Source organism: Malaya genurostris, chromosome 2 (assembly GCF_030247185.1).
Source record: "Malaya genurostris strain Urasoe2022 chromosome 2, Malgen_1.1, whole genome shotgun sequence".
In the NCBI taxonomy this organism is placed as follows: Eukaryota; Metazoa; Arthropoda; class Insecta; order Diptera; family Culicidae; genus Malaya; species Malaya genurostris.
Window position 1 is genome coordinate 327,389,246 of NC_080571.1, and position 288,358 is coordinate 327,677,603.

The 288,358-nt window shown below is 37.8% G+C and overlaps 3 protein-coding genes across 3 annotated transcripts; 2 read left to right on the forward strand and 1 right to left on the reverse strand.

Moving 5' to 3' along the window:
• Window positions 1–10,788: 10,788 nt before the first annotated feature.
• On the forward strand, window positions 10,789–13,716 carry LOC131431456 (polypeptide N-acetylgalactosaminyltransferase 3). The gene is made up of 4 exons (XM_058597183.1): window positions 10,789–11,267; window positions 11,330–12,362; window positions 12,429–12,530; window positions 12,593–13,716. Exons 1-4 carry the CDS (start codon window positions 11,140–11,142, stop codon window positions 13,313–13,315), a joined length of 1,986 nt encoding a protein of 661 aa, XP_058453166.1. The 5' UTR covers window positions 10,789–11,139; the 3' UTR covers window positions 13,316–13,716.
• Window positions 13,717–23,582: 9,866 nt separating this feature from the next.
• Window positions 23,583–236,199, reverse strand: LOC131431458 (histone-lysine N-methyltransferase MECOM). Its single transcript, XM_058597185.1, has 4 exons — window positions 235,179–236,199; window positions 220,351–222,437; window positions 142,050–142,419; window positions 23,583–26,610 (listed from the first exon to the last, which is right to left on the reverse strand). Exon 4 carries the CDS (start codon window positions 26,543–26,545, stop codon window positions 25,121–25,123), a length of 1,425 nt encoding a protein of 474 aa, XP_058453168.1. The 5' UTR covers window positions 26,546–26,610; window positions 142,050–142,419; window positions 220,351–222,437; window positions 235,179–236,199; the 3' UTR covers window positions 23,583–25,120.
• On the forward strand, window positions 34,825–36,867 carry LOC131431457 (serine protease 53-like). The gene is made up of 3 exons (XM_058597184.1): window positions 34,825–35,030; window positions 35,095–36,181; window positions 36,244–36,867. The coding sequence occupies exons 1-3, from the start codon at window positions 34,970–34,972 to the stop codon at window positions 36,845–36,847; spliced, it is 1,752 nt and encodes a 583-aa protein (XP_058453167.1). The 5' UTR covers window positions 34,825–34,969; the 3' UTR covers window positions 36,848–36,867.
• Window positions 236,200–288,358: the final 52,159 nt, after the last annotated feature.

A 288,358-nucleotide genomic window follows, 5' to 3' on the forward strand; every position in this document is an offset into this window, starting at 1 on the left:
TAAGCAGTTGTTATAAAATCATTTTAAATCACCAAACAGAGGTCAACAGACCTCACGCGCGTCCTGATCCTTTATTATTTCCACTTTATTATTTTAATTATTTAACAAAATTATTAATTGATTGTATTGGTTGATCTGGGCAGCCGGGTACCAACAAAAATATTAATTTATAGTTAGAAATATTAATATCAAGTGTATTTTAATTATGTATTCAATATACCGATATATGTTATCTCTGTTATTAACTTTGTAATATAATCGGATTTGCGCATTAGTTGATATTTATCGTTCAATTTAAAATCCTGAAAGACAATCAATAACAATAACAAATACATTCCAAATAAAACTTTTCTCCGAAGCTAGACGGAAATTGATAGTTTGAATGAAGAGATAATTTAGTAAAATAGAGTAATCAGAAGTGAAACATTGAAAATATCTAATAACTGAAAGGAAAAAGAAATTCCTGCAATTGTCACCTTTTACGACATGGAAGCAGGAACCCAGTGGTTCAATTCTTGGTTCATTTTTTTCCGCCGGATTCCACACGGCATCTAGGCTGGTACTGTCCGGAGAGAGCTAATAGGTACTATCTATCTCCTAGTGGACCCCAGCCCCTTCGACATCAGTTTTCGATATATTGTAGAAAAATTACATTTTTATGCATTTCACTGATTATATTGAAGAAAATCCTAGTTTCAGTGAAACGCTCGTACTTTGGACTCGACGTTCTTCATTAAATTCTGCACAGTTACTTTTGTGACTGGTGGCAGCTGTCCAGTTTTTTTTAACTCCTGTATGTTATGTTTTGAAAAACTCTGCCTTCCTTCCTTCCGAAAGTGCCGCTTGACAATTGCCCAATACCTTTCAATTGGTCGAAGATCCGGGCAGTTCGGTTCGGTGGTATTTTTTGACAACCAATGTAGAACGGAGTTTGCGTAGTGGGCTGAAGCCAAATCCCACCAGAAAAGAGGAGGAGCCTTATGCTTTCTGTACAGTGGCAGCATTCTCTTCTTCAAACATTCTTCCTCGTACACCTTGGCGCTATATGTGCCCTTCGTGAAGAAATTCGACGACCGCAAACCACAGGTACAAATTGCTTGCCAGACCAACACCTTCTGCCCAAACTTTTCCATCGTCACCGTGGTGTCAGCGTCGTCCAGGTCCTGGAACACCGGTTTCGTATAATATTGCGGTCCGGGCAGCGCTCGAGAGTCTTCCTTGGCGTAGGTTTCGTCGTCGATCAGGATGCATCCGTCTTTATTCTGTAGAATCCGGTTATACAGTTTTCGCGCTCTTGTTTTGGCCTGAACTTGCTGTACCAGGGACCTTTTCAGCACCTTCTGTTTCTTGTACGTTTTCAGGGAGTTCCGAACTTTGATCCGTTGAATCATCCTGATGCTGGTGTTGAACTGCTTGGCCAAATCCCGCGTCGTCGCCGATGGGTTTTTCCTGATGTACTCAACCACTTTTAAGTCCCGGCCGGGCTGGCTGGGATCCGTTTTCTTACCGTATCGGGGCAAACCCTTCATGAAAAGGGTCTTACCGAACTTCTTGATTTTTGACACTGGTGTGGTGCACTTTTACCCGTTTTGCAATTTCGTTGTACGTGACACCACTTTCTGAGCACCAAGAGTGCAGAATTTTCTTTCGCATTTCCGGATCAATTCGACTCATCATTGAAACGATAAACCGTACCGAAACCAATCGATTGCGCAGCTGTTATTGACATGTAAACAAACATGTCACCGCAAAACACGATGCAAAAAATTAAGCCATTTCAGAGTAATAACTGTTTGAATGTTACTAACTACTAATCGATACACTCCTTATTACTTGTACTGCTTGAGGAGTCATTGGAACAGATGGCTCGCCACACAACATATTTCTTTGCGAACTTCGACAGCTCAAAGTATTTGAAAATTTCTCTTCCAGAACATTCCTGTTCTGTAAGTCCTGAATTAGGTTTTGTCATCCTGTACTCGGTTATCAAACTTTATCAGTTTTCTACGATTTTGTGACATTTGTGACATACTTTTATTATATTAATAACAATAAGTTTTACCACATTCATCAATTTCGACTACTTTGCAAACGAACAGCTTGGATTTTCGAAATGCAGGAGCCAAACTTTGACGCTTCCTGGGCAGGTGAAAAAGGTTGGTACGGTGGGTAGTACTACCCACCCGAAAATTGAAAAGGTGGGTAATTACCCACTTGAAATTTCGATCAAAAAACAATGGTAAAATTAGTATTATTTATAACAATAAGAATATTATTATTTTTACGTTTCGTCTTTGACTTATCAGTGCAGAGCAGTTCAAACTGCTTAGTGCTAAACTCGGCAGTTCAATTTGAACCGCTAAGCAGACGTAAAGTTTCTGCTACTTACAGAACACTTTTTGTTTTGCAACGGAGTGCAATGCCTTTCTGACGTGCCGAACGAAAACGTGTTTTCGACTATTTCTGGCCGATACAGGTTTGGTCATTTAGGGGTTAGCCAAATTTTGTGCTAGGGCACATAACCGTTTTTATTATTTTTACGTTTCGTCTTTGACTCATCAGTGCAGAGCAGTTCAAATTAAACTGCTTAGTGCTAAACTCGGCAGTACAATTTGAACCGCTAGGCAGACGTGAGAATAAGAATATTGTTGTTGTAACTCGGAATAATAAGTAAAATCCTGAATGCCGAACCCAAAAAAGTCCCGAGACTCGAGAAAAACCCGAAGCCCGACAACATTTTTTAACCCCAACCCAAACCGTACGTCGTCGGGTACAAATACCTAGTAGAATGTGAAAGTTGAGTTACTAAACGATTTCAGCTTTCTTAAATGAACCTTGTCACGTCTCATCTATATCTATATCTTCACAAAAGAAATCACTCAAATTATTTTTTATTGCAATCGTTCTAGCACTTTTTTAACTTCTCGATGCCATACTTCTAGAATGATTTGTCCATAGCCTCAAAATAGGCTTCAGTTGCGGTGATTCTTCTTTCAATATTTTTCCTCGAAGTATGTTAGTGAGATCAGCAAAAGACAAGTAGTCGTTGGGGGATAGGTTATGTAGAATATGGTGGGTGAGGAAACAGATTGATGCCTAATTCGTTCAATTTCTCCATTGTTTTCATTGGCTTGAGGCACGGTGCATTGTCTTGGTTAAAGATGATTTTTTTCTTCTTCATATAAGTCCGTTTTTTTTCGAGTTCGCACTTCATACGAATCAATAGCTCAATGTACTAATCATACTAATTATAACTTGAACATCTAAAAACTTACGCCATGACTGTTCCAACTACCTGTAGCGTATTTGGACGGCTTTCCCCGTCTGAATGCTAATATAACTGCAGAGCAAAATGGTGGATCCATGATTCGTCCACTGTTTCATACCAACGCAAGAAATCCATTTTATTGCGACTAAGTAGTGTCGAACAGCTCGAACGAGGCACCCATTTGGAAAAGACCTTTTTCATGCTCAGATTTTCGCGTAATATCGTAAGAGCACTTTCAGTTGATGTGCTAACCATCTTAACACATCTAGTTTCACAAATTTTTTTTTGCGTTCATCTATCACAATTATAAAAACTTGCTTAATTTTTTCGGATGACTGCTTCATTTGGCCACATTCTGAATTCATTTGGCCACGAATAACACTTCTCAAACCATTGCTGAGCTGGGGCAGGTGCTCTACCATTAAAAAGCAATGTTTTATCAATACATGGAATTTGTTGTTTTCTTGTTTCATAAATGAATAAGTTATGTCACTTATATGCCGGTAGGTTCAGTGTTTGTAGTGCGATTGACGTGAAAACTTGACACACGACATCTGATGGATTGAATGTTCGGCACATGCTAGAAAATGGTTCATTACAACCGTAATTTGTTCTTGTAAAAGGTAATCTCAAGAAGGAATCAGAGCGTAAATTGTGCCGATGAATGTCAAGATTAATCATCTTGAGAAGCTCGGGACAGTTGATGCGTGATTGTAACAAATCAGAAATGAAAACAGCTTTAGAGACATTCCTGCGAACAGATAGCAGATCCAGGTCTATAAGTTTACAGTGATCTTCGTAACTAGGAGGATTAGCTGGATTCCTCCAGGGTAGATTGCGCAAAGCGAATATGACGAATTTGTGGTGAATGGTTTCGATGCGATCGATGTCAATTTGATGGTGAGGCAGTGTACACTAACAAAGCTCTTAGTAACCCGATACATGAAGCCTGAAAGCTTGGAGGCCTTAGAAATCACATAATCGATGTAACTTTTGATGTCCAGTTTAGTATCGAGCAAAACTCCTAAATCCTTCACGGAAGACTCACGTTTGAGCAATTCATGTGAGATGTTTTAATCGTACTTAATTAGCGAGTGTTTGCGAGTAAACGACAAGACTGAACACTCTGATGCATTTTAAACCATCATATTGTCATGGAACCAGTTCGCGAATAAATCCAGCTTGGACTGCAAAAATAAAGTCTCTTCCACTTTTTTACTAGGTAATATAAATTGAAATCGTCTGCGAAAGATAGCTTGTGACATTTTAATAAAAAGTTGATATCGTTAAGGTAGAGTAAAAATTTATATGGTTCCAAGTCTCTACCTTGAAGGACTTCAGAGCAGACGGCAAAATGTTCTGTAATGCAATCTCCGATTTTTACTGACATTTCACGACCAATTAGATAAGACTGTAGCCATTTAAGGCCATCATCCAAGTACCATCGTCCCGGGTTGGCGGTTCAATGCATAAGGCACTGGTCTTACAAACCAGTTGTCGTATGTTCGAGCCCCAACCTGGAAGGATTCGTAGTGTCAGTAGAATCGTAGCACCAGCCATGCAATGGTTCTGTACACTCTGAATCGGCTGCGAAGTCTGTTGAAACAGAAGGTCAAATTCCACAACAGGAATGTAATACCAAGGCTTTGCTTTGCCAAGTACCATGCGCGCGGGTGGTTTTAGGAAATTTTCGATGGAAAAGTTGAAAAATTTGCCTGAACCAAAAACATACAGACCTTTGAAATTTTTTTATCCATCTGCAGGGTGAAAATGGCTGGAAAATTCGGAGGAGTTTTCGAGTGTAGCTCTGAAAATAAGTGTTTTTGTGAACACTCGAAAAATCCTCCAAATTTTCCAGCCATTTTCATCCTGCAGATAGATAAGAGTTTTTCAAAGGGTTGTATGTTTTCGGTTTCGGCAAATTTTTCAAATTTTCCATCGAAAATTTCCCAAAACCACCCGCGCGCATGGTACTTGGACGATGGCCTTAGGTAGTGATCCGTAGAAGCGTATTCTGTGAAAACTCCTCACAAGTTGAGATTCATTGTATTGGATGATTACGACTTTTAGTTCAGTTTAGTTTTCCATAAAAATACATAGGAGAAAATCAGTTTAGACGAAAAAAAGGTTTTTGAAAGAAAAATATTGTTCCTTATTACCTCTATAACAGGACAGAAATTTGATCAAAATCAAAAATTAAGGAGTGTATCGAAAATAAGCTATCCACATACATTCGTGTTGTACGCATGCATTTGTGGTTGAAATTCCGCAATTTCAAAATATCACGTAATGAAAAGGAAATGAAAATTAAGGTTCTGGACACATGGCTAAGTGAGAAGGGTATTACTATGCGAAAATTGGCAAAGCGGTTTGGAATTCATCATGCCAGTGGTAAAACCATCATTAATAAGTTTGGAGAACACTATTCGTTGGATGAGCTACCAGGAAGAGGCAGGAAACCCGGTTTTTCCAACCCGAAACTAGTCCAGAAAGTGGTATCTCTAGCCTTGAAGAAAAAATCAATGTCAATACGTGATTTGACCAAAAAAGCAGGAACGAGTGTCGGAATGATCCAGCGTATCAAGAGGCGAAATCACCTGAAGACCTACAAGAAGCAGAAAATCTCGAAACAAAGTGTAGAACAGAAGAAGCGAGCAGCAACAAGGGCCCGGAAATTCTATTCGCGTCTTTTGCAGTGTCCGGCTGCATGCGTTTTGATGGACGATGGGACTTATGTAAAGGAGGACTCAAAAATCCTTTCAGGTCCACGATGCTTAACTGTAGTCGTTGGGAAGGATGTGAGCGATGCGGACAGGTCGATTCAAGTAGAGAAACTCGGTCGAAAGATACTGGTATGGCAAGCAATATGTTCCTGTGGTTTGAAGTCAACCAATTTTTACTCTACCGGAACTATAAATGCAGAAATCTATCGATCTGAGTGTCTCCAGGAGAGATTGCTGCCTTTATATAAGAAGCATAGTACACCTCCACTGTTTTGGCAGGATTGAGCGTCGGCTCACTATGCGAAAACCACTCTCAATTGGTTTGCGGAAAAGGGTATAAATTTCGTTGAAAAAAATATCAATCCACCAAATTGCCCTCAGCTTCGACCCATCGAACGTTACTGAGCAATCGTGAAGAGGATCTTCAAGAAGACTGGTTAGGCAGCTGGGAACATGCAGGAGTTCAACAAAATTTGGTCTCAAGCGTCCAAAAAATGCGATGCATTACTTGTCCGGAACTTGATGAAGAGCGTTCGATCAAAAGTTCGAAAATTCTTGAAGGAATAACTTAAATTTCATTCGGTTTTCATTATACTCAAGTTTAACCTCGTACAATAACGAATCAATTTTTAGTTTTAATAAAATATCGTTTTTTATCATAATTTGAAAGAAAAATTTGTGGATAGCTTATTTTCGATACACTCCTTACGTTTTGGTGTGTTGTTACAGCTCAGTCAATTTTTTTGTTTAATCACTAATATTATTTCCCCTGCGGATTGTAAATATATTTTTACGTATCTATTTTAACGCATCAAGCCCTATTTTTTAATTGTATATGATTTAAATTTTGATTAATATTTTGCCTGCTAAAAATCTAAGTCACTATGCTGGCTTGGTTTTGAAGAAGTTAGCAATGTATCAGGGGTGGGAAACATCAACATCAGCGAAATTATTGATAAAGCTTCAGTCTCACATGAAAAATGTCAAAGAACGACTGTTGCTAGACAGCAAACGTCACACAAAGGACAATAAAACGAATTGAAGTTTTAGGGGAAGATGGGTTAAACGCATCCCTAAGGAAATGTTGCTATATTTTAACTAAAGTGAAAATCTCATGCATTCCATTATTCCTCATAATTTCGAACAAATACTCGCTGTATGCATTTAAAAATACATAAAATATCTCATTTTACAAAACTCTTCAAATTTTTCCATTGAAATATATGCAGGGCACCCTCTTCAAGCCTTTCTTCTTATTTAATGAAATTTTTAGTCTTTTCGTAAAACAACTACTTACCAGATGGAAGATTGTTCAAAACTATTCATTAAATTGATTGATAATAATCAATTTGCGGTCTACGGTCATCCATTCTTTGATTTTGTCGATGTTTTCCTCGGTTTTCGATGTCGATGACCGAGCGCTTCTTTCATCATCATTTATCGACTCACGGCCCCTTCTGAAACGTTCGTGCCACTGATTAACATTTGCAATGTCGTCGCACCATTGAAACCGTTTTTAACGCCTAACTCGTTACAAATTCAATTATATTTTGAAAATTGCACAAAATCGAGGACACGCACAAGCGCAGATGTACTCAATGCAGCGTAACTTTTACAAATGTCCAGGTATCAAGCTGAAAATTTGATAGCATATCAATGACAGATGTGGCAACCTAAAACATGGTTAAACCGGACAGCTCAAATGTCCTATAAACCTACTATTAATTCGATTCATTGATTAACTTTGTAAATGCGCTTAGAGATGACGCGGTAACCCAGTTTTAATGGATGCTTTTTTTCAATTTCTAAAAAGTGTTCGATTTGGTCCCGGTCTCCCCTATATTATGAAAATACCCCCCGAATTTTTTATCTGGCTTGATCAAGGTAGTATATACAGTTACTCACAAAATTGATCGTACACACGTATGATGCTACATTTTGTTGCAGTTTTTTACTGTTGCTAGCCAGTTTTTAATTTGTTTAGATGTGATTGGCAATAAAAAATTGTTTTGAAACATAATAGAACGAAAACTTGGATTAAAATTATTTTGTTGTTAGAAATAATCGATTTATAAGGAAATGTATACCTTTTTAAATCTCACAAAATTGATCGTACACCAATATCGACACAATTTACTATGAACTCGTTTTGTGTGTAAGCTGTCAGTGTTAGAGTAAATAACAATAATGGTTAGTTTTAGCTTTGGTTTGAGAGTTATAAATTGAAATACAGAGAAAACCGTTATTTTTTTTGTAATGGAAGGCAAAAGAAAGCAAAAATACATTTCTGCAAAAAAAATTGATCATTTCCTTACGCTGTAAAGGAAAATCCTTACGTGAAATAGGAGAAACCGTTGGACGATCACATTCCACCGTACAGAATATCATTGACAACTGGGAATACGAGGGAACTCTGAAGAACAAGGCAGAAAGGGGAAAAAAACGGATCCCATCGGAAGTTGACGAACGGTTTATAGTTCGCAAAATACGAAATAACCCGAAAATAAGTGAACCGAAATTGACGGCGGAAGTGTCTCATGATATCAATTGATTTGTTTTAACTAAAGCTGTTCGCCGCGTTCTCCGGAAAAATAATCTGCATGGTCATGTTGCCCGTAAAAAGCCATTCATATCAGCAGTAAATCAGAAGTAGCGGCTTGAGTTCGCCAAAACCCACGTAAACAAACCGCTGGAGTTTTGAAATCAGGTAATATTCACTGATGACACAAAACTAAATTGCTTTGGATTTGATGGCAGACAAATTGTTCGGAGAGAGCCAAATACAGAGCTCAAATATAAAAATTTGAGACCAGCAGTGAAACATGGTGGTGGCTGTGTTATGTTGTGGGGTTGTATGGCAGCTTTCAGGCACAGGAACACTGGAGTTTATATGACCGGAATATGGACAAAATGCTATATATGGATATCCTTAAACGTAACCTGAAACCAAGTGCACAAAAATTAGGACTATCATCAAGATATTGTTTCCAACAGGACAATGATCCAAAACACACCTCACATGTTGTTCGGGAATGGCTGTTACATAACGTTCCTAAGCAATTGAATACACCACCACAGTCACCAGACATGAATCCCATCGAAAACCCATGGGATAAAATTAATCGGCGTTTCAAGGATACTAACACTTCAATCAAAAACACGCTGAAACAAAAAATAAAATAAGTATGGGAAAACATTCGAGCATCTTGCGCAAAGAACTAGTGGACCCAATGCCCCGTCGTTTGTAAGCCGTAATCGACGCTAAGGGAGGCCACACTAAGTACTAAATTTGGTATTCCAATCCGCATTCCCCAGCTACACTTAATAATGCAGATTTCCATAATGAGTGTACGATCAATTTTGTGAGATAGAACTAAGGCGTTTTTTGTTGCATCGAACCACCAAATGGGAATAATCTTAATATTTAAATAAAATGTATATTAATCCAATTCATGAAATATATAACATTGAAATTACATATATTTTGTTACTCTAAACTTACTAATTGAACAACAAAATGTGAAAATGTGATATATTTCTGAGTGTACAATTAATTTTGTGAGTAACTGTATTTCTGAACTATCAGCAAAACCTCGTACCGTCGTTCTCATTCACCCGCTTAAGACGAACTCTGGCAATCGGCAGAAGCCTGGCTGTTGTCAAAATCGTTCAAGCGAATTTTTTGATTTGATATTCGTCAATTCTGCATGTACATACAAAAATAAAAACAACGTCAGGAGACGAGGTAAAAGAGATTGAAATTATGTGTGTTGAGAGATGAAGGTTTGCATATCATGTTTGATGGTGCAGAAACGATGTTATTGTACTTCATATATATTGTTTATGAAAAAAAAAAACAGAACCAAAGGCACTAAACCGAACCGACTCTTGTCAAACCCGTTTCTAACCGCTAGGCGAAATTCTTTGAGGATAACGGTTGTTGCATTGTTGCCAGGCCCTTGCCGGTAAAAAAATCTATGCCAGTCAGATTTTTTTTACCGACAAGAGCCTGGCAACAATGCAACAACCGTTATCCTCAAAGAATTTCGCCATCGTTCATCTGGGGAGAAATCTGCCCGCCGCGTACAACAATGCTTTACTCGAGAATTTATTATGAGTGTGTAGGGAACTGAACTAACAATAAACAAATAACGACAATTTTAGAGACAAATAAGGGGAAATCAAATTATCATGATAATCTCATATCGAATTAAACACACTAATTTAATCTGGTCATATCGTAGGCGCAATCGAGTAGTATGAACGTAGCTTAACGTATTGTTATCAAAAGCGCCACTATGTTATGTGAAGAGAACTGGAAACAGCAACCATATTGAAGCTTTGACGAATCACATTGGAAATACCGGGAACGAAACGCCAAAATTTAGGCAATGTATATATCCGCGAATGTTCATTCTGTGTTGAGGCATGAACTCTCACGAGAAAGCTCAGTTTCAGCTCTTACCAGAGCTGCCATCTGTAATGATATAATTTTGTTGAAGACATTTTCCTTAACATGGAATCATGTTTCTGTCAATAAAATGTGTTATACATACCAGTACAACTTTTGGATTCTTATTTCGTTATTCTTCATGTAAATGAAACAAATGGGGTTTTCATAAAACAACGAGCGTTTAAGAGATTAAAAATGGAAATAAATGCAATCAATAAAACGTATGATAAGTTTTCGAATGATATAAAACCTATTTACGAATGAACCAGTTGCCAGCTCTGGTGTAGATGCGAGCTTATTTTCAGCTGCTGCTGGTTAGGTTCGCGAATGAACCCAGTTGTTTTCATTTATCATTGCTTTATCAGTGCGTGAAATGACAGTACAGAAACCAGAATAAAAATAATGTTATATTCTTCACGTTAGGTGTATTGATTATTTTACTAGGAGTAGTGGTGCGAAATCAATAGCATAGAAAACGGCAATCGGTCCGTTATTTTAAATATAGTCTCGTGTAGTTCAAACTATTAAGGATATGACTGGGAAGCGCTTGCTTTACCAAATTCCACCTGCAAGTGATACCTGCAAACAAGTTTGATTCGTTTGGGAAGACTACCTGGCAAGTTTATGCCCGGTCCAAAAAGCAGGTGGAAAACCGTCAACAAAAGCCAACAACTATACACAAGAAACGATCAGCAATGTTTCGACTGCGGGTTAAAATTTTCTACGTCTACATAATCATCTCATTCATGCTCTCTGTTTACCTATTCTATTTGATTTCGAAATACTCGGTTGAAAAATTCATCAATTATCAGCGGAATATCAAGTGAGAAAAAACGGGAATTCAAGTATTTTATCATTTGAAAGGTGACGATTTTCTCGTTCCAGAAGCAGCAAGTTTCAAAGCCGACCAAGAATACCACAAATTGTAGGCCATTATGTTGGAGCAGGAGTAGCCAGTAACGTATCTAAAGATTTCCTCAACACAAACAATTTCTCGCCAATTCCGGGAGCAGGAGAAAATGGAGACCCGGTAGTGATACAGGCAAGGGATCTTCTAAAGATGCAACAGTTGTTTCAACTGAATCGCTACAACTTACTGGCCAGTGATCGAATCGCTTTAAACCGCTCATTGCCGGATGTCCGAAAGCCAAAATGCCTGTCCAAAATATATCCTTCTAAGCTGCCAACTACGTCAATTATTATTGTCTTCCACAATGAAGCGTGGTCAGTCTTGTTGCGAACCGTTTGGAGTGTTATAATCCGATCGCCGCGGCATTTGATTAGAGAGATACTGCTAGTAGATGATGCCAGTGATAGAACATTTCTGAAAACTGCACTGGAGAACTATGTCCAAAAGCTTCCCATTGCGGTCAGCATCCTAAGGTTGAACAAACGCGAAGGATTGGTGGCTGCTCGGTTGATGGGTGCCAGAGTTGCTACCGGTGACACATTGACCTTTCTGGATGCTCACTGTGAATGTTCCCCTGGCTGGTTGGAACCACTGTTGGCACGGGTCCAGGAGAATCCCCATAAAGTTGTCTGTCCGGTGATCGACATCATTTCGGATGATAACTTTTCGTACATAAAAAGTTTCGAGTTCCACTGGGGAGCATTCAACTGGCAGATGCACTTTCGATGGTACACGCTGAGCGACGAGGAATTGGCCGAAAGAAGAAAAGATACTACGATGCCTTTTCACACACCCTCAATGGCGGGAGGATTGTTCACAATTGATCGGAAGTATTTCTTCGATATTGGAGGATACGACGAGAAGCTGAAGATTTGGGGAGGCGATAATCTAGAGATGTCGTTTCGGGTTTGGCAATGCGGGGGAGAAATCGAGATCGCTCCCTGTTCGCACGTTGGTCATCTCTTTCGGAAGAGTTCGCCGTACACATTTCCTGGTGGTGTTAGTGGGGTATGTAAATAGAGCTTTAGATAGTAGGTTTATTTTTTCTGTACCAAGTTATGCTTCTTCTTGTAGATTCTCAATGAAAATCTTGCTCGAGTCGCTCTTGTTTGGATGGATGATTGGGCGAAATTTTTCTTCAAATTCAACAAGGGAACCGACGAGTTTAAAAGTTTGGTAATATGTTTGATGTGTTTTGATTGAATATAATCATAATTTTAAGGATTCTTTTATTCTAGAATGTCTCCAATCGAATTGCTCTCAAAAAGCAACTGAACTGCAAATCCTTCGACTGGTACCTGCGTAAGGTTTGGTCGCAGAACTTCTTTCCCGCTAGTAACAAGTTCTTCGGTCGGATTCAACCCATTGATCTCAGTACGTTTGATTATCAAGAATACATAACTTTAATGAAAAAGATCAATCTGATCGTCAAAAATCTCAACCCAGAGCTGAAGTGGAAATTTCTCATCAAGTATCTATCGGAAAACGTCAAAAAAATTGGAGAGTCAATGAAAATCGCCAAACACAGCTCGTACTGTCTGCAGAAGCCCAAATCCAATTCACTCATTAATCAACCATTTGGCCAATCGTTCCTGAAAAAATGCTCTTTACTGATTAATATCCTCGACGAAGAATTCGTGATAGACGACTACGGTCGAATCATGACCGACGAAGGTGTTTGCTTGGACTCGTTCCGAAAAACTTCCGTGGATGGTGAAAAGCAGATCGAAGAGGAAAAGAAAATCAAGATGGTAATCTGCGGAAGCAATAAACCCGCTCAACGGTGGCTTTATGAGGCAGACACCTTTCACATTAGAAACATCAACAGCAATGACTGTCTGGAGCGGGGTTCCACACTAATAAAGGACGACAGTGAGGACAAGTTCGAAGTGTTTCTAAACCCGTGTGACGTGAGAAATGAACTGCAAAAATGGATGCTCTTCCCGGTGGCTTGGAAGTGAACCGAAGATTTCGATTCCGTCAAAGACCAAATCAAAGATAATTAACGCACTAGTTAACATCAAGCAACAGCACCTCAGCTACTACTACTACTCTACAACTACAACTGGGTTTCAACCAACGCGAGCTACTCAATTCCGTTTCATTGTTTTATCATAGAAGAACGTTGCGTCATTCCGATAGCACCCACTCAGTGTCCTATCATAACAGGATGTATGATTAGTTTTGTATAAGAATTTTGTTAGACGTCAGATTAGCTTTTGCTAACATTTTAACGCGCAACTCAATCGTTCCAGCAGATAAATGTACTTAAATTTTTGTTCATTAAGATTAAGTTTCGATCTGTGATATAAAAGCATTCGATATCAACTAAATAAATAAGCAATTTCTTCTAGTTCGTCAATTTACGTGTTGACATTTAGACTTCTTTGTATGTATTCCCGTCATTTGAGCCTGTAAACGACCTGTTCTTCGGTGGATTATATTGACACAAATGGGTTCTGTTCTTCTCAGGATTTAGAAAAAAAAACTTCTGAAGGAATCTATCCGTATTAAACTTCTTACAAGGTTCCACACGGAATCATCTGTACATTGCTATCGATTGTAGCCAGAGAAAAGCAAAAATACAACGAGTTAAGGGATTGTCAGCTAAGGGATAATCCGTTTTTCTATGCTATCTATTGACCTATATTAGAATTGGATTCGTTTGCAGTGCAGGAACGAGTCCCGTAAGCTACTAAAGCTGTTTGCCTTCCTCTAAAGAAAGGTATGTGAATGGCTGAAAAAAACGACTTTTGAACCGATCCTCGGAGACCCGTAGTGTTATATACCATTCGAATCAGCTCGACGAGATCGGAAAATGTCTGAGCGATTTTCAAAGATTTTATACTTCTCGGAGATGGCTAAACCGATTTCAACAAGATTAGGCTCGTTTGAAAACTACTACTACACCATTGATCAAGTTCGAAGATCAAATGGCTGTTATCTCTGCTTCCAGATATATAATAGTATAAGTGACGTAACCGACAAAACGCGTTGTTTTCTTTCCGCTCAATTTTCTCAGAGATGCCTGAACCGATATTAACAAACTTAGATCTGTTTGAACGCATTTTTATTGCTAACTTTCAAGTGATACGGAAGAATAAATACGATCTGTGTCTAACAAGGAATTTGATATTGCGGTCTCCAGCGATCAAAACTCTAGCAAGATTTGGCATACTTCACAATAAAACCGTTATAATAAGGTAAATATGGGTTAATCCGTTCAATGTAAAATATAACGATTTATCAATTTTAGTTGGTTTGACGTGACGTCGCTATAACTAGGTTCAGTTATGCAAACACTGAGTGAAAGAAATTAATGGAAAGAAAGAATACTTATTTTGAAAAACCTGTTTCAATCCACCTAGTGGTGTAATGATGCCTTTCTCATATATAATACTGAGGAATTATTTTCAAAATGTTTCTCTTCGATTTTTGAAAGTAAGTTACTATTGACTTTCACACTGTCATTTAGAGCGACGATGCAAAAAAGGATAAAATTCTTCTAGATTTGGCGTAGAACAGATTCAATTTATAGACTTTATTTGTTACTTACTAAACGAACCGACTTCGGCTATACTGGTTCCAAGTTCCCGGTTCCAGAAGTACCGGCAATAGAGATCAAAAAATTTAAAACGAGACTCAATTATCTCAGTGATGATTTGATCGATTTCCACAAACAGATTCAAATAAAAATTCCTATAGTCTCACAGGTTGCTGTTTAATTTCATCTGGGTCCGACTTCCGGTTCCATTACCATAGGGTAAAGTGTTTTTAATCATTTAGTGTGACGATGCAAAATATAGAAAAATTCTTATTAACTTGCATAACTGTTTACAAATTGAAAAGGTTAACATTAGTTTATACCCAAAGAGAGTTTCTCATTTTATTCAAGATTTAAAAAAAATCTTCACAGAATCATCTAGTGATATTTTTGAAAATATAAGTAACATGAGAAAGGCATCATTACACTACTAGGTGCACTGTTCGAAACATTCTTGTGATTTTACATCTTATCACATCTTATTTCACACAAATTTATATTCAAGAACATGTAAAATTGTGTGATTTGAAAATTACATGACTTTAAAATGAAAGAAATAAAAATCAAAACATCGACATCAACAACGCGACTTGAACCGAAAAACATTAGATCACAAAGCACACCAGTTAGTCGACTGAGCCACAGAGGCACATATCTGCTTGGCTGGTAAATCGTGCATATAAATTCATACAGTCTCACTTGCTAGCCAAGTGCAAATAACTCTCTGAACCAGTAAATCTCTGTACGAATGGAATATTGTTGCATTTAAGAAGTTAAGTAGTTATAATTTTTTTTATTGCGTTTATTTAAACCCGGTTTTAACAATGCAAGGTCGTTCGCCGGGTGGTAAGTAGTTTTGAATTGTATCGTTTGAAGAATTATGTCACCTGTAAAATTCATAATTTCTTTCTGTGTGGATTAAAAAAAGGTTTTTGGAAAAAGATACGCTCAGAGGCAGGACTCTAACCTGCGTTCTTGTGCAATCTGTGCATATGCGCTTACCATTTCCACCAGTATGAGCTGAGCTCTATCACAAAACTGCAATCGTGTATCGTGCAAAACCGCAACACATAGAAATACGGAATATTTAATCTGGAATTTGATTGAAGTTTTAAATAATTTCACATCTTTATTAGAGAGTAGAATTATATGCATTTTGAGCAGTTTTTGTTGATGTGCACACTTTAAAATCATGGATAAGAGGAGTAAAGTAGTCAAGTTTTGAAAGTTAAGCAATCAATCTGAGCAGTTTTCTTGAAATTCGAATGAAAAGTGTTCAGATTGTAGAATGCAATGATCTGAGTGGCCAGTCAAAACAAAGTTCTTACGAATTTGATATTGAAATTGATGATGAATATAATTTTATAGGTTAATAGAAGTAATGACTTGCCTCCGTCTACGAAAATATTGTAAGCTTGGGATTACGTCATGTATTATTTCCTTTTTCTAATGTCGTTTTCGCTTGAGAAAACTGAAACTGACCCAGAGTAGTTTCATCAAACAAACACTTTTCACGAAACTGTGTTCATTTCGCACTTAGCAACGGGGGTTTGAGCAAACCTAATATAAAAACCGGGTTCGAAACGCACTCGATTTGCAGTTCAACAACGTTAAAACTAGGTTAGAAACTAGCGGTTTGACAGCAGTTAGAGTGGAAACTGGGTTAGGTTTGGCATCAAGCGAAAACGACATAAGAGTGCGCATTTACGTCATCCGAGACTGACATATTCGAGCGTCGAAAAAGATTCACTTTTTACTGTTGCTCTAGCACATGTTTAATGCATTCCGATATAACTTTTTTTTGTGCTGAAACATGTATGTTTACACGCCTATTTGAAAAATAGGGTATGTTTGACACATATTCGATTCTATCAAAATTCAAATTCAAAATTTAATCATTTTACTAGAACAAGGGCTCCCTATTTCATTTCATTTGTAAGGACGTTACCTTAAAAACCTGATTTGGCCATTGAAATCATTACGATTTTTTTATATTTCTGCTTAATTCGTCTTGCTCCATATTGGGAATTGATTCATATTCCTTGGAAATTGAAATAATATTCAAAAATCAGCTGAAAACACTTCTGATATGTTCACTGCTGTGCTCCTAATTTCATTTTTAAGGTTTTTTATTCATCCTATCGTTGGTCCTTTATTCATTCCATAAATTACCAATGGCGAAGCAATCAAAACCAAAATATTGCACTATCACACTCTCAGGCAGGGTTGCGAACGGTACTGGAGAATGACACGAAACAGCAGACATTCAAACCGCGCAAATGACAGCAGTCGCCGATTGTACTTCGCCACGACTGCAGGAGATGAAAAATGTCATAGGTCTCATGACATTTTTTCTCGTGAGTGTCGCCGTTTGCTCTCATCGATAGCTGTTCTAATCTTTTCAATCTGTGAATGGCTAGCCACAATAAACAGTAGCTCCTTCCAATTTCAACAACTTTCGAGAGACAGTCGCCAACAAGGCTTAACTTTGAAATTCGTTTTATGTCGATTCTCATGAGGTGTAGGGGGACATGCACAAGAAAGTCTTGCTTCCCAATGCAGACGTTTTTTTTGTGTATCCTTACGTGTTTTGTTTCTCTGCACTTTAGTTGGAAGGAAGCGGTTCAGTGAGAAAAGCAAAGTAAATGCTCTGACTTCCAGAATTTGGATGCACTTTTTCGATCAAACAATTAAACCTCGTTTAGCATGAACCAGAATTGTAGAAGTAATAGGAGCGCAAAACTTATTATCTCTGCTGTAAGATTTCTTGCCTTTGCGTCATATGAGAAAGGCAAAAGCTGCGCTCCTGATACTTCGTGTATAAAATTTATGTAAATAATAGTAATATTTTTGAAAAATCTGCATGAACAAGCTTTGTGATTGATTTTTTTCAAAACTGAAATTGAACCGGTAATAAAAGCACCGCCGTTCGCATTAAATTTAGCGCCACAGATCAATCACAGCGGATATAACAGTCTCGTTATGAAAATGTCATGACATTTTGAGCTCGTGACATTCTCGAAACTCGTGACCAAAAATGAACAAAGCAGCTACTTGGCTTTGACTGCTGCGAGAGAGTGCGACGAAATTAACTGCTCTCAATGTTGCTGTCGTGTGTCGTGGCTCTCATGATTGCGCCAAGCTCTCGTGTCATTGCGAGTTGGCTACTGTTGAACGTAGCAGCTGCGCGTATCATTGGCAGTGACTGTCTTATGCTTGGCAACAGTATAAAAAAATGTCAAATTTTCGCACCCCTGCTCTCAGGTTCGAAATGTCAGAATTCTTCTTCTTAAAAAGGGTCCAATGCCAACTATGACACAACACACGAACACAGTTTCGAATCATTTCGACGTTTGAAATTGTTTGGATCTTTTTCGTTACCTTTCGTTTTAAATTTAAAATTTTACTGTGCACTTAATTTGGAGAACTTTAAAAAAACAAACAAAAAATTGTACATTAGCCCTTTTAAAAACAATATGCAAAACCAGAGTTGCCATTTATACTTATTTATCTGTATTGTATAGATTTTTGCGTTCGTATACTGATTAAAATCAGAGTTCATAAAAAGTGATAAGTAAAAAGTTAAACTTTTCTCTCTTTAAAAGTTTATTAATCAATGGACAAAATGGACATCTTTTGTGCAAATATTTGATGATGAACATTGATAAAGATTTATATTAAAATTTTAAACCAAATTTTCATTTTATAAGTGAAAACAGATAGAGCAGATACATATTTTCAATGAAAATATCTAGCATCTCTGTGCACAGCCGATGAAACACACACACTTAACAGCGTTATGTTGACATATAACGGAAAGAAACCAGTGCTTCTAGATTTGCCACAATGGTTATTTCATTTGTATTTAACTCGCTCTTTCTGATAATATTCGAAGCTAAAACGGTTTTATTGAAATATAAATATCAACAATATAATTAAACTAATGTTACGGATACCAAAAAAAAACCTTGTTTATGATAATTTGAACAAGAAAAATATATTTTTTTGTGACATGAGAAAACTTGGCAACTTTGCGAAGCAAAATGAGATGAAAACAAAGCACAATCAAGTGATCTAAGTGAAGATATTAATCGTAAATTAAATTTAATTAGCGAAGATAAAAAAATTAGTTCTGATTGTTTCAAATTAATGAGATTATTTTCAAAATTTATTCAGAATAGCAGAACAGACATTCAAACTAGTACACACTTTTTAAAAAAAAAACCTGTTTTAATCCACCTAGTGGTGTGATAATGCACTTCTCACATCAATCATACTATCATATATACCCGTAAAAAAATAATCCATTGATTTTACAGCATAAACAATTGATTCACAATTAGATCTATGGGTTACAATATATTTTATTGTATCTTGACCAGATTTTTTTCATTTCCAACGATTCAATATACTGTTTCTTCGATTCTACAATTGAATTTATTGTACACGTGGTGTTTCAAACAATTTGCAAACTGTACATTTGATTGTTTTCCAAGAAAACGTGTATGAGAAAATTTTATGATTTGAATTGCTACGATACTTAACGACCTATACATTCTATTGTAAAAAGCATGTTCACAATTAATTGAATAGTGTATAACAATACATTAAAATACTTTTCAATGGTCAAAGCAAAATTGTTAGAGGTTTTGTGACAGCAAATCGTATTGTTTTTCTACAATATTTTCATTTTCTTGTAATACTGTGGTATTCTTCAAAATAACTTTCTTCGGTTATTAAAACAATAACCGAAATCGGTTTGTTTGACCGCCTACTTATAAAAACTATCAATTGGGGTTAAAGATTTGAGGTCGATTTAGAAAACTTTTTACGGTTTTTCGCCCTTTTCAGTGATGGTATAATTTTTTTAACACACTTTACTCTATATTTCCGGATCCGGATGAAATTCAGGAATTACGTATGGAACCACAGGACCTTCCATTTGAACCTAAGCTTGTGACAATCGGTCGCGCCATCTACGAGAAAAGTTAGAACATATATTTTCATTTTTTGCACATTTTACCCCATAACTCCGAAACCGGAAGTCGGATCCAAATAATATTCAGGAATTATTTTTTGACCACAAGACCTTTCATTTAAAACTAAGTTAGTGAAAATCGGTTCAGCCATCTTCAAGAAAAGTTAGTGCAAAAAATCGTTACATACACACATACGCACATACACACACATACACACACAGACATTTTGCGTACTCGACGAACTGACGAACGTCGAGTACGCAAAATGTCTGTCCCTCCGGGCCTCGGTTCAAAAGTCGGTTTTCACAATGATTGCATAACCTTCCTATATGTGAAAGGCAAAAAGCTGCGTAGAGCATTCAAGTTAAAATTTGTTAAATATTACTGTTTTGTACTATTTTGTACGCATGAATTAACCTTGTGTTCAATCTTGAAGAGAGCGATGATGATCGATGATCGAAGCGCAAGAGCACATAAGCTAGGCTGATCGAAGCGACTTGGTGATTACTTTGTCAAACCACCGTTAAATTTCTTACACGCATTGAAATCTCTACTTGGATGTCTGTTCTCTGTGGTACTACAACGAATCATTACGACCCTCATTAGTAAGGGACTTCCAAAACAAAAATTATGAATGCATACAAGCATTGCTTGGACACAAGTTTAGTGCACGTTACCTAATCTTAATAAAATTGCATACATTTCGGCTACTAAAATAAAAATTAGGCGAATTGTTGATAGCATTGATTATAAAATATTCCGTTCGATTGTACATTGATAGAGAAGCATGGTAAAGATTATGGAGAGGGGGGAGGAAGGGTCTAAATGATGAAAAAAATCATCATTTTTGCGATTTTTTTCAGAACTATCGCTCAACAAAATAAATTCAAATGTTTTTTTAATAAAAAGCATCATTCGAACAACATTTTGTAATTTTTTCGTGGAAAAATATTGAGAAATAAGTCGGTGAAGAGGTAGTTTTGAGGACGCTTCTTAAAAATCATGAATTGCGGTGTCAACTGTATCTCAACGCAGACTAATCAGAGGTCAACAAATCAAAGCAGCATAGTTAAAGTAAAAGTTTTTCTAGACCCCAACGTGTCTGTTCGATTTTTTTCAATTATTTTTAATATTTTGGTGGTTGTTTAAATTCAAAACCACGATTTTTCACGAAAAAATCGACCATTTTGTAGCTGTAAAACCTCCTCATAGTAACAAACAACGAAAAGGAAAACGTTGGGATCTGGTTTTTTATACGTAGAAATTGTGTGCTAAATTTGAAAAAAAATTGGTGCAGTAGTTTTTGAATGACGATGGACACGGACTTTCAAAAATTGCTTTCGAGAAAAACGCATTTAAGGTTTATTGTCTCTAAATTCGAAAGAAACAATTTTTTACTCAAGGGAGGACGTAGGCTCTAACATTCTCAAAAACCCATATTTTTTCTTTTGTATTTTGTTATAATGAAACATTTCGAGAATGTTTTGTCAAATTTTCAAGCCAATCGAAACAGAAATCTTGGGCCAGTGTTCGCAGCTCTTACTTCTTCGTAGTATAAGATCGGCAAAGATAAAAGCCCATAACTTGCTGAGTTTTCTTCCGATAGGCTTCAAAATTGCACATAATATTCTTGAAATGTTTTGCTATCAGAAAATAGAAAGAAAATAATAAATGATTTTTCAAAAGTGTTAGACCCGCCTATCCGCCCCTTAATAGAGATAACTTTGTATTTTGGATGCCTTATTCCGCACCTATAGCACTAGAAACCTCTAGGATAACCGGGCCTAAATTGAACGACAATTAGCTAACCTCTAAATACTTTTCCTTTTAGCTTTTTTTTACGTAGAACCAATTACGAGAAACTTTACTTTTTGTGTGTTATGACTATAAGTTAATCGTACTTCAGAATTATAAATTTTTAGTGAGAAAAGCAGTAGCTCTCAACCGTTTTCATACCACGGACCATTTTGGAACCATACTAGTTCTTTGCGGACTTCCACGTTTATAATTGATTCTGTGCCCTGAAGATATATTCACGCTCTATTTCTAAAATTGTATGGTATCAACGAAAAATGACACACAGAAACGAGACAGCGACGATCGTAATATTGACTTGAAGACTGTCCCAGAAAGTATGGACGCAACCAAAAACCGCTGCCATTTCGCAGTGGTTCAGAATCTGTCAATTTTTATGGCTGCGCCCTGTCGTTTACACTCTTCTCTAACCACTTGTGCAGTTGTTTATTCGTTTTCATTAGTTTGTTTCGAAATTCGTGGACTTTCAGCAGAACAACGTCGAAAAATTGTGTACAAATGGTGTACAGAACGCGGACTGTCACTAAGAAAGATAGCAAAAATGAAAGAGTAAGCGAAAAAGCCGTGCGAAATGTACATTACGATTCTTGCTGGAAATTTGAACTGCGCAATCATGGACAACGAAACCTACGTGAAACTCGATTACAAATCCTTGCCGGGACCACAATATTATACGATGCGAGAAGGGCAAGTGTTAAACCAGTCCGAGACATCGATTGAAGTCGAAAAATTTGGTAAGAAAGCTATGGTTTGGTAAGCAATTTGTAGCTGCGGTAAGATTTCGAAACCCTTCATCACAACTGCTTCAATGAACAGCGAAATATACATCAAGGAATGTTTATAAAACGAATTCTACCCATGATTCGAAGCCACAAGGATCCTGTTGTATTCTTGCTTCTTGCCACTACTCGAAATCAACGGTAGAATGGTATACTACCAAAAATGTCACTTTCGTCCCAAAAGACATGAATCTACCAAATTGCCAACAACTTCGACCAATTGAGGAATTTTGGGCATTAACGAGGGCACATCTTAGGAAACATGTCTCGGCAGCCGAAACCATTCAACAGTTCGAAAAAGATTGGAAAAAAGTGTCAAAACTTGTCGCCAAGAAGTCTGTACGGAATTTAATGAGGAACGTTCGCAAGAAGGTGCGCTAGCTAGTCTACAACGGCTAAGCAGCAAATGTTGAGAATAATATTCTGTTGTTGTAGTTTAATATTATCAGTATATCGAATAAAATTTGAATATCTAACACTTGTGAATTATTTACAGCGAAATCAAAGTGCGTCCATACTTTCTGGGACAGTATTTAATACAGACCCTGTGAGCTTGGAGCGAATTCAATCTTCAGTTCAGCAACGCCATCGCACGGCAGCACATTCAACATATCATGTCAATTGTATGGGTGCGCAGTGCTGCTATTTTGGCGTGCATGAATTTGACATTTCTCTCCCCTGCTTCTATATGTAGGAGATTCGATGCGGACTCGCCTGAGGGCGTCATGTTCGCAAAAAAAAAAAGGATGTTAACAATGATTTGTTCGGGCAATGTGAGAGCTGGATATCTTGTTAATATGATGTCTTTGCTTAATACCATAATTCTAGTGAACTTGAGGCAAAGGAACAAAAATACAATTGCTGATAGAGAAAAGTTGTTCATGAAAATGATTCGTGACCTCCAAAAACTACTTCGCGGACCTCCAAGGATTCGTGGACCATAGGTTGGTTATGCCTAAGCCAGATTAGAACTGGACTAAAATTTATACCTGAATTAGTGACGACAATTTGATTTTGAACATTTTGCGGAAAGTGAAATAAATCCTAGAATGTCATCACGACGCGAAAATCAAACAAATCGTTTTTATTTTTTTTCAAATTAATCATTTTTATTCATTACAAAGGTACACATTTGTCGAGTCGCATTTTCGAACCCGTCTTACGACGAGGGTCCACAATCGCGACCTGTAACACTATTTCGGTCTGCCTCGCATATTAGACTAAGGAGTTTTGTGTGCTGACGGGTTTTATTTTATTAAAACATTGAGGAGACATACAAGGATATACAGTTGCATTTCGGATTGAATTAGTTGTTAGACTTTAAGGTATGGGGATAAAGGTGCGAGAGGAGCTTGTTATACTCGTTAAAACTTACTTTCCGTTGCGTGAATGAACTAACTTCTGTAGTAAAATGGTAATTGATTCTTCAATTAAGTTAGTGTTCTGTAATGGTAACTTATCTTCTTGCTTGTAACCGGTGCTCATTTATAAAAACATATTTTTCTATAAGGAACACTTTCTGTGAATTGTATCTGTGTAACATTTAGGACCCAAATGTTGTTTAGACGAATATGGTAAAGATTTTCCTTCGATATCACTAAGATTTCCTCTAGTTCACTAGGCACTGGTTCACGAAACAAACAAACAATACTTTCGTTCTGATCACATTCGTATTGGAAATGGAGTTTTCGATAGCCTTGATTTTCCGCTCCGCTGAATTTTAGTGTGTGGTTTTTCTTCTAAGAACTAATTGAGTAACAATCGAGTGTGTATTAAACTAGGTAAAAGTGAGTTAACAAGGACAAAAAAACTTCGAATCTAATCAACTAACCAATTATAAACTTCAACAAATACTTTTAACGTTCATGTTCGTTTCAGAAACAAATCAAACCTTTACAAAAACGTGTAATCTTTTCATAACTTTTATCCTGTTCTGCGTAATACATATACACGTAATTTTAGTACGAATATCGCTTATTTGGCTTTGGTTGAACTTTTTATTTTGCTTCTTTCGCGTCACGTGTAAAATTTGCTTCTAAAATTTCGACGTCTTCACTTACCCTACATGCTAGAAACAAAGATCATATGGCAAAACGAGTATTTTGTATTCCCTCCTGTAGCCGCCTGGGGTTTAGTAGTCCCGGACCGGTAGGAGGAAATTAGTGCTAGTACGATCTATCGCTAAACGCTAAACTATGATAATACTATTCGAATGGAACAAACTAAACATTCTACACATACAAAACTACAATTGAGTTGTTCGATTGGATTGTTATTTTTTTTCGTTTTTGCATATACGAGGACTACGTTGGTAATCTACACAGTCGACGTAGTTCGATTCCGAACCAGGAATTGAGGCCGATCGATCAGTTTTGTGGTTGTTGTAATGAGACGACATTTAATCTTATCAATTGCTAACAGGAATTTCATTTAATTGTACATTGTGTAACATTGCATAGGTAGTTTGGGGGGCGGTTGCTTTCAAGTAGATGTTCTTTTGAAGTACAAACAAAACTGTATACGAAATATTTCGAAAGATTACAATAAAATTTGAGTGTTTTTCAAAGAAAACTGCCACCGGGTGATCGTCGATCACCACCACCTTTTTCTACACGGCAAAATGTGGACGATGGGAGCACTTGGTTCCGGTCAGGTAACCTGCACCTGTTCCCCTTCATCCTCCTCGTCATCGTTGGCTTCCATCTTGATCTCTAGCTGTGCACTGCGTGAACTTCCTGCTGGCGAAGCCGGATCGGATGGCGTCGAACTACGGGATGAGCTTTGTTCCAGCTGGGCATGCTGGTGCTGCTGCGAAGTCGGCACGTGCGTCGCCAGGGGCGAATGTTGTTGCTGTAGTTGCGATTGGTGTGGTTGGTGGTGCTGAGGTTGCATCCTCAACGGAATGGGAAGCTGAGTAACTTTGCCCATGAAGGAACGAATCTCTTCGAAATAGGAATCCTCGGGAATTCCCCGACTATTTCGGCGTGCCGCCCGGAGACGTTCATCCAAACCCAGCCCGAGCCCGGCGGCATCCGCTTCGTGCTTTTTAAGGTGACGATCGAGGTTGGTCTGCTGACCGAAGCAACGCTCACAAAGGGCACATTTGAAGGGTCGTTCCTTGTTGTGAATGTTCCGTACGTGGCGCTGAAGGTTACTCGATATGCTGAAGGAACGTTCACAGTATTTGCACTTGTACGGCTGTTCGCCGGTATGCGTCCGTAGGTGACGGGTAAGGTTGGCAGAACGGGGGAAAACTTTACCGCAAAATTTACACGAATAGCGATCCTTGTTCTTAGTTGCACCCGGTGGAAGATTATGGTTGATACTGTTGGAGTTATTGTTATTGTTGTTGTTATTCGGGATCCCGTTTCCGTTCGTCCCTTGACGAAGCTGGGAAAGGCTTGCTGCGAGGACATCACGTTCCTTCAATCGCTGAAGATCATAGGCGACCGGAGATCGAGCAGGCAAGAATGAGTTTCGATAGCCTGGCAGGGGTAGACCTGCTTTCGCGATCGCTTCCAACATCAACGGGTTGATTCCCGGCGGTGGAAATATAGGAGGATTATGACCGGCTAGGTTAGATATTCGGAACTCATCCTTAACGTTTATGTGGTTATTGTTGGTATATTTTATGCTATTGTTGTTGTTGTTGTTGTTGTTGTTGTTGTTGTTGTTGTTGTTGTTGTTGTTATTGTTGTTATTGCTGATAGGACTTGGGCTTTTGCGATTACTTGCGGTATTGTTATTGCTAACGTTGTTATTGTTGTTATTGTCCTGGAAAGATATCACACTGCTAGGTTTGCCATCCTCCATGGAGGTCCGTGGAAGTTCTTCTTCGTCAGACGTCGAGCTGCTGCTGTTGGTAGATTTTTTGTGATCCACTCGAAGATCTAAGGGTTGATCGAGCAGACTCTGCTGCTGGTGAAGCAAATTCGAGGACGACGAACGGTTGTTGGTGGAGAAATCGTACGGAAGCTGGGCCGATGCGGTCGAACCCAGACCAAGTAGCGGGTAGACCGCCCCTTGCTTAGGACTGGGAAGCATTTTTCTCGGTGAGTGATCTTTTTCTCGCATCTTTTTTTTAGGAAGCACGGTCACTGCTCGATCTCCCTTGGCATTCCACGGGTCGCCGTGGAAACCTGAAAGTAAAAAGAACAACAAGAAACGGGAATTAATTGAGTCATTCATTATTGCTGCTCGGGCGAGGAACAGAGCTGAATGTTTTGAAAGCTTTGCACAACACATTCCGCGCAAGAACAATGAGTCCCATTCAAGCTGCAGGCAATTGTGCAGCCGACATCCCATAATTCCTTGCCATGCGAACTTGTGGCGGAAATAAATCCCAACTGTCTCAATGTAAATATTTAAATAGCTATTAACTTTTGATATTGTGAAGTGGGCTTTCTTTCCTATGCGACAGAGACAACAAAAGAAACCGCATCGCATCGCATCGCTCGCTAGAGATGCTGAAAGACTTTACAAGTTGGATTGAATTGTTGCAAAGTTTAGTGCGGAGCCGAAAGATTTCAAACTTTTGACCGAAGACAGCAGAATTGAGGATCCTTTCAAATTTGCTGAAAAGCCCCGTCCATCAGTCGTCAAAGTCGTTGGGCAAAGATTGATTTCTGAAAGCAATCTTCCTGATTTTTTTCTGAATAAAAGCGATTGATTCGGTACAGTTTAGTCTTCCCGTTCCAATTAACCAACCAGACCGGCTATAAATTGAAAATCCCATCATGCCGATTTGACCACACCAGGCGATCGACGGAGCTCAGATCGAAACGTCGCGCATAAATCTATCGCTTTCCATATTCAATTGCAAACTCTCTTCCTCGCCCGGCACTCTTTCACTTCTAGCTCTAGATTTCCATTTATGCATACTATTTTGTTACCCTTTTCTGCCGCCGGTCTCCGCGAAAAAAAAAACCCTCATTGAAAGATATCCATTAGGGTCCGTGTCGGAAGGGCGCACGAGGGCACTTGAACGACGGCACGTGGGCGTCTGAACCCGATCCGATTGACTGTACATTTTGTAGAAAATTGTACTTGGTGTTTTCCTCGATCGTCGGCGCTCGCGTGTTCTTTTCGTTTTCAACTCCGTGAGCTGCGGGGTCTATTTGCGAACCACTTCAGGTATTCCCCGAGCCTGAAGAAGCCCGCGTTCGCGCGAGCCATGCTGCATAATAGAGATCATTCTTTCGGTTAATGTTGCTGATGTGTTGTCTGCCGGGGTGTCTTGCGCCGATGTGGGCAAGGAGGCGCCCCGTCATTCGTGGGTCTCCATATTAGCAGCGGCAGTCACAACGCGTCTTGCCACAACGGACCACTTCCCGGTCGTCGGGGAGCCGAAGTTTGTTTATTTTCCGTGATGTTGTTAGAGAACGAAACGGGCTTTGGGCTTCGGCGCGTGATACGAGTCGGGAAACACTATCAGTCTGCTTCTTTGGTAACAACATCTCCAACAGCAACAGTGGAAAAATTAGACGCGAAAATGGAATCGTGATGTTCGATCATTATCTGGTGTGGTTTTTGAAGCAATTTTTGAAGACTCTCTTAAGAGACTTCCAGCGGATCAACTACCAGTAACCTCGACTCGTGCGGGAGAAGGATGACTTCGGTGGGTGGAAAAACAAAGGTCGTAATGATTTGTAAAGACCATGCCGGAAAGTAACGATGATCAAATTGGTTTATGATTACCCGCAGTCGCCCGTGCGCTCCATTCACCATTTGTGGCCAGTTGTGAATTGATTGCACGTTTCAATCTATTTGAAGTCTACTGGCACGAGGAGCCACAACCAGATCGGGCATGCCCTCATATCTCTCCCCCATTTATGATGGCTGCGGATATTTATGGTAATGGCTTTCTTTGTGCGCCTCGTGTCTGTTTACTAACATACCGACGGAGATGATTGAGAAATTTCCAATTCGCAATTCTGGGCTTAGCCGATTGATTGCATATTTTGGAGTATTGAACAATTCTGTCTTCACGTCTTCAAAAGTGTTACATAGAGGAAGAGAAATTTTTATATTAGTTTTAGAATTTTATAGTGTCATTTTAGTGGTGGAGGTCTTGAAAGCATGACATGCCAATTTCGTGATTACCAAATACAAAAATGAACTCTACGTGATTCGTTTTATTTTTATGAATTTTCGTTTTTGGTTTTGCCTCATATGTGAATGACAAACAGTTTTCTAAATTTGCAACTTTACAGGAAAGTTTCATTCGTCTCAATTTGAACTTAATAGAATATGACTATTAATCAATTACTCTAGAAATTTGCTATAACCCATCTAGTCGTATTAATCTAAGAACACTCATATAAAATACTGTGGTTTTCTTCAAAATACTCTTTATTGATTCATAAATAAAAACGAATAAAATTCCGATGTTCACCTAATCACTCTAAACGAAGGTATAAAACTTTGTAAGCATTTTAACTTGTAACTCCGGAGTTAGAAATCGGACCCGGAAATATTATTTGAGAAGTGATTAAGTGATTTTTTCAAAATTTCTGACCCGTTTGTGATAATTCCGGAACCGGAGTCCGCGGATGTGTACAGACAAAGTCAGTTCGTGTGGATAATAACTAACAAAACCTGTAAATTAAAAAAAAAAATTGAGAGAAATGGTGTGGACTTTGAACATACATCACCCCATAATTCCGGAACCGGAAGTTACACTGGGATCAAAGTCACTAGCAGTCAAGAAGACTGTGGCCTTCCATTTGAATTGAAGATTGTGAAAATAAATCCAGTTTCCTCTAAGCAATCGTTTAAACTTCAGTTTGAGATCTTTTCTGTCGCCATATCCGGAACTGGAAACTGACACTGCGAAAGTATATATGATTATCATCTAATAATTGCGACACCCAGAAGAATTTGTTCATAAATTCCAAGGAACTCCCTCACATTTACAACGTTACTTAAAAAATACATCCATTACACCCTGTAATCAAGATAATCGATACAAAATTCAGGCCCGGGAAGTTTATTTTAATATTTCGCATGGGGTTACTATCGAAAAAGGAAATTTTTCAAATACATTAACTTAATGAAATGGTTCACATGCCAAATAATTGAAAAAAAGAAATAAATAAATATCAAATCTTCTAATTTCCGGGCCCCAGAGAAAGTTTGTATCTGGGAGGATTTCTCTCTTTCCCTATAAACCCTATAAACAATTTCAGAACCGGATTCGAAAGAAATTAAAACATTTCCATAGCATCTGAATCTATGTTTATTAAAAGTACTAAAGTTTATTGACTTACATTATTTTCATTTTATTAACACGTATCAGACTAAAACTCCGGAACCGAGAGTCTGATTCGGATGAAATAGAATGTTCCGATGTATGATATTTAATACCAAACTTATGAAGTTAGGATTAGCGTGTGGGATGTACTGATATGTTACCTGTTTAGAATCAGAGTGTACGAAAAACTGCTTTTCCTAGCAACACTGTGTCTACGTACAAATCAGAAGATTCATTGCACAGTTAAGGAGTTAAGAGTAAACCAAGTTAACTTGTTTTGATAATTTGTGTTTTACGTACATTTTATTTGGTACGTATGTCATAGATCTCTGTACACCGAAACCTCCATTTACGAACTAAACGGGGGTTCGTAAAAGGAGGTAGTTCCAAAAAAAGGTTGACGTTATTTGGGATTTGGTTCGTAAAAAAAGTTTACGTTATTTGGAATTTACTTCGAAAAAAAAGTTTTGTGTAATGAATTTGGAAACCCCCAATCACATGGTCATTTTCGAAACGGATGCGATAAGTGGGTGCAAGAAAATGATGTTTGGGGTCGATTCAAAATCCAAGATGGTGACTTCCGGTTTGTCGATATTCCTTAAAAACTCTTACAATATTTTATTTTCGGAAAAGGATTGATGAGTAGATGACGGAAAACGATGTTTGAAGTGGTTAGTTACGGTTTTAAGTTTCGACATTCTAAAAATTAATATTGAGTCGAAAATGTTCCTTTATCTGAAAGAAGAGGTGTACATTGTTTCATCCGATTCGGAGAAGTCGATCCTGTCAGTTTATCTGCTATTTATATCTGGAATTGCTCATAAACGTTAGAAAATCAGTGTCATGTGGTTGTCTAACTGACTCTTACCACTTGAGCCAAATAATATCCCTTTTTCTTAATTGCTTACAAAATGTTAAATCATATTCCGACGGGCCAGTTGACATGCGATTTTGACAAGTTTAAATAAAAACAAATGTGTCGTGATGAGAGTAACAGTCCTTTTTTTTTACTTTATTACATACACTAAAACAATTGAAATTATTAAACGAAAATAAAAAAAATGGAGAACACGGTCATTGTTTTGAAACCAAATTTTAATGTTTGTGGTTGCATCCAAATATTAGATTGAGACTTCCAGTTGTTCAATAAAATATTGAAAGCATACAATATAACTATAACAATATAAAATTAGTATAGCTGTTCAGACGTCTACTTGTTATGGTCATTTCGAAAATATAGTACAATAATTCAAACAATAATTATTAGCAGGAAACACCTTTGTCAGAAGCATAACATCTTTTTAAACGATATATAATCATATCGTAATGATCGTCAAAGAATATCGATACAACTGAACTCACCATTTTGATTTTTCAAGCGCTTTCAAACATAATTTCCCGGTATATACTCATAAAACCCGTATTTTCGGTATTTTCGGACCCATATTGTAAATGTTTTTAAGCAATATCAAAGAAGCGGATGACGCCATCTTGGATTTTCGAACCACTTCAAACATCGTTTTCCGTCATCTACTCATCAATCCCGTTCCGAAAATACCCATATTGTAGTAATTTCCATGGAGCCGGAAATTGTTTTCATTGGATGCGAAAACCTCTTTTTACGAAGTTGGTTCGTAAAAAAAGTGTACGTTATTTGGTATTTGGTTCGTAAAAAGAGTTATGAAAAAGAGGTAACGTAAAAAAAGTGTTCGTAAACGGAGGTTTGGGTATATTCATATATGCAGTGCAACCAGTTTATCAAAGTGGCTTGCACGATTGAGCTTCAACAATCTTTTTTAGCAATAATTTAATCTTAAACGAACGTTAAGCCAGACTTTTTGGATGAAATGTTAGTTTTGATAATTTTTCACCAACGTTTGATGGAAAATTGCTGTGTTCCGTATTTTGTTTCACTGCTCCAAGAATAATATTTTTTTGAGATTATTGATCCTTCCATTTGAATTCAAATATAAGAATGTCGGTAGAGCCTTCTTTGAGAATATCAAGTGACATTATGTGTTACATAAAAACATGCGCATGCATACATTTTCCTATCTCAACGAACTAAGTCGAATGGTTCGTTGCTAGAATCTCGCAGCCGAAACTTGTTTTCGTTCGGCAGGTCGCTTTGCACTTGAGTGCATTCTCTTTCAGTGTATTACGTCACGGACAGTCTAAGCTCAATAGAAGCTCTCCGGGCGATGAAACCAGGAAAGTATCCCCCATATTTCCTGGGGAAAATACGGGAACATTTGAGAGCTTTATCTGAGCGGTCTTATTTAATATCGTTAGTCTGGGTCCCTTCGCATTGCTCTATTCCGGGCAACGAAAAGGCAGACTCATTGGCTAAAGTGGGCGCATTGGAAGGTGATATTTACGAAAGACCAATCTGCTTCAACGAATTTTTCAGCATTTCTCGTCAGAAGACACTCGAAAGTTGGCAAGCTTCATGGAGCAATGGAGACCTAGGACGTTGGCTATACTCTATAATTCCAAAGGTATCGACGAAGCCTTGGTTTGAGGGGATGAAAGTGGGTCGCGATTTCATTCGTGTGATGTCCAGACTTATGTCTAATCACTCCGAGTTGGGTACGCATCTCTGGCGAATTGGCCTCGCTGAAAATGGTATCTGCGCTTGTGGCAATGGTTACCACGACATCGAGCATATTGTGTGGTCATGTGCCCTGAATCGTTTCGCAAGATTACAGTTAAGAGACTCCCTTTGGGCCCGAGGTAGGCCACCAAATGTGCCGGTGCGAGATGTACTAGCAAGTCGAGATTGCACTTATATGTACTCGATTTACATCTTTCTGAAAAATATTGGTTTATCAATCTAGTTACTGCTTTTCTTTATTTACATCCTCTACAGTTCACCTTTCCCCAAAATGCCATATGGTGACGTACTGATTGGTTTTTGGTAACCACACATCGGAAATTTTGAGCCAAAATGAAACGAAGATTACACGAAGACTTTGAAGTTATTACATTATTATTATCTGTTTTTTGTTATTGTATATTGTTTGAGTGTGTATGTAACTATTTGTTTTTTCCATACTAACCTGGAGTAACCGCCAGTAATTCGGCTCCCTTTTTTAACACTAACCTTAAATTTTCTATAGTTTAATCATAAATGTATTCCCCACTCTTTAACTCTCCCACCAACCTTGTATGTGTATGTATACATGTTAAATAATAATTGTAATTATATTGTACGAAAAAATACAATACAGACTTTGGCACCTCTGAGCTAAAGCTATGTGCCATATCAAATAAACGATCTGAAAAAAAAAAATAGCAATAACGACTACCGGTTCCGGAGTTAGAGGGTAAAGTGTGTCAAATATTGTTCACCGTCATATAAGCCGGCGAAACAAAAAACGTAAAAAAATTTCTAAATTGGTCTTAAAACTACACAAATCGATAGCCTTTATCAGTAGGAAACTAAACAAACCAATTCCGGCTATCCTGGTTCCCGGTCTCTGGTTCCGGAAGCACGGAAATAGTTGTCATATATTCTAAAATGGATCTCACTCACTTTTCTCAGCGATGGTTTAACCGATTTCCACAAACTCACGGTCCCATACGGAATTTCTGAATTTCATCCGGATTCCTGAATTTCATGAAATTATGAGAACATCTGTTTGTTGTACGTTGAGATTATTATGTGAAATAGAGCGACCAGATGTAAAACGTAGAAAAAATCTGATAGCTGAAGGTAAGAAGAAACTCCTGCAATAGATGTATTCTACGACATGAAAACAGGATTCAGGGGATCTATTCTTGGCTGAGTTTTTTTTTCCATTTCGGGTTCCACACGGCCTCTAGGTCATTAGGGTGCCAATATTTTGGGGTCATCTCTAATTCCGTAAAGCGGAAATGCTCAAAAGTTTAAGAAAGCGGAATTGTTTTTTTGATGTCAAATATCTTAGAATTACATGAAACGTCGAGATTTGGTGTTGCAGTGTTTTTAATAACTGTTAAGGATCAAATGTAAACCAAGTTTACTTGTGTTGGTCGTTTTTGTATTACGCACAATTTATTCGGTACGTGTGTCATAGATCTATGTATTTATATATGCAACCAGTTTCTCAAAGTGGCTTGAACGATTGAGTTTAAAAAAACATTTTTTGCAATAATTAATTTCCTAACGAATGTTAAGCCTGACTTTGTGGATGAAATATCAGTTTTGATCAATTTTTCTTCAAGTTTAGATGGAAAATTGCTTACATTTTTTCAATGTAAATTTAAATTCCTTAATAAAAAGTTAGCTACACTGCTTCATTGCATTTGTATAGGATCGCGCTACGCATAATAAACCAAACTAAATATTTTCTGTTGAAAAAGCAGTTTTCCGGAATAATTAATAGTTTTACGACAACCTTCCATATCCATTGCCTTTCGCGTGTTAAATTAAAGGTTCCTATTTTTCGGGATTACTAATAGAAGGTACGTAAATTTTTATATCGCAATAATTTCTGCAAGAGAAACTCCATATAGGAACGTGCTCGTTGCTAATCAAATGTGTTAGTGGAAGTAAGCTGAAATTGATATAATTTTTCTCGAGCAGTTTTTAGAAAACCGGAAGAGTTTTAGACTAAGATTTTAGCTTTTCTTGAATAACTCTTGTAAGTAGAATGCACTGATTGATTTATTTTTCAACCATATGGAAGATTTATTGATTAAAATCGGCACAGGAATTTGTTGACATTACTCATTCGTTTGCAAAGTGTCTTGGTCCTTAATAAAGTGCAAACGACAAACATACATTTATTTCTAGCGAAGATCTCGTACACATAGGGAATCTCAGAGAATACACTACCACGTAAGAAAACATAATAGAAAATGTAACTTTTTGCGTATATTTGTGTAGTATTCAGCATGTACGAAATGCATATATGTAATCATAATAATTTGTAACCCAAATGAAAACAATTACTGTTCTAAACCAAGCAGTAAAATTATTTGGACATCATAGATTACTGTTATAAGGCAACAAAATATACATCCAAGTTCAAACGCTTCAAGTACACGAGGTCATTCTCAGTGAGCGTTTACATACTAGTAGCAGTGGAACCGGTCTCACCGTATCTCAAACTCATGTGATCTCTCTCACATGTAGAACGAAACCGTCTCAGACGCTTGCACTCGAAATCACAGAATTCCAGTTTGTCTCGCAAAACCAACGGGAATCCCCAAAAGCGGTGACGTTCTGTCGCAGACGTTCTCGGCTTAGTATTCCGTCAAATATGCTACTATTCGGTTCGGTAACTTTGTTGATTGTAGGACTATTTTCGGAAACGAATGCCGGTGAGTTTCTAAATGCTATTGCAGTTTGTGTGTCAGAAGTAAGAAATATCCTTCGATTTTTCAGCCAGCAGTTGTGGCCAGAAGAAAGCAATCGCTCAACAGTTCATAGCCCATGGGTACCGAACACTGGCGGGTTCGTGGCCTTGGCATGGGGCAATGTTTATCCGGATGCAGCGATCTTCTGCCTATGCATGTGGCGTAACAATTCTGACCGAACAGTTTGTTATTACGGCAGCGCATTGCACAATTGATCCAACCGAGAGACAAAGACTTCCGGCTAGTCGAGTTTTCATCAAGATCGGAGTATCGAACCTCGATGCTCCGGAAAAACATGCCCAACAGCACGATGTGGACAAAATCATACGACACGAGGGATATGACGATGTTTCCTTCGAGGATGATATCGCGTTAATGAAACTCTACACGGAGATTACATACTCGAACCGCGTACAACCGATTTGCTTGTGGCACGGAGATAAATCGTTACAAAAGATTGTCAATCAGATTGGATATATTGCCGGTTGGGGGTTGGACGAGAACTATGGCTTGCCGAAGGATTTAAACGAAGCGACAATGCCGATAGTGTCCAGAAAGGACTGCATCGACAGTGATCCCGATCATTATTCGAAGGTTATGCACGGGACGAAGACATTCTGTGCGGGGTACAGGAACGGAACTTCTGCTGGACCTGGTGACAGCGGTGGTGGCATGTTCCTACGAATCGGTAATCACTGGGTACTGCGGGGAATTGTCAGTAATGGCAAAACGGATCCGAATACATTGAAAATCGTTAGTTCCAGTTATCTGGTACTTATGGATGCTGCCTATTATATCGATTGGATTCGGTCGCATGTCACCATCATGACGACGATCGACATTGATGAGGAACCAGTTGAAGTCCCCGTGCCAAGTAGCCCGTCAGGAGGGCAAGAAAATCTTCTGGGGATTGGAACATGCGGAACAGATGCTTATCCTTTGGGTACACCGGAGGAACTGAAAGGATCTCTTCATCAATACCCTTGGTTGGCGGTGATTGAACATTTGAATATAAATAATCGTGTTCTGGAAGACGTTTGTCACGGGGTGTTGATTCATCCGAGATTCCTCGTCACGGCAGCACATTGCGTACAACGGAGACGATTGTCCACAATGTAAATGAAATTGAATCGCTTGTTGATAAGGTGGTGAAGATTAAAATTGTTTCTACTTTCAGACGCTCAGTTCGACTCAACGACTATCGTCTTGATACGGTGAATGATATTTTTGAAATCGATGGAAAAACAATCAGAACAACTTCCGAGCGGATCCCCGTTGTGGGTGTTTCGGTACATAACGATTACAACAATCCAAAGTTTGCAAACAACATCGCCCTTGTAAAACTGGATACACCAACCGACATGACCCCCATCTGCCTTCCGACAAAGGGCGCTTTACTTCCGGCAAACAAATTACTGAGCATTGTCGGGTGGAAGAAGAATGACCGACCGGAGAAGCATCTGATCCGAAATGTAGTTCAGATAACCGATTTTAATTCTTGTAAGAGAAAATACACCGAAACTAAGATTGATCTAGATAGCACCGGAGGTCAGGTTTGCAGTACCTACAATCATGCAGACGATGATGATCACTGTTCGCACTACATGGGCGCCGCTCCCTTCCAGTATGTGAGAAACGGTCCGCGGGAAGGACGATATTTTCTGGCTGCGATTTCCAGCTTTGGACATGCAAACTGCAAACGAGAAGATTTCCCCGACGTGTTCACCAATGTGGTCCACTACAGCGATTGGATCTACGATAAGGTGAAGCAAAATGAGTGAACATCGATACGACAATTCTATAAAATGTTCAATTTGAATAATTTCAATTTATTGTTTTTTTTTGCATGAGAAAAATCCCGCTGAATATCACAGGCAGTAGGAAATCATCGAAGCTTTCACAACCGGATACGAGCGACTCTCATAATGAAGCTTTTTATCTTTAGTCGATGATCAGTTTTCCCAGCAACAACAACAACAGTGGCCAGCACAAAAAAAACAGCTGATGCCTTCGCCATCCTGTCACAACATCGGTTCAAATTGAAACGTTATAAATTCAGTTGTTCGCCGTAATCCCGAGAGCACACAAAGCTCGGCTGATCTGGATCAACCGTGGATCAGCCGTAATTCTCGTTACTCGTCTATTGCGGCCTGGCTTGTTCGGGTTTGGGGAGGTCTTGCTACTTAATTGAATCATTAATTTCCGGCCTAGGCGAATAAATCTTGCCTCGTCGTATTGGGAAGGTACACCTCGTGCTAACGATTTTACCTTCATCCGAGTCTGTTATTCCTTTTCAAAAGAAATTGTGGATGATCCCGAGATTGCGATCAAAGCTGCATGACTTTAGAAGTCGCACTTCCACTGCACGGGACAATTTAGCCAATTAACTTTTCATTGAAAGTGTCTCCTACCCCGCTCCGCTTCTTTGTCACTGTTTCTGTCTCTCTCGAGCTTCTTCGTGAAAGTGAAAAACAGGTGAATGAAGAAAGCCCTAGTTTATGTTGCCTCTGGAAGGGTGCAACCCGTAGAAGAAGAGCGATGTCGATTAACCTGACAACGGTCGGAGACACGCGATCATCGTCGGTCGGTTTAAATGAAGCAGTTCAGCTACAGAGTCGAGAGGCACTAAATTGGAATTCGACTCCGGAGGGGCAGAAAAAAAATGTAACAGAAACCCGCGACAATGCCATCAAGCAGCGACAAGGATCGGAGTGGTGTGCTTGCGGGGGTGAAAATATCAACACGAGACGATTGTAATAGACCGCACCGAAACCTATGTCCGTAAATTCCGACGAACAACCGCAGCAGCAACCGGGCCGCTGCTAACAAGAGAAAAGTGAGAAGTTGCGGAGAATCTGTGCCTGTGCCTGGTTGGGTCTTACATCCGCATCGTTCCGTGTGACGGTTGAATGAGCCCGAAGCCGAAGTCCGCCTCATCAGAGTGAAATTAAACGCCACAAAAGGTCTCGGCAATCGGCCAGCGATGACTCGCGTGCGCTGATTTGACGCGATGCTTCCGGTGACGCGTGACAGACAAACTGATGAGCGGCAAAGTTTTGTCATCTTCTATCTGATTTTCTATTCAGATTGGGCTCTCGTCACTGCTGTGACGAAGGGCATTTTTGTGAAATTCGATGAATAACGGAATTTCGGGATTCTTCTCGTTAGTGTGATAACTTTCTATACGATTTGAACCGTTTTTTGACCGAGATTCGGATGACCTACGCTTCGAAGTTTGTCCGAGCTCTTGGACCATTGTAGCAAATAAGGGGTCATTCATGAATCAGGTAATCCGAAACTTGGAACATGGGAACCTTCTCGCTTTTCCCTCGAACATGCAGACAAAATCATCTTCTAAAGTTATAGGAACGAATGTCCTAGGTCAAATTCTATCATTGTCATTTTTTGTCATGAATTTCTGTGTTTTATTGTATTTTTCGCATTAACAAAGTTTTATTCTTCATACCATTTGAAATATGTTCAGCAATTTATGATACAATTTTCAGTAATATGAGATTACCACAAATAACTGAAAATTTAGGTTTTCTAAAATGTTTAGTATGAACGAGCATTAAGGTGAAATTAAGTGCCAAAATAAGGGGCGCAAAATTTAAACCACATGGATTGAACGAAACATCGCACAAAGCGTAGCGAGCAAAACCGACACAGGATTATATTCAGTCTCTGAAAATACGGAGAGATGGTTAAGTTTTCGGTATTTTCACCCCAATCCGAATCCGACGGTGCGGGTCGGTTTCGGGTTCCAAAAAAAAATGTTCGTTGGGATCGGGTCGGGTACAGGTGACACTTTTTTCGGGTTCGGGTCTAGAAATTTGGTCGAATTTCGAATTCGAAACCGGCCTGAAAAAGAATCTTACACACGGATAGCCATTCGTTACTGTTTATATTTTCTCATAGTAAAACATTTCAAGAATATTCTGTGAAATTTTCAAGCCTATCGGAGAAAAACTCGACAAGTTGTGGGCCTTTATCTTTGCTTATCTCATACTGCGAAGAAGTAAGAGCTCGGCACACAGGTCCAAGATTTTTGCTTCGATCGACTTAAAAACTTGACAAAACATTCTTGAAATGTTTCATTATAAAAGAATACAAAAGAAAAAATATGATTTTGTGAAAATGTTAGACCCTACGGGCTCCCTTGAGTAATAAATTGTTTCCATTGATTTTATAGACAAAAAACTTTGAACGCGTTTTTCTCGAAAGTAGGTTTTGAAAGTCCGTGTCCATCGTCATTCAAAAACTGCTGAACCAATTTTTTTCAAATTTTGCACATACTTTCTACACATAAAAAACCAGACCCCAGCGTTTTCCTTTTCCTTGTTTGTTACTTTGGGGAGGTTTTACAGCTACAAAATGGCGAATTTTTTCGTGAAAAATCGTAGTTTTCACTTTGAACAAGCACCAAAAATTAAAAAAATCAAACAGAAACATTGGGGTCTAGAAAAACATCTACTCTATCTATGCTGCTTTGATTTGTTGACTTCTTATTAGTCTGCGCTGAGACACCGTAAATCGTGATTTTTAAGAAGCGTCCTCAAAAATGCCTCTTCTCTGACTTATTTCTCAATATTTTTCCACGAAAAAATTACAAAATGTTGTTCGAATGATGCTTTTCTTTTTATCATGCAAAAAATTTGAATTTATTTTGTTGCGTGATATTTTTTATCATTTAATCTCCCCCCCCCTTCACCACCTTCTTCATCTTGCAAAGACGAAAAACAGGCATTGGAATAAAAGCATTACATTTATTGTTTACTTGATTCTAAATAAAGCTCATTTAATAAATGAAAATTAATTTTTTAGTACCCGACTGACAGAGAATTGACATCATGGAAGTTCATGAATGGACTAAGCACGATCAGATTTTTTTTGGAAATATCAAAGGAATGTTTTGTTAAAATACATTTGGTTTGGTATATTTCATTTTGTTGTAAAGGGTGATTTTTTAAGAGCTTGAGAACTTTTTTAAACAATAAAACGCATAAAATTTGCAAAATCTCATCGGTTCTTTATTTTAAACGTTAGATTGGTACATGAGATTTACTTTTTGAAGATAATTTCATTTAAATGTTGACCGCGGCTGCGTCTTAGGTGGTCCATTCGGAAAATCCGCTTTTTTATCGACAAATTTTGTTCAGCGATGAGGCTCATTTCTGGTTGAATGGCTACGTAAATAAGCAAAATTGCCGCATTTGGAGTGAAGAGCAACCAGAAGCCGTTCAAGAACTGCCCATGCATCCCGAAAAATGCACTGTTTGGTGTGGTTTGTACGCTGGTGGAATCATTGGACCGTATTTTTTCAAAGATGCTGTTGGACGCAACGTTACAGTGAATGGCGATCGCTATCGTTCGATGCTAACAAACTTTTTGTTGCCAAAAATGGAAGAACTGAACTTGGTTGACATGTGGTTTCAACAAGATGGCGCTACATGCCACACAGCTCGCGATTCTATGGCCATTTTGAGGGAAAACTTCGGAGAACAATTCATCTCAAGAAATGGACCGGTAAGTTGGCCACCAAGATCATGCGATTTGACGCCTTTAGACTATTTTTTGTGGGGCTACGTCAAGTCTAAAGTCTACAGAAATAAGCCAGTAACTATTCCAGCTTTGGAAGACAACATTTCCGAAGAAATTCGGGCTATTCCGGCCGAAATGCTCGAAAAAGTTGCCCAAAATTGGACTTTCCGAATGGACCACCTAAGACGCAGCCGCGGTCAACATTTAAATGAAATTATCTTCAAAAAGTAAATGTCATGTACCAATCTAACGTTTAAAATAAAGAACCGATGAGATTTTGCAAATTTTATGCGTTTTATTGTTTAAAAAAGTTCTCAAGCTCTTAAAAAATCACCCTTTATAAGACGATTTTTTAAATGTTGATTTGGAAAAAGTATAAAAATCATGCCAATCATGGTATTTGCTGACTTTAAATAGGAAATTTGTTTCAATGGCAACGCTAGCACAAAACTGTTTAGGAAACACGTTATTTTGAGCAACACCGCGTTTTTAGAATATATAATTTAAAAGAATTTAAATCGATCCTTGAAAAAATCGCTATTTGCTATCCACTGTATGGTTATTCGAAGAAATAGCTTTTGACACATTCGTTATAGTCAAAAAAACCACGCTGAATCCATACTATAACATTTCATTCTCATTTCAAATCTTTTTATATATCAAGACCAATGGCGTACCGAGGAAATTTGGCGCCCGGGGCAAAATAAGAGTTTTGCCGCCCCCATCGTTTGATTAGTGAGCAAAAAGCAAAAATCCGGGAATCCGCATAGAAGGTGAAAAAAAGGTGAACCAAAATCCGGAAATCCGCATAGATCATCGACGAGCAAAAAAAAGGTACCAAAAATGACTTTGCCGCCCTCTTCAAATGTTGCGCCCGGGGCGAAGAATCAAGACTATTAACCTGATTTTATTTAAAATTAAACCAAATGCTGCAAAAACGCAATTAATTATCTTTCCTCATAAGCCAAGAGCTTCTTTTCTTAAACCAAACAATAATCCCATTCTCAAATTCAATGGCTTGGAATTGACATGATCTGATCAAGCAAAATACTTAGGTTTAATGTATGACAAAAAACTCACTTTCAAGGATCACATTGAAGGCATCCAGGCAAAGTGTAATAAATATATTAAATGTTTATATTCTCTTATAAACAGAAATTCTAAGCTCTGTCTAAAAAACAAATTGTTAATTTATAAACAAATTTTCAGACCAGCCATGCTTTATGCAGTACCAATTTGGTCAAGTTGTTGTTTCACCAGGAAGAAACCGCTTCAAAGAATTCAGAATAAAATTCTGAAAATGATTTTGATGCGTCCTCCCTGGTTTAGTACAAATGAGTTACACAGACTCACAAATATAGAACCATTAGATGTAATGTCACATAATATTATAAGCAAATTCCGACAAAAATCGATGCAATCTTCAATTGAATCGATTCGCTCTCTGTATTAGTTAGTAAGTTAGTATATAAGTTCCTTTTCCCCATTACACAATACAAGTAGGTTTAGAATTTTCACTACACAAAAATCTCAGAATTGCGGAAGCAAATGATGTCCTCATGGTAATAACCAAATTCCGAAATTGCATGGTATTTGGTGGACAAAAATTTGTCTCATAAGTGGCTTGGTAAGTTCGCAGATCTTGTCAGTTGGTGGATATATAAACTTGCTTCGGTACTACCAGTCTCTGGCTTCCGGTTTCGGAAGTACCGGAAGCAGTGACAAAACACTTCAACGTTGAACATTGATTTCTTAACCATGGCTGAACCGATGTTCACAAAAATATTATCATGAGTGTCAAAAACGTCATATACTATGTGATGATGTACAAAACGTATTAAAATTCTTGTTTCGAAAATAGCAGTTGTCTACTAAATGGGACTCATATTAATTTCTATAAGATGATTGAACCGATTTTTCTAAACTTCGGCTCAAATAAAAGAATATAGTTCAGTTTTATTTGGCTTCCGGTTCCAGAACTTTATGGTGAAAAGTATTTAAAAATGTAAGCCGTTCTTTAATGTGACAGTGCAAAGCCCGTACAAAACTGTTTTAATCAGTAGATCTAGTTAGTAGATACCCATACAAACCGTTCTTGGCTATAATCGTTCTGATTTCAGGGTTTAAATTAAAAACACAGTGCAAAATTTTCGGCATGGTGTATGGTCAGAGAATTGACCTCAACTTCAAAAATAAATTAAAATTTTGCATTAGAAAACTTTGTCAATTCCAATGGTGTTCATAATTGGCACCGAAATTTTCGTTGTGATTTGAAAAAAAAAGATCTGTTAAACTGACCAAACTGGTCTGAAGTGAACAAATTTAGGGTGTTCTTGCGTGGAGGTTAGATTCTCGAGCAAACCACGTGATGGGACGAATGATTTTTTGTTCGGCATTTGAATCACGCAGAAGTCGTGATCTGATGATGATTGATCACATCCCTGTCGAAACTTGATGGTTAGGCGCTAATCCGATTTGCAGTTGGCTTTAGTAGAAAACTTGTTTTGTTTCTATTTTTGTTTCTTAGTCTCTTCGCACAATCGCAGAAATAGACAATCGTTCAACTGTATGATTGAAATATTTAAAACGGCAACCTGATACTGAGTAATGTTATTACGATTTTTGGAAACTGTTTTGTAAGCATATTTTAACAATTGTTCCGAACCAATACCAACTGGGCGTCGGCTCAACCTTCTGTAAGCTCTTCAAATAAACAAACTAATAAAAAACAAACATGAAACCACATGCATCATCCTGCATGGGAGTCGGCATCCAAGGTAGCCGAAGGGTGCAGCAGCAGATCGATTAAAGCGAACCGTTGATTGTGGCTATCACGACTTGGCAACTCTTCGGCAGAAAATTGTTGCTCCTGCTGTTGCCGTCGTGGCTCATCGTGTATGAATGCGGAGCCCTTCGATTTAAGCTGGCACGCGGTGCCTTAGTACCACGACTAATTGGCCCAAGCCTCAGGTGGGGACGGAGACTGAATTGACCAGCTGCTGAAGTTGCTGTTGCTGGAACGAAACGTGCTTGCTTATGGGATCCCGTGCATCATGCTCGGGTTGTGTATCTATTTTTGTTTTCTGGGCGGATCCATTCTCTGCTACCTAGTCGTGCCCAGAAGTTGGTTTTAGGTCAATCTTGAATGACTACGATGTAGAATTTTTGTTCCCGTTAAAACAGTCTACGACATTTTGTGGCGGACACTAGGTTTATCATTATGACAGACGATATTTTGGGTGCTGTTATGATTGAGTGATGGGTGTCATCTTCGGTTGGTTGGATATGATTTGAATAACCAGACTACGATGGATGACCGACGGCCCGGGTATATCTAATTTCCACAGTCAAATTAAACAGGAAATTTTTCGATCTCGATGGATGCCTCCTACTGAGGGCCAGGGCAAAGATCAACAGCAACCAACCTGCCAGCGATATTGCTTCTGCTGATGATGATGTATGGGCCTTTTGGTTGGTTGCAGATCTGTTTGGTGGTTGCTTTCGACTTCTTATTATTGTTAAAAGAAATCAGGAACAGTAGTTTAGAGGATTGAAGAGCTAATCAAATCTATTTAAGCTACGACTGTGAGTTTCTGTTATACCAGAAAAACAGCTCGAGTAAATAACAAAAATAGTTTGTGTTAGAGAGGATCTTCAAGTTATATGAATATAACTCAACAATTTCTTAATTATGATAAGGTTTTCAAACCCAAAACCAGTTTCTCCACAGTCACTAGATAAAGTTTCGTGAAAAAAAACACTATTTTACTTAGCAATGTGAACTGATTGAGGTGATATTTTGTTTTTGAAATTCCGCTCAGTGACAACAAAGACTCTTTTAGCAAATTATCGGGCCTTCCCTCGCCGGAGAATGTCAGATTACAATAAATTACATCTCACTGACAACCTTTCATCGCGTCTTTCGAATAAGTTTATCGTTTTTAAGAGTTTGATGCTCGATATGTTTTGCGGACACTTTTATTACGTCGGTCATATTAAACTATTTCGTCCACCTGGTATGCGAGTAGCATGGATTTTCACAATGCGTAAGAAAATTTTTGACACGTTGCTCGTTTCGCTTCGACACCATTTTCACAACAGAAGAGCTAATATAAAATAAAAATAACAAGAATGATACTACGCATACAATTAAATTCACTTACGGAGTGCAAATAATAGGAAATGATTTGGAGCTGATTCAATACGTTTCTATTGAATGGTGAAGAATGGTGACAAACAATGCTGCAATATTCAAGTATCGATCTTAAGTGAGCAATATATAATGTTTTCATCAGGCCCGGCAGATAGTATGGATAGCTGGGTAGTTGTACCCACTTGGAATCTTAAAGAAGTGTTCCAATTTACCACGACAAATATGAGCGCGTTTTTTAAACTTTGTATGTTGCCGAGTCGCATCGTGCCAATTGTTGAAGGTGTATATGTAATGAAAAATAATACAATGCTGTATTATTAGGCTGTGAACCATTTCGCGGTTAATTTTAACTTTTGGTTGAAATCTGACACTTGAGTGGTTATTTTGTGTCGAGTAGTTAAATTGAACTAAAACTGCGGCCCATTTCAAAATTTGACGGACGGAAAGTTATTTGGGTTTATTTTCCACTGGAAATAATTTCAACTAAAGAAATAATGTTAGAATTTTCATTGCAAGATTTTACACGCTTAAAAATAGTTACTCAAAAATGAGTAAGATCTCACTCATCTATAGAAAAAGTGGAACAACTCTAATTTAGAGTAACTCCTTAGTTACTCAAATTTGAGTTCTTTCACTGGAAACGATTTCTGGGTAAAAACTACTCATATACTGAGTAATGCTTTATTTGCCATGTGCCAAAAATAGAGAAATTAGTTAAATTCTGAATGAAATTTTATTCCACACATACCAAATTTGCGTAAAATTGCTCCTTTTTTTTAATTGTGTTGTACAGGGCCCGGCACTCGAAGTGTAACCAACTTCAGACCTTCGAGCCTGGCGTCAAGGTAAATGCGACATATTATCGGGAAAGTATTCTGGAGGTTGCTTTGAATCCGTGGGCAGACAAACATTTCGGTGGCAGACCATGGACGTTTCAGCAGGACTCGGCACCGTCTCACAAAGCTCGAGTGAACCAAGAATGGCTGAAAAACAACGTTCCGAACTTCATCACGTCCACACAATGGCTCTCGAATTCACCAGATGCGAATCCAATGGATTATTCTCTTTGGGCCATTTTGGAGAGCAAAGTCCGAACTAAAAGATACACCAGTCTCGAGGCGCTGAAAAAAGTTATTGTCCGCGAGTGGGCCAAAATACACCTGCAAGTCACATTCGGGCAGCTTGCGATTCATTTTTTGACCGTCTCAAGGCCATAGTCAAGGCAAAAGGTGGTTATATCGAGCAAAAGTGAATTGATTCTGAATTTTGTATTATTTTTACACATTTTGTACTTTGAATTAAGTAAAAGTAATTTTCTAAACTGAATTTATGGCCTTTTTAATTGGTTACACTTCGAGTGCCGGACCCTGTATTAAAATATTAAGTAATTGACACGCAATACATAAAATAATCATGCTGTGTTTATTTATTATTCCGTTTACAATTGATTTCTAACTTCGAGACATATCAAGTGGCGATCGCTTGGAGTAGTGTGTCAATCGTAGCTTAACACACATGTCAGTACTGCTCAGATACCAATCAGACACTTGTTCCTCACAAATGACACACTTGAGCATTTTTGTTTCCATTCTGAAGTACAGTACGGTTCCCTTCTGGACACAACAACTGCGTCGATGGCACAACCAATAGGACAGTCTAAAAATTGTGGTTTTTGCAGACACAACACCGTTTGTGTTAAGCGACTCACTCTTGAAATACGCAATCTCACTAACAAAAAATAGAACCTGTCGCTACAAATGGTTATTACAACTTTTAGACTGATCTTGCGAATAGTAACATAAAAACGAGTTTTTGCGTTAAACTCAAATTAAGAGTAAGAGTTACTCATCATTATTGATGGTAACTACTCAATTTTTGACGTTTCCATGTATCATTTGAAAACGAGTAACTAGTACTCAAATCCTTTGCCGTCGTCTATCACCAATAGCTAAGGAATTCGTAAGGCCGTACCAAGCGGGATTTACTGGAGCTCGCGCCACTACGGATCACATATTCGCAATAAGACAAGTACTCCAGAAGTATCGTGAATACAACGTACCCACGCATCACCTATTCATTGACTTCAAAGCGGCATACGACGCAATCGATCGAGAACAGCTATGGCAGATCATGCACGAATACGGTTTCCCGGATAAACTGACACGATTGGTCAAAGCAACGATGGATAGAGTGATGTGCTACGTCCGAGTATCTGGGGCACTCTCGAGTCCCTTCGAATCTCGGAGAGGGCTACGTCAAGGTGATGGACTTTCTTGTATCTTGTTCAATATTGCCCTGGAAGGTGTGATTCGAAGAGCGAGGATCGACACGAGTGGCACGATCTTCCGAAAGTCCGTACAACTTTTTGGCTTCGCTGACGATATTGATATTGTGACACGTAACCTTGAGAAGATGACGGAAACCTACATCGGACAGAAAGCTGAAGCTAGGCGTATCGGACTGGCCATAAATGCGTCGAAAACAAAATACATGAGAGGAAGAGGCTCTAGAGAAGAAACACTACGCCTCCCACCACGAATATTGATAGACGGTGACGATATCGAGGTGGTTGACGAGTTCGTGTATTTGGGCTCACTGGTGACCGCCGATAATGACACCATCAGAGAAATTCATAGACGTATTTTGGCAGGGAATCGTGCGTACTTTGGACTCAGAAAAACCCTCCAATCGAGAAAAGTACGCCACCGCACGAAATTGACCATCTACAAAACGCTAATTAGACCGGTTGTTCTCTATGGCCACGAGACCTGGACTATGTTGGCAGAGGACCAACGCGCCCTCAGTGTTTTCGAAAGAAAGGTACTGAGGACCATCTATGGCGGAGTGCAGATGGAAGACGGAACGTGGAGACAGCATATGAATCACGAATTGCAACAGCTGCTAGGAGAACCACCTATCGTACGGACAGCTAAAATCGGACGTCTGCGATGGGCTGGGCATGTGATAAGGATGTCGGACGACAGCCCAGTGAAAATGGTTCTTGAATCTAATCCGACTGGTACAAGAAGAAGAGGAGCGCAGCGAGCAAGGTGGATCGATCAAGTGGAGGGTGATCTCAGAAGCATCCGTGCCTTGAGTGGCTGGCGACGAGGAGCCATGGACCGAGTTATGTGGAGACGTATTCTTGATACAGCAAAGGACACCCCAGGCCTATAGCTGTTAGGTAAGGTAAGTAAGTACTCAAACTCTGAGTAACTTTTTTTAAGCGTGTATGCTCTCGAGCAGGGTTATTTTTGACAACATCCAATTAATCGCTCGAGTGTCAGATTTCAATTAAAAGTTAAAATTAACCGCGAAATGGTTCACAGCCTTAGAGAACAGTTGAGAAAAAACGCCAATAAAAGGTTTAAATATATTGTTTTTTTTTTTCAAAGTTCTTCTTACACAGATAAAAATCTTTTACCGGTACCACGATTTTTTAATTATGAAATCATGAGCAAAATGATTGATATCAAGAAAATGTTCATCAAATATGTATTATTGTTTATGCCATCAATCATTTAGCTCATAAAATCATGACTTACTATTCATGATAGCAGTGATGGCATTTCACCAGAGTGATACACGCTAGTGTAAGATTTATGTCTACACAGGGGATGCAAGAAACTTACATCACACAAAAAGGAAAGCGCACTTCTTCTCAGTGTCGAATAGACAGAATTTGAGTGTGTGCTTGTGGTTAAAGCAGCGAATGCGAGTGAAGCACATTCTCTTCGCATGAATCACTCCCACGCGCTCTCGCCTGAATACATCTAAGTGCTGGCTGGTGCGTGCTAGTAAGCGAACACTTCTGTGATTTAATTTTTAAATTTATAAAAGAAAACGATGGCCTTGCTATGACAGCATTTTTCGAAGCAAGGAAAAACTAAATTTTAACGATCAATAGCGTTTTTGCTGAATATGCGTGCCCCACGCTTCTCTTATGCGAACCGAACACCGTAGAGTCCTCACCGGCGTGCACACTTCGGAGAAAATATCTTCATCCACCTCAGAGAATTTCAGAGCTCTGCTCTATCAATTTTGTGTGATCCAGTGCTAGAGTTGAAGGAGAATAAACTCTCGCTTTCATGATACGTGCACGCTTTATATAACAATGGTGTATATGTGTGAAAGAGAAGAGCTCTCGTTGATGTTCTCAGTGCGAGGGGAGCAATTCTTCTTGCTCTTCGTCACACAGAGGAGATGGACATCTCTGCATGATAGACATGATTCATGATTTCATGATTTTTAATCATGATACCGCAATGAATTTTTATCCGTGTACGATCTCTGCATTGTTATTATTATACTACTTGCTTTCATTTTATTTTCAGTGCAAAATATATCCAAATAACTTTCCATCCGTCAAACTTGATTGGGCCGTAGATTTAGTTGAAATTAACTACTCGATGAAAAAGTACTATCGAAATGAAAAATTTTAACCAAAAAATAAAACCATTCGCGAAATGATTCACAGCCTTAATGGAACTAATTTTTACTAGGTTCATAAGTTCATAGTACAGACAAACAGACTTGACATTCAAATTTAGTTTTAGAATCATTTCAACGGTCATTTCGAATACCGTTAGTTGGAACAGTAAACGGAAAATAAAAACTACCTATTATTAACATTGAGTAGATATAACTAATCTTTAAGTATTTTTTGCATGTACCTTACGGAAACTACCTAGAGTCACTTTACCAAAAATTAGAGTATTGAACGGAACCCCCAAATCGGGTGGAATGTATTTAAAATTAGGTTGTTTTGCGATTCCGTGTAGCCACTTACACACTTGTTCCCTCGTCAGAAATATCCAGTCCGCCTTCCAGCTCGTTAATTTTGTTCAAGATTCAATTGAAAGAGATTTATTAGCAAGAACATTTATTGGAACGATGAAAGAATTAATAAATTTTGCCAATGATTCACCGAAACCCGTTGAACAATTTAAGGAATTCAAGACTGATGCGAAAATCGAGCAAGGCAATGACCTACCCAAGTAATCATAAGCATTAAGGGGTTCACCACTGTAGAAAAAAAAGAGAAGGACTTTTTTGGGGAATTATTTTGGGATCCAAAAAATGAAGTAATCCGAATTTTGTATAAAACACTTTTTATTATGTATATTTAAGTACAAAAAATGATCAGTTTTAAAGATTGAGAAACAAAATGGCGGCTTGGCGGCATTTTCGCGAAAGTGCTGCATTGTTGACGGCCGGAAACATAAGTCAAGTATTGCCATTTTGTTTTTCAATTTTTAAAACTGATAATTTTTTACCTTTTTTTATATATATAAAAACGTGATTAATCCACCTAGCAGTGAGATGATACCTTTTTTTATCAATACGCATGTGTTTTTGCATGGATATTCTTAGGTGTTTTAGTTCTCATGACATTATTTTAATTATCGTCGTTTTAAACGGCAAATTGAGATTTTAATCACTCATTACCCTGTAATGCCGAAACTGCAAAACATATCGAATTTCAATCTTAGCATGCGACAATCGATTGAACATTCCATGAGATGTCGAAGTAAGTTCCACTTTAGAGTTTTTCGTCATTATTTATGGTACTTCCAGAGCCGGTATTCAGGAATTAGCATAGCCCAAAATGATTCGAATGGCCATAAATTATTACGCCAAACAATTTACATGAAATTTATAAACTCATCATCTGTAATTCCAGAATCGGATAAAATTCACCGATTTTGTATGGGACCTTAAGTCCTGTAATATTTGTTTTTGAAGTTCGATTTGGTCTTTTTTGAGAAAATGATTGAGCTTTGAGAATCGATTCGATACTGGAACCGGAATTCTAAAATCGGTGTAGCCGAAATCAGTTAAATTCACCTGAGCAGTGTGTAGACATCTTTGAGAAATTGTAGTGCGAATTAAAATTTGGGGGTACATTCCGAATCCCAAAAAAAAATACCGCTCAAACTGAAATAAATTTATTTGGTCATCGACTATCCAAATCTGCAAACCCGATAAACCTGATTAATTTATGTGAAATGGACATTTATCTACTAATCAACCCGCATTTTCTAAACCAGAAGTCGGATCTGACTAAAAAGTAAGAGGTTTTATAGGATTTTAAGACCTCTCATTTGAATCATAGATGATTCTTAGATTTCATTTGAATCTTAGATCGGTTCAGCCATCTACGAGCAATATTAATTGCATTATTTTAATTTCGTTTCACATATCATCCTGTGGTTCCGCAATCAGAAGTCGGATCCAAACGTAATTCAGGAACCTTGTTTGAGAGTATACGACTTTTCATATGAATCTGAGTTTGTAGAAAACGGTTTAACCATCTCCGAGAAAATTGAGTGAAATTATTTGTCACACACGCATTTGCTGATCTCGACGAACTGAGTCGTATGGTATATGGAAGTCTTGTTCTTCTAGCATTTATTGCTGTAAATAGTTTAAATCAATATAATTATGGAATTACTTCCAACTCGATAATGCTGGTATCATCTGGTTTACATATGCCATATTCGAAAGATTATGTTGCCAAAAATGAACCGTGCTAAAATTGGTCCGAGACAAATTGTCATAAAAAAGGATGCTGTACACAGTCTTCTTGGTACTTAGAAACAATTATATGTAACAGTATAAAAAATCGTGTTTCATGTTGCTCCCAAGCATTGCTTTTTCACACAGCGCTCAAAATTCCTTCTACTGGAATAAGGCTTACACAAAAATATCGATATCTCCGTTAAAAATGGACGGATTTTAACAATCTATGGCTTGTTGGATAGGTATTACCGAGCGAAATCTAAGTCTGGAAACATATTCTGTTTTCAAGGTCAAATGTGACAGATATTATCAAAAAACTGAAAATTTTGACATAAAACTTCGTATAACTCAAAAAGTAAACATCCGATCTCAAAACCATTCAATAGCGTTCTGGGTGACGGGGAGACCTTTCATTTGCGACTAGTTTGATCAAAATCGGTCCAGCCATCTCTGAGATCTCGACCTCTTAGTTGACAACACACATACAGACACACACACACATACACACACACACACACACACACACACACACACAGACATTTGCTCAGTTCGTTTTTTATATATATAAAAAAAGGTAAAAATAGGTATAGAATTCGCTCAAACTTTCGAAAAATTTTCCGAGGCCCGGAGGGCCGAATGTCATATACCAATCGATTCAGCTCGACGAACTGAGCAAATGTCTGTGTGTGTGTATGTGTATGTGTGTGTGTGTCTGTATGTGTGTTGTCAACTAAGAGGTCGAGATCTCAGAGATGGCAGGACCGATTTTGATCAAACTAGTCGCAAATGAAAGGTCTCCCCGTCACCCAGAACGCTATTGAATGGTTTTGAGATCGGATGTTTACTTTTTGAGTTATACGAAGTTTTATGTCAAAATTTTCAGTTTTTTGATAATATCTGTCACATTTGACCTTGAAAACAGAATATGTTTCCAGACTTAGATTTCGCTCGGTAATACCTATCCAACAAGCCATAGATTGTTAAAATCCGTCCATTTTTAAATGAAAGGTCTCCTCGTCACACAAAACGCTATTGAATGGTTTTGAGATCGGATGTTTACTTTTTGAGTTATACGAAGTTTTATGTCAAAATTTTCAGTTTTTTGACAGTATCTGTCACAATTGACCTTGAAAACAGAATATGTTTTCAGACTTAGATTCCGCACGATAATAGCTATCCAACAAGCCATAGATTGTTAATATCCGTCCATTTTTAATGGAGATATCGAAATTTTTGTGTAAACGACTTTTCCCCCTATTCCAACAGCAGAAGTTTTGAGCGCTGTATGACAAAGAAATGTTTGGGAGCAACGGAAAACACGATTTTTTATACTGTTACATACAATTGTTTCTAAGTACCAAAAAGACAGTGTTCAGCATCCTTTTTCATGACATTTAGCCTCGGACCGATTTTAGCACGGTTCGTTTTTGGCAACATAATCGTTCGAATATGACATATATAAACCAGATGATGGCAGAATTTTATTAATTATATTGTTTTAAACTACTTACAGCAATAAATGCTGGAAGAACATAACATCCAGATACCATTCGAATCAGTTCGTCGAGATCAGCAAATGCGTGTGTGACAAATAATTTCACTCAATTTTCTCGGAAAATTTCTTTTCTACAAATTCAGATTCATACGAAAAGTCGTATGCTCCCAAACAAAGTTCCTGCATTATGTTTGGTTCCGGAACTACAGGATGATATGTGAAACGAAATCAAAATTGTGTAACTCATTCTTCTACGAACTGATTCGGCTGAACCGATCTAAGATTCAAATGAAATCTAAGAATCATCTAAGATTCAAATGAAAAGTTTCAAGATTCTATAAAACATTTTGCTCTTCAGTCAGATCTAACTTCCGGTTTCGGGGATACAGGGTAATTGGTATGAAAATGTGTATTCCACATAAATTAATCAGGTTTATCGGGTAAGCAGATTTGGATAGTCGATAAAAAAAATTAACTTTTTTCAGTTTTAGTGGTATTCAGTTGTCGATTCAGAAGGCACCTAAAAAATTAATTCGTGCTATGATTTCTCAAAGATGTCTTCACTGATTTTCAAATATTTTGAAACAAATGTAAACTATACAGCTACTCAGGTGAATTTGTCTGACTTCGGCTACACCGAATTTCGAATTCCGGTTCCAGTATCGAATCGTTTCTCAAAGCTCAATCGTTTTCTCAAAAAAAGCCTAATCAAATTTCAGAAACAAAAATTCAAACCTAAACAAACTTATATAAAAAAATTAATTAATTTTATACATACATGCAAAAATTAATTATTTTATCCAATTATGACTTCCGGTTCTCGAATTACATGATGATGAATTTTTAAAATTAAAAACGATATAGAAAATGACAATCCCGAAAAGCTTCAAAGTTGGACTCAAAACTGTTGTAATTTATTCGTCATATGGCCATACGAATCGGTTTGGGTTATGCTGGTTCCTGAATACCGGCTCTGGAAGTACCTTAAATTACCGTAAACTCTAAAGTTGAACTTACATATCATGGCATGTTTGATCGATTATCACACTTCTAGATTCAAATTCGATCCGATTTGCAGTTTCGACATTACAGAGTAATGAGTGATTAAAATCTCAAATTGTCGCTTAAAACGACGGTCATTAAAAAAATGTCATGAAAACTTTAACACCGAAGAATATTCATGCAAAAAACACATGCGGATTGATAAAAAAGGTATCATCTCACTTCTAGGTGGATTAAACACGTTTTTGTACTTAAATATACATACTAAAAAGTGCTTTATATAAAATTCGGATTACTTCTTTTTTTGAATCCCAAAATAATTCCCCAAAAAAGTCCTTCTCTTTTTTTCTACATTGGTGTAACCCCTCAAGTGATAATACTTCAACAATATAAATGTCGTATTGTATCCTTGGCATTGCGTTTAAGCGATATATTTGAAATTGAAATGCAGGGGGACGGGTATAGCGTGATGGGTAAGTCGATGCCTTTCACGCAGCCCGCCTGGGTTCGATTCCCAACCCCGCACATAGGGTCAGAAAGTGTTTCTGGCCCGAAGAGGCGAATGACATTAATGTTAAAGCCTCTATAATTGAAACAAAAAAAATTGAAATGCATAAAAAACAGCAATTACGTAGTATCATAGTTGGTTCGATATGATAGTAAAGCAATACTATAAAATGTACAAGCGTTGTGTTTTTATAATAACATTACTAGTGCAGAAATCAAACAATCAACTTCTGTATTATTACAGTTAAATATTTCGCCTCTTGTGGTTTTATATCAGCTCTACATTAGCATGTAGGACTGATGAGACTTTAATGGCAATTTCATATTCGTATACAAGGAAAATATACAAGATCGTTGCTTATCGGTTACTTGGGCCTACTATAAAAACAATTTGTAAAATTGAATTAAAGTCAATGTCAAGAATAATAATAATAATAATAATAATAATAATAATAATAATAATAATAATAATAATAATAATAATAATAATAATAATAATAATAATAATAATAATAATAATAATAATAATAATAATAATAATAATAATAATAACAATAATAAAAACATTTTTTGAGGACTGTCAAAGTAAACTTCACACAATTGGTGCAGTTTTTCCATCGACGGCGCTGTATTAGCTAAAGTGTCTGGGTTTTATGATTACATGGAAACGTTCTCGTGTGTATTTCAATTGAATATGCCAATTGAAATTGTCGATCGTGTGGAGATATTAAGCAAGGTCTGCAAAGAGTAGAATCTTATGAAAAAATACAAGCAGTTTCCGACGTTCCTAACGCTTCTCGCGATTCTACATTTGATGAAATTTGGAACAAGAGCATTCAAGCCGTTACTGACCTTGAATTAAGCAAGCCTCAAATTCCGTGTCGTCGAAAATTTCCAAAACGTTTTGAGCAAGGAAATGCTAAGAACTTTGAATTTGAAAAATCGAGCTTACTTTAAAGATTTTGATCAATCGATTTCGTCACTTAAAAGTCGATTTGAAAGTGATTCTGCGCTATTTTTCAAACTATTGGAAATATTTGCAGTTGGTCAGCAAAGCAGGTGCAAAGATGCAAAGAGCAGCTCTGTGTTTGTATTGTGCAAATGATTTTCTTTATATATACTGATGATCTTTAACAGGCTGTATTAAATAAATGTAATACTACTTGTATACATATTCCTTTCCATTCATGAATAATAGAAACGCAGTCGACGATTTTTTTAAGGGGGTAAACTACCCACTCGGGCCAAAAATTATTTTCCGGGCCTGGTTTTGATTGTTTAAGGATCACGAAAATTAGAGCTGAATCGTATTATAAATGCAAGCATGTTATAAGCTCTTCTTATTAACGTTTTAAAGAGATCGTTGAAAATCAACTTTTTATCTAAAATTATTCCCAGATCTCTTATTCAGATATGTACATGTTTTTACTGCTTAATCGCCTAATTTATTTGTAATATCTGGTGTGCTTTGTTTCCTACTGAAAGGGATTACTGTACTTTTATTCAATGTTGCACATATTCTTTGTGTAACTAATTCATTCGCCCATCCTCGCTGCTACTGTCTTCGAATATGCCTGTCTCGAATAACGTTGAACTATTACTGCACGAAAGAGAGAAGGGTGAAAATGAATAAGCAATAATCGTAGAGAACCCGAGTCTACAAATCATACATACAATCTTCTTGTTGGTATACATCGTGCATGTTCGTTTTATACAGTCATGCAACAGAGAAGGTTTGTCATACTGAAGATGTGTGCACAGTTTCATCCACATCGTAGCAAGTTGATCCTTATTTTGCCACCTTTTCTGTAGTTGATTTCTGTAATTGCTTTAATGAAAACCGAGCTAAAATGGTTAGAAGTCACATTATTATTAGTGTTATTTATTCCATTTTACGCCGACATCTTTGCAATTCCCGAAAGAAGTTAAATATTTAAATTTGCATCCGCTTTGTCGTTTATTATTCGATTGTTTGAAAAATGATCACTACGAAAACAAACGGAGAAATTGGCATTAGTTTTCTTTTCTCCCTTGGGATCGTATTGTTTGAAATCAAATTTTTTTTAGAGCGAATCACCTCGATTGTTGTCCTTACCACGCAAAGTGGATTCAACCAACTTTTGAAAAGAAACTACCTTGATTCTTTGATCAGATGCCCCAAAATTCCCCATTGGATCACGGTTTGATGTTTTTTTTTCGGCTGAACTTTGAGACGTAAATATCGGTACCAAGTATGACTAAATGGACCCATCCATCGTCTTGCTACACGTATCAGAGTTCAGCTTTTCACCAGAAAACAGAAGCCTCCTCTTTTCGGTCGAGATCACCGGTGATGCGAAAACTATCTCCGGGACCCCCTGCTGTTAGTCGTTTGCTGCTCGCCATCGCAGGAATCTGCTGCCCGAGTATGTTGTGACTGTGATTTGGAATTTAATAGCCTTCCGAACCTCCTGAAGTCACTCAAGCGCAGTGCTAGCGAGGTGTGCGTGCGGTACGGGACGGTCTAGAAGTGGGGCGAAACCACTCGTCAGAGGCGATACGTCAGTCTGGTTTGTTTAGCGAAAAAGTGACGTTTTAATGTGGTCGATGGGGTTCCTACCGGTTCGGACGAGGACCGGCAAACTTGCCCGGGTGTCTAGAGTAGTCCGCCAGGGTTTATTGGCTGATTAAAGAGCGGGAGCAGCCAAGAAATAAATCAACAAACGTGATGGATTTGATGTCGTTTGTTTTATGATCGATGTTGTACGCCGCATATCGGTGTCCTGAACTGCGTATGGTAGAAACTAAGGTTCAGATCGTGGCGGCAGTGGCTCTTTGATTTACCCTTGAAGACACCGAAGCATTACGTTAGATTATGGAACTGTTTGCTATTTATTAGATAGGATAATGTCCGGTACGTTATGAACTCAGTGATATAAGGTTCATTTATAATTCTATTTCTACATGATATGCTTTGAACGCATGTTATAACCTATCAAAAATTCATAAATTGTTCAAATTAGATGTATTACCTGCTCAGGAAGCTTGGAAGTTTCATTCAAATTCAATTCAAACATGGGAATACAACATGTTTCAACGTTATTCTATTTAATCAATCAAGTCGGAAACACAATTGATCTATGTCTAACATGCGGTACTGAATGAATTGTTGGTTTCCAACGACTATTTAATTATTATCGTTACCACACCTGTTTCCACCTCATTTATGTGACCTGAATCGCCATTGACGACCGCCCAAGAATCGGAGATGACCAATGACAGTTCATAGAGCAGTAGTCAAGTCGACTGAACCATTTGACCTAAGTTGAGAGCATTAAGAAAAAAAAATCCTGTCTGCTGCGGTCTACTCTTAATTGTACGACCTCTCAAGGTTACAGACGTTTCGAGTCTAAAGCTAGCTGTCAGTGGAGTGTTTCAAATCAACTACGCCCAACCTTCGTTGATATCAGGTACGGTAGCTTTTTTGTTTTTTTTTATCCGTTGAATCATTAAACAGGAATAGGATTCAAATTCCGCAACGAATCAAATCCTCATTCTTGATGATTTAATTGCTTCCTAATGTGTTTAGTAAGAAGAGATCTTCATTTATGCTTTGATTTTTTGATTGTGTGAAATAATGGGAGCAGAAAATTCAAGTTCATAAAAGTATCAGTTCGAAACAGAAGCAGTGCGGCTGAATTAAAATATCATCCAATTGGGTGATTTTTTAACTGCAAAGGGGATTGTGATTGGCCATGAAACCGGAACTGTAGAACCAGTCGTGCTTGAGATTAATGTTACCTGCCTGGGCGAAACGATTTGGATGTGATGAAAACGGCCGATTGAACGCGACACGGTACTTGACTAACTTGTCCACGCCTAAACCAGATTAGTTCAGTGTATGCGAGTGCCAGTTGATTACTTTCATCGTGCACGCAACAATTTCCGAGAGGCGAGAGGAGGAAGTATAACTGTACCCAATGCCAGACGACCTTCCCCGGTGTGTGGTACACAATCAAGCCATATATACAATAGATAATAATCACATCAGATTACTCAGCATACGACGCGATGCTGAAGGCGCAGTAGGAGAAATGAAATCGGTGCACGTGTTCGTTTAGAGTCTCGGTCGGTTGCGTGTTTCTGCTTACTATTTTTCGGTTTTTGAAGTTTCTATTTATTGTTTCCCTAAGTCAACGGGAATGTAAGAATTAAAATTATTCTTGCTTCTTGCGTTTTGCTTCTAGAAATCTATTCCCCTAAAATCTGTTCAACTATATTAGGAACCAAAACAGGTATTCTCTCTTTTCAAAACGTCATATTTCTTTGCTTATTTTCGAGCTGGAAACATACTTTTGTTTCAAGTTAATAGCAAACCCTTGATATTATATTTCTTTTGTGGATTTGACCATCTGTTTCAACAAATTTCTCTGCCGATTTATTCATAGAACCATTGCACGGCTGCTGTTACATTCATACTGACACTATTTCATGTTAAACACGTATTATTTCGAGCCAAATAAAGAGCCTAAGCAAGGGAATAAAACATCGAAAAGTCATCGGGTTCTTGTAGAGATTTATGGCGATCTTTCTCCAACCTCCGAAACTTGTAAACGCTTTTATGTGTTTGGTGGGATCAGATGTGAGTAGTGGCTTTAAGTAATTCGAAAATTATGAAAAATCTCGTCTAAATAAATTTCTTTACATATTAGTTATTTTATCGCAGTTTTACTTTCTCGCTTACAGTCATTTTGACTGATTTTGGGAAATTCAAGTATGGGAGATTACACACATCAAATCAGCCACCAAAATACGCTAATAGTTAGATGGAAATAAGTTTTTTGGTGAATTATTTACTAATTGTTTGTTTTTATATTGCAGTGAAGCACATAATATTCATGCAAACAAAAACACACACGATCTCATCAAAATAAATGTAGAAATGATAAGGGTAAATATTTTGCATGGAGGCTCTCTTTGCAAACAATTTCCTTGGCAGTTTTAAACGACGTTCCAAGACTTAGCAACACATAAATAAACAGAGCTTCTTCCATTTTATATTAGCTTATATTCACTCGACAAAGATCAATCTGGAATACGAGTTCACCACTCTCGATAATGGTTTCTCTCGACCTACGACGGTACAACGCCACAACCCATTTAATAGCTACTTATTATGTCCCCCCGCTGTCGAAGATGATGAGAAATCCTGCTGGGCTATCGATTAGGCCAGGGTCCAAGCACAGGGTGGGTGGCCTTTAGATCCACTTGTTGGGCCTTTCTCCGGACGACGCGATACCCTTCGCTCCAATTCACTCTACTACACGCAGTAATTCACTTGGGAAGCTGCAGAACATGCACTTTCATAGATAAATTGAACGGCCGTCACCGTCGTCATCGGTACCAATATTACAATAGGTAATCACCGATTGGAAGCGGCCACTCAGAAGCAGAATAGATAATAGTAACTAAGCGAAAGGGAACGATGGGTGCGGAGATCTTCAACGAAGAAGCAGATGACGGAGCAGATTCTTTCCTAACGCCGATCACGGCGGGTAATTACCGATGACCTAGTAAAACATATCCAGCAGAGCGAAGTGAACCGAAGCAAATGGTGACTTTGAAGACGCTACGTGGATTCCCATGGGGCGGAGATGGTTCTTGCTCTCTAAGGGGACCCTGGGAAGAATCTAACGCGATTGACAACAATGCGCCAAGTTGTTGCAAATACCGGACTACGTCAACAACATCATCATTAGCCTCAACAGGTTACAGTTGCCGTTGGGGCTGGTTGTAGTGGTGGACGATGGCTTTATGCAAACAGACAATAAAAGACAAAGCAGTGCCATTTGAGAAACAGCGAGGAGTACATTCAGGCGCAAAATTAATAAGTTCATTAGTGGATGGCGCGTCGTGCAATTTAACCGGCCCTACAACTGTTGCCCACTAGTCGTTTTGTTTTGTTTGGTACTGGGTAATGATAGACTCATCATTTTTGATATGATTTAATTACGCAAATGATGTCGGTTTGTCTGGAATGGACTATAGTTAAGGTAGCGATTTTGTGTACATCTGAGGATCACCAGTCGCCTAGCAAACAGAAGACAAAGTGAAAACCATTTCCACGGGGCTTGCTTCAACACTTGTGAGGATGATGAATGACGGTAAAGGGTAAATGCGGCTGATTGACACTGCTCGCCGTTCAATTATGAATGGATGAGCTTTTGAATAAAACGGCTGGGTGCTTGCGAGCTTAATGTGAGTAATGTTCTGAACTGGATAGGATTTTCAATTTATTAAATTGACTTTAAGCTAAAAACCTATTTTAATCGACCTAGTGGTGTAATGATGTTTTTCTCATATCAATCATAATATCATATACAATACTGTGGTATTCTTCAAAATAATTTTCTTCGATTCTGAAAAGAATAACCGAATCGGTCCGTCTCTTGATAAAAAAGATCGATTGGAGAAGATTTGAGGTCGATCTAGTTATTTTTGACGGTTTTTCACCCTTTTCAGTGATGATATAAAATTTTTAACACACTTCACCCTATATTTCCGGATCCGGAAGTCGGATCCGAATGAAATTAAGGAATTCCGTATGAAACAACAGGATCTTTAATTTGAACCAAAGCCTTTGAAAATCGGTCTTTAGTCAGATCCAAATGAATTTCAGGAATTTCGCATGGGACCTAAAGAGCTTTCGTTTGAATTTGTGAATTGTGAAAATTGGCTCAAATATTAAACATTTAACTCTCTGAAATTTCAACTATGTTTTGAGTCCCAGAGTCGATTTGAAAAAAGTGGTTTCTAGATTACTATATACCTCGATTTAAAGCTTGCTTCATTTAGAATTGGAACAAACTTTTGCTCATATTGTGGCGCTCCTGGTGGATGGATTTGGAAGCCCACGTGTCGGGAATTGTCGAAAGAAGGGAAAAAATTGTGCACAGTTATTTGGAAAATTCATTGTGGTCTGCCTCTAGGCTAGCTAAACAGTTGAAATTGCCCAGAAATACCGTATGGCGCGTTATCAAACGGTAAAAGGAAACATTGACGACGATTCGTAAGCCTCGAACCAATCGTCGGAGTGGAACTGTCGACCGGAAACTGCGTGGTAAGATTTTGAAGACGATTAAGAGGAATCCTAATCTGTCAGACCGTGATTTGGCCAGAAAATTCGGTGCTGTCCATAGTACCGTGAGAAGAACTCGACTCGAGGAAGGAATCAAGTCGTATCGAGCTAGCAAACAGCCTAATCGGACCATAAAACAGAATAGTGTGGTCAAAATTCGTGCTCGGAAACTATATGACCAGATGCTGAACAAGTTCGACGGGTGTCTTCTGATGGACGATGAAACCTATGTCAAGGCTGACTTCGGGCAAATCCCAAGTCAAAAATTTTACTTGGCAACGGCTCGGGGGGATGTTCCAGCCAGAGTTAAATTTGTTTTTGCCAACAAATTTGCAAGATAATTTATGATTTGGCAGGGCATTTGCAGCTGTGGCAAAAAAACGAAAGTTTTCGTTACAAAAAAGACAATGACATCGGAACTATACCAAAAAGAGTGTCTCCAAAAACGAATTTTGTAGTTCATTCGATCCCACGACCATCCCGTAATGTTTTGGTTAGATTTGGCAAGCTGTCATTACAGAAAAGTCGTTCAAGAATGGTATGCAGAGAAAGGGGTCCAGTTTGTTCCGAAAAACCTTAACCCACCCAACTGCCCCCAGTTCCGCCCTATTGAGATTGCCCATCATGAAGATTAGACTCAAGACAAAGGGAAAGGTTGTCAAAGACATCAATCAGATGACGGCCTGGTGGAATAAGATAGCTAAAACGATGGACGAAGAAGGTGTGCGCCGCCTAATGAGCCGTGTTACAGGAAAGGATCGAGAATTCCTTCGAAACCGTGACGAATAATTCTATCCGTATTTTTTCTTAAAAGTATGAAGAAAACGCTACATCTGTATAAAAAAAGATCTTGAATTCAATAATAAATAACTGAAATACAGGCAGTTGCTTTTGTTTTAATTCTATCTGAAGCAAGCTTTAATCCAACTCTTTGAATCATGTTTTTGCCGAAATCTTTGTAATTATTGAGCACATTTGTTGAAGGGTAATCGTAAATTCCTCCGTGATGTGATGTGTGATTTGACAAAAGTTGGGTGCGTTCTCCAATGAAAAAAAAATGTATGAACACAATTTAAAAAAATTGAAAAAAAATATTTCTTCCGTCATTTTTTCATAAATATTGTTGGAAACATTTTCTATAAAATGCAAAAAAAGAAAAATTTGATGTTTGCCACAACTTCAAATATAACAGTTTTAAAACGACCTGTTTTTGAACTAGTTTTGCCAATAACTTAAGTTCAAAAAGCGCTATCTTGTTATAGTTTGCCCTAAAAAATGTTTCAAAGACACCAAACACGAGAAGGAAAAAATGAAAGTGTTCGAGAAAAAAAGGCTGAACACCTTACGTTGCTTGATTAAAATTGCTTCACTAACAAAATCACTAGAAATATTACAATGGCGTCTTTAGCTATGTTGTTCGATATAATTTTTTTTAATTTTACCGAAAAAGATAAATTTCTATCTCAACACGCCGGGAAATAATTTTTATATTACCCTAACGATAAGAGCCACCCTAATACCGTCTGTATTCAAAACATGCTTCTTCGACACTGATCATTTGTCCTGAAGACAACGCAGGTCTAAATTGTAAGACTGGGCCACAAATAGTTTTGTTAGTCTTAAATGCTCTAAATATCCCTATTCGAAGATCTTGAGGAATATTTTATCAAACAAATAGTATAGCGAAGATCTAACAAACGGAAATTTTTCGAAAATAACTCTCAACAACAATGGCCCTTCTAAATTTTACCGGCTGTTTAAAAAAGAATTATGTTGTGTTTGGCAAAATTAGTAAAGATAACTTTCCGTTCTCGTGCTTCCGTTTTGAATTATGTAATCATATTTATTTTTCGAACCATCTTAAGGTGCGGGTGGCAGTCACTTTTTTCTGTGAGCAGATCACTTATTCCTTCACCACCCACGATTCCTGTCGGTGTTTGACAAATGTATGTAAGTACCCAGCAATCGATTGAGATCTTTGAATTTAATGCCTGATAATCTCGAGAAAGGATGGTTCTAGTAGAAAGATTAATACGAGTTAATTTATTGTTTTAGGTTTGTAGAATCATCATCTAGTGGGTAATGGACTATTTTTCATCAGGAACAAAGTTTTGCAAATGACTGTGAATTGTTTTAAATGTTATAATGTCGTTAAAATCTAAAAATTGACAACTAGTTCTAGTTCTAATGTGATAGAAAGTCTACAAAAGATAGTATTGAAAAAAAAGGTTGGATTTACTTTCTATTTCATTTTTTTTCTATTGGTTAACTTATTTTTGGAAAATCATTCGGAAACGTTTTTTAGACTACATTTTTTTCAGAGTGTCAAATTGATTTCATACAACGTCACCTTAGACACCATTGTTGTATCATTGTTAAAATCAGAATTACAACGATTTGCGAACAAACTATCCAAAAATTCGTTCGAAGTCAAATTGATGATTTGTTGCCCATTTCTGGAAATTTTCAGTGTCATCAAAAGGTAGTCAAATTGCAACATTTCTGTAATAGCAGGATCACTTTGCTATCGTTCCGGAACGTTGTGGAACGTTTAAAAAGATTGCGACCAGTAGTTCAGTAGGTGGCAGCAGTGAGTTCCTTGCTTAAAACATACAGCAAATTTAAAATGCACACAAATTTTTTGAAAATTTTTATTTTATCTGTATATCTGTTATCAGTGAATCAACTTAAGCCTATATTAAACCATATGTACATATCGTTGATCCATATCTTAACCAAACCTCGAGTTTTACTTACATATCATGAGTTGTTCACAGAAATATGAAAAATTGATAGAAAGAGCTTATAAAAGTCATTTTCATTGACTCAAAACAAACGAAAATGACGAGAAAAATGCTGTGCAGTGTTGATATTCAACCAAAGCTTCGAGAATCGATAATGACAGAAAACGATTCACAATCATTTTTAACTGTTGGTGCACGAATCTGTAGTAGTTTTGGTTTCCAAATAGGTTCTGGAATGTAATTGATTCGATTTATCATATTTTAGACAATCTTTATTGCCAAACGTCACAAATTTTCACTATATCGATGAAAGAATAAGAATTGAAATTATAGTGACTCTTTTTGCAGACGTTAGTTTTGTTCCGTCTTGTCCTAGAGAAACGAGTGACAGTGGCTTTGATACTCTCTTTTTTGCAATCAGAGACGAAAATGCTTCATCTCTCTTCGTTTATTTTGGATGCGGTTATTTATGAATGATAGAGTGAAAAAAACGAGCATGAGGCTGTTGGATTGGATTCTTTCATTGAGAAACGGCTACGACATTTTTAATACATGCATACTTTTATTGCTGTCTAATAAGGAAATAAAAACAAAACGAGGTATAATCCTAAACCAAATCATCGTTTTATTATTTTCAGGTATTTTTACAAAATTTTCTGATTCTGCTGGGTTATACAGTCATTTGCCAATTTTCATTTCGTGTCATGTTGGATATGGGCCAAACGGGTTTCGTTCTTTCACAAAATAATGTTTTTTGTGAGGCATACAGGTGAAGGAAAAATATATGGGTTGATGCAGAAATGTTATGCGGTTAATGCCTCTTCCAATCATACGGAAAAATATCAGTTGAGAGAGTTGCTTTGTTGTCATTTCACTGCCGATGAAGTCCGAGGTGGTAGACCTTCCGATGCGATTACACAGGATAATGTCAAAATAAATATATGATATTTAATAGGCCAACCGAAAAATGAAGTTTCAGATGCCATATAAATTAGTACTGAGTACCGAGGTCATATATTAGGACAGATTCGGCACATGAAAGTAACATACTGTTGATTTATGCCGAGCATACTGACTTAGGATGAAAGCGACTATTGCGAGCCCACTTCGGTATTGAACAGCGTGTATTAATGTGCATTATCGGAGTAATTTAATGATGAAATAAAATACAGATTTACCTGTATATATGGCAACCCTATTTCGCATGGCATATTTTCACAAGACCCTATACTTGTATAAAGATGTGTTCAACATCATCACTATTGCTTTCGCATTTCCGTTCGTAATTGAATGTGTTAGTGACGGTACAAATTATTTTAATTTCCATCTTGATGAATTTTTTGGTAGGAAACATTGAGATATGAGATGGTTCTCGTGTGTGTCTTGTTTCGGTAACAGTTGCTCAGAAAATGGTAGGAAAGCGACAAAATTCAACTAGTTCTTTATGATTATCTTTAGCATTGAAAAGTGCTTTGAATGGGCCTTGCTGGACTTTTTGGCTGCCTTTCTACCGGTTTTCGTTGTCATCGTGCTGACGGTGTCTCGTGCGTCCAGAGTAGCTGCTTTAACTTAAATGACGCTATTTCTCACATCACATTTCATTTTATAACTGCTACTGGCAGTGGTGTACGGACAGTCCCTTTGCTAAAATTCTTTTCCTGTTCGCAGAACGGGAAACAGTGAGACGACAGGTTCTCGATGTTGCTCTCGTGTGTCTTGTATCGGGAACAGTTGCTCAGCAAACGGTAGGAAAAATTAACCACTCAACTTTGATATGGATGCTCTTGTATAGATGCAGACATCTCGCGTTCTGATTGGCTGGTGCTGTCATGGGTTAAATCAAACAGGTTTTTCAATAGTGTACTATTGAAAAACTTCAATGTTGTTGTAATACACGTTCAAGTTTAAATTTTTCGATTCTATTGGTAGTTAGATTATATAAATCCTTCTACAGATCACTGAGCTATGAGCTTTCAAAATACGAGAAAGGCAAACGCGCCTTATGAATTATCCTCTTTGACACTCGTTTATACCAAACATTTCAGAAAAGTTTAATTTTGAACTATTTGAAATTATGTCACACAACTGAAAATTTTATCATAAAATTGTGATCATATTTCCAATGGCATGTCGCAAGAATTATGTTGATTCATTAGATAAAACAGGGGATTTTCACGATCAAAAACTTATTACTCTCTCAGAGGGTAAATTTTGGAAAGGTGCCCCATAGTGAAGTAAGTCGTATTCACGACAAAAAAAACGATATAGAGAAAACTCAACGTGAAAATCGATGTTTTCGAAGGTTGGTGCTTCACGCCAAGCTGTCAGCTACTTTCATCATTCCGTAAATTGTGGGTTTCTAGTCAAAATTGTAAGTATGAACAAACATAATTACGCATTTTGATGCTGATTACTAACATGTAGTCGAATGAAATTATTCTATACCGATTTCGTTTTCAATTTTTGAAGGTTTTTTTCTAAATATTCATTTTTCAATTTTTCTTATAATCGTTTTAAGCTACAATCGCTATAGTAAAATTAAAAATTGTATTATATTCGAGTATCCGGCACAGGTATAATAATAATACAGTAAGCATCCACCTTTCTTCTACCTTTGAGCCTGAAATATTCAAATATGAGGAGCCTCCTACACACAAATACTTCCGACATAAAATGATACTTAAAAAATTGCATCCTCAGTCTACAACAGCAAATCACTCGTTCTCAGTCGGCTTCCCTCGTACGTCTCAAGGAAACATCCATATCGTGTTTGACACTGCATCAACACCTCCTGCCAAACGTCGTTTGCACAAGCTCCAATACCGCAGTTACGAACCCCATTCGATGCCTCCGGACAGTCCGTCTGTGTCTGGTACCTGAGACTGAGACACCGACAGTCAGAACGAACGCGTGTCTATCAGTTTTATATATTTCCACCAAAACATTAGCAACGTAGGGTTGTTGGTCTCTAATTGATCTCAGGTTGGTCATTTATTCCCAGTATTAAAGTAGCTAAACTGGAAACGGCTAATTCAACATTCAAAGAATTTAGTCAAAGTTTAGAACGAACTTTACAAATTTACCGTGACATGGTTTTTAAGGTAACTGTGATGAATCAGTTGTTCATAAGATGTGTAATTCTTTGACTACTGGGATAAACTTAGATGCAAATACTCTGCTTTATATTTGAGTAATACTCGCACACACCCTGGAACACTCTAGCAAGATTGTGACGAGAAACTGCGTTGGCGATCCGAGTCATGCCTTGTGCGTCCCCGCGCGACCTGACCGGTCGACATGTCGGCTGGTAAATTGAGTTTGAAAATAATTTCTCAATCAGCGTTAACCGAACTCGAGGCGGTGGCGGTCCGTCGGTTCCAGTTGTGGATCGAAAACTTGACCCGGCAGTGGCGAAGGCGGCGGTAGCACCGTCGGGCCTCATTCGCAATGGCCTTCACGATGTGTCGGATCGCAAGATCGGTCAGTTATTGTGACGGCTATAGTGATTCAAATAAAACTGAGACAAAAAGCCCAGCAGTTAAAGGTTACCGCAGACCAATCAATATGTCAAATCGAGACGAACTTCTGCCCCGTCACCGAAATAGTACAGATCAACTGCATACTGGAGGAATTCGACTCGGAGTGCTACTTTTCGCTTCTCATCTGCCTATGGGAGGAGATTGATGGACAGTAAATCGGCCGCCGACACTCGGGCCGTCAGATGAACTCGTGATGAGCGGACAATCACAAAGGAATACTTTTAAACTCGTCGAGCGGGATTGGACTGCGAAAGAAACAAAAATAGCACTTGGTCCATTCTCAAATGAGAATCCCTCGAAAATGTTGTGGTTTCAATGTCGCACTATAAAAGGAGGGAGCAAAAATAACAAGTTTATCGTAGTAGAATCTGACTGAAGGGGACTAATAATTCTGTACATATTTTACCTCCGCTAATTGAATCAGTTAGAGTCTAAAGTTGTCAACGCAGTTTGTAAAGTGTCACTCATTGGCAGGTAGATCGGTTCAACATCTGATTTGCCGTAACCCGTTATGTCCTTGTTTCTACTTTGCTACAAGACATGTATCATGACAGTATAGGGCCGTTTATGTTACTATCTATAGATCAGAATACTGCAGTGACAATGTGTTTTGATGTTGTGATACTGCATAAATATATAAATGTGTGGTGTTTATATTGCAATGATCCTCATATTAACGCTTCGTTTCATTGTATACTGTTGAATTGAAAACTAAAGTAGAATGGATTATGTGTACTTATTGTACTTAAAAGTTGGAGTTAAACCACTCGTAGTTAAATGTTTGAATGTTGGTGTACATATGTTTCGCACTATGGTAAAAGGCTTAGCAAAACCATTCAAGATTATACGAGTGAATCCTTACACGACAATAGGATGAAAAATTCCCATAAGCAAATTAACTGTAAATTCGAATCAAACTCATGCGACACTATGCAATGAGCTTTTGTATTAACCTGACAGATGATCCAAACAAATAAGCAAATTGTGTGCATCCTAAAGCTGCTCTGAGTACGGAATCCGTGAGTCTTAAGTATAGGACCACCAGAGCTTAAAATTGTCACGTATTTTCAATTAAGGAATTCAATCCAATGGCCTCATATTGTGTTTTTTTTTTTGCTGTCTCATTGGTAAATGATCGCATCCAAAGCGAATGAAGGGAAAGGAATCAGAGAGACGAACTCTCACAGCAACAAAAGTGATTATAAATGCTCATATCACTCGTTTGCCTACGGCTATCTTTATTCAGTTTGGTTCCTTACAATTTTTTGGACTAGTTTTTGAAAACAATATCAATTACTTTTCGTCTATTTTTAAGTAATGAAAATCACTTTTATTATGACCACTTCCATATTATGACTAATTGTGCAACAAATATCCATCGAAAGTGATAGCAGCAACTTTGCTAAACATATAAACATTGGTGTTCCACAAGGAAGTAATTTTGGACCACTATTGTTTCTTTTATATATTAACTAGCTGAAATACCCGGCGTTGCTCGGTAATGTTTCGTGAAGGCAAGGTCGAAAAAGGATTCTAGAAACTGTCCTGCCCATCGAAATACTCTGAATGTTGTGAAACACGACAGCCCGATTGAACAATACTCCGTACATGTCCAGATTGCTCACGACCAGTGTCCGATCTCAGATATCACAATAATCATAATTTTCATGGTATTCTCGACAAATTGGGTCAGTTTTATATTTGAACTTTTTTGTTAGAAACATTTAAAACATATTTCTTTCTATAAATACCTTCTTAGTAATCTCCGAGTTTCATATGTATATGTACTTGTAACGTACTTGAATTATTATGTATATGTGCTCGTAACATACATCCATACTTCCTCGTCACATTCGATCTACAATACCTTTGGCTTTCATGGCGATAGACACTTGCTACTCCCTCCTCTTTATAACAATTTTTATGACATCATTATTTCCACGATCTCGTCAATTCAGATCAATGTTGAGAATTCCCCCTCCCTTTTGTGAATATTTTTGTGAACCTCACTTAGTTGCTAGAAATATGCTGTACTCGTGAAGAAGTACCAATTTTTTTAAAAACCCCATCAATTTTCCCTTACATTTACCATGTTTGGGGCACTTGCTACACTCCCTCTCCCTCAAAAAAACTTTATAATCTATTTTGATTCAACTTCCCTTTTGTCAGTGAACTTACTACAGACATCCACCATGATTACCCTAAGTAGTGTAGAAACCCAAGTAGCAAACATTGTTCTAACATTGTTTTTCTTCACTCTTCTCGCAACGATTGTGCGATTGAAAAAGCGCAGTTTTCTTGTATGGTGTGCAACAAGTTCCTTGTTTGATATGTTTTATATCAGTCATATTTGTTAAGCAGAAACCGAAAATGAAACTGCTCAAATAAACTTGTTATAGAATCAGTTAAATAAACCGATGTGGAACTTAATCCGTTTAGATTTTTGACTTGGTTTCACAAGCAGTAATATGAATGATTTTCACATTTGTTACTAAAACATGTAAAATCATTTGTCAAACATATCTGACATGAATAACCGTTCTGTAGCAATTGTGAAACATGCCAATTTTAACAAGTTTTAATTGCTACTTGGGAAGTATTTGTGCTTTGGTACATGTGCCAAACTTGGTGGCTATTCGTTTAGTTGTTTCGTAGTTATGCTGAGACTTAAATACACTTGCCTTCATTGGCAGATAATGATCATTTTCCCTTAGTTCTTTGAAATACCCCGGCAATATGGAATCAGATATTTGAAAATTATTTAAAGAAAATTGCGTTGCATTCAAATTAACAACAGCAGTACTATCTACTACGACCTTGAAATTCTTGCCACTCTCTTGTTTTACAAAAAGTGGGAGATGAGCATTTATTTTCAAAAACCCTTGCTTCTAGTCAAAATATCGATTCTCTTCAAATTATATAAATTTCGTCATTGACCCTGTCCGCCCATGTTACGGACACTTGCTACACACTCTCCCCCCTGAAAATTCTCTAATGATCATCTCTGAAGAGCAAGAAGTATCTGTGCCAAATTTTATAGCAATCCGTTCAGTAGTTTCGGAGTTATGCCGTCTCCCATATAATCATATCTAAGGTATAGAAAATGTTTGCATGGTCTTCAAAAATTATCGATTCTGGTCAAATTTTATGAATTGTTTCTTGAAACCACCCTACCCCCACCTTCTGTCAATGACACTTGCTACGCTCTCTTCCCTATAAAAATACCTTTATGTCTATTTCTGAAGAGCAAGAAATACCTGTGCCAAGTTTTATAGCAGTAGTTCCCACGAATATCCTAAGTTGTGCAAAAAGTATCAATGGTCTTCAAAAAGTACCGATTCTCGTCAAATTATATAATTTTTTAAATGCCCCCTTTGTTAAGGAAACTTGCTACGCCCCCTCCCCCCATAAAATACGCTTATGACCATCTTTGAAAAGCAAGAAGTACATATGCCAAGTTTGATAGCAATCCGTTCAGTGATTGCGGAGTTTTGCATTACAAACATTACACCCCCCTTTTTTAAGGCACTTGGTACATCCACCCCCCATATAATCATATCTAATATATGCAAAATGTTTCTACGGTCTTCAAAAAGTATCGATTCTCGTCAAATTAGATAAATTTTTCCATTACCCCCTCCTGTTAAGAACACTTACTACGCTCCTTCTCCTATTTAAACACCCTTATGACCTTTTCAGAAGAGCAAGAAGTATCTGTGCCAAGTTTGGTGAAAATCCTTCCAGTAGTTTCGGAGTTATGCCGTTTTAAACATTACACCCCCCTTTTTAAAGCCACTTGCTACATCCAACCCCCGTATAGTCATATCTAAGATATGCAAAATGTTTCTATGGTCTCTAAAACGTATCGATTCTTGTCAAGTTATGGCGTTACAAACATACAAACTTACATCCACTTTTATATATATATATATATATATATATATATATATATATATATATATATATATATATATATATATATATATATATATATATATATATATATATATATATATATATATATATATATATATATATATATATATATATATATATATATATATATATATATATATATATATATATATATATATATATATATATATATATATATATATATATATATATATATATATATATATATATATATATATATATATATATATATATATATATATATATATATATATATATATATATATATATATATATATATATATATATATATATATATATATATATATATAGATGACACAGCACAGCTCCTGACAGTGACTGCATGGAAAGTGATTTAAGAACTCTTGATCAATATTTTAATGCGAACTTATTATCATTAAATGCCACAAAGACTAAGTAACCAATTACAAATCAATAAAAAAGTATCAGTTGCTTAGCACAGACCTCAGAAACTCGTTATTCAAAAATAAAAAAAAATCATTTGATCAACACTCTCAGAAAGCAATTGCATCCTCATTCTCACATTTATTCAAGAACGGGGGAATTTTTCTCTCAATAAGTATAACGAATTGAATTTACTGCCTCTTACTCCAGAAAGATCTGCTTGAATCTCAAAAGATCAAGAAAATTGAACGGCGTCAAGATTTCAGCCAATCGACCCCACGCTGTACCTTGAATCTTTGCTCCGTGATTGATTGCAGTCTGATAACCTTAAAACCCCGAATGCGATCTCAACTCATCGTTTTTTCACGCGCAACCAATTCTGGATCAATCACGAACCGGGTTTTCCAGGTGGGGAAATCTAACTTTGCCGCTTCCGCTCGATTCCTTCGGGGTAGCGATTGATTTGATTTTCATCACCAGATAAGCCAGTGAATTCGCCAAGAAGACAGAACGCAGACGGCGGCTTCCTGTAATACAGAAAAACTACGCGGTCTCTGGTCTTCGGGGCATCGGGAAGCTTCTGCATGAAGAGCTGTACCTTATTGTAGTTGAAAAAGGGGAAAATAAAGAGATACCATCAGATTTCGAGATCTGATTAGATTTTTTCGCTATGCATGAATATTTTATAATTCAATTCGATTCTCTTATTTTATAATCCAAATTAGTGCAGTACATCAGTGGTTATATTTAGTATCAATCCTGTTGAGTATTTTTAAACCTCGATCGAGAACTATCAAAAACAAGACAAAAAGCCCCTGAAATATCGACAATAAAGCCACGGGTACCATCCTCGATGTAGTTTATTGTTCAAGATTCGTACCGAGGCTTCTGGTGGTGGCTGCAGTCGATTTGAGCCGCTCGTGCTTATGAGCTTTTTTCTTGCCTTGTTGTGGCTTTATTAGTTCGCTTTAAAATAAGCGGAAAATTATGATCGCAGTGAATCTGCACGGAAGATGCTCTATGGTGGCACTGTTCAACCAATGGCAGGTGAGTGGCAGGGAAACGAGGAAACGAAGGAACGTCTTTGCGGGTGCAGGCCTAGGCGCCCTTTGTGGCTTCCAAATGAGATGCTGTACTCAAAATGGAAAGAAGCCAACTTAAAGTGAAGAATCGATCGATTGAAGTCGATATTGTTCGCAGTTCAATGGAAAGTGGTTTAGGGTGAAATGCGGTTTTTTTATCGTTTTTCTTCTGCTTGATAGAGGTGAGAGGGTCTCCTTAGGCATTTAATCATCTTTAAATTGGCTACGCTATTAGGACCCTCGGGTGGCTTACCGGGTGGAAGTAATAACAGAGGTGTGAACATCGCTTGGCGGTGCCCATTTGCAGCGGAGTCCGCAAGCCTTTTGTGCGGGTGATTTCCGACGGGAAGATGAAACTAATCTGTGTTTTAAGTAGAAATTGAAGATGACTTGAAGGTTCGTGGAATGGGTCTTACTCGCCACTTGAAGAAGGTGGTGAATTAACTTACCTGGAAGTAGAAAAGAAAAAGGAATCCATTAGACGTATCGAAATTGAGTGCACGTGTTTTGTGTAGGCCGCGGGCAAAACACAATATCAAGCAAATCAATGGACATGCATTCAATCGTGACATTTAGGTATTTTCGCGGTCGGCAGTCATCGAAATCACAAATTTAGATACCCACCCTCGCTGGAAGCGGCACCATTAGCAAGTGTGTATTCCGCGCATGTTAGGATTCGAATCGAACATCTTCTGACCTTATCCACCCGTAACCCAACTGACTGCCGATACACAGTTCGAAGATGGTGTAACGCCGATGATCTTCGCCTTAACAACATAACGCCCCGGCCATGCTCGCCAACACCATAGCTCATATACGTAGGCACCTACGAGAGGTCCCAACTGATCGTGTCGGTGGGATGGTTGGATTAGTGCACTTTTCCTCGATTGGTTCAAAATAATACTAATTAAGATTAAATGCTGAATGCAAAGGTCAGATTTTGTCCGGCTGCGGCCCTGAAGCAATCCTGAGTATAACAAAAATAACCATCATCATCTGCCATGCGCAAGTGGTCCAGTGCCCGTCATCGTCGTCGTCGTCGTCGTCGCACCGCCACCGGCAATCCGCGCAAAACGACGGTGTTGAATCGACTTGCTGCTCGCTAGCTTCTATCAACGGATTGCTCTCATACAGCACTGAATTCCAGCCGATCCATGATTCATAGAGCGCACCGAGCGTGTCTGATTGCCGTAGATTGTTTTGCACTTTGAAGTCGTAGATCCTCTTATCAGCTTCTGCCAATCATCGGTATCCTCCATGTAAATAGTTTGTGCTTTTCAGCAGCTGCCGCTGATGAATCCAAGGATTGGGCAGTGATGACTTCAACGCTGCCAAGAAACTTTGGTAGGCCAATTCGGCTGCCGGCTAATGGAAATTGACATAAAGTTCAAAGCATAAAGTGAAGCGCCAACAATCACTCTTGACTGTGATGGCAAAAAAAAAAATAAAATAAAACGGCCAGCAATCTCTCGGTCGGACAAGGGCAGTACAACAATTGGGAAAGATATGAGTGGCCCGATAAGCTCTAACCTCACCCCGATTCTACACGGTGCACGGCGCGGTCGGACGATTTGCGTTCGAGTATCTGCTGTCAAGATGCGCACAATGCAGACACAAGAAGAGCAAGGTTAGCTAGTGCTAGTGGAGTGAATTGGTAGCGGGGTTCGCCGGGAACGAGAGTGCCTAACGAGCTCCGAAATGATGATCCGATACTGCTGGGTTAATCTTAAATTATAATTTCAAGTACAGCTTAATTTCAGACTGCGCCTCGTTGAGCCTCTTCGCTAGTCGTCTGATCTTGGCTTTGACTTCGAGTTGATCCTGCATTTCTAGGTCCAGGGTCGTACTGGAAATAGAATGGAGTGCGGAATTTCACTAGCGCTATTTTGTGGCAGATGATTCCGGAAGGTTAAGCACTCTTTACTAGGTGTTCCAGGAATTTATGAAGTCAACGCTATTTTTGTAATGCTCACACGTCAGAGACAGAGCAATTCCAGAAATGCTTAGCAGATCATTAGACTCGACTTTCTCCGATTTGAATGAAACTTTGCACATGGTTTCAGTATGGCAAACCATAAGTTTTGAACCGATGGATAGGTCAATCCGACTCACGACTGATTTTTAAAAAGGGCGTATGTGTTTTTGAATTTTACAAAAATTGCCTTTTTAAAATCGTTGTAACTCGGAAACCGTTAATTGTACAAAAATGGCGTTCAGGAAGAAGTTGCTTAAAATGTTCAATTGCTCATGGTTATGAAATGCACGAACCTAACCAAATGAAACTATCAGCTCTAGTGCCACCACAAAATAAAAAAAAATGAATTTATTGTTGACTTCAGGCAGTGCAAAATTCAACTTTCTTTAAGAGAACTTGAAGCTTTGCTTAGGAAGCAAATGCATCCCGTTTAAAAAAAAATACAACTGTATTTGCTTGAATTAAGCAAGATATGTAACGTTGTATGTTTTCAGTTAAATAATAAATTAAAAGCAATTGCATTCTTTAAACACAACAAAAACGTGGAGATTTAAAATATCATGAGCAACATACCAGTTTATTTGGAAAATAATACTGTAGAAGTGCGAGTGTATGATCTTTCTTCAGCCGTTTAGCAATCAGTTTATTCGAAAAATTATGTCTCAATCAGAGCTGATATCTGTCACCATCAACTAGTAACATTGTACGATAAAGATTGGATAGCTTATGTCACTGGAACTTTCAATATTTCACTCGTCAGGACGCTCATTGATTGCCGAAACAACTGATGTTATCTTAATTTTCCCTGTCACTGCTTGATTACGATGTGACTAAATAATAATCGAACAGTATAAATATTGAAATGTTTAGTCGAATAAACTTCAAATCCGATGACTTCTTGTAAAGAATAATGAACTCTATCGATTTATGTTTATGTTAGCCAAAGCTTAAAATTGTCACGCATTCTCAATGAAAGAAACCATTCCAACATTCTCATGTACATGTAATAATTGTAGATATAGTAAGCAAATAAACGATTCATGGAAATATAAAAAATGGTGTTCTTATTAAATATCCAAGCATTTATAGAATAGCTACTTTTAGAAGAAAGGATTTTATGAACAAATTTATTGTCTTTAACCTGTAGAATAATATTCTACTGTTTAAATGATTATCTTTCAACGAAAACTTGAAATTCCGAATATATCTGTAAATTGTTTTAGCTGTAACTTCTTCATTTTTCAAAAGGCACGGATGGGATAGCCATCAATCTTTTGGGGTTATAAGTGCTTTAAAAAAATTGTAAAAAAAGTCGAAACTATGATTTTTTCTAATTAAATATTTTTTGGTTCATTTTGAAATTATTATGAAAAACCTGTTTCAATCCACCTAGTGGTGTAATGATGCCTTTCTCATGTACATATAATATTGTGGTATTCTATTCAAAAAAATTCTCTTCGAATTTTGAAAGACACCAAGAGATTGTTTATGCATAACATACAGAATAAAACAGTGCTTTGATTGCGTAAGCCATCCTTAAGAAAACGAAATGGGTTCACTATTATATGCACTTTCCGGAATCCGGAATCCGGAACCGGATACCGGAAACCAGGATAGCCGAAAACAGTTTGTTAAGTTGCCTACTGATAATGACTATCGATTTGTGTAGTTTTGAGACAAGTTTAGAAATTTTTTTACGTTTTTTGTTTCGCCGGTTTAAGTGACGGTGTACAATATTGAACACACTTTACCCACGAGACCTTTCATTTGAATCCTAATTTGTCAAAATCGGTTCAACCATCTCCGAGAAAACCTAGAGAGATTATTTGACACACACACACACACACACACACACACACACACACACACACACACACACACACACACACACATAACCTTTCTATATGAGAAAGGCAAAAATATCAAATTTTTTTTCAGTGTATATTTTTTTAGATTTTCCGAATTACAATGAAAGTCGTAAACTTAGCTTTAGCTGTAACTTCTTCATTTTTCAAAAGGCATGCATGGGATAGCCATCAATCTGTAGGTTTTAATAACAACTTTAAAATAGAAATTAACAAAAAAAAATAAAATAAAAACCATGCTTTTTTATTTAACTTTTCCGGATTATGTTGTAGTTATTGATAAAAAAAATCAAAAATTTTTTTCGGTGTTTATGTTTTTAGAGTGCCCAATCGATTCCCTACAACTTCTTTCTGAACGCCATTTTTGTAAAATTAACGGTTTCCGAGTAACAACGATTTGAAAAAGTCAATTTTTGTGAAATGCAAAAATTCATACGCCCTTTTAAAAAATCAGTCGTGAGTCGGATTGACCTCTCCATCGGTTCAAAACTTATGGTTTGCCATACTGAAGCCATGTGCAAAGTTTCATCCAAATCGGAGAAGGTGGATTCTGATTTTGTCACTTTTTCGTCTACTCATTCCTGGAATTGCTCATTGCCGATGTTCCATCAATGTATACTCCTGCTATCTGATGACTAACGGCAGCTATTAGAGAGTCGGTATTATTTGAAAACCGTACGACCTGTACTTTTATATTTCCCCCTGCTATCTCAATGGTGTCGACACCATTTATACCCAACGAACCGAGGCAATATTGTGCTGGTCTAATCCATATTATACTATCATAGTGATTTCTCTCCCCTTGCTCTCCACTACCTCGATAAAGAACGCGACAACATGGGAGGCTGGTATCAGCTGTCACAATGTGCTCGAATCTGATGCAGGCATTATTTTGATAAACCTCAACAATTACTCTGAAATGATTAACTATCGCAGAAATGCACTCCGAACCACCCCAGAAACCGTTACGTCCGAGTTGATTGATGTAAGCGTGAATATCTGGTTCAAATATTAACTCTCCTCCAGCTGCCTCCTGTGCGGAGCTAACTATTTGCTCTCGATAAGTATCGATGGAAGCTAATATCTCTTCTCGGACCTTGAGTCTAAGCCCGTAACTATATGGGCTAAAATGATGACTATTTGGAGTTATTCCATACAACTGATGCACAATTGCACCAAACAAGCAATCGCCATCAGGCGGAATGGGTAATACCCAGTGCAGATTGCCCTGCCAATCGCGGTAATGCTCCATTCACACTATTTCAAAAGAGAAAAGTAAAAATATGGCAAAAATTTAAATTATATTTATTCAATTGAAGTACCTTGAAAATGCTGAACACGGAGTACGGGGTAAACTCGTTCCAAAATAGGTAGGACTCGATGGTAGTTCGGATGAGTTGCTTTAGGAAACGTTCCAATGAATTTACTTAGTTTGAAGTTTGAGAAGAGAGATTCAACAATCAGAGTTGCCAGGTCATTTATTCAGGAATCTGTATCGGGAGAGAGTGTATTTGTTCTACATCTACACAAGAATCTATACACTCAGGCAAAAAATATATGGAATATTATAATGATTTCGTATGGTTTTTAGCCACAAGAATATCGTAAGCGAATCATAGGACCGCCTTATGAAATTACGAAAATTAGAATTCAAATAAAACGCCTTATGAAATCCATAAGAAATTTTTGGAACATTGTGCGAAATTTCTATGACAAACATAACTTCTCTCATATATTGTGGAGTTCATAAATTGTACGTATGAAAACTATAATAGTGATAGATGAGATGTATATTGCAGAGGTATATGTTTCATATTAATCTTATTAAATTATGATTTTGATGATTTTTGGTGCATCAGAAGATTTGCCTTATGATTTTCACTATTCAATTTGCTTGAGTGTACTACATTTGTACGAGGAAATTGTGACCGAGCCCTATCTAGAAGAGCAAAAGAATGAAAAGAAGTCTGTGTTCGTCTGTAAGGACGGTGTTTTAAAAGAGCACATACGTGTTGCTGTGTGGAGAACAAAACCGGTGTAAATCGTTAGTATCGGTGTACCTGTCAGCGTTGGCAACAATCATTAACGTTGCTTATGGATCTGATGTCTTAGAAAAGGTGGACACTTTTAAAAACTTTTAGTATGTCAGCTATTTGGGTATAATGATCGAGAGTATAGGATGTTACTATGAGAGTTTATAAGGCCGGATCGAATATAAGTACGCTGTTCACACGTTTTAAATGAAAATAATGTTTCGGTAAATGAATATTTCTCGGTAAAAAGTATAAAATCTATCATGTTTAATTCTCGGCTTGCTCGAGGCATCAGGAACAGGCAATTGTGTGTCCGCATTTTCAACCAGTCCTGAACTAGGTAGAATTGGACTTTTAAATTGATTTTGCGGTAGGGTGGAGTAGGGGTGCTGTCTGGATCGCCGGCAACGGTTTGTTTTGATTTTTGATGCGGGGAAGGTTAAGTGTGCTAGGTGCTATAATCTGGGAAAGAATTAGAAGTACAGGGCATTACAACCGAAACACTTCGAAAATTCAAAAAATCATAAATCAAGTTCTATAATATTATAATCCTCCCTTCCGGTCCGGAAACATTTGCCGATTCTTCAAATTCATAACAGGGAAAAGTAGGCAGACGCATTCCCTTTTAGAGAAACCAGGCTTCAGGCTCTGTCGAATGTCGTTCGAATAATAGTTAATAGTTAAAAAAGGCGACAATTGCAGAAGTTTCTTTTTACTTTCAGTTATCAGATATTTTCAATGTTTTACTTCTGATTGCTCTATTTTACTGAATCATCTCTTTATTCAACATATCAATTTCCGTCTGGCTTCGGAGAAGGGTTTTATTAGGAATGATTTCTTCTTCCATGTTATTGATTGTCTTTCAGGATTATGAAATGAATGATAAAATTCAACCATTGCGCAGATCCGTTTATATTACAAAGTTAATAACAGAGATAACATATATCGGTGTTTTGAGTACATAGTAAAACACACTTGATATTAATATTTCAAACAGTAAATTAATATTTTTCTCGGTAGCCGGCTGCCCAGATCAACTAATGTAACCAATTAATAGTTTTGATAAATAATTAAAATAATAAAGCGGAAATAATAAAGAATCAGGACGCGTGTGGGGTCTGTTGACCTTTGTTTGGTGATTTGAAATGATTTTATAGTAACTGTTTAGAATATTTCAATGCGATGAATCAACTTTTTTGTTTAAATCCTATTCGCTCGTTTGTTTTGTGTCACGTAGTTTCATTTATAAAAACGTACTTAATCCACCTATCAGTGAGATGATACCTTTTTTTTATCAATCCACATGTGTTTTTTTGCATGACTAAAAAAACGCGAAAGGTAGATGCATAAACGAGTGACTGCATACTCGACAGCCGGCTGTCCGGAGTTTTGTCAATTTCGCAGATTGACTGTTTTGTGCATTATATTGCCAGCACAAAGTAACACATAAAACGATAATACTTTAAAACATTCTTGGTAGCCGGCTACCCAGAGCAATAAACACATGATAACATTATTAAAACATTTACTAACAAAGTATCCTCTCCTGTGATGCATGTGGGAATGCAGAGGATTCCTCGGTTCTTACTAGCAACATGCATCGAACTAACAATCCTTTCCCTCCCAAGTAGATCTGCATTCGGACGTGGCCGGCGTCGATATTGATCAGCATGCAGGGTTCAATACAGTTTGCACAGTGTGAAACAATATGTTATTCCCAAACATGTTACTTCAAAAAATCATTTTGCAATCTCAATTGGTCCAGATCAATAACGGAGTAGCAACACACGGGCGGTCTCTAATGCTAATGCTACTCATTCCTGGAATTGCTCATTAGTTAGCAGTTTCGACAATTCGATGTGAAACAAGAACTCTATAAAAGTACATTGAGCATAATATCCTTGGAACATATATGAATTCAACAATATAAGTGACACTTCGTTTCATAATATCTTGTTTCAATACGTCGTGCATTCTGGTAACCCACAATCTTTTGAATCACAGTTCTGAGATTCTCACCAACGGTCGGCATGCACCCACAACGAAGGGCAAGGCTTGTTCTATAGCTTCCTTCGTCCGTGCAGGAAGAGGATTGCCGGAGGTTGTCTGGTAGTAAATGTGTAAAGTTTAAAGTGTCAAGGTGTTTCTCCCTGTCTCGTTCTTGTGAAATTGCCTGTCTGTTCACCGACTGGTTCAATAAGGAAAAAAACGGTAATCTAGGCTTCAATACCAAACCAATAGCACTGCACTGGACAACGCCCTGCTTCATCGATCATGATTAATACCACTACTCTATTTGACAGTTGCTAGTTCTTTGCTAAAGTGCAGCAGAAAATTGTTCTACTAGCGCCATGCTAGAGAGAGAATATGATTTTGAAACCCAGTGGGAACTGTGGGCTTTAAACTAGCAGTAACAACATGAATAATCGACACACATCAGTATCGCCTCACTGAAGGTTACTACAATTGTTTGTGGGTGAGGTGGGGTTTGACAGAACATCAATTTTTAGAGACTGTGTGACCCTAAAGTATTGGTCTAGCTAGTATTAAATCACATTAATTTTTCTAAAGCGGCGTGAAAGTTTTGTCTCATGTAGTAATAACAAGTGTCTACGTGGAGGGAAGATTCGTCATAGTCTGAACACTAGAGATGGTCGGGTTTCGAGTATTTTCACCCGAAACCCAACCCGAACCCTAAAGGTATAGGTCCCATTCGGGTACAGAAAAATATATGTTTGTCGTGTTCGGGTCGGGTACGGGTGTAGATTTTTTCATTTTCAAACCGACTCGGTTTCGAGTGAAGATTTTTTTCGGATTGGAATCGTACGAGTAGTAATTTTTTTTATCGGGTACGGGTCGGGTTTTAAAGTAAAATTAATCTTTGGTTCGATTTTTTTTATTTTCGCTCGGGTCGGGTTCGGGTTTGAAAAAATGCCAACCCGACAATCTCTACTGAACGCTACAGCTTGAGTCATTTAATATCTAGGCGAAAAAAAAAGATTTATTTCGGAACGTTGTTAATTGTAAAACAATGTTGTCTACTATAAATAATAATCATTTATTGCACTTTAAGAGAGATACCATTCCGAATCACCTTTCTAATCTTATTCAACTTCTGTTTGACAATCGCCAATATTTTTCAATCCGATGGAATTAGGAGGAACTTGTCCTGTAGACGGGTGAGAGGAGAAGGAATATGAAAATTGTAGAGCCATAGTACTCAAGGGAGAACAAGGATATGAAGATAAAGTGCAGAAAGTGAGGCGTGACAAGAGTCATTTAAGTACAGGGTCCGGCACTCGAAGTGTAACCAATTAAAAAGGCCATAAATTCAGTTTGGAAAATTACTTTTACTTAATTCAAAGTACAAAATGTGTAAAAATAATACAAAATTCAGAATCAATTCACTTTTGCTCGATATGACCACCTTTTGCCTTGACTTGATGACTTGAGAGAGCGAAGGAGTTGCTTCGTTTGGCCGAATGTGACTTGCAGGTATTTTGGCCCACTCGCGGACAATAACTTTTTTCAGCGCCTCGAGACTGTATCTTTTAGTTCGGACTTTGCTCTCCAAAATGGCCCAAAGAGAATAATCCATTGGATTCGCATCTGGTGAATTCGAGAGCCATTGTGTGGACGTGATGAAGTTCGGAACGTTGTTTTTCAGCCATTCTTGGTTCACTCGAGCTTTGTGAGACGGTGCCGAGTCCTGCTGAAACGTCCATGGTCTGCCATCGAAATGTTTGTCTGCCCACGGCTTCAAAACAACCTCCAGAATACTTTCCCGATAATATGTCGCATTTACCTTGACGCCAGGCTCGATGAAAACGATTGGAGAGCGCCCATTTGCGGTTACAGCGGCCCAAACCATTATCTGTTGCGGGCGCTGCCTCCTGGTGGCCAATCGATGACTCAAATTCTCGTATGAACGGTCGGTCAAATAAACCCTATCGTTTTGAGAGTTAATGAATTGCTCAATTGGAAAAATTTTCTCGTCAGAAAATACAATGTTCGGAAATTGACCGCTTTCGGCCAAACGAAGCAACTCCTTCGATCTCTCAAGTCATCAAGTCAAGGCAAAAGGTGGTCATATCGAGCAAAAGTGAGTTGATTCTGAATTTTGTATTATTTTTACACATTTTGTACTTTGAATTAAGTAAAATTAATTTTTCAAACTGAATTTATGGCCTTTTTAATTGGTTACACTTCGAGTGCCGGACCCTGTAAGCAAAAGGCTTCTCGCATCTCAACTTTTACCTTCTACCAGAGAAGTTGAACTTAGGTATCAGCGATGCGAATCACCGAGTTTCTGATATGTTAGAAAGTAAAAATAAAGGTCGTTTACCATTTACTTTTCGAAACAAATTTTTTGTGTAGTTATTATTCTTCATCGGGGACAGCTACAGTGTGAATTTCATTTAAAAATTTCGAGATTTTCCTATCAAACTGTGTCAAGATCATTAAACCGATTAAAATAAATTATATCGGACTAAAGCGTATAAAATTTTAAATGGAACGGCGTTAAAATTATTATGAATAATTTGAAAATTTGACGAAAAACTACAAGGATCAGCCCCATATGGTTGTTCGAGCCATTGATGTCGAACAAGGCAACCAAAATTTCTAATGATCTACAATCAAACAGTTCAATCAATCGTCACACTTTTGAATCCGCTATTGCACAAGAGTCTGCCTAGATTTATCTTGATTGGGAACAACACCGAACATTGTTTGTTTTTTAGCCGACGAAATTACAACAAAATCCCAAATATATGCAATTATGTCTTTGTACATACTTGCGATACGGATTTTGATATTAAGGTCTGAGGACAGAGGGCCACGTGTTGAGTTTTAAATCGACCACGTGGCTCGCTCAATTCCCTTTGCGCATCGTATTTCTCTTGTACTCTCTCGTATATGAGCAAACTGTACCGGGTTGCCAGCATACATTTTATTGTTTTGATGAGAAGTTTTATCACATTGATCTATCGTATGGGTTGGGCATTACATGGATTCTAATGAACAATGAAAAAATATTCAACTTTAACAAAGATTTATTGTCTGTGTGTTTGGCAGCCTTGTCGAGCCAATTTTATTTCTCTCTCCTTTTTCAGAATGCTATCAGGAAACCAAAGCGAAAAAAAATGGTGGATGCATTGAAACTGACTGTTTCACAGAAAAATACAAGACATTATTTTTATCGCGATAACATATATGTTTTTATGTACTAATCGCATCTAAACTAAATTATCTAGACTTTGTCACGGTAGATTTATGATACAAGCCTTCAAAGCCGAGATATTCGATGAACAAGTAGAGGTATGCATTTCCGAACGTTCCAATTTTCAACAGTTCTTCAGTCAGAAAAAAATACAACACGACCGCTAAACTCAATGAATCATTCTGAAAATTTCACAGAATATTCTCAACTAAATTTCGAAGACATTGTCAGGTGGGTTTTCCAATATTCTGCACCGTTTCCAAGAAAATTAAATTTGAAACGGGAAAATAGCAAAAATCCTACCACTTTACGGTACTGTCCTCAGCCCTTGAAGCTTCTCTTCGTCAATCTTGTGTTCAAGTTTTGTATGCAAGCAGTGATTTTTATAGCGTTAAATTTCTCTAGCATTCTGCGATTTCGGTTGAAGCGATAAACTATTTATCATTATCAATCGAGTTCATCTTATATAAATTAGAAATTAATCTTACGCACTCAACATTTATCCTGGGGTAGTTGTTAATTTCTCAGGCGAAACGACATAACATGGAATTTTACCCGAGCTTGCATGAAGCAAGATCAGAGCATACCAATTAAAGCTTCAAATCGTTTTATGGCACTTTTTGTCTTGCTGTCTAGCAACAACCTACCTCTAGCTTGCTACGCGTAGAACCAGCGATGCCAACCCTACGGATTTATCCGTAGATCTACGGATTTCTGCCTTTTCTACGGATCTACGGATGAACTTCTTGAAATCTACGGATTTTGCATTATTTCTCCAGATATATACAGGAAATAATTAAATCTGGGGTTTTTATTCTAGATACGGCCAATGATCCATCTGTCAAAAATCATTTTAAAGTAAGATTCTGGATGATTTGGCGCTCACTGGTAATCAGTTATAACAGTAGTTGAGAACGAAATGTTTTATCTTTCATCTGGCTGATTTCAACACTCCAGAAATTACTCTTCAATGTAGGTGTTGACAAATGACTTACTGACCATTATCCGGAAAAACACTTAAAATATTGTTACATCATCTTCATAAATATTGTTGGCTTGTCAAATTATATAAGTAATCTTACAACTATTCGCCACCGACCACTCATTTTTGGAATCCTGTCGTCATGGCTTAGAACCCCATTTTACATGCGGGGTTAAATAAATGACATAAAGATGATTTTATGCAAATATGTGAGTATGAGTACACTTGAAACCAAATCTACGGATTTTTCCTCAGGGAAAAGTGGCATCACTGCGTAGGACTGAAACGTTAGCTATAATTTTGCTTCTATTTATAGATTCGCGTGCTTCCAACAGCTTCGCTTTTGCATCGATTGACCAATCAGAGCGATGCTTTCCCTTCGATATATCGCTTAGCCCTTCAAAACCGTCGTCTATGGCAGGGCAATCCGATATGCCGGAGATTTTTAGCAGATAAAATAGGACACAGCTCGCTACTAATCAAAATTTCAATCATTTATAATTGAAAATACGTGGCTTGATACATTCAAATCGAATCTTAGAAATATTTCCAATCAAATAATGAAATAATATTAATAATTGATACAAAATATACTGAACTGTGTTTAAAACCTGACGTTTCTACGTGTATTTTTCCTTGAGTTTCTGCACCCTTATATAGAAAATAAAGATGTGTGCCACATCAAGAAAACCTGTTTTTATTTACCTAGTGGTGTAATGGGGACATTCTCACTAACATTTCACGAGAAATCAATGCAATTTTCATATTGAACATTTTTACCAACTGTTTCCGGAACCGGAATCGGGAGACTGTCACAGTTCCAGTAAGTTTTTATGACCATTAAATAGCACATTTGTGTTGCGCGCATGTATTTGTGATAGTTTTTTATGCTCAGATCACAGCATGCTGTGCGTTCGGCTGTCAGCTTTCGTTTGTTGACTTGTTTGTGCGGTTGAAATTCTGAGTTTTCAAAATGTCGCGTATTTTAAAGGAAGTGAAAATTAAGGTTCTGGACACATGGCTAAGTGAGAAGGGTATTAATTATTTGAAGAACAAATCAATTTCAATACATAATTTGGGCAAAAAAACAGGAACGAGTGTCGGAATCATCCGGCGTATCAAGAAGCAAAATCACCAGAAGACCTACGTCGTCGTTGGGGAGGATGTAAGCGATGCGGACAGGTCGATTCAAATGGAGAAATTCGGTCGAACGGTACTGGTATGGCAAGCAATATGTTCGTGTACACCTTCACTGTTGTGGCCGGATTTAGCGTCGGCTCACTATGCTAAAACCACTCTCAATTGGCATACGGAAAAGGATATAAATTTCGTAGAGAAAAATATCAATCCACCAGATTGCCCTCAGCTTCAACCCGTCGAACGTTATTGGGCAATCGTGAAGAGGGTCTTCAAGAGTACTGGTAAGGTAGCTGGGAACATGCAGGAGATTAAAAACATTTGGGCTTAAGCGTCCAAAAATATGCGAATCAACACTTGACCGGAACTTTCATCCGGTTTTCATTATGCTCAAGTTTAACCTCGTACAATAAAGGATCAATTTTTAGTTTGAATAAAATATCGTTTTTTATCATAATTTGAAAGAAAATTTTGTAGATAGCTTATTTTCGATACACTCCTTATGGGTATTTTCGGATCGGGATTGAGTAGACGCCGGAAAACGATGTTTGAAGTGGTTCTGAAATCCATATGGGTATTTTCTAAAAGAATTGATGAAAAGGTGCCGGAAAAATGTTTAGGGTCGTTCCAAAACCCAAGATGACGACTTCCGTATCATTTATATTAGTCGAAATTCCTTATTAGTCGGTTTTCAAGGAATATCAAGAAACTGGAAGTCGCCATCTTGGATTTCAGAATCACCTCAAACATCATTTTCTGGAATCTACTTTCGAAACCCGTTCCCAAAATACCCATATTGTAGTAGTTTCCATGGAATATAAATGAGCCCGAAATCGCTTTCGATGTATGCCTGAACCTCTTTTTACGAAGTAGGCTCGTAAAAAAGTTTACGTTATTTGGGATTTGGTTCGTAAAAAAAGATTACGTTATTTGGGATTTGATTCGTAAAAAGAGCTACGTAAAAAGAGGTAACGTATAAAAAATTTTCGTAAACGGAGGTTTGGTTGTACATATATAAAAATTCAGAGGTCATTCTTTGTAATCGCATTATGTAAAAACGGATGGACGGATTCACATGATTATTTTTTTGTTTTATCAGTTTCTCTCTCCACCAAGATTATACATCAAAAAAATTAAGAAAATTGTACATCTTTTTAAATATAAAATCAAAAGATTTTTTCGAGCCAGCTGTCTTTATTGTTCACACCCACCAATAAATCGTTATATTGTTCACAACTATTCTAAAGTAGCTAATTTTAATGTCTCCGTCCATTTAATAATGCTCTATGTCTGTATCAAACGAGACACGAAAGTGGACTCTGCATCTTACATCGATTTAAGGTAAGTTCACAGACTTTTTTATTTTGTATCAATTGTAGGCCAGCGTCTTGGTCTAGAAGATGCTACATCTCATCGCATCGAGAAATGATGTTCATTTTTCTTGGCCAATACATAGAAGTACTGATTTCCAACTACACCTTTTGCCTAACAATAATAAATTTTACTGAAGAAACATGTTTTTTTATTCACAATTTCTATTTGCTTCAATTTTATGATATATGATTATATGCGAGAAGGGTTGGTTGAAGCCGGCCCTAAATAATCGATATAAAAAAGATGAATGAAAATGATAGTCTGCAAGACTAGATTCTTAAGAAAAAAACTAATTCTGTTCAAACAATTTCTATTACCGTTCACAAGAGGAAAATTCTCATATTGATTACACCCAACATTCAAATCGACCCCAAAAGCGCACACCGAGCAAAACGATCAACAAGGTCGGCCAGTGGCGGTCGACTCGGTCGGAGAAAGGTCAAAAGACGGCACCTCGTTGATGATCTCCACGCCTTATCGCGCAAACCGCATCAAAACTCATCTATCTCATCACAATCGAAATCATCCTCGGCAAAACGGTCGATGTCAGGCCCCACAATGCCATCAGTTTTTCATTCTTTTTTCTTGCTGAATGCCGTATGCCGTGTGCCCTCTACCGCACCGATGATCATCGTCGAATAGAGACCCACAGTTCGCTCATATGCTGATGCTATTCATTTTTTTTTTCGGAAAAGGTAGCAACCGTAACAAATCTTGTTCGCTTCAGGAGAAGTCATCAAACGCGCATTATTCAGCAGAGTGTATAGTTTCTTTTTCATTCCGTGTGGCGAACGCTCGTAGAATATTAATGGTATAACAAGCCAAACAAGCGGTAAATAGATCAACCAAATACAATCTTCGCCGGGCGGGCAATGGGGGGAAGCGTTGGGGGTCACAGTGTTGTTCCAGCGGGCGGTTCGTCTCGGCGATTCAACAGTATGATGGATCTCTTTCATGTATGATTTTTCGGGTCCGGAGTTTCCAAAAAAGCTCATTTATCATCCACATTCGTTTGGCATTTTTGCTTTCTGACTCTGGCGGCTGTTTGCCAGGAAAACCAAACCGAAGAAAGAGCATGTTGTTTTGGAGGATGCACGACTCATCCGTTACACACCACCGATCTAAATTACGCACGAATCTTTCACGCCGGAACCCTTGTGACCCCTCAGTTAGAAAGTTTGTAAATATTTGTTGTCGTCGCTGCTGCTGCTGCTGCTGCTGCAGCTAAACTTAGCTGAATGTGACGAGGAAAAGGCTGTAGGACGAGATTGAATGTTCCGGATTACGAAAAGTCATTCGGATCTTGCGTGTGATTGAGGTGAGCTGGTGAGTTTTTCCCCGAAGGAATTCGACGGCGCACGTTCAACCGTTCGTTTGATGCTGCAGGGTCATCGTGAGACGATGATTTCTTTTGAACTGCTACATTTAATCAGTTTAATCGAAACCCTACTTGTCCCATTCCAAATAAATCTTCTTATCGAAAAACTCCTACCGTTGAATGTGGTTGGAATTTCTCCTTTTCAGTGGATGACTTCACATGTCGGTCCATAATTAAGGCAAACCAGCTCCGTAGCTCAGAGGTCGCCTTGCGTTGCGGTACGTAGCAATTTTTAAAACTTAATTACTGCCGGATGTTGTTCTGAGGAGAGGCAAAAAATACAATCGGTATTTGTGCGCAAGTGCGTGGTTGCGTTGCGATCGATTAAACGAGTTGCGAGCTCACGCCAATCTCGAACCGTGCCGGTGAAGGTGACAACGATGAATCGGCGGTCGTCTGATCGTACAGGCGCATCGAACACGATGGTCCACTCGACTGCCGGTAGTGGGAGTGGGGCACAAGAGGGTTGAAAAAAAAAACGGGTTCGTCGCACCGGTTACGATAGTTTCCATATCGTAATGCAGTGATCTCATTTGTCAGTAATCGGCTCACAGAATAAATTTCGGAAGCCTTGTTTTGTCAGTCAACAAAAAGGGTGTTCCTATCAAAAATTGGTTCACTTTGACTGCAATTTTAAACATTCTAATGATATGTGTGTTGCAGTAGGCATTGTTTGATTTTGACATTGATTTTTGAGTTGTAAGAAATACATCGGAAAAGAAGAGATTTGGCTCGCGTATCGCGAAAATTCGAACTACTCGCACGCCAAGTTGGCGACACTGTTGAATGTGGTCGAATCGACTGCCACCAACGTAATAAACGAGTAATACCATTTGTGACAACCAGGCAGTGTGACCAACTGTTTCAAGTGAAACCTCAAAATATTAGAAGCTCGACTGTTGACTGACAGGGAGGTGATGATTTCAAAGCATTATGAGAAACGATACAAGCCAACCATAGTATGATCGTGGGAGCTGTACCTGAAGATGCAGTCGAAGGTTGATTGCATGATACGGGATGATGAAGCCTACATTAAGATATTAAAGTCAAACAACTTTAAGCTCTCTTATACGGCAATTGGAATAGAAAATGGTGGCAGAGTTTTTCAAATGCATTGAGGGGGACTCAGAGATAAATAATTTTTCCCTGACTTATACAGAAAAAAACATGCAATCACTGTGAAAACCAACTGTTGAACCAAGGCCCAGAGGGCCGAGTTTCATATACAATTCGAATCAGTTCGTCAAGATCATGTGTGTGTGCTTATCAATTTTCCCGATTCAAATAGTTTCATAGAAAAATTCTGGATTTTATATAGATTCAACTTACGGTTCCGGAATCACCATATGATAAGGTATTATTAAATGAAAATAGTGTCACTCATTTTCCTCGAAAAAAGATCAACCTAATTTCACCATCTTAGGTCCAATTGAATGGTCTTAAGACGCCATAAAACTACTGGATTTAATTCAGAGAAAGTAAATTTTTATCCGAGAATTACAAAGTGTTAAAAATTTCAATTTTTTTGTTGCCTTCTTAAAAAGAAGCGAATTGCATAAAGGTGGTTTGAATATTCTTGTTGTTAACAGATTTTGTTAATTGATGTCCAAACAAGCGTTATTCTTGGCATTCTCGACTCTCAGTTTTCAATTCCAGAAGTTCCTGAAATAATGGTCAAAAACTTCAAAATGGAACTAACTTCGATTTCGCAGAGTTGAGTTTAGCCTAAGATTCAAATGATGAGACTTATAGTCTGATATGTTTCGATGAAATTTCTTGTTCCGAGTTATGTGGTAAAGAGAGTTAAAAATTGTAAGCAGCACATTGGAAACATTGATTACAAACTATGGAACTCACTCACTCTTTTCAGCGATGACTAAATCGATTTATTCAAAATTAGATTTCAATGATAGTCTCATAAGTTGCTGTTGAAATTTCAGATTCGACTCCCAGTTCCCAAATTTCAAGATGTACGAATTCCAATTCTGGATTCACAATGTGTTCGAAGCATTAAACCGTAATTTCAAGCAATATCTAAATAACATTATAATTCTTCTGAATTTAGTTCAAAACCTTTAAAAATCGAGACATTATGATTATACTAGTTTCTTTGGGTTGTTCGTTGATTCAGGATTTAAAAAAAATTTTCGAAAATTAATATGTATTATTAGTAATTTGAGAAATGCATCATTGCACCGCTAAGTGAACTAAAGGATATTTTTTTCGAATTGCTTTGATCACTACATAGCATATCACTCAATGAGTAGTGCGACTAACTAAGAAAACACCTATTTTGTTACCCAAAATCGATTAAATTTATCAATGTGATCTCCTTCAAGAGCATTACAATCATTTCAACATTCTCTCCTAGTTTCTCGATCTCGAGCTTGTAGATTAATTTGTCTTTTGGCTTGAAATAGGTATCACATTCAGTAACTGCTTCAACATTTGAATTGAATTTCTTTCCGGTGGGCCTTTTTCGAGATTAGCGAATATCCAGTAGTCAGTGGGAGCCAGATCTGGACTGTATGGTGAATGAGTAAACAATTCGACGTGTAATTCGTGTAATTTAACCATCGTTCCCATCAACTTGTGAATCGGTGCTTTTTTTGCATTCAAACGATCTAGCAATGCTGTGTAGTATTGGCCATTGATCTTTTTTCCTTTCTCATGATCGTTGATGAGGATTATACCATGTGAATCTCAAAATGCAGAAGTCATAGCCTTCCCAGCTGACTGTTGTGCCTCTGGATGCTTCGGACCTGGTTCACCGGCTGCAGCCCACTCAAATGATGATCGTTTTGATTCCGAAGGGAAGTGATGGATCCATGTTTCATTCATTGTCACATATCGATGCAAAACATCTGATTTATACCTTGTAAATAAGGCTAAACATTGCTCTGAATCATCATAACGTTATTGTTTTGTCGTGAATACAACTTACTTTACTATGGGGTGCCTTTTCAAAATTAGCCATATGGAAGAATGGGCAGAACTTAATCGTGAATATCTCGATTTGTATTAATGGTAGCAACATAATTCTTTCACCATTTCATCAAAAATATGATCAGGAATTTAGGATAATATTTTGAACAGTTTGAGATAACCACAAACAACTTAAAAATTAAGTTTTCTCAAAATTTGAAAACAATGCGGAAAACTCTTTACTTGTGCTTGGGTTTTTCGCGCAAGGACGACGATTTTGAGGTAGTCAGGCACATATCTTCAACTGAATGCGTATAAAAGGAAAAACCGTGGTGAAAATCGATCATTTCTTTTCTTGCGTTCGATGGCAGCAGACGTCGTGGGAGTTAAACCTTCAACCAGCAGCGACGGAGAGTCGCAATTCTCATTTGCTTTTCGGTAGCCGTAACGAGAAGTTCAAGTTTCAGATTTTAGATCCGCAATATAGGTTTAGAATTCAGAGCCTGCGTGCTGAAACTGGATTCTGGAACTGTATTCCGGAACTGATTTGAGTTTCGAAATTGCAGTTCTAGAATTGGAACTGGATTCTGAGTCTGTTATTGGTTCTAAATTTAGTTCTTGAACTCAGGGTCCAGTTCTTTATTCCAGACTTCTTCTATTCGGTTCTTTTTAGAACCATAATAATACTCCTAAATAATTGTGCGGAATTTTACTTTACTGTACTCCATACAACCCATTCTGGTAGTCATGGCGAAAAATCGACTTCAAGTTTCAGAGCTTAGTTCCGGAATATGGGTTTAGAATTCATAGTCTGCGTGCTGAACTAACTCAACTCGTCACTCTCCATTACGAACGCATTCATAAAAAGTTCTTTTCAGAGCCACCATTATTTTATTATAAAGAACTAAACTGCTCATTTCATAATATTTAATTGCGTTTCAGGATGTTCAATGTAAATAATCTGTAATTTAGTCTAGGCGCATCGTTTAAATTTCTAATAATGAAAGAGGGGAAAGTTGCACAATTCAAACAATCGATCAACTTCCAATTCGAATTCGGAAGCATAAATGAAGCGTGTCATATTCGTATTCACGACATCCAGTTTTGTCTCTGACATTACACACCCGTACTTTTTGTTCGACTGGGAGCATACGCGACACCCACTTCGAAAAGAGTTTTCTGATGGCCAACTGTTCATGCATAATTGTAAACACATTTTCTTTTGATATATTTACAGTCTCCGCTATCTCACGCAATATCAATATGCGACTTTCGATATTTTCTGGAGTTACCATTGACATTTGGCCAATCAACAACGTTCACTATCATCAGTACCTGTGCGACCACGATTATTTTCAGCAATAGCAAAGGATTCTTTCTGACGTCATATGGATTTCAAAATAATAGTGCCATCTGTATGTCACACGACTCAGTTAGTGATGTGTTACTCCAGAGAACATATTTATAAGTTGACGTTTTAACATAAACTACTAACCACCGTTATGTGGTGACATGAACTGCTAACGCAGTGATGAGTTGCAGACGAAACGTTAAAATAAGAAAACAATCACGTGCACTTAGCACAAACTGGTACCCATGCTGTACCAAAACCCCTAAATGATAGTTTTTGCAATTACTGAACATATATTGGAGAAGCCAAATGAATGAAAAACTAACAGAAAAGATGATTTTTTGGTAGAAGATACACTCAGAGACAGGACTCGAACCTGCGTTGTTATGCATTCCGTGCCTACGCGTTACCATTTCGCCACTCTGAATCTTGTTTTAGTCACTCTAAAACGCCAGACAGACATGTTAGAATGCACATTGAGCATGGTCTACATCCTGGCCGTCACCCGGAAATGGTAGCGCGTATACACGTAATGCATAAGAACGTAGGTTCGAGTCCTGTCTCTGAGCGTATCTTTTCCCAAAAAATCATCTTTTCTGTTAGTTTTCCATTTATTTGGCTTATCCAATATATGTTTCCGCTCAGTCATTGAAAAACTGAACTTAGTTATGGCGGCTTTACGTCAAACAACTAAAATTAATAAATCCCCCTAAATGATAATTTTAATGTTTCAAAGTCGAATTTCGATTACTTTCGGAGCTACAGTTTCCTAAAATCACTCGTGCTATGCTAGTGATTTGAAGCCCTCAAGGTTCGAAGCTATTTTATGTTTTCTCTAAATCTCTAGTTCACACACAAAAATAACTACTGCATCAATCGACCTAATTTTTTTTTTACGAGGAACTACGTCTCTTAGTAAATGCTCACCTGGGTTCATTCTCAACATTTTACAACACGACAGTGTAACGAAATTACTCTAGATTTGATTTCTTACTAACTTTTTTCCTGTGTGAGTATATTCTCTGATTCTGTCACGAAACAAATGGAAGAAGGTGTAAAATTGTTGTTAATACCACGTTCATAACGAAAACGTTATTTAAATAGCGAAAAAACAAGCCTGAACGCAGAACAACAACAACTAGTTCTCTGTGAGCATATCTGCTGCTGGACGTTCTTAGTGTAAGTTTCTCTTCTAACATGAACGATTGCGTCATCCACCTGCTGGTTATTTCAATTGGAGAAAAAGAACACGAAAAGTGAACTGCGATAGGGAACATTATACAAAATCAGTAGTTCTATTTTCTCTAAATGTTATCTAAAGAACTATTGATATCAAAGGTAAAAATCATCAGTTTATTTCAAATCTAGAATAATTTGATTAGCTTTGTGCACATTTCACTGTAGAAAATTTGCACCAAACGAGCGCAAATAAAGCTAGTATTGGACTGCCTCGCATTCAAGAAAAATGCTCCGAACAGTGTTTAATATCGTAGAGAATTCCACAATTTGGCCCTTCTGAAAGACGGAAATTAATCCCGTACAGCATTTTGATAGTTTCTTTCACTCAAATATTGAGATGTATGAAATATTGAAATATTTGAGCGATTGTACGACTTGTGTTACGATTATATTTATGTAATGATTTCTTCTTGGTTCAGGGTCAAAGTTATAAATGACTTGGAACAGCACCCTACTTCTTGGAATACAGAAGTAATTATCCGTATCCAAATAGTCTTTTCCAGGACTCTAATGCCATTGAAATTTTAAATTTAAAATTTTATTTTTCATAGCAACAAAAATACCGATATTTTCATCGCGACCGGGATCACCAACTAGAAAGTTCACCTGTAAGAGTGGTTCTTGTCTTTTCACAAACAACACAATTGTTCTGATCTGTTTTGGTTGGGTTTGACATCTTGCCATTACGGAAAAATGAAGTAGTATGGAGTAGTATGCCGTGAACAACTTCCAGACGATGTCAAAGGACATGAAACTTGCCATCACGCATTAGAAATATTGAACCATCGTTGAGCAGAATATCACTAGAGGACGGCAAAGACAGTTGTCAACGCGATGCACTTTATATCCGGCTGGCGTTCTGCGCCAAGTAAAGTGACGAACAAGCTGTGCAAAACTTTGCAGTGTTTTGAGTGTTTTTTATTGGAAATTCTAAATGGAAATTGAAAATGGAAAATGATCTAATTTATTTATTTAATTTACCGATTTACACACCATGGTTAAATTGGCGATTTGCGGTTTGGATTGGTCCACCAGTTTGGATTGGTCGTTCCAGTGTATCTAAATGGAGATTATACTGAAAAATAAAAAAGTTTTCACTGTGAAAAATCGACTTTTTCTTAGTTAGGTCCGGGACATCTCATTTCATGTAGTATTTAATACGTATAAATTCCGATCTTGGAATTCAAAATATCTACACTTTAAACCAGTTTCTTCTCGGGATTGGTTTGAGATAGAGAAACCAAGGATATATTTTTCTAACTCAACGAATTGAACATTGATTGATAGGTTCAGTCCCCAATGATTTTTTCTTATTCTCTAACTTAAAAAATAAATTGCCTGGGCAGTGTTTTTTCGATGCCTGAAGAAGCGTTCAAAATAAATGTTTCAGAGAAACAATGTTCGGAGCGGGAAAAGTGTTTTTCTTATCTTATATAGCCTATCCAAACAGACACGGCGTTTTTATTTCAGTGCATATTTGAATCGAACAGAAGATAATTTACGAAATAAATGTCTGTCATTGGCAGAATATTGCACAATTTTCCTTCAACACAATAGCAAGTCGTCCCAAAGAAATATCTCATATTTGAAACTGGGTCAAATCAATAATTTTGACATTTATATATTGTTTCAGAAATCGGTTTGTCCCAACAGGACGCCTTTAGTGGCTAATTTGTCTTATCGATTTTAAATCGGACACTGCCAGCACCTAAATCACCACCAAAGATTAAAGATATAGCGAGATTGGAAAAACAAACATTTGAAAGGTAAAATTGATATTTTCAATTTATTATTTTGAAATACTCTTTAGTGTCCGTTAATGACAGAGTGCGGGGAAACGGGAATACAAAATACGACCCCTAATGATGGGTGCCATCAGTTGTTCGAAGCCACACTTCAACTACTGATTTGACCACGCATGCTAGACACCCATAAAAAGGCACAAAATACGATTATTCAATCCCAAACACATAATTTTTGCTATATAGTCACGTCGGACGAAGGGAGTCTCCCGCGCGAACAGTTCAAAAGGAAACTGTTTGGCGAATGATATGCCAAAAAAAAAAATACACGAGAGGAGAACCGATACAACAACCGATCCGAAAGATATAAATTGAATTAAATTAGTGTAATTCCAATTAGTCGGAATTATGAAAAGACATGTAATTTAATCGAAAAAAAGAAAAAAAAAACATATGATAATACGGGCATTGTGAACGCATCTCGTTTTTTTTTATCATCCTCGTTCCAGTCTGTGACTGCAAACCTTCGACTTGATGGAAAAAGTGGTTCACCGAAAGAAGGAGGATGTGACCACACACACGCACACCCGCTAGGCGGACCGAATTCAAAAGAAGCGAAGAGGAAATTCCCATCGTCGGGTCGGGCTGCCGTTTTTTTTGCAGTAGCGCATCTTCACCGCGAGTACAGGTGTATCTAAGTCGCTTTTTCCGCCTGAGAAGCTGCCTGTGCCTATTGTGAATTCCTCTTGGGCTTGACATTTCCCGAACCTTTTGACCAGTGGGACGTAGCGCTTCTTCATAAATGGTTGGTGGACGAGAAAATGATAAACACATATTCCTATCCGTGTTTCATTCATTCATTCATTCGATTTTACGATTTGTATTATGTTTCTCAGCCATAAAAATGTTCAATTAATTTACCTTAATGGTAATTGACGGGTTTGTGTTGATCACCTTCTCTGCGTTCTCTCGGTAGCTCTTCCCAGGGGACGATTTTTGCGTTCGTAGATTGACCAGAACTGACTCTCGACCGCCGACGACGACGTCGACGAAGATGACGGTGGGCCATGATGACAGACCGAAAGGTCCCTGTTTACGAAACTGGAGGGAAAACTCGAATCGATTACTTTAATTGGATAATTCTATACGCGAATTCGTCCCGGATCGAAGCTCAAATCGAGAAAGGGCCTGCCGGGGAGGTCATCCACTGCTGCGCCGTCGTTTGTTCTGGCAGAAATGCACCACAACTACCAGGGATCGGGTGGGTCGAATTGGTTTCGGAATGAAATTAAGCTGACCCGAACTCGCTTCAATTCAATTTAGATAACACCATCATCGTGCTCGGGGAGTACCGCAATAACCATAACCGTAAGCTTTCGCGTGCACTTAAGGTCATCGCACGGTTCCCCGTTGATGATGCGACAAGGATCATTACGAACGACCACCCAGGGAGAGTGAGTGACACACGGTGCGAACTCGGTGCTTCTGCAGGTCCACTGGTTACCGTTTGTCCGTCAGCGGCAAATCAGCGGCAGGTCAAAGTGTGATTGCGATTTCATAGCTCGTAAGGTGGACACTGAAGCACACCGAACCAGAAACGTGATGATGTATTTAAGAGTTTTTTTTTGTTGTATTTGTTTATTTTTGGAATGTTTCATTTTGAGACTTGGACTAGCCTGAGAGAAGAACAACGAATCTGTTTGTTGTTAGCTTAGAGATATCTTTGGGATGATATTTGAATCTGAGTTCAGACAGTCTTCGCATGACCCAAGTTGACGCTTGAAGATAGTGGCCACATAAGGAAGTTGCATGATGAAAATTTAAGCTTAAGAGGATTCTCTATGAATTGTGAACGTTTCATGACTGACAAACCTTCCCATTATATTGAAAAAAGCACACTGAAGGTAACCAGCCGAAAAGTTTGCTTCGAAAACCGTTTTCAGTGCTGCTATCAGTAATGATATCTGCTTCTTTGAGACGATAGATGATGTCGGATAATTAAAAGCCAGTAAAAGTTTTAAATATTGATTTGAATTTGGCGAAGCATTTAAAATACTCTATTTTAGTTGGTTAGCATCAAGGTTCGTAATGCGAGAACAAGAGAAAAAATCAGACAGTAAACCGGGCTCTGTGAATCATTACATGGACCGGGAAACTCTGTTATCTTTTTCGAGTAAAAAGGATAGGGTATTTGGCGAAATGACCATGAGCCTTAAAAGTAACACGACGACTCTACTAATAAAATGACTATTGGTACAATAGGCCTCTATGAAGGTTAGACATTTTTAACTTTCATTATCCTGGAAATCGGATCCGGATAAAATTCAACCTTCACTTAGATATTCCGACGTTGTATGGCAAAGGAAGATATGATTTGAAGATGAACGTGTTATTAGTTCCGGTGATTGGAAAAGGATTATTAAACATGACACTAAGTCAGTAAGAAACTGTTTTGACCTCGAATTACAATAGTTATTACCGTTGAATTTCAGTTGTCACTATTGCCGACATGAAGACGAAATTCTTCTTTGAGCAGAGAGACGATTAAAATTTCGTAAAATGTAGTCCTATCGATATCGAACTGAAGTTCAACAAGGGACAGTTTGCTCTGGAAAATTTGGGAGATTTCGCAAACAGTGCTATCAATACCAATCCATCGTTGCTGTTGGATCAAGTCAAACCGGCCATTGAATCACATTTGATGAGTTCACTAACAAAAATGACTAAAGCTGTCGTCGATGGTGCGGAAGAACACGAGATTCTTTTACCTTGCGAGTTAACATGATATTTCTTATAAGGATCAGTGAACAGTATAGTACTGAATCTAAGAGTTACTGACAAGTGCAATATTGAAATAAAGTCTCGTGAGAAGTTTATGTAGAAATGGGGATAAGCGCTTGTTTTAATGCTATTATTAAAATTAAACATGGATCTAGTGAACTTAAATGTAAACTTAGCCTCACTTATCAGAATGTTAATAAAATGAACTGTCGTTCAAAATGAGTAACATATCATAAGTTCAACATATATGTAAGGTTCATTATAACCAATAAATGTTTTTAACGATTTATTAATTTTAGTTGGTTTGACGTAAAGTCGCTATAAGTTTTCGCAATGACTGAACGGAAACATATATTGGAGAAGCCAAATGAATGAAAAACTACCAGAAAAGATTATTTATTGGTAAAAGACCACACTCAGAGACAGGACTCGAACCTGCGTTCTTATGCTTTCCGTGCATACGCGCTACCATTTCACCACTCTGAATCTTGTTATAGACACTCTAAAACGTCAGTCAGATATAGTAGAACGTACATCGAGTATGCTCTACATCCTGGTCGTCACCCGACCGATACCATACAGCCAAACATCTTCTCTGTCCATCAAACACTCGTTTTCTCGCTTTATACCTATTTTTCGCTCAAGCACTGAGTAGGAGAATTGCAAAAACCAATAAATGTTATTCCAGCAGTTAAGTGCAACCAACACGTTTAAGCAACCATTTTACTATGAATTTCGAATATTTGAAAAGATTCAAGTTGTATGTATTATCCCAGACCCCATTGTTTGATAGCGTCTTACAGACAAACTTAGATTCAAATGAAAGGCCTCACGGTCCCATACGGAATTCCTAAATTTCATCCGGATCCGACTTCCGATTCCGGAGTTATAGGGTAAAGTGTGTTCAATGTTGTACACCGTCACTTAAACCGGCGGAACAATAAACGTAAAAAATGTTGTAAACTGGACTCAAAACCGTTATTCCCAATCTTAGGGTCAAATGAAAGGTCTTATGGTTCTACCAAAAATTACTGCATATTGTTTATTTCGTTCTACCAAAAATTACTGCATATTTTGTACCTCATGTTAGTTGGTGACCGTACGAACCGACTTCGATTATACCGGTTCTCGGGTTCCGGTACCTGAGCTGCATATAATAGTGAACCCACTTCGTTTTCTTAAGGATGACCTACGCGAGCAAAGCACTGTTTCAGTATGTATGTTATACAGGGTGATTTTTTAAGAGCTTGAGAACTTTTTTAAACAATAAAACGCATAAAATTTGCAAAATCTCATCGGTTCTTTATTTTAAACGTTAGATTGGTACATGACATTTACTTTTTGAAGATAATTTCATTTAAATGTTGACCGCGGCTGCGTCTTAGGTGGTCCATTCGGAAAATCCGCTTTTTTATCGACAAATTTTGTTCAGCGATGAGGCTCATTTCTGGTTGAATGGCTACGTAAATAAGCAAAATTGCCGCATTTGGAGTGAAGAGCAACCAGAAGCCGTTCAAGAACTGCCCATGCATCCCGAAAAATGCACTGTTTGGTGTGGTTTGTACGCTGGTGGAATCATTGGACCGTATTTTTTCAAAGATGCTGTTGGACGCAACGTTACAGTGAATGGCGATCGCTATCGTTCGATGCTAACAAACTTTTTGTTGCCAAAAATGGAAGAACTGAACTTGGTTGACATGTGGTTTCAACAAGATGGCGCTACATGCCACACAGCTCGCGATTCTATGGCCATTTTGAGGGTAAACTTCGGAGAACAATTCATCTCAAGAAATGGACCGGTAAGTTGGCCACCAAGATCATGCGATTTGACGCCTTTAGACTATTTTTTGTGGGGCTACGTCAAGTCTAAAGTCTACAGAAATAAGCCAGTAACTATTCCAGCTTTGGAAGACAACATTTCCGAAGAAATTCGGGCTATTCCGGCCGAAATGCTCGAAAAAGTTGCCCAAAATTGGACTTTCCGAATGGACCACCTAAGACGCAGCCGCGGTCAACATTTAAATGAAATTATCTTCAAAAAGTAAATGTCATGTACCAATCTAACGTTTAAAATAAAGAACCGATGAGATTTTGCAAATTTTATGCGTTTTATTGTTTAAAAAAGTTCTCAAGCTCTTAAAAAATCACCCTGTACTAGTCAATGCACAAGCAATCCCTTGGTTTCTTTCAAAAATCGAAGAGAAAATTTTTGAATAGAATACCACAATATTATACATGAGAAAGGCATCATTACACCACCGTCACCGTCCATCGACCAGCCCCGCCTCAATTCAATGTTTGTCTCAAATGGATTCAAACATTACAGAAAGACTTTCAATCCTTTGCAAATGGCAAGCAAAAGACGCATGTTTAGTTTTTGTTCTTTAATTTGGCATTCATATTTTCCGATCTTACTTATACTCGAGTTTTATCCAATGTACGATTTCTTACCAATCGTATCCGAGCCATCAGTCTTCGGAACCAGCAAATCACACTCTTGGGATATAGTTTGTTACTGTACACTTATAAATATTTTTCCTATAGGCGTTCCTTCATAAGAAACTAATAATACACATAATAATAAATAATAAGGATAATAAGACATTCAATTGAATCAAAGTTCGATCGGTTCAGCCACGGTTAGTTTGTATGGTTTAAGAAGATCTGCATGCTAGAAGAATTCACTAGAAGAATTATTTTATTTAGTTTTAAGAAATTTGTTGCATTTTCAATATCCACTAACAATAAATTGGCCTTTAACGAAAAATAAATGTTTTGACGAGAAACCAATTGACCAAAAAGCCATCTCTTTATTTAAATTAAATTCAATGAAATATTGATATCTAGAGACAGAGTCTTTGTTCTATTTCTAGCTGTCAGGCTTACCTCTCATGCTCTATGTTGATTGAACCAATTATTCGAAAAAAAAAAACAACAAAGAAAAATCCTAAACTTCCGTTACTTTTGTGTTCAAACTGAACAGGGTATTGTTCTTTGATCAGTTGCCTGTCATTCCGGAACCGGAAGCGGGATCAAGATGAGATTCAGAAATTTTGTAGCAAGTTTGAATCTAATTTTGTGAAAATCGACTCAGCCATATCTGAGAAAAGCTTGTACACATATTTTCATTTTTTTGCGTACTCGATGAACTGAGTCGAACGGTATGTGACATTCGGCTCTCCGGGCCTCGGTTCAAATGTCGGTTTTCATATTGATTGCAATACTTTTCTAAATGAGAAAGGCAAAAACCAACCTTTGGATCTTTTGTGATAATAAAAAGCACTATTGACACAATTGTCCTCCAAACCTTAAAGGCTCGGAAAATATAAGTTAGAATGGTGGCATATTTTCAAAGACTGAGAATCATCGGGAGGTCGGGATGGGACTACCCTACTATATGCCTCACAAGACGTACTTTAATTCACGCGTTTCATATTGAAAAGGCGGCATCTATTTACCGATTCGAAGGTACAAACACCACTTACCTCAAAATAATGATGGTAAAAACTGCAAAAATGTTACGACAAAAACGGAACTTGAACCCGTAGGCAACTTTTAACCGAGGAAATTGTTTTGCAAATTAAACTACCCTTCATATGAAAACACATGAAAAGAAAATACAATTGACTAGAGAAACCAAGCATGTTTCGCTGTACTTGGCCACCACAGCATTCACTTAAAGACCTATATATCTATGGAAATTACAGTCTATCTATGGAAATTCTACAGAAAACAAACACAGCCCGCACTAGAAGTCTATCCTTTTCCTATTCTGCTTTGCCGCCGACACTGATTTGAAATTTTGTTTTTGTCTATTTTGCTATCTATGGGATGCGTTAGATATTGATAAAATTTAAAACCAGTTCAAGTCGGTTTTACGTTTTAACAAGACTATAAACACAAATTGTTTACGGACCAGTTTCGAGAAAATTTGCTCATCTTTACATCGTTACTTTTGAAAATACACGTCTGATTCAAGATGTACCACACTGTAATTCCGACACCAGAAGTGAAATTAGAATGATAAGGTGAAAATACCTGTGGAATCGTAAGCGCTTTGCATCTAGACTCTTTAAAATCGGCTCTACCATTTCCGAGAAAAGTGAGTGACAATATTCTCTCATTCTCATCGATCTGGACGATCTGCGTACATGAAACTTGGCTCCTCGGGCCTCGGTGTGAAAGTCGGTTCTCATAGTGATTGCATAGCCTTTCTATCTGAGAATGACGAAAATGGATTCTCGTCAATTGCAATAATTGTAACACAGGGCAATCTCGCAACGACTAATATTCAGCACCATACTTCTTTAGGAGGTAAATAAGCCCTGAACTGATAAGAATAACATAATAACAACAAATAATCAAAACGACAACCACTACAATGGAAAATACTATGGATTAAGTTGCGACTTGTGAGCCAGATATCCCCAATCCTTTCTGGATTTTAATAAATTCGGCTACTCTCCTGGGTATTTATCGATTTTATTTACATACAATGTTATAATTTTGAATTGGCTTTTGGAATCTTGAGCTTTACCGTATACATAATTGAATAAATCAAAAACAAAAATTGTTCTATACTATTATTCAATGTATTGAAATGATTAACTATTTAATTCGTCAAAGTTCTGTATTTGATGGACTATATCCTTGTTCGGAACAAAATTTTTGCGTAACAATTCGAATACGATAATATACTATTTAGAAAGACCTTCTCCAAAATGGCCTTAGTTAAAATGGCTTTCTGTAAAATTATCCAGACAATTCACCCAATTTGTTCATTGAAAGTCGAATTATCGGTGAAATAATTTGGCTACTCTATCAATGAACTGACTACTAGAAACAAAAGACCAACCTAATACTCAAACTCAAATCTGACATGAAAACATAATTTGAATCCAGATAACGACTTCATCCGGATGGTATGGTGTGTTGAGAGCCACAGCCGACCGTTCCTAGTTTCCACTCTGCAAAATGAACCTAAACAGTGAGATAATGTAACTAAACTGTATTGACAAGACCGATGGAAGCTCATAAACATAAATAGTGCTTTAACTTTACACCAGGTCTGGTATAACTAACCTTAGACTAGTCGCAAGTTTGCATCAGTCGCGCTTCTGTCAGCACTTGAAGGTAGCTAATAAAAACATCAAATAAAAACGGCACTCATCAATTGCCATCATCGATTGCAAAGTGCCTTCGTTTCCCAGTAAGCCTCTTCGTTTAACTTATTACTCATCAAAGCAGATACAGCACTCTGTTTAGAGATGATCTCCTAGATGCGTTCCATTCGATCAATAACAATAACAACAACTTGCTCATCAACATCGATCATCATACTCAACGATCCATTGCCACCATCAAGTATGCACTTCTGTACCGTGTAACTGAGATTATCGACAGATGACTTCACGGCTCAGCGCGTGATCAACTTAATCAAGACAGCGATAGGATCATTCCAGCGAAGATGGTTTCAAAATGCCACACTCCTTTCCATGAGTATGAATCGATTTGATTTGCTTAACGAATGCATCCCGGAGATGTGAACGAATCATTAGTCTGCTGACTTTGACCTAGAGGTTGATTCCCATAAGCTATCGAATCTCGTACTTTGCAGGATTCGCATGCAAACGATTTACTGGCATCTACGCAAAAGTTCCGCGACTTTCCGAGCCGTGCACTAACTTTGTAATAAAAATTCAATGACATGATTCGATTGGACGCGTTTCACACATTTATAACCGGCTACTGCCTGTCCAGTAGAGGAAATTTTTCTTCACTCGATCTGATTGGACTAGACTGGAAGGTACAACCGTACGTTTCACACGCGCAAGTAGAAGACTTCGAGACGGGAGCATCAGCAGTTGACCCTACTAATGTGAATCTATTGCTGTCGGCAATGTGGAAGGAATTATAATTACAAATTTTTCACCACAACTATTTTCGTGCGGCACAGTGCACTGCCCAAGACCGGCCAGACTCGTCCCAAGCAAAACCGATTAATCCGACTGCGAGCTACTGCTTTTTCGATGCGAGACGAGGATGTACACCCGATAGATTAGATTTATAAGCCTCATCAACGCAATACGGACGGCGATCGCCGTTAGTAGTTAGTTTGCTTGAGTAAGGACTTGCCGTAAGGGTAGGGCAGTGAGAGAACTCGGTTATTTGCAAATGCGGTTGGAATTGTGAAACTAATCTGCCTTGTTGATATGTTAAGTCGTTTTCGCTTGATGCTAAACCTAACCCAGTTTTCGTCTTTACTGCTGTCAAACAGTTTACTTGAAAACTGTTTCAACGCAATTGAACTGACTTTCCGGTCGATTTCGAACCTGATTATTATATTGGATTCACTAACATCCCCCATCGCTCTTACTTAGCTCGTGAAAATTATCAGTTCCAGGTTTCTTAGGTTAAAACGACGTTCATGTACGTCTAATCCTTTAAGTAAAATCTAGTACAACTAACATATGAAATTTGATCATTCTGGTGATTTGAGGTTGCTAACAAAACTCACATTTTCTCTCTACAAAACCACTGAAATGAAAAATAGAAGCATCTTTGGTTTCTTCAATATTCTGACAGCAACTGATAGTTTAAAGTTATAGTGGGAGATCAAAAATTCTTCATTCGGTTAGTTTCTGGTTCCTCTGCTTCGGAAGTTATTTCACACAAGTCTGTCGCAAGGTATCACTCTTATCCTTAGCTATTTCCATTTTTCATGAATGCCAATTTTCTAATGTTACAACCCGAAAGTAAATTCTTCTATACAGATGACACAAACATTTTAAAGTTAACAAATGGGGTTAAATAGTTAACAAATTGAGGTTAATTTCAAAATATATTTGAGTTTTGAGTATCGAGAAATGTTTCACCTTATATTTCCATAGGAAAACTGATCTTCTAGTGTTTTATTATGAGATTAAAGACTTATACAATACTTCTGATCAGTGCGGTAAAATTTCATTTTCAGTCGAATGATATCAGATGAAAATGAAATTTATGGCCACTAACCGTCAGCATATCGATCCAAATTCATATGACTTTTGCTGCCATTTTCAAGTGAAGTTCCCAGAATTCATCGTCAGTTGAATAATCGTACCTAGTCGTTTGAAGTTTTGCTTGCTCAATTTCAAGTGCCAAGTAGTCTAGCTCCTTCATTGTCTTCGCTCTTGGTAGTGAGCAAGTTCGAATGAATAGAATGATAAATGGAGTAAAGTTTCAAAAATGAAAACTGAAGCGGGAAACTAATAATTTATGTGTGTTCTGTAATTGATAAATCAGCTATCTGGTTTATCTTTTATCTATTATCTTGAACCGATTCGAATGTTTACATAAACCTCATTTGAATGCCGCTTTCACACTATTGAAAAAGATATTTCGTTACTTCAAGAGATGAACTGACGGTGGTTAAACTGAGCTTTGATTTGAAGAGAATCGATTGAAGAGCTGAATGCTGCCGGTTCGGTACGTCAGCGAACGTTGTGTGTGTGTTTGTGTGTGTCAGAGTGTGAAGTTTACTGCAGTAGAGAGATTGTCAGTGTGTTTCACATTCGGTTTCATGCGAATCGAATGAAATTTTACTTCACTGCTTTTGATATTGAGATTTTTTTTATACCTAAATATTTCATCACATTTTGCATATTTTACTTTTTTCGTTACTATTTCTATTTCAAAGCCAATAGTTGAGCTGGTTTTATCATCGATATTAATACCGATTTTTTTTGATTATTGTTATTATTATTATTATTATTATTATTATTATTATTATTATTATTATTATTATTATTATTATTATTATTATTATTATTATTATTATTATTATTATTATTATTATTATTATTATTATTATTATTATTATTATTATTATTATTATTATTATTATTATTATTATTATTATTATTATTATTATTACTATTATTACTATTACTATTATTAGTATCATTGTTTTCTCTTGCACGCTCTAAACTACAGTGTCAGAATTGGTAAATTCGATCAGAAAGAAGTCACTATTTCAATTTTTTATTCAAGAGTTGATGAGTTGGTTTTATATAAGGTGTTCAATGATTTTTCTTAAGAAATATTTAAAAAAAAACAAAACTTTTTGTAAAATGAAATTTTTCTCCTCTTTGTCAACAAAATCATACCATTCTTTAACAAATAAACAAATTTTTTAATAGAACTTTCACGGATAACAGATAGAATATGTTCTGCAAGTTCGAAATATCTGGAAAATTATTATAATACATCGTAGATTCGTTGAAAAATTTGTTGGGCTTTTCCCAACTTATGATGAAAAAAATGACCCGTAGCATGCAGTTTCGCACGCGCCAAGCGTTGCGAAGCGTGCATTTTCCAACGTTCATTGAAAAATTTTACAAATTGTTCAAGAAGTGAAAATAGTCATAGTTTCTGGCCGGTTCAACGATCTCTGACGCTATGGCAAAACGCTCTAGTATGGATTGAACACGATACTAACTCGAACAGCAAATTTGTGGCGACTTTCTCGTACAAAAAAACTGCCCAAAAAAAGTTCGATTCAAGTACCATAATGTAGCCTCAAAGAGCACCGTAATCGCATTCATTTGAATGACACAAATACTCAGCAAGTTAAATAGTAATCAAGTAATAGTAGAGTTTACAATGTCTGGGTCTGACTAGAATACGGCAGTGACGCTTTAAGAAAAACAACCGATTTTTCATCATTTTTATGACAAATCTGGTAAAAATGATTTGTCTGAGTGCATGTTTATCTGTAACTGTCCTGTTTGGATACAGCCTTCATCCAATAATAGTGGAAATAATGGTTTAGTCTCAATAAAATCATCCACTGCATCAGCTCAAACCAATTCATCAGTTCATTAATTTGCAGTAATGCCAAAATAGCCGGATACCCATATGAAGTGAACAACAGTGACTGGAACCATTCGCACGTAGTGTCTGTCGAATCAATAGGCAATGCGTTTTACCACAAATTCTCTGTGAACCTTTTATGCTGCTTGGAATACAGTACAGTTTCCATCAAGTGAATGAGACTGCTCTAATCTCACTTCTCGACAGTAGACACCAGCACTTGCACAACCATCCTTTCTAATACTCGAGCGTTGGTTTTGATGTTGGTAGATTCACATCAGTTCCACTGCTCAACTGAACAAGTATAAGAAAAACGATAACGATTATTACGATAACTATAGTCGTTTTACTACACCCGGACTCTAAGTTCGTGCTCGTTCTCCGTACGACTGTTCTTAGTTTCTCGAATCAAAATAAGCCGGTTTGTTTTGACATCAACTTTCAAGACATATAAATAGCTTATTATTAAAAATATAGTTTTCAATATTTCGTATGCTTTTTACTTCAAACAAAGGTTTGAATCCATCCCTCTATAATTTCGGAAGCGTAAGTATCGTAGGCCATCTTTGAAAAAACGAAGTGAGTTACAGTTCGGAAATTTTGAACATTATTTCCAGTATTCCCGGAACCGGAACATAGGTACCAATGTAACCGAAGTCGGTTCGTTTTGCTAGTATTTGATATGATCTAAAAAATGAAGCAGTTTTGAGCTCAATTCGGAAGATATGTTGTGTTCTTACTTAGTCGCCTGTAATAAAATTTTGATATTTCAATTTCGGATATTTAAAAGTTGGATCACGTGAAATCACTTATCTAGCATATATCCAACAAAAATAACCGATTTGTAGCAATTGTAAAACATGTCAATTTTAATAAGTGTAAATAGCTACTTGCGATGTATTCGTTGTGAATTTGTCTGTTTATCAACTATAAGAATCTGTGATTTAGAAAAATTTTCAAGCTAATTTACGAGAGAACAGATTGAAAAAGAGCAGATATTGAAATTCACAATAAATATCCGCAGAGACAGGACTTGAACCCATCATTTGATGTGCAAAACGAGTTCTCTGGTTAGGAAAAGTTACGGGTTTGAGTATTGACTTAGTGGTAATATTTTCGCAAACTGCATTTCTGCTCTCTACTTCGTCTCCTCTCTCACTCAATCTGTTTTTCCGCTGGAAGATGATATAGGTTATTTTCTAGGAGGTTGTGCGTCTATTCATTCAAAGTTTCTTTTGTGAGAATTGGCTCAGCCTAGTTAGAGTTAGAGCACCTCTACATCTTACCTAATCAATCTAATTTTCATGAAATTTAAAAACAATATGGGATAAATAAGCCCTCTGTTTGCATCTACTCTTGGGAAAAACAGTTCAAGCCTTTTACGATCTTGACGAACTGAACTCTAAATTTGATCATTTCTCATTGCACGTTAAACGCGTTAAAACAGCACACAGTGGGGAATAACTGGAGCGGGTTATTTCGCCGAAAGCTATTTCGCCGAAAGTCGTTTCGTCGAATGCCATTTCGCTAAAAGGGTCATTTCGCCGAAATGAAAACATTCCACCGAAAGGGTAATTTTGAATTATGTATTCATTATTATTTTTTGTGTTATCATGTCTTTTGTATAGTTGATGTGGTGCAGCCACACAACCGAAGCCAAGACGTCAGCTGAGTTGGGCGCCGACCCGCCATCGGAAGCGGCTGCCTCTTGCTTACAAACCTGTAACCGACTCGTTTGCCCGGTCTACTCGAAGCTAGGTTTCTTTGCTTTAGTTAGGTTCGAACGAGGGGTAGCGAGCTATGCAATTGTTTTGATGCTTAGTAGCTAATAGTCAACAAGTTTTCTTGGGAACTCCGGTTCATGAATCAATCTTTATTCAAGAGTACAAGAATCAATCTTTATTCCAGACGTACAATTGCAGGTAAACAAAACGGGTGTGAACACTATCATCTTTCATTTGACTTTATTTTAAATCAATTCCAATTACGATATTAGAACAATAGCAGGATTCGACGAAACGACCCTTTCAGCGAAATGGCATTCGGCGAAGTGACCCATTCGGCGAAGTGTCATTTGGCGAAATAGCTTTCGGCGAAATAATCTTGATCCATAAGTTGTAGCCCTGGATGAACTTTATTTCGTATTTCGATAGAAGGCTGATCGGTTGATTAAAATCGATTGATGTTACGAAGAAAGACCTAAAAATAAAATTGCAAATAGATTCATAGACCGCACAAATCTTGTTATACCGTTTCACCCCGTTTTTTCTAAATTGAATCTTTTGATAAATATCGATCTACAATCCGGAAGAAGATCCAATACGAACTATTAAGGTAGCGCTTCGCCGTGGTCACGGGAGTTCGCTGCCTATCCCGGGGTTTCACGCACTTTACCCAAAATTGTGAGAAAACGGGGAAGAAAACTGAAATTCCAACAACATACGATTCTAGATAAATAATTTTTCTATCGATTCGTATATAAATTGTGCCTGATAAACGTTTTTATCGAAAGATTTCGTGCGAGTTATAAAAATAAATGAGTTTTTCCTTATTTTTTCGCACGAACACAATGTCCACGCATGCATTGGGGTGTGCAAAATGTCACATGCGGTAGACGCCAACAACATTTCTTTTGTTTTCGTTGTTTGTTCTCTCTGCGTAAACGTTGAATATAGATGAGTAGAAAATGTAAGTAAGTGTTACTATTTTGTAAAATAATGTCTATTCATGTTTCAGTAGAACCAGAAATCAGTAATGATTTTCATCGCTACTAGCTTTGACGCTTTGTTGAAAACGTAGCACATCCCTACATATGCGAGTTGTTTATAGCGAGAAACGGAAAAAAGAAAACAAAATGTTTAACAAAACTCGCACGAAATCTCGCGAAAGAAAAGCTTTCTAACTAATATTTTTCGCCAAATGCATAGTAAAATCATTTACCTACAATCGTATGTTTTTGATTTTTCGTGAATCGGCTTAGTTTTGGAGAAATTTGCAATTTAGGGTGAAATTTCGGCGACAAAGCAAGAGGAAGCAGTGAGTTGTCTCGCTTCGACCTGACCACGGCGAAGCGCTACCTTAATATTGGTCCATATTACGTAAACAACTTTAGTGATCCAAATACACATAATGGGAATGATAGCACTAGCCCGTTTATCTCACTTTACCTCAATTTTTACTTGTGTTACCCTCTTCCAAAATGTTTAATGAAAATAGGAACCATAGCTAGGGCAACGGCTCCCTATTTCATCTGAGCTCCTATTTCCATCTCATCCCTTCACCTCATAACTTTGAACATGAATAATATTTTACAACCTACCGGAAGCAAACTGTGAAATGTTTTTAAATGATTTGAAAAACTATTGTCACACTTTCCTATCGAAAGAAATGGTTTTAAATTCTTCGGTGATCGTTTTTTTCATATAAAATAAACTCACTTTTCAATTTAGGACACATTTTCGTCTCAAGATTTACAGCTCGTCATGTTTCTGAATATCTACTAATGGATTCGTCTCAAAACATGATCACTATTTCGCACAATTACACTTCCATTGAATGCTGGATGACTTCATAATTAGTTATGTTCACTTGCCACTTGTTTAGTTAACGATTTAATACTTCAAAAACTACCCGACAAACAATAAAAGTCTTTAAAAATATGAGATGAAAGTTTTTCACTTTGTGCAATCAAGTGCACTTTGTTTTCATCTCATTTGGTTTCGCAAAGTTGCCAAGTTATCTCATAATGTTACAAAATAAAAATTGTTTATCTTCCTCAAATTATCATCAAAAAGTATGTTTTTGGTATTCGTGACATTAGTTTAATTATATGATTGATATTAATATTTCAATAAAACTGCTTCAGCTTCGAATATTACCAGAAAGAACGTGGTAAATACTAATGAAATAACCATTGTGGCAAATCTAGTAGCACTGGTTTCATTCCGCTATACGTCAACATAACGCTGTGAAGTGTGTGTGTGTGTTTCATCGGCTGTGCACAGAGATGCCAGATATTTTCATAGAAAATATTTATTACTTTGCATAGAAAGTCTATATCTGTTCTATCTGTTTTCACTAATAAAATGATGTTAAAAGATAGTTCTTTAGATTTCCGTAAGCCATTGCCCCATTAATGAGATCATTCAACGAGTAAATTTTTTACCAATAATAATAATGTGGAAAAATCCTGGTGGGTACGGTTGTATCGTTTGAGTTTTATATCTGGCAGCGGTGAGGCAGTCGGTCACCAGAATGTCTGCCCAGCCATATTTTTCCAGCTGGCAGCGTTTAGTCAGCCATCTGGCAGCCATGCGAATGCGGGTGAGAGTGCAATAGTGGAATATTTTGTTTTGATTGCTGTCGCCATTGCTAATTTATAGGATGAATAAAAGATCAACGATAGGATGGATAAAAATCCATTGAGATGAAATTAGGAGCAGAGTAGTGAAAACATCATTAGTGTTTTTATCTGTTTTATAAATATTAGTTGAATTTTCAAGAAATGTGAATCTATTCTCAACGTGGAGCAAGGCGAATGAAGCAGTAATATGAAATAGTTACAGTGATTTTAGTGGCTAAATCGGGGTTTGAAGGCGACGTCCTTACAAATGAGATGAAATAGGGAGCCCTTACCCTACCATATTCCTGCTGCTGATGACAGAGACAGCATAGCAATTTTATTTTATCTTTAGGTTGATGTCAAAGTGAGCGCGGAACGCGATGCGAAGCGAAGCGATTCAATGCGATGTATTGTTTTCGCATCACATTCACTCTGACAGGTTTACTTTGATCAAATGCAACTAGCTCGCACGCGCGCTTAGACGCTTCACGTGATGCGCTCACTCTGACATCAACCTTAGGCACCGTTTTTCAAATGTGGAGCGAAACCTTAAGACTCAGTTAAAGGATAAATTGGGGTATAACAGTACAACATGATGACATTGAATCTATTTGCATTCTTATTTTTAGGTCTTTCTTCGCATTATCAATCGATTTCCATCAACCGCAATCAGCCTGCTTTCGGTATGCGGAAGAAAGTTAAACAGAAATATGACTTTTGATATAAATTAGGATAAAACGGGTCAAACAGGCTGGTACTGTTATTTCCATTGTGTTTAATTTGATCTGCTTTATGATTGCAGATCATATTTCAACTGAATATTACAAATAGAACGAGTTTGTTACTGTCATTAAAACTATATGCAATCGATTTATTAGACTTTTTCACATGAGAAATACTTTATTCGCTCTTCTGCAACTACTTCGGTTTTATGTTATATGGTTAAGCTTGAATACGATACAGTATAAAAAGGGAACTTGAGGTAAAATGAATATGATAGCGTTTCGTGCGGTCCTTCTACATACGTGGAATCGATTTTACTGACCAATTTACACCAAAAAAGTTCTTTGTGATCGGCTAAATCATGCGTCCAAAAAAATCGTTGCGATTTTGGTCCATTTTTTCCCTCTGTGCAGTGGCTTTACGCAATTAATTTTTGAAATTTCGCAATTTCACAGAGTAGAAAATCCAAAAAACATGAATCCACAATAGTTTCGTGTTGCATTTTTGCTCACGTTTGACTCGTCTTTTTGTACTGTGAGGCATAGGAATGCGTACAACCTAAAGACGCTAGTCTAGGTTAAGTAAACGATAACAATAATAACAAAAAAATATTATGTCTTTGGATAATTGGATTACAGTCGGTCAAAATAAAAAAAGAAATGATTTTTTACCTATTTTTACAACAACAATGAATTTCTGAAGCTTACTTATATACATATCAATGATTACCAATTTCATCCACAATAAAAAATAAATTCAACTAGGCCACGTGATTGTGGAACGTTGTTCATTCCAGCAACAAAATCAACAGATGGAGACTGAGATAATCAATCATGCTTATAAAATTAATTTTATTGTCACAGTTTATGAGTGTTTGCTAAGGCATATATTCACTAGCTAGTCGATGCAAAATTGTGTCGTTTCAATAGATTTTCTTCAAAATATGGCTTTTCAGCCAAGACTCCCAGCTCACCCATACTAGCGTCCATTCATATCGACAATAATATCACTGTTCACAATTAGCGCCCGTTTGGCAGCTCAAACAAGTGAATACATCGATCAGCTCACTGCAATATCGCTCTTTCATCGGACAAAATTCATCATTCCAGCCAAACAATCCATTCAACACCTTTCGTAATCGGACAATGAGGCAATGAAGCTCGTGCGAGCAAATCTAATCTTTTCCTTCCCTCGTTGCGCTGCGTCTTCCGAGCACGCGAAGCACGGTCTGAGGTCTCCCCTCTCCCAAAAAGCAAATCATTACAAAACGCTTTTAATTATAGTAATAAACAGCGGAGGCAGCAAAACGAAACAATAAGACTAAAATTTAACCATCGTTTTCCCCCTTGCCCCTGACTATCAACATCATCATCATCATCATCATCCAGGTGTTTGATACCGTCAATCACCGCAGGCTGGCGGACTTCTTCTGTCTCGAAACGTTTCAGACCCAGTTGTTCGGTCTTACCAAATCCCACGGTGGGAACAACAACAACAAAAAATCACTATTTTTGCAACTAGAGCACTTGGCAGTCAACAATTACCCGCCCCGGTAATACGCGATCTTCAAAAGCGGGCCCGCGAGGTCTGGGTCTTGGTGGCGAGCTAACAATCGAAACAATCAGAGATGAAATAATTGAAATTTAACATTAGACTCCGGCACTGAGGAAGAATGGGGTCTAATGATTTGAAGGTTCTCAGGACATTTCCCAATCATATGTGAAACGCTGCATTGCGTGTGGCCCTCATTCCTTACCGGCAGAACATTAGACGCTATGCTGCATATCACGGTGGACTAAAAAGTACACGACGGGTACATCGATTGCAGAAATTCGGTGGGAGTTTCCCACTTAATGATCGTGGCGCTCTTGTATGAAGGGTAATTTTGTACGTTCCGTACACGAATGTGTCAGCCCTCATGGGAGGCCGAAATTAAGACGTTGTACAACAATGTGTACGTGATTATTGAGTTGGGCCTTAGCCTAGATTGCGAGACCGCCGGACGAACGGAAGCTGACGAATGGTTCCCTCCCAACGGATTGTTGCAAAACCGCTTGGACTTCATTGTTTGAAATGGCTCACGCAAGGGCAGTAAATGACCGGTTGGATTACAGAAAGTTTTAGTGATTAGAAATGATAACCCACTGACCGTTCATTTTTTCACACACTCACACAATCACAAATATTTTTCCTTTCCTCTCAGATTCGTTTCCACTGCCGATTGACATTTTGTCCAGCAATATGTGAACCCATTATTGGCAGGTCTTGAGAAATATTACTGCACTTGTGATGAAACTCTCGAATGAAATTCTCCAGAGCACATGCCAGCTATGAAAGTGCCACCGAACGGCCGCTGATTGATCTGGTGGCGGGCTAGCAAAAAAAAAATACGACATTTCCTTTCTCGATATCAATCTGTAACTGACTTGCGGATTCGGCAAGGCAACAGCCTTCGGATCGACGTCTCATCAGGCTTCTTCGCGTTGCTGGTTGGGACTCTCTAAGCGACCGCCGTGTGCCAGGTTGTTGCACTATCTAGATATAAATCAAATCACGCTCATTAGAGAAAATAAATCAAAGCTCAATCTCGCTGACTGACTGGCTGGCGTCGGAGTTGCCTCGTGGGGTTCGCTATTGTGGTACCGCAGTCCAAATGTAGTGAAGAAGCAAGTTTGATCTCATGTTACGTGCTCGGCGATGACGCGACTCTCGGCGGTGATGCTGTGACATAAACTCGATCCGCAAAAGGTAATTTTTCTCCACTTTTCAAACTCTATATATATCCTTCTTCATCTCGCTCTAGTGTCTTGTCGTGTGGCAGTTTGGTTTCGATTTCGATTTCATCCAAGAAGCAAAGTTTTGAGCGACAATCTGACATCGAGCAGAAGTCATAAATAAAACATGAAAAGTTATGCACAACCACTTTGCTGGTTGACTATTTTCGATCAGTTGTTGCTAATAGAAAATCTTCCTAATTAATTTCTCATTTCGTCTGTCGTACGTGCTTGCGAAATTAACCATTTGGCAACCATCCAACAGCACATGAAACAATGACTTCCGGGGCCCAATAGTGAGCTACATATCGATGATCGATGATGTTAACCGATCCAACATTTCAATACTGCAACCGGTCAGTTTCGTACATTATCAATCACGAATGGATTTGACATGAAAAGTTGAGTGACAGTTTTCGAATTGGTTGGTTAGTGTTTCTATTATTCGTTTTCTTAGTGAAGGAAACTAGTTCAGGTTCGTCGTTTGGTAAGTATCGAGGTTTCCAACATGCAGTAAAATTGTTTGATTGGATTATCTTTCCGCGTGAAGGAGGCTGGCGATCTGTAAAATATTCCTTACTTCTCAATAATAATAACAGCGCACTGATTTAAATCGGAATAGGCTTTGCATATTCCGATTTAAATGATTATTTGCACACGGATGGCGAGAACAATCCGACTCAAGGCTGACTTCCAAAAAGGGTGAATAATTTAATGTAAAGACTGACTAAAAGTTAATTGGTATGTCACTATCACGTCACTATCATAGGGAATCGAGAATCTTTGACAGTGGATTGTTTACACTTCTATAGATAATAAATGGAGCAAGTTTAATCAAAGCATTCGATCGCGATTAGAAATAACGTCTAACGGAACTGTGCACCAACATCTGGAAAATTCGGAGTGACTCGGTTCTAAGCCATCTAAAGTGCTGAGGATGTCGGAAACAGCAGTTTGTTGAGTACTGAGAACCTACAAGGAAAACCTAAGTGTGGCAAGGAATCAGCATCAGATAGACCGGGGGATGAGCCGGCAAGTGTCATGTTCATGTTTGCCAACAAGTTCGCATGGAACACCATGATTTGGCAAGTGATTCGCAGTTGTTGTTTGAAAACGGAATCATTCGTCACATCCTCGACTAAGGCATCCTATGGTAGCCTCGTAGAAAGCCTATAAAGCGCGCATTGCCGTTCATCCGCAAGAATAGGGGCGACGTCATCTTTTGGTACGATTTTGCCAGCGGCCACTACTCCAAGGCGGTTCTGGAGTGTAGTCCGCCAACAAGATCGGTTTTATCATTAAGTTATTATGTACCTTTATCGTTATAGCACGGAAACTGTTAATTATATAAAACTGGTGTCGAAAAAGAAGTTGTAGGAAATCAATCGGACACTTTCAAAAATATTCTTTGGAAAAAGTCGAATGATTTAATAACTATCGGAAAATAAAATTAATAAAAACGTTTCTTTGATTTTTTGAATAATTGTGTTTTAAATTTAAACGGAAAATCCACACTTGTGGTTAAATTGATTTGTGTGAATTAAAAAGTGAGGAATCATAGCTGAAGTGATTTTCAGGCATTTTATAGCTTTAAGTTCCTAATGAAAAATATTTATTTTCTAAATAAAATATGATTCTACAGATCACATGAAATAAGTAATCTAAAAGTAACTGTTTTCGCCATTTTCAAAGAACTTAGATTCGGAACAATTTTTTTTCCAAAATACTTCTCATCCTGACTGAATAACACAATAGGAAGAATTAGAAAATGTTGTAACTCTAGCGTATAAAATCCATACTTAAAGACAGTCCCAGAAAGTTTGGACGCACTTTGATATCGCTGTAAATAATTCACAAGCGTTAGATATTCAAATTTTATTCGATATACTGATAATATTAGACTACAACAACAGAATATTATTCTTAACATTTGCTACTTAGCCATTGTAGACTAGCTGGCGCACCTTCTTGCGAACGTTCCTCATTAAATTCCGTACAGACTTCTTGGCGACAAGTTTTGAACCTTTTTTCCAATCATTTTCGAACTGTTGAATGGTTTCGGCTGCCGAATGTTTCCTAAGATGTGCCTTCGTTAATTCCCAAAATTCCTCAATTGGTCGAAGTTGTGGGCAATTTGGTGGATTCATGTCTTTTGGGACGAAAGTGACATTTTTGGTAGTATACCATTCTACCGTTGATTTCGAGTAGTGGCAAGAAGCAAGATTTGACTGGAATCAGACCCTGTCAGCTTTGAGCAAAATCAATCTTCAATTCAACAACGCCATCGCACGGCATCACATTCAACATATCATGTCAATTGTATAGGTGAGCAGTGCTGCTATTTTGGTGCGCACGAATTTGACATTTCTCTCCCCTACTTCTATGTACGAGATTCAATGCGGACTCGTCTGATGTCGCCATGTTCGCGTAAAAGGATGTTGCCAATGATTTGTTCGGGAAATGTTAAAGCTGTATATCTTGTTAATATGATGTCTTTGCCAGAATACAACAGGATCCTTGTGGCTTCGAATCGTGGGTAGAAGTCGTTTTTGTAAACATTCCTTGATGTATATTTCGCTGTTCATTGAAGCAAAGGTAATGAAGGGTTTCGAAATCTTACCGCAGCTACAAATTGCTTGCCAGACCATAGCTTTCTTACCAAATTTTTCGACTTCAATCGATGCCTCGGACTGGTTTGACACTTGCCCTTCTCGCACCGTATAATATTGTGGTTCCGGCAAGGATTTGTAATCGAGTTTCACGTAGGTTTCGTCGTCCATGATTATGCAGTTCAAATTTCCAGCAAGAATCGTACTGTACAGCTTTCGAACCCTCGGCCTGGTCGATGCTTCTTGTTTCAGACTACGTTTTGGTTGTTTCTGCTTCTTATAGGTTCGAAGATTCAAACGTTCTTTAGCACGAAGAACATTTGACTTCGAAGTGCCCACTTTTTCGGCCACATCCCGAACTGAAACCTCCTTCTTTTGCTCGAACGCCTTCAGTATACGTTTATCCAACTGAGGGTTAGCAGGACCTTTTTTTCGACCCGTTTTCGGTTTATCCTCAAAGGTGTTATCCTCCTCGAACTTCCTGATTGCATTTCGCACGGCTTTTTCACTTACTCCTTCCATTTTTGCTATCTTTCTCAGTGACAGTCCGCGTTCTGTGCACTATTTGTACACAATTTTTCGACGTTGTTCTGCTGAAAGTTCACGCATTTCGAAACAAACTAATGAAAACGAATAAACAACTTCACAAGTGGTTAGAGAAGAGTGTAAACAACAGGACGCAGCCATAAAAATTGACAGATTCTGAACCATTGCGAAATGGCAGCGGTTTTTGGTTGCGTCCATACTTTCTGGGACAGTCTTCATACCGTTCCTGATTCGGAAAGTGAAACAATTTTTTTGGAGATCGGAAACGGTTACGTTTGAAATCAATGACAATTAATCTTGTCTGTTGTCGTCCCGAGCGTAAGTGGTTTAACTGTTAGCTGTATTGAACAAGACACGGAAGCGAACTGTTAGCTGCAGTTGAAGTTTTAGCTAAATTAGGACACTACGATTCACAGCGGAATTTTACCTTGTTCCAGGACAGTGCACAGTTTTCATGACACATTTCGATAGCATGATTTTAGCAAGGTTCAAACTTGACCATGATAGTCCCGCAGTTTTTGTTCATTATACAAGCTCGTTCAGAAAACTATCTAGATCTTTGAATGTGCCATTTTGACTGTAAACTGTTTTAGAATGTATCGAATGATACACGAAAACAACGATTCCAGTTGTCGGAATACAATTAATAATTCTTAATCTTTATTATTTTCTTTAGATGTTCCTCCAAATTTATAACTTAATTCGTACTTCGATTTCATGCCATCCGTTTGAAAGGGATAAGTGTACACAGTTGCTTGATGAAAAATATGGCTAGTTATTTCACCTCGAAGAAAAAAAAAATCCTTAGAAACGTCGGCCTGCAATAAATGGTAAAGCAACATTTGACCATAGCGGTAGTATTGGTTTTCTAGTTTGAAACAGCGAGTTTAATTACTAAAATATCTTCGATATTATTTATGTTAATCGTGGAGCTTTTTCAGAGAGTGTTGCAAGGGCATATCTTTTTCCAGAATAAAATTGGATCTGAGATGAATATTGATGAAATCTTGATATTGTGCAAAATTTGGAATTCAAAAAATAACCGGATATTTTTTAACCCAAGAAAACTTTTAATTTGTACGAAACTTAACAGTTCATAGAAGCTTTTTTATGATCTTACTAAAGACTCTTTTAATTGAATCAATAGAAAAGAACCTGTTTTAATCCACCTAGTGTTGAATTTATGCCGTTATCATATCACTCGCTGTGATATTATTCAACATAATTTTCTTTGATTCTTCAAACCCTTTTAGTTTTTCATCAAGTTCTGAAGGTTTTGTGTGATTTTTTCCGAAGCTTAGTATGAGACCATAAGATTTCTCATTTGAAGCTGAGTTTGTAAATATTGTTTCTGCCATCTCTGAGAAAAGTGAGATGTATTTTGGAATTTATGTATGACTACAGTACAGCAGGAACTGATTTTTTTGGCCTTCTAATGTCAATGACTACCGATTGAAATAGTTTTGAGCACTGTTTAATTCTGTTTAATTTCTTTTCTCATAGCCTTTCTATATGAGAAAAGAAATTAAACAGAATACAATCATTGTGAAAATCGATTTTTGAACCGAGGCCCGGAGGGTCGAATATCATAGCAGCTCGACAAACTGAGCAAATATCTGTGTATGTATGTAAGTGTGTGTGTGTGTTTGTGTGTGTGTGTGTGTGTGTGTGTGTGTGTGTGTGTGTGTGTGTGTGTGTGTGTGTGTGTGTGTGTGTGTGTGTGTGTGTGTGTGTGTGTGTGTGTGTGTGTGTGTGTGTGTGTGTGTGTGTGTGTGTGTGTGTGTGTGTGTGTGTGTGTGTGTGTGTGTGTGTGTGTGTGTGTGTGTGTGTGTGTGTGTGTGTGTGTGTGTGTGTGTGTGTGTGTGTGTGTGTGTGTGTGTGTGTGTGTGTTTGTGTGTGTGTTTGTGTGTGTGTTTGTGTGTGTGTGTGTTTGTGTGTGTGTGTTTGTGTGTGTGTGTGTGTGACAAAAAATGTCCTCGATTTTCTCAAACATGACTGATTTTCACAAACTCAGATGCAAATGAAAGGTCTTATGGTATCATAGTTCGCTTTTGAATTTGATCTTTATCTTTATTACAAGGCAATATGTGCAAATCTATGACAAAATGTGCACTTAATTTTCTCGGAAATTTCTTAATCGATTTTGACAAACTAAGATGCAAATGCAAGGTCTTGAAATTATTTAAAAATTTCCCGAAATGTTGACCCAACTTTTGTTTCCGGTATCATAGTGCTATGAGTGAAAAAATTTCAATTGCATGAGAACTTTTTCAAAAGTGATGACAAAATGAGGTGCAAATTGATGTTAAACTTACTGATAAATTCATCTAGTTGGCAGACCTTGTTAGTTAGTGGATATATAAATCTAGTTTGGGACTACTATTCTCCGGTTTCAGCTTCCGAAAGCACCGGTAATAAAGAAGAAAATCTCAAAAAACGGAACTCAATTCGATTTCTCAGCAACCTTTTAACCGATTTTTACAAGCCATAATTCAAGTTAAAGCTCTTATTATCTTAAAAAAACACTGTTCAATTTCATCCAGATCCGACTTCTGGTTCCGAAATTATAGGGTAATAAGTATCAAAACTTTCACACTGCTATACAAAATTATGCAAAACCGGTACGCATCGGTACGTGGTGATACGGAAGAAAAAAACGGCACCGCCTAGCACACAGTGTGCTTTGTTCAATTTTGTATAGCGTGCAGGGTTGCCAAATTTAAATCTATATTAACTTGACATATCTGTTTACAAATTTAAAAGGCTATGGTAGTTTACACCCAAAGAAAGCTTTTGATTTTATTCAAGTTTGAAAAAAAATCTCGACAGCATCTTCTAGCGATGTTTTTGAAAATATAAGTAATATGAGAAAGGCATTATTACATCACTAGGTGTATTAAAAAAAGATTTTTAATTTTTGCTTCGTTACTTAAAATGACGGCATAAATTTTTACCCTATAATTTTGGAACTCGAAGTCAGATTCGAATGAAATTCAGAAATACCGTATGGGACCATGAAACCTTTCATTTGAACCTAAGTTTGTAAAAATCGGTCCAGCTATCTTTAAGAAAACCTAGTGAGATTATTTTACACTCTTCCGGTGAAACAATATGAAGGTTTAAAACGTGGTTAAATAAAATTCTAACTAACTATTTGACACATATACGCACATACATACAAAAACTTACTCACACATGTTGCTCAACTCGACCAACTAAGTCGAATAGTAAATGATACTATTCAAATCTATTCGGATCAGAAAGTGATTTTCACAGTGTTCTCATAACCTCTCTATATGAGAAGGACAGGAACGTATTATTCGTGTGATTTGTGTGAATGCGTACTTCATATCATCTGATATGTAACTGTCCCGCATTGACGCAACTACATATCCGGGTTTTCGGTTCTCCATACATGATTGAGTCTGTGTATGCGGAGCTACAATTAAAGGATATTCTCTCGTTTCTCACCCAATATGGTAATTAGCTATAGTCAGGAGAGTTCATCGTTCTTCCTGGAGTGAATTAATCCTTTCTGTATCCACCTTAAATAGGGTTTAGCAGATTGTTTGGCATCCTTTATGGGGTACCGAATTTACTTCTGTTCGTACATACTGCGAATCGTTCTGCATTCTTCCGGGAGTGCAGAATGGTGTCGCTTTTGTAAAATCTCTAAATCCTCTCGGGGGTTGGAGGTTTTATTAACTGTTCATCAGAAAGAATGCACAGAAGTAACAAACCTAAATAGGTTTTACAGCAGACTGCTCGGGACCTCGTAGAGGTTCAGAATTTCATTCTGCTTCCACTAAATGTGATCCATAACAGATTGTTCAGCTTCCTATAGGGGTGCAGAATTTACTTCTGCTTTTTTTTGTGTTTTTGTGTCGTCAATTTTCCCCATCCTTCTAGTCCAAACCTTACCAATTCCTTTAAATCCTTCCCTCTTATATATCGGGAAAATGATGCTAAAACAAATTGATAGAAAGGCACAAATCTCCAAATATAAAGGGGAACGTGCCATTTGAGCCAATTTGTTCTGATTCCTGACGAAAGTTACGAAAAAACAATTTTAGGAAGTTGGATCAATCATAAAAAGGAAATATTTTCTAGCGTTTCGTCTTCAACTCTTCTGGGTGGTGCAGAAAAATCGGACTGTAAATGCAACTTAGCGCTTCGACAAAAATCTTTAAAATTTTAATTTGTGATGCTCGAAGAAGAGTGGACTTATTTGAATATCAAAAATCAATCATTTTCTTCATCATAAAACGGTTGGTCGAAGTCAAAATTACAAAATATTTACAACCCGTGATACAAAAATAATAACATACTTTGAGTATACCGGAAATAACGAGTAAACCTAGAATGGTATTATTAAAACGGGAAGTTGCTTCTCCATGAAGACCGAAGCTTCCGACGGCAGCGCCCTAAGTAAACCATAGATATACATCTTCGATAAAGTCTGTTACGTAAGCGAAAAGAAAGTGTGGGCTATGCACACTATTTTATCAAAATAATATACTCGACAGTGAAATGTCCCTCTCTGCGAAATGATCTATCTTGGGAAACTGTTTAGAAAGAGAAAACGGTTTTATTGAAGAGGCTGTAATCCGGAACCAAGAAAAGTTAAGTAACATATTAATCTTTTTTTATAAATCGTGAAATAAGTATTTTGGACATCGGAAAATGAATGAGTGCAGAGAAACTGGACAATAAAGGTTCAAGAAAATTTGGAACAACTGCTTGAAATGTCCACTAAAATGGTTCTAAAAAAATATTACTCATTCACAGCTTAAGGAAATATTGTATAAACTGTGTCCTAGTTACACCACCGCATGCAATATTATCGTGTGTGGGCCCAAGCATTATTTTCGTAAATAAATGTTCCTTTTTAAATGTCAGTCGTCCATCGTAGGATTTCAACTTTCGTGTATAGTTTATGTGATTTCCCCGCCCAAATCGATGCCAGATATTATCTTCCTTCACACACTTTCAACTTATTGAAATCTGTAAAGTCCTCCCCGGGGAAATTATCGTCGACACAACTGTTATCAGAAAAGAGAATGTACGCATTCCATCCCGGCAAAGGCGAATGCTGCTCTTCTCGTATCGAACCGCGCCGCCGTGCACATAAATTTCACAAATCAGGAGACGAACCTGAACCGCGCTGATGGACGCATCGCATCGTAGAGCAACTCAACGCAGCGATCCCTTTCTTTTTAACGCCGATTTCGTCACGTTTATCATCCCGCATCCATCTTCGCAGGCAGGCAGGCTTTTAAGGCCGGTTCCATCGCGCCGTATCATCCCATTAGCAGGAATCAGTGCGTCAGGTTCCCACCGAATGGCTCTGGTTCACACGCACCGTTCGTTACATACATACAAGTTACTTACCAAACCGAAACTCCAGGGGATTATTCAACCTGTTTTACACCTGGGCACGAACAAAAGCCTTTTTTCCAACGTCTGATGAACCTTCACCGAGGATCCACCGGGTTTCGCAGTGCCCAACCAAAAGGAAACAATGTGAAAAATTAAAAGCATCCAAAAAATGAAGCCCCGTTTTGCGACGGAGTTACTTTTTTTTCGTTCACTTTCCGACTACCAGGCAGATCTTGAAGCCTTGGCTGAGCCTTAATTGACAGCTTTATAGATGGTGGAGCCGCGTGCGATCGTCGGAGTCGTGAAAATTGGTCTTCGCTCTTTCTCCTTCGGTATTCGAATCGGGCTTTTGTCGCTCATCAAAGAGGATCAAGCTGAACATTTGTGACAGTCCAGAGGATTTTGTGGGACGGTGTTCAAGTTTTCGGTATAAAATAGGACATCCCAAGAGTTTGAAACCGCCGAAGAATTACCTGATATAACCGTGGGCTTCCGTGAATGGCTTCCTTACTTTTTCTCTAATTAATCCCGAATTTTTCGTACCGCCACTCGGAAGGGTGTTATGTAAATTCACCGTACCCTGCTCGCACGTTCGCCTGCCAAAGATGGGCAAAAGTGCAGCACAGTTACCATGAAAAAAAAGGAGATCAACATCGACGAGAGTAGTTAACTGCACGTATGACAGGTCAACCAGGGAAACGGGCCGGGTGACGCAAGCTTTGCAATACCGTAATGAATGGGGAGCTCGGGTGGACAAATAAAAATAAATTAAAAACAAGCACGGCCGGACAAAATGTAACAATCCGACCAATATGCGAGCGAAGCGGACCCGGAGAGCTTTTCGATGCCGTGGGTTTCGGACGGTCGGAAGACGACACACATCGCCATCACAACGAGGAAGCTGGCAGAAAAAAAGTGTCGCACTAGTTATCGTATCTTAGCAGCGATAAAATTTTTGTCAACTTTCACGAAAATTAACGATTTGTGTTAATTATATACGGTACTCTGATTTCGAACCAGTAACTTGAAGTTGGCTGCCTTTTGACGCGAAATCCGCAAGACAGTTGTTCAATACCCCCGAAGCTTGTACGGGCACTGTTTCTGTCTGTCTGTTTGCCTGTCTCGTTCATCCTCTGGTTGGTGTGTCATAAAGGTCTCGAGCAAAGTCGCGAGCAGTTTTGTAGCATTATATCGCTTAAAGGCAAATAAAATAAAACATTAAATAACATAGCTTTTTTAAACGAGAGCAATCATCAAGTGCGAGGGGTCTCAGAAATCCGCTAGAAGAGCAGTGGAAGGTCAGTGTGCAGAGGGTACAGTGCGCCGGGGGGGATGCAACTTAAAGTGATACATAAATTTAATTTTACTTTCAATTCATGCGCGCGAGGAGCGCGGCGAGTCGATCGAGGGTTCGTCGTTTGTTGCTGGTTGATAGTTGTTACGCGGAGAAAACAGTTCAGCGCGCGGGACTGGTTCGTATCTTCAACTTGTCATCTTCAGTTGAAATTGGTCGTAAAGGAAAAGTTTCAGTTTTAGCTGCAAGGCAGTGTGCTTTCCGTGTTATGTTCGGATTGCTGCTGCTGCTGCTACTCAGCGTTTTGCCTCTATTGTATGCTGGGTGGAATGCGACCCACTTACGGTAGGAGAGGAGGCACTGGCAGAGGTGGCAGCCGGTGGCCGCAGCTGGTACAAAATAACGATTAAAATGGAAGCTACAAATTAGAGTAAATATAAGCCTGTCATCGAAAGGGAATTTTCATTCATTAAAGAGCGGGCGCGATCTCGTTGCCCGGTATCGTGCAGTCGTAAATCTTGCTATAGATTTGTACGGTACATGAGTCGCTAGTGGGCAAATCGAGCTTTAAAACATGAGATCTCGTGGATAGTGACGGAAAAAGTGCTGGCAAATGATGCACAGTGTACGTGTATCTTTTTCCAGTAATTCAGTTGTTTTTCGACAGGTTGCACTGTTTTAGAACATGGTTTGATGCGCAATAAAAAATATTTCACCCAATAAGTTGGGCTTCACGATCAATATCGTGAACTTAGAGGTTTCTTAGAAATTTGAGAGTAGATATAAGTTCTTGAATTTAATAATTGCACCGATTTTTGCTGTAAGGGTTACCGAAGTGTAACACGTTGTTCTGGTATTGCAATTCAAAACTCTTCTTGTAATCAGTGTGTGATTGAAAAAGGCGCACGTTATTCGAATGGCTCCCAAGATAATCATTACTTATTTCCAGTGAAAATGTATCACAGCAACAAAAATATTTTTTTAACGGACTTCAAATAGACTTCTGGAATGGATATACTTCACAATCAATTAAAGCTTGCTTCAGATAGAATTGGAACAACGACAATTGTCTTTATTTCAGTTATTTATTATTGAATTCAAGATCTTTTCCTATACAAATGTAGCGTTTTCTTCATACTTTTAAGAAAAAATACGGTTAAAATTATTCGTCACGGTTTCGAAGGAATTCTCGAATTTTTCCTAAAACACGGCTCATTAGGCGGCGCACACCTTATTCGTCCATCGTTTTAGCTATCTTATTCCACCAGGTCGTCATCTGATTGATGTCTTTGACAACCTTTCCCTTTGTCATGAGTTTCCTCTTCATGATTGCCCTGTATTTCACAAACGGGGGGAACTGGGGGCAGTTGGGTGGGTTTAGGTTTTTCGGAACAAACTTTCTCTGCATACCATTCTTGAACGACTTTGCTGTACTGGCAGCTTGCCAACATTACGGGATGGTCGTGCGATGTCATTGTCTAATTTGTAACGAAAACTTTCGTTTTTTGTCACAGCTGCAAATGCCCTGCCAAATCAAAAATTTTCTTGCAAATTCGTTGGCAAAAATAAATTTAAATTTGGCTGGAACATGCCCCCGAGCCGTTGCAAAGTAAAATTTTTGACCAGGGATTTGGCCGAAGTCAGCCTTGACATAGGTTTCATCGTTCATCAGAAGACACCCGTCGAACTTGGTCAGCACCTGATCATATAGTTTCCGAGCACGAATTTTGACCACACTATTCTGTGTTATGGTCCGATTTGGCTGTTTGCTAGCTCGATATGACTTGATTCCTTCCCGGAGTCGAGTTCTCCTCACCGAATTTTCTGGCCAAATCACGCACCATACCGTATTTATGGGCAATTGCAGCTGTTTAGCTAGCCTAGATACAGACCACAATGGATTTTCCAAATAACTGTGCACATTTTTTTTCCTTCTTTCGGCTTCCATGTTGATTGTTTACAAAGTACAGTCGATTTGCAGAATATCAAAAATCATACGTGAAGCTGACAAAATTCCCAACACGTGGGCGCCAAGAACTTCCAAATCCGTCCACCAGGGGCGCCACAAAAGCAAAAGTTTGTTCCAATTCTAAATGAAGCAAGCTTTAGACAAATCGATTTAGAAAATAACTCATTCAGGTTTTCAGATAAGTTTCAAAGGCAGCTCTCAGATCTCGACAAAATTGGATTTCGTTGTTTATAAATTATAACAAATGCTCTATGGCCGTCGGTAATCCTATGTCTAAAACTAACTAGCTTATGGAAATCATTCCAGAGACAGAAGCGAATAATGATGAGAGACCTAGGATCAATTCGTCTGCGAGTTTTAAAAAAATTTCTGCTTGCTCAAATGATCCCTTTCACCTGTTCATTTTCCGTTTTATATTTCCACATCCTTATTCTAACTTGAGTGCTATATAATGGTCATACTCTGTTTCTACTATAACACATGGGCTGAAAAGGTACAGGCCTAGCACATATGGCACTAGTTTTATTACAATCACCTTTTTTACCTTTTTTTTTTATAAATATAAAAATAAGATATAGAATTCGCTCAAACTTTAGAAAAATTTTCCGAGGCCCGGAGGGCCGAATGTCATATACCAATCGATTCAGCTCGACGAACTGAGCAAATGTCCGTGTGTGTGTCTGTATGTGTGTTGTCAACTAAGAGATCGAGATCTCAGAGATGGCTGGACCGATTTTGATCAAACTAGTCGCAAATGAAAGGTCTCCCCGTCACCCAGAACGCAATTGAATGGTTTTGAGATCGGATGTTTACTTTTTGAGTTATACGAAGTTTTATGTCAAAATTTTCAGTTTTTTGACAGTATCTGTCACAATTGACCTTGAAAACAGAATATATTTTCAGACTTAGATTCCGCACGGTATCCAACAAGCCATAGATTGTTGAAATCCGTCCATTTTTAACGGATATATCGAAATTTTTGTGTAAGCGACTTTTTCCCCTATTCCAGCAGTAGAAGTTTTGAGCGCTGTCTGACAAAGAAATGCTTGGGAGCAACATAAAACACGATTTTTTTTACTGTTGCATGCATTTGGTTCTAAGTACCCAAAAGACTGTGTACAGCATGATGTTTTGCTCGGACTGATTTTAGCACGGTTTGTTTTTGGCAACATAATCGTTCGAATATGCCATATGTAAACCAGATGATGGCAGAATTTTCGAGTTGAAAGCAATTCCATAATTATATTGATTTAACTACTAACAGCAATAAATGCCGGAAGAACATAACAGTCATATACCATTCGAATCAGTTCGTCGAGATCAGCAAATGCGTGTGTGACAAATAATTTTACTCAATTTTTTTTCGGAGATGACTCAACCGTTTTCTACAAACTCAGATTGATATGAAAATTCGTATACTCCCAAACAAGGTTCCTGAATTATGTGTGGTTTCGATCTCTGGTTCCGGAACTACAGGATGATATGTGAAACGAAATTAAAACTTGTAACTCATTTTTCTCGTAGATGGCTGAACCGATCTGAGATTAAATGAAAAGTTTTAGGATTCTATAAAACATCTTGTTTTTCAGTCAGATCCAACTTCCGGTTTCGGGGATACAGGGTGATTAGTATAAAAATGTCTATTTCACATAAATTAATCAGGTTTATCGGGTTAGCAGATTTGGATAGTCGATATCCTAATAAACTTATTTCAGTTTTAGTTGTATTCAGTTTTCGTTTCGGAAGGCACCTAAAAATTTAATTCGCACTACGATTCCTCAAAGATGACTACATTGATTTTCAAATATTTTGAAACAAATGTAAACTAAACAGTAACTCAGGTGAATTTGTCTGACTTCTGCTACACCGAATTTCGAATTCCGGTTTCAGTATTGAACCGTTTCTCAAAGCTCAATCGTTTTCTCAAAAAAAGCCAAATCGAATTTCAGAAACAAAAGTTCTAATTAAAATAAATCCAATTTTACCAATTCTGTCTTCCGATTCAGGAATTGTAGGACGATAAATTTTTAAAATTTGGAGCGATATAGAAGATGACAATCCCGAAAAGCTTTGAAGTTGGACTCAAAAATGTTGCAATTTATTCGTCATATGGCCATACGAATCGGCTTGGGTTATGCTGGTTCCTGAATACCGGCTCTGGAAGTACCTTAAATTACTCCAAACTCTAAAGTGGAATTTACTTCGACATATCATGGAATGTTTAATCGATTGTTACACTTTTAGATTCAAATTCGATCCGATTTGCAGTTTCGATATTACAGAGTAATGAGTGGTTAAAATCTCAAATTGCCACTTAAAACGACTGACATTAGAATAATGTCATGAAAACTGAAACACCGAAGAATATTCATGCAAAACACACATGCGGATTGATAAAAAAAGGTATCATCTCACTGCTAGGTGGATTTATCACATTTTCAGTTATGACTAACCTTTAAAAGACAGCTGTTAAAATTTCAAGATATTCTATGCATTAGTTTAGTTTAGTTTAGTTCTACATGATTTGAACTTCGAATTGCTCCCATATCCACCGTATTCGCCATATTTGGCTCTCAGCGTCTACTGGATGTTCGAAGACCTGTACGAAATGCTAGCCGGTAAGGAATTTCGCACGGTCTATTTTGAGGCAAAAGATAAAACGTTCTACAAAAGTATTGAAATCACTATGTTTACGTTTCGTCTTAGACTCGTCAGTGCAGTTCAAATTGAACTGCTTACTGCGAACTTAAACAGTTCGATTTGAACCGCTAAGCAGACGTATTGAAATGTTAGAGCGGCGCTTGAATGATTGGGTTGCTCTTGAATCTTGAACCAATAAAATTTTGTTCTCTTGGTTTGGTCCGGGACTTTTCAGCCCATGTGTTAAAGTGTCTAGTTAGACGAATTTTGATAAACTTGAAAAAGAATGCTCCTATGCATATCGTATCGAGTAAAAATGGCACTATATTAAAATGATTGTATTTCAAGGAATTAAAAATTATTCAATAGTACGAGCTTTGCTATGTCTGCCAAAAAACTCATTTATCGTAAAATGTGGATAGACTACTTGTAGCAATTGGAAATCATACCTTAAAAACTAGAATTGTGGTGTTATATATAAAATTGAGGATTAAAAAATCGAGGTTTTATTGCTTATTCTGAAAGTAAAAATAACGTAATTTACACGACATGACCAACGGAATGCAAAGATGTTTTAATGATCAAGACTGTAAAATTTTTATCTCTTAGTTTTATTTTCAACGTATATTAAAGAATAAAGAACTGTAAAGTAAATTGCCTCAATTTTCTCGGAAATGGGTGGACCGATTTTCCCAAACTTAGATACAAATGAAAGGTCTCTTGGTACCATATCCTACTGTTGAATTTTATCCGAATCGAGTTTCCGCTTCGGGAGTAACGGAGGAAAATGTGCAAAATAATGACATAAAGTGCACTTGATTTTCTCAGAGATCGCTCATTCAATTTTCACAACCTTACAACCCCGTGTAGCTTTACCGAATTGCATCTAAATATGATTTTCAGTTTCGGAATTTCAGTATGATAAGTGAAATTAATCCATTCTCAAGAACGTGTTTTTCTACATGATACTGAAAAATCGAACCGAATGCTTTGAACTAGTCGAATAATAACTCAAATTTCTCAGAAACGGCTAGACCAATCTTTGCCAATTAAAAGTATTAGTTGATATAGATTTTTATTCAGATCCGACTTTCGCTTCCGGAAATACTGGGTAATGTGTATGATATTGCAGCCTGTCATATAGAGCGATAATACAAAAAACGTTTTTATTATTTTTACGTTTCGTCTTTGACTCATCAGTGCAGAGCAGTTCAAATTGAACTGCTTAGTGCTAAACTCGGCAGTTCAATTTGAACCGCTAAGCAGACGTAAAGTTTCTGCTATTTACAAAACACAAAGCACTAAGCAGTTCAACTTGAACTGCTCTGCACTGATGAGTCAAAGACGAAACACAAAAATAATAAAAACGGTTATGTGCCCTAGCACAAAATTTGGCTAACCCCTAATTGACAAAAAACGTATTTTTTTCTAAATTTGGTTCAAAACTGTTGTAATTCATAGGTTATTCTAGTTGCTGGCTAGGTTCCAGAAGTATCGGACAAAGCGGCCAAAAACTAAAAAACATGTTCTCAGAGACAGCTGAGGCGATGTTTTTAAATGTGGATTGCTTTTTCCTTTTTTTTTTTCATAAAATTGTATTTCGATTCATTCATTTTTCGGCTTGACGTGTTACAAAAAATAAATTTTTTTTTTCTTTTTATTGCTGAATCTTGTTGTCATTTTCTTTCTTGGTGGAAAGGCGTTTTCATGGCTATCCAGCGAATGAAGGGGGACCAGTGGCTCGCTTTTCACACTGTCGTCCATTGGTTCGGTGTCACTGTTTTTGGCGGAATCATCGTTATTGATTACATTTGTCCAAGCGTTGGGTGCATTGTTAGTTGAGGAGCAAGCTTCATTGTTGTTGATGACTGTCACCGGTTTTTTGGGGTTGATGTGGAGGGAACGCTGTTGTCCAGTGGTGCAGATGTCTTCTTGTTCAGTTTTTCACATGATTTACCATAGTGAACAGCTTTTTGGCAATATTGACATGTGGCCAACTGATTCTCATAGGTAACAAGTGATTTGCATGGAATTCTTCTTTTCCGAAATTTCCATAAGAAGGTATAGCCTTCTTCAAGCGCATACGTAACAAACATACGCCATTGAAACATACGCCATTACCTGGGAAAAAGTTCTTTCACTTTCACTATGGGACCAATGATAGAATGAATAAAAATCCATTGGAATTGAACTAGAAACAGAGTAGTGAAAAGATCAGGTGGCGTTAGCAGTTCAACATAAACTGCTGACGCACTGATGAGCTTGAAAGCGAAACGCAAAAAATGTTAATAGTTATGTACACTAAGCACAAACCATGCGGTACCAAACCCCTAAATAACTTTTTTTTCTAATGTAAGGGTGATTTCCAAGAAATGTGAATCAGTTCTCAATGTGGAGCAAAGCCAATTAAGCATAAATATGAAAAAATTATAGTAATTTTAGTGGCTAAATCAAATTTTTGAAATAGCCTTACCGAATGCGTTTGAGGAGTTTGGTATTACTTTCTGCGTTATTTTCAATGATTCAACAATTCCTCAAACGATTGGGGAGCGATTGGTATAATAATGCCTACGGGTCGGTATTTACAAAAACAAATAATTCTTTTTATTAAGAGCAGTCTCATCATACGTACTCGAGAGCATTCGGCAAGCTTTAGTGGCGCTGTTTCGGGTATTGAAAATGATTTAAAAAGCAACTGCTAAGCCTCACTTTTCACCCATCGCAATTTTCCTCTCTTAAACATTAGGTGAAATTTGGAATATAACTATGATTTTTTCATCTATATTTAATTCCTCTATTTTTGTTTGATTGTAGACAATTGCCATTCATTCAACAAATTCCATCAAATTGTGTGCTGTGCACACGTTAACACATCTTAAGATTGTACTTCGGTATCTTCGGTACATTTCTTCCGATGCTACAGGCGAAGTGATAACAAATTATAAGCGATATTTTACTTCTAGACAGCATTTGCTGGCATATTGCCTCCCATTATTCAAATCACCCCCGCACGCTTTCGAGCAGCGCCGTTTGACTCGAGCCGCTATTTCGTTGAGGCTCAATTTCATCGAACAGCCAAGTACACGGAATTATAACTCAACCTCCGTAACCTAAACCGTAATCATCATAATCTTTTATTAGCGAAAGCACTTCTGTCGCTCATCTTTCTCCTGAAGAATCTCGACGAAACAAACGGAAGAAGTCTAATCTTCTCTTCTGGGATGGTTCGGTCCGCTTCTATCCTAGAAGGAAGAGAAAACCAAAGCACAAAACCTTCAAACAAGTACTCAAAATAGTGCCCTCCCCTCCACCTCCACAGTCGGTGCATTGTTCGCCAAAACATGCTCGCTGTTGCGGAAAAATATCCACACTTCAGTTTTCTCGTCTACGAACACAATTGAACTCTGACATCTCTTTCTGTACAAGTACAAGCTCGCATCTTTGCTACTCTTCTTCACTACAGTCAAAACTCATCGGAAATGTTCGAAGCTCATTCGCGTAAATTGTTAATCAATATTCATAGCGCTTTTCAACTGGGTTCGATAATTTTCAAGCACCTAAACTGGCCGGCCAACCGCCCAAGAAATCTGGGGGCTTAGCAGCAGCACCAGCTAGCTACTTAGGGGCAGCTTTCGCATCACCCGATGGACGCTGACGAGGGTCCCTCGAGAGGTGGCAGTAAGTGAGCGTGAACACACTTGTTTACAAACCATCCGGCTGGAAGGACCACACCAATCCAAACCGTTCCCAGGTAGAGGAAACCAAAGGCCAAACACACGAAATTCACTCAAATTCATTCATTTATTTGTGGCTCATTAATATTTTTTCACCCTCTCGAAACGTTAGTTTATTGGTTTCTGTTTTCGAGTCCGTCTCTCGGGCCAAGGTTCGTTTGTTGTTTATTGGGAGCTTTCGAGTTAATAACAGGCTGCGTGGGGTTTGTTGTGAGTGTTTAACACTAGAGAGTTCATTCATCAAACGTTTGTTTATTTTCGTATGGTGTTCAAAGTCAAAAAAAGTCAAGTTTTGAGCAAGTTTTTTTTTCTCTGTTTACCAACCTTTGACTCGGTTCGGAAGGACTTAGATCCCCATTTGAGGTCTGATAACCTGCAGCCATTTCATTTCGTGCACCGTTTAACGATGGATGGGCACTTTCTCGTTCTAACTGCGCGCTATTAAATTGATTTGATCCGGACCGCGCCCGCGCAAAATGAACTACTTCTGCACTTTGGCTCTAGCGGACCGCCGAAGGAACCAAATGGTACCATCGGTGCATCAATTTGCAGTGGCATTGCGAGGAGGAAAGCGTGATACCTCTAGCGGCGATAGTGTGCAGATTGCACATTAGTGCAGCAGCATCTGCTGCAATCAAGCGGTCGCTTGCTAACCCTGCTCACCCTCCTGGCCCCGCAAAATTCATACACGGACGGATAATGGAGGCGCACACTGCACACCTAAATTGATCGGCTGCTGTGGCTGTTCCGAGGTCCGATCGCCTCCGGGTCATCATCATCGTCGACGGTTCGGTTCGGCTTGATTGCATTGTTCTACTTGTGGTCTCTCGTGTGTCCGCGTTTGAATTCGAAGCTTCTGCTTCTTGCTTCTCGTGGTTGCAATGGCGGCAACATAAGTGCAATTTCCACTCCGTTTTCAATTTCCTCATCCCCTGCGGGGGCACTGCTGCCAGATATCAAAGAGTTGGCACAGATCTACGTCTGATTGTGGAAACGATTTTTCTAGGGCATCTCCGCTGCGGAAAGGCGTACAAGAACATACGGCTGATGCAAAGCTGCAGGTTTTCCCTCACTCAAGGTGGCATTGTTGCACTTTTCGAGGTTGAAAGATGTTGAAATTTGTGCACCTTTCGGAACAGAACTACGGCAGACCATTGCCGTACCGTCCCAGAACAATGTTGAGAACTTCTAAGTGATGGCGACTAGGTCGGTGATTAGGTACAATTCGAATGTAAGTATTGCGAGATGTGCCATTGCACCAAGTCGGAGGCTATTGCGGTAGCTGCACCGAATGTAAGAAAAACTATGAGTTTATTGTTGACCAACAGGGACAGGGATGAGATCGCGATTCAATGTTAGCATACGATAGTAAGATGTACCGTGACCAAAATTGTGAATATTTCGATTAGATACTGCTTAAGTTCAGTATTTATTGATAACATTGTGCAGAGTATAACGAAATACCTAATATGATATTTAAAAAGTAAGAGGAATATGTTTTATTAAACTCAAATCGTTGTGACTATATTAGTATTATATTAGGATCAGAATTCTATGTAAAAGTCGTGCTACGGCGAAGAAAAACTTATGTAAATTGCCTTAAGAAACAAACGTATTTATGAAAAAAAAAATCGTGCAGAGTGGGCTATTTTCAGTGGGTGCTAGCTGTGATTTTTTTTAACTAAAGTGTACTTAAAGCTGGTCTTACAACCCAGTTTTCGTATGTTTGAGCCCCGACCTGAAAGCATTCTAAGTTTCAGAAGGATCGTGACACTAGCCATGCAATGATTCTGTACGATATGAATTGGCTGCGAAGTCTGTTAAAACAGAAAGACCAAATTCCACAGAAGGAATGTAATGCCAAGAATTTCTTTTAAGACTTTGGTATTTACTATAACTTATCCGTCAATTTCACCTTAATGCGTTTTTTGTTCATCCTGGGTATACACACTTCATTTTAAAGATGGATGAGAGTTACATGATGCCTTTTGTTAGATTTTGACATTTGCGCATCACTCTCAAAAATGGAATCGAAGCAAAAAAAGCAATGCTTCAACATTTTACACACGCATCGCGAAAATCCGAGATATTCGCACGCCAAGTTGGTAAAAATATTTGATGTGTTCAAATAATCGACCACCAACATAATACAATTGTTCGAAGATCATTTGTCGGCAGCCAGCAAGATTGTATAGGAAGGAATTCATGAACCTTTTTGGAAAAAATTAAATTTACGCTTGACGTAAATTCAAGTATGCCATATTTTTTTCGGTGATGATATGAAAAAATAAATTTAGTGTCTGTATCGATGTAAGCTTCAGCTAAATTAACTGTAAAGCTAATGATATGACTTATCTTTACATGCTTTGAATTGTGAGTGTGAGTAAATCGCGACGCTCCTTTTATGTGCATCCATAGAGATGTAAATTTTTCTGAGTGTGCACCGAAAGTAAAAACAGTTGATGTACACACTTAAAAAAAACCCTGCGATTTTACATCTTATTAGATGCACATAAATGGAACGTCGCAGCTCACCCAAATTTACGTGAAAGAACATTTAATATTGTGTCTAAAACTCCATACATGAAATTCATTGAAATAAAAAAAAAGAATACTGAGAGCAACCGTCGCGACTTGAACCGAGAATCATTGGATCGCAAGTATGTCAGTTAATCGACCGATCCACAGAAGCATGCATCAGCTTGGATAGTAAAAGGTGCATTTAAATTCATACATTCGCACCTGCTAGCAGAACGCCAGTTACAGTCGAAACCAGTAACATTCAAGCTCATCTAATATTTAGTCATAACAAATGAGATTTTCCGTCATTTGACAAATTAGGTCTTTCTGAATTACATCGTATGAAAGATTAAGTCACCTGTAAAATTCAATTTTTTTTGGTGTGTAGGTCACGATAAGGTTGAAGTGATTCTCTACTATATTAGTTGCTCGTATGGCTGAAGTGTTTGCTACAAATATTTTTACATAAAAATTGATTTCAGAACCATTCGGAGTTTGTGATAAGTGATAGGTTGTGTTCTAGAATTAGTTTGACACAGTCTTACGCTGGTTCTTATTGAAACAATTCGCTGGAATGGCTTTCGGTGCAATCATGACGTTTTTTTTCTCCATCACATAGCGTCTTTTGGCAGAAGGTCATTGGGAATAATTCCGTTTGGCATAATAATAATTGGACTCGCAATATTTTAATCTTATGTCAAATTTCGTTTGTGTTTCGATCGAGTGCTGTTTTGCAAGAAAAACTCGTACGAAATGTGAATTTTATATTCGGTCAAAACATTTCGATGATATTATATTTTTTAAATTCTGTAGTAAAAAGTTCGTCATAGATGAACAGCGGCAGCGAAGTCGGACAGCAGGTCATTAAAAACATAGAGGCGCAGCCCCAATAGACCCCTTGAAATCGCTGTAAATTAGAACAAATTCTTTTAAGCAGCAAGTTGATCTGTTATGCCAAATTACCGTTATGCCAAATAACTATTATGGAAAATGATTTTATGCCAAACGGTTTTATGCCAAAAGAATTTATGCCAACCGTGGCAGCCTCTCTAAAAATATTTAAAAAATAGTTAAAACTCGATTTTTTTTTCTGAAAATTTCCATGGACATTTATTTTTTTGTGTTCAAATTGAAGTGCTTAGTACAAACTTAAACAGTTCAAATTTAACCTTTAAGCAGACGTAAAGTCTGACTTTGACTTTCACTGATGACGCAAAGACTAAACAGAGATGGCTGAACCGATTTAAACAAACTTAGATTCAAATGAAAGGTCTTACTTTACTATTAGGCGCCTTTTCAAAATTTACCCTCTGAGAGAGTGATAAGTTTCTGATCGTGAATATCTCCTGTTGTATCTAATGAATCAACATAATTCTTTAGACGTGCCATCGGAAATATGATCACAATTTTATGATAAAATTTTCAGTTGTGTGACATAATCTCAAATAGTTCAAAATTAAACTTTTCTGAAATGTTTGGTATAAACGAGTGTCAAAGAGGATAATTCATAAGGCGCGTTTGCCATTCTCGTATTTTGAAAGCTTATAGCTCAGTGATCTATAGAAGGATTTATATAATCTAACTACCAATAGAATAGAAAATTTTCAATTTGAACGTGTATTGCAACAACATTGAAGTTTTTCACTAGTACACTATTGAAAAACCTGTTTGATTTAACCCATGACAGCACCAGCCAATCAGAACGCGAGATGTCTGCATCTATACAAGAGCATCCATATAAAAGTTGAGTGGTTCATTTTTCCTACCATTTGCTGAGCATCTGTTCCCGAAACAAGACACACGAGATCAACATCGAGGACCTGTCGTCTCACTGTTTCCCGTTCTGCGTACAAACAAAGGAATTTTGGCAAAGGGCTCTCCGTGCACCGCTGCCAGTAGCAGGTATAACATGGAATGTGATGTGAGAAATAGCGTCATTTTAGTTAAAGCAGCTACTCTGAACGTACGAGACACCGTTAGCACGATGGCACCGAAAACCGGTAGAAAGACAGCCAAAAAGTCCAGCAAGGCCTATTCAAAAGCACTTTTTAGTGCTAAAAATAATAATAAAGAACTATGTGAATTTTGTCGCTTTCCTACCATTTTCCGAGCAACTGTATCCGAAACAAGACACACACGAGAAGTTTAAATAATTTGCGCCGTCACTAACACATTCAATTACGAACGGCAATGCGAAAGTGGAAGTAATGATGTTGAACACATCTTTATACTAATATACAAATATGCCGTGCGAAACACGTATACAGATCTATAAGTATTTTTGTCGTGAATTCTTTAGTATGGGGCGCCTTTTGACCGTGATATCTAACACATTTAATTACGACAGTAACGCTGTCTCGCAATACGAAAAAGAAAATTTTGATACAACTAGTATGGGTGTCGTCTCGAAATATGCCGTGCGAATCAAGGTTGCCACAGATACAGATTAATCTGTATTTTACTTCTCCTGAACAATATAGACTTAAATGTTGCGAAAGGAAAAAAATTCTTAACACCGTAATGTACCCTCTAAGAGAGAAAGAGAGATAAGTTTTGTCGTGAATACGACTTACTTTACTATGGGTTGCCTTTTTTACCCTCTGAGAGAGTAATAAGTTTTTGATCGTGTATATCTCTTGTTGTATCTAACGAATTAACATAATTTTTGCTACATGCCATCGGAAATATGATCACAATTTTATGATAAAATATTCAGTTGTGTGACATAATCTCAAATAATTCAAAAAAACTAAACTTTTAAACTTTTCTGAAATGTTTGGTATAAACGAATATCAAAGAGGATAATTCATAAGGCGCGTTTGCCTTTCTCGTATTTTTAAACCTTATAGTTCAGTGATCTGTAAAAGGATTTATATAATCTAACTACCAATAGAATCGAAAATTTTCAACTTAAGCGTGTAGAGAAAAATCATTGAAGTATATCAATAGTACACTATTGAAAAACCTGTCTTATTTGACCCATATCAACACCAGCCAATTAGAACGCGTTCTGAGGAAGAGAACAAAACATCTGCTGCTGTACAACTAATCGTTCGAGAAAATGTTCCGAACAGTGTTTAATATCGTAGTGAGTTCCACAATTTGGTCCTTCTGAAAGGCAGGAATGAATCCCGTACAGAATCCGGATAGTTTCTTTCAATGAAATGCAAATCCGAAATGAAATAATCGACATTAAAATTCTATATGCTGCTATTTTTATAGTCGTTAGAACCGCCTACAAACTAAATCCGGTAAAAACAAGCCTCTCAACAAAAATAGGATCAGTTTGGATTCTATCGCCACTGCGAGCAGATGTATTTTGTGTCGTTTGCAAAGCTAGTTTCGCTTCCGACAAGAGCGATTACGTCACAGCTGCCATTCATTTGCATTGATGAAAAAGCAACGGTGGAGAGCATCACACAAAATCAGCCGTTCGAATGGCTCTAAATGTTTTCTAATGAACTATTAGGATTTCTTGCTCGCAAATCGAAGGGAAATATCCTCAGTTTAGTGCAAATCTAGAATTGTTTGGTTTGATTTTTGCACTTTTCGCTGTGTGAAATTCACAGTAATCTAGATCAAGTGAAGCCTTCTTTGTTTTTGAGAAAAATGTGGAAAAGGGGAATGCTTGCATAATTCATACAATTGATCAACTAATTGATATTCGGAAGTGTTAAGGAACATGTCAGTTGTTTTCGTATTCACGACATCCAGTTATGTTTCTGACATTACCAACCCGCCTTTTTAATTTTACTTCCAGTTCCGAAGTTACTGGATGATTAATGTAAGAACATCAATTTGAAATTATCCACTCACTTTTCTCAGTGATGGCTTGACCGGCTTAGGTTCAAATGAAAGGTCTTGTGGTTCCATACAACCTCTTTAATTTCATCCGAATCTGAGTTCCGGTTCCTGAATTAAAGGATGAAGAGTGCTGAAAATTGCAAACAGTTATACTGAGCGGCGATGCAAAACAAAGCTAAATATTTCAAAACTGGGCCAAGGTCTGTTCCAAATAATACCTGTCAAAATCTCCAATAGAACACATCGGAAACAGTCAAAATCTCCAATATAAACTATAAAAAACATAAATTTTACAGGTTACATAGTTTTACAAATGATGCAATTCAAACCTACTTAATTTGTCAAATGACGCAATATTCCACTCGCACAGAATTTTACACGCTCCGAGTGTAATTTGCACTCGACCACCAACTGCCGTTGTATGGATTATTCAACAAGCAAATATGTGCTTCTGTGGTTTAGTCGATCAACCGCTGTGCTTTGTAATCTAATGTTTCTCGGTTCAAGTCGCGCTGTTGCTATCGATCTTTTGTTTTTCATTTCATTTAAAGTCAAGCCATATAATTTTAAAATCACACAATTTTACATGTTCTTGAATATAAATTTTTGTGAAATACGACGCTCGGTTTATGTGCATCTTATAAAATGAAAAATCATGATTTCCTCATAAATCCTCAATGAGAAAAGCACCATTACATCATTAGGTGCATTGAAACAATTTTTTTTTCAAAGCGACCTTTGAAAACCAATGAAATTGCAGACTACGACATGTCCCAACCCCTAATTTTTCTAGTTCAGTTATGCGACTGACATTTTGCTCACTACCTTAAAATCGTCGTCCGAGGTCGAGAAAATCACACAGGTGTCTTTAGATCTCCTTCCCTGATGCTAGTTGATTTCTAATGTGTAAGAAAATTTGAATTCCATGATGATTGTGATTATTCTGGTGTACTCTAAATTCAATCGCGAATGTCAGAGAATAATAACGAATGCACGAGGCAAAAGTAATGTTGTTCTGGTCATTTTTCTCGATCTAGTTCTACTCCCCCAACATTTTAATATTTCCTTTCAAGTAACTGTTACTGTATGTATAGAATCATATCTGACCGCGTTAAAACCGTACATTTGAGAATCTGAACTGAACATCATTTTTAATCTGAAGCAAGCACCATCATCTAACCACGGTGCTCCGTACGGGTTTCTCTGCCTAATTAAATCCTTCAAAATCGAAAAATGTATCGAATCACAACGTCGAACATGTCACTGTCATCTTACTTTTTAATCTTCCCAGTTCATCGATAATTCCGTTCGAATCGGTCCGGCAAACTAGACTCTGCCTAAACATGGTCCCAACGGCGGTGTGATCTCGAATCCATCACCCATCATCCATCAACCGGCCCGGACCGGATTTACAAACAAAAGTGAATCTCCCCCTGGTCTCATCGGCCGTTATTCCAGCAAAGGCAACGCGGTAGCGGTAGCGCGGCAAGCGGTACGAGATGAACAACAGCTTGTCAAACTTTGTCGGATGATTCGGTTCCGATCGAACTGATTTCCCATTATAATGTGATTTTGGTTACGTTCGTTGGACCCAAAATCATCATGCAATCGAAACCCACGCAACATTAGGTTTTTTGGCTGTGGGATCGGGGGTGAACGATTTTAAATTTAATCCAAAGAGAATTGGTTCTACAAAACTTGAAGAGGAAAGAAAAAAACAAGAAACAAAAGTATCAAGTTTGTCACTTACCTTTTCCCCCAATTAGGTGCGGTTTCTATTTTTTCGTTCGAAATCGCTGGAAAAGAAGAGGTTGACGAGTCGCTAAAACAATGTCGCAAAAATTAAGATCCGTGCCCGAACGCGTCTTTCGTCTCGTTACGGCTGTTTTGTTACGACCGGAGCAGTCTGAAGTGATTAGAGTCGATCCATTTTTTTTATGTCTTCTGGGCAGACAGTTAGCGGGGCAGGTTGGTCAGATTTTTTTTTTCTTATTCTCTCTACGCTGAAGAGTTGATTGATTTCTTCAAGGTTTTAGACATCCATTGGTAGCGAGGCAGCAGGTTTCGCAAGGTGAGTCTCATTTATGTGTTGATGCTGTTGCTATTGCTGATGATGATATCTGGAATGACAAGTTCACGAAAAGAAGGAACGGTTACAGTTTGCTTCATATAACACGATCTGAAAGAGTGATTAATTAATATCAAGGCTTCGGGTAATACTTTCGACAAGGTGAAGCTACGCCACACAGCAGAAAAGATTCCACGCTTTGATAATGACGAACCAGATCGAATGGAAAATTGTAGTTTGTCTAGACTGGAAAAGTACGACCCATTGGAAACGGAATAAATGACCTGATGTTACTGATTAGTGAATGTTTCTCAAACAGTAACCTAACAGTGAGTCGATACTACTATTCATCGTTCCCTTTTCTTGCAATGAGCTTTCACAAACACGACTGGTTACTCGATATTGTGCCAAATAATTCGATGCTGGTGCAATCGATTTCCGTAGGCGTGCCCAATTATGCAAATGCGATTGACACTCGGTGGCGCGGTGGTTGTGCGGTTCCTTTTATCCCCAGGGCCGTTGGCTTCAAATCCAATAAATCCATTGATTGATTATTTGCTCGGCGTGAAGTATGCTCATTAGCCGCCGAACATGGGCTCGAATACAAAGCGAACCAAATACCAATTACTCGTGCGCCCGAATTCGAGTTGTTCGAATGCCTTGAGTCGACGAAGGCGCAAAGTACCGACCTACCTACCGAGAGTAACAACCAGCAAACCACCCATGACAGATGGAGATAGAGCACAAGAGCAGAGTCAACACCACAGACAAAAGAATGTAATCTTGGAAATTGGGTCAAAAGTAGGAAGATCATTGTCTACACCACCTCGCGGTTTTGATGAAATCGAAATCCGAGGTATTCATTAGACGGGGGTTGTGTTCTTTCGTGTGCGCGATCCATCCACCCGTGCTCGGGGTGTTCGATTTCTCTTTTCGCGCCCGTCAACCCGCCACCACCGACGCGACGGGGCGAAGAGTCGACTTGGCAACGGGCCGCGTTGTCGCACTGTTTGATTAGGAAACCCAGCCATGCTGCAGAAGGAACTCGTCGCGGAACGGATGAGAGCAATGTCTGACAAAATAAGTATATACATGTTACTCCATTATACTTGGCAAGCATGTATCAATTATCATCCACAATCTTCATCGGCATAAGTTCGCTACGAGTCGGTATCCGAAGTTTGCCGGTTACCGCACATGGTCTTCCTTTCGGTCCCAGGTATGTACAACAGGCGGAACTCGTGTTTTACTGTTTGAGGCTGAGGCTGAACTCCGGATGATTTCTTCATTGAATAACAAGCCAGGCGGCTCCATGCTAATGAGTAAATCAAATAATATTTTGTAAACCAAGCGGTTCGGTATTCAAATGGTCGCGAAATATGGTAGAAACAATGGCTGATTGTGTCTCGCTACTGTTATGAAAATGGTCCAAAAAAGTCCCACGCTAATCAGTTTAACCGGCGGCGGCATTGCATCAGGATACCGTGCTTTGAATGCGTACGTCTTGTTTTGCCTCCCTGGCGGTGGTTACTAACTCGCATACTTGGCATTCAAATGAACTGACAGACGCATGGCCTGCTCGTCAAAAAAATGTATGTCTCTTCTGTGTACAAACTATTTTGCATTCCAAATAGGAAAGATGAGCTAGCGCTTTTCTCACTCACTTCAACTCGGCTGGCTTTGTTGTACGGGGATTGTTTTATCTTCAACTGCTTTGACCGTGGCCTTTTGTGTTTGCTAATGCTGGAGATGATCCGAAAATGTTACAACTTTATGACTTTGTCATAACATACACAATGTTTCACCATTGAGCATTGCTGTTATTTCGGTTGGATATAGTTTCAATCACTGAATTTCAATTAGATACAAGCTAGAAATTAGTTTTTTTTACAATTCATCATCTTTGCCGAAAACTAAAAGCGCAAACAAAATGAAGCAAGTCAACTTGCATAGTTTCAGAAGTGAGTAAATGCACCACCTCAACGGTTCAAGTTGAACCATGCCCGTACCCAGGATTTCGTTTCGGGAGGGGCCCTCAGATAAAAAATTATGTTACACTTATTGTGTGGGTACAAACTGGTATATAATAATCAATGCATAGCAAGCCATGACCATTGTGGTGAGACAACTGCTTAAGGTCCAATAAATCATAGAACAACTTATTTCATCATTACACCACGGACTGCTGTACAGGTAAGAAGTGCATCATCCTGAGTGATTCCGTTTTCGTTGAGTAATCAACAATTCACAATGGCGATCCTTTGCCAGGTGCTGCAATTTTTATTGCAGCAAATAATAAGAACCGCCTGTGATATAATAATAATTTTTGTACACCCGAAAAGGAATCACCCAGGAAACAATTATAGATATTCGCCGTAATCTTTTAGACACAAAGTTCGCTTTGAAAGAAAAAGATCTGACCTAAGAGATTGCGTAACAGTTAAAATTGAAAAAGGCGGATCATTATGGTCGCGCATTATGAGCGGACAACGAAAGTCGCGCAATAAAGGATAAAAAATTGATCTATCTTTGGAAAAGCGGATCATCAAAATCGCGCATTACAGAGCGGACCAGGAAGGTCGTGCATTTAAATAAAAAAATAAAAGCGGACCGGAAACGTCGCGCACAAAAGAAGCGGGTGACATGGCCGCGCAAGGCAAAATGGCGGATTTGATAAATCGCGCATTACTGAGCGGATCGTCAGATCGCGCACATTCATTTCATTAGCCTTGATAGTGACATAATGAAACATAATGAATTGTGTTTGCTGTAGTATCAAAACATTGAAAACATGATGAAAATGAGAAATATGTCCGATTGATTGGAAGAATGAGCAGTTTAGATGTAAACAGGTAAACAGTTCGATAAAGAACCTTCGGTGGAATTCTCAATGTGTGAGTGGTGTGAGTTTCCAACCAAACAACACGAGAAGAAGAAGAAGTACGATAACGATATGATGCGTTTAGCAACGTCATGCACTTCGATTTCGGTTACGAGGACTAATTTTGACAAGGATGTTACAAAATAGATATATACTTCATGAATCGTTGTTTTTTCTGTACCAATTCAATAAGTAGTTTAGAGTAAATTCACTGGGAAAATACCTACGTCTCTAGTATGAACCCAAGCAATCAAAAATTGCATATTTACTAAGAATATTCACATTCTTGCTACTTAAAATTACACGCCGAAGAGAACTTATATTTACAAAAAGAAATTTCTTGCAGCTTAGGAAAACGCGTAGTTATTTGTTGACACGGGAACTACAGAACCTTTCCGAGTGAACTTCCTCATTTTTTAGGAGTACGAGAGTAAACTTTCCTGCTACATAGAAGCTGAACGATGTATTTTAGAAGCTGTTTAGAAGTTAGTTCGATTGCGTCACGCGAATTTTCAAGTGTGGATAAATACATAAAATAGACTGCTTAGAATGCCATTCACGAGCTTCGTAACATCTCCACTATTCATCTTATATATTAAACTCATTTGTTAGAGTGTGATCCGCTATCTATGTTAGATGCATTGGCTCAAAGGGTGAATCGAAAATTGATGCATTCGCTTCCAGTTTTCGCGTCAAGTTACCAGCAGTATTACACATTTTTCGAACGAATTTTTCTGAGATATTGCTGCAAAAGCTATTGCATTCGATTTAATCACAATTAGATCCGCAATCCAAAAACTCACGTGGTGACTCCACTAATCAAATGACTTTTGATACAGTGGCTCTTATTACCGATATCACTACACGGTGAAAATCAAGTGAAGTGAATGTAGGTTTTTATCACGAAAGTCGCTTCAGCGGAAAATGTAATTAGTTCGATGAGCTTGTTGTTATTATAAACATCAAATCACCAAAATTTTGTTGGAAAAAATGATTTTTTTCACTTCAGTGTTTACTTCACTGAGCGTGATACTGGTAATAGGGAAAATCAAGTGAAGTGACGTGTAAGTGAAGTTAATGTGAAAGTGGAAGTGAGAACGGTAATAAGGGTCAGTAACACTATAAATAAAATCTTTTTAAAGCAGCTGTTCAAATATAGCTATGGGACCAACTTGTGCCAGATGTATTTTTGACGATTATAAATTATTCAACAGCTTGTCATAGATTCTTCACAGTGTCGCGAATAGCCTAAGGGTTTGTTTGGCCATTCGAAGCTTGATATGGGAAATTCATAATAGAACTGAAATTTAAATAAACGTATCTCCAGTAGGGAAATTTTATTTATACGAACAGTTCTCTTTTTTCTGTTATATTATAATCTCAAGATTTAATTTTCAATTCACAAATTATGCATCTAGAACTAAATACTCTTCTAAACATGCTCTAGAGATGGCGCATGTCAATACGGTATATGCCAGATAGATTAAGCTCAATTTTTTTTTTATAGAAGAGGGTGAATGTGTGGGTACAAACTGGTATATAATAATCAATGCATAGCAAGCCATGACCATTGTGGTGAGACAACTGCTTAAGGTCCAATAAATCATAGAACAACTTATTTCATCATTACACCACGGACTGCTGTACAGGTAAGAAGTGCATCATCCTGGGTGATTCCGTTTTCGTTGAGTAATCAACAATTCACACTTATGTCGCACATGCCTAAGACCTTTTAAATGTCCATTTCTAGAGTACGAAAATCCACAAGACTTGGGATAGATTTCGCGAAGTGGTCCGAGATAGCTCCATCACTTCGATTAGTGGAGAACGGAAAACATCTTCTAAATTTGTAGGTCATATTAGTTGATAGCCACACAAACTTACTCTGGTTATACAGGTTTCGGTATCAGGTCCCGGAAGTAGCGGTCTAAAACTCCAATACGAAACTCACATCGTTTTCTCAAAGATGACTGGATGTTTGGGATCAGATAATAGTTCAAAGAAGCCAAATCAGGTGAACAAGGTGGATGGGCAAGCAACTGGAACCCTGAACCATTGATTTTAACCATAGTAACGATACTCATGTACTTCATGTAAGGCCCTTTTACAGCTCCGCTAATGGTGGTAGTCATCCAAAAGTAAGGAGTGTATCGAACAGTAGTTAGCAACATTGATTATTGAATAAAAAAGCAAAAAAAACATATTTTGAAATCAGGTTTTGATATATTGTAGAAAAATTACATTTTTATGCATTTCACTGATTATATTGAAGAAAATCCTAGTTTCTGTGAAACGCTCGCACTTTGGACTTGACATTCATCATTAAATTCTGCACAGTTACTTTTGTGACTTTCCTGGTGGCAGCTGTCCAGTTTTTTTGAACTCCTGCATGTTTTGGGACACTGTACCTTCCTTCAGAAAGTGCCGCTTGACAATTGCCCAATACCTTTCAATTGGCCGAAGACCCACCAAGGGTTGATGTCCTTTTCCACGAATTGTACATTATTTTTTGACAACCACTGTAGAACTGTGTTGGCGTAGTGGGCTGAAGCCAAATCCGGCCAGAGGAGAGGAGGAGCCTTATGCTTTCTGTACAGTGGCAGCATTCTCTTCTTCAAACATTCTTCCTCGTACACCTTGGCGTTAATTGTGCCCTTCGTGAAGAAAATCGACGACCGCAAACCACAGGTACAAATTGCTTGCCAGACCAACACCTTCTGCCCAAACTTTTCCATCGCCACCGTGGTGTCAGCGTCCTCCAGGTCCTGGTACACCGATTTCGTATAATATTGCGGTCCGAGCAGCGCTCGAGAGTCTTCCTTGGCATAGGATTCGTCGTCGTTCAGGATGCATCCGTCTTTATTCTGTAGAATCCGGTTATACAGTTTTCGCGCTCTCGTTTTGGCCTGAACTTACTGTACCAGGGACTTTTCGGCACCTTCTGTTTCTTTTACCTTTTTCTGGGAGTTCCGAACTTTGATCCGTTGAATCATCCCGATGCTGGTGTTGAACTACTTGGCCAAATCCCGCGTCGACGCCGATGGGTTTTTCCTGGTGTACTCAACCAGTTTTAAGTCCCGGCCGGGCTGGCTGGGACCCGTTTTCCTACCGGATCGGGGCAAATCCTTCATGAAAAGGTCTTACCGAACTTCTCGATAATATTTTTGACACTGGTGTGGTGCACTTTCAACCGTTTTGCAATTTCGTTGTACGTGACACCACTTTGTGAGCACCAAGTGTGCAATATTTTCTTTCGCGTTTCCGTATCATTTCGACTCATCATTGAAACGATAAACCGTACCGAAACCAATCGTTTGCGTAGCTGTTATTGACATGTAAACAAACATGTCACCGCAAAACACACTGGAAAAAATTAAGCCATTTCAGAGTAATAACTGTTTGAATGTTGCTAACTACTTATCGATACACTCCTTAGTAGTCCCGATGTTCAACTAAACGAGTATTAAAGATAAACCCTAGTCAAAAATCCTTCATTTTCTCTTGAGCCTTACACGGAACTGGACGTCGTGGTGAAGACCTTCCACCAACAGTAGCAACAACTGGAATTCAAGTCCAGAATTTAGTTCTAGAACTTTTCGATTTCATAATTCTAAAAACTAAATTCATTCACGGAGCTCTTGATCTGGACTTCGAATTTAGTTTTTGAATTCAGTTTCAGTTTCTGAAACCAGGCTCAGAATTTTGGTTCTGATATTGATGAATAAATAACAAAAATTCGATCCTTGTCCTCTAACTTGCATCTGCAGACACAGTAAAAAAAATATCTTGCCGTTCTCGTTTTCTATATAGTAAAATAAAACGAGTTGTTAATTTTTTTGGCGTTTGCTAGAGTAACCTGTTTAAATCATTACACAAACATGATAAGATTTTTTGTTAGGCAGAGGGTATTAAGTTTGAAAATCAAAAGAATTCTATTATTTCAGTATGAGGCTTACTTATATGACTCCGATCACTGGTCGATGAAAGAAAACCAAAACGATGCAAAGAGTTCTGTATGGTGCCTATAACGATCAATATATTAAATTGAAGAATACTTACAGAAGTTACTAAATTCACTGATAAATGTTGAACAATTACTGGTTCTCCTGAGTGATATAAAGAAAAAACATTTTACCAAATGCACTTTCAACGAAACACACGAGCTAACAATCAGTGCATTTTCGTTACGTATTTTCTATGAGAAAAAGAAAACAACCGGTTAAGAGTGATCGAACTCGAGAGCACTACACTTTCCCAAGGATGATAAGCAGCTCTTTGAATAGTGGAGCTTGTAGTAGCAACTTTCACACGTCCTGCTCTAATTTGACATCGCCGACCAACTCATTATCGACGAGTCGTCAAACGTCTGGTGTGCTCCTGTGGAATGATTGCCGTGACATTCGGATCCGGCTGTTTCGTTATTTTTTTTCTCTCACCTAGCAGTTGGAGTTGACACTTCTCCATCGGAACCGTCACATTCGAACTGATGACATCTGACGATGGCGGCACAAAACAATCGTCGGCGGCTCGGCTGTCAGTTTCCACCCATCACCGTTGGAACCGCATTTCGAGAAAAGCGATCGAGCAAGCATCGCATTGGTTTTCCTGCTTGTACCGACCTCTTTCGCTCAAATGGGGGAATATTTCTCACGAAGCGCCACCTGTTCTGAGCCCACTGACTTGCCACCGTCCGTCTCACGAACGGAAAAAGTTCCCACCGTAATTATGAACATTACTACAATTTAACACATTTCTACGCGTTGCTTACACAGCGAAACGTTTTTTTTATTTTTCGTTTTTAGCTGCCGGTGTTTCCTGCTTGCCACTAATGGCTCGACCACTTCCCCCTGCAATGTTTTGACAAGCGGCGTTTAACGCAACGAGATACTGAAATTGTTTGAACATTTAAATTAATGGGCTTGTGTTTAAACAGGTGACTGCGATCGTCTTTTCTTCCGTACGGAATGCTTTGCTGGCTGCTAATTATTATGCCGGGAAATATTCCGTACACGCGATGGGATCAGTGAAAGTAACGACAATATTTCACGAAATCTAAGATCGATGTGGCAACCCAAAAATAGTGAGCATTCGTTCGGGCATCCGGCCGCGAAACCGCTGAGAACGGGTTAACCTTGACAGAGACCTAAACCGTTTTCCATGCTAGAAGAAGATGATTCAAAATTCGCACCTAAAGCTATTCCCACGCTCGACGGATCTTCGATGCCATCCAACCAGCAGTTGTGTAATTTGACACCTTGCTGAGTGACCGGTAGTCTGGAACCTTCAGTCGACTTCGCCAGCTCAAGTTTCCCTAAGGCAACCCGCAGCCGATTTTTTCTCCTTTTTCAACAGTAGCCGCTAACATTTGCATAGCGAGCCAACAATTAATCATAAATTAATTCAATTTCGGTAGCCTATGTCTACACTACTACTGCGAAGTGCCAATAAAAAACACTTTCCGCCAAATTATGAAAGGAAAATAAAATAACACTGCTCTTCTTCTTCTGCAGCACCTTGTGTATCTTTTTGTGTTAATTAAGTGCGATCGTGTCGTTTGCGGTGTCCGAAAGGTTAATAATAAGTTTATTATTTATACTGCCCTCTTACTCTCAGCGGAAATGACATATCCATAAAAAAACGCTTCCCCCATTCGACCTTCCATTCCACGTAGCGACCCATCAATCCTAATAGCTTTGATGTGATCGGACCAGACACAAATACGAGGAGCGTGAAGAAAAGTGAAGCTTAATCGTTGGGGTAATTATCGCCTCCTGTTGCTACGGAGACTCCCGTAGCAGCGTTTTTTTTTTTACTTTTTTCTTTTTTTGGGTTGCTGACGGCAAATTCTCACTTCAGGTTTATTGCATTTTTAACAGGTCTTTGCCGCGTTCACGCTCGTCGTACCGTTGTTCGACTGCATGTGTCCAACCGGCCTATCCACTGGGACTACTTTTCGGGTGGATTATGACTTATTGGAAGTGGATGACGCCGGGGCTCAAGGCGAACCTTGACATTGCCCCCCGTCGATCCGAGCTGTTCAGGAGGTATCGATTTTCTGCCCCTCATCGATGGATTAACTTTATTGGCTCACAGCTCATTTAGACTTATATTCCTAGGGCTTATTAATGCGGAGCGTGAAAAATAAACAGCTCACGTATTCTCACACTCGGTTATATGGTGCATGGGAGGAACAGGAAGATTTTCGATTGCCCAATTATAATATACAGGAATTTATAATACATAAGCTATCACTTCATAAGAGTTTAGACATCAAATTTTTAATAAAATGTTTGTAAGCTGAAAGCAAATTACAGGGTTTTGCCTTCTTTCTTCAAGTTTTTCACAGCCTCGTGCAAAATTTTCCACGTCACCGAACGCTAGTTGGCCATGAGCTATTTCTTTCGCGTCTCGACGTTGGCCCGAATGTGGTTTTATTAGGCGGAACTTATTCATTGGGGAGAGTTCATGTCTTTGAAAAACAACCTGGAAGATGTTCGTGGCATGCTACTTCATGATATTTCCTCGTAATGACCAGAAGCCGAATCCACCCATAAAATAACAATTGTTGGGTACGCAACAAGCATATAACTACTTCACATGAATTACAAAAAAAAAAATATCGTAGTAATTCTTTGCGGAAACTAGTGGAGGCTCTGGAAAGAACCGATTAATTAAGCAACTTCGATGCTTCAAAATATTGATGTTATTTCTCTCGAAATAACAACCCAGGAATTGCCGAATATTTCTCTTCCATTTGAAACCAACTTTCCATTTGCTTGCTTCTGGAACTGAATTCTGAATCTGGAACTGTAATTATATTGAACTGAGTTCTTGATACTGTAACTGAGCTATGGACCTAAACCAACCGATTTAAGAGGCCTAAGATGCACTCGCTTTATTTCCTGTTCAATTAACTGCGCAGGCTAGAATGAAAGCAATATATTAAGTGTTTACTTTTTATACTTTAATTTACTTAGTAGGTAACGCAGGAATGCCGCTTACTACCTCAAAACCATCGTCGCGGGTATGAGAAAGGTAAACAATGCACTCCTCTTTGATAATGATTGTCATAATGTTGAACGCATATAACTAATTTGTTGATGTATTTATATAATTTACCTACCAATCGATTCAGAAACATTTAACTTAAACATTTGAGGCAACGTAGTTTAGGCATAGTATACCATTGAAAAAATGACTTGGGTTGGCTTATGTTTTCGCGATCCAATCATAGCTCGACCGATTTTTGCAGTATGAATTATCGCCCAAAACGGAATCTATAAATCTATGCTCCAACACATTTTTGCTTAGTCAACCCCTGGCTGTGAGCGAGAAAGGTGTTTGACTAGTGAATGGATGACGAAACTGAAAGTTACATCCATTCGGTCGCTCGAAAGGAGTCAAATCGGACGAATTTGGTAAATGGGTAAGCAACTGGAGCAACATTATTCTAGTGCCGACTTTATTCTCGAAACAATTTTTTTTCGCTTCATTCGAGGACATTTCTCGGTCTAAATTTAAAAAATTTAGGGAAATGGTGGGTAATAGTTAGCGGTAAACATTAGCGCGCATCCTAATGTGAGCTCCTGGTAATGTTTAACACTATATACTTTCAATCAACATTGAAATTTGGTCCTATTAATTTCAAAACTTTACATACATTTCACCTTTCCTGGCAATTTCATATCAATACGACAGACGTAAGTATAAAACTTGTCATTAGAAAATAAGTTTTATATTTATTTCGAACAGAATTATGTTTTTCTTGTTTTAGTAACATTTTTCAACCCAAACGAAGATACCATCGAGTCTGGCGAGCATAACGGTATTCGAGTATTAGTAAAATTGATTGTGCACATAATTCAGTCAAACATAACCGCATCAGAGTTCGTCGGTAGTGAAAATTCGGCTATGATGAAACACTTTACTATTTTTCCTTCATTTCTTGTGCCATTTTGAAACGAATACGACTTTTTTTTCTATGAAGCGCCCAAATTCGCCCCGTTGATGAATGGATAGAACTTAGTCGAGAATATATCGAGTTGTACTAAGCTCAAAAACATAATTCGATCTCCATGGCATCAGAAATATGATCAGCAATTTTTGATTAAATTTTCAACAGTGTGAGTGAACCATAAATAACTCAAAAATTTAGTTTTTTTTAGGTTTCGAGCGACGATTTTGAGGTATTCCTAGTCCCAATGTTTAACTGGACAAGTAAAAATGGTCGAAAATCGATTATTTTTTCTGGTGCGTTAGACATGACTGGACGTCGTGGTGAGAGCCTTTCACAAATAGAAACAACAGCAAACCTTGTGCGTTGTATGAAACCTCATCAGAATTGGATTCTGGAACTGGATTCTATAACTGAATTTTGGAACTGAGTTGTGAACCTGAATTCTAGTCCACTTGAATTCTAAACTTAATCTAAGGTTTAGAATTCAGTTTCAGAATTGAAGGGCTGAGGACAGTACCGTAAGGTGGTAGGTTTTTTGCTATTAATTAATCAAATTAAATTTTCTTGGAAACGGTGCAGAATATATAAAAACCCACCTGACAATGTCTTCGAAATTTAGTTGAGAATATTCTGTGAAATTTTCAGAATGATTCATTGAGTTTAGCGGTCGTGTTGTATTTTTTTCTGACTGAAGAACTGCTGAAAATTGGAACGCTCGGAAATGCATAAATCTACTTGTTCATCGAATATCTTGGCTTTGAAGGCTTGTATCATAAATCTACCGTGACAAAGTCTAGATAATTACTTTAGATGCGGTAAGTACATAAAAACATATATGTTATCGCGATAAAAATTAATTTTTCTGTGAAACAAAGTCAGTTTCATTGCATCCGCCATTTTTTCGCTTTGGTTTCCTGATAGCATTCTGAAAAGGAGAGAGAAATAAAATTGCCTCGACAAGGCTGCCAAACACACAGACATTCAATCTTTATGAAAGTTGAATATTTTTTCATTGTTCATTGGAATCCATGTAATGTCCAACCCATACGATAGATTAATGTGATAAAACTTCTCATCAAAATAATAAAATGTATGCTGGCAACCCGGTACAGTTTGCTCATATACGAGAGAGTACAAGAGAAATACGATGCGCAAAGGGAATTGAGCGAGCCACGTGGTCGATTTAAAACTCAACACGCGACCCTCTGTCGTCAGACCTTAAATCCAGAATCCAGGTTCATAAGATGAAATTAAGACTCTGGAACTAAATCCTAGTTCTAGAAGAGATTTTATAACTGAATGTAGTGTTGATTTAGGAACTCTGCAGCCAAATGCAAGATCTGGATTCTGAAACTAAATTTTAGATCTGAACTCCTAGCCAGAATTTTGGAAGTGGGGGCGGGTGTAGCGTGATAGGTTAGTCGATACTTTTCATGCAGCCCCACCTGGGTTCGATTCCCAAACCCGCACATATGGTCAGAAATATTTTCTGGCCCGAAGAATAAACTTTAAGGTTCAAACCTCTATAAAATTTTGGAATTGTCTTCCAAACCATAATTTATTTCCTGAATTTAATTTAGCATTAAATTAAAAATTTCAGTTTTTGAATTCACTTACAGAACTCAGGTACAAAGTTTAAAGTTCAGAAACTGCCAGGTGGAATTAATTTCGTATCTTGGGTTCCGGAACTAGATTTTTTAACTGAATTTAGTTCAATTCAGATTCGGAATTCACGTTTAGATTTCACTACTAGAACCTGTATTCTAAAAATGAGTTCGGTTCCAGTACCTAAATTCAGCAACTGAATTCGAAACCAGTTACAGGATCCAAGTTTAGTTCATTAATTGTGTTCTTGTTTTTGAATGTCAGAGTTAAGGTCCTTGTGTTTTTAAATAAATGTTGGCAAAAAGTACTCAACAGTAGTAAACATCAGATGAATTTCCCAAGTCAGTTTTCTTTTGAAACATTAAAATATTCCTAAAGAACTATGCGAAGCTCTTCCTCTCACTAAGTAGTACTTTTGTCATATTGTTTTACTCTCGCGTTATTCGTGTGGTAGAATATGTTTGCATTAATAAGGTAAACTTGAGTATAAATGCACCGTTACAATTCTGGTAGCGAAGCAATAAATGTAGCAAAATTTCATTCAATCAAACAACTAATACGAACGATTATTGACATTCAGAAGTGTTAGAAAAGCATGTCAGATTTATTCGTATTCACATCTTCCAGTTATGTCTCTCAGTTATATTACCCATCAGTCTGTAATATATAGAAAATTAACGTTCTAAATGAGTACGAAAATCGATGACAAAGACGTGAACAAATATTGAGTGTCGAACAAAAAAAAACAAAATGGCTGCACTATATTAAAATATGAATGAATTTTAAAGTATTTTAATCATTTTTGCGATTGCAGCTTATTTTGGCGAGTGAGGAGGTTGTTTGTCACTCCACTTAGCAACACAAAAACTACGAGGCATGTGTTGTTTTGGATCAATACACGGAAAGAAATCCGATACTACTGTTATGATTAGAAAATCTTGAAACCAATCATTTTAACTTATCATGAAATCATGAGCAATAAATCTTCTCGCATGAAACTAATCATGGTTCGAAAATGCGTTACTCGAAGAATGCATTTCTTTAAAAGCTCTAACTCTAATTTTCTACCCGGATATCACTTTGAATCCTCTGCCTCAAGTGATGTGATTAATGGTATAGCAAAAAGCAGACATTGGCAAGCAAGACCTACTGAAAATGTTTACTTGATCCCACTGGCTGATAGAGAATTAAACATAACATAAAAACAAAGATAATGAACCGAAAATTGACATCATAAGAGACTAAGTACGGCTACGCTTTTCATTTGACAAACATCAATGTTACATTTTGTTCGAATGTATTCTTACATATTTGATGTGATCGTTGTTGCTAGAATAATATTCCGAGAGCTATTGTTTATTTCGATTGTGAATTTGGAACACCATCTAACGAAAATCAGAAAAATATTTTGTTCAACCACTTTGATTAATTTGTTTCATAGATATAACAACTCAATCTGTATTGATGCACCTAAATATTTTAAATAAGACGATTTTTTTTGCAAGAATTCGACATAGAGTTTCTTATAAAGAGGTTTGTTTCACTCGTGTTTTTTCATGCAGTTCGTTTAAGTGTTTAAATTCTGAAACACAAAATCAAAACTGAAGTAATGAACGCAAGTAAACACGTTCTCTCGTCGTTTTTTAAAAACAGAATATTTTTATCTTAAAAGAAGTTCGTCGTGCTTTTCACTGAATTTATATTGCAAAAATGACCATCGTTTGAAAAATCACACATAACACCTGAATTTATGTTGCAAAAATTACCATCGTAGCAGAAACACGCCTGACGTTATACCCAATAACTTCAAGTTGCGTTACGTTTGAATTTTATCGAAATCAGTCCGAATGGATCATGATCCGAGAAATTTTAATCATGATGTATTATCATAACATGAAAATATATTATTTTCCCCAAATCATGACTCGTTTTGCTCATTTCAAGAATCGGAATTTTGCCCGTGTAGTCATTTGCCTATCGGTGTGTACAGCAAACACGTTGCTTTCGCCTGTTATGAAGTTGATACTGTAGCAAAATTTTTGTATGCAAACCTTTCAGAGTGAAAGAGTGATGGAATGCCTAGACAATAGATTGAGATTCCAATTCTGAGGAAAAGTAAAGCAGATGAGTACACGGGCAAAGTTCTGATTCTAGAAATGAGAAAAACGAGTCTTGATTTGAGGAAAATAGTATATTTTCATGTTATGATAATACACCATGATTTAAGGTTCTCGTGTCATGATCCATTTGGACTGATTTCGCTGGAATTTAAGCGTAGCGCACTTAACGTCGATGGGTATAACATCAGGCGTGTTTCTGCTACGATGGTTACCTTCGCAACATAAATTCAGGTGTTATGGTTTAAAATATGAAGATTTGAAATATGAATTGAATGGAAAGGTGTGATGAACGTATTTTTTACGGGATTTCAACTAATGTCTCAAATGATGTAAAGGGTGATGTTTTAAGAGCTTGAGAACTTTTTTAAACAATAAAACGCATAAAATTTGCAAAATCTCATCGGTTCTTTATTTTAAACGTTAGATTGGTACATGACATTTACTTTTTGAAGATAATTTCATTTAAATGTTGACCGCGGCTGCGTCTTAGGTGGTCCATTCGGAAAATCCGCTTTTTCATCGACAAATTTTGTTCAGCGATGAGGCTCATTTCTGGTTGAATGGCTACGTAAATAAGCAAAATTGCCGCATTTGGAGTGAAGAGCAACCAGAAGCCGTTCAAGAACTGCCCATGCATCCCGAAAAATGCACTGTTTGGTGTGGTTTGTACGCTGGTGGAATCATTGGACCGTATTTTTTCAAAGATGCTGTTGGACGCAACGTTACAGTGAATGGCGATCGCTATCGTTCGATGCTAACAAACTTTTTGTTGCCAAAAATGGAAGAACTGAACTTGGTTGACATGTGGTTTCAACAAGATGGCGCTACATGCCACACAGCTCGCGATTCTATGGCCATTTTGAGGGAAAACTTCGGAGAACAATTCATCTCAAGAAATGGACCGGTAAGTTGGCCACCAAGATCATGCGATTTGACGCCTTTAGACTATTTTTTGTGGGGCTACGTCAAGTCTAAAGTCTACAGAAATAAGCCAGTAACTATTCCAGCTTTGGAAGACAACATTTCCGAAGAAATTCGGGCTATTCCGGCCGAAATGCTCGAAAAAGTTGCCCAAAATTGGACTTTCCGAATGGACCACCTAAGACGCAGCCGCGGTCAACATTTAAATGAAATTATCTTCAAAAAGTAAATGTCATGTACCAATCTAACGTTTAAAATAAAGAACCGATGAGATTTTGCAAATTTTATGCGTTTTATTGTTTAAAAAAGTTCTCAAGCTCTTAAAAAATCACCCTTTACATTTGAATAGCATAACAGAGAAAAGTACGACGAATTTCTTTGAAACAGAATCATTAAAAATTAAAATATTATCATTTGGGGGTTTTGTTGGCTTGTGCAAAAAGCACATATTTTGTTTCTATTTCTTTGCGTTTCGCCTTCGGCTCGTCAGTGCTTAAAGCAGTTCAAATTGAACTGCCATCTCGTGCCTAGCAGTTCAACTCAAACCGCTAAGCAGACGCAAAGTTTGCACTACTTATGCAACCCTCAAACAATATTGCACAAGTGCTATATTATTTCTGATGTCTCAGGTGTAAACGAGTGACGGCTTATTACTGGCCGTCGCAGAATGTGAACATTTAGGGGTTTTGTTGGTTTGTGCAAAAAGCATATATTTTGTTATGCACTGACGAGCCGAAGGCGAAACGCAAAGAAATAAAATATGTTTCTGAAAACCGATGACGCCTAAAACAACTTGCGTTCATTGTTCCAGTTTGGATTTTGTGTTTCTTAAAAGAATTCCTGCAAATATCGTCGAATTCTTGCAAATACCGTCGAATTCTTGTAAATACCGCGGATTAACTGTTCCTTTTGCTTTTTCAAAACATCGTTTGCAAAATCGTCTTATTTAAAATCTTTAGATGAATCAATACAGCTTGTGTTGTTATATTTATAAAGTAAATATTTTCAGCAAGAAGCTTTTCAATGGCTGCTTTTTGCGTTACCATTAAGCTATTGAGCTATCTATCACATCACTTGAGGAGAGGGTTCAAAGTGATATCCGGGTAGAAAATTGGAGTTACTAGCTTTGAAAGAAATGCATTCCTCAAGTAACGCATTTTCGAATCATGAATAACTTTCATGGAGAAGACTTATTGCTCATGGTCATGAGAAGTTAAAATGATTGATTTCATGATTTTCTAATCATGACAGTTGTATAGGATGCTGATAAAGTAGTATACACTCTGGAAAAATCTGAGATCGCACCTTTTTGCTTACTTAAAAGTCTTGCAAGACGAACTTTGCGGAAATTTCGATGTAGGAAATATATTTATTTATGATACAGATTTAATGAGTTTTCATATCCATTTCAATTTGGCTTCTTTGGAGGCGTAATCTTTTCAAATCCCCTCTAACGTTACCGTTATTTTTTGCTACTTAGCTGAATTCGTTTCAAACCGAACCCAATTGCAACCAAATAATTCAAACAAACCAAGCAATTCAATCCGTTCACCAGAGCCATACCACCATTCTGCCTTGGAACATTTGCAGCAGCTCAATGCCTACCACCGAGGATCCACCGTTCTAAGCTGACCTCCCTGCATGATTCATGTGCGTCGCGAATCACGTGACCAAAACGAGAATTTCTTGCACGACTGCGCAGAAACACATGTCTCAATCGGTAAGCCCTTTCCCCCTCCCCATTTTTTCCCTAGATTCCATTTACAGAATCTAATTATCTCGATCGTCTAGCATCGTTTTCGCATTGTATTCAAAGCGTCCACATCTTCATTGGTGTTCTGACTAGGTCTTCGCAAACCTTTCCACCCTTGTCGCTCAAATAGGGCATAATGACGCTCATTCAACATATTAATTTATTGGCGAGCATACTTCATTTAATACAAATTATGCAAATACACGTCGAGGGGACAAAACCACTAACATATTGGTTTTCTCGAATTCCATAATTGAAAGGTACTCGGTCGCTTTCGCGCGAGAGGCTACAATTATACTGCAGGAGTCGACAGGAAGCTCACGGTGGTGGAAGAGGGGGGTAATCGCTGCAACCCACCCAGTGATGGAGATGAGTCTCATTAGCATTCTGCATAATTGGAATAATGTCATTAGGAGAGGCGCACACTGCTGATGCTGGCGATGCAGGCTCCGCTGGGTCCGGCTGGGTTGGCGATGACACTGACATGCACAGCCACAGCGGTGCCTAGTAGTTGCATTCAGGGAGCACATTCGGTGGTCATTAGATTGAATATTTCATTTTTTTTTCGCTGCTCCTTTCGGAACCCGACCGATGCGACGCCGTGCTGTACAACCGTGGCTTCAGCGGTTCAGCGGAGAGATCTGGTGGAGTACGAGTAGAGCGAAACTATTTCTGTCGGTTGTTTCGCGAAGGCATCCCGCTGATTCGAACGCGATTACCCAAGCGCCTGAGCCATTTAGCGATTTCGAAAGCGTTGTACTATCGTGAAATAATGGTAGCAACCCGCCAGCCGTCTTTCTTCGGTTTGCCGGCCGAAGTAACTGCATAATAGGGAACAGATAAAGAGACATGTCAGGACTGAAGAAATCCGAATAAATTCCATTTAACATATGCACGAATAAATGGACTATTCGATCGCTTTTTACACGCGAGAAGTTTCGATATTGTGCTGCCTCACGTTGGCCACCCACGATGTGAGGTCCAATTCCGGAGCCGATTGGATGAAGCCGAGGACGAAGACTTTGACCGATCACCACCGGCTAGTCCAGCCTACATGGATGGACACCAGAGCCGATATCTAATTAGCATAAGAGTTGCGGCAGTAACACCTGACACTGCGTCCGTCCGCCCGCCCGCCCGCGTCCCATCTGACTCTAGTCCCCACCAGCAAAAGCGATGTGATTGGTTGATCATCTCGACTGGTCCGGGTGGAAGGCGTCGTTGGGTTCAGCCAATAATGATCGAGCATCAGTTTGGGACGGAATGCTTTTCGGTAGCCTACGCATTCGAGCGGCCCAATGATAAAACCGATAGGAGCTATTTTTGGACTGGTCCGAAAGACCACGGTTCGTCTCCATGTGTTTGCCGATAGTTCGCATGAGTGAATATGTAAATATTTAATCCGGGTGCGAGATTGGTTAGTGGTCTAGCTGGTCGATTGGTTGGTTGGTTGGTTGGTCAAACATTATTGATTTTTTTGTTTGTCGAGTTGGCTCGGCGACGCCTGCTGATATGGGAGATCAAAACTAGTAATAGCCGGTGTTGGATGTTTGTATTGGAAGACGTGTTTCGATGAATGAAAGGATTTTAAACCATTGCAATGCCAATATATCGGTTGAAATTTTTTACTCTAGTTGAATCCGATTTGAACCAATGAGTGAGTTCTTCACACAAAAACTCAAAAATTAACACTATTCGAAGTACAATTTGCCTACTACGTTGCTTCTATACACTTTTACATTACTGAACTTTTATTAAAAATGTGCATTATTCAAATAATTCTGGTAGATATTAATTTAAAAAGTGATCTATTTTGCTCTCTCTTTTTGCCTTTCTCTATAGAAACTTATGCTCGTTTGAAAGCAACTATCGGACCATTGATCAAGTTCAAAGATCAAATGACTGTGATTTTTGGTTCTGGAGATATGATGGTATAAGTGACGTAACCGACAAAACACGGTGATTTTTACCGCTCTTATACATATAAGGGTACCAATATTTCGGGATCACCTCTAATTTCGTAAAGCGCTAGTGCTCAAAAGTTTAAGCACCTCGAAAAATGTCCTCATGCAAAATTTGAGCTAAATCGGCACCACAAGGGGAAGTACATGAAATCTAAAAACTGCACCCCCCCCCCCCCTCCTTTTCCACTAAGTGGGCTAAGAAGGGTTTTGCCTTTCTCTATAGAAAGGTATCAGAATTGCTGGAAAACCGTCTTTCGAACGGCGACCTCGGAGACCCATAGTATTATATACCATTCGACTCAGTTGGACGAGATCGGAAAATGTGTGTGTGTGTGTGTGTGTTTTTTTTTCGATTTCGGAAATTTAATGTACCTATGGTAATTTTTCAAGATATATGAAAATTCCACTAAGTGGACTAAGAAGATATTTTTTAGATTAGCATCACTGTTCTCAAACAAATAGGAAACGCCAATGTCAAACACTAGTTTGGCAAAATGAGGCTGACTGTGTGACATAAACACTGAAGCATGTTTTTGTGAACTACTCGAATTAATCTGAATCAATTGGTGTCAAAATTGGTATCCGAATTTATTTAATAAAAGAATGAAATGTATTTTCATGAGACTGTTATGAAAGAAGAGAAAGGCATTATCACACCACTAGGTGGATTAAGAAGGGTTTTTCTCCAATAATAGGTTTAAAAAATAGAATCTTCAATAAAAATATTGAATATTTTTTCATCTCATCTATTTAATTCATTCGTATGATTTTGCTGATGATTGCTGAAATGGTTGTACAAGTGAAGTATATTTAAAGTGTTTTTTAATAGAGCTTCATGAATGCAACTGAAAATAGCAATTTAACAAATTCAATTTGGACTAAAGACACCTTTTCTTGATTACTTCAAATATGCAAATTCAAATATTATTCTTTACTCGATCATTGACTTGAAAACTTCTTTTGTAATGGTGATATGATTGATTTATAGAATCATTCGGACTGGGAAAAGTTTGACCATCTAGAGATATCGAGTGCTTACTTTTTACTTGAGAACGGTTATTTGTATAAAAATAACGTATAAAGAGAAGCATGCAATCTATTGACCACTGTTACAAGCCTAAGCACTGAAAAACAAAATGAATACTTCTTTGAGAATCAGAAAATTAACTGAAAAAATGAAATGGAATGACAGGATATGATTTCAATTTTATTCAATGGTTAATTTATTTTCAACTTAACCTTAAAACAAACAATTGATAGTTAAATAAGCTGCTTCACGCTTGTTTGTAAAATTAAAAAGACTGTCCCAGAAAGTATGAACGCAACCAAAAACCGCGGCCATTTCGCAATGGTTCAGAATCTGTCAATTTTTATGGCTGCGTCCTGGTGTTTACACTCTTCTCTAACCACTTGTGCAGTTGTTAATTCGTTTTCATTAGTTTGTTTCGAAATCCGTGGACTTTCAGCAGAACAACGTCGAAAAATTGTGTACAAATGGTGCACAGAACGCGGACTGTCACTGAGAAAGGAAGGCAAAAATGGAAGGAGTAAGTGAAAAAGCCGTGCGAATTGCAATCAGGAAGTTCGGTGAGGATAACACCTTTGAGGATAAACCGAAAACGGATCGAAAAACGGTCCTGCTAACCCTCAGTTGGATAAACGTATACTGAAGGCGTTCGAGCAACAGAAGGAGCTTTCAGTTCGGGATGTGACCAAAAAAGTGGGCACTTCGAAGTCAAATGTTATACGTGCTAAAGAACGTTTGAATCTTCGAACCTATAAGAAGCAGAAACAACCAAAACGTAGTCCGAAACAAGAAGCATCGATCAGGACGAGGGTTCGAAAGCTGTACAATACGATTCTTGCAGGAAATTTGAACTGCATAATCATGGACGACGAAACCTACATGAAACTCGATTACAAATCCTTGCCGGGATTGAAGTCGAAAAATTTGGTTTGGCAAACAATTTGTAGCTGCGGTAAGATTTCGAAACCCTTCGTCACCACTGCTTCAATGAACAGCGAAATATACATCAAGGAATGTTTACAAAAACGACTTCTACCCATGATTCGAAGCCACAAGGATCCTGTTGTCTTCTGGCCAGATCTTGCGAACGTTCGCAAGAAAGTGCGCCAGCTAGTCTACAATGGCTAAGTAGCAAATGTTGATAATAATATTCTCTTGTTGTAGTCTAATATTATCAGTATATCGAATAAAATTTCAATATCTAACACTAGTGAATTATTTACAGCGAAATCAAAGTGCGTCCATACTTTCTGGGACAGTCTTCAGGTCACCATAAGCAAGTAATTTGCAGTTAAAAATGCTTCCGAATAATTTTTCCTGTAGCTACTTAATATAAAAAAAAAACTTCTTAATCCTAGTGGTGCGATAATGCTTTTTTCATGCCATTTAAATAGTCTTATTGAAATATTTATAAGATTCTATATTCGGTCATTTAGCATTGTGAGCTTATTAAATAACCTAATAGTAACATTCAAACGAGTCTAAGTTTTTCGGAATAGTTTCTTTTATCTTCAAGAAGTTTTGATGCATTAAAAAACACTGCGATTTTTATTATTATCACATATCTCAATTAGGAAATATTCCCCTTCTTAGAGAAAATTCAGCCCATGCAAAATGTGCAGTTAGTCGGTTATGTCCCTTATACTAGTATATCTCCGGAACCGGAAGTTTCAGCACTTGTTGAAAGTCGGCTGAGCCATCTCCGAGAAAATTTAACAGTAAAAAATAAATTTGATTTTCAAACTTTATCAATGCTAAATAGTCGAACGAGCCTATGAGTGTTAAAATCGGGTCAGACATCTGTAAGAAAATTGAACGGTAAAAATCAACGCGATTTGTCGGTTACGTCACTTATACCATTACTACCAATTAAGCATGTTGAAACCGGCTCAGCCATCTCTGATAAAATTTTTTAATTGAAAATTGCACACACACACAGACTGAGTGAAATGCTATATAACACTAAGGGTCTCTGAGGCCCTATTAGAAAGTCGGTTTCACCAGATTTTCTATTATCTTTCTATAAAGAAAGGTAGAAACACACATTGCATGAATATCCAGTATTGGGTTAAGATGCAGATCGGATTTATTTTTTTAAATCAAACTATTGCGCATGTTCAGAAAATCTACCATTTCTTCTTTGACTTGATTTTGAAACAATTTACAGTGCTTACTCAAACTCCCCTTTTTTTTAGAAATCAGCCTTGAAACGAAATGGTTTCTGTATTCATGAAAAACAAATGGTTTCATCCAACTCGGGGTATGCGAATTTTGATTAATTGCCACTCAGTTCTGGAATTGCTCAATTCCTCCGAGAATGCAAAGTATATTGCCTAAAACTTTCAATACGAACTGAACTCTTTTAGTTTTAAGATTAAGGAATGCTTGGGTTTTTAACATTAGCCCGTTAATCAACACCCAACTCAGTCACTCAGCTCAGGACTTCAACTGGGGTAAAACTCAAAATCAGCCAGCAGAAAGTCGATTTTTTCATTTTTTTTTTGAGATGACACTAAATCTCGACGTTTCATGTAATTCTACGACGTTTGAAATCAAAAAATGTTTCAATTTCGGAAATGTGATGTACTTTATGGTAATTTTTCAAGATCGAAAATTTTTAAACCTTAACCGCTGGGTAGCACCCCTTACCTAAGTCGATTTTCCAAAAAAACATAAACATTGAAGCATGCTTCTGTGAACTACTCGATTCAATCTGAATCAATTGGTGTCAAAAATAAGCCCAAATTAGTGTCACAAATTATTTAATAATAAAACAAAAAAAAATTTATGAGACTGTTTTGAAGAAAGAGAAAGGCAGGTCTTAAGGTATACACGAGTAATCAGTAGCATATGAATATTTTTTTTGATACTGTTCATATTCGAGTAGCTACATACTGCTTACTTGTGTAATTTGATCAATTCCAGGCATTTTCTCAGTCGTACACTAACTTCAGTTTAAACAGATCAAACTTCAATACTGTACATAGTCGCGGAGCTACAAACTGCTCATTTCTTTATTTTGATCTCAGCCAGCAACGTCCCCAGTCATCTAAGAACTTCAGTGAAAAAAAAGTCTTGAGATCTACACGAGCAATTCGCAGCTTACGAATAACTTGTCAATGCTGCTCATAGTCATTCAGCTTTATATTGCTTACTGGTCTATTCTGGTCTGTTTTAGAAATATATTCTGTTATCCAAAGACTTCAATGAATCACGAGTACGGAACGTGAAGATTAAGTTCGTTAGTGCACTTTTTTATTCCGGTACATCCTAAGGCTTGAGGTCCAAGTAGTTTTGGGTGACCCGTAGCATGTGCGATAAACCTCTTGAGTATAGTATAGTATAGACCGTGAACAATAAGTACAAGAAATCTTAGGATCTGAACTTCAGGTAGTTTTTGGAGGAACAATCACTTCTTCGCAATTCATTACAACGAACCCATTAATTGAATGTCATACCACGAGTATGGGGCAAAAGAGGAAATTACTATTGTCATCGGCTACAATTGTAGACCTTAAGGCCTATATTCCAAGGAGGTTTTGGATGGACAAGAACTTCCACAGAAATTATAACAGTATTTCATTTTTTTGAATACGGGCACATACCACCCTCAAAAGTCATATAAAAGCTACCAGTTACGCGATTATACCCTGATTTCTTTTTTCCAGAGAATACTTGGATACCCACGACCTTACCCAGTTTCTATGAAACCCAACAATTCCGTACTGTACATTACGTAATATTAAATTCACTGAAACATGTTTGATTGTTTTGTAAACGTATAAGTAAAAAATTCTTTCATTATGCTAAAACTTTTTTACGCGATCGTCGCGTAAATCAAACAAAAACAAGCGTTATTTCAAATAAAAAGCGTAAAGTAAGTCGCTTAAATTGAGGTTTTGTTGTACCCACATCGTACATCCAGTATAGATTATATTAGCATTACTGATCATACTAATAATACTTCTTCTTGCTATATCCACGGCACGATTTTTATGAGAAAATTTTTCACATAACAAGAGCAAGGACGATAATGGGTTTTTTACATAAATCCTGAAGATCCAGAAGCGAAAACGAAACACAATAATCTTATATATCTAAAAAACAAAACCTTGATTCAGTAAAAAGCGTTCAAGCAGACAGGTTGTGTTACTGGCTTGTGAGTTAACGGCTATCACCGAGTCAAGGCAACTTTAGCTGCAGGTAAACAAAACACGCCTGCGCCTATTGCAAACGCAGCAAAAGCTGGTGTACAGCCAATATTCGGGGCGTTCCCGACTTGGAAGCAATCGAAGAAGGCCATCCCATTCATACGCACAGAGGTGAAGAGACACAGAGGTGCGAACGCATAGAAGTGCTCAGACACAGTGGTGCGGAGACGAAGGGGTGTAAAGGCACAGAGGTGCTAAGGCACAGAGGTGCTAGGGCGCATCAGCGCAAAGACAACCACCAGGTATCAGTTCGTATGGTGTACAGTACCGGTTGCGGTGGACAAAACGAAGCATTATCGTGTGGTGCTACACAAGAAGCATCACAACTCATCGTCAACAAGAGCTACAACGCTGTATCTAAGGCCAGGTACAGACAGCGTACAGACCAAGCTCAGCGAAGACCACGACGGCTGAGCAACGGAGATAGAAGACAGCAAATTTAAGATAGTTGAAGCGAGCTTAATGCCGAGTACCTGTGGAAAGCAGAAAGCGACTAACAGGTAGATCTACATAATTTTATTTTATTTCACTTCAAAGAATATTCTCGTTCATATAATTCAGTTGAGATCAATTATTTAAACATATTTATGTAATGGATGATCTAATGGATGAGAATCCAGGAGATCCATCTCTGCCACCAGGCGAAAATTTAACGGTTCCTAACTCGCAGAGAACGAAGTTTTACAATGAAACTTCTGCGGGCCCATGGATAGTATATTTTAGGCGTAAAATGAAGACATTGAATTTATTTTATATATCTAAAGAATTGACATCACGATTTCCCGCTACCAAAGAGATAGTAAGAGTCCATAAAGACAACATCCGCGTTGTAGTCGATTCCTTGAAGCAGGCTAATGAGATTGTTGTTTGTGAATTATTTACCCGCGAATATCGCGTATATATTCCTTCGAAAGACGTTGAAATAGACGGTGTTATCACCGAAGCGGGTCTTTCGGTTAAAGAGTTGCTTGAGCATGGAGTTGGACGTTTTAAAAACTCTATGCTTGAGGGAGTAAGGATACTTGAGTGCAAGCAATTGTACTCAGCATCTGCCGAAGAAGGAAACAAAACTTATCGACCTTCAGATTCGTATCGAGTAACATTCGCTGGATCTGCCTTGCCTAGCCATGTCCACATCGATAGAGTTCGCCTTCCTGTTTGGCTTTTCATACCAAATGTTATGAATTGCACGAACTGCAAAAAATTTGGCCACACAGCTACTTACTGTAGTAATAAGTCGAAATGTACAAAATGTCAAGGGCCTCATAAGGATAATCTTTGCGATAAAGATATTGAAAAATGTGTTTATTGTGGAGAACGTCCTCATGATGATCTTTCAGTATGCGCTGCATTTAAATTGCGTAAGGACAAAATGAAGCTTTCTTTAAAAGCACGGTCTAAGCGCACATATGCGGAAATGCTCGAAACTATCATTTATGTCTCACCTTTGGAATCCGAAAACGGTTTTTCAAATCTGGCGGAACCAGAGGAATCTGACTCTGACGGAAATAGTGAAGATACCTCGTTTGTCACTCCTCAAGGGTCTGTTAAGAGGAGATTAACAAACCACAAAATACCAAAAAAGACTCCTAAAATTACAAGATCCCCGTGTTAAATCTAAAAAGCCAAATTTAAAACCAAAAACTGTGCCTCCTGGTTTGTCAAATTCACAAACCAATCCAGGAACTAGCACAAGAAAAGACAATAATCCAGCGGGCTCCATTTCACAGCCACCAACAGGATTACTGAAGTTTTCGGAAATTGTTGAATGGATTTTCTCAGCATTCAATATATCTGAACCCTTAAAGACCCTCATAATGGCATTCCTTCCAATAGCTAGAACCTTTTTGAAGCAGTTATCAGCTCAATGGCCAATTGTCTCAGGTTTTGTATCTTTTGATGGATAATTTATCACCCGCCGCAAATGATACAATCACTGTCCTGCAGTAGAATTGTCGAAGCATCATGCCAAAACTTGATTCATTTGAAGTTTTGTTGCATAGTCAAAAATGTGATGTATTTGCTTTGTGCGAAACATGGCTTACATCAAATATAGCATTAAATTTTAATGACTTTAACATTATACTTCTCGATAGAGACTCTCCGTATGGTGGAGTGCTTTTAGGAATTAAGAAATGTTATTCCTTTTATAGATTAAACATTCCTTCGACTTTTAGTATAGAAGTTGTTGCTTGTCAAATAAACATGAAAGGAAAGGACATTTGCATTGCTTCGGTATATATTCCTCCAAGAGCTCAAGTTGGACAACGACAGCTTAATGAAATGGTCGAAGCCCTTCCTGCTCCACGTTTGATTTTAGGAGATTTCAATTCGCACGGAATGATGTGGGGTTCCGTTTACAATGATAGCAGATCATCTTTAATATATAATATTTGCGACAATTTCAACATGACAGTATTGAATATGGGTAGCATGACACGGATTCCAAGACCTCCGGCACGTCCAAGTGCATTAGATTTATCTCTTTGCTCGACTTCAATTCGACTAGATTGCACCTGGAAAGTATTTCCTGATTTACACGGTAGCGATCATTTACCAATCATCATCTCAATTAGCAGTAACAAATGTATTGCTAATTCAGGTAATATTCCATATGATTTGACAAAAAATATTGACTGGATTAAATACCAAAGTAATATCTCAAGTGTCTTAAATTCAATGGAAGAGCTCCCCCCACTTGAAGAATATGACTTCCTCGTTTGTTCGATTCTGGAGGCCGCAGAACAAGCCCAAACCAAACGATTTCTTGGTCCATCGTCCAACAGAAGACCTCCAAATCCTTGGTGGGACAAAGAGTGCTCAGATGTTAAACACGCGAAACAAAATGCTTTCAAGACATTTTAAAACGAGGAGGAGGAACTCCTCAGAATTTTGAAAAATTCTTGGTTTTAGAAACCAAGTACAAGAACATACTTCGGGTTAAGAAATGCAGCTATTGGAGACATTTTGTGGAAGGTTTGTCAAGAGAAACCTCAATGAGCACTCTTTGGAATACGGCCAGACGAATGAGGAATCGTAACGTAGGAAATGAGAGTGAGGAGTACTCGAATCGATGGATATTTGATTTTGCGAGGAAAGTTTGTCCAGATTCTGTTCCTACGCATAGCATTATTAGGGAGTCTTCTTCAAATGATGATTCCATTGATAGTCCCTTTTCAATGATGGAATTTTCCATAGCACTCATGTCTTGTAACAATAACGCTCCTGGGTTGGACAGAATTGAATTCAATTTGGTGAAGAATCTGCCCGACCTCGCAAAAAGACGTTTGTTGGAATTGTTCAACAAGTTTCTTGAGCAAAATATTGTTCCACCTGACTGGAGACAAGTGAAAGTTATCGCCATTCAAAAGCCGGGGAAACCAGCTTCCAATCAGAACTCATATAGACCCATTGAGATGTTGTGCTGCATCAGAAAATTGTTCGAAAAAATTATTCTACGACGTCTCGACACTTGGGTCGAGACGAACGGTTTGTTGTCAGATACTCAGTTTGGCTTCCGTAGAAATAAAGGGACGAATGATTGCCTTGCATTACTTTCGTCTGACATCCAAATTGCCTTCGCTCAAAAGTAAAAAATGGCATCTGTATTTTTAGACATTAAAGGAGCATTTGATTCAGTTTCCATTGATGTTCTTTCAGACAAGCTCCACCAACATGGACTCCCAGCGGTTATAAATAATTATTTGCACAACCTTTTGTCAGAGAAACGCATGCATTTTTCACATGGCGATTTGGCAACACTCAGAATTAGTTACATGGGTCTCCCGCAAGGCTCATGCCTCAGTCCGCTCCTCTATAATTTTTACGTGAATGACATTGACAGCTGTCTAGTAACCCCATGTACACTAAGACAATTGGCAGATGATGGCGTGGTTTCAGTTACTGGATCCAAAGCTATTGATCTGCGAAAACCATTGCAAGATACCTTAGATAAATTGTCCGTTTGGGCTGTTCATCTTGGTATTGAATTCTCTGCGGAGAAAACAGAGCTGGTCGTCTTTTCAAGAAAGCATGATCCCGCGCAACTTCAGCTTCATATGATGGAAAGAATAATCGAACAGGTTTTGATTTTCAAATACCTCGGGGTGTGGTTTGATTCCAAATGCACGTGGGGAGGACACATTAGGTATCTGATAACGAAATGCCAACAAAGAGTAAATTTTCTTCGAACAATAACAGGGTCTTGGTGGGGTGCTCATCCGCAAGATCTAATAAAATTGTATCAGACAACGATACTTTCAGTGATGGAATATGGATGCGTTTGTTTTCGTTCCGCTGCAAATTCTCATATTATCAAACTTGAGCGAATTCAGTACCGTTGTTTGCGAATTGCTTTAGGCTGCATGCATTCGACACATACAATGAGTCTTGAAGTTCTGGCGGGAGTTCTTCCATTAAAAGATCGATTATGGGAGCTTTCATCACGCCTGCTAATAAAATGTGAGGTGCTGAATCCCATGGTAATTAATAATTTCGAACGACTAGTCGAGCTTCGATCTCAAACAAAATTCATGACAGTATATTTTAACCATATGTCACAGGAAATCAACCCTTCAAGATATATTCCTATCCGTGTCAGCCTCCTAAATGTCCCTGACTCAACTTTATTTTTCGACACATCCATGCAGCGCGAAGTGCGTGGAATCCCGGATCACCTACGCTCTATGGAAATCCCAAAAATATTTTCAAGTAAGTTCAGGCATATTGACTCTGAGAAAATGTTTTACACGGACGGATCGCGAATTGAAGAAGCGACAGGGTTTGGTATGTTCAACAATAATGTTTCGGCCTCATTCAAGCTTCAAGAACCTGCATCTGTTTATATAGCAGAGTTAGCAGCAGTTCATTATAGCTTGAATGTAATCGTCACATTATCTCCAAACCATTATTTTCTCTTCGCAGATAGTCTGAGTGCAATTGAAGCCATTCGCTCAAACGCTGCTGGCAAAAATGAACCGTTTTTCTTGGGCAAAATAAAACAGTGTCTGAACGACATATTGAATAATAATTATCTAATCACTATAGTCTGGGTCCCGGCTCATTGCTCCATTCCAGGCAATGAAAGAGCCGATAATTTAGCCAAACGTGGTGCTATTGAGGGTGAAATTTATGAGAGACCGATTGCTTTCAACGAATTTTATAGCGCGACTCGCCAAAGAACACTTGCCAGCTGGCAAGCTTCTTGGGATAAAGATGATCTGGGTCGGTGGATGCACTCAATTATTCCTAAAATTTCGACAAAGGCATGGTTCAAGGGGCTGGATGTGAGTAGGGACTTCATTCGTTTGATGTCCAGACTCATGTCCAATCACTACACGTTAGACGCACGTCTCCTTCGAATTGGACTTTCCGAAACTAATCATTGTGCTTGTGGCAAAGGCTATCGCGATACTGATCATGTCGTTTGGACATGCGTGGAGTATCGTGATGTCAGATCTCAACTAATAAATTCCTTGCGTACCCAAGGTAGACTATCCAATGTCCCAGTTCGAGACATTCTTGCTTGTCGTGACCTTTCTTACATGAAACTTCTTTATCATTTCATAAAGAAAATTGAAGTTTCAATTTAATAATTGACCCTTTTGAGGGTTAGCTCTGACTCCTACTGCGTCCATTAGTTCATCTAATAGCAAAATTTTAATAAAAATGATGTGCTGATACAAACAAACTCAAAATAGGTTACGAAATCAACAACAAAATGTATAAAAATTTAAGCTTATCTTATAATTTATAGTAGTAAATCGCTTGGTTCAAATAATGTTCTTAAGTAGATTTAATAATAAATAACGAAATAGCTAATATGATACTCAAAACGCCGTTACTATATTAGTATTATATTAGGTTAAGAATTCTATGTAAAAGTGACGATACGGCGAAGAAAAACTTATGTAAATTGCCTTAAGAAATAAACGTATTTATTTAAAAAAAAACAAAACACACCAATAATTTTAATAAGACATTCAGATGCTTGCTTGTTATATGACACCACACAGGTAAGACTAAAATATTGTTACACCAACCGTGCACAGTGTAAGTGTTCGGTGCACTGACCAATCGGATTCAAGCTTGAAGGATGACCCTATAGTAGATCACTAAATTTCTGTTTGAGCTGTTAGTAGAATATTCTAACTAATAACTTATAAAACCGATACACTGAAGAAGGATGTAAATAACATTCCGAAATACGTATCTTTATTATAACGTTTGATACACTTTTGTGAAAATAGTGACTGTGAAAATAGTGATTTTGTGAGAGTGTAATGACGTGACAGAGTGGAATTAAACGGTACAACAACAGTACTATTAGTGACTATAGTAGATTTTAAACGAGCCTAAGCTTGTTGAAATCGGTTCAGCCGTTTTCGATCAAATTGAGCAGTAAGAAAATAAGTGGGTTTATCGTTTCCGTCACATATACCATTATATAATCGAAGCTAAACACCCTTTAAAAGAGTTTACTGATTTGAAATTTAAATAAAACACATGCAAAATTATGAAATGGCAATTTTTTTTTTCATTTGGTAGATAGGTTCTTGGCATTTAACATTTGAATATGATTTCGGGCATAGGGCTGCCACGACTATTTTTCACATAAGTCATTCTGGAGGTCCCCTTTTCGACCACTTTTTCAAGCATTTGAAGGCGTATTTCAGCAATGACTCGTTGAATATTGGTTTTAAAAGCATCGATCGTTTTTGGTTTATCTACATAAACCAATGACTTTACATATCCCATTTTTTCGAGTGGTGCCAAATCACACGAATTTCTCGAAAAAAAGTCAAATTTCTCGAAAAAATGCCACCGATTACTTCACAATTTAAATAGTACCAAGCATAGACAAAGATTTGCTGGTTCAAATTCTTTATCTAGGCTATATCTGTTCAAATGTTTCAATTTTCCTTTTAATTTCGGCTTTTGAATTCATTCAATCACACAATTGGTACCAATAAATTCTTACAATCGCACTGCTTTGTGCCCGAGTGCAAATTATATTCGAAACCAGTAAAATTAATTCCAAAGCAATATAAAATCATTACCTGCGAAATATTCGTTAATTTGCCATAGATTTAAGTAATTCTTGAAAAATCTAATCATTTAGCAAGAAAGGTATTTGAAAAATAGATTAGGCCGCACGTAACGAAAAAGTGAACTATGCTTTGTTCGCAGAGACAGTTGACAAAAAAAAACTTTGAATGCAAGAACCGGATGAAAACATTTGTTTCTGAAGAACCGGCTAAGTTTTTGTCCGGTTTTTGCATTCAATGTTTTTTGTTCGGTTCCTTCAAAAGAAATGTTTTAAATCATTTTCGCATTGGAAAATTCGTGTCCGATTTTTGCACCAATGCTTTTATCCGATTCTTGCATTAAAAGAAAATTATCAGAGTTGCCCTTATCCGATTTTGGCATTCATTTTCATTCGCGTCGTCCACATATCAAAAAACTATTTTTTTTCCTAGCAATGGCCAGCAAAGAACATCTGATTCCTTCCTACGCTGAAACACGCATGCAACGAAGCCCGCACTGAACTTTCCTGCCACTCCTAGCAGTGGTGTCATCCCAGTTTCATAGATAGATTTTCGATTAAAATTCATCACGGTTCATCCCATTCTGCGCACTTTCCCAGCGCACAACCCCCAACAAGCCGAGCGAGACGAAACAATGCGAATAAATTTGTCACCCATCATCGCCCCCAAACCCGAAGTCGCGATCAGATGAAAAATGATGAAACACTGCCTTCACCGGCCTATCAAAGATCAACGCGTTGCTCGAAAGCAGTGTGCGACTGTAAATTACCCATCCCATGTTTGTCACTCGGAAATCACACCGCAGATTCGCATCGCACTCCGGAAGAAATCTTCGCCCATTCTTAGAGTTCGTTGATTGTTTCAAGCCTTCGCAACTGACAATCGTCACGTAGCCAAACCCGTGCCTTAACCGCATTCCTAGCATCGTCGCCTTCGCTCCGCGTGTGCGCCTTATTGTTGCAATGCTAGTTATTTAAATTTCTTTCTGTGTTTTTTTTCCTCCTGCGACATACTCGACTCGCCATGTCTGAAACTGATCCTGCGCACCAGTTGTCACATGATCCCCTCCTTTCCAGAAACCTCCGTTTTCTGGCCTAGAACTGACACTGATATTATTATTAGCTGACTATTTGCATATAATTATGTTCCGTCGTTCGACGATGACAACGAATCGACGTTGGATTATGCAACCGTGCTAATCGTCACTAGGAATTAATTGAAGTACCACGAAAGGAACCACCTCGCAAATCACGGTGGGCTGGTCCGCTCGCATGGCACACAAACGATGAGGTGCAATGTGGCACACGTTGCAGGCGAAATTTTTTTTTCATAATGGCCTGGAACCCCTACACAATACGTGACTTTTCATCTTCGCTAATCCGAGTTGTTTGTCGTCGTTGTCGTCGTCGTCGTCGTCGTCATCTCGCGAGTACTCGAAAAGACTAATGTTTTTGATTCCATTTCTCGGCTGGAGTTTCTAGTCGAAATAATTCAATTAATGTTTCACCACCGAGGTGACTGGGTGAGGGAGCCTGACTCGTGCCGTACAACATCGAGTTGTCTGTTTTGTTTGTACATTTGAACTTACGGCGGAGGTGTCATACCGAAAACAGACGCAAATTTAAATTTAATTAAATTAGGTGAAACACTGCCAGGGAAAACGGTTCACTAGCAACTGGGCCAACTACTCGGAAGGCGAATTATCGCGGGTGAAACGAACGAATGTGCCATCGTCAACGTCGTCGTCGTCGTCGTTGTTGGTGTGAGCACGTACGAGCTAATGTAAATGTAATGCAATAAATGTCATCATTTGTTAGTTGTCACTTCCATAAAACTTTATGATTATTGCGGAATTCGTACCCGTGGGTCGGGGATGATATTCCCAACTGTACGAATATATGGGTGCCGTTTGTACCGGAGTGGAGCGAAGGGCCCAGAGATGGGTTGATGCATGATGAACCTCCTGGCGGACGTGTTGTGATGAACGATGCTAACGACATCACTTGTCGTTGTATGCTGAAAGCGAACATTTGTCAGTCATGCGGGCTTCTGGGATATTTCTGCTAGTGGCGAAATTTTTCTCGGCTAATGCATGAAGTTGAGGACAAGCGTCTGAAAATGTTTTTATAGGTCGAGTCGTGGTTAACGAAATTTAAGTTATAAATATATTCGCTGATGAAAACATCAGTAAAAGTAATCGACCACACTGAATAATTGTATACGATAAATAAGTAAAATATTTACTTGTCCAAAACAATAAGTAAAATATTGTTCCAAATATTGAACTCCCTCGTACGAAAGAACTTACCACAATGAGTAGAGATGGAACTATTTTACTATAAAGCATCTCAAGCAGTACCTAAGCCACAGTTGAAACTACCATAATACAAACTCTTCTAAGGAATGAGTTTAGAAGCTTCATAAAACTTATTCTAGAACTATCAGAGCCGGATAATAAACGAGTGAGGATCATTTCTGAACTCTCCCGGCGAATCAATTGATTATTGCAACTAACGTTAGAAAAATCCTAATCTGAAGAACCTTCGTCTTTTCCGTATGCTACAATACGAATTATGTGACATTTTTAGAAGATTCGTGTTACTTTACCTAGCAGCTCTACTCCTGGGGTGTCCTTTGCTATATCAAGCACACGTTGCCATCTAACTCAATATTACTCAAGGCACGGATACTTTGTAGATCGAATATCAATGATCAACCGTTGGAACAAAATTTTTTCAAAAATTTACTTTACTCCGATCCTACTTCGTACACTCCAAATCAGCTAAGGCTTCTTCCATTTTTGAAAGAACCATCCCGATTTTGTTGTCCTAATTTGCAGCTTCGTCGTGGATTGAAAAAAAAACGGCACACTCTTAAAAAATGTTGTAGCATCATTCTTACTGTTTAGTTTTGACATTTGCTGTTTCAGTTGTAAAAATGGCAACACAGCAAAAGAAGCAGTGCATCAAAATTTTGTTCGCGCATCGCAAAAATCCGAACTACTCACACACCAAATTGGCGAAAATTTTGAATGCTACCAAATCAACAGTCACAAACGTAGTAAATAGTTCGAAGAAAGTTATGATCAGTAACTAGGAAGACTGGAACGGAAGAAAAGGTCGTAAACGAACCAGTTGTTTCCAGTGGAATTCCAACCTGTCTAACGGAAATATTTCGGGCAAGCTGGGAGTATCGCCTGCAACATTGTATCGAACAAATATCGACATAACGAAAGGCATGACGACTTATGAAAAGGACGTACATAAAGATGCAGGCAGAACAAAATAAATAGCTTCTGTAGTTTTTCTGGAATGTTTTAAAGGTACAAGACTGAAGATACCGGTTCGATTCGAAACCAGAATTCCGCATTCTTTTCATTTGCAAAATATTTCTCTTTTTAATACCAAAAAAAAGAACATTCCATCAGTGCAGATGAATTCGTAAAGATCGGATCGTGCATACATTCCATCACTCGCCTTAATCCACATGCCCTCGTCGGGTTGATTCGTCTTAGATGAGCCTAGTTACGCAAAGTAGCAGAGTAGCTCCAAATCGCCACAGTGTGCCGCTCCTCGATATATCAGAGCACAACCTTCAAGTCGCACTGAAGTCTACATAAATTTAAATACATTTCGAGCGAATTTATCAATTTTTCGCCAATCAGCATGGCATGCGTTACTCGCCACCCCACCGGTCCGGCCACTACAGACCTCGAGTGACCTCGTCGCGTCGACATCCTCCGGCACACGGATCCGCGAAGTGTGGTACCGTGTCGGAATGGAATGTGCTGTGCCTTCTGTTCTCTGCTGGCACTCGAGATGCAGACTCCACCAAACTGCAACCCCGAACCGGGTGTACATACTTCATAATACGAATGGAATTTTATTCAGTTTAGATAAAAAGACTGGCAGAGACTGGAGTGTGGCCTCCTTGAAAATAAAGATCAAAATAGCGAAATAAGGTTGCACCATCCTGAGAGGGGCTACCTCGGCAGTGGGCAGCGCATTGATTGATGAACATGAAAGCGAGTCTCGCGAAAAGCGTTTTCGGTGGAATGGATAGACACCCCATAGATATGTAAATGTCCCTTGAATATCCGACGAAACCTGCGAACAATTCTTGCGATTAACGTAAGAAGTGGTCAAGCGAAGGGGTTAAAGGGAAAGAAACCAATCCTATTCGATATAACCCATAAAGCATCGGGCAGGCGTCGGGATTCGTGTTCAATCGCGCGCTCTAGCACAGTTCAGATTTGCCAAGTAATTTCTGGCGTCTCCAACCCCCCTTACTGCCTTCCCCCTTAACGTGGCTGTGTGAGCAGATGTGAATACCAGGTGCAGTCGTGACTGGTCTGACAGTCCCTCCCCCCCTGCTCGAGCCAGACCGATCTTCTCTCGTGACCAATCGAAGTACTTCCATGTATGTGCGGCGATTTTCCGCAGTGGCAGCGGCCAGCAGAGCAGCGGTGGAGACGATCGGCAACCAGATTTGGTGTTAATTTAATCAAATGTCGCCGCGGGTCATTGAAATGTTGAGTGTCGAGAGTGTTCAAATGTTTAACTGTAACAGATATGAGAGTTCGAAGTTGGTGCTTTTTTTTTGTTTGAAGCATTATTAAATAAAAGATTCCGTCGTGTAGATATGGAACGGATCGGTTACGCGAGTTAAGGGTTGGGTAAGTTTTGGCCTGGGCGAGCAGCTGGTCGCTGGTCGTGTTACGTTTCACTTTGCATGGAGGACACCGCTTGCCGATAGTTTTCTTTGAGGAGACCCCGTGGGTGTAATTACTTTGGCATGTTATCGCCGATGAAGTTTCCTTGATCAGTTTTTTGGTCCGAAGCCGGGGCTGATCATTATGGACGGAATATCAGTTTAATGTTTGAAACTGTGAAGCATTTACTTTTTCAGGTTGATCAGTTGACGTTGAAATTTTAATGTGAATTTGTTTTTTTTTCCTATATCCAAAGTTTCGAAGAAGGCAGTATCATCTCTCCGTTTAATTAGTTATAAGTTATTTAGGAATAAGATTATATTTTGTGTGATACAAAATGTGCAACGTAAAACCTTTCCAGCAGTAGAATGAAACAATAACATTAATGACAGTTCTGATTCGGTTTGTCAATAGATTGAAAATGAATAGGAAGGGCATTCATTTTTTTCCATAAACTTTCCGAACGAAGTTGACTCTAGACTGACTAGAAAATTGTCACAGCATTGTCGAAGTTGACTAATTGAAATGGGTGTGCGTCCTTCCCACACAGATAAAAATATTTTATGAATTTACATTATTTTTCATGCACATATTTGGAGCTGGAAACATTTCAATATACTTTAGAAGCGATGCAACGCACAGTGGTTCAGAAGCGCAATTTCACACTCTTAATTGATAACTGATAGGAACGTGATTTTTGAGGTGCAGTATCTTCTGCAAAGATACTCAGAATGATAGACGCCATCTTTTGGCAAATGTTATTTATGTGAGTAATCTCCCTAAAAGTGAAGTAAAATATTATTTTATTTTCATGGCCAACATAGGGGTTAAATTACTTCGACAAAGTAATATTCTAAGAATACTATCACCGTAATTTGAGGGTAATTCATGATATAATGTATTTTCTGAACAGGGTGTCCTAAAACCAGTTTTTGTAAGAAAACACATATATTTTCAATTTATATGAGTGTTTCATGTTTTACAGAATTTTTTGTCATTGAAAATTACGCAACTTTCTCAAACATACTATGGTGCTATCATTTCAGTTTAATGAAATAGAGTCAATTTTCATGATTTTTTTTTACAAAATTTCAACTTGTCTATCATCAAAAGACGCAGAAAGGTGCAGATGAGACTACTTCAAAAGAGCTTTTATACCGTGGTTGAATTACTCGTCTGCGATCGTCTACAGGCGAGATATGTTCTTTTCAAATATCCTTGTCCTTGACATTTGCAATGATAAGGTTAATCGTATTTCAGATCAGACTTCAGCATATATTCGTTGATGCCATTTATACAGATTTATATGTATTGTATAGATTTTTGCGTTCGCATACTGGTTTAAATCGAAGTACCGGTTTTGTAAAGATTTCCGAAATTTTAAACAGATTTGTACAGGTTCATAGAAAGAAAGAAATAAAAAATTAGACTTTTCTTTCTGAGTATCTATTAGTATTTGATTGCAGTGATTCTTTGAAAGTTTATTAATCAACGGACAAATCACATGTTAAAGTGGAAATCTTTTATGTAGATAATTGATTATGAACACTGACAAACATTTATATTAAAATTTGGAACCAATTTGAACTATTTGAAGCCAGATATTTTCATAGAATATGTATTACGTTGCATAGAAAGTCTATATCTGGTCTATCTGTTTTCACTAATAAAATGATGTTAACAGATTTTATTAGTGAAAACAGATTTAACATCATTTTATTAGTGAAAACAGAGTAGACCAGATATAGAGTTACTATGCAACGTAATACATATTTTCTATGAAAATATCTGGCATCTCTGTGCACAGCCGATTAAACACACACACACTTCACAGCGTTATGTTGACGTATAGCGGAATGAAACCAGTGCTACTAGATTTGCCACAATGGTTATTTCATTAGTATTTAACATGCTCTTCCTGGTAATATTCGAAGCCAAAACAGTTTTATTGAAATATTAATATCAATAATATAATTAAACTAATGTCACGGATACCAAAAACATACTTTTTGATGATAATTTGAAGAAGATAAACAATTTTTGTTTTGTACCATTATGAGATAACTTGGCAACTTTGCGAAACCAAATGAGATGATAACAAAGCGCAATCAAGTGAACTAAGTGAAAAACTTTCATCTCTTATTTTTAAAAACTTTTATTGTTTTTCGGGTAGTTTTTGAAGTATTAAATCGTTAATTAAACAAGTAGCAAGTGAACATTACTAATTATGAAGTCATCCAGCATTCAATGGTAGTGTAATTGTGCGAAAAAGTGATCATGTTTTGAGACGAATCGATTAGTAGATAATCAGAAACATGACGAACTGTAAATCTTGAGACGAAAATGTGTCCTAAATTGAAAAGTGAGTTTATTTGAAATAAAAATAACGATAACCGAAGAACTTAAAATCATTTCTTTCAATAGGAAAGTGTGACAATAGCTTTTATGATCATTTTAAAACATTTCACAGTTTGGTTCAGGTAGGTTTTAAAATATTATTCATGTTCAAAGTTATGAGGTGAAGGGATGAGATGGAAATAGGAGCTCAGATGAAATAGGGAGCCGTTACCCTACTTAATTTTTCAAATGACGCAATCTTTCACTCGTACAGAATTTTACACGCTCCGAATGTAATTTGCACTCGGCTACCAAGTGCCGCTGTATGGATTTATATGTGTCAATTATTCAATGAACAGATATGAGCTCTGTGGTTTAGTCGAGTAACCAATGTGCTTGTGATCTAATGTTTCTCGGTTTAAGTCGCGCTGCTGCTAGCGATCTTTTGTTTTTTTTTCGTTCGTATTCAAGCCATGTAATTTTCAAATCACAAAATTTTACATGTTCTTGAATAAAAATTTGCGTGAAATACGACGCTTCATTTATGTGCATCACAAGATTTTTGCGAACTGTGTAGACAAGTTGAAATTTTGGAAAAACATGAAAAATGGCTCTATTCCATTAAACTGAAATGATAGCAGTATAGTATATTTGAGAAAGTTGTGTAGTTTTTAATTATGAAAGACTTTGTATAACATGAAAAACTCATATAAATTGAAAATATATATGTTTTCTTACAAAAACTGGTTTTAGGACACCCTTTTCAGAAAATACATTATAATCAATGTACTCGATGTTTTAAAGCAAAGCTTACTCATATTTAATAACAATATACTGATCGGATTCTCGGAATCCTTGATCCGTGTAAACTCCTAATTCAATAAAGCTAATTCGGAAATCGGCTGACAAAACGAATTACTCAGATCCAGCCGCTTTTGTCCATTTATTCGGATGGCACAGGCAACGAATGGGTGGGACGATTATTTTTTATGACAACCTAAACTAGTATGAAATCATGCCAACCGGTGTTAAGAATCGTGACTTGCACCACTATCAAAAGCTACGGTTACTGCATCGGTAGTAGATCCTTCCTTGTATCTGATGATCATCCATTTCTCCTCAAAGACAAATCGCGATTTCATTCCTGTCGTTGGCTGTTGTTAGTCACACTTAGTTAGGGCACCAAATTCCGATGTAGAACTTGACCTTCTGTTGTTCTGTCTTAAGTGGATGGTAATTTTCTTAGACTGTAGTGTTGTAGTATTGAAATAGAACAATGGACTGCAAATGTAATATTTTACTATACAACATGAGTTAGAGCAATATAACATAACTCACGCAGTCTTCCGAGGTTTGATTAAAGATAACCGCTTAGTACTAAGCGCACAAGACTATTTTTATTTTTTATATTTTACATTTCGTTTTTCGACTCGGGAAATTTTGTGTAACATGGAATCAATATGAGATTGGGTAGGTGATGTAATGCACATAGGGGTAGGGTGGTCCCATCCCAACGTTTCGCTGCTCTCGAGCTACTACAAAAATAATTGATAGTAGCTTTTGAAAGGCTGTATATTACCGTCAATTTGGAGGTATGCCTCTTTTTTGTTCCCGTATTTTAACCAATGTTTTCGAGCGTTTCAAGTTATGACTGTTACGGAACTAATTTTTGGATGAAGCAATGATCTTGTAAACAGCGATTCTTATCATCACGAGACCCCGAAAGTAGTTCTTGATTCATTATAGCTTCGAAAATTTGAAAACTGTTTTTTTTCGGCATCTTCTAGCATTCATCGTTCATAGCTAATGGCACTACATTTTTGAAAATAGACGTTATATCTCGAAACAGATCCCAACAATTTCGTACGGTTAAGATTTTTTAGAGTCTGTTTGAGTGATGATTTTTGTTTGACTTCCAAAACAACAATTTTAACATCGAACGCAGAGACAGTAAAATAAAACCGAATAACAACGAAAAAAGTCAAACCCAAATTGGCCAACTATCCAAATAGTTAAAGCAATGACTAAATAGGGGGATATTTGATACTATAAAAACCCAAGAAGAAGTAGAAATTCGAAAACAAATGAAAAAGGAGAGATGCAAAAAAGCAACAAGATAAACAACAGAAAGACAAACGAAGACATTAAGCATCTAAAACATTCATCTGCAGTTCGCAGTTTCGTAGAAGCGTAACATTGTTATTATTCTGAAGTACAGAAGAAGTTCAAACTATAAATATTATATTAACTTTAAACTACTTCATTTAGGGGTTAGCCTATGTTTGTGCTTAGGGCACATAACCGTTTTTACTGTTCTTTACGCTTCGTCTTAGACTCGTCAGTGCAGAGCAGTTCAAATTGAACTGCTTATTGCAAACTTAAACCGTTCAACTTGAACCGCTAAGCAGACGTAAAGTTAATGCTATTTGCAAAACACTTATATATTTGGTACCGAAGTACCACGTCTTTCCTGATGTGCCGAACAAAAATCGGTACCAAATATATAAGTGTTTTGCAAATAGCATTGACTTTACGTCTGCTTAGCGGTTCAAGTTGAACCGTTTAAGTTTGCCATAAGCAGTTCAATTTGAACTGCTTTGCACTGACGAGTCTAAGACGAAACGAAAAGAACAGTTTAAACTACTGTTTATCTTCGATATGAAGAATGAAAGTAGTTTTCTCTTTATTTTTCCTTAAGAAAAATCCGGAGCTTCTCCATCGTACTTTAGCATAACAAAATCTGCCTCAAGAGAACAAAGATAGTTGAAAGACCGGTTGACATTGAATCACAAGCGTAGAACAGCAAGCGAACCGGTGGTAACTTGTAGGAACTCCATCCGAATTCGAAACATTACTACGTGCTAGAAAGCTCTACACGGAGAAGTTGGCCCGTCACAGTTAAGGAGCAAATATTCAAAAAATTCTTCCTTTCATTCCCCAGTTTTCTTTTTTAAGTTTTTATTTTCAAATTTTAAACAATTAAAAGCTAATCTACAATAAGGATAAGAGTTTGAATTGGAAGAGGTAAATTAAAAGTACCTTATCGTTTGAAAAAAGTCAAAAGTTGCTCGAAATAGCTCATTTGATAGGGTATCTGAACCTGTGGAAAGCGAAATAAAATCATTGACACAACAGTCTCTATCAGTATTAAAATTCTAAAGTTAAAAGGTCCTACATAGAAATATGTTAAATTCACAAGATTCAATGTCACAACGTTCATAAATTGTTGGGGAAGCAGAACAAAAAATTGCTACTTTAACCGGAATAAGCTTCCAGCCACTGCATCCTTTTGTTTCGTTATTCAATCGAAATCGTTTGGAACCTGCAGAGACTCGAAAATATCATGCAGACGATAAAAAAGCAAATGAAATACTTGGGAAGGGAATAAAATTGATAAATCGTTCTGGGTACGACTATATAAATTGTTATGGATGACGGAAAGCAATATACTCGAGATTCAATATATGCAAACTAATCTTGATGCTACCTTGCCAATTTGATTCGCATTCAATAAATACATATGGTTTCATAGTAAAGTAACTGAGTAGCAATAATTTTGAGTGACCCTTTGGATTACCAGTAACCTCGTAATAAATTATTAGATAAAAAATCTGTTCTTTTTATATTGCGCAAAAAGGACGAAAAATCTAAAAGCATCTACACTAGCAAAGTCGTGGCATTACATTCCCTTTGTGGAATTTGGCCTTTCTGTTTCAACAGACTTTGCAGCCGATTCTTAGCATACAGAATCATTGCATGGCTAGTACTATTGATCCTACTGACACTAAGAATCCTTCCTTCCAGGTCGGGGTTCGAACATACGACAACTGGCTTGTAAGACCAGCGTCCTCTGCATTGAATCGCCACCCCGGGACGACGCATCTACACTACATTGCTTAAATTGTAGATTATGATTGATGATGGCGATGTTCCTTACCCGGTTCCGGAAGTCTCTTTGAGCTAGTGGCCAAAAGGATCTGAAAAGTTTCTTCTATTTTACAGAGAAAGTTGAGCAACTTCTCCTAAATTTCAATTGCATTGAAAGTTTATCTGTCATTAAAAATTGTTTTTAAATTTCGATTAGATAGATCTGAGCTCCCGCTCTAGAGATAGGTTAACAAATGCGATCGAATACAAAACTACGTTTTGAGTAACTATACTCGTACAACAAAGAGGAAAAATAAAAAAAATGGCGCTCTTTATCCAGTTTTGACCACATTCGTTCAAGTAACAAATACAAAAAATGGCACTTTAATATTAAAAATTCTGTGGTAGATTCGCTTATTGTAACGGAAGAAAATATTATTGAGATAGATTCAAATGAAATGAATTCAATGAATCGAATTGTCCAGTTACTTCTACACTGATCTAACAATCCGGTCAGAATCCGATTTCTTGGGCTCTAACTAATCGAAATATATTTCATCGCAAGCGGGGAGGAGTGTAATGATCACATAACACGACATTACTCAATATTGTACTGGAAATTCCAGCACATATTTTCAAAGCACGTATTTCTTATGCAAAAATACTAGTAGAATCGAATTAAAGACTGTCCCAGAAAGTATGGACGCAACCAAAAACCGCTGCCATTTCGCAATGGTTCAGAATCTGTCAATTTTTATGGCTGCGTCCTGTTATTTACACCCCTCTCTATCCACTTGTGCAGTTGTTTATTCACTTTCATTAGTTTGTTTCGAAATGCGTGGACTTTCAGCAGAACAACGTCGAAAAATTGTGTACAAATGGTGCACAGAACGCGGACGAGCAAAAGAAGGAGGTTTCAGTTCGGGATGTGGCCAAAAAAGTGGACACTTCGAAGTCAAATGTTCTTCGTGCTAAAGAACGTTTGAATCTTCGAACCTATAGGAAGCAGAAACAACCAAAACGTAGTCCTAAACAAGAAGCATCAATTAGGCCGAGGGTTCGAAAGCTGTACAATACGATTCTTGCTGGAAATTTGAACTGCATAATCATGGACGACGAAACCTACGTGAAACTCGATTACAAATCCTTGCCGGGACCACAATATTATACGGTGCGAGAAGGGCAAGTGTTAAACCAGTCCGAGACATCGATTGAAATCGAAAAATTTGATAAGGAAGCTATGGTCTGGCAAGCAATTTGTAGCTGCGGTAAGATTTTGAAACCCTTCATTACCACTGCTTCAATGAACAGCGAAATATACATCAAGCATTTACAAAAACGACTTCTATCCATGATTCGAAGCCACAAGAATCCTTTTATCTTCTGGCCAGATCTTGCTTCTTACCACTACTCGAAATCAACGGTAGAATGGTATACTACCAAAAATGTCACTTTCGTCCCAAAAGACATGAATCCACCAAATTGTCCACAACTTCGACCAATTGAGGAATTTTGGGCATTACCGAAGGCACATCTTAGGAAACATGTCTCGGCAGCCGAAACCATTCAACAGTTCGAAAAAAGATTGGAAAAAAATGTCAAAACTTGCCAAGTGCCGTTCGTTAATGAGAAACGTTCGCAAGAAGGTGTGCCAGCTAGTCTACAATGGCTAAGTAGCAAATGTTGAGAATAATATTCTGTTGTTGTAGTCTAATATTATCAGTATATCGAAGAAAATTTTAATATCTAACACTTGTAAATTATTTACAGCGAAATCAAAGTGCGTCCATACTTTCTGGGACAGCATTCACAAAATTCAGTACCATGTGTCCCAATTTGTCACTTCTTATTATATTCTAATATTAGAATTAGATTGCAGATAGCTCCAATGGTCGGAAGAATTACGAATTACGTTATAACATTTTACCCCTATTTTTGCTTAAACTTAGTTTTAAGTGGAATTCTGATCTACAATCATGCAGCAGATCGAATACGAGCTACTTAATTTAATCCATATTACGTGGAAATCCACAGCAATATGAGGTCTGTTCAAAAAGTACCCGGAATTCTCATTTTTCTAAAAAAATATTTATTTATTCGTCTACATCTATATGGTCCCTTCAAAGTAATCCCCCCTAGATATAATATACTTATGCCAGCGTTTTTTTTCAGTCTTCGAAACACTTTTTGTAATGCTCTGTAGCACTCTCAGCGATTCTGCCTTTATCTCTTCAATCGATGAAAAACACTGTCTTTTCATGGGTCTCTTTAACTTTGGGAACAGGAAAAAATCACACGGAGCGATATCTGGTGAATAAGGAGGTTGCGGCATGATTAAAATCTTGTAATGCGTTTGTTTTTTTTATCAAAATTCAGCAGTTTTGGAACGAATTTTGCTGCCACTCGTTTCATGCCCAAAACATTTGAAAAAATATGATGGCATGAGCCAACTGATATGCCAACTTCATCAGCAACTTCTCTAATAGTGATTCGGCGATCATCCATAATCATTTTTTCCACTTTTCCCACATTTTCATCGATTATTGACGTGCTGGGTCGACCGGAGCGTTCGTCGTCTTCAACGTCTTCGCGGCCATCTTGGAAACGCTTATACCACTCGTAAACACTTGTTTTTTTCATAGCAGACTCACCGTAGGCTTCCTGTAACGTTTCGCACACTTGGTTACACTTTATTTCATTTTTCACGCAAAATTGAATACAAATTCTTTGACTCTTCAATTCTTCCATTGTTTAAACTAATAAAAATCGCCGAGCTCAAAAAAACACGTCTACACCAGCCGCTACAAGACAGAATGTAAACAATGAATACAGCTGAAAATTTCACCATACATTAGGGACATATGTACCAACACAATAAAAAAAATTTTTTGACCACCGGACTCTCCAGACGCGCGCAATTAAAAAATCCGGGAACTTTTTGAACAGACCTCGTATAAAAAGCAAACAGTAAGAATGATATCACTAGAACACTCGTTCCGTTTTACCCCAATCCTTGTCCGTATTTTTAAACTATCTTCTGAATTGCGAAAAAGAATTTATTGAAAGTACAAATTAGTTCGGCCCGTTTTCAAAAGATGGCTCTGGCTGTTATGAATATTGAACAGTAGCAGCTGATGTCGGTAGTTTCAAGAGGTTAAACATTTTCATCAATATTCAGTTCATATTGATTCGAGTTAATTTTTTCACTGTGTTAGTTATGAGAAATTTTGTGTTTACTAAGCAGCAGTTGCATTAAGTATAAGTTTTCTGTTTTATTTGGAAGAAAAGTACAGCTGAAGTGCATCAAATGATTGTGGCTATTTATGCTGATAGTGCTACAACTGATAAATTATGTTGGGAATGGTTTCGACGTTTCAAGAATGAAGATTTCAGTGTTGAAGACAGGTCTCGCGCTGGACAATAAAAAAAGTTTAAGACAAACGAGTTATGGATGAAGATCAGATTAAAACTCAAGCGATCAGTTTAACCTGCAATGGATGCGTTTCAGCCGTACATTACGAGAAGATCGCCCGGAATACAAGCAAAGACATGATAAAGTTATTCTCGTGTATGACAACGTTCGACCTCAGGCCCCAGAAACCGTGAAAAAATACTTGGAAACGCTCAAGTGGGACATTTTGCCGCAGCCACCGTGTTCTCTTGACATTGCTCCTTCTGATTACTGGTTGTTCTTAGGGATGCAACACGATCTGGCAGGTCATCGGTTTACTTTTTTCGCAGAAATCTAAAATGGGTTTCAAATTTGGACTACCTCAGAAGAAGAGACATTTTTTCGAGATGAAATTCGAAAATTGTCTGAGAGGTGGAACAAGAAGTAACTAGCGATGGACGATACTTTGATTAATCTTAAAAAAATATTTTGAAATAAATATATTTTTTATCCCGCCAACAAAACGGACGATATTAATTTGTACTCCCGAAATATAGCATATGAATATTCAAAAAGTAGATTAAAAATTGAATTAAGGACCGCAGAAATCATGATATGCCGTTTTTACGTTATATAAATTGATGTTGGTCAATCGCAATGTACCTGCTTCGGAATGCAGGAGAAAGCCTAGGTGAAGATATGAGCAAAGAAAAGAATTGCGGTAAAACGGGTAAAGATCTAGTGCATTAATTCCTACTATAATATGGATCAATTTTTATAGGTCGTTATCGACTTGCTTCAAAATAATGGATCAAGATTCATCCTAAAATTCAATAAAACGAACAAATGGAGTAAAGCGATAAAATACGATTATTGTGTTCATTTAAACTGTCTCTTATATACGTTCTAGGGTTGCCACGTAATTTAAATCGATTTTAATCAATTGTAATCAGCCTCTTATCAGAATTCGGTAAGAAGTTTAATTGAAATATAATGAAGAGAATTAGGGTAAAACGGATTCAATGGTCTAGTGCTGTCATCACAGTACTACTTGAGTTACTGGAATTTTCTTCGTGTTTTTCGGTCAATGAACCTATATGCAATTATCTATTCAGTCTTCTGCAGGTACCTCGGTTCTAGAATACAATCCAATACAAAATGAGAACTTTAGGCAAAAAGAGTATAACAGTGTTGTGTGCGGTTCTTTAAAAACGTGGAATCGATTTTTAAGACCATTTTACACAAGACGATGCTTTTGGTCAACTGTATTAAGTTTTCATGAACAAAAGTTGCGTTTTTTCTTCACTGTGCAACGCTTCTCGTTGTTTGCTTTTTTAAGCTGTACGTACGTTTCAACCTTGTAGTGACATCCAAATAATACTCATCAAAATATCAAACCGATGACTCAATAATCCGATTAAATCGTGCCCTACACTTGACCGAACACTGATTGTCCTAACAATAAAGTTGATTCACAAAAATCAGTATTACGCATCCGATGAGCAAATAAGCATCGCATCAGCCTCAACAACAACAACAACAGCTACTACAACAAAAAAATAAAGCACGATCAACGCATTGACAGCTGTGCACGCTTAACCAATTATTAGCTGCAAATATCAACAATAAGCGGCTGTATATTTAAACGAATGTCATCCAATAAAACTACCTCGCAAAGTTCGCTGATCGCAATCGCCATGTGTCGGTCCGTTATTAGGTTAAAAATCGGCAAATCGATTGCCGCGAGCATCGGTTATTATAATTTGGACCAAATCAGGCCCGATTGCTTGTTAACAAACGCTTAAAGCCCGCTGAAATTACCGCTTCGGCTTGATTTGGCTTCCTTTTACATCACAATGCGCTGAAGAGTTTTTTTTCTCGTCGCTGTCGCGTCATCCGTCCACAGAAAATCTGTCGCACTGGAATAGGAGGACCACACAGCGATTGCACAGAGTTTCGAGTGACAAACCCCGATTTCGGGCGGATCAATCACACAGCGTCAATGTGAAGTGTTTTTTTTGTTGATACCAAAAGCCGAAGAATCGATGTACAGGACATAAATGGGCCGAAAGACGATCGTACCGCCGCACCGCCAACAGCAGCTCAGCTCATTCATTCATAAAAACTACGCGGTCGAGGAGGTCTCCAGGGTTACGCGACATGCTCTTGAAAGCGAAATTACCACCAAATAGCTCTCTCGAATAGCCCAATAACACACATCGTTGCCGTCGTATGGCCCCAAGGAGACTCGTTGTGTGTATATTTTGGGTGGGCGCCCGATTCATGCGCTTGAAAAGATATAAAACACCTCGGTCACCAGTAACGAGAATCATCTCGAACGGATATTTTTTTTTTGCTTTGGTCCGTCATCAACTGGGGAGCGTCTCAAAGCTGATTTGAATTACCGAGCACTGGCACTATTCGGTACCTTCTCCGCTCCAAAACCCCCCACCGACCTCCCTCCACTGACCGGGGGTGCACTCTGCAAGTCAACATTCGAAATTCATGTCGGACCACTGGGTAAGAGGCCAATTTTCGACGCGGCTCACCCAGGCGTCGAAAATAACAGTTTTGCGAGAGCTCGTTTCGATGATGAGGTGATGAACTGAAACCGCCTACGCGGTCACCTTCGATGAAACACGATGACGAGTTCTCCATGGTGTGATCCTAGCCGTGTCTTACCGGCGGCTCGTGCTGGGTTCATAGCCATGTTTGCCATCCTCTAGTGGCTCTCGCATGTATTGGAATATTTGAGACGGTTTCAATGGGTTTTGATGCCACGAACGGATGCTGAATGATTTTAAAGTTTGTTTTTGGAATTGATTTCTTCATGTCTGTAAATGATTGGTACACAGAAAGAAAAGATGAAACTTACACCACATGTAAACCAATCGTACTATTAAACAGACGTCAGTTGAAACGAAAATCTGATTTAAAACCATGATTGATGTAAAATTACATTGAAATGCATCTACTTTTTCATCGAACAAGGCTGTATATTTAAAAATCGCTTAGTTTTGTAATGTAACATTCCATTCAATTACCTGCTCCAAATATGTGCATGAAAATAAATGTAAATTCACAAAATATTTTCATTTGTGTAGTTGGAGATTTAGTGTTCAAAACCATATGCTCAGTATTTTCATTTTCACTGATAAACTGGTCAATGTTGCTAATAAGTTATTGATTGGAACCGAATATGATTATAAAATATTCTTTAGAAGCAATACGCTTTGAAAGTATTTATGTATGATACGTAGGCTTTGTTCAATTGTAGATTTCTCAAAAAAAAAGCAGAAATGATGTTTCGATGTTGCCACTAGAAACCGTAACAGATTTTCCACCTCTAGAAGTATCACTGGTAGGGAATTCGATCAATTATATTATCACGTGCAATTCCCAGGACTGGGAAACTGATGAATCTGGACCTGGAATCTTGGCCTTGGATTCAAGACCGGAATTCAGGACCTAAATTCATGAACCTAAAGTAGCCAGACCTTAGATATCGTCAGCTTGGGCTGATCTTCCCAATCTTCTGACGTAAATCCTATCGAAAGTGTCTAGGTAATCATGAAGAGTACAGTTGCTGTTAAACTTGTTTGCAATTCAATGTAGCATAAATCCAGTAAATTTGATTTTCTCTTCGAACAAGCAACGTTCGACACCTAATCAAGAGCGTATTCCGGAGGTGTTCGGAGTCTTCTAGATTTATTACACTTTAAGGAAAAATTAGAACAACCACCTTCATTACTTTCGAAATACTGGCGACTTCTTTCTCGTAGATCTGCCCGAGCTGGCGCTTCAATGCATAGGACGCTGGTCTTAGAAACCAGAAGAATTCCTAGAGTCAGTTGATTCGTAGTACCGTGCAATGATTCTAAACGCTAAGAATCGGTCTGCGAAGTCTGTTGAAACAGAAGGTTAAATTCCACAACAGAAATTTAATACCAAGACTTCGCTTTGCTTTCTTGAGGAACGGATTGTATCTGAGCTTTGTTCGAGATTCGTTTATTGTGCAAATATTTTCCCTGATTAGTTTCTTTTTTTGAGCTAAGTAAATTGCCGAAACTGCATCAGATGAATTCAATTAAGATAAATGATTCTAGGTAAGAAAAAATAACATCATTTTTAATGGTCGGGTATAGTGTGGAGGTTAAGCCGATACTTTTCATGCAACTTCGCACATAGAGTTGGGAAGTTTTGCTGCCTCGAGAGGCAAACGACCATAAGGTTGAAACCTTCATAAAAGAAATGAGAATCAAATATTTTTTGTTTGTTTTAGAAACGTTAGTTATTTCAGCAACCTTTTAGAAATTCGTAATAATTGGTACAATTGTTCTCCATTGAAAAATATTAAACCCGTCTTTTTACCTTTCTCATATAGAAAGGCTATTCAATCACTGTGAAAACCGACCTTTCAACCTAGACCCGGAAGGCCGAATGTCATATACCATTCGATTCAACTCGACGAACTGAGAAAATGTCTACGTGTATGTGTTTCTGCTTGTCTGCGTGTGTGTGTGTGTGTTTGTGTGTATGTATGTAAAAAAATATTCACTCACTTTTCTCGAAGATGGCTGAACTGAATCACAAACTTCAAATGATAGGTCTTATGGTCCCATAGTCTGGATTTGATTTCGACTTTCGGTTCAGGAGTTACAGGGTAATTTTTGAAAATTAAAAATCTGATTGAAAAATTCAATCTCTAATTAAAAAATTAGAGAAAAAGTCAGGTTTTTCATTTTGCCGTAAGGGGGACTATTTCCATGTTAGGGCGGATAAAATAATCGATTCATTTCTATTTTCTGGAGAACTGGCTTTTTGTAAAATTCCGTTTTTTTTTTAAATTTTTGGATATGTGGTCCAGAAATGTCAATAGTTACTAGAAAAAAATCGTAGATGTGATAAAAATGGAATTTTGTTCAGGTTCAATTGTATTCGTTTTTCGAGGTTTTCATGGTTTATAGATGAAGGCCGCTACATGTTTATGTTCTTTTTTACCTTTTTTACCTTTTTTTATATATATAAAAAATAGGTATAGAATTCGCTCAAACTTTCGAAAAAATTTCCGAGGCCCGGAGGGCCGAATGTCATATACCAATCGATTCAGCTCGACGAACTGAGCAAATGTCTGTGTGTCTGTATGTGTGTTGTCAACTAAGAGGTCGAGATCTCAGAGATGGCTGGACCGATTTTGATCAAACTAGTCGCAAATGAAAGGTCTCCCCGTCACCCAGAACGCTATTGAATGGTTTTGAGATCGGATGTTTACTTTTTGAGTTATACGAAGTTTTATGTCAAAATTTTCAGTTTTTGACAGTATCTGTCACATTTGACCTTGAAAACAGAATATGTTTCCAGACTTAGATTTCGCTCGGTAATACCTATCCAACAAGCCATAGATTGTTAAAATCCGTCAATTTTTAACGGAGATATCGATATTTTTGTGCAAGCCTTATTCCAGTAGAAGGAATTTTGAGCGCTGTATGAAAAAGCAATGCTTGGGAGCAACATGAAACACGATTTTTTGTACTATTACATATAATTGTTTCTAAGTACCAAAAAGACTGTGTACAGCATCCTTTTTTATGACAATTTGCCTCGGACCAATTTTAGCACGGTTCATTTTTGGCAACATAATCTTTCGAATATGGCATATGTAAACCAGATGATACCAGCATTATCGAGTTTGAAGTAATTCCATAATTATATTGATTTAAACTATTTACAGCAATAAATGCTGGAAGAACATACCATATACCATACGACTTAGTTCGTCGAGATCAGCAAATGCGTGTGTGACAAATAATTTCACTCAATTTTCACGGAGATGGTTAAACCGTTTTCTACAAACTCAGGTTCATATGAAAAGTCGTATACCCCCAAACAAGGTTCCTGAATTACGTTTGGATCCGACTTCTGATTGCGGAACCACAGGATGATATGTGAAACGAAATTAAAATAATGCAATTAATTTTTCTCGTAGATGGCTGAACCGATCTAAGATTCGAATGAAATCTAAGAATCATCTATGATTCAAATGAGAGGTCTTAAAATCCTATACAACCTCTTACTTTTTAGTCAGATCCGACTTCTGGTTTAGAAAATGCAGGGTGATTAGTATAAAAATGTCCATTTCACATAAATTAATCAGGTTTATCGGGTTTGCAGATTTGGATAGTCGATTACCAAATAAATTTATTTCAGTTTGAGTGGTATTCGTTTTTGGATTCGGAATGTACCCCCAAATTTTAATTCGCACTACAATTTCTCAGAGATGTCTACACACTGCTCAGATGAATTTAACTGATTTCGGCTACACCGATTTTAGAATTCCGGTTCCAGTATCGAATCGATTCTCAAAGCTCAATCATTTTCTCAAAAAAGACCAAATCGAACTTCAAAAACAAATATTACAGGACTTAAGGTCCCATACAAAATTGGTGAATTTTATCCGATTCTGGAATTACAGATGATGAGTTTATAAATTTCATGTAAATTGTTTGGCGTAATAATTTATGGCCATTCGAATCATTTTGGGCTATGCTAATTCCTGAATACCGGCTCTGGAAATACCATAAATAATGACGAAAAACTCTAAAGTGGAACTTACTTCGACATCTCATGGAATGTTCAATCGATTGTCGCACGCTCAAATTGAAATTCGATATGTTTTGCAGTTTCGGCATTACAGGGTAATGAGTGATTAAAATCTCAATTTGCCGTTTAAAACAACGATAATTAAAATAATGTCATGAGAACTAAAACACCTAAGAATATCCATGCAAAAACACATGCGTATTGATAAAAAAAGGTATCATCTCACTGCTAGGTGGATTAATCACGTTTTTATATATATAAAAAATAGGTATAGAATTCGCTCAAACTTTAGAAAATTTTTCCGAGGCCCGGAAGGCCGAATGACATATACCAATCGATTCAGCTCGACGAACTGAGCAAATGTCCGTGTGTGTGTGTATGTGTGTGTGTCTGTATGTGTGTTGTCAACTAAGAGGTCGAGATCTCAGAGATGGCTGGACCGATTTTGACCAAACTAGTCGCAAATGAAAGATCTCCGTCACCCAAAACGCTATTGAATGGTTTTGAGATCGGATGTTTACTTTTTGAGTTATACGAAGTTTTATGTCAAAATTTTCAGTTTTTTGACAGTATCTGTCACAATTGACCTTGAAAACAGTATATATTTTCAAACTTAGATTCCGCATGGTAATACCTATCCAACAAGCCATATATTGTTAAAATCCGTCCTTTTTTAACGGAGATATTGAAATTTTTGTGTAAACGACTTTTTCCCCTATTCCAGCAGTAGGAGTTTTGAGCGCTGTATGACAAAGAAATGCTTGGGAGCAACGGAAAACACGATTTTTTATACTGTTACATACAATTGTTTCTAAGTACCAAAAAGACTGTGTACAGCATCTATTTTCATGACATTTAGCCTCGGACCGATTTTAGCACGGCTTGTTTTTGGCAACATAATCGTTCGAATATGACATATATAAACCAGATGATGGCAGAATTTTTTTAAATTAAATTGTTTTACACTACTTACAGCAATAAATGCTGGAAGAACATAACATCCATATACCATTCGAATCAGTTCGTCGAGATCGGCAAATGCGTGTGTGACAAATAAGTTCACTCAATTTTCTCGGAAAATTTCTTTTCTACAAATTCAGATTCATACGAAAAGTCTTATGCTCCCAAACAAAGTTCCTGAATTATGTTTGGTTCCGACTTCTGGTTCCGGAACTACAGGATGATATGTGAAACGAAATCAAAATTGTTCAACTCATTCTTCTCGTAGATGGCTGAACCGATCTAAGATTCAAATGAAAAGTTTCAAGATTCTATAAAACATCTTGCTCTTCAGTCAGATCCAACTTCCGGTTTCGGGGATACAGGGTGATTGGTATAAAAATGTCTATTCCACATAAATTAATCAGGTTTAGCGGGTTAGCAGATTTGGATAGTCGATAAAAAACTTTTTTCCGTTTTAGTGGTATTCAGTTTTCGATTCAGAAGGCACCTAAAAATTTAATTTGTGTTATAATTTCTCAAAGATGTCTTCACTACTCAGGTGAATTTATCTGACTTCGGCCATACCGATTTTAGAATTCCGGTTCCAGTATAAAATCGTTTCTCAAAGCTCAATCGTTTTCTCAAAAAAGCCTAATCAAATTTCAGAAACAAAAATTCAAATTAAAATAAACTTATATACATACATACAAAAATTAATTAATTTTATCCAATTATGACTTCCGGTTCTCGAATTACATGATGATGAATTTTTAAAATTCAAACCGATATAGAATATGATAATCTCGGAAAGCTTCAAAGTTGGACTCAAAACTGTTGTAATTTATTTGTCATATGGTCATACGAATCGGTTTGGGTTATGCTGGTTCCTGAATACCGGCTCTGGAAGTACCTTAAATTACCGTAAACTCTAAAGTGGAACTTACATATCATGGCATGTTTAATCGATTATCACACTTTTAGATTCAAATGCGATCCGATTTGCAGTTTCGACATTACAGAGTAATGAGTGATTAAAATCTCAAATTGTCGCTTAAAACGACGGTCATTAAAATAATGTCATGAAAACTTAAACACCGAAGAATATTCATTCAAAAAACACATGCAGATTGATAAAAAAAGGTATCATCTCACTGCTAGGTGGATTAAACACGTTTTTTATTTAGACATTTCAACACAAAATATCAAAAAATTAACGAGGTGAAACTTTTCGTTTTTGAGTTATAATTTTTTGAAAATTCTATGTCATAAAATTAACCATCCCAATTAAAAAAGTAATAACTTTTGAACGGCTTAGCCGTATCTTTAAATTTTTGGGTATGTTCTGTAGAAATGCTTATATTTTGCAGATAAAATATAAAGATATAGAAAAGTTAGATTACGCTAAATATTTTTTAAAATTTAGACTTTTTAACAATACATTTCAAAAAAATTAGCCAAGCAAAGTTTTCCGTTTTTTGAGTAAGAATCTTTTGAAAGTTTCAAGTCGAAATTTGGTCAATAAATACTAGACTAGAAATTAAAAGAAAAATATAACTCAAAATCTAAAAGTTTCGCTTTGCTAATTATTTGATTTGTATTTTAAAAAATAGTTTTCAGTAAAAGGTGTAGAACAATATAGCGCCCTCTATCTGCAAACTTGAAAACCGGTGAATTAGGGTGACCTCAATGTAAAAGGAAAAAAATATGGGTCCAACATTTTTCGATGAAGATCGATTGTTCTAAACATCCTGAATTTCTGAGAGATGCCACATCTTTTTCTCGTGGAATTGCTGATTTTATATCTTCTATACAAAAACTATTGATTTACTTCATATTTTTTTCCAAATAACGGGTAACTACCGATAATACATAGGGGAGAGTGTTCGGTTATTGGTACCCTTTTATTTTAAGCTTATTACTTCTGACTGTGCACTTACATTATGCGGACATATATAAATCAATGGAAAGCTAAAGTCACTAGCTAACAATTATTAATTTAATAAAGTAATGAATTTTGGCCATTCCGAAAAAGGTGTCCGATTACGGAACCCCAAGAAGTTTCTCTAAAAATGGAAAAATACAAGCAAGAGCATAAAAAACAGAATTTATTCTCTTTTGAGGCGTCTTGGATAAAAAATTTCATTGCCTGATGGTGACTTCGTCTTGGCTCTCTTGGCCAATGATTTGGGTGGTCTTTGGCCATGGCAACGTGTTGCATATCACCGGGGATGCCAGTTAATACAATAAGTTTAGTAAAACAAAAAAGATCGCCCCAATTTTTAAAAGCCTGCAAATTCTGACGAATGTCTGTAAAAAGTCTTCAGACGAAAAAAGGTTTGCAGGTTAACTACGAAATTTGATAATTTAAAGACAAATTTGCGGATTTGGTATATCACTGACAATTTTTCACGATTTGTCGAAAAAAATGGGATGCCGGTAACCGAAATCGGTAGACATTTTGAAAATGACTAAAAAATACTTTGGTTGCAAAAATTTTGATAGCATCCGGTATTAAATCACGAAATAGATCAATTTCACTTCATGAATATTCAACCCACTCACCTTTTCGATTGATGTTCTTCAATTTATGATACTATAAAACATGTCCGAAAAAGTTTTTGTGTTAATGTTCACGCAATTAAAATTTGTTTTGAACGCAGCAAAAAGTACAAGCGTCGGTTTTCTTCGGTATTCGACACAAAAAGAACGTGCTGCTATCACACACAAATGACATTTGTCGGAACGACGCTGTCTGCTTTCTGTTAAAAGTTAAGGTGGGGTGCCGGCAGTTATTTGAAAAAAAAAACAAACCTTGTTAATCGGCCTAATAGTGTGGATAATGCATTTCTTTTGCCGTTGAAAGAAACCTAAGTTCATCGAAATTCGTTGATTATTTTCGATAAGTTTGAGCCGATGAGAAAAGTGCTGTTAGTCGCTTACGTCACTTATGCCATTATACCTCCGGAACCGAAAGTGACATCCATCTTCAAACTAGAATAATAGCTTAATAGCAGCTTTTAAACGAGTCTAATTTGGTTGAAATCTGTGCAACAACAACACACTTTGGCGGTTACGTCACTTATACTATTGTACCTCCGGAACCAGAAATCACAGCTATTTGATCTTCGAACTTAATCAATGACCCAACAGTAGCTTTCAAACGAGACTAAATTTATTGAACTCTGTTCAGACATCTCAGAGAAAATTGCGCGTTAAAAAACTCGTTGAAAGGTGCACACACATACACACATACATTTTCCGATATTTTTGAGCTGAGTCGATTGGTATATAAAACTATGGGTCCTCAAGGCTGCTTTCGAAAGTCGGTTTTTAAGCAATTCTATTATCTTTCTATAGATAAAGGCAAAAAATGATGAGAGCCTATTCAAATCACTTTTTGGAAACACAAAATATGATTTTTGTAATTTATTTATTGGTAAATAAACAAATATAGGGGTGATAATTTCTTCATGTCGAGAAATTTTCATTAAAAATCTAAAAGGGTGTCGCAGCCAAATAGTTCAATAATGGTATAATGATGACCTAAAATCCTCAATTCTCCAAATTGTCCCCAGTTCCGCCCGTACTACTGGACTATCCTGAAGAGAAAGCCGCCAAAACAGTGAACAAGAACCTTACACACCGCTTGAGAATTCATTCGAAACCATGACGTAAAATTTCGATTTGTATTTATTTCTAAAAAATTTTCAAATGGCGCGCAGTTGAATGAGAACCGTTTTCAAATTCTTTAAATCGATTAGAAAATAGATGATGTAGTTACTAAGTTAGATTGGCTTCAGTTTTTTTCGATAACAGAAACAAAAGAAATCCGAATGAAAAAATGTATGGAAATAGTAATAAAAAAAAAGATATGTGCCCTGTAAGATAAAAAACTGTAGCTGTAATAACAACCTACAGCTTGAAACTTTTTCAACACAAACACTAAATCTAGCTTTTAGCTGCTCACTGGTCTGCGAGAGTAAATTGGGGATAATCTTGAGAAACTTTGTTCTTTAATTAACTAAATATTGATCGAACATTTCTTTTATTCAAAATAAACTCACGACAAAGTTTCTAATAGCAACTAAAAGTTTCCGTCCTAGAACTTTTGGAAACGGAGAACATCATTTCGCGAACAATTTAGGTATTGGCCAAAAATAAAGGTCGCAAAAATTGCGATTTGAGCCAATTTGTTCTGATTCCTGATATTATTTATATCTACTAATTTTCAGACCATTCTTCATTATTGACGTGAAAGGTAGAAATACAAATGAAATAATCGTTTTCCAGTTTTCATTCCGTCAAAAATTCAATGTGTCTGTAATGGTTTAATACTTAATTTGTTGCTTACGCTACGACGAAACATTACTTAATTTTAGTCCACAGTCGTTTTTTCTTGTAATTACGCCAAATTAGGCTAAATAAAAGTACCAACATGCAATCTGGTGAAAAAATTTCAACTTCACTTGAATTGGACATTAAAATAATGGATATTTTTTGAGAAGATTTAATCATTCAATCATCTGATATTTTAAGCCGAAAACTCCAATTGACATCGATTGAAGCAAACTGTTTACTTATCAACATTCCAACTTCGGTAAACGGGAACCTTCAGCCAACAATTTCCACACAGTCAAAGACCATACAGCATTACAATAATTTTTAAATAAAGTAATTTCCGACTATCGCCGAATGCCAATCTACCGACACGTTCGTGAAATTGGCAGTTGGCTTACGCCGAGATCGATTCCGCCGCCTTATTTTTTCGCGCAAAACCAACGCTGAAAAATTAACGAAAAAATAAACGGGTGAAAATAATAACCATTATCAACTCATTCGGCGCGGGGCAATTACAATCCATAATCCACCTATCGCATTGCTTTACCCGTTGCCGCCCATCCTGTGTCCACTCGAGCGGGATACATTTTCAAAAGTAAGCCTCGGCTTGAGAAAGTTTAAGCTCACCAATCGCGGTAACGAGCTGCTCTGCTCGTTCGTCTGTTCGTTTGTTCGTTGGTTCATTCTAAGTCCGCCACACTCCCGGCGAGAAGGTGAGGATCCAGAAATGGGTAATTGAAAAAGCATTCAAATCCCCCGAGCGCCCTCTTCAGATCGGAATCTGATGAATGGGCAAATGATGAGCACGTGCTTGATTGTTATTTCAGTTCCCGCGTGCTTGTGCTATCGCTTCTCTAGCTCTTCTTTCCATTTTTGTGCCGGGATTTGGATTGTTGTTGTATCACTGGAGCACTTGCGCGCACGCGGCGTGGATCTTTTTCGTTATGCAATTATCCACTAATAAGATACGCTCGCGAGGAAGTGTTTTCATTCATTTTTTTCATGCTTGGCTCTTTGGCCGGTTTCCTATCACGAGCAGGTTCGTCGCTTGCATCGAGCGGAAGTCAATCGCGCATCATTTCTCGATGCCACTCCCGCAAAAAAAAATAAACAAACGATTCAGTCAGATGCCGCACATATCATCGGGCTTTGCCACAGCATGCAATTTGTGGAATCTATCAGCACTGGACGAGTTCGGAACAGCTTTTGAGGGCAGAAAATGTAATTTCAATTTTTGATCATTCACTGTAGCTTTGAGTGCCGCTCCTGTTGTTGATGCTGCTGCTGCTGCTGCTGCTGCTGCTGCTGCGGCAAATTAAAGTAGCGCGGTTTCGCGATAATGATGAGACGCTGAGCGCTATTCGCCCTCCATGTGGACACGCCCACGCATGTCTTCATTGAAAAATCTCGGACCTTGCAATGATGTGCAGCTGCTGGGTGCTTTAATTAAGGTCTATTTGTATCGAAACCGGCTCCCGGCAACTGGTTTACGTCATGCCGATAGATTGAGTGCAACTAGGTTAAAAAGGCAGGAGATATCGAGTACTAAAATATTGATTGTCGTTTGGTTGCCGGTTGGAAGAGTTTTTTATGCGTGGTAGAATTAAGCAATAAAATATGTTTTTACAACATGGCAAGGGAATGCACTGCGAGATGGCTGTGCTGTTGCGGAATTCGTCACAAGGACGATTCATATCAAATTAAGAGTATTTTGTTTGCCGTTGCCTTGCCACTACCGTCGGCTTGCCTCTCGCTACGGTGCTGCTGCGGTTTTGGGGCACACTAATAAGGCGCATTAATGTTCACTGGTTGTGTACCTCGATTTTACTGATTGGATTGGTTTGATGGGCTTGGACATAAGCACCAGCAGGGCCCCTTTCTGGCAAAACGTAAAGCGAAAAAGTGATGAAACTGGAACGAACATATCTGACTCTCTTTCTCCTGCCGCATTGTGGGATCTGCTGCCGGAGCCAATTAGTCCGAACCGCTGGCAGAAGTCTCTGATTGACGATAATTCCCTTAAAGGAGATCTGCAAACCAAAACGCCGGGGAAGGCGGACGAGTGCGAATGTTAATGCAGTCACCCATAAATTGGTTGATTATTGAACAATAATAAAATAAGGAAACAAGAGCTCTGAGAAATGTTGCAAGATATGTCAGGGCACTCGAAGCGCTTACCGCCAGGCTGAGCGATCGACGTAAGTATGAAAGTCCCGCAGAAACCTTTCACTATCTGCCGAATTTCTTTTATGACAGTATGACGGCAAACAAGAGCACTAAATGTATGTATAAGAAACTCGAAAAGTTGCCCGATACATATAAAGGAAAAGGAGAGCGCCGAGCTAGCCGATGTTGTCCACTTGTCCACTCGCAACCAGCCACTTTGCCCACTCTGTCAGACGGTTGACATGGTCCGAAGATCCATCCACCTTACCCCTTCACGATCGGAGCGTACCGATCGCAGGGTAGGAAGCGACGACGGAAGTATCCGCCGCACTGAAGCTTGCTGGTCAAGTTAAAACAATGATGTCGATTTGTTAACCGTGTGGAGCCTTTCATCACCGACTGGAATGGATGCTCCAGATAGTGCTGCTGCTGCTGCCTCCGAGTCAGTCCGGCAGGGTTGTAAAATTTGAATGGGAGGTATGTGCGTGGTCGTTCGCGCGCTGTAACATCGCGCTTTCGATGATATGACGGTGATACGAAACCCGGATGTGGTCGATTTTCGAGCTGCGAATTAGTGTGACCGAGGTGATTGTTTTGGTAATATTCCCCCACTGGGAAACGAAAGTGGGTACCGCTCACTAGCTATTAGTTGACTGAAAATCATCTCCTCGGTTCATCTGGCTATTGCTGATAATGGTAACAGCATAATGGTGTGTGAAGACAATTTGATCAAATGGGAGCTCAATTTTCAATTTGTGGAATATTGAATAAAAATTCAGAGCTCCAACTACCAAAACATTTGAAATCATCAAGACCCTAAGAAACAGCGTAATCAATATTTCAGATAATAAAAATTTCAAAGATATCAAAATATTTTAACGGTCCAAGAAAAAAAAATCTGAATTTTCAATTCTAATTTATATAGACAAAAAAACAAAATTCATTACAATTCATTACATTAAAATAGTCTAGAAGAACGTATTAATCGATTTTAATAACTCAAGTCTGAATAAGATCTTAGCGCTAGCCATGCACTGGTCTGTTGAAATAAACGGTGAAATTTGTAGTTTCCTGAATTTGCTCGGACTCGAAGCTGCGAATCTACTTTGATCCGTAAAACTAGCAAAAGTAGTCTGACAAATGAAATAGCAGGGATGAAAACTTGTATTAAACGCTGGATTTCTCCGGATAGGAGATATTGCGGCCTCGAGTACCGTCGCTAGGGGAACTGTTTCTGAAATTTTCTGAGGATTTTCCGATCCATTCGTTTCATTAGATATTCATAAAAAACCACCCGGATCGGCGGTTCAGAATATACGGCGCTGGTCTAACAAGTCAGGTGTGGTACGTTTGAGTTTTGAAGTCGTAGAAGTCGTTCTTGTAAACATTCCTTGATGTATATTTCGCAGTTCATCGAAGTAGTGGAAATGAAGGGTTTCGAAATCTTACCGCAGCTACAAATTGCTTGCCAGACCATAGCTTTCTTACCAAATTTTTCGACTTCAATCGATGTCTCGAACTGGTTTAACACTTGCCCTTCTCGCACCGTATAATATTGTGGTCACGGCAAGGATTTGTAATCGAGTTTCACGTAGGTTTCGTTGTCCATGATTATACAGTTGAAATTTCCAGCAAGAATCGTATTGTACAACTTTCGAACCCTCGGCCTGATCGATGCTTCTTGTTTCGGACTACGTTTTGGTTGTTTCTGCTTCTTATAGGTTCGAAGATTCAAACGTTCTTTAACACGAAGAACATTTGATTTCGAAGTGCCCACTTTTTTGGCCACATCCCGAACTGAAACCTCCTTCTTTTGCTCGAACGCCTTCAGTATACGTTTATCCAACTGAGGGTTAGCAGGACCATTTTTCGACCCGTTTTCGATTTATCCTCAAAGGTGTTATCCTCACCGAACTTCCTGATTGCATTTCGCACGACTTTTTCACTTACTCCTTCCATTTTTTCTATCTTTCTCAGTGACAGTCCGCGTTCTGTGCACCATTTGTACACATCTTTTCGACTTTGTTCTGCTGAAAGTCCACGCATTTCGAAACAAACTAATGAAAACGAATAAACAACTGCACAAGTGGTTAGAGAAGAGTGTAAACAACAGGACGCAGCCATAAAAACTGACAGATTCTGAACCATTGCGAAATGGCAGCAGTTTTTGGTTGCGTCGTTTCTGGGAGTCTTTAGCCAGTGGAATTTTCCCAGCTCCAGAAATAGAATAAAAATGAAAATGAAAAACGAACGAAAAACTGTTTGTTTTGCTCCTGGTATTAAGTGGAAGTAACGGGTTCCGTAGGATGTAAAAGTTTGCTTTCACAATTTTCTTTTGGCATGGCAATTCAAGTGATAAAATAAGCGATAATTTTTTCGCTAACGTTTAGATCATTATTGATCAAAATCAAAAAGCAACATTGGCTTTATCCTCTTTTTTATGTTCCAAATTTGAGTCAAGATCCAGGGTTTTATACTAAAACGTCGAAAGACAAAAAGTCGAATGACAAAATATCGAAAGCCACAAAACGTCGAATGTATCAAAAGGTCGACTGCGACAGAAGGTCGAATCGAAATCGGCGGCCTCTTGCATACGAACCTGCGATCCACTTGTTTGCCCGGTATATTGGCTCGTGTGTTATTTTGTAACATAAAATAATGCCATGAAGTTGACAAAGACCATTCTTGAACATGTAAAGTAGGGAATCACAGAAAGAAAGACGTTCATGAACCAAAATGAATATAATCATTGTAATTTATAGTAATGTAATCAGAAATGTTGTCTATTACTGCAAACCTTTCCACAATTTTAAACATCTTGTCATACTTCTCCACCTTTTTTCTAATCTATTAGGTTGCTCATAATAACAAATAATGCTTTACTGCACTTTCCATTGCTCTGAGCATTTTTATGATTGCCGAGAACATATTCTTTCATCAGATTTTATGATTTGAAAAGCTTTTGGTACGTGCACTTGTGGTACAAAAGCCAATGCTTCTACTTTCTTGAATGTCATATAAACATATTTGTTCTCTATGTACAGTGAGCGAAATCCAGTGCACTGTACTCTTTTGAAAAAAAATGTGAGAGGTGAAAAAACAAAATTTTTTTTCTGCGAATCCGGAAATACTTTTGATAAACTATTGATTGTTGCCTTTTCAAAATATGTAAGTATTGTGAAGTGCAATTACGTAAAGTGAGAGTAATTACAAACAACAATTTAAAATTTAGAAATAAACACTTTGCATCATTTTGTTACTATATTACATTATCGACTTTTAAAGCCGCATACTTGGCCTCGGTTTAATCCTGGCGATTAATTAGGTTTAACAGTTGATGTTCAGTGGATATATGCCATTCAACAAACCCAGAATTCACCCTTACATTGTATTTTATCTTCCGATATATTCGACTTCATGTTCCTTTCGACTTTATGGTGTATTCGACCTTTTGGTTATTCGACTATTGATTACATTAGACTTTCGTTATATTCGACCATTTGACGCATTCGGCCTTTTGTTCTCTCGACCTTTTGGTGTTTCAACTTTTTGTTCATCGACGTTTTGTTATTCGACCTTCTGTCATTCGAAATTTCAGTATATATTCAGATCCAGAAAAAGGGTTGCACCGGAAATCAAGATTTTTTTTTAATTCAATTTTTGTATTATTGGTTGGTTCAAATTTTGCATACGCAAACTTCAGGAAAAAAAAGAACGATTTGCATGGTCAGCTCACATTTTTTATCATTTTTAGAAAAAAAGCCTCGCTATGAATTCCTTGAACCTTTTTCAAAAACGGTTGGTCCGCTTGATTTAATGTATTCAGCAATGATGAAGGCAACTTTAGTTATCTGAAAAAGTATACACTGAAACAAAATGCTGTTTTTTTTTCACTTTCATAGAAAAGAATTCCCAACCACCGTAAAAATCGACTTCGCAACTAAGGCCCAGAGACCCGAAGTCCATTCGATATAGTTCGTCGAAAGCAGCAAATATGTGTATGTGTATATGTATGGAACACAAATGTTCACTCGATTTCTTCGTACCGATTTCGGTAATCCTGAATTCAAATGGAAGGATTCGTAGTCGGGGACGGGTATAGCGTAATGGGTAAGTCGATGCTTTTCACACTGTCCATCTGGGTTCGATTCCCAATCCCACACATAGGGTTTGAACGTTTTTCTACCTCTAAGAGGCGAATAACCTTATGGTTGAAACCTCTATAATCGAAGGGAAAAACAAAAAAAAGATTAGTAGTCTCATAGCCTCGTATTGAATTGGTATCTGAAACCGATTTCCGGTTTCGGAGTACCCGAGTAAAATGAAAAAAAAAAAGATATTGAGAACACTAGATTCATTGTTAAATTTCAATAAATGTAGCTATAACTCAAATATACATTTATATATATCGCAAATATACATTTATATAATAGGTCTCTAAGCCACACAGCCTGCTATGATATTTTACCCAGATCCTAAATTATAGGGTGAAGATTGTTTCAAATTTCAAGCCTAGATTTAAAACGACGATGCAAATGAATGTTAAAAATCGTTTAAACTGATTCAACAAACTGGGCTTGTTAGCTGGTGGTCATACAACTTTACTTGGCTATTCAGATACTGGGAATAGTGTCAAACAGTCTGAAATTGAACTTGCATTAGTTTCTCAAGCAAGTGATTATGAGCAAAGAATAATTAGGATTGAGAGCAGAGTTTCATTACTACGTTGGTTAAAGCTGGTTTTTTCGTTTTAGTTCGGAAATGTAACTTAAAAATTGAATATCTCATACAAAGTATTTTCAATTTATTTATTTATTTATTTATTTTTTATTATTTCATTGTAGATAATAGAAGTTTATTGCACTCTAGGTGAAAAAATAATGGACTGTAAAAGTTAGTCTTTTGAAAAAAGATGGGTTGTTGAATATTGTTGAAAAAAAATTCTCTTATCATTTTTGACACAAAAGTGCCATGACAGAACGTGCTTATTATCATTGAGTTTCAGCTGATGATTCCATGGTAGCAGCTCATCAATGCTTCAAGTACACTCGAAATGTAAAACTTGAAAACGTATAACACGCCTCGCCTACAGATCAAGTAACCGGAAACAATAAACATTTATCCGTGCTTCAAGCATTTTATATTTACAAAACAGAGACGATAACCTGAAAAACCATTCATGTGTATGTGACGCTTATGTTTTAGAAAAAAATACCAGTCGTACATAAGAATATGCAGTCAAAAGATTTTATTCTTTTTTGCACTCAAACTCGCAGTTTACGCAGAAACTTTGTATCACTCCTGTTTCCATACTAATTGATTTTGGCTAAATGCAATAATTTTAGATTTTACACTTTCACTTCCTACATCTAATTGCACCAATTATGATTATTCATCATTATCAAACAAGTTTTCGTCAGCAGTGCACAGCATTCATATGCAATAATCTCAGTCGGGGAGTCCTCACATTAACCTGGTTCTCGTTGAATCGGTTTGCCCTCCGTGGCCTCGTGCTGAAAACAAAAAATGCTACCGCATTTTTTTCTCTTCGTCATACATGCCATCAGTCGATCTTCACCGTGCAGCTCGTGTTTGGGAAGAAGTGATTGTAGTTTGACAAGTTCCCGCGTGAACCCGAAAAGGATATCGTGATGTAGCCAAGGAGAACTTACCGAACAGCGCCGAAGGCGAGTTATGTGCGGCGACAAACTCGATCCCAACACCGATAAGCGTCGTAGCGTGTTTGCAGGCGGAACATTAACGAACTAGCTCAGGAAGATCACCGATACCGGGAATAACGAATTTCGCAAAGCCTAACAAATCCGTCACCAATGGCTGGACAGGCATCACCGAGTTTAGAAAGTTTTCGTATGCGGCCTTGCCGGGATCGGGTAAGTAAAAAAGTAAAACTATTTCATGCTCGCCATTTCTCCGCTTCATTGTCCACCCGGCGGCGGTGGCAGCGGACAGACAATGGTCTCTCCGAGGGCGATCAAATCAATTTCACACTTTTGGTTTTGAGGCGAATTTCATAACCCACTAATGGCCGGTGATTTGTGTGAATGCAGGCAACCGAACGGATCGCCGGTGCCTTGCGGAGAGTGAATTTTGTCATTCCGACTGCGGCCGGCAGATGACTGCTATTTTCAATTTTGAAATCAATTAACCGCGACCGCACGGGTCGCTGGAAGCACGTCCCAAGCGGTACGGTTGCTGTACGGGTCACGCGCCTGCAAACGCAACGGTGGCCGACCCGATGCCACCAGACCAAGAAAGTGACAGTGAGTCGCGGTGAATCGAATGAAGTTTGACAAAAGTGCCGTCCCTTCTGAAAATTGATGGTTCGAAATGATGTGCCTTTGGCTGCGGGAGAAGAATACTTTTTTTTTGTTATTAATATATCGCCGTCCGATAGGATCCATGTGGGGCGAACGGATGGACCGATGTGGATTCGAGTCAGCCCGTCCGAGCGGAAGCAATATAAAATTTGGCACGTAAAGGTTGTCGAGTTGGGCCACAGTGCTAACGCAATTCCGCGAAACGAAAAGGAGACGCACGTCCGTCGGTAGTCAAAATTGATAGCGGCGGACGTTCGATCAATCAACGGATTATGTAAACTATGAAGCCGTTTGCAGCCGTTTGAGTGGAGTTTGGTGTTCGTATTAAATTTGCAAATTTCTAGCGGGGGCAAACGTAAGTTGCTTGTAGAGCCATAACTCAACTGTGTTATTCAATAGGAGATCTTGTCGGATTGAAATGAAACTAAAATTTTCATCTGATTAAGTTTGTCAGTTTAGAAATACCGAGAGAGATTGTTGGTTCCGCAAGGGGTTCATGGTTTGCTCGAAAGCAAGCTAAAAGGATCCTATTTGGTAATAAGTCTTTGTTTTATCGATTTTTTCGAAAGTGTAATAAATACTTTCACTAGGATTTCAGAGGGGCTAATCAATGATATACTTCGAGTTGTAAATCCATTCATAAGAAAAAAATATTTAGAAAGTTTGTTGGATAAATCCAAATGTTTAGACTGAAAAATAATTAGATTTTCAAACACAGTATTAAATTACATCAGCAAAAATTTCACTTAGAAGATGGGTTGAGCGAAAATTTATTGTTGATCTTTCGTTGGTACATTTAGAAAATATATCACGGCCGTTAATATCATATCATACAATCTGGCTGATTTTTACGAATTCAAATTCAAATGAATGGTCTTGTGGGCCCATACAAAATTCCTTAACCCATTATAACCTGGGCGTTCTTCTGGCCTTGAGCCAAACGAAGTGAAATATACTTATTGTAGTAACATAAAATATCAAAAATTGACACACAAATTGAAATTGGAAGAGTATTTTTAGCTGGTGTTATGGTGAAGTTCTTAGTTATTGAGATTACACAGTAAATATGTGTCGAATTAATGGAATTCGGAATTGTTCGAATTCCATTTCCTGAATCTGAAATTATAGGCAAAGTTCAAAAAAACTTAGAATATGTCCACTAACTTATCTCGCTTTACCGATGTTCACCAACTTAAATTTTTTTCAGAATTATTATTCAACAAAATAAATTCAAATGTTTTGCATGAAGAAAAGCATCATTCGCACATCATTTTGTAATTTTTTCGTAGAAAAATATTGAGAAATAAATCGGTGAAGAGGTATTTTTGATGACACTTCTCAAAAATCATGATTTGCGGTGTTCACTGTATCTCAGCGCAGACTAATCAGAAATGAACAAATCAAAGCAGCATAGTTAGAGCAGAAATTTTTCTAGACCCCAAATTTCTGTTTCATTTATTTTAAATTTTTTGAATTTTTGGTTGTTGTTCAAAACAAAAACTACGATTTTTCTCGAAAAAATCCGCCATTTTGTAGCTGTAAAAGCTCCCCAAAATAACAAATAACGAAAAGGAAAACGTTTTTATATGTAGAAAGTGTGTGCAAAATTTGAAAAAAATTAGTTCAGTAGTTTTTGAATGACGATGGACACGGACTTTCAAAACCTGCTTTCGAGAAAAACGCGTTTAAATTTTTTTGTCTACAAAATAAATTTATTACTCAAGGGAGCCCGTAGGGCCTAACATTTTCAAAAAATCATATTTTTTTCTTTATAATTTGTTATAATCAAACATTTAAAGAATGTTTTGGCAAGTTTTTAAGTCAAACGAAGCAGAAATCTTGAGCCTGGGTGCCGAGCTCTTACTTCTCTACAGTATGAGATAAGCAAAAGTAAAGGCCCATAACTTCAAGAGTTTTGTTCCGATAGACTTGAAAATTTCACAGAATATTCTTGAAATGTTTTACTATAAGAAAATATAAAGAAGATAATAAATGATTTTTCAAAAGTGTTAGACCCTACCCGTCACTTTAGCAAACTCATTTCGGTCATCCTTTCACAGTTATGGAAGCACGAGAAATAGATATTCAAAACTATAACATAGAATTTACTTTTTCGGAGATGGTGGGACAGATTTTCAAAAATTAAATTTCAAATAAAGGATCGTATGGTTCCATAGATCGCTATATAATTTTGTTCTGATCATACTTCCGGTTAAGGGTGAAGTGTATTTAAAAAAATCAACTAGCATTCGAATGGCTATGCAAAGAGCCAAAAATCATGTGAATCTCCTTAAAACTATTCCAAAACGAAGGTCTTGTTAGATGATAGTCAAAGAAAATTATTTCCAGTTCCAGAAGTACAGAACATAGTGCTGAAAAACCTCCAAAACAAAAGTAGGGTAAAGTGTTATAATATGCCCCCTTAAGAAAACATTGAGATATTTTCAAGTGTATTGATATATTTTCCTCGAGAATGTAAGTATTTTATTGCAATACGAATGAGGAACATAATTTTCAATGACTCCAATAGAAAAGATAAGAATTGATTGATATAAACACATTTTCCAAAACGGCCACATTCTTAGTTTTTTTCGCTCGCCTCAGACATAATGCCCCAGCAGCCGTAAAATATGTCTCACAACAAATCAGTGGCATGACACACAACAAAAGACATTTTATCCCACAACAATGAGGCATTATGCTTCTTGAAATGTCCATGAAGTTACTGTTTTGAGATAATCAGTATGTCAAAGAAATGGCGGATAAAACATCTATTTAGTCGAAGCAAAACTTTACATCGAAAAGCTGCCAAATGAAATTTTTAGGTTTTTCATACTTTCCTGCAAACGACAACCACCAAACTTGCATAGCAGAAAGATCCTACGAAAAGATAGTGTTAGTGATAAAACTTTGGTTCAGAAAAGTCTTCAATGCTTAAGAAAGGAAAGGGGGCATTTTGGCTAGCAGGGGCGCTTTATAAGACTTTCCCCTAGCTCACTTTGATTTCTCAGAAACAGTTGAACCGCTTTTCATAAGCTCACGCTGTCATTGTCTCATAGGTTGCTACGAAATTTCATCAGGATCAGACTTCTGGTTCTAGAATCATAGCACAAAAGAGTGATAGAAATCTAATACTGCCATTTAACGGTGCAAGGAACTTGAATACTCTGAAACTACTCTAAAAACTGTCAAACAATATGTAAAACCAAAAATGGTGGTCAACAACGTCAGAATGAAACTAATATATATTTTTTTAGAGATGACAGGATCGATTTTCAAAAACTGAGTGTCAAACGAAATGTCTTATGATGATATGTATTGCAATAATATTTTATCTGGTTCTGGCATCCGGTTTCAGAATTAGAAAGTGAAAAGTATTTGACATTTCGATCGTTTTTGCTAACTAACAAAATATTGCCATAGTAATAAGGTTTGTTTAGGCTACATGAAGAAACTACAAGCTTTCAGTTTACTCCCGTCATAAGGGTCTGTACAGACTTCTCTGCAACCGATTTAGCTGCTTTTGTCCAAGATTATCGAAATTTTTATCGTTGCAGCTTGTTTTTTTTTTATATCCAGAGCATTCCCTCTTCACGAGTGCTCAATCCCACTTTGGCATAGTGACTAGATGTCAAATAAGGTCAGAATAGCGAGGGAACATCATGGCTGCGTAGAAATGGTATCAATCGTTTTTGTAGGCACGCTTCACGGTATGTTTCTTGTTTACCGATCCGGTAGTGATGATGCTTTGGCTTGCTCGGCCACAGTTACATATTACTTGGCAAACAAATTTTTTGCGAAAATTTGGTCTTTTTCTTCAGTTCAAAATACTCTTCTACTCCGTTCTGTTGCATGGCAATAAAAACAGACATTCCGGGAAGTTACTTACACTCTTCCAGCACATAAGTTTCATTGTCCATTATAACGCCTTCGCGTCCTTCTGGTGATTCCTGAGATCCGTTTTTGTTCCACTCCAAGCCTTTCTTGATGTTGTCAAATGAAGGACTTCAGAACGATATGGACAGTGCTTGCAGGAACACCAAGTTTTCTTACTGAAAGATCCGGATTTTAAATGCGACTGTATACAATTGCTTTTCGCGCTTGCTCTTCTTCACCGCCATTTTCGATCAAAAAGCTTGTAATATTATTTTCTACAATGAACAGATACACAATCATGGGTCTGTGAAATATTTTACTCGTTGATAGAGTATTTCTAGAGATCTACGTATTTAGGCCTAGATTTTGTCACGATCAAGTCTTATGAGAGTGTGATTAATATGAGAAAAAGCTGATCACACAGATTGGTGGTTTAAAACTGTTTTTTTTTATTTCAATCAATACCTTTAGATCCTTATTCGGAAGTGAACAGCCCATGTTTTAACTGAGCTCGACAGCTGTGGACTGTTGGAAGGATTGGCTTCTTTGGGTACATGTTGTACTGTATTTTCTTTATACCAAGATAAAACATATTTATCGTAGTGATATTAAGCCAAATCTTACCAAAACAACAGCGATGAGTAGGAAGTTTTAAAAAATAGCAATGGATGCATTCAAAAAATGTGCAAGGTATATTTACTTTTTCATAACTGAATCAATACCTCAACTGCAAATGGCCTGCCATACGAAGAATTTTTTTCGGGCAGCATTTAATTTTTCTTCGGTGAAAAATACTTGGCAACACTATTTCAGTTTGCATAGCAATATAAAACCTAGCTGCTCAAAGCTTTTTACGACTAACGTTTTGTCGTCGTTTTTGCACAATCAAATTTCGCAACATATTTTAAGGGTTCTTGATAAAAACATTTTTTTTTGCTTTTAAAAACATATTTTTACATTCATTATAAGGTATCCTAGGTAACTTTTTTCTAGAACTTCCAAGTAAAAAGCCATTCGGTTCTGTTTCAGTGTGCGTTGTGGATGATTGTTTGTAAAATATGAACAATAGCTTTTGCGCTGTTGGAATGGCAAAACGATTTCGCAATCAACAACATTTAAAATTAGTCTCCTTCCGTCGGATTTCATCTAACGATATAAATTGTAACAAAAATTTACCAGTACAAGATGGGAGCTTTACCAAAGACCCTGTTGTCATCACTATAGTCGTCAACCATTAGTTTGTCTAATTATTTAAATCAGATGCACGATATAAACATTTTAAACACTGTGTTCCTATTTAGTAGACGCAAGTCACTGTACAGGTAGCAGTCAACCTTTTATGACGTAAATTCTATAGATCAATCCTCACTTTAAAATCCGGCTTGCATTCGAGGATCGGCTCTGTAATAAAATTCCATTTGAGATATTTTTATCGTCACTAATAACCACCAACAAACAATTTGGGAACTTTGATATTGACGGGTAAAATTCGGGGTTCACGCGTTGGTTTTTATGGATCAAATTGTGACATTTCATCACTCAGTGGCAGTAAAACTATAAATCAGGCTTCTTGAGAACGGGCAAGAAAAACAAAATCGTCACTTGAATTAAAAAACTTTTCAGCTGCAGCTGCGAGTTTAGCGCTCCTGATGACTTTCACCAGTGCATCGTCAGCACAAATCGAAACTGGCATCTAGTTCAAACGTATTTTCGCTATTTATTGGACCATTTCAAATCACAACAATCCGAACGTTAAATTGCTCAATCAAAACATTAACTCATAAAACATAAGTGAATAGTCGCGACCCACGAGTGGCACCCTATAAAAGCTATTTTCGACTGTGGCATGAAAACCATCTGCGCAAGTGGCAGATGATTGCCAAACCTTGATAACATTATTAGCACTCCAACCGACCCAAAAACTCCGGAAAACAACAGATCGAAACCCGATTACGGACCGCTGGGTGCTGTGTCCAGTGGCCATTTCGCGTCTAGGCAATCAATCACTTGCTGATCATTTCCCTCGATGAATTATGGGTCCTCTGGTGAGCAACGGGTTGATGACACTGATGTTATCGGATCCCGTGGCCTTCAGTGCCATCGACCAGCATCGGGATAACATTTTTGGAAAGGTGACCTTCCCAAACGGCCATTTTATTGTCACTGATTTCAGTCCATTGATTGGATTTACATTTTAGGAACCGAATAAATGAATGCATTTTTCAAAATTCTGATAAAAATTCCTTCAGCTGCGGTTTGCTTTTTCCTGTCCTGTTCTTGTCAAGACTGCAGTTTTTTTTGTTTGTAGATGATTCCGGCGACTAAAGGCGAACTTGTCACGATGGATTGAGGCCATAAATTCGTGCAATCTGTGACAACGGGTATCCTCGAATCAAGTGATACAACAAGCGCTACATGACATGACCGTTCGAAAATAGAATGGACATGTTATTCGGAGAAAAAAAAACTCAAACACAAAAACATACTTTAGACCTGATCTAAATTGAGACCCAAAAGCTCATAAAATACAAAGCGACACGTTCAAACATCGCAGAACAGATCGCACCCGAAAAAAAAATCTTACCTCCATTTCATGCAGGGGGCGACGCAGAAATAAAGTAGTTAAAGCTATTTATTAGATTTGTGATAGCTCGTGATTGATTAGTGCGATTTTGTTCCAACCAAGCAAAAGCAGCGGTGAACAGACAGGACAAGTCGGGCGGGAGAAAAAAAAAACGGATAGTAAATTGAATAAATCAATCGAGTCTCACCGTTGAGAAGTACCTAATGGTAAGAGCAGTCGTACAACCGAAAAGATCTCGAGCAAAAGGATCTCTATTTTTTTCAATGCGCTGCGATGCTGCCCGAAACGTTAAACTTGATTAATGATTCGCCAATCATGCCTAATAAAACGTTGTCTAATAAAATAGCCATTAATTTCTCATCGCCACCAGCGATGCGCCTTTCCGGAGCAGCTCGCGATGCTCCCCGAAACCGAAGGCGAAACTATCGATGATAAATCAGACCATTTCAACCCCCTTTTTTTCTTGTGCGGGCGACCGCGGCGGGTCCGAACGGTCGGGGGGAACACCGGGAGGCTGAGGGGTTCAAAAATATGTAAATTTTGCTTTCAATCAAAACGACTTTTGATGGATTCGTGGTTTGTGCTTCGATTCGGATCGGATCGAGGGAACCACAATCTTATGAATTTTGAGAAGCCCGCAAAGTGTTGGATTACATTTTTTTTCAGAAGGAAGATGAGTGGTTGTTTTATTTTTATTTTTTATTTTCAGCCTTCGATCTGCGAGGTCGCTTGAGTTCAGTTGAAAACCGGGTGGGTTTGAAGGTTGAGATATTTTTTTTGCGGTTATCATCTTTCGGGTTTTTCATGTGAACTCAGGTACTGTCGAAGGTCGCCGAAATTATTGGAGACAAGTTATTGATGACTTTGATAATCCTAAGTTGGAGGAATTCTGGGCTTAAACTGGCAACGGAAAGTATTTGACTGCCGTCGAAATTGAAATCCATACTTTTCTATCTGATTTCGATTCCCAAAGAGTTCAGGATGTTCTAAAGTGATTGAGTACACGTTATACTGGATGCCAAAATTTTAAGTTGAATTTGATTAGAAGAATACTAAATTGATGTGAGGTTAAAGCTCATAGTTGAACAAGTTCAAACCTATCTGTTCATACCCCAAGCAAGCATAAGTTCCACAAATACTTAAAATATCAACTTACTACTTAAAGGGTCCCATAAATAGTGTGGACTTTGCGTCTGCTTAGCGGTTCAAATGGAACTGTTAGGCGGAGATGGCGGTTCAATTTGAACTGCTTTGAGCACTGATGAGCCGAAGGCGAAACGCGAAGAAATCTAAACTAAATATGTACTTTACGTACAAACCAAAAAACTCCTAAATGTTCATCAACTTACTTGTTGCTTAAAAGTACACGTAGAATTTTTGATAACTTGAAGGTACCGAGCAAGTTCCGTGCGAATTTTGCCGTTGTTTAAGAAAACACATGGTAATTTTTGACATTTCGAAATACAGACAAAGTTACGGGTTGACTGTCTCGCTGCTGAAAAGTACACGTGGTATTTTTGGCAATTTGAAAGTACAGAAAATATTCCGAACATGAACTTTCTCGCTGCATAGAGGCTGAACGCGCAAACTTTCAACTGTGGATAACTACTTAAAAACGGGCTGCTTGGAATTCTCTTTATAAACTTTATAAGTTGCTTAAGCCAAACCAGTCCCTTCTATCCGAACTTTTGGTTAATTGTGTACCGTCACTCGAAAAATCGAAATGTTTCTCACATTCAGTCCTCCATTAAAGAATATACAGAGATCTAAGATTTAAAAGTTTTGTTATTATTTATCGTTTATATAGACCCGACTTTAACCTATTTTGTCTCTTACAAAGTAAAACCTGTGACTATTTTCAACGGCAAGCAAAATACTACGGTTTTATCAAGAGACCTTAAAATATGATTGCGCAGAAATAGACGACAAAAACGTACACCGTAAAGAATGGTAAGCAGCAACTTGATTTAAGGTTTGATATTGCTATCAAAAATAAACGAATAAAAAATAAATGCTGTAAGAAAACAATACTTCGTAAGGCAGGACATTTGCAGTTCTGGTAAAAAAAATTGAGATATTGATTTCATTGTGAAAAAGAAATTAAACTTTGTTTTTGAATGCATCTATTGTTATTTCTGAAAACTGTCGATTCAGGGTTGTTGTTTTGGTAAGATTTGGCTTCATGTCACTACGATAAATATGTTTTATCTTGGTTTAAAGAAAATGTGATACAATAAGTAACGAAACATATTAATCCTATTATTATTGCGCCCACGTGTCGGAAATTTCGTTGGCTTCCAGTATGATTTTTGAAATTCCGCTAATCGACTGTACTTTGTAAACAATCAACATGGAAGCCGAAAGAAGGGAAAAAATTGTGCACAGTTATTTGGAAAATCCATTGTGGTCTGCATCTAGGCTAGCTAAACAGCTGAAATTTCCCAGAAATACCGTATGGCGCGTTATCAAACGGTATAAGGAAACATTGACGACGATTCGGAAGCATCAATCGGAGCCTCGTCGGAGTGGAACTGTCGACCGGATACTGCGTGGTAAGATTTTGAAATCGGTTAAGAGGAATCCTAATCTGTCGGACCGTAATTTGGCCAGAAAATGCGGTGCTGCCCATAGTACCGTGAGGAGAACTCGACTCCGGGAAGGAATCAAGTCGTATCGGGCTAGTAAACAGCAAAATCGGACCATAAAACAGAATAGTGTGGTCAAAATTCGTGCTCGGAAACTATATGACCAGGTGCTGACCAAGTTCGACGGGTGTCTTCTGATGGACGATGAAACCTATGTCAAGGCTGACTTCGGGCAAATCCCAGGTCAAAAATTTTACTTGGCAACGGCTCGGGGGGATGTTCCAGCCAAATTTAAACTTGTTTTGCCGACAAATTTGCAAAAAAAAATGATTTGGCAGGGCATTTGCGGCTGTGGCGAAAAAACGAAAGTTTTCGTTGCAAATAAGATAATGACATCGGAACTATACCAAAAAGAGTGTTTCCAAAAACGAATTTTGCCGTTCATTCGATTCTACGACCATCCCGTAATATTTTGGCCAGATTTGGCAAGCTGTCATTACAGCAAAGTCGTTCAAGAATGGTATGCAGAGAAAGGGGTTTGTTCCGAAAAACCTTAACCCACCCAACTGCCCCCAGTTCCGCCCTATTGAGAAATACTGGGCAATCATGAAGGGGAGACTCAAGACAAAGGGGCAAGGTTGCCGCAGACATCAATCAGATGACGACCTGGTGGAATAAGACAGCTAAAACAATGGACAAAGAAGGTGTGCGCCGCCTAATGAGCCGTGTTACAGGAAAAATTCGAGAATTCCTTCGAAACCGTGACGAATGATTTTATCCGTATGTTTTCTTAAAAGTATGAAGAAAACGATACATTTGTATAAAAAAAGATCTTGAATTCAATAATAAATAACTGAAATACAGGCAATTGTCTTCGTTCCAATTCTATCTGAAGCAAGCTTTACTGTCATATTCATTTTATTTTCATGGAGCTCTATAACTTTCCATTTTATATGGTTTAGTCAGACGAGTCATCGTGCTTCTATTAAGTAGGTGCTGTATCAACATGTCTGGTTTTCTTCGATAATTTTATTTCTCTCCTCTCCTCTTCTTTTTCCGAACACTTCCAGGGAATTGAAGCGAATAAAATGGGTGGCGCATTGAAACTGACTCTGTTTTACAGAAGAATATAAGACTCAATTTTTATCACGTCCAATCGTCGTATCCAAGCGTTGCAGTTTTCTTCAATCCGAAAAAATACCATTCGAGCGGTAAACTCAATAAATTTCAATTTCACTGAATACTAAATTTCAAAGACATTGTCACACTGGTGGACTTTTCGATATTCATCACCGTTTCGAAGAAAATTTGATTTGAAGCGTATTAATGTGTTCAAAAACTTACGTCTTGAACGCACTGTCCTCAACCCTTAAGGGCAGAGGACAGTACCGTAAAGTGGTAGGTTTTTTGCTATTTTCCCGTTTCAAATTAAATTTTCTTGGAAGCGGTGCAGAATGTAGGAAAACCCACCTGACAGGGCTTTGAAATTTAGTTGAGAATATTCTGTGAAATTTTCAGAATGATTCATTGCGTTTAGCAGTCGTGTTGTATTTTTTTCTGACTGAAGAACTGCAGAAAAATGGAACGCTTTGAAATGTTATCGCGATAAAAATAAAGTCTTCTATTTCTCTGTGAAACAAACTCAGTTTCAAAGTATCCGCCATTTTTTTCGCTTTGGTTTCCTGATAGCATTCTGAAAAAGGACAGAGAAATAAAATTGGCTCGACAAGGCTGCCAAACACACAGACATTCAATCTTTGTGAAAGTTGAATATTTTTTCATTATTCATTGGAATCCATGTAATGTCCAACCCATACGATAGATTAATGTGATAAAACTTCTCATCAAAATAATAAAATGTATGCTGGTAACCCGGTACAGTTTGCTCATATACCAGAGAGTACAAGAGAAATACGATGGGCAAAGAGAATTGAGCGAGCCACGTGGTCGATTTAAAACTCAACACGCGACCCTCTGTCCTCAACCCTTAATGAAACATTTTTTTGGAAATGTTTAACAATATAATTCTTAGTTCTTAGAAAAGTATCTTTTCTACTTCTTACTTGCATTCAGCGGTATTATGGGGAAGACCGTTTCGGTTGCATAATTACGAAATTAATTAAATCACTTAAAATTAGTCCCTATGGTTCACCGTAGGTAAATCATTCACTTCACTCAACTGAAGCAACATTCACCTTCGAAGCCAAACGAAGCCAGCCTGCTACGATAGATTCCGATGTTCATAGGACCGGATAACACGTTCCGATCGAATTTAAATACCATCAATCATCTGCGTCGAGAAAACGACACACGCACGGAGCCCAAAAATAACAAATCGTTCACATATAAATCAACGGAACACGCTCCCATCTGTTTTGAAATTCCCACTCGACGACATTTTGTTTGCGATCCTCGATTCCGCGGCCCACAAACGCCACAAAGCAGCGGCAGTAGCAACGGCAGCAGCAGCAGCATAGATAATTTCGGCTACTGTTTTCTTTACCCAGTCACTTTTCATCGCCCGGGCAAACGCAGGAGGCAGCAAACGGCTAACAAAGCAAAATATTATCAAACCAAACAGAGGATTTTTTTTGCGCCTACTGCGCCTCGCTTCGCCATCGATTCGATGAACTCCGACATGACGTTCGAGTGTTGAACATGCCCCAGAGCGTAGTGTGTCATGTTTGTTCATCCAATATTTAAATTATTCACTGCCGTCCTGGTCATTTAAATGGTCATTGAAGGAAATTTGCCAACACTCACCTTCGCTAAAGCTGTTTCGTTCCTGACAGAATCACTCCAGACGAAGCCACGGACGGTCGAACGAACAAAACAAAAAAATCACCAAAACACACACACTTGGTCCAGTGCCTTCAAGATATGTTCCACTTCACTCTCCCAGAGCAAAGATAAGGTCCGCATCTGCGATGACCCACCGCACAGGCACAGATGATCCACACTTGAAAGTGTGACTTTTCGAAAAACGAAATAAAATAAGTTTTGTTCTTCCTCAGCGCTCTGGCACTTGATGGCGACCACCACGCGTTTCGATGCTACCCAATATAATGGACACTATTGTACTTCAGCGCTGGCCAAGTGGGAACTCTTCTTCACACCCGACACAAATCCGGAATTGTGTTTGTTTTGTCAGCCGTCTGCACTTTTTTGGGCTCGTGTTGCCTCACTTTCCTGGCCCCATCGAATCATCAAATATCATCAACTAAATACGGATGATTCTTTGCAGGCTTCCTCGACCTTTACCAGATCAGTCAATCTACTGAACGACCAACCACACGAAGTTCTTTTATTTTGTTTTGTTTTAGTGCAACTTTATCTTAATGTCAACCGAAGGACGCAGCAAAAAGTCAAAACTTGGAGGGCTCTGCACATTAACGCAAAGTGTCATTTAGTAAATGTACGCCCGATCTTCACTCGTTAAAAGTCACTGCACCTGAGGAGCGGTTCCGGGCAGGAAAAGGGGCAAGGCAGTTGAGAAATGTTTTACACGCAGGAAGATAACTCTTCGTCGGAGGTTGAGGTACTTGAAATTATTTATAACACAAACACGACCACTTCGGAATCGTCGAAGATCCACACGGGAAAGGTCAGTCCGAGCAGAGCCGCTCGAGTGGCTGACTTTTTGAGCATATTTTCATCATTCCGTCGACGTGAGCTGATTGTTGAACCAGAGCACGAAGTATGATCTTGTTTTTCTTCTTCATACATTCAATAAACACCGCTCTTGACTGTCTTCTGCTCAGGTTCGTTCCGCACTACGAGTACGAGGGTGTGTGTGTATGTGCACAAGGAATTTTAAACCGAAAGATCACACCGCTATCGCAAAGGTCAGGAACGGCTACTACGTAACGATCACATCAGGATCTCAAAAAGTCAACGCATCACTTCACCCCGCGGTTTGCCTTTTTCCCACAAAGCTTTTTATTATGTCTTCTCGTTTTCTTCTGATGGCGATCACATAGCCTTGCGAATCTTCTTTTCACGACTCCAAAATTGAAACCACGCACTTTAAGTTCTCTCGGTCTTCGATAGAGGACAGCTAATTAGCATAAGCCGGTGGTGCAGTCCATCCGATACTCTTTTTTGTTAAATAATTTAATCCCAAACCGAACACACAAAAAAGACACTCGCCTCCCGTCCCCCGTCCATCCGATCGTATCGTTCAATTACTTGCAAATGACTTCACTTCGATCCGCCGACGGGAATACCGTGGGATACAATCACGGTAATCTTCTTTCTTCACTCTCCGTACGCATGAGACCAAAAAAAAATCCTTACACTCAAGGTCTCGCACTCTGCAGTGGTACAGTTTCACTTTCTTCCAGCAGTAACTAGCACAACCCGAACACCTGCTCTCTCAGGCTCGCTGGTCGAGAAAACAGCCCGATGAAGTTGGTAATCATTCGTCATTATCTTTAATCGCGCACTAACTCAGTCCGTTCTTCTTTGCGGCAGTTTGTTGTAGTTGTTACGAACGAATCTGCTAGCTTCGCGTAACTTCACTTTTTTGTTCACTTGTTGTCCTGTGGCATTATCATGGCGATCACTGGTGCGACACTTTGATTCCGGATTATTTGCTAAATAAGTCTGAAAATCACACTGTTACAAAACACTTTCATCGGTCGCAGTATTTAGCTCATATTGTGTCTTAAGATTTGTGCGTTCAGTGGCTTGCCAATTCATTATCCAGATGAGAGCAGGTTCGTCTGCGTTGTTGCGTTGAAATCAGTATTCGTTTGTTTTGCCAACGCTGTTTGCTTGCTGTCATACGCACTGGATGAGACCAATCAGTTGAAGATCATGGCAGTGACTCGTTACTAACGGGAATGTATCTGAAAGAAAAGCGTTTCTTTAATTTGCTATCGAATGAGATTTAGGCATTACGAAACCGTTTCAGCTCGATTTTTTTTTGGTAGCATTGTGATTAGGCACTTTTAGTAGGTGAAGTTGAATTCCCGTGAAATACTTTGAAGAGTTGATTCAAAAAATAAAAAGTGTGTTCCCTTCGAAAAATTATCCTTCACTAACAGCTCGAAAGAAATTGTTTTGCCAATTAAACTACTCTGCATATGATGCAATTTTTCTGCGAGAAATAGTATTTCAAAAATAACAATTCTCATTCAAAAAACCATTTTTTTATAAGTGTAAAAACTGTAAAGTTCAAATAGATGCAAAACACATCATCCGAGAGAAAAGCAACGAATCTACAAAAAATGTAGGAATGCTACTAAAAATCACAACCAGATTCTCCAAAAGCAGTTTTGATAAATTCTGTTTAACTTTGACGCTTTCTTCACACGAATTCAATTGTAAAAATCAGATAATTGTTCTCATTCCACTTGAAAAGTCGTCATGGAAACAATTGTAAAGACTGTCCCAGTAAGTAGGGTCGCAACCCAAAAACCGCTGCCATTTCGCAATGGTTCAGAATCTGTCAATTTTTATGGCTGCGTCCTGTTGCTTACACTCTTCTCTTACCACTTGTGCAGTTGTTTATTCGTTTTCATTAGTTTGTTTCGAAATGCGTTGTCCTGCTAACCCTCAGTTGGAAAAACGTAAACTGAAGGCGTTCGAGCAAAAGAAGGAGGTTTCAGTTCGGGATGTGGCCAAAAAGTGGGTACTTCGAAGTCAAATGTTCTTCGTGCTAAAGAACGTTTGAATCTTCAAACCTATAAAAAGCAGAAACAACCAAAACGTAGTCCGAAACAAGAAGCATCGATCAGGCCGAGGGTTCGAAAGCTGTACAATACGATTCTTGCTGGAAATTTGAACTGCATAATCATAAACGACGAAACCTATCGAAACTCGATTACAAATTCTTACCGGGACCACAATATTATACGGTGCGAGAAGGGCAATTGTTAAACCAGTCCGAGACATCGATTGAAGTCGAAAAAAGTGGTAAGAAAGCTATGGTCTGGCAAGCAATTTGTAGCTGCAGTAAGATATCGAAACCCTTCATCACCACTGCTTCAATGAACAGCGAAATATACATCAAGGAATGTTTACAAAAACGACTTCTACCCATGATTCGAAGCCACAAGGATCCTGTTGTTGTTCTGGCTAGATCTTGCTTCTTGCCACTACTCGAAATCAACGGTAGAATGGTATACTACCAAAAATGTCACTTTCGTCCCAAAAGACATGAATCTACTAAATTGCCCACAACTTCGACCAATTGAGGAATTTTGAGCATTAACGAAGGCACATCTTAGAAAACATGTCTCGGCAGCCGAAATCATTCAACAGTTCGAAAAAGATTTGTGAATTATTTACAGCGAAATCAAAGTGCGTCCATACTTCCTGGGACAGTCTTTAGTGCAATGGCAAATTTTGCGGAAAATATGTGATTTACGACACAGTTCAATCCGTGGAATGTATCCACCAATTGAGCCATTGTGGAGATGCATCAAAGCGCCGTACAGGTACACTGCGCACAGTTAGTGAACGTAAGCAAATTTTCCACTCGGGAGCTGCGTGCACTGTTAAAAAAAGAAGAGTTGTTTACAAAAATCGTGCAAAAATAATTTTTAAATCTTAATGCAGTATTAATCTTCACCGAAGAGAATTTCTGCTATGAAGCCACAAAATTATCAGGTGTACAACTTTGCTTCCGCCGTTTTCCGATATGTGGCTCTACCGGCTGAGGCTGGTCAAAATACATAGATGATAATGCCTTTAAAGTGAGTGTGTACAGTGCCTAACGAAGTTGTTCTTGTTTTCGTATTATTCACGCTCGAAAATGTCTGTTTATGGGACCAATTCTCGCCATTTACGGAAACTGATACTTTTCTGTTACAATTCGAAAAAAAAAATGCTGCTGAAGCGCATCGAATGCTCTCAGAAACTTACGATGATGCTGCTCTGGCTAAAACAACGTGTCGGGAGTGGTTTCAACGTTTTAAAAATGGTGATTTCGATGGCGAAGACAAACATGGTGGTGGAAGAGAAAAAACCTTCAAAGATGAACAACTAGAAGTATTGCTTGATGAAGATTCGTGCCAAACTCAAGAAAAGCTTGCCGAATCGTTGGGAGTGAGTCAGCAAGTCATTTCAAAACGTCTCGCTAGAAAAAAAGCGGCCACAATATCAAGAGCGACTTGACAAAGTCATCCTCCAGCACGACAATGCTCTGCCTCACGTCGCAAAAGTGGTCAAAAAGTACCTGGAAACGCTGGAATGGGAAGTCCTGCCCCACACGCCGTATTCCCCAGATGTCGCCCCTTGTGACTTCAATCTATTTCGTTCGATGGCACACGGCCTGGCAGATCAACATTTTCAATCCTTCGAAGAGTTTGAAAAATGGATAGCGTCAAAAGAGGACTCCTTTTTTCGAGCCGGGATCCGAAAATTGCCGGAAAGATGGAAGAAAGTTGTCGCTAGCGACGGACAATACATTGAATAATACATCTGTAAGCACTTTTTCGCAATAAAGCTTTTAATTTTGGAAAAAACGGCGGAAGCAAAGTTGTACACCTGATAATTTCTGTAACGGTTTCATTGAACATTTGTGAAAAAAATCAATTTCAGTTTGAACAGAATGGATCTTGATATAAGTTTTTATTTAAACTAATTTTTTATTGATAGAGATAGAATGTGTATGGACCTTTATCTATGGCTATCTCATTCTACGATGAAGCAAGAGCTCGGCGTACAGGCCCAAGATTTCTACTTCGATTGACTTCAAAACTTGACAAAACATTCTTAAAATGTTTCGTTGTAATAAATTATAAAAGAAAAAATACGATTTTTTGAAAATGTTAGACCCTACGGGCTCCCTGGAGTAATTAATTGTTTCCATTGATTTTATAGAAAAAAGGCGGGTGGGTAATGTCAGAGACATAACTGGATGTCGTGAATACGAAAACAAATGACATGTTCCTTAACACTTCCGAATATCAAATAGTTGATCAATTGTATGAATTATGCAAGCATTCCCCTTTTCCACATTTTTCGCAAAAACAAAGAAGGCTTCACTTGCTCTCGATTACTGTGAATTTCACACAGCGAAAAGTGCAAGAATCTAACCAAACTGTTCTACATTTGCACTAAACTGAGGATATTTTCTTTCGATTTGCGAACAACACATCCTAATAGTTCTTCAGAAAACTTTTAGAGCCATTAGAACGGCTGATTTTTTATAATGCTTTCCAACGATGCTTATTCATCCATCGAAATGACTGGCAGCTGTGACGTAATCACTCTTATCGGAAGCGAAACTAGCTTTGCAAACGGCACAAAATACATCTGCTCGCATTGGCGATAGAATCCAAACTGATTAGATTTTTGTTAGGAGCTTTCTTTTACGTGATTTCGTTTGTAGCATTTTCACTAATGGGCGGTCCTAACGGCTATAAAAATAGTCGCATACAGAATATTAATGTCGATTATTTTATTTCGCATTTGCAAATTTATTGAAAAAAAACTATCAATATGCTGTAGCGATTCATTTCCAGCATTCAGAAGGGACAAATTGCGTAATTCTCTACGATATTAAACTCGGAACATTTTTCGCAAAAAAAAGCTTCACTTGATCTCGATTACTGTGAATTTCACACAGCGAAAAGTGCACAAATCTAACCAAATTGTTCTTGATTTGCACTAAACTGAGGATAATTACCTGCGGTTTGCGAAAAACAAATCCTAATAGTTCTTTAGAAAAATTTTAGAGCCATTAGAACGGCTGATTTTTTATAATGCTCTCCAACGTTGCTTTTTCATCCATCGAAATGACTGGCAGCTGTGACGTAATCGCTCTTGTCGAAAGCGAAACTAGCTGTGCAGACGACACAAAACACATCTGCTCGCAGTGGCGATAGAATCCAAACTGATTCAATTTTTGTTAAGAGTTTCCTTTATGTGATTTCGTTTGTAGCTTTTTCACTAATGGGCGGTCCTAACGGCTATAAAAATAGCCGCATACAGAATTTTTATGTCGATTATTTCATTTCGGATTTGCATAATTTATTGAAAAAAAACTATCAATATGCTGTAGGGATTCATTTCCAGCATTCAGAAGGGTCAAATTGCGTAATTCTCTACGATATTAAACTCGGAACATTTTTCGCAAAAAAAGGCTTCACTTGATCTCGATTACTGTGAATTTCACACAGCGAAAAGTGCACAAATCTAACCAAATTGTTCTTGATTTGCACTAAACTGAGGATAATTACCTGCGATTTGCGAAAAACAAATCCTAATAGTTCTTTAGAAAAATTTTAGAGCCATTAGAACGGCTGATTTTTTATAATGCTCTCCAACGTTGCTTTTTCATCCATCGAAATGACTGGCAGCTGTGACGTAATCGCTCTTGTCGAAAGCGAAACTAGCTGTGCAGACGACACAAAACACATCTGCTCGCAGTGGCGATAGAATCCAAACTGATTCAATTTTTGTTAAGAGATTTCCTTTTATTTGATTTCGTTTGTAGCTTTTCCACTAATGGGCGGTCCTAACGGCTATAAAAATAGCCGCATACAGAATTTTTATGTCGATTATTTCATTTCGGATTTGCAAAATTTTTTGAAAACAACTATCAATATGCTGTAGGGATTAATTTCCAGCATTCAGAAGGGTCAAATTGCGGAATTCTCTACAATATTAAACTCGGAACATTTTTCTCAAAAAAAGGCTTCACTTGATCTCGATTACTGTGAATTTCACACAGCGAAAAGTGCACAAATCTAACCAAATTGTTCTTGATTTGCACTAAACTGAGGATAATTACCTGCGATTTGCGAAAAACAAATCCTAATAGTTCTTTAGAAAAATTTTAGAGCCATTAGAACGGCTGATTTTTTATAATGCTCTCCAACGTTGCTTTTTCATCCATCGAAATGACTGGCAGCTGTGACGTAATCGCTCTTGTCGAAAGCGAAACTAGCTGTGCAGACGACACAAAACACATCTGCTCGCAGTGGCGATAGAATCCAAACTGATTCAATTTTTGTTAAGAGATTTCCTTTTGTGTGATTTCGTTTGTAGCTTTTTCACTAATGGGCGGTCCTAACGGCTATAAAAATAGCCGCATATAGAATTTCAATGTCGATTATTTCATTTCGGATTTGCATAATTTATTGAAAAAAAACTATCAATATGCTGTAGGGATTCATTTCCAACATTCAGAAGGGTCAAATTGCGTAATTCTCTACGATATTAAACTCGGAACATTTTTCGCAAAAAAAGGCTTCACTTGATCTCGATTACTGTGAATTTCACACAGCGAAAAGTGCACAAATCTAACCAAATTGTTCTTGATTTGCACTAAACTGAGGATAATTACCTGCGATTTGCGAAAAACAAATCCTAATAGTTCTTTAGAAAAATTTTAGAGCCATTAGAACGGCTGATTTTTTATAATGCTCTCCAACGTTGCTTTTTCATCCATCGAAATGACTGGCAGCTGTGACGTAATCGCTCTTGTCGAAAGCGAAACTAGCTGTGCAGACGACACAAAACACATCTGCTCGCAGTGGCGATAGAATCCAAACTGATTCAATTTTTGTTAAGAGATTTCCTTTTATGTGATTTCGTTTGTAGCTTTTTCACTAATGGGCGGTCCTAACGGCTATAAAAATAGCCGCATATAGAATTTCAATGTCGATTATTTCATTTCGGATTTGCATAATTTATTGAAAGAGACTATCAATATGCTGTAGGGATTCGTTTCTAGCATTCAGAAGGACCAAATTGAGGAACTCACTACGATATTCACCACTTTTGGAAACATTTTTCTTGAACGATTTGTTGTACAGCAGCAGCTATTTTCTTCTCTTCCTCAGAACGCGTTCTGATTGACTGGTGTTGACATGGGTCAAATGAGATAGGTTTTTCAATAGTGTACTATTGAAATACTTCAATGCTCTTGCTATACACGTTTAAGTTGAAAAATTTCGATTCTATTGGTAGTTAGATTATATAAATCCTTCCACAGATCACTGAGCTATGAGCTTTCAAAATACGAGAAAGGCAAACGCGCCATATGAATTATCCTCTTTGATACTCGTTTATACCAAACATTTCAGAAAAGTTCAATTTTGAACTATTTGAGATTATGTCACACAACTGAAAATTTTATCATAAAATTGTGATCATATTTCCGATGGCATGTAGCAAAAATTATGTTGATTCGTTAGATACAACAAGAGATATTCACGATCAAAAACTTATCACTCTCTCAGAGGGTAAATTTTGAAAAGGCACCCCATAGTAAAGTAAGTCGTATTCACGACAAAAAACTTTAAACGCGTTTTCATCGAAACCAGGTTTTGGAAGTCCGTGTCCATCGTCATTCAAAAACTACTGCACCAATTTTTTTCAAATTTTTCACACACTTTCTGCATAAAAAAACAGACCCCAACGTTTTCTTTTTCGTTGTTTTCGTTTGGGGAAGTTTAACAGCTACAAAATGGCGGATTTTTTCGTTAAAAATCGTAGTTTTCACTTTGAACAATCACCAAAAATTTTAAAAATTGAAAAAAGAATCAAACAGAAACGCTGGGGTCTAGAAAAACTTCTATTTTAACTATGTGGCGTTCATTTGTTCACTTCTGATTAGTCTGCGCTTAGATACAGCGGACACCGCAAATCATGATTTTCAAGAAGCGTTCTCAAAAATACCTCTTCAAAGACTTATTTTCAATTTTTTTTCCATGAAAAAATTACAAAATGTTTTGTAAAATATTTGAATTTATTTGGTTGAAAGAAAATTCTGGAAAAAATTCGTAAAAAAATTTTGATTTTTATCATCATTTAGACCCTCTCCCCTTAAATGAACGTTATATTCAGTTTTTTTGTTTTTTAAGAAAACTGTATTTTCGTATATTTGGGATATTGAAACTCCAGTACTATTGCAGGTGTTCTCTTCACTATTGTCTCCTAGTGAAGATATTTTGAGCTTAATTCTTGGTCTCCTTTGCCTACATTTCCAGGATGGCTCAACTGGGGCAGCAGTTCCATTGATTGTCGAAGCTTGGAGACCTTACTTTGTATTTTTTTTTTTCAAAATTTTCGTTTTGTCGATAAGAATCTATTTTTTATAGGATAAAATGAGACTATGAATATGATACAAAAATAGGGCAAAAATTGTGCGCACTTTTCAAATTTGAACAAACTGAAAACGGATCTTCACTCTCGTTTTTCCGTCCCATTAGTAAATCCCATTGGCATTCGAAACAAAATTATTGAGTCTGAAGCGCTTATTGTTTCAGGAAAAAAATAACTAAATTAATAGGAACAGCATTAGTTTTCCGACGACATGACGGAACTGAAACATGCTTCATAAATCTATCATGAATATGATCAAATGCCTTCGCCTATACAAAGTACTTGAAGTGCGTTATATCAATGATAATAACTACAAAACACCTTTGGTAGCAAAAATGTTTGAATATAATTCGATTTTTGATGCTTTGGTGACGCTACACAATATTTGATTTTCTAGATGACTTAAGAAAAGATTTGCTACTATTACTACTCAGCATAATTTTAATTTTTCGTCCTTTTCTTAAAACAAAAAGAAAATGATTTTTTTTTGCTCGCACGATTTTTGTCTGTTATTTAGAGTTAGTCTTTACTTCTGAAATAATACAAATCTGAAAAATCGTTGGTGAAAATTACTCTCACTCAACGTTACGAATGTAGGATTTTTTTAAAGGAAATTATGCAACTGTACCTGGGAGTCAGCACAGATCCTTTATGGAGGGGAGTGCTCAAGTAACCATAAGAATCAAGGGATAGCAATGATCTGACATTAAACATGTGCATTACATTCGAATTGTAAATGTATGAAAACACAGCAATGACGTAGCCTCATAGTTGATTTAATATGATTATATAGCGCATATACAAAACGTACAAGTGTTAGCGATTCAATGCTGTAAATATGCACTAAGTGCTATTATAGAGCGAATATGATGTCGTTATAAAACCGTTATGACGCTAAAGGTTTTATGAATTCAGGTAAAATTTCATAAGTTTAAAAGAATTATTAAATTTATTATGCTGTTAAAATGGGACAAAAAGGTACCGGTTACCTAATATTTACTTTAATAAAGTCATAAAGACCCGAATTCGTGTATTCAACGAAAGTTTTCTTTTGAGATATTTTCATAATTCGAAATTATCGCCATGGATTAATGAAATTTATTGAGATCTGCTTCAAAAATTAAAAGACGCTACTCTATTTTCGAAACATATTTCTGCCTACTTATTAGGTATTGTCTGTTAGATTTTTAGTACAATCTTTCGAAAAAGTCTTCATACCAACAGATTGTTAAAACATCATTCAGTTTTGCAACGCCATCGTTTGACTTTACATTATGCTATTGTTTATGACAATCACTGACGTCTGAGGATGTCAAGAAGACTCGACTTGGAATGTCATTTTGGTGGAAAATGTGTCACCTAAAGTTTGCTCGTAAAACCTGGAAGTTGGATGACGTGGAAAAATATGTATTTGTATTTAATTTTACAAAGCAGCAATCACAAAACTGCGAATGGAAATATTGTCAGGAAATGTCAAATCACACTTTCGCTTACGTTAGACTGAAGTTAGGCGGATTTTTGAATTTTTATTCATAGTTTATTTGATTGATTATTGATGAAGAAACGTCTTAATATCTTGATTTAAGTGGCAATAAGCGCAACGGATAAGGATTATAGAATATATCCTGACTCAGACTCCAGCATTCTGAAAAGAGTTTTCTTGTTTAGTTTTTTTTTAATTTTAGTGTAACCTTTTATTGAAAAATTTTCGATGGCTTGGGTCTGGTTTTCAATAGCAAAATAAGAACAAAAATAAAAATACAGCGTATGCACGGAATGCATAAGAACGCAGGTTCGAGTCCTGTCTTTGAGCGTATCTTTTTCCAAAAAAAATCATCTTTTTCTGTTAGTTTTTTTTTCACTCATTTGGCTCTCCGCTCAGTCATTGCAAAAAAAAATAAAAATACATGCCCTAGGTATTTCTCGTACTGTTGTACAATTTCCAATTAATTTTTTTTTATTTCAACCATGGTATAATGATTTTTCATGTTTCCAGGAACATTTCTTAGATTCGGAATATGTGATCTTAGATCCAGAAAAAAAAATTCGGACTAGATGTTTTTTCTGACTAGAGAGGCGAAGGGGCAAAAAGGGTTAGAAAAAGCTCTGTAATCGGAACATTTTAAAAGGCAAGTTGACTAGTACAAATGGAAACTAAATAACACACGCACGAAGTATTTCACGTTCGATTTGAAGTCTGCCGTGAGTATGTAATCCACTACAAATCTTGACAAAACCTTTCATTATATAATTTCTGAGGGTTCCAAAAAAAAAACCAACTGATGGCGAAGATAGGTTACAGTTTTGTTTAACCCTTTCACGACCATAAGATGTCCAGGACGAAATAAGTCAGTACAACACAATATTTTAGCTATTGTGGGTGTAAATTAAGAGAATATCACCAGAAAAACATAGCAGGGTGCATAGGTTTCCTATAATTTCATGGGAAAATTCTCTCCCTATGAAATAAATAAACGAAGCGTTGGGTTTATTATATCGTAATTTAATTTATCGATTTAATTGGTTTAATTATCAGAATAGTAAAATAAATAGTTAGTTATAGTATTCTACGAAACGATTCCGTGTACTTGTTTAGCACAAGTGGACGTTGCGCATAACAAATTTAATATGTGTTCTTTTTTTCTATGCGTCGTTTTGCACAAACTTTTTTTAGTGCATTGAAGACTGACAGTTCTTTTTTTTTATTCGTTCAGAATCACATTTTTCGCCTTGGAAATAAGTTTTTTTTTTAACATTCAGTAAAAAAAAAACGCATCGAATTAATAATAATTGAAGAATCGATAACGATTTTTATTGCAGGTAAATATATTTCCCCATGAGAGTTAAGGATATATCTGCCACGATTTTTATTTAATTTTTTACGAAATTTATTGAATTGTGACTATAAAAAATTGAGCGTACCTTTACGATTGCTTGATATTCAAGCGGAAAAAAGCGCCTAAAACGAAAAAAAATCAAGTTCCGTTTGGAACATCAGTTCAGAGTTTGGTACAATTCTGAAAACAGTTTTGCAAGTACCGTTATCGTTGAGCATTCCTGCTTAGCGGTTTAAGTTGAACTGGTAAGTTGCATTTGCAGCTCTCAATAAACTGCTAGCACGAATGTGTTGGAGACGAAATGGAACAAAATAGAAAGAATCGGAAACAAAAAGAACTTTACGTCTGCTAAGCGGTTCAAATTGAACTGCCGAGTTTAGCACTAAGCAGTTCAATTTGAACTGCTCTGCACTGATGAGTCAAAGACGAAACGTAAAAGTAATAAAAACGGTTATGTGCCCTAGCACAAAATTTGGCTAACCCCTAAATGACCAAACCTGCATCGGCCAGAAATAGTCGAAAACACGTTTTCGTTCGGCACGTCAGAAAAGACATTGCACTCCGTTGCAAAACAAAAAGTGTGCTGTAAATACCAGAAACTTTACGTCTGCTTAGCGGTTCAAATTGAATTGCCGAGTTTAGCACTAAGCAGTTCAGTTTGAGCTGCTCTGCACTGATGAGCCAAAGACGAAACGTAAAAGTAATAAAAACGGTTATGTGCCCTAGCACAAAATTTGGCTAACCCCTAAATGAACAAAAAATGTACGGGAAGTATCGAAGGAAATAAACATAAATAGACTGGAACTATATTATACTTTTCAATGCTTCATATAGTAAAATTGAAACCCTACCTTCCAGGAGTGGGAAATGGGATATTCGGACCCACATCGATTATATTTTAACCAGAAAAAAAATCAATTATTATATGTTTTGATTTGCGTGAATTTAGAATTCGTATTTTGAAACTATCCGTTTTCGAAGCATCAGTTCCAACTTCTTCTTGTTCCTCATTATTCCTTTGAAACAATAAATTTTTGATTTTAGAGATTTCTCAAATTTTCACCGAATCCTCTGGAAAATGTTGATGTATTTGTTACAAATTCATATGCACTTATCTACGTGCTGAGGCTTAACGTTTTTACGTACATTGAACTTTTAACAGCAATTCGAACACAAAGATTTAACACATTGACCAATGCGCATTTCAAAATATCTTTAGTTGGATGACAGAATTCAATCAGAATTTCTGCACAGTCAACAAAAAAAACATACGTTAGGATCGTTATCTCATATTTTACGCAAGCATCTCCTACAAGTTCTGAAAAATGGGCACTTTTCAGCTACGCAGTTAGGCACGATTGTATAAATTTTATCAATGCGGATTTTTGTAGAATTAGAACTTGATTAAGCTCGGATTTTAGTACATAATATTTTTCATATGTAACTTTTTTTATGAAAAAAAAACTTCCTGCATAATTTTCAAATATCAAAAGATTTTGCATTATCACTTCTTGACACTTGCATTTATGCCAAGGATTTTAACTGGGCATGATTTGGAATAAAGATGGGCAATTCGTTCGCGAACAGTTCAAAAACGAATTTGTTCGTTTGAAAGAATCAATGAGCAACAGTTCTTTTTTTCGAAAACGGTAGTTCTTCAGTCGTTGGACGGTTTTTTTGGCTCGCTCGACCTTTTTCGAGAACTGTAGGAGGAATAAGCTTCATCACGAAACCTCAGTTCAAATTCGAAGAACCTTTTTTTTCTGCCTAAGAAACGAATAAACTATGAAAAGAACGAACGAACGAAAAAAATTAGGACCCATTTGCATTGAAGCAATTTGATCGCAGTAAATCATCACAAATTGTTTAGGTGTTTTTATTCGTAACTGAGCAATCAGTGTTCCGAAAGTAGAAAGATAAAACTCCCATACTCGGTCCACTCTGCCAGTTTTGAACTATTTCAAATGATGTATCACGTCCACCGTCGATCATACAAAGAGATCACTAATGTTCTTGCACATGTTGAATGGTTCAAGATACAAAGATTTTATGTTATGAGTTGAGTATTTTGTATGGCGATTACACTAGAAAACTTTTTTAAGTTTTCGCACATTGTTTATAGTAAAATTCATCTGATTGTCACTAAAGTACAATGACACGTTTGGGTACGAAGCCTAATCACGATTTTAGCAGAAAAGCGTTTCTTGCTGTTGATAAGGATAAACACTTTTCTATTCAATCCATACTGCAATAATGAATTTATAAATTCTCAAAAACTCTACAACAAACTAATCGCGTTAAAAAAGCTAACTTTTACATATTTTTATATGTCGATTAGGAAAGATACAGTCACAGTTGAAAAACAAAAATCGAACTTAAAATATCGATCAGTAGTCGGTGCTCTCGTATTTTTCCACACAATGTCATATTCAAATTCAAAGCTCGATCCGGTGGCGTCAATTGTTGAAACTGGATTGTGCGATGAACGATTTTACGAGATAAAAAAAACACACACACACAATACCTCGTCCATCAAGTAGATATCACTTAACCACGTGCTTAATCCAATCTCAAATTGCTCTACTTCGCGCTCGCAGAGGATTTCACGCAAAGCCTTGCCACTTGCCTTTCGTTTCGTAATACCCAAAAACAAACTGTTAATAGCGACAAAAACACCTCTCGGTGCTCAACCTTGTGATCTGATTATTGTATTCCGATAGCAACACACATGTTCAGCATTCGTTTTTAACTCTTTTTTTTGTGTGTAGAGTATAAACAACCAAGAGCACCACACTTTTCAAGTTCGTCGTCTAATCACCCGTTGATGTTATTCGTATGTATTTTATTTTAAATCACTTCAACGTTTGCTGTCGCAATCAATCAAACTGCCTTTCGAACACAAATCGTATCCATTTATCGTTTTGCACCCAATCAATGGTGGCAGCCGTCTTCCGCACTTCACTCACTTCCGTTAGCAGGGAACTCGGTCACACACATCCATGAGTCAGAATATAATTTTCCACACTACTGCTCCAGTTTCTGATTCTCTTCCTTCCTTAACATTGTTTTGTTTTGTTTATGTTCTCGCAGCATACCACCAGTAGCCCCACTAGATGTAATCCGGGCTCACCGTTCTTAATCACAACCGTTCGCAGCACACCAAGGCTCACTTCCCGGTTCTTCCCGATTCGTCACAGTTTCTTCCTTGTAGCGTGCCGACGAGAACCGCAGACCGGAGAAATAATAGTCACTGCCAATAATTACAGCCCTCGACACACGCGTTTCATGCGCCAACAAGAACACAACGAACCTCAGAATGGACCATCGAGCTTGTTTTTAGAACTAGTTAGTGAACCGACGACGCCTCCCTAGATCATAGGAGGATGACCATTGCCGCGGCGTGGATAGTTTTTTGTTATTGTTGTTGTTGTGTTGCCCTTTCTGGCGTGGTATAGCGCCAACAACGACGATCAAATCCTATCCAAGCAGGAAAATCGCGACCCAGCGCACGCGAGTATAGTGCAAACCGACAGCGACGACGAGACGATGCGATGTGCCGCCCGCTTGAGGACGACAAACGCAGCAGAGCTCTTGAGACGCGCACGATCCGAAGCGCGCCGAGTGGAGCGAGATGAAAGAAGAAAAAAAAATACTAATAAAAGCAACAATCTCGAGCAGAGCAGCGAAATGAAATAGCTGCCCAGAGACCACGAAAGCAGAGCAAAACCGTCGAACGCGCGCGCACGCTCGAGATGATAGGTCTTCAGTGCCCTCGCCGTTGCGAGGAAATCAGACCCAGGCCGGACTCACTCCGCAAAATCCGATCAACAGCCAGCCAACGGAGCAAAGCGAGAAGATGGAGAAGGAGAAGCTGCGAAGCTGCTTCAATACAGTAAGCAATAAGGCATCAACCAGCGGACTCGCCCTCGCCCTAGCCCGGTCGTGATACAGATTCTTGCTATAAAGATTTCCTCAGTTGGCAGCATGTTGAGGTTCCTCGTCGTCGTCGTCAGACGAAACCTCGTGAGTCCGACTGTGTGTGTGAGTATACGTGTGCGAGAGATGAAGAGAAAATGTTGAGTTGAGATCCTGTCGGGGCTGCTCGAAAGCAAAGCTATGATAGCGAAGCTGCTGCTGTTGCTCTCTGTTTTTGTTGTACTCTCCTTTTGCTAACCGGTTCGTCCCGTTGCTGTTGGTCATGCATCAACGAAGCATCTGCCACCCCCACCACGCGGGAGTGAGCTTCGAATCATTAAGCACAACCAGCGCACTGAATGATGGTAGGCGAACCAGAGAGCGACTTTGTGGTGGGTATTTGTGCTGAGTGCTGAGTGACTTAAAGATTAATTACTAAGCGAACTCGCCTGCGATGTGTTACACGAAATTAAATCGAAACTCAAAAAAAAAAAATGATAATAACATCACACAATCTGGCAATAATAGTGAGTATTGTGATGAAATGAATGCGTTTCACTTCGCTGTGAGGTGCCTTTTCAAAATTTGTCACGTAAGCGTGTGATAAGTTTATGATGGCGAGTACCTCAGTTGTGTTAAGGGGCGGGTAGGTCTAACACTTTGGAAAAATCATTTATTTTTTTCTTTGCATTTTGTTACAGTAAGCTTTCCACGAAAAAATACCAAATGTAGTTCGAATGATGCTTTATATTATGCAAAGCGTTCGAGTTTATTTTGTTGAAAAATAGTTCCGAAAAAAAAAGCAAAAATGATATGTTTTTTTTTTTAACAATTTTTATTCAGGCCAAATTGCGTATAGCTTTACGTGGCCGATTTACCCATGTTTTTGTGACATAAAATTATTTTTTTATTGTTGGATCTCGTTGTCACCCTTCTTCTAGGGGGAGAGGAGCTTCCATTTCCTTCTAGCGAAGATTGGAGGTCGTTTTGTCCGTTGCTCGTATCATCCATTGCTATATCGTTGGAGTTGTGAGCGGTTTCCGTTTCCTTGTTTTCGTTGTTGATCGCCGTCTTGGGTTCATTTGCAGTTGCCGTAGATGCGCTTTGTGCATTGATTGCCGTTGATAGTTGGTTAGATGGTGAAGGTGCTTTTGAAACAGGAGCACTGCATTCACTAGTTTCCGTTGTCGGGTGGTTGTCCTTGTTTTTGTTTGTTTTGTTTGTTTTCGCAGTTTCAGTGCATGGTTTGCCGTAGTGTGCAGGTTGTTCACAAAACTGACATGTAACCAATTGATTTTCATACGTAATCAACGTTTTACACGGATGTATCCCGTCTTGACCACAAATGATGTAAGATGGAATTGCTTTACGTAGTTGCATACGTACCACTCTCACGCCATTCCGGATACCCGGGAAAAAATCCCGCCATACTTCCTTTTCGATGGAAAGAACTTCACCGTACTGCGACATACATTCCCGAACATACCCCTCGCTGGTCTGCGGGGGAAGGTCATGCACGCGTACTTCTATGGCATTGTCCACCATGTACACAGGGATTTTATATTTAACATTGTCATGATCAATACTGTGCACCCCGTTATTAACCGAAGCAAATGCAATTGCATCTTTTTCACGTTTAAACATAATGTACACACAGTTCGACGCCTTGTTGAATTGAATCTCACTAACATCATCAACGTTTAGATGCATTCGTTCCTTAAGCAAGATTTCAATTTCGGTTGCTGCAGGTCTAACTTTGCAGCGCTTGAAATCAATACAAATTGAATTTGGCCTTGTAGGCCAAGTTTCAGGCTTTGTTAAATCGTATTTGCCCATTTCGTACACTCTATTGTTCACTGCACTGTATTGTCTTTGTTTCTGTCGTCGCGACCGTAAGAAATTTTGGACTGCGTCGGATGCGATGCGAGCACGAACTGGAAAAAAAAATGATATTTGTTTCATTATTATTGTCGGTAAAATAATATTCAGTGAAGACAATCTACTTGTATTTTTGTTTTGTTAGCTCCGCCCTATTGACTGTAATTGCGTAATGACAGAATTACTTAAACAGAACCATTTCATTCAGCTAGCATCAGTATTAATGAAATTTATGCAGTTCTGTGACCTGTAAATTAAAAGGCTTTGTGTTGCGACAAATGACTCTCAACTATCATCAAAGCTTTATTTGCATAATGGTAATGTTCGCCAAGAAATGTGTCTGCATTTGCGGTGAGGGTTATCATGACATCGAGCATATTGATTTAACCGGGAAAGTGGAGGGAAGGCACATTCAATAATATAAATGAATTCATAATGCCGAGTTTATGAAACACAATGTACTATTTTGATCGATTTTAGCATCAAGCCATTATTGTAGTCAAGCTCAGCTAAAATTTTTTCGTGTATCTTAGCAGAACTTTTCGAAAATTAAAATTAAATGGATTTCACAATTCGGTACACTTTCATATTATGTTGAGTAATAAAATTTATTTAAATAATTAGTAAAATTAGTGAAACATCGAGTTCAGAAGAAGAAGTACTTCAATAAGACATATACAAATTTCTCATATACAAATTTCTAATTCTTTATGATTATTGAAACAGAGAAAAAAACACTCGCTCAACAGCGAAATACGTTGACTTTCAATTTGATACCTAACACCAGCCATGTGTAATGCAGGAATCTTTAAAATATTGGACACCATTGCGGACAAGGTATTCCCTCACCCCGCGCTATCTATTAATGGTCAAATGCATTCCTCTTTGTGCATGATCGCTGCACAAATGGCTTCGCACACACGATCGATCATAGACGTCACTCACGTACACCCACAAAACCACCGTCGCCGTACAAGGCAACAAGGAAGCGACTGCACCGATCGATCATAAAAACAAGAGCACAACAGTCTCGCTCTTTGCCTCTCTTAACAGCTAGCCGACGGTTTAGGACCCCTACCCGGAGACCTACGAAATACGTGATGATTCAAGCACTTTTTGCTCTCGTTTCATTTCGTTTCTCAGTGTAACATCAGAAGGTCTCAACTGCTCGAATTATAGACTCAAACTCTCTCTCTCTCTCTCTCGTGTACTCGTGAGTATGCGAAGTTTCTTCTTCAGCCTTATTGTTTTGTGCTTTGATCAAGTCAGGTACTCCCACTCCACGACGTTTGCCGAGTCGGGTGGCGATCATCTTTCACTCTCGCCTTCTTCGCTGCGATGCGAAACCGGACTAAATCGTGGAGCAGCACCACTTGCGCAAACTAGGACTGGACCCGGGCTGGGATGTTGCTGTCTGCTGCCGAAGCGTTCGTTGTTCGACTCGCAACTCACTTTTATCATTTTCAGTGCGACACGAGCGTTCGCTCGGGACTGATCGTCCGCTCGCTTCTCTGACTGGGGAAGGGGTATTTCGAAAGATCTCCTGTACGACTCACAAATGGGAGTCCGTGTTTTTTTTCAGCATCCACAACTCACGGAATAACGAGAGTAAAAATGATTTCAATTTCTATGACATATTACTCACATCGTTAAAACTCGTTCAAACGGGACGAGGCGGGCACGGAACGGTAGGTTGGGCCCACATGGTGATGAAGATAACGCGTCAAAAGGTATCCGGTCCGGATATTAAACGGAATGATGATGAGGCTGATCCAAGCGTCCGACACGGGCCGGATGGTAATTATGAAATCAGGGTGAAAAACAGGACTTGCGATCAGTGAGTAAAGGAGACGGGGAATCCAGCAAGCGGCGATGTCTGGCGGTTGCTACGTTACATTACTCGGACGCAAAAATAAAAAGTTGATGATGATATCTTGTTAGCAGAGTGGGGATGCACGTGTTGAATGTTGGTCAGTAGTCGTAATTGGGTTTCGTCAGACTGCGATTAGCAAATGAATGCGCAAAAGTTGAAATATTTCTAACTTAATTACTTGTGAAAGTTCCTTATCATGTATCTCTGAAAAGCTTCCGTTCGTCGGAGTCGATTTGAAGACGTCATTACATAATAATCATTATTATTTTGAGTTTAATAACATTCGACTAATGGCCGGAAGATCATTCCACTCGAGTCCATGATAACTGTTATTATAAAAATGAAAACGTGTCGCCCTATTCCGTTATGGAGCTTGAGGTTATGTTTTGAATGTAATTCTGGTGTGATCCTTACTGTTCAGAATTATTGATCCTACTTCAAATATGAAGTTGGTCGAAATCCGAACGCAAAACAAATTTAACCAGTATGCAAGTCCAGTGCTTTTGACACTGAATGGACCATAAGAAAAGCCAGAAAATGAATGAAATTTTGCTTTTTCGGTATGAAACAAAGCGTGTTCCTACGCAAGATCGTAATGGAAGATGAGAATAGGATTTATTTGGAGAATTTCTAACGCATTTGAACTGATTGCGAAGTCCGTGAATGTACTATTTTATGTCCGATCGTTTTACTACGTGACAAACTGTACTTGAGTGGAAAATTTTAGATAGAGGCCCCCTTTCACTTCACTCACATATCACTTCACTTGATTTTACCTATTACCAGTATCACGCTCAGTAAAGTAATCAATGTAGTGAAAAAAAAGTTTTTTTTCCTATTAAATTTTCGTGATTTGATGTTCATAATAACAACTAGCTCATCTAAGTAATTACTTTTTTCTCTGACACGACATCTACGTTCACCTCACTTGATTTTCACCGTGAGGTGATACCGATAATAAGGGTAACAATCACTGCACTATGGGTGTGATTATATTGCTCTAATGAAATCAAAATTCCAATGTGTCTTTTACATGTTAAGCTATTTCAGATGACGCATTGTCCTATTTCAGGATAACTTTATCGTGTCTTTTTATTTATTTCGAACTACTGATATCTTGCGCTTGAGTTTGAGTAATCGAGCAAAGCAGAAATGATTTTCATCAGTTTTGTGTTATTGTTGATCCTACTTAACACTCCAAATACCAAGCCTGAAAAAAAAAGTTGGAACGATAAATTCGAGCTTTTTACACCCTCGAATTTTGTGAAGCTCGTAGATTGACTAAATAACTTTGTAGCAGACGATTGGTAAAGGAAAACCAATGAAAATTTGATTTTTCACGTGCCCAATATGCCCTATCTGCGTTCCTATTTTCTTTCCTTTGGCATAAACGTCGCATAGAAAATATTGAACACTTAAAATTTACCGAGTCATAACTTTGTGGTTAGTCAACCGATTTTCGAAATTTGTTCACCATTGGAAAGGAATAAAATGCACTGAAAAAAGAATTATTTCGGAATGTACAGAATGCGAAAATTATTTGACTTTTCTTTTAGTAAATTCTACTCTAAAATCTATGATATACTTATTTCAAAATTCAGAAAAAGTAGGATTACGAACTTAGCACAAAAAATCTCACGAAATTAAGTAAAACCTGTTTTTATCCACCTAGTGGTGTAATGATGCCTTTTTCATGTCTCTTTTATTCTCATATAAAAAAGGAATGGTATTCTTCAAACAATTTTGTTTGATTTTTGAAAAACATGAAAGCTAGTGCATGAATTAGTGTAACCTACAGAATGACACAGTTCCTAGATCGGTTAGGTCATCTTTCTCAGTGAAGTGAGTTCCACTATTCCAGGTACTTCTGAAACTGGAATCGCCCCGAATATTGGCTTTGCCGCAACCTTTGCGATTAGCACCAACAGGTTATCTACCTGCAGCTTACAGTTGTCTTCGTCTCGAAAAACAACCTCTCCGTTTGAATGCTTTTTTACTGAATGAAACCTTGCACTGCCAATATTTCAATTGCGTAAAGCGGTAGATGAGTGAGTGGTGCCGGCCGGCATTGGATGTTATTTAGGAATTAACCTTGTTTGAACTAGCCAGTTGCATTCAATCAAAGCAAACCTGCCAGAGTGAATGCGATGCGAAAACAGTATATCGCATTGAACCGCTTCGCCACGGTCCGCGATCCGCGCTCACTCTGACATTAACCTTAGAGTGCTATCAGATTGAGCGCGGAATGCAAACCGCCTTCTCTCTGTCTGCAGCCTAAAGCCAAAAGGCCAGTGTCAGCGCGACGTGGTTACTAAGGTTGCTGTCAGAGTGAGCGCGGATCGCGATGCATCAAAAGGGGCGTGTGAGCTTGTTTTATTCAATCAAAGCAAACCTGTCACAGTGAACGCTCTTCGATAGCAGTGTATCGCATCAAAACGCTTCGCCTCGCTTCGTAAATCGCGTTCACTCTGACAACAACCTAAGGTTACTACCAGAATGCAAGCAGCAAGCCAAGCATCAACCACAATGTTAGGTTACTGTCAGACAGAACGCGATATACGAAGTGATGCAAAACGTGTTGCATCACTTTCTCGCTTTAACAAGTATGCTTTGATCAAATGCAACTAGCTCGTATGCGCGCCTTGACGCTTCTCGCGACGCCAGCACTCTGGCAGCAACGTTTGCTTTAAAAAAATGGACAAACATTGCCTCCATCCGCATCTCCGACGAATCTACCCATGCAGCATCAATCATAGTAACCCATGAGTTAGCAGACAAAATTTGACAGCTCTAACAATTGAACTCTGACCGTGATTGCAAAAACAGTGTAGCAACTCCGTTCAGAAGTGTGCGCGTTCAAAGAACGGCTCCCCGCCGCGTCGAATAGTGCAGCACTTTGTGGACGCCGAACACACCCACTTCGGCGTCTACTAGGGTTAAGTGTTATAATATGTTCCCCTTAAGAAAACATTGAGATATTTCTAAAAGTACTAACATATTTTCTTAAAAAATGTAGGTATTTCATTGTAATACGTCTGCGGAACATAATTTTCAATTATTACGGTAGAAGGGATGAGAATTGATTGATACAAACACATTTTCCAAAAGTTCTCTGTTTTTTCACTTACCGTAGGCATAATGCCCCAGCAACCGTATAATATGCCTCACAATAAATCAGTGGTATGCCGCACAACAATGATACAACATGCTCCTTGAAATTTCGATATAGAAAAAACGCAGATAAAGAAGATATTCTTTGCATCAGAAATCAATTGCATAATCAATTAATTACAAATCTGGCGAACGCCCGCTAATAGGTTAAAACCGGGTATAAATAAACGATATAAAAAAATAATTAAAATTGGAAACCAACATTTTTTATCCTCCCAACGCTAGATTTAGTTTTAAAAACTGTTATAAATCCTTAAAATAATACTTTAACTCGAAGCAATGAGAAAATTCGTATATCAAAGAAATCAAAGCTTTGTTAGCAACCGACCATTAGACGTTGTATACGGTTAAAATGATTGTTTAGTCTAAGCAAAACCTTACATCGAAAAACTGTCTAATGATATATTCAGTTCTTTCATATTTTTCAGCAAATGATTACTGCCAAACTTGCATAGCAGAAAGATCTTACGAAAAGATAGTGCTAGTGATAAAACTTCTATTTAGAAAAGTCTTCAATACTTAAAAAAGGAAGAGCCGGAGACCATGAGCGATAAAATGCTCCAAAGGAAGCAGAACAGGAAGATCAATAGAAAAGTGGCTACATCGCTGCGTGCGCTTGGCCAGAAGATTGGTGCAACCCCGGGAGTTCGGTGAACCGGTGCAACTGAATAAGATGGACAACTCGTTTTCCCCGGCGAATTGCGACATGGCGGTGGTGATGAACGACGAGACCTATCTCACCCTGGATCTCGACACTTAGTATTGTACTTCCCCCACAAAGGAAATGAAGTGAAGTTTATTTCACACCCCATGTTACCCAAGAAGGTGCTGCTGTGGCTGACAATCAGCGAGAAGGGGATGTCAAAGTCGCTCTTCTTTCGCTCCGGACTGATCGTGAATGGGAAAATTTATATTACACGGGTAAAAATCTATTGCCGGTACAAAGATTTTTCAATCATGAAATCATGAACCATGCCTTCTTATGAAATTTCATGAGCAGAATGATTGAAATCATGAAAATTTTCATGAAAGATGTGTTATTTTTCATGATATTAATCGTTTTGATCATGAAATCATGACTTATTATTCATGATAGACATGATTCATGATTTCATGATTGAAAAATCTTTTGTTCCGGAAATAGATTTTTATCCGTGTACGAAATGCCTGCCGAAAGTTTCGTCGTTCATCAAGAAATACCATAAGGGCGAAGATATGGAACTCTGGCTGGATTTGGCATCCGCACACTACTTGAAGTGATCGTTGGAGGAGATGAAGGGGTTGAAAATATCGATGTGGTACCCAAGTCGACGAACCCACCCAACGTCCTTTAGCTGCAACCCATCGAAAATTTCTGGGCCAAAACGTAATATCTACTCCAACAATTTTGTCGCGAAAACTGGCAAGGAATTGATAAAAAAGTAATTATCTTTCTGGCTTTTTTATAACCATCCGAAAAAAGTCCAATTTTTCAATACAAACGTTACTCTGACAGCATCCACAGAAAAAATGGAAATCTCACATGATGTAAATCAAAGTTTGAGTATTTATTACGTTGAATTACGAATGTTTTGTATTTTGAAGTTACATCCTGTTATGACAACAAATTGCTGATCCAAGGCGTGATGTGGAGCTCAAACCAAGCCACTCGATGCCACCAGTCTAACCAACCACTACCTCGGAAGACGACGCCGGTTTGGCACTTTCATCAATTTCGCAATAATTTGTATTGATTGGCCCTCCGGTAGGTGGAAACCACTTAGGTTTTTATCTGGCCTAATCTAAATCACTACCCTTCTCACAAAATATGGGAGGCCCTCCATTTCCGTTACTGAGTCTACTATTCCATTTCGGAATCCGCACTCGCCACCGCGAAGGCATCAATTCCCAATTACTGATGGAATCTTTGAAAATACTATGGATCGTTGCAAAGGAAGAGGAAAACAGAGGCCCACAAACACATCGTTCCGTCTTCATCCGCTAAGTAAAGAGCTGCCTTGCCAACAATAACTGCAATTGCATGAATGAAGTCTATTTTTCCGTAAGTTTCCCATTAATTTCCATGGCATAGTATATTTACACGTATCAGGTCGTTTCAATTTATGAAACTGATATACTGCCTCGGAGCTAATTCCTAAATATCTACCCGTGTAGCTACAATGTTTGCCGAACCGCACCGGCGCGGTACCGCATCGAGCTTCTCGGGCAATCTTGCCGGACGAGAACAGCCTATAGACAGAGTGAAGGAGAGAGTGAGAGAACCCATAAATTGTGTGCAATCACACTATCTATAACGCTACCAGCAGCCGGTCGCAGCAGTCCGTGAGGCCAAACTGCGCAGCATTCGGCGGGCTCTGCTTGCCGTGTAGGGCTAACTATATTCTAGTTTGGTCTAATAGGAGGTCGCAACCACCTTCGTTACCGGAATTCGCCAACGAGACGAGGGCGCGCGCGCACACTCTAGATGCTTTGGGGTCCGGTTTCCGCGATAACAATATCAATACGATTGGCGAACGAAAACCTCATACGCGGGCGCTGGCTGGTTTGGAGTACAAGGAGCGCGAAAAAAGGGAGTTACACAAATATATTTATGGAATAGATTAAAACTGGACCAAAGTGAGCGGACGGAGCGATGTTTCTTCTTTATGCTGGATTTTTTGTTCGCCAACTTTTGCCTGATATTGCTGCTGATGCGGACCCAGGCGGAGCCGTGCTGTTTCTTTTCTTGATCTTCTTGAACTGGATCGGACCGACCGCGGGGGAACGCGCTTTGGACGCCTATTTGCTTACACTTATGGACAGTTGAAAAACCTATATGTATGGGTTTTGCTCGTTGCACGCTAGTCGAATCGATTTTCACTTTCTATTTCGACTAGAATCTGTTTAAGGGACTCTCTCAATTCGAACCGAGCGGGTGCACCTGGGTGTTTTTTTTAATTTTGCTAACCAAACTGACCCGATCTATTGCCAAGCAGTAATGAATTCAATCAAATCTCACACCAGCTAATGGCGGATATTGTTGGACACTGTGGAAAAAAATTACGCTGATGAATTTCTTGATATATTGATTTTAGTGCATATCTCGGTAAACAAGAAGTTATGACAGCAAACACAAAGAACATGATCAAAACGAATAGGAAGAATAAGGTTTGAGTTTTAAATTTTTTTTTGGAGAATTCACTCTCATATTAAAAGATATTATATTAAAGGCTACCAATGCAAATTCAATCGAGATTTCCAAGGAGGTGACATCGGGAAGCTTATAAACAAGGGTGATTGCACAGAGCTGGGCAGGTAACGCGAATGCCTGATTAGTCGATGGTCATTACGAAAAGATAGACAAATCGATAAATGTTTCTAAGCTTCACCATACTCGAATAAAAAGTGTATCGAAAAATAGTTAGCAACATTGATTATTGAATAAAAAGCGAAAAAACATATTTTGACATCAGTTTTCGATATATTGTAGAAAAATTACATTTTTATGCATTTCACTCATTGTATTGAAGAAAATCCTAGTTTCCGTGAAACGCTCGCACTTTGGACTTGACATTCTTCATTAAATTCTGCACAGTTACTTTTGTGACTTTCCTGGTGGCAGCTGTCCAGTTTTTTTGAACTCCTGCATGTTTTGGGACACTGTACCTTCCTTCAGAAAGTGCCGCTTAACAATTGCCCAATACCTTTCAATCGGCCGAAGATCCGGCAGTTCGGTTGGTTGATGTCCAAGAATTGTACATTATTTTTTAACAACCACTGTAGAACGGAGTTGGCGTAGTGGGCTGAAGGCAAATCCGGCCAGAAGAGAGGAGGAGCCTTATACTTTCTGTACAGTGGCAGCATTCTCTTCTTCAAACATTCTTCCTCGTACACCTTGGCGTTGGTTGTGCCTTCGTGAAGAAAATCGACGACCGCAAACCACAGGTACAAATTCCTTGCCAGACCAACACCTTCTGCCCAAACTTTTCCATCGCCACCGTGGTGTCAGCGTCGTCCAGGTCTTGGTACACCGATTTCTTATAATATTGCGGTCCGGGCAGCGCTCGAGAGTCTTCCTTGGCGTAGGTTTCGTCGTCGATCAGGATGCATCCGTCTTTATTCTGTAGAATCCGGTTATACAGTTTCCGCGCTCTTGTTTTGGCCTGAACTTGCTGTAACAGGGACTTTTTCGGCACCTTCTGTTTCTTGTACGTTTTCTGGGAGTTCCGAACTTTGATCCGTTGAATCATCCCGATGTTGGTGTTGAACTGCTTGGCCAAATCTCGCGTCGACGCCGATGGGTTTTTCCTGATGTACTCAACCACTTTTAAGTCCCGGTCGGGCTGGCTGGAACTCGTTTTCCTACCGGATCGGGGCAAATCCTTCATGGAAATGGTCTTACCGAACTTCTAGATAATATTTTTGACACTGGTGTGGTGCACTTTCACCCGTTTTGCAATTTCGTTGTACGTGACACCACTTTCTGAGCACCAAGTGTGCAGAATTTTCTTTCGCGTTTCCGTATCAATTCGACTAATCATTGAAACGATAAACCGTACCGAAACCAATCGATTGCGCAGCTGTTATTGACATGTAAACAAACATGTCACCGCAAAACACGATGCAAAAAATTAAGCAATTTCAGAGTAATAACTGTTTGAATGTTGCTACTTATCGATACACTCCTTACAATACTTTCACATAAAAAAAAATGTTGGTTTACACCAAATATTTGAATGCGGGCTATAAGTTCAGTAACAGTTCGCTGGCGTATTTCCTTCGATACAATCGAACTGTGAATGTTCGGGACAACAGAAACGAAACCAATATGGTGGATACGAAGACGATCCCTGGACGATTAAATTTATCAGAAAATACACCGTTCATATTTCGACGACCAAAGTCGTTAGTGAAAGACTGGAAAATAAACATATACGTTATTAAGTAAATGCAAAGGTTCACTTGGAACGAAATTGAAACAACAAAAAACAAAAGACCATGATCAAACCAGAGTGTGTCAATCTATTTGCGAAAAAATCAAATCATTTTTCCAGTTAAAACTCAATCCATGCCGAATAAAGAAAACTATTTACTCAAACTTCTTCTTCAGCAAATGTAGATTGTCGTCTGATTCCTTCTGGGTCAGAATTCGTAAAATCTCCCAAAAACTTACATATGAACATATTTGAAAGAAACTTTCGTCGTAGATCGTAGATAATACAATAAACTAAAACCTATTATGAAAAATACCAAAAAACGGATTTGTCAACGCACATGGAATTTTCAATGCATGTTGACAAATTTGAATTTATTTTTGTAATTCAATAAGTTTAAGTTTACACTATAGTTTTTTTTTTTGTTTCGATTACATATATTTTAACCTTGAGGTCATTCACCTCTTCGGGCCAGAAAAAGCTTCTGACCCTATGTGCGGGGTTGGGAATCGAACCCAGGAGGGCTGCGTGAAAGGCATCGACTTACCCATCACGCTATACCCGTCCCACTATGTTTATTATATTATCTTCTATCTGTGAAAGTTTCATTCTAATATTCTTATTTGTTAAAGAATGGCAACTTTGTTGAAAATTTGATGAAAAATTTCATTTTACAATAACTTTCAGAAAAGAAAACTTTTTCAACGTTTCCAAAAATAATTTTCAACGAACCCAATTATCATCACTTGAATAAAAAATAAAAATAATATTTTTTTTTTGTGATTTTACGATTCTGACCTTTTGTTTCTCTTTTTGTTGCAGAACGTTTATTTGCCTAGCACTTTTCAAATAGTGTTGGTGGGGTGCGTGTCGTTAGGCATTACCTGGACGATCTAGGCAGCATACCATTTCGAGGTCTTTATTCTGTAATGGCAAGATATCAAATCTCATCGAAACAATGATTTTGCTAGGAAGAAATAAAAGACATGGAACCGACTAATGTGTTTGAAAGTCTTGATTATCTTTCCTCTCTTCTTTTTGGTCGTATATTGTTCCTATTCAGGGAGCTCTTCACAGTCTGTCTTCAAGGATGGCTTTTATCGTATCAAAGAACGCTCACTAGCAACTCTTCACACGATTCAATCAGTGCCATCAAAGAGACGGATATCATCGCAGCAACAAAAAACCGACATGGTTCATTAAACATAGAATAGACACCAGTGCGAGAGCGAATTTCTCTCGATGACCTATCTGAGAATCAAGAGTTAGCACGCTGCTGTGGGGATCCTCTCTGAAGCAACAAACAGTCGCTTATTCTCGTTTCGCGATCCGATTCTATACGGGCAGTTGATAATTGCGATAGAAACATTTTACTATTGCCGCTTATTCTAACTATGTGCATACCTATAACCTTTGTGTCTATGAAAATGTCTGTGAATGCTCCACACAAGGGTTTTGAAATATTGCATCCTAGTATGAGAATCATCAACTTGAATCATCGATTCGATCTTCTGCCATAATTATCTCTATCTTGGTAAATTCCACGCAGCACCGATCATCAGATCATCATCAGACTGTAAATTTTATTGAGGGCCGTGAAATACTCAGATTATGGAGTGAAGCGAAGAAATGTAGAAAAATTCTCTCACGGTTCATGCATTGAGAGACACGAGTTCTTCTAGCATCTTCTACCGGATCGAAAATGTTGTATACAATATAGATAAATATCGAGCAGCTTCTGTCATATTATCGGCAATCACCAACACTGTCTGTCCTAATCTAAATTTCGTTATTTTGTAGCACACAAACAAACTTAGTCTTCATGAACAGCTTCCGCGATCGTACTCTAGAATTGTAGTTAGCAGCTTCTTGTAAGCCGTAGACGTCACCTCCAGTTCACCGGAAAAATCTCGGACGGAGAAGTTGAGGTTTCAGTCAAAACGGTTTATCATTTTCGATTTCCCTCCGACCCATCATCCTTGCTGACAAACATTCTTCAAATACTTTTATTACGTTGGTGTCCGTTGATTTGGCCATATCAACGATTTCGCCAACATAGTGTGGGAGTAGCTCGGTGTTTTGCGATGAGCGAGCAAAATTTTGACGTTTTGTTTCACTTACTTTGGTGTCGTTTCCAGAACTGCAAAAGTCATAGTCAAAAATAAAGCATGATATTGAGAAAAGTGCGTGAAATTGAGGTTGATAAAATTTGACCATTTATTCGGTAGAGAAGGATATATTTACAATTTGTTTTTAGCCCAAGTAACCAAAAGTTCTTAAAAAAGGTTTTGGCTTAAGTAGCATAGAAAATATTCCCAACAGTCCGTTTTTAAAGAATTACTCAAACTTGAATGTTCACTCAACGCAACAGAACAAACTTTTCAGAAGTTCCTTGTACAGCTTTGAAACAGCGAGAAAGTTTTCTGGGAACATTTTCTGTACGTTATAGTTGCTAAAAAGTACCACGCGTACATTAAAGCTCTAATAAAGTCGATACTTTTTAGGTACTGTGAAACTTTTGGTTGCTTGGAGAGACGACGCTTAAATTTTAATTTGATGTTTATCTTAACCTTTTTTTACATTCTTCACAGAATATGAAATAGAAAATGGCAGTCTCAATCCATTATGGTAATCATCTTGAACATTGATCTAATTGTCACTTATTATGTGTACTTAGTGAAGATCTCTTAGTTTGACCTTAGCGCTTCTACAGCACAATCTTTTCATTGATTCATTCAAAAATTTTTTAATTCGCCCTCACAATGATCAATATTAGTCATCTGATTTCATTACATACAATTCTTCAACTGGATATCAAAATTTTTTTCTACCTGCAGCGGTCATACAGTCATATGCATTCTGTCAATAATTTATTTACCTAGCAATAATTTTGATACCCAATTAATCACTTATGCATGTGAAATCTCCACACAAAACTATTCGTTGCGCGCCACATGATTTTTTCTACGATCTAGTATTATTTTCTTCGACGACCAAATCCTTATGCAACTCGTTGCGCGCCAAACATCAATCGTAGATCTAGCAAGCATTGGTGACTTTTTCAACGGAAAATTCCATTGTTCATACAAAACAATTTTTTGGATTTTTCCAACTTTTCCGGCAAATTTTTCTAATTTTTTTGATGTACGAACCCGGTGGGGGTAGAAACTAATCAAACAAAAAAAGAATCATGTAAATCCGTTCATCCGTTCTTACGTGATGCGATTACAAATATATGCATTTATATATATATATATATATATATATATATATATATATATATATATATATATATATATATATATATATATATATATATATATATATATATATATATATATATATATATATATATATATATATATATATATATATAGATAGATAGATAGATTAGAAAATATCTTATACAACACTTGTGTTAGGCCTTAGACTACATGCATTTGACTCATACAATCAGTCTTGAAGCCTTGGCGGGAGCTATTGATTCAAAGCTCTTATAATCTGAATTTATTTAGTTCGATTAATAAAGACTCATTAGCCGTATTGAGCTTCGAGTGACTTTCTCAGTAACCAAAAAGACTTTATAAAGAAATAACTTAAATTCATATTCAGCTGTGCTGCGAGCTTGCAAAATTGAATAATTATTCAGTCAACAATTCCACGTCTTGACAATGAAGTAAACACATTTTCCACATATGTCGAAAAACTGTATATTGTTATAGTCTCAAAAACGCTTCAGTCTATGCTTCATAAGTCGAAGCAATTTTTTTTTCAGTAAGCTTCTTTCTTAAATTTGAGTGCAAAAAATAGTCTACATTTACTAGCGAGAAAATAGTCGCTGGGGGCCGAATCTGGCGAATATGGTGAATGCATTAGCAATTCAAATTTCAATTCATGGAATTTAGCCACCAAAACGATAAGTTGTTTTTGAACAGCTGCTTGCAAACAACAATTTTACCATATCCAAGTGATCATCCATAACACCCCATCCATGAAATGAACTTTCGAGATGATATCCCGAACGACAATCTCAGTTTGACAACCAGAGCGTGGTGCAACATTGTTAGGTGTTTGCACGACGTTGAATGACGTGACTACGTTTAAAATCAGCCTATCAGTCAATAATGGTTGATTTGTCGGATAATGCTCATCAAGTAATTTCTCATTTTGTACTGTATATTTTGCATTAAAGACTATCCCAGAAAGTATGGACGCAACCAAAAACCGCTGCCATTTCGCAATGGTTCAGAATCTGTCAATTTTTATGACTGCGTCCTGTTGTTTACACTCTTATTTAACCACTTGTGCAGTTGTTTATTCGTTTGATTAGTTTGTTTCGAAATGCGTGGACTTTCAGCAGAACAACATCGAAAAATTGTGTACAAATGGTGCATAGAACGCAGACTGTCACTGAGAAAGATAGCAAAAATGGAAGGAGTAAGTGAAAAAGCCGTGCGAAATGCAATCAGGAAGTTCGGTGTTAACCTTTGAGAATAAACCGAAAACGGGTCGAAACCCTCAGTTGGATAAACGTATACTGAAGGCGTTCGAGCAAAAGAAGGAGATTTCAGTTCGGGAAATGTTCGAAGTCAAATGTTCACTTCGAAGTCAAATGTTCTTCGTGCTAAAGAACGTTTGAATCTTCGATCCTATAAGCAGAAACAACCAATACGTAGTCTGAAACAAGAAGCATCGATCAGGCCGAGGGTTCGAAAGCTGTACAATACGATTCTTGCTGGAAATTATAACTGCATAATCATGGGCGACGAAACCTTCGTGAAACTCGATTACAAATCCTTGCCGGGCCACAATATTATACGGTGCGGCAAGTGTTAAACTAATCCGAGACATCGATTGAAGTCGAAAAATTTGGTAAGAAAGCTATGGTCTGGCAAGCAATTTGTAGCTGCGGTAACATTTCGAAACCCTTCATCACCCCACCAAATTGCCCACAACTTCGACCAGTTGAGGAATTTATGGCATTAACAAAGGCACATCTTAGGAAACATGTCTCGGCAGTCGAAACCATTCAACAGTTCGAAAAAGATTGGAGAAAGTTTCTAAACTTGTCGCCAAGAAGTCTGTACGGAATTTAATGAGGAACGTTCGCAAGAAGGTGCGCCAGCTACAATGGTTAAGTAGCAAATGTTGAGAATAATATTCTATTGTTGTAGTCTAATACTATCAGTATATCGAATAAAATTTGAATATCTAACACTTGTGAATTATTTACTCCATACTTTCTGGGACAGTCTTTAATAAAACTCTTTTTTATCATCTCTTTTTTATTACCAATGCTCCCAATTTCTCAAAAGTTGTGTTACGTAAAGTACAAGTAATACGCTAGTTAAACTTTGAATTGAAAATCATGTAATTCGATAACAGATAACGTTTTATAAAATATCTGTTTTTAAACTCTGTCCGTCCGGGCATTTTTTGATCAACTTATGTGCGGAGAACCTGTTCAGTTAAAATACTTTTAAGTTGGTTTTTCACTGTCAGAGTACACTCAAGTCTTCTTTATGCGGGCGATACGTACTCGCATAAAAAATCGCATAACTTCAAAAATTCGCATAAAATCCACATAACTTTAAAAATTTTACATAACTTTGAAAATTCGCATGAAACCCCCAAACCAAGAAATTTCTGTTTCGACGGATGCCTTGAACATGCATGCAACATCGAGATCTGGTAATACCTCGAAAAAAATATTTTTTTGCAAAATATCGACTTTGAGGTTTTTTTAAATGAAACGTTTTTTTTTTGTATGCCAAATGTTTTAGAAATGCAAAAATTTTGAAATGTGTCGACTTTGGGACGAAAATTTTGAGATTTCCGAAATTAAGAAAGTATGTTGATGTCAAATATTTTACAATTCTTTTTTAGTACACAAAGAAACTGCATGAAAAAACCGCATAAAAAGAGACTTGAGTGATTTACCACGATATGAAACGTTTCGGGATATTTGTGATTATTTTTCCGCTAATTTTATTCCTGCTATTCCATTCCATTTAGTTTCAGTCTGATTTCTATTTCGGTGCAAATAAAAAGACGAATATGTTCCAATTTGAGATTTCCGAAATTAAAAAAATTATGTTGATGTCAAATGTACATACTACAATTTCACGAAACGTCGAAATCCGATGTTATCTCAAAAGCAAAATGTTATCTTAAAAAAAAAAAGATTTGAGTGTAGTTTAATTACTAGAACGATTTCCCAGAGTATAAAAATTTTTAATCTAGTCCAATATATTTGATTATTTTTCCGCAAATTTTCATTTCTGCTATTCCATTCGTTAGTCGTTGGATTTGTATGCTCCTTTATTTTTAGTGTGTCTTTCTATGAAAGGGCGGTGCCGCACTACCTCATAGCTTCAAATCAAACAGTATTAGTAGATATTGCGAACAAATCCCGAACTAAATGAATTTACATGTTTGGAACTAAAGGCGATTGTCACAACATATTATGTTTAGTCCTCTGATTTCGTTGGTAATTAAATTGAGTCGCTATAAACGACAAATATGGTTTCGGTACTATTCTTCTGTTATCTTCTGATCGGGATTTCACTAAATGCGGCTCCGGCCACACAAAGTCAAAGCCAGCCTCTGTAGAGCACTAACTTTCCGAAACGTAGTTCGCGCAACCATTGCGGGTAGGTTCGCCATTGAAAGCTGATAAATGGAATTAATATGTTTAATTTTAAAAATAACAAACCGCCTGATTGTGGAGTAGTTGTCCGAACGGAATCGTCTACCAGCATCGCGTTGGCGGTCGTGTAGTGCTACGTTCTGTTTTTAACCGATGTGCACCCAACGCTCTCTCTTCCAGACTTTCTTTCTTCTTTCGTTCATCTTTGACACTCGTTTAAAGTTAGCCTGATGCCGTACGTTTACTGTTTCTGCTGTTATTAGTGACCAGTTAACATTTATGCTGCTGTTTTAGTAGCATAAATGGTTACCAATAACCATTTGATTGAATTCGAAAAAGTAATTATTTGTTTGCTAATAAGGAAAACGGGTCGATAGCATGCAATTAAATAATCCGTTGAGATGTGAGCATCCATGAGAATAAGTATGTTCATTACATTGAATCATAAAATAATCTGTTCAAATTCAGATTGGCTGTTCCACTTTTCTGTCATAGATAGCAGAAAAAAATTAATCACGTTAGAATGAAATAGCTGAACGAAAGCCTACAGTGACTGTTTATTCATCTCTTCTTGAATTTACAACTTTGAGGGATTTTTTCTCCTTCAACATCTTCCAGCCATCTCTCAAACGTGCCTCTTTCGACTAATCATCTCAATTTGTTAAATCTTTTCCAATTGCTCACTTGTACACCGCACTTGCGTTCCTTTTCTCTCTGGTCCTAGCCTCTTCCTTTGCATCACTTATCTGAAACTCATTTGAGAGGCAGTCAGCTAATATCGTTATTACAATTTCTAATAAAGCCAATACGCGCCACTGCTTAATCTCGAACGGCTTTGGGAGCAGCTGGAAATTGTAATTGGGAGTGAACCAACATCCTCTTCCATACCACCCAACCAGCACCGTCCTACCGAAATGATATTAGAACGAAGATCAGCAGCATGGACAGCATCGTCATCTCCATCAACATCATTAAAATCATCGACGGCATCGACGTCGTCCTACCGTGGCATCCAAACCGTGCGGGCCGCGGCTGTCCGGCTGACTCCAATCCAACCAGCCACGGGTACCGGCGCAAACAAAATGTATGCCTATAAATAATCATTCTGTGGTTAGTGGAACAACAGTTTTCTCTCTCTCTCTCTCTCTCTCTCTTTCGAAGGATGAAATGTCATTGAAGCATAAAATGGTAAAAATGTGTAGCCAACTTGATTGCTTCTTCGATTTCGCTAGACCACAGTCGCATGCCCTCCGGAAATTGGCACGTGAGTGACTCGTGGCGATTCAATTGTGTGAAATTAAGAACAAAATGTGTTTGAAACAATCTATTTCTAATATGTCTAAAAATAAAAACACTAAAAGATTCTATGCCCGAATGGCTTACTAAAATGCTCTAATATGCTACGCCTGTTAAAACCATTTGACATCAATCAACATACAGCTAGCGACCCTAATTGCTCTTTTCACAGTACCGAGCCATAAAAACAAACACCGGAAATCACAAAAGATTTCAACGAACGGTCACACATCGTTCAAGTGACGAACCCCAATCTCCAACCCGATGGCGGCGGTGAAATTCGAGAAAAAAAATCTAAACCCTTCCCAATCGTGCTACACATGTGTTCCAAACGATTAAGTTCACAGTTTTTTGTTTGTTTTTATTACTGCCCATCAGTTAGTTGCACTGGCCAGTTAGTGTCTGCATCGCCACCACGCCATCAAATTCCTCCGACGCCGTGTCTGCGTTAAACGCTTCCATCATAACGACCTGCAAGTTCAAGTGAACAGAGAAACATACAAAAAACAACAGCCGAAATCCCTCGAGTTTAGCTGCGATGTAACTAGGGCAAGCCGTGTGGCAGCAGCAGCGCATCGTCAGCGGAACGGTGGATTTTTTTTCTCCCGTGGATCCACTTTTAAGTTGCTTTGTTTTTCCGCCTTGCTTGGAACCTAATCGCCAAGAGTGAGAAGTCAATTTTCAACTTCCGTTACATGTCATTTCGAGAAGATTAACCGAGAAAATGGTTTGTGCCAAATTTCGATGTGACGATCGGCGCACTGGAATTCGCAGATGGACTGGAACATAAGATTCGGCAGATTAACTAGCCTGCTAGTGGTACGGGGGTTTGTGTCTTCAGTTGTTTTCCTACTCAGATAACAAAACGTCGAGTACCTTTCCTTCAATTTAGGTATTGGTTTGGAACATGTTTCTTCTTATCATGGCCTTCATTTGTAGCAAACTTCAATAGAAATCGGCTCCCAGTCTCGTTCCTTCACAGTTCCAGATGACAAAATGTTAGATTTTTAAACATCTCTAAAATTATGAGTAATACTGATACCACAAAAACATAAAGACAATATGTATAATTAATATTCAAATTCTTTCATTTTATTTTGATTTCGGAAATTTCACTCACATTATTAGTCTCGGAAAAGCCAAAATCGGTTCATCCATATCTCCGGACCCGAGCACGACTGTAAGAATTTATATGCCCCTTTAACCAGCCAAGCAGATGTGTGCTGTTGTGTTTCAGTACTCTGTCATCCAATGATTCTCGGTTCAAGTCGCGGCGATCGCTATCAGTATTTTTTACGTGAATGATTATATTTTCAACACAGTGCGAAATAACCATAAATAACTGAAAAATTAGATGTTCTCAAACTTTTCGAAACCATGAGGCAATCTCATCACGTCCGCTTGACTTTTTCGCACTCGGATGACGGTTTCAGGCCCATATCGGTCCTGATGCTAAACTGGACGAATATCAAAAGTAAGAACCCGAGTTAAGTCTAACATCAAAATGAGAACAAATTGAAACCTGATTATGATAGTAACATCAGATTGAAATCCTAATATGATATCGACTCATCAAATTTTCAAATAATATCACATTATGTTATCATTTTGCTGTTTAAAGGCAAAAGTTTTGTGAAACTCTAAAAATGAAAATATTAAAATCAACAACTTATTGAATCCATTGAAATTGAGCAAATTTCAAATGGCAACACAAAAATATAAAGTTGAGTTTCAATGGAAGAATTATTCCCTCAATCCTATGTTGCCTTTTACAAAAATGCTTTGACATCCTGCCGAGATCCTGCAGTTGACCGCAACCGTATCCGCGAAGAAACGATTTTTTCAACATTTTTTCAACTTTTACGCAAATAATGCTTCTTCTTTTTAGCCACGAGAATATTGGTGTAGAACCACAGAATTTTATATGAGAAATATATTTGACGTCATCAATTCCCTTCTAGATACGTTAAGTATCCGATCCTGTAACAATTTTTGCAGTTCAGTTTAAAAAAATGTTTCGATATTTGTAATCATACAACGTCGCGAAGTTCATTTCAAAGTTTTTAAACCATTATTTTCAGTGCATCCAGAAATCGGGGACCTGAATGGCGAAAATAATCTACTCGCCAAACCCGTTCTGAAAATACCCATAACTTTATATCCAACAGTATGGAAAAATTCATTGTTTACGAAGTTCGAACATCGAACATTGAATGTCTCAGATTTCGAACATTGAATGTCTCAGATTCAGAAGAAAAAATATGTTTAATTTGTATATTCCTAAGTAATCCACAAATTGTGTCGAAGACACTCTTCAAAACAATTCTCATTCCTAGTTATAAATGCATAGAACTTCATATACTCACTAGCTCTAGATACTATGAGAAGTATTTTATCAATCATTTAATAAATCTTGGAACTTTAATACACTTTTCTAGTGAAACCGTCTAGATAAATCTTTATAATGATGAGTCACAGGACTAATTCTGCATCAACTAATTGAAAATTATAAGTCTACACAAGAACTAAAAATTTACTGAAGACATTATGGTTCTATCTGTGATCAGAAGCGAGATAATCGTTCATTGTCCCAATAAGTCGAAAAAACAAATGATCTGGGATACCTTATTGCCGGATTCCTAATTCACGTTCCCTGTGTTGTAGAAGACTTTAATGTAAAACGTTCGGTCTTCAGAGCCTATAAATTCGTATTTCAAAGTGATTAGGGGTAGATGGGGTACCCCCTAAGGAAATGTAGCTATATCTTAACTATAGAGAATAACACGGAAGAGTTTCATGCATGACTATCTTCCGTAATCATTATTTCTCAAAATTACGTGCAAATACTCGCTGAATATATTGAAAAATACATGAAATATCTTATTTTATAAAACTCTTAAAAATTGTCTATTGAAATATATGCGGGGCATGACGCCCGATCGTGGAAAACATGAATCTTTGAACATCTTTTAGAGTTTGTTAAAACCTATTTTTAATGACTGGCGTAATCAGGTAGCGTTTTCTGAACCGAAGTTATGAGCAAAACTAGTTCAAAAACAGGTTATTTTTAAACTGCTATATCTAACATTGAGGCAAATGAAAAAAAATCCGTTTCTTGTATTTGACAGAAAATATTTTCGAGCATGTTTATAAAAAAAGGCGGAGGAGAATTTTATTTTTAATTTTTTAAATTATGTTCAAACATTAGGTTTTTTCATTGAGAAATATTCGTATCATGTAAGTCATTTATTAGCTATATATGAAAATAAGGTATTTTGGTCTTCTAAAGTGTCAAATTAATTCAAGTGCATATTCGGGAAGAAATCGTTCTGCATTCTTCGGGGAATTCAGAATGGTGTCGCTTCTGTAAAATCTCTAAGGCCTCTCGGTAGGTGGAGGTTTTATCAACCGTGCATTTTGGCACCTGCAGATCGTTCAGCATCCTTTCGGGGATGCAGGATGATTTATTTCTTTATGTTTTGTGCTGTTTTCCCACCTCACCCAATTCCCAATTCCCTTCCATGTTCCTTTTATCCTGCCCTTCCCATCAGGAAGTTGATGAGAAGCTACGACAAGGTACGTTAGTTTATCTCCAAATAACTAGGGGAACATGTCACTTGAGCCAATTAGTTCTGATAACATAGGTGCAGGGTTTCATTCAGTAAAAAGCATTCAAACGAAGAGGTTGTTTTTCGAGACGAAGACAACTGTAAGCTGCAGGTAGATTGGTTGGTTGGTGCTAATCGCAAAGGCTGCTGCAAAGCCAATAATCGGGGCGATTCCAGTTTCATAAGTACCTGAAATAGTGGAACTCACTTCACTGAGAAAGATGGCCTAACCGATTTGAGAACTGCTTCATTTTGTAGGTTACACTAGTTCATGCACTAGCTTTCATGTTTTTCAAAAATCAAACAAAACTGTTTGAAGAATACATTTTTTATATGAGAATAAGAGATATATGAGAAAGGCATCATTACACAACTAGGTGGATAAAAACAAGTTTTACTTAATTTCGTGTAATTTTTTGTGCTAAATTCAGAATTCTAAAAGCAAAGTCTTGGCATTACATTCCTTTTTGTGGAATTTGGCCTTTCTGTTTCTACTGACTTCGCAGCCGATTCTTAGTGTACAGAATCATTGCATGGCTAGTAATATGGATCCTACTGACACTAAGAATTCTACTTTTTCTAAATTGTTTACTAATAGATAATTCAAACAATTTTCGAATTCTATACATTCCGAAATAATTCTACGTTTGTGATATTTAAATTTTAACATTCTATTAATTATAATTGATGTCGTTTAGGATAGCGGAAAATTTAAAATATATATTTTTGTTCGTAATTGTTTGTAAAACAAATATGAAGCAATAATTTTTTTAAATTGTAGTTGGTTTCTTTTGCCATGGGTTAGTATATGAAATTCGTATAATTTTACGTTCTATTTCGTATTGTTCAAAGCCATTGAAATAATTTAAAATTTTTGTGTTGTCACAAAATTTATTTTATTAATAAAACCCTTCTTAATCCACCTAGTGGTGTGATAATGCCTTCTTCTTTCTTCAAAGCAGTCTCATGAAAATATATTTCATACTTTTATTAAATAATTTCGGATACTAATTTTGACACCAATTGATTCAGATTGATTCGAGTATTTCACAAAATCATGCTTCAGTGTTTATGTCCCACAGTAGCATCATTTTTTCAAACTAGTGCTTGACATTTGCGTTGCCTATTTGTATGAGAACAGTGATGCTAATCTAAAAAAAACCCTTCTTAATCCACCTAGTGGTGTGATAATGCCTTTCTCTTCTTTCATAACAGTCTCATGAAAATATGTTCCATACTTTTGATAAATAATTTTGGATACTAATTTTGACATCAATTGATTCACTTTATTTCGAATAGTTCACAAAAGCATGCTTAAGTGTTTATGTCACACAGTCAGCATCATTTTTCCAAACTAGTGCTTGAAATTTGCGTTGCCTATTTGTATGAGAACAGTGATGCTAATCTAATGGCGTTTTCGTTTTTAATTTGCACTACACCGGTGCAGTGCTACACTGAGGCATGAATAAACGAACAAAAATGACGAAAACATAAACAGTAACCATTGACTACAATAAACGATTCCATTGCACGGAGCTACACCAAACTTTTGATGAGTGCTACACCAGTGGTATCGGGGAAGAAAAAGTGTAGCACTGGTGTAGTGCAATTGGTAAAAACGAACGGTTTCAGTGCAGCTTTCGCTACACCAGTGTAGTGCAATTTAAAAACGAAAACGACATAAAAAAAGCCTTCTTAGACCACTTAGTGGAATTTTCATATGTATCTTGAAAAATCACCATAGGGGGGAGTACATGGAATTTTCGAAATCGAAAAAAAATTTTTGATGCCGAAAGGCTTAGAATTGCATGAAACGTCGAGATCATCTCGAAAAAAAAAATTTTTGAAAATGTCGACTTTTTGGGACTTAGAAAAAATATGAAAATTTTTCTAAATCCCAGAAAGTAGATTTTCTCAAAAAAATTTTTTTTTGAGATGACACTAAATTTCGATGTTATATGCAGGTTTAAGAGTTTTGGCATCAACAAAAATTTTCGATTTTGGAAATTTCATGTACTTCCCCCTATGGTGCTTTTTCAAGATCGAAAATTGTCAAACCTTCACCACCGGGCAGCAGCACCCCTTACGCATGTCCGATTTAGCTCAAATTTTGCATGAAGGCTTTTTTCGAGGTGCTTAACTTTTGAGCACTAGAGATTAACGAAAATAGAGGTGATCTCAAAATTTTGGCACCCTTATATATATAAGAGCGATAAAAATCAATGTGTTTTGTCGGTTACGTCACTTATACCATCATATATCTGGTACCAAAAGTCACAACCATTTGATCTTCGAACTTGATCAATGGCCCGGCAATAGCTTTCAAACGAGCCTAAGTTTGTTAAAATCGGTTCAGCCATCTCTGAGAAAATTGAGCGCGTTCAAATATCTTCTAAAAGTGCACACAAACATACACACAGACATTTTCCGATCTCGACGAACTGAGTCGAATGGTATATAACACTATGGGTCTCCGAGGCTCCGTTCGAAAGTCGATTTTTCCAGCAATTCTAATACCTTTCTATAGAGAAAGGCAAAAACAAATTCTACGTCTTTTTGAAACAGATGAAATCAAAACGGATTCCAATATTTTCACTTTGATTTGCAGAAACGTTGGAACGCAATATATATCAGAAATTTTGAAATTTCCGATCTTCTACCGATTTTAGTAGTTATCAATTCCGTTTGGGTTGTGCATAAAAATTGGTTAGATCTTTTGTAGAATAGAAAAACATAATTATTTTTAGAGTTTAGGTATATTTACCAAAATTTTTAAGATTTTCAGTGAATTCCACGTTTCAGTTTTTTTGTAAATTTTGTTCACAATCAAGAATAGAAATTCTCTGTATTTGTACCAAATTTTTTGAGCTTCTTTGAACGGATATAATTTTTCTCATCAAAACATTGTTTCTGATAATGATTCCAATATTTTGAATAAAAAAAATGTACATGTCATCGCTTTAATTTTTGAGTTATATACAAACATGTGAAAAAAAAAAATGAAAAATTCATATATATTTATCAATTTATCGATTTTTTAATGTTTTCTTTTGATTGTGCAAGAATGGTAGTTTAGCGAAAATTGTAGTTGGTATCACTAGCAATCGAATGATATTTACGATCATTGTAAAAAGTTTCATCTTTTCTTAGGTCATCTATCTACAGTTTTCATTATAACTTTTGGTAGACAACCCTATTTTTAGTTTTTTACCTTTTTTTATATATATAAAAAATAGGTATAGAATTCGCTCAAACTTTCGAAAAATTTTCCGAGGCCCGGAGGGCCGAATGTCATATACCAATCGATTCAGCTCGACGAACTGAGCAAATGTCTGTGTGTGTGTATGTGTATGTGTGTGTGTGTGTGTCTGTATGTGTGTTGTCAACTAAGAGGTCGAGATCTCAGAGATGGCTGGACCGATTTTGATCAAACTAGTCGCAAATGAAAGGTCTCCCCGTCACCCAGAACGCTATTGAATGGTTTTGAGATCGGATGTTTACTTTTTGAGTTATACGAAGTTTCATGTCAAAATTTTCAGTTTTTTGACAGTATCTGTCACATTTGACCTTGAAAACAGAATATGTTTTCAGACTTAGATTTCGCTCGGTAATACCTATCCAACAAGCCATAGATTGTTAAAATCCGTCCATTTTTAACGGAGATATCGATATTTTTGTGTAAACGATTTTTCGCCTTATTCCAGTAGTAGGAGTTTTACGCGTGTGATGACAAAGCGCCGTTTTGGAACCAAATTAAACACGATTTTTGTTACTGTTACATACAATTGTTTCTAAATACCAAAAAGACTGTGTACAGCATCTTTTTTCATGACATTTTGCCTCGGACCGATTTTAGCACGGTTCGTTTTTGGCAACATAGTCGTTCTAATATGGCATATGTAAACCAGATGATACCAGCATTATCGAGTTGGAAGTAATTCCATAATTATATTGAATTAAACTATTTACAGCAATAAATGCTGGAAGAACATGACTTCCATATACCATACGACTCAGTTCGTCGAGATCAGCAAATGCGTGTGTGACAAATAATATCACTCAATTTTCTCGGAGATGGTTAAACCGTTTTCTACAAACTCAGATTCATATGAAAAGTCGTATACTCCCAAACAAGGTTCCTGAATTACGTTTGGATCCGACTTCTGATTGCGGAACCACTGGATGATATGTGAAACGAAATTAAAATAATGCAATTAATTTTTCTCGTAGATGGCTGAACCGATCTAAGATTCTAATGAAATCTAAGAATCATCTATGATTCAAATGAGAGGTCTTAAAATCCTATAAAACCTCTTACTTTTTAGTCAGATCCGACTTCTGGTTTAGAAAATGCAGGGTGATTAGTATAAAAATGTCCATTTCACATAAATTAATCAGGTGCAGATTTGGATAGTCGATTACCAAATAAATTTATATTAGTTTGAACGGTATTCGTTTTTGGATTCGGAATGTACCCCCAAATTTTAATTCGCACTACAATTTCTCAAAGATGTCTTCACACTCCTCAGGTGAATTTAACTGATTTCGGATACACCGATTTTAGAATTCCGATTCCAGTATCGAATCGATTCTCAAAGCTCAATCATTTTCTCAAAAAAGACCAAATCGAACTTCAAAAACAGGACTTACAGGACTTACAAGACTTAAGGTCCCATACAAAATCGGTGAATTTTATCCGATTCTGGTATTACAGATGATGATTTTATAAATTTCATGTAAATTGTTTGGCGTAATAATTTATGGCCATTCGAATCATTTTGGGCTATGCTAATTCCTGAATACCGGCTCTGGAAGTACCATAAATAATGACGAAAAACTCTAAAGTGGAACTTACTTCGACATCTCATGGAATGTTCAATCGATTGTCACACGTTAAGATTGAAATTCGATACGATTTGCAGTTTCGACATTACAGGGTAATGAGTGATAAAAATCTCAATTTGCCGTTTAAAACGACGATAATCAAAATAATGTCATGAGAACTAAAACACCTAAGAATATCCATGCAAAAAAACACATGCGGATTGATAAAAAAAGGTATCATCTCACTGCTAGGTGGATTAATCACGTTTTTTCAGTGCATTTTATTTGTGTAAGTAGTACCTTTCCAATGATGAACAAATTTTGAAGATCGGTTGACTAACAACAAAGTTAAGACTCGGTAAAGTTGAGGTTCTCAATATCCGATTCACGATGCAGGTGCCGCATGAATGCAGATAGGGCACATTTTGAGCTTGAAAAAAAAACTTGGAACGGGAAAAATCAGATTTTCATTAGTTTTTGCTAAACGATCGTCAATAATGATATCCTTAAAATAATCTACAAACTTCACAAAATTCGAGGGTGTAAAATTTATCGAAATTGGTCAAGTAACAACTGAGCTATGATAGCTCAAAGTTACCGTTCCAACTTTTTTTGAGGCTTGGTGCTCCGCGTAACTTTTTTAGGCTTGGTATTAGGAGTGTTAACATAATTAATCAGCACTTTTACGAACAGATATAGAAATGATTCAAAATTTAGTTGCTCTAAATTTCAACCAACCAAAAAGGCACTGTCAGTGTCCATATTTGCATAACTTGATTGACTTCTAAATTTCTTATTAACCATAACTATTTTGATGTCATCCGATTGCTTCAGCAAATTTCTACCGAAGAGTACTATTGGGATATGGAAGCATTATTCTCTCTAGGAAAATTATCACAATACCTGATACTTAAGTAGTCGCAATTTAACACTTCGTACGATTTGCGAGTATTTATGGAAATCACAAATGACATTCAAAATAATAAAATTGTCTACTCTAAAATTGTGTCTTTTTCTTTTTGCACAAGCACAAAATAAGATGTTACCAAAATTGTGTTGACCTTGTAGAAAACATAACCTCGAACCTCATGGTAACCATCAACAATACCCTTCGAAATCCATCGAGCCTGTATTTTCCTGCAAACAGAAACACTACACTACAAACGAATATTCAAAAAGAAGCGATCTCACTTGACCGCATGATAATGGATCCCATTTTCAAGCCCTCCTTTACAATACAATTACTATCCCAACATATAACTGTTTTTATTGTCTTGCACAACATAAGACGCAAAAAATACGACGAATTAACAACGAAAAAAAAACCGATAGCAAAAACCACATCAAAACATTTCGCAACATGCGATGCCCGCGATTGCGTTTGCAAGAATCACACAAACACATATGACAACATCAGCAAACAACAAAACTGAGAAGTCTCAAACTAGGCATCACATTGAATGCTGCCTTAGTATCAGGGTTGGAAAATAAATACGTATAAGTAATAAATAAACCAACATGATGCAAAAAACATCTCCGTCCTCCGTCGCCCCAACCCCCCCCCCCCCCCCCCCCTTTTGGCTCCGCCGCCTATGGAAAGGAATGATTGTGCATATAACCAAACAGCAACGGCAGCGAAAGTGACGGCGACGTTCGCGCTATCAGTTCGTGGGCAGTGGCGGCGAGCACCGAATGGAAGCCCAGGTGATCACCGACGAACCACTGCCACACTGTACAGGCTAGGTCGTGATGGTTTTGCGCTCTATGACGGCCAAACGAAGGCACATAAAATGCGCCTTTTTTGTACTGCCATACCGGGCTCCTCTTGTTTATCTACAGCCTTCACCCCGAGGCCCACACCCCGGAATAGCCGTTTCATGGGTTGGGCAGCAAGGGGGTACCCTACTGAGCGGATTGCTATGCTGTCTACTGTCGCGGTTGATCCTTTCACGTATCCACCCTAGCCGGTCGGAATAGCGAATGCAATCATGTCGAAGCTGAGGCCACAACAGAAAATTGTAACGCGCAATCCATTCCATTCTTGGGTGTGGTAGGAGAAGATGAAATACTTTTACCAGTGTGTTGGTGCTTCAGCAAGATCTAGCAAAACCCCCTGTCAGAGGTTCCTTTCAGTGCAGCCGGACGAGTTTTGCTCTCGTTTGTCACTCCTGCCGCGCCAGTCTGTCCCCGCGAGCTCGCGAAAAATCGATAGCGAATAACTACGCGGATCACCGTTCAGCGCTGTCCGCCGTGTCTGTGTTTGTGGACACTAGAGGCTTCGTAGTTCTGAGTACTTGCTGCTCCACTCCAGCTGAGTGGATGCCGTCGATGTGGTCGCTGCACGAGAGAGCCAGCGGCTTCCAGTAATTGCACGTTATCGATTGTGTGTTCGTTCGTACGTTCGTTCGATCGCGAGGCCAGCCGGTTGAGCGGATCTTTTCAACGGTGCGCAGTAACTCTTCAACTTATTTCAATAGAGCTTGCAAGGAGACGAAATGGGCGAGGGCAGGTCACGCGTTCGAGAATCAGCCTGTTGGTCCGAAATTGCAACCCGCTCGGCTGGATGCTGGCGAACTGTAGATTGAACAGTTTGGCGATCGGTTCCGTGCAGAAGGCGTTGATAAATTGCAGCCGATTCAGAATATGAGAACTTTATTTTTAAAATGTTACACGGAATCCCAGTTCGGTAGCCACCCGAGTTATTAAATTCTCGTTATGACTTCAACTATGCTTTATAAGGATGACCTAAATTGATAACACAACGTGTCCACATTCATCGAACTTCACAATTTGACGTATGTTTTGGTGACTAGGTTTTCCATTTTTTTGTATTCCTTACGAGAAGTTAATCCTGAAAATGAGATATTCGTAAAAATGTATCTTTCATACTAGAGCTAGTTAACTAAGGATCCGTGCGGTTTGCTCAGGATTGGTGGCTCAATGTGCTAATCTTCCGAAGCAATTGTCTTATTTTAAAGCCCCGATTTGGAAAAAATTCTAATGTCAATAGTCATGCAATGTTTCCGAGTTGGTGGTTCAATGCATAGGGCACTGGTCTTACAAGCCAGTTGTCGTATGTTCGAGCCCCTATCTGGAAGTGTTCTTAGTACGCCGTGAATCGACTGCGAAGTCTATTGAAAGTCAAATTTCACAAAATGAATGTAATGGCTTCGCTTCATGCAATGTTTCCACATGCAAAGAATCGGCTGCGAAGTCTGTTGAGATTTTGCCGAAATTTTTTAAGTATTTGTAAGTGTATTGACTACTGCACTTTACATTTTAAATACTATAAAGGCCAAAACGATATGGACATTTGCGAGAAGTAGTCAAGGAAACAGACTTTTTAGCCAAAAATAAAAGAGTTGTACTCGGAAATGGATGGAAGCGTAAAATTAAAAGGATGGTACCACGTGTCACACTGCACGCAAATTCTATGCTTATATTTTTCCACAGTTGATTTGTAGTAGAAACACGTGAAACCATTATTACCTTTTTTTGTGTACCATTTAAGCGAAACGCTTTTGGAAGCACGCGAATCCATAAACAGAAGCGAAATTTTAGCTAACGTTTCAGTCCTACGCGTAGTATGCTAGAGGTAGGTTGTTGCTAGACAGCAAGACAAAAAGTGCCATAAAACGATTTGAAGCTTGTTATGTCGTTTCTCCTGAGAAATTGACAACTTCCCAGGGTAAATCAGTGCTTAGGATTAATTTCTAATTTATATAAGATGAACTCGATTGATAATGAGAAAAAGTTTATCGCTTCAACCGAAATCGCAGAATGGTAGAGAAACTTAACACTATAAAAATATCTGCTTGCATACAAAACTTGAACACAAGCTTGGCGAAGAGAAGATTGAATATCAAAATCGTATCGCAAGCAGTTCTGTAGTTGCGGTTAGTCACTGTTAGTCAGTGACTAACCAGCTCTTGAAACTGCAACCGAGAAAATTTGTTTTTGGAAATTTTGATAATGACTGATTCAAGTAACCTGAAGGGTGCAAAAGAAATAATGATACAATTGAAAAAGGTGCCCATATAATTGCTCCCAGGGCGCACGATGAAAGTAATCTTGATTGTAGTAAAATATCCTTCTGAGGGCGCCAACAATTATTTTTTTTTTGTTTCTATTATAGAGGCTTTAACATTAATGTCATTCACCTCTTCGGAACAGAAAAACTTTCTGACCCTATGTGCGGGGTTGGGAATCGAACCCAGGCGGACTGCGTGAAAGGCATCGACGTATCCATCACGCTATACCCGTCCCCCTCAACAATTATTTATTTTCAATCTAAATAAGTAACATCTTGTAAGGATAATTTGGAAGAGCGCAATAGGAATGATTCTAGGGCGCAGAATCACGGTAACAGAATTGAAAAAGGCGCCCATTTAATTAATTCCAGGGCGCAGGATGAAAGTATTTTATATACATCAAATAATCGTAGTGAGGGCGAAAATTATTACTTATTTTCAAGCTAAAAAAATCTTGTAAGGATAATTTGGTAGGGCGCCTTAGGGATAGTTCCAGGGCACAGAATCACGAGAGGAAAATGGAAATAGATTTCAGATAGATATATAATTTAAAAAACTTGACTATGAACATTCAAATCAATACGTAGAAATATTTCCAATCAATTGATGAAATAATATTACTGATTGAAACTAAATTGACAGAGCTGTATGTGCTCATAAGCTGACCACATTTCTACTTTTATTTACCCCTGAATTTCTAATTTGCACCCCTATATAGAAAAAAAGATGTGTTTTACATAAAAAAATGTTTTTTTTTTCTCAGCAATTTGATGCTCTGTTTATTATTGGATCAACAGTGGTAATGTATTCGAAATCAATTCAGCAATACCGTAGTGATGGAGTAACATCATTAATAAAATCAGCTAGTGCTAGTTTTTAATTGTTATAATGATAATTTTACGCATTTCATGCAGCTGAAATAAAATAATTACCTTATTTAGCTTGAATATCATACGCAAAACGTGACCGAAGCGGAGGATATCTCTACGTGCTATTCAAACGCTGTGCCTGCTGTGTGTTTGAGATAAGCAAAATGCTGTGCTCCTGTTTCTTCTATGAATAAAATTCATGTTAAATAGTGTTTTATTGAGTTTAACCTAAATAATGCAGTATAATTAAAAGACCCTTGTATCGTTATAATAACTGTTTATAATGTGAAAAAAATATTTTTGTTCATATTGATCGCACCAACGTTCATAGAAAATATTGCATTCGTTATTTTTCAGTTGAAATTCAGTTGCGAATTTAATCAGTAATGATGTTCTTATTAATGAAAATATAATAAAGAAATATTGCATAAATCTCTTCGGAGTCGAAATGAAGCATAGTGGAAATTCAACATCGAAGACTTTTATTCCTTTCGGTTTTCTCTTTAGCGATATTTTTGAGGGTGAAAAATCGTTATCGAGTTTCGCGGACACGAAAAATCTTGATTTATTGGAGGTTCAGAGTTTTTTGTATTCTTGTTTAATTAATGAAAATTTCGGAAGTGATTTCCTAGACATTCTGTGTTTTTTTTTAGAAAATCTTTCGAACTGCTTTTTTCACGAGTGCAAATGCTAATTTTTTCTGATCATGATTTTCCCAACACTGCTCTGGTCCATATCAGGTGTAGTAGTTACTTAAGAACTTGGGTTTCACTTGTCAATCGATTTGTGCATCATTGTTTACACTTTTTTTTTAAAGTTTCGTCTTCGACTCATCAAAAAATTTTCAGTTTATTTTGAAATGCTGGAGCAAATGTCTAATAAGGAGTGTATCGAAAATAAGCTATCCACATACATTTGTGTTGTACGCATGTATTTGTGATGGTTCTTTATGCTTAGATCACAGCATGCTGTGCGTTTGACTGTCAGCTTTCGTTTGTTTACTTGTTTGTGCGGTTGAAATTCTGCGTTTTCAAAATGTCACGTATTGAAAAGGAAGTGAAAACTAAGGTTCTGGACACATGGCTAAGTGAGAAGGGTATTACTATGCGAACATTGGCGAAGCGGTTTGAAATTCATCATGCCAGTGGTAAAACCATCATTAATAAGTTTGGAGAACACTATTCGTTGGATGAGCTACCAGGAAGCCCTCAGCTTCGACCCATCGAACGTTACTGGGAAATCGTGAAGTGGGTCTTCAAGAAGACTGGTAAGGCAGCTGGGAACATGCAGGAGTTCAAAAAAATTTGGGCTCAAGCGTCCAAAAATGCGATGTAACGCTTGTCCGGAACTTGATGAAGCGCGTTCGATCAAAATTACGAAAATTCGTGAAAGAATATATTAAATTTCATCCGGTTTTCATTATGCTCAAGTTTAACCTCGTACAATAAAGGATCAATTTTTAGTTTGAACAAAATATCGTTTTTTATCATAATTTGAAAGAAAAATTTGTGGATAGCTCATTTTCGATACACTCCTTATAAATTGCTAATCTATCATTAACGATAACAAATTGAATATACATACAAGCTTTCTTTATATTTACTATTTTCATGTGAGAAATTTAATATATTCAGATTGAAATCATCAAGATTGTCATTAGACCGTACATTGGAAAGAAGTATTTGTTTTTCCACCAAAACAAAACTTGCATTCGTTGATCAGCTGTATCAATAATTAATGAATTTAAGAATTTGTACCACTTTGATTGTATAAATAATTCCGAAAAGTCTCTAGGAGGAATACAAAACTATTTGAACAAAAAAAAATATATATTTGAAAGTAGTTGAACGAAAGAAACAAAACAAAATAAAGCGGATCAAATCCGAATCCGAAAATGAGCAAAACTGAACGCTGAGAAAGTTTGCTTGAAGCACACAATCATAAAATATACAACATCTTTTCCGATCGTACCAAAATGTGAACATTCCTCGTGTTCCGTGTTCGTGATGTTTATAGCAGCAGCAGCTGCAGTTGTAAATCGGTGTCAGTCAGGAAGCCAGAATGCATCAACACCAAACTTGATCAACGAGATGCTGATGATGGTGTCGATGATGCTCCCCCGGATGCGACAATCCGTTTGGTAGGCGAACGGTCGCTTGTAAAATCTCCGGCGGAGCGTTTCGATCGCAGCCGGATAAAAGCCGGCCAATTTGGAGCAGCGAAAGCGAGAAAACTTCTTTCGTGGCAGGGAATTGCGCACTTTTTGAATTTAATCAAATTAAATTGTGACCATAAATTCATCGGATCTGGTCCAACGAGTGCGCACGTCAACTTCGATCGGCCGCAGCGGGAAATGGAGGGAAAACAGCAGCAAACGACAACCGCCGTTAGCGGCGGCACTCTCTTCTCGTTTCGCTGCGCTAATTTATATGTAAGACAATGATCGTGTTATGCGTTCTGCATGATCATCTCCCGTGATGGATGAATAGTTATACCGACCGGATGATGCACGGTGGGAAAAATTGTCAGCTCGGCGAATTATTTCAAAATCTAGAAACAAATTGACTACTTTGTCAATGTGAATTTCCATAAATGAAACAATTGATCAATTACCACAATCAACATCGTTATAAATTGTTCGAAAAAAAAACGACAAATTTCACACTGTGCCATTTTTCCAAACGGAACGCCGGTCTTGCTCGTTGGTGCATGACAGGGCGAAGATGCGGTCACCGCTGCTTGTGGTGATGCTGATTGAAAAGGGAAATTTATGAATCCGTACCATCCCTTTTCCATCCGTCGATGGTCGATGGCTGGAAACCTCATCATACTGACTGTTGGTCTCACTTTCCGATGAATCAAGGAAACTGGTTCCGGCTGATCAGACTTCAATCGTCGTCGTCGTCGTCGTCGTCATCATCATCGTCGTTTCTAATCTGAACGCCGCATCGAATTGCATTTTGCACATTTCACGAATGCATAGCTATTCCGCACCTCTCTCGTCACTTACGGATCGAAACAGTGCAGCGACGGCGGCATTTCGCCAATCCGAACAAGAGCGAGAAAATGAATCTTCAAAGTCGTATAATTACCAATAATACATCAAATTTCTCCTGTATTTCCATTATTTTCCCCTTTCTTTCTTCTGTTCCACCAATCAATTTCATGTATTATTTACATTTTCCACAGCCGAGTCTCTTCGCAACGGATGATTTCAATCACGGACGTAGGAATTCGATGATCATCGTGTGCTTCTCGACCCAGCTTCATGATCTGTTTGCTCCTTTTAGTTGGCATTTTCCAACCCACTGCAGTGCACCGACCCGAAGGAAGCCGCTTGGTAGGATGGTGGGGAAGCGCAGGGAAAGCGATAAAAATCAGCTTTTTCTATATAAGGTGTCACTGATTGTGATGCGGTTTTTGTGTGTCGTAATTTTTATCGTTATGTTTTTGTATAAGCTGCCAGTCGTTCGTTGTTTTATTTTTTTTTCCTGTAACCAATGCAGTGCAACGACTGAATGACGATTGTTGCGCGCACGGCCAGACCGAGAACGCTCCATCTACGTGTCTAATAAGCTTTGGCCAGGCTATGACTGTTGGACCGAATTTGGTCTGCATTTGTGTGTGCAATGTGAAGCGTTTCCGGTTGACTGAAGCAGATCCCAAAATGGTTTCTATCGGTGGAGCAAATCACAACGGTTCTGATATTATCAGTGAACTAATTGGATTTGTTTAAATTAAAGTGTAAATGTTTTGTTGCAGTGAATTAAATTTCAGCAATTGAATAATTATTTTAATTCATTTGAAATGCAGTCTAGCCATTTTGAGAAACGAAAATTCTAATTCTAATAAGAAATCCCCAAGGAAAACAAAAACCGACTTCAATATTCTCAGCAGGTGGAAAAAAATATCTTCAAATTGTTTAATTTTTTTTTTTAGTACTTACTGGTACTTACTCATGTCTTTATCACACTATTCGGAATTTTGACTTGTTACCGTCGAGGTGCGAAGTTCGATATAAGCTGTAACAAATCTGCTCATTCTTCATTTTAAAGCTGTGCTTATGCCCACTGTTGGATCTGAACAGTTTGGCTTCAGTTGTGAAATTTGAATCAAAGCAAGAGAATTTTTGCTCGCGCATTGTAAAACTTCGAACTACTCGCACGGGAAGTCATCGAATCTATCGAATGTTGTTAAATCACCAGTGTAAAAAAAATTTCTAGGTTCAGTCTCTTGCCATTAAGCAACAAAAGGACATGAATCTTCTCACAAAATCACAGCTTCGCCAAATAGAACAGTATGGACACATCATCTAGCGGAAATTCGAAAAGACACGAGAAACAGCTGTCAGTAAAATGATATTATGAGACGAGGAAAATAATCAATTAAACAATACTTTATGGAATGAGTTATATGAAAAGTCCGGCAATTGGCATTCGCTTAACAGGAATAAATAGTGAATATTTTTTGGGTATCTTTCTACACTTTTTCTATACACCCTATTTTATCAGACATGACTGAATGTATTTCAACAATCTTAGATTCGATAGAACAATAAAATTAAGTCCTTAGTGAGGGTTGAATAGCAAATGGCAGACACTTTCGGTTCCGGAGAAATAATTATGTGTGACTAAACCTATATATTGCAAGGATAATTTTTTTTTAGTTAATGACTATACAGAGGGGTCTCGTATAACGCGGTACACCGGGGGCGTGAAAAGCGAATCCGCGATAAACGGGACCCAGAGCATATGCGATTTTGACTGATTGGGGCTGTGAACGATTATCTCGCTTCGGTCGACAGATAGAGCTATACAATCTTCGGCAAACTTGTTGTAGATACTTAGACCAACAATTTAGTGTAGTTTGACCGACAATTTGTTGAGAACTGCTTCGCCAGGGGCGCTTTGAAAAGAGCATGAAATAATTCATATGTTCACAATAGAAAAACAGTTTGTATATGAAATATCACGAATATTTTACTTTCGGTGGTGTCGGTGTTTTCGGAAAGAAAGTTCCGGAGGTCAAAACAGATCAGATGGTGTAAACAGTAATTGAAATTTCTCGCATGGCTGACTCTAGTGTGCAATTCGGCGTTCGAAATTCCTGCCACTCAGAATCATGTTGACTTATTAAGATGGTTTCTTCGAGAAGGTGTTTTAAAGTTCCAATACCTATTGAACGATTGATGCAACAGTTCTTATTGTATCTACAATGTGATCTTCTGTAATTGAATACCATACTTGTTTATGAGAGTGATCTTATCGATCAGTTTTTGAATAAGTTGATGAAGGAGAGACAGATTTTAAACTGTTTTTCTAGGCGTTAGTGAGTTACTAAAGTATTAAGACGAATAAGCTATCGACATCTGAAATCTGAGGAACTTGATAGACATCTGAAATCTGAGGAACTTGATCGAAATTGTAACAAAAGATGCTACGTAAACGACCAAAGACATATTTCGGTGAACTGATAAAAAGTAAAAATCGAGAAATTTATAACAATCCTGATAGCTGGAAAGTTTGTAGGGATCACTGCAAGGAAAACAACGAAAAGCAAACCGAAGAAGTTTATTCTGAATGGCTTCGACGCAGTGGATGTCGAGTTAACAATAAATAGCCAAAAAGACAGTACCATTTTCAAGAATTGCAAAACAGTTCACAATATAGTGCCTTTAGGCAATACATGTTTTAAAGATCTTTGTGATACTAAATGTAAACCCTAGTATTTCGAAAATTATGTATTTGATGTTATCCTCAAAATTAAGTTTTGTTTACAACAGGGCTCACAAATCCTCTACGGTCGAATTCCGTTTGAAAACATTTCGGGAAACGATATGGTCGAATACGACTGTTGAGCGTTTGCGATAGAAAGAATTTACGAATTATTTTGATGCATACAAAACCATTCTATTGAGACCGCTTCAATTGGAGAAAAAAGTCGAACTGTTTCTGCGGGAATTTAGTATTACCCAGATCTTTGAAAGGATTAATTAATTTAAATTCATTGGCTAATGTTAGTTTTAGGAATTGTTGTGGAAGGTTGAATTTATTTAAATAACAATTAGTATCAAAAATAGTCGAAAATGAAGATATTATTCAAATTATTAATCGTACAGTAAGTTATATTTGTGGTTAGATTTGTACACTCTGATCGTTCTTCCATTCAATCAATAAGTTCTTTAGTTGTATATTAGATTGTCTAAGGATGTGTTGCATTTGTTCTCGTCGTTCGATGTTGTTATCCAAAGAACAAAAGTTCTCCAATTAGTTGAATAGCAAAATTTTGAAGTTGATTTCTTCAGCGCTTGGTTGTGGAATAATAATATCGTCTATATCATCTGTATCTGCGTAACATCAGCGACAATTTCTTCTGCCGTAATCTATTTATCAGCGATGATGTCATCAATTTCCTCACGAGAAAGATGTTCAGCACCCATCTTCTCACCGAAATCCCTAATTTCAGAAATTATTCTTTCGTTCTCAATATCATCGATTTGTGTACCAGGCTCAAAGAAAAAAAATGGAAGTAGTTTTTTCTAGCAATTTTTCAGCGTTGATGACTTAATTTGAACTAAAACTGATTGAATGCAATCAAAGCAATTATTCTGTTAAGATTTAAGCAAAATTGTTCTAACTCGAGAATGAAACAGTTCTGCACCCAATCTTGGAAAATTTCTCAAGTCATCAAGCCTTCTTTATTGCTCCGGTAGTGTACTTGGAGATTCGAACGCTACAAATTTTCTAAAGCACATGGATTAGCTACATTTTTAACACTCCAAATACCAAGCCTGAAAAAAGTTGGAACGGTAACTTCGAACTGTCATAGCTCAGCTATTTTTCAACGAATCTCAATAAATTTTACACCCTCGAATTTTGTGAAGTTCGTAAATTGATTCAAAAACTTTGTAGCAGATGATTGGTAAAGGAAAACCAATGAAAATTTGATTTTTCCCGTTTCAGATATTTTTCACACGCCCAAAATGCCCTATCTGCTCAATTTCTACTGGATGGTTTGAAAGGTAGCTGCAACGTATTTATAGGAATCAATTTCACGTCTCTACTACAACCAAATGAAACGAAAGAAAGAATCTATGATCGTTCTCTCTGTTGCACTGTAGTTGTTTTTATATTCTAGATTTCAACGCGACTCAACTAGTATATAGTAGTATGTATGCAAGAAAGTAATTCTGCAGAAACACACTAACACAATTACGATAGCGTCGCGTAAAATCTATGCTTAGTGGATTTGCTAGAGAATCGCATGACACAAAATCATTTTATGACAGAGGGAAGCACATGAGTTCGCATTATTTTGCGAATCCTCCGGAATAACAGCTATTTTAGCAAACCGAAAAATTCAGAAAACTATATAGAAACGGCATGTTTCTAAACTTGAGAAATCCCATAAAAGTAATCATATTTCTTACCAAGTTTGTCCGCGACCAAACAGCTATTAATTCCTACACAAGCATTGTAGAAGAAATCTCTGCCGTCAACTAGTATAAATCACGAAACAAACAAATATAATTTTCTCAAAAAATAGCTTTCTAAGTCATCATGATCGCAATAACGCAACCTTTTTTTCGAATATTGAACTACTGTTCACATTATCGAATACGTTTTGATATCCCAAGCAGAGATGGCATTTCACCAGAGTTATACACGCTAGAGTCAGATTTTTGCCACACCATGGATGAAAAAAACGAAGCACCGCACAAAGAGGAAAGCGCACTTCTTCTCAGTGTCGAATAGACAGCATTTGAGTGTGTGCTTGTGGTTAAAGCAGCTGGCGCGAGTGAAACACATTCTCTTCGCATGAATCGCTCGCACGCGCTCTCGTCTAAATACACCCAAGTGACCACTGGCGCGTGATTGTGAGCGAACACTTCTGTGAACTTCAATTAATAGAGAGTAGATCTGGCCTTGCTATGAAAAATTTGCAAGGAAAACCGAAAATTTTACGATAAATTGTTTTATTTTGCTGATTTTGCGTGTCCACGCTTCATCTACGAAAACCATACAGCAGAGTGCTCACCGGCGTGTACACCTCTGTGAAAGTATCTGCATCCTCCTCAGAGAATTTATTAGCTAATGCTCTAGCACTTTGGTGCGATTCAGTGGAAGAGGTAAGAGGAAATAAACAAACGCACTCATGATGCGTGCACACTTACACAACAGCGGTGTATAAATGTGAAAGAGAAGAGCTCTCGTTGAAGTTGTCAGTGCGAGGGGAGAAATTTTGCTTGCTCTTCGTCACACAGAGGAGATAGACATCTCATTCCCAAGCAATGTTGAGGAATATACACTGCTCTTAAATTATCACACACAAGCTTTTATCAATTTTCTAACCAGTTTGTAAACCCTCGAAATCAAAATAAATCAAGATTACAGGAATTTCCAACCCAGAATTGCACACCAGCGTCACCAAGTGAAAAAAAAATTTACAACTGTTCACACTATTTAATCTGTTTTTACCTCCTCTACTTTCTTTCCGAAAACACCGCCAATCTATATCATCAGGTTTTAGAGTTATCACATAATAAATTTTACATTGTAAGATTGTGATCACACAAGCCCCATTCTGTGGGCAAGTTCTCAACTAACATAGTTTTCATAATGTAAACTATAACATTCCTAACAACTTTCCAACAAACAAAACCGCTCTATATCTTTTAGTTTTTCTATAAGAACATAATTCTGATAATTGATATTTGTATTCAAGCACACTAGCTACATCTGATGGGTTAAGTCCGAGTTAATACTTTTGCTGTTTGACATACTCCCAAATTCCCGCATTCTTCAAAATACTATAATTTGTAAGTTACTTGAAGCTCAAATCGTTTTGTCTGTACTAAGCGAATGATTTATATCATGCATTTTTCAAAGCGCTCCAAGTGGAGCAGTTCTCAACTAATTGTCTGTCAAACTACACTAAATTGTTGGTCTAAGTATCTACAACAAATTTGCCGAAGATTGTGTGGCTCTATCTGTCGACCGAAGCGAGATAATCGTTCACAGCCCCAATCAGTCACATCACATATGCTCTGGGTCCCGTTTATCGCGGTTATCCGGCAATAACGAATCCGGCAACAACGAATACCGGCAAAACCGAATCCGCGTTGTACGAGACCCCACTGTATATTGCATTTTTGTTTTTCTCATATAGAAAGGTTATGCAATCACTGTGAAAACCGACTTTTGAACAGAGGCCCGGAGGGCCGAGTTTTATATACCATTCGACTCATTTCGTCGAGTACCCAAAATGTCTGTGTGTGTGTGTATGTATGTATGTGTGTGTGACAAATAATGTCACTCAATTTTCACAGAGATGGCTGAACCGATTTTCACAAACTTGGATTCAAATGAAAGGTCTTGAGGTCCCATACAAAGTTCCTGAGTTTCATATGGATTCGGCTTCCGGTTCCGGAATTACAGGGTGATATGCACCAGAAAAAGGAAAAAAATAGTGTCACACGTTTCTCAAAGATGGCTGAACCGATTTTCACAAACATCGATTTAAATGAAAGGTCTTATAGCCTCATACAATTTTTCTGAATTTTATATGGTTCCCACTTCCGGTTCCGGAATTACAAGAAAATATGTGAAAATTTATGAAAAAATATGCAATAAATTTTCTCGGAAACTTCTTGATCAATTTTCACAAACTAAGAAGCAAATAAAAGGTCTTAAAATTCTTTGAAAAGTCCCCGAAAAGATGATCCAGATCCGACTTCCGGTTCCGGTATTACAGTGCGATTGGTGAAAATTTTCAATTTCATGAGTATTTTTTCACAAGCTATTACAGGTGCACATTTTTATAAAACTTACTGCTAAATTGATCTAATTGACGGATCTTTTTAGTTAGTGATTATATAAAACTACTTTGTTACTACTATTCTCCGGATTCCGCTTCCGAAAGCACCAGTAACAGTGAAGAAAATCTCCAAAAACGGAACTCCCGTCGATTTCTCAGCAACGGTTAAGCCGTTTTCCACGATTTATGATTCAAATTAAAGCTCTCATTGTCTTTAAATTTACTGTGCAATTTCATCCTGATCCGACTTCCGGTTCTGAAATTATAGGGCGATGAGTGACAAAACATGCAAATTTAAAATAATGATGCAGGTGAACGGGTAAAGCGTGATGGGTAAGTCGATGCCTTTCACGCTGCCCACCTGGGTTCGATTCCCAACCCCGCACATAGGGTCAGAAAACTTTTCTGGCCCCAAGAGGTGAATGATAACAATGTTAAAACCTCTATAATCGAAAAAAATGACGATGCAAAACTGGTACGTGACGGTACGTGCGGCTTTGCTCCATTCACAGCGTGCTTTGTTCAACTTTGTATAGCGTGCAGGGTTGTCATCTCGTAGTCCTGTAGGTTGCTATTAGATTTCACACCGTCATTTAGAGCGACGAAGGGTAAAATTCTTCTAGATTTGGCTTAAAACTGATTCAATTTGTAGGCTATTACTTACTTACTATTGTAAGTTACTTACTAAACGAACCGACTTTGGTTATACTGGTTCCAAGTTTCTGGTTCCAGAAGTACCAGAAGTAGTAGTCAAAAAGTTTAAAACGAAACTCACTCAATTTTCACAGAGATGATTTGATCGATTTCCACAAACAGGCTCAAATAAAAGTTCCTACAGTCTTATAGGTTGCTGTTTAATTTCATCCGGGTTCGATTTCCGGTTTCAGAACTATAGGGTAAAATTTGTTTAATCATTTAGTGCGACGATGCAAAATAAAGAAAAATTCTTATCTACTTGACATAACTGTTTACAATTTGAAAAGGTTATGTTAGTTTATACCCAAAGAAAGTTTCTTATTTTATAAAATTTCTTCACAAAATCTTCTGATGATATTTTTGAAAATATTAGTAATATGAGAAAGGCATCATTACACCACTAGGAGGATTAAAACAGGTTTTTTCTATCCGTTCAATTTTCTCGGAGATGGCTTAACCAATTTTTCTAACTTTGACTCGTTTAAAAACTATGATAATGTCTTAGGTATCATTTAATAGTCATCTAGGGAGAACTGATTCGTACTGAGCGCACGTGTCTTTCTTAATTTTATTATTTTATGTTTCATTTTCGACTCATCAGTGCGTAACAGTTTACGTAGAACTGCCACGCCACTCATAAACCAATAAGCAGATGTATAAAAAAAATTGGTTCCTTGGAACCAAATCCCCATATAACTATTATTTTACGTTCAGGACTTCATCCGTAAAGACATTGAGGGACTGGTACAGCGCGATGGGTAAGTTGATGTCTTTCTCGCAGCTCACCTGGGTTCGATTTCCAACCCTAAACATTGGACCAGAAAGTTTTTCTGGTCCGCAGGGGCGAATAACCTTGAGGTTTAAGCCACTATAATTGAAACAAAAAAAAAGTAGACACTGTGGTTCGGTACAAAATAAGTGCCTCAAGAGGAGATTACTGTACGTGAACTTTCCGGTTTATGTTGAACTGCTGAGTGGCGTGGCAGTTCCATGCGAACAGCTATGCACTGAGTCGGAGATAAACGTAAAATGAAAAATAAGACCAAATAGGTATTTTTATCTCGTTATCAAATTTTATCAGTATCTAACGAGAAAAACGTGCTTAATCCACCTAGCAGTGAGATGATACCTTTTTTTTATCAATTCGCATGTGTTTTTTGCATGAATATTCTTCGGTGTTTCAGTTTTCATTACATTATTCTAATGTCCGTCGTTTTAAGTGGCAATTTGAGATTTTAATCACTCATTACTCTGTAATGTCGACACTGCAAATCGGATCGAATTTGAATCTAAAAGTGTAACAATCGATTAAACATTCCATGATATGTCGAAGTAATTTCCACTTTAGAGTTTAGGGTAAATTAAGGTACTTCCAGAGCCGATATTCAGGAACCAGCATAACCCAAAACGATTCGTATGACCATATGACGAAAAAATTGCAATATTTTTGAGTCCAACTTTAAAGCTTTTCGGGATTGTCATCTTCTATATCGCTTTGAATTTTAAAAATTCATCATCCTACAATTCCAGAATCGGAAGTCAGAATTGGATAAAATTGGATTTATTTTAATTTGAGCTTTTCTTTCTGAAATTCGATTTGGCTTTTTTGAGAAAACGATTGAGCTTTGAGAAACGATTCGATACTGGAACCGGAATTCGAAATTTGGTGTAGCCGAAGTCAGACAAATTCACCTGAGTAGCTGTATAGTTTACATTTGTTTAAAATGTTTGAAAATCAATGTAAACATCTTTGAGGAATCGTAGTGCGAATAAAATTTTTTTCCGAAACGAAAACTGAATACAACCAAAAATGAAATAAGTTTATTTTGTTTTCGACTATCCAAATCTGCTAACCCGATAAACCCGATTATTTTATGTGAAATAGACATTTTTATACTAATCACTCGTATTTAGAAACAATTGCAAATAACAGTATTGAAAGTCATGTTTTATGTTGCTCCCAAGCATTTCTTTGTCCGGAAGCGCTCAAAACTTCTACTGCTGGATCAGAGGAGAAAGTCGCTTACACAAAAATTTCGATATCTCCGTTAAAAATGGACGGATTATAACAATCTATGGCTTGTTGGATAGGTATTACCGTGCGAAATCTAAGTCTGTAAATATATTCTGTTTTCAAGGTCAATTGTGACAGATACTGTCAAAAAACTGAAAATTTTGACATAAAACTTCGTATAACTCAAAAAGTAAACATCCGATCTCAAAACCATTCAATAGCGTTTTGGGTGACGGGGAGACCTTTCATTTGCGACTAGTTGGATCAAAATCAGTCCAATCATCTCTGAGATCTGACCTCTCAGTTGACAACACACACGCACACACACACACACACACACACACACACACACACACACACACACACACTCACACACACTCACTCACACACACTCTCTCACACACACACACACACACACACACACACACACACACACACACACACACACACACACACACACACACACACACACACACACACACACACACACACGCGCGCGCGCGCGGACATTTGCTCAGTTCGTCGAGCTGAATCGATTGGTATATGACATGCAGCCCTCCGGGCCTCGTAAAATTTTTCTAAAGTTTGAGCGAATTCTATACTTGTTTTTTATATTTATGAAAAAGGTAAAACATGTAAAATTGTTAGATTTGAAAATTACATGGCCTCAATTCGAACGAAATAAAAAAACTAAAGATCGATTGCAACAGCGCGACTTTAACCGCTTGAAAATTTAAGTAGTTATGTATTGTATCGTTTGGAGAATTATGGACCAGTTAAATTTATGTTTTTGTTATGTTCTAAGCTTTTTGTCAGTTTAATGAATAATGTAAGTGAAAATTTTCTAACGACTAATCGAAATTTTAATACCGTTTATTATGAGATCAGACATTTTTAATGTCCTCCTTTGCCTATAGAAACTGGTTGCAACTGAGTCATTCCATACAAAAAAAATCTTTCAATCTTTCAACTAACTCAAATACTTAAATTACTCAAATGTAATTGCTTGTGCTAATTGATTAGTTATTACTTAACCTTCAAAAGTTTACAATTTTGGTTTTTGATAAGATTTCACATTATATAAGAGTTTTCATTTCCATGTTCTTATGTTTCATCATGTACGAATTCGGTCCGCTCGTCTGGTAATCAAATCTCCTCAGGACCGATCTGAACGGTATCACTACTTTTTCCAACAAGTAGAGTAGATTTCACGATGTCCATCAACCTGCTTGTCGTGGTTCAGCCTGAAATGAAACAGAAGTTTTAATCATATAGACGCATAACTTGACCAGCACTGCACTTCACTGCCAACGATGAGAGCACCAAGGAAAGTGAAAATGAATTATTTAACCAGCTCCGGAATGTCGTTTGTGGCTATCGGAAATATATCGAGGGAAAATGTTGACTATGGCAACAAGGGCTTTTTCCATGCAATAGGAAAAAACAGGGAACGGTTTTCTTGATGATACTTGTTTTGAATCTTCTCTGTGTTGTTTTCGTAGCTTTTCTTTTATGAAGATAATATTTAGGATACGAGCAGTACATGACCAAACAATCCTGACATGTGATCGACAGGTCACATGATAAGGAGGGAATGTGCTTGAACTAAGTCCCCCAACAGACGCTGCCATCCGAATGTTGGACGTTGGGATTGTACTGCTTCGGTGAAAAACAACAGAAAAATACGTGATTGGTTGGTTAGTGATTGATGGATCACCAAAATGAATATCAACAGTACTGTTATTGTGATGAGGGAAGGCTGTCCGATATTTCAAAACACCTCGCGATGACTGTCTCTCGGGCTCTTCACATGCTGCCGCCAAATTGCTCCAGTTTGTTTTATCACCGCTCGAATTGTATTGAATCACCCGGTGATGCAAGGGGCTAGGCGCGAAAGCTGCGTCCAAGATCTCGTTCGACAGTGCGTAACATCTCTCACATGTTCCGAGAGCATGCATATCTAGCCAACGTAGGATAAAAAAAAATACGCCCTAGGTGCTTCGGATACAAGGTACAAGGTTGACCCCTCCACCTACCTATCTTTGACCGGTCGTCCGGATGATTGCGGTGCGGTGCGGTGCGGTGTGTATTGAAAGTGAACACATCTGCGGCGATGTTGCGTGTTTCACGAGTACCCTCGGGCAGGAAAGATGAGGTGTCTTTACGGCTATTCGGGATAACCTAAACTAAAGCACGGATGGCAAGGGGAAGGTTACCTACCTTTCGGCTTAAATATTGCGGTGGATTCTGAACCTGTTGGAAATAACCGCTGGCGTTGTTTAAATCATACGATGATAATTTTAGTGACTAAGGCCCTGAACCTATTGTCATTTCGCTTATTGCAATCTGTTAATCACATACACACCTTTGGAAGATCGTGTCAATTTATGTCTTTTCAGTTTAACAGTGTCAGCAAATAACCTATTTTTGTGATTTTTGTTGAAATGTTATCAAATGTTATTTCTCACAACCGAATATTCTCCTCAAAAATCGTTTTATGTTTACTAATACTTTTATTTTTCTAACTTCAATCGATAATTAGGAATTAGTGCTAAATTTATTCAAAGGTATCTTATTCCGTATTGAATTGCATCATCACCAAGTAAACACCAAGTAAACTAACACTAAAACTAACTCATAATGATTTTGTATGTAATATCAGGCAAATTTCGAAAATGGCTTTTTGACTGGTGAAACCACGTTCCTCTACATATATGATGTGTTACGGATTTAAGTTGTCCACGGCATCCAGCATCCAACTCTTCACTCGTCCGGACGATGATGTTTTCTATTTGCCGAGATGCATCCGTGTATTTGTGGTGCAGGGAAAATGCTTAAACTGTTGAACATGTCCGTCAATAGTAGCGTAGAGGTCGGTGGTCGAAGATTACGTTTCCCGGCAAACATCCTTACTTTGAATTCCGACCTGCTGCTGGGCGATCTGCAGAAGATGTTGGCTAGCGGAGATCGGATTACAAATAACCATAAGCCCTCTTAATGTGGATACATATGTTGCACTGGGGCGTGAGATGCATTGATTATCGATTCCGCACTCGATAGTGCAGTGGTTGGGTGCTGCGGTTGGGCTGTCTGACTGTTTTGCCTTGTGCAGCAGCCAGCTGTCAGATGGCCCTAGAAGGCTTCGAAAGGCCTTGGAGCTTGCCGGAGGTCGGAAACGAGAGCCCTACCATCGTGTGTTTTCTTTGCTAATTCAAGTACGGACCGGTGGGCGGCGGTTGAGTTCATTGCTGCAGATTTCACTTTCTAACTTATCTGACAATGCCTTGAGTCTGATGAGTTGCTGGTTTCGGTATCACATGGCGTTTCAGTAGAATGAAGTTTATTCATGATTTTTGTCAGAGTAATGTTATTAGAAAAGAAGTCAAATAAACTTTATTTTCTTTTTTAAATTACAGGAGCATAAATTTCATAGCAAAAAAAAAATAAATTCATTTATCTTAGAAGGGTGTTACCGATATCTACTGAATGATAGTTTTGCATATTTTACAAATAAACTGACAATCACAAACAAAGCTTCCACAAAACTGAACATCTTGTTTGGATTTTTTTAAACACAAAACGTGTGAAACGAAGAATTCTCTTGACTGGTTATAAGAAATTAACTCTTCTTTACATTTCCATTTAAAACAACACATGAAGTCATTTCTTGTTATTTTTTCGTAATTCTGTAATTTTGGAGTTATTTTCTTTTTCAATGATTGTTTATAGGGTTTCCAAGTAAGACTAAGAACGATTTGAAAATAACAATCAGAGCTTAGTTTTCGAGCAAAAACCATTGTGTTTTATTTCATTGTTATATTTTCTATTTGACTCTACTACAATTTGACGTGACATATCCGAGATCCATTTAATTGTACGCTCTTGGTGATCATTTTTTCTAACGTTGCTTATTACCCGTAACGCATATACTGTTTAATCTAATCCAAAGGTTGTAATGGAATCCGCATCCTTGACATGTTTTATCCAATTGCCTTTGCCAAAACCCAAACAGTTTTAATTGGTATGGCTTGGGGATAGAGGATTCTTCTTCTTGCATACGAATTCGAGGCTACCATGTCCTTCGAGCAATGCACTGATGTCTAACTGATGTTTATGATGTTTTCGGATCATGAGAACATGAAGCGACACTCCCAAACGTAAACATCTGCAGTTTTCGTATCGGCTGTTACAAATAGATAGCCGAACGATTGTCTTTTTACTGAATTTTTCGACGTGTCGAAGGTAACCCTGGAAGGGTCTTAGAATGAAAATTCACGGATTCATTACACATGATTACGCATGCTGATTTTCCGCACTGTAATTTATCGTATAACGCAATTATTTTAGATTTTTCTGCTTCTTGAAAGTCCTCAGTCCATTTCGTACCTTTGCTCGATCGACGGTACTCTTGCGCAGTTTTCTGGTCCAGGTTCGGTCCAGATGTTTCTTTGCTCTGAAAGGTGAACTCCTCTCCATACCATTTATGTATGATCTTCTTAGGTTTGTAGAGAGAATGCTTCGCATTTTGGTGAAAACTAAATGCACCGACTTTTAAGACTCACAGATTTAGTTATGGCCATTAAAAAACCGTTTGCTTCCGCGAAACTGTGATTTTCGTTGTAGGCTCAGTCAATTCTCAGTTAAAATCGCGTTGGTTGCTATGATATATACATGAATGATATGAATATTTATGATCTTTTTATTTTAATGGATTTCATGTCATGGAATTTTCAAATCACATAACGTTACATGTTCTTACACGTAAATTTTCGTGAAGTGCTACACTCAACTCAAGTGCATCTTGACAGATGTAAAATCACATTTACATTCCATTAACAGGTCGAGTTACAATTAGTAAAAAAACGTGCTTAATCCACCTTTTTTATCATCCGCATGTGTTTTTTGCATGAATATCTTTCGGTGTTTTAGTTCTCATGACATTATTTTAATGACCGTCGTTTCAAGCGGCAATTTAAAGTTCTATTCACTTATTACTCTGTAATGTCGAAACTGCAAATCGGATCGAATTTGATTCTAAAGTGTAATAATCGATTGAACATTCCATGAGATGTCGAAATAAGTTCCACTTTAGAGTTTACGGTTATTTACGATACTACCAGAACTGGTATTCAGGAACCAGCATAACCGAAAACGATTCGTATGACCAAAAATTAATATTAATTAATGAATTCTAGATCTGAATTCAGGAGCTGAACCTGGATCCTGGAAATGCATTCTGGATTTGAATTGTCGGTCTGAATTTTGAAAGCGGAATTCTGGAAATGAATTATGAACCTGAGCTCTAATTTTGAACACTCGACTTACTCCTGGATTCTGGACTTGAATTTTGGGCTTGGATTCTGGACCTGAATTCTAAACTGAACTTCAAAACAGAATTCTAGACCTAAATTCAGAATCTTGATTCTGGAAATGAATATTGGACCTGAATTTTAAATTCTGCACTAGAATTATAGAATTTAATTCTGTATCTGAATTGTAAATTTGTATTCCGGGCCTAAAAATGAATTCTGGATCTTAGTTCTGAGCTTTTATTCAGGACCTGGATTCTGCATCTGATTTCTGGACTTGAATTAAGGACCTGAATTGGAAATCTGGATTCTGGGCCAGAATTCTAGGACTGTATTTTGTATCGGAATTCTGGACATGAATTTTAGTTCTGTATTCTGGAATAGGATTCAGTAAATGTTTTCTGGGTTAGGAACTTAGATTCTGGTTCTAGCGACTGGGAATGAATTCTGGACCTGAATTCAGAACTTCAATTCAGGTCCTTGGTTCTGCATCTTATTTCTGGACCTGTAATGGAGAACTGGGTTTTGGAAAGGTATTATAGCACTGGATTCTGGACATGTAATTAGGAACAAAATTTTGGACACGAATTTTAGATTCTGCACTAGTACTTGGATTCTGGAAATTGGATTTCGGACATGAATTAAGAAGTTGTACTCATCTATTGAATTCTTGAAGTGAATTCTGGATTTCAATTGTGAACATTAACTCTGGATCTGAATTTTGGGTTTTAATTCTACACGTACACTTTGAATCTGACTTCTAGGTCTATATTCTTAACTAAACTTCGGAGTAGAACTCTGATTCTGGATCCTGAATCTTGATTCTGGACCTCGATTCTGAAAATGGATTTTGAACCGGAGTTCTGGATTCTGGACTTGAATTCTAGATCTTAAAAATAAATCTGGACCTGGTTTCGGTACCTGGATTTTTGACCGGAATTCTACAACTGGATTCTGTATCTGAACTCTGGGTATGAATTCTAAATCTGTTCGGGAATTGGATTTTGTA

What these genes read in the sequence shown, in the direction of transcription:
- LOC131431456 (XM_058597183.1), top strand. Translation starts at nt 11,140, where the DNA reads ATGTTTCGACTGCGGGTTAAAATTTTCTACGTCTACATAATCATCTCA. An exon ending in AATTATCAGCGGAATATCAA is followed by an intron (nt 11,268 to 11,329) that starts GTGAGAAAAAAC and finishes TTCTCGTTCCAG; the next exon opens with AAGCAGCAAGTTTCAAAGCC. An exon ending in CCGACGAGTTTAAAAGTTTG is followed by an intron (nt 12,531 to 12,592) that starts GTAATATGTTTG and finishes CTTTTATTCTAG; the next exon opens with AATGTCTCCAATCGAATTGC.
- LOC131431458 (XM_058597185.1), bottom strand. Translation starts at nt 26,545, where the DNA reads ATGCGAGAAAAAGATCACTCACCGAGAAAAATGCTTCCCAGTCCTAAG.
- LOC131431457 (XM_058597184.1), top strand. Translation starts at nt 34,970, where the DNA reads ATGCTACTATTCGGTTCGGTAACTTTGTTGATTGTAGGACTATTTTCG. An exon ending in ATTTTCGGAAACGAATGCCG is followed by an intron (nt 35,031 to 35,094) that starts GTGAGTTTCTAA and finishes TCGATTTTTCAG; the next exon opens with CCAGCAGTTGTGGCCAGAAG. An exon ending in CGGAGACGATTGTCCACAAT is followed by an intron (nt 36,182 to 36,243) that starts GTAAATGAAATT and finishes TTCTACTTTCAG; the next exon opens with ACGCTCAGTTCGACTCAACG.